General features: G+C 50.2%; 6 protein-coding genes across 33 annotated transcripts; 4 read left to right on the top strand and 2 right to left on the bottom strand.

The window, feature by feature from the left end:
- Positions 1–220: 220 nt before the first annotated feature.
- On the bottom strand, positions 221–166,235 carry CABIN1 (calcineurin binding protein 1). Of its 17 annotated transcripts, none has more exons than XM_016939804.4 (37): positions 166,153–166,235; positions 142,001–142,078; positions 141,340–141,432; positions 139,064–139,177; positions 136,241–136,375; positions 134,432–134,612; positions 128,303–128,432; positions 126,549–126,698; positions 122,365–122,651; positions 121,164–121,332; positions 118,156–118,292; positions 117,378–117,595; positions 115,497–115,575; positions 114,380–114,567; positions 113,345–113,497; positions 110,353–110,547; positions 106,496–106,738; positions 105,031–105,187; positions 101,252–101,367; positions 94,142–94,303; positions 92,739–92,945; positions 92,373–92,518; positions 89,811–90,072; positions 85,687–85,947; positions 80,566–80,717; positions 78,366–78,634; positions 62,867–63,049; positions 56,925–57,256; positions 44,422–44,535; positions 14,297–14,460; positions 13,235–13,331; positions 11,536–12,210; positions 10,328–10,402; positions 6,864–7,146; positions 2,574–2,738; positions 1,032–1,345; positions 221–796 (listed from the first exon to the last, which is right to left on the bottom strand). In XM_016939804.4, the coding sequence occupies exons 2-37, from the start codon at positions 142,001–142,003 to the stop codon at positions 653–655; spliced, it is 6,753 nt and encodes a 2,250-aa protein (XP_016795293.3). In that variant the 5' UTR covers positions 142,004–142,078; positions 166,153–166,235; the 3' UTR covers positions 221–652. The 17 variants fall into 17 exon arrangements, with proteins under 17 accessions (XP_016795293.3, XP_016795297.3, XP_063664430.1 ...); XM_016939808.4 differs by having other exon boundaries at positions 78,456–78,634; XM_063808360.1 differs by having other exon boundaries at positions 1,032–1,258; positions 78,456–78,634.
- A 5,766-nt stretch (positions 166,236–172,001) lies between these two features.
- On the top strand, positions 172,002–179,376 carry LOC748759 (glutathione S-transferase theta-4). 2 transcript variants are annotated; one of them, XM_063808358.1, is made up of 6 exons: positions 172,003–172,234; positions 173,631–173,718; positions 176,146–176,296; positions 177,326–177,406; positions 177,533–177,709; positions 179,059–179,376. In XM_063808358.1, exons 1-6 carry the CDS (start codon positions 172,111–172,113, stop codon positions 179,254–179,256), a joined length of 819 nt encoding a protein of 272 aa, XP_063664428.1. In that variant the 5' UTR covers positions 172,003–172,110; the 3' UTR covers positions 179,257–179,376. The 2 variants fall into 2 exon arrangements, with proteins under 2 accessions (XP_016795291.1, XP_063664428.1); XM_016939802.3 differs by lacking the exon at positions 177,326–177,406 and having other exon boundaries at positions 172,002–172,234.
- A 9,446-nt stretch (positions 179,377–188,822) lies between these two features.
- LOC470264 (glutathione S-transferase theta-1) lies at positions 188,823–197,788 on the top strand. Of its 5 annotated transcripts, none has more exons than XM_525647.7 (5): positions 188,823–189,805; positions 192,134–192,221; positions 194,414–194,564; positions 196,925–197,101; positions 197,310–197,788. In XM_525647.7, the coding sequence occupies exons 1-5, from the start codon at positions 189,694–189,696 to the stop codon at positions 197,502–197,504; spliced, it is 723 nt and encodes a 240-aa protein (XP_525647.3). In that variant the 5' UTR covers positions 188,823–189,693; the 3' UTR covers positions 197,505–197,788. The 5 variants fall into 5 exon arrangements, with proteins under 5 accessions (XP_525647.3, XP_009436239.1, XP_009436242.2 ...); XM_009437967.4 differs by lacking the exon at positions 194,414–194,564 and adding an exon at positions 190,840–190,948 and having other exon boundaries at positions 189,613–189,805; positions 197,310–197,774; XM_009437964.3 differs by lacking the exon at positions 192,134–192,221 and having other exon boundaries at positions 189,602–189,805.
- Positions 197,789–198,781: 993 nt separating this feature from the next.
- LOC747294 (D-dopachrome decarboxylase) lies at positions 198,782–200,842 on the bottom strand. The gene is made up of 2 exons (XM_001170336.8): positions 200,664–200,842; positions 198,782–200,299 (listed from the first exon to the last, which is right to left on the bottom strand). The coding sequence occupies exons 1-2, from the start codon at positions 200,769–200,771 to the stop codon at positions 200,036–200,038; spliced, it is 372 nt and encodes a 123-aa protein (XP_001170336.3). The 5' UTR covers positions 200,772–200,842; the 3' UTR covers positions 198,782–200,035.
- Positions 200,843–222,881: 22,039 nt separating this feature from the next.
- Positions 222,882–223,631, top strand: LOC134809740 (glutathione S-transferase theta-1-like). The gene is made up of 2 exons (XM_063808356.1): positions 222,882–223,173; positions 223,459–223,631. Exons 1-2 carry the CDS (start codon positions 222,964–222,966, stop codon positions 223,531–223,533), a joined length of 285 nt encoding a protein of 94 aa, XP_063664426.1. The 5' UTR covers positions 222,882–222,963; the 3' UTR covers positions 223,534–223,631.
- Positions 223,632–226,546: 2,915 nt separating this feature from the next.
- Positions 226,547–233,315, top strand: LOC112206709 (glutathione S-transferase theta-4). Of its 7 annotated transcripts, none has more exons than XM_054675600.2 (6): positions 226,547–226,776; positions 228,179–228,266; positions 230,398–230,548; positions 231,266–231,346; positions 231,473–231,649; positions 232,984–233,315. In XM_054675600.2, the coding sequence occupies exons 1-6, from the start codon at positions 226,653–226,655 to the stop codon at positions 233,179–233,181; spliced, it is 819 nt and encodes a 272-aa protein (XP_054531575.1). In that variant the 5' UTR covers positions 226,547–226,652; the 3' UTR covers positions 233,182–233,315. The 7 variants fall into 7 exon arrangements, with proteins under 7 accessions (XP_054531575.1, XP_024208316.2, XP_063664413.1 ...); XM_063808346.1 differs by adding an exon at positions 227,870–227,942 and having other exon boundaries at positions 226,568–226,776; positions 231,266–231,649; XM_024352548.3 differs by lacking the exon at positions 231,266–231,346.
- The last annotated feature ends 727 nt before the right edge of the window (positions 233,316–234,042 follow it).

Here is a 234,042-nt window from a genome sequence, read left to right as displayed (position 1 = left end):
CTGCCTGGCCCAGCCCCGAGTCAGCTCTCTCCTTATCCCACTGGGCACCCCCAGCCGCTGCTTTGGTTGCCTGGCTGGTCCCTGAGATGCTGGAGAAGGAGGGGGGCTAGGCCCTGCCCTATGGACTATGGCAGTAAAGGCCCAGAATCCCTGGGGACAGCAACTCTCCGCCCGAGACTCTGCCAGATTGCCCCCTAGAGGTGAGCAAAGAGGCAAAGACAACTGTTCCATCTTTATTAGAAAAGCAACCAAAAAAAGGGTGAGGGGTGAGCCTGGCCCTAAAGGACCCCTCCACTGTGACACAGGCAGAGCCGGCTCATCCCGGCGTCGAGGGGTGGATATGGCCAGCTGGGTGTGGGCAGATTTACAAAGTCAACACTTCATAGAAAAGGATGCCGCCTGGCGTGCAGATGGCGACCAATCCACCTTCACATGGCTAAGGCGGGCCCCTCCTCCTCTGGGCTCCCATGCGGTGTGGACAGCCTGACCTGGGTACAGGGAGGATGCCATGAGGAGGTGGGCTGGGCAGGCCTGGGGGCTGTGTGGGGAGTGGCATCCATGTGGGCCTCTGGTCCTGCCCAGGGTCCTGCCCAGGGGAAATTCCAGGCCTGGCTGGTCCCCTGGGGCGTGGCGGTGGGGCTGCAGTGGCCCCTCAAATGTCCATGTAGTCGTCGTCCTCGTCTGTCTCGCTCTCCAGCGAGGACTCCTGGCTGGATGTCTCCAGGACCTCCAGGGCTGGCTGGCATAGGCTCTCCTTCCTCACGTTGGCAGCAGACTGGGCAGAAAGGATGGCTGACTGCGGAGAGGGCCGGGCGGGGCACTGGTCAAGGATGGCTGGGCTCTGCCCCAAGCCCCTCTGCCACCTTCACCCCTGCCCCAGGCCCCCCTCCCACCCTCACCCCTGCCCCAGGCCCCTATGCCATCCTCACCCACACCCCAGGCCCTCCTGCCACCCCCACCCCCACCCTAGGCCCCCTTTGTAACCTATGCCTCCCACCCACACATGGCTCCAGCCCAGCCCCTGAGGTCACCTTCAGCTTCTGCTTGGTCTCCTCCGAGATGCTGCCTTTGGGGGAGAGCAGGGTTGGGGTGGGTGGCGTGACGGTGATCTCAGGGGGGAACTTGGTGGCGGCGGAGGGGATGACCAGCTTTGGCATGTTGGGCAGGGGGCGGGACTTAGCCCGGCTGGGCTCAGGCTTGCCTGGGTGACCCTCTGGTGGCTGGGCACTCCCACTGCTGGGGGCCTTGGAGCTGGCAGCTGTTGAGGGAGAGCTCAGGGGCTGAGTCTCACTCGCAGCCTCCTGAGCCTCCCCATCCCTTCTCGGTTCAGGCCTCAGTTTCCCCTCTGGAAGACAAAGGTACCAAGAGCACCTCCTGCCTGCTGCATCACACAGTGAGCACTTTATCTCGCCCCCACCCACTCCCCCCAGGTCCTGGGCCTTTATGCTGTGTAGTTTGTGCTGGCTGGCAGGCTCCAAGGCTTCTACCCTGGGCAAATACTTGGCTCAGGCCTGCAGGGACCCAACTCTGGCTCTGAGCTGTGGGGTGCTGGGACTGTGAACCTTACCCAGTAACACCATGAACTCAAAGCCCAGGACCTGAGACTCCCTGAGCCTTGCTGGGTTCTATAAGACCTCCAGGCATCATGCTTGCATGAACTGTCGTATTTCCACAACCATCCTAGGATGCATGTCCTATTGGTGTCTATGCCCCAGGGAGGACACTGAAGCCCAGAGCTGGTCGCTCAGCCAGGCATGGTCACTGAGCTGGCCCCAGGGCATCCACTTTCGCCTCATCCTCCAGGGGGAGCAAGGGGCTGAGTTTGCCCAGAGCCTGAAGGCTGGGCCAGTTGCAGGCCTGGCAGCCTCTAGGGAGCTGCACGAGCTGGGAGGACCCAGCTGGCCTGGCTCGTCTCCACATTCCTCTGCAGCCCCATGGCTTTAAAAGGAATGGGGTTTACACAGAGCCCATGCCTGGCCCCCAGGGGCTGGCGCCAGGTCCTGCCATCCCGAGTGGTCTGTGGGAGGCCCAGGCCAGGAGGAGTCCCCAAGGGGCCTGGCTGGTTGGGGCAGCTGGTGGGAACAGGCCGGACTGAGGCCAGGGCTAGAATCTGACGTGGCTGTCGACGGGGACGCCTGCTTGGCCCAGCCCAACCTGTCCACCCTTCTGCCTGCTGCTGATGTCCCTCAAGTGTCTGTCACCAGGCCCATGCTCCACCCTGTCCATGCCTACTCCTCTTTCCCCACTCTGGGCTCAGCCTGGGTTCTGCAGTGGGCCCAAGCAGGCCGCCTGCCCTCGCTAGTACCCCTCCGTGATGCCAGGGGTGGAATAAGCCTCTGGGGTCCGTCTCTACCCAGCCCCTGACACAATGGGCCATGCGTTAAACTCTTCAGCCTGGGCCTCTCCCTTGGCTCCCCTGTCCAGCCTGCACTACCCCCATTTCCTCCCCATCTCATTCCATGGGGCATCCCCAGGCCCTGCCCTTCAAGGCCAGGCCGGGAAACCCACCCTGGCTGCCAGCTGTGAGGCAGCCTCCTGGGGGCTGGTGCTGGGCTGCTCCCAACTCGCCTTACCCTGGCTGCAGGTGGGCTCAGCGCCTGTGCCCAGGGCAGCCTCTGCCGGCCAGCAGTGTGGCTCTGCCGGGGAACTTGTGGGGGCCATCTTCACCTGCGGACTGTGCCGTGGCTCCTGAGGCGGGAAGCTGGTGCCCTCTGCCACTCTCGCCAGCTCTTCTCCCTCTGTGGGGACATGGGCTCACTGCAGGTAATGGACTCATCCACCCCGCAGGCTCCAACGCATCTGTGTCAGGTCCTATGGGCCCAGGCTGTGCCCTGGGACACTGCGCAGGGGAGTGTGGCCAATGCTGGGGTCCTGGCTGAGGCAGCCCAGGTTGGTGCTGCCAAGAATCCACTCACCACCCAAGAGGACACTGGTAGGGGCTGGCTCCCCACCCCCAGAGGGCTCCTCCGCCTCCCGAGAGGGCTATACACCTGACCCAGTGGGGCCACACCTGAGTCTTCGAGGCCCAGCCTCTCTAAGATCCCATCACAAGGCAGTGAGAGGGGATGGGGGGGCAGTGTCCACTCTCCCTCCAGCTCACATAAGCAGCATTCAGAAACGAGGTCAGGACCAAAATCCAAACAACCCAACTAAGACCAAAGTAGACGCTGGCACTATGGCTCCTGCCCAGCCAGCCACACCTTCCCTGGCCTGAGGCAGGGGCCAGGAATTGGGCTCAGTTGGGCCAAGGCCGGGATGGGCCTGAGGGGCAAATGCTGTGCCCGTGGCTGCTGGCCAGGTGACTACTCAGCATCGGTCCCCGGTTCCCAGGCCTCCAGGCCCTCACTTCCCTTGCTGCTCCCCACCTTCTCACTCAGGTCTGGACTCTCCCACCACACTGGTCATCAACCACTGCCTTTCCAGCCACCCCACCGCCTCCCCATCCCGCTCCTCTGCCAGGAGGCCCTCCGTCCTCTCCAGCAGGGGGAGCCAGCTCCCCTCCTTGGTCAGCAGGAGTGACAGCTCCCGGTACAAAGCTGGGGCCAGCAGGCGACTGCTGGACTAGGCAGAGGCCTCAGCGGCCATGGCCATCCCCATCCAGCTGCTCTGCCTGAGGCTCCTGCCCCAGGCTGGCTGAGGCCTTGTCTCAAGCCTCCACCCCCTCGCCCCCTGCCCCCAGTGTCATTCAACAGTTCCATCCTGGCAAAAGGCCATTTAATTTGGTTTTGGGAATGGGAATAGAAAAGGATCAACTCTCCAGGCTGAAGAAGGTATGCTAGGAAACAGATCCTCTTTCTTAGATCTAACAGAGGAAAGAAGGACATGAATTACAGCTTTGGCCTGCTTGATGGTGGGACAGGCAGGCAGAGGGAAGGCAGGCAGTCTCTAGCCCCCTACTCCGCTACCCCTGGCCCTGGCATCCACCAGGCCTTCCCACACCCCAGGGAGGTGTGTGTGGCCTACAGAGATCTCAGTTGCTGCTGAGATTAGGTTATAAAAGACACCGTGGCTTCCTCTGTGTTCTCTCGGTGGGGTCAATGGCTCTGGGGAGAACCAGTCACCACGATCCGGGGACACTCAGCTGTTTATAGAAAGGCCCACAGGAGGAGCTGAGGCCTCTGGCCAATAACCAGTGAGGACCTGAGGCTGCCAACACCCCAAGGGAGCTCAGATGCACTGATGATAGCTTGATTGCAACCACGTGGGAGACCCTGAGCCAACTTTACCCCACAAAGCCACTGTAAATTCCTGATCCTCAAAAACTACAAGACGAGAGCATGAGACTGGTACAAGGCAAGACAGCCCCAGGCAGAGGGACAGGAGAGCTGGGTCTTCGTGGGAGTAAGTCAGCTACCAACACTGACCAACTGATTACGGCACTGGGCTCCCATCACCCCCACACCTTGACGTCACCATCCTCAGGCGGGGTATGGTGGTTCACACCTGTAATCCCAGCACTTTGGGAGGCTGAGGCGAGTGGATCTCCTGAGCCCAGGAGTTTAAGACCAGCTTGGGCAACATGGTGAAACCCCATCTCTACAAAAAATACAAAAATTAGCCAGGCGTAGTGGCCCATGCTTGTAGTCTCAGCTACTTGGGAGGCTGAGGTAGGAGGATCACCTGAGCCCAGGGAGGTTGAAGCTGCAGTGAGCCGTGATCGCACTGCTGCACTCCAGCCTGGGCAACAGAGTGAGGAAAACAAACAGGCCAGGCTTGGTGGCTCATTCCTGTAATCCCAGCACTTTGGGAGGCTGAGGCAGGCGGATCACCTGAGGTCAGGAGTTCAAGACCAGCCTGGCCAACATGTGGAAACCCTGTCTCCACTAAAAATAAAAAATAAAAATTAAAAAAAAACCCAAAAACCCATACCAAGTCTCTGCTTAACACCAAGCAGCATTCCAAATCCTGCAGTGCTATTATCTTCATCTTATCCATTTTATGCAGGAAACTGAGGCAGAAAGAAGAAAAGGGATGGCCAAGGTCACATGCTGGTAGAACCACTGCAGTTCGTTTTTTTTAGATGGAGTCTAGCTCTGTCGCCCAGGCTGGAGTGCAGTGGCATGATGTCAGCTCATTGCAACCTCTGCCTCCTGGGTTCAAGCGATTCTCCTGCTTCAGCCTCCCGAGTAGGTGGGATTACAGGTACCCACCACCACACCCAGCTAATTTTTGTATTTTTAGTAGAGATGGGGTTTCACCATGTTGGCCAGGATGGTCTCCATCTCTTGACCTCGTGATCCACCCACCTCGGCCTCCCACTGTGCTGGGATTACAGGCGTGAGCCACCGCGCCTGGCCAGCACTACACTTCTTTTACGGCTCTTTGTCCTGAAGCCTTCACAGGCTCCTCTGGGAACAAATGGCCACAGGTTCTGACCCAAAGGGAAGTAATTCTTTGTCTCACAGGGCCACGACCAGTGCAACCGAGGCTGACTGGGCTAGAGGATGCCTACATGTTCACAATCCTCAAAGCAGTGTGGATGGCATCAGGTGAAAACATCAGCACCTGCTTGCTGCTTGAGCCACCGTGGGAAAGAGCTGAGGAAGACTTCTCAACTCAACCTCCACTCAGGCACACAGTCTGTGGGGGCTCTTAGGCCTGCCTTCTGCTGGGCACTTCTGCAGAGTGGCTGTCTCGTTTTTCAGATGGGTAGGAAATTCAACTGGGAAGACAGGTGAGCCTCCAGGGGTGACACAGGCTGTGGGTCAGTGCAGGGTCTGCGGCAAGGAAACAGGCTGGGTCCTTGAGGCAGGGAGGGAGAAGCAGGGGAGGGCCTGAAAGGGAGGGTTGGGGAAACTGGTCCATCGCTGGATGTCCCCAGGGGCACAGGGAACCCTCTGACCACGCTGGTCTCTCCTGGGGCCCCACCAGCTGGGGAGACAAATTAGTTAGGGAATATCCCTGTCCTATTATAGGGCCTTCAGAGCCTGGCCACATGGTCCTAGAGTCCTGGGAACCAACAGGGAAGGGCCCCCTGTCCTGGGTGGCAAGTGGAACCTGGCCCAGGCCTGAGCTGAACCCAGTCTGGCAGAATTGCAGCTGCCAGAGCTGCTGGTGTCAGGACCAGCGAGGGGGATGGTGCCTTGTCTACTCCCCTCTCACTCACTGGCTATAGCAGTGCTGCCTCTACATCCCCTCCCCAAAGGAAGGATCTGTGGCTTAGCTGTCTGCAGACTGCCATTCCAATGGATCCTGGGTTTTAGAAGGAACAGGAGCTTTCACCGATGAGGCCAGCAGGGCCCTCTACTGCCCGCACCTTTGTCCTCTCTGTTTTCCTTCACAAGCCCCCTGACCTGCCCCTGCCCTCATCCTGGCTGGCTTCTGTCTTGCCCATGAGGCAAGATGGGGTTTGAGCAGATCTGCTGGCCCCACACCCAGTAGGGCCTGGTACCCAGGAACTGCTCACAGGTAACTGAGGCCGGATACCAGTGGCCTTGCAGCATGCTGAAGGTCAGGACCCCTCCCAGTGCCCTGAGGGAGGCCTGGTGTGGGCTAGTATCCTTTTCCTACCTGACCAAGCCATCCTTCCTACTTACTATAAGGCTTTGTGGGGAGGAAACAGTAGCAAACACGTCCGTGATGGTGTTTGCTCCCTCCCTCCTCACCACCTCCTTTCACAGACAGGGAGACTGAGGCACCCAGGGTTAGGTTAAGAGTGGTAGATGTAGGATGTGCTGACCAGGGCCACCGAGGCTGCCAGTGACTGCTGAGTGGACCCGCGGTCACCTGCCCCGCCACCCTGTGGGATCGACTGGGCGGGAGGGCACTGCTTGCCTCCCTTACCCATACTCACACTCTCCCCGCAGGGAGGACTTGATGGTGGCAGGGGCCTGGGCCCAGCTCTGGACTGGGATGGGACTCACCTGGGCCCAGAGAGGCCATGCTGGGGGTAGCTTCAGGCCTGTGTGGCCGGGGAGGCCCAGGGTCCTTGGACTGGTCCAGGGTGGAAGCTGATGCTGACGGAGGGCAGGTGATACTAGTTGTGGCGGCAGCTAGTGCAGGGCGAGGCTTGGTGTGAGCATCACTGGGCCGCTGGACAGAGTCAGCTGGCACAGGGTCAGGGGCTGTGGGCACCACTGTCACAGGAAAGAAGTTCTCTCGGCTGTCTTTGGGGTGCTTTGGAGTGGTGGGGGTGTCCCCCGAGGCCTGTGAGACAAACAAGAGGTGAGAAAGGCTGGCTAGGCAGCCCTGAGCCCACGCTGCTCTGCCCGCCAGCCGACCAGTGCTGTCCCACAGGACATCCTGTGCGCCTGGGGCTGCCAACACTGCCCATATGGCACCACTGAGCCCCCACAATGCTGCCAACAAGGTCCATCAGAGAGGCACCCCATCAGGATCCTGCTGATGCTAGGACACAGCTGGAGACCCAGAACCCCTCCCTGGGAGAATGTCCAGGCCGTACTGGTGGGGACTCAGTGGAAGGACCTCCAGCTGGCCTTGCCCTCACACCACAGGGCGCCAGTCTGGGAGGAGTATGTCCTGCAGGACCCTAGGCATGGGTGCAGCTCCCAACCCAGGGAATGCAGGAACAGGTGGTCAGTCTTGGAGGGTGACTTCCCAATGGCCACTCATGGGAGAGTCCTGAGGGAGCTAGTGGGATGCTGCAAGAGTTTGCTTCCTGGGCTTGATACCACAACCCACTGTGACCTACTGCCACGGCACCCAGTGCTGCCCCCAGCTTGGCCTCTCCCTGCAGCCTGGCCTTGGCAACTGCTCCCACCATGGGCCTGCGATTTCCAGGTGAGCCGGGCCCTAGGGGCCTCCGAGTCTTCATCCACACAATTCCCTCTGCCACGAGGCCCTTTTGGGGCTCTTTTCACAGGGCTACTTTTGCTCCCACCCCCAGCCAGCCCTCCTGGGACAGGTGTGAAGGCTCCAGTGCCCTGACAGTATGTCTTGAGGTGATGTGAGGCAGCCCTGAGGCAGCCTCTCACAGCTGAGCAGAGGAGTGGGTCCACCCTTCAACCCTCCCCAGCACCAGGCTGACTGTACTGTGGGAGCTGGCCCACATGGGGCTGACAGCACCCCCACCCCCTCGAGTGTGGGAGAGTCACACGCCTGCAGGTAGGTACCTCAGTGCATGGGGGCGGGGGGGCAGTTTGCTACCACCGATGACCCTGTCTCTTCTGACATTGGTTTTGCTAAAATGCCCTGTTCCTCAATTCCACATGGTTCAGGACGGGCCCCTGTGGACTCTGCCACATACTGGGTGTCTGGGATGTGCCCCAGGCCGGTGCTCTGGGGCCCAGCCTTGTCCTGTGGGCAGCCCATCCTGTGGGAGTGCGGGGCAGGAGGACAGACCTGTCTCTCGGGCCCTGCGGGCCTGCGGCAATACCAGTGGTGGTGTAGCAGCCTAGCTGGCAGCGTGAGCAGACACGCTGGAGGAAGGTGAGTGCAGTGTCCCTGTGCTCGCTCAGGAGCGGGCCTCAGCCGTGGGCACTGAGCCTCTAATTATGTCCAGAGCACCCTCCAGGCGGGTTCAGGGCTGCCATGGCAACAAGGACATGCCGTGAGCAAAATGGACACTCCCTGAGGGGCGGGAGCTATGGGCTCTGATGGCAGGAAATGGCCTCCAAGATTGGGCTTAAGGGAGGAGAGAACCAGAGGATGGCAGCCAGCCCCTACAGTGGCATCTTCTCTGGGCCCAGGGTAAGAATCCTAGGTAGGAAACGCAAATCTGCCCACGGCAGATACCAAAGCGCCCCCACCGCACCAGGGTCTGGGAAGCAGGCAGGTAGGTCTGAGGGTCATTAGGGCCTCCTCCCTGCCACTCCCCTCCACACACTGGGAGGGGACTGCTGGGGCCTGGCCTGGCGTCGCCCAGCAGCAGGCAACCTGAAAGGTAAGGACCTGGGTCCCCTGGCTCTGGCCACCCCCATAACCCAGGCTGTGTCTTCCTAGGTCTCTGACGGAAATCTCTGCTCACCCAGCCCTCAGGGGCCCCAATATGCATGTGCCTCGGCAAAATGGGGTCTGGCCCAGCCCTGGCTCCTGCCAACTCAGTACCCCTTTCTTCTCACGCTACAGTGTGGGGTTGTGGGGGGGTTTCCTGTGTGGGTCTATCTTTTAAGGACGTCAAAAGCAGAAACAGCCCTCCTGTCTCCTGAGTGGTCACCACTCCCATGTCCACCTGCTCCACCTGGGCCAGTGGAGGAGGCAGGGGCACCCTGGTGGACCTGGGCCTGGGCCTGCGCCCAGCACTGGGGCCCAGACAGCTGTGCTATGCACTCTGCCTAGCTGGACAATGAAATGGTGGGGACTGCTGGGGGTTGGGGCACTCCCTGTCAAGGACTCTGGCCCTTAGCTGGGGACCAGGCCCACCTACTCCCCACAGCATGCCTCGTCTGGCCCACAGCCTGCTTGGTCAAAGCTGAACCTCGCGGGCTTCCGCAGACGTAATAGCCCAGGCAGGTGGTGGGGGCCTGAGGCTCCATTCCACTGAGAAGGAAGCCCGTCTGGACCCCAAAGGCAGCTACCAGCCCTCTGCTAGGGGACCTGGAACAAAGGGACCTGGGACGAGGCTACCGGGGGCATCGGGACACCCCTGGGGACAAAAGACTGCACCTACTCAAATGGCATGCCACCTACCCTCTGGCTTGGAGGCTTATGTTTTAGACAGGGCACACCTGCTCTCCCTGCCTGCCATGTCTGCCCCTCCCTGCCACATCCTCTTGTTGAATTCTGATCCCAGCCCTCCCACCTCTAGCTTGGGGTCCTCCCAGGAGGGGCCTCCCCAACTCCCTACTCCCTGCCATATCTTGGACCCCGCCCTCCCTCCCCAGCCCTGGCCTGGACCTTGCACCAACCCCATCTTCCCTACTCAGGAGTGTTGCTGCCTTGCTTCCTCCCTGCTTAATAAACTCCAGGACTCCTGCCTACCCTGTCTTAGGACACCTTGCTCCCTACAAGTCCTCCCCTGGGGCGGTGGGGTGGGGGGCAGTCCCTGTATAGGCTGCATCTCCACCTTCCCCTGCCACCTGGCTCCTAACCAGACTGGCTCTAACATTGCTGCTTCTACTTCTGTTCCAAACGGAATGACCTTCCCAGTTGAGGTCAGCTGGCTAGGGGCCATCCTCCTTGTTACAGAAAAGGTGGCTGAGGTGAGGGGACCCCTCAGCATGTCTGAACTGGGGTCTGGGCCCTGTCAAGTTCCTGCCCACTATGGCCACGGGCTGGAGGCTCAGCTGCCCCCTGCTCATCTCCCCTCAGCCCAAGCTGACCACAAGAACAGTCCCAAGAGTGGATCTGCTTCTCAGCCTGCATCCTAGGGCCTTGATATGGAGCAGGCTCCGCAAGATGAGGCTGGCACAGGCTAAATTGGGCTTACCTGTCTCTGGGCGGCAGCCCCAAGATGGACCTGGCAGAACTTCACAGCCTGCTCCAGCGCAGCCTCCTCATCCACCTTAACAGGGAGATGCTGGAGGTCAGGGGGCGCAGGCCATTGTGGTTAGCCTCCCCCAGCCCTGTCTGTGTATGTAGCACAGACCAGCCTAGGTAGGGGGCATGCCCTGTGGCTCGGGTGCCCCCCACCACCCCAGACTCTGCTGAATAGCCAGCCGTCCCCACTGCTGTCCGCATCTAGACCCCTACCTCCCAGCTCTTCGTGGGTAGCAGGGGCAGATGCCCATCCATCTCCCAGGTGGGGGTGCCTGCTCAGGTGCCACACCACCAGGTACTGGTGCCAGAACTGGACCCAGCTGTTCCTCTGAGCCCATCTGGCTATACCAAGTTCATTTCTATGGCTGAGTTACTTACATCCTCACAAGCTGAGGCTGGCAGGCAGACTCAAGGGCTCCAACCAAGCCTTCAAATTCAGCTGAGGCTCAGTTGCTAGGGGAAGAGGGGAGTCTTCTGAGCTAGAACCTGCCCCTTAAGTGGGCAGGATGGAGGGGCATGATTACAGTGGGAGAGGCCTTTCGGAATCCCAGGCCTGATGGTGATAGCCCCATGCTGTGTCAAGTGTGTCTAGGGATTCAGTGCCCAAGGTCCATATGATATGGGGCAGTTGGGGGTAGGATGCACTGCAAACTGACATGATTAGAGAGAATACTGTATGTCAGGGATGGTCATCCCATCTGAACCAGTCACTAAAGTTTTGGAGATTCTTCCTATGAGAATAATTTTAAATGGAGAAAAAGGAAAGTGCTTGATACATTAAAATAAAATGTTTAAAAAAAGAAGGCAAAATGACAAGGGGATCTCTGGTCACTGCAGCCATCTTTAGATGACAGCCACAGAAGTCTTGAAGGAAATGCCCTAAGATGTACCCAGAGGCCCAGCGCAGCGGTGGGAGCAGCGGTCCAGACTCCCCGCGCTGGTTGTGATAAGGTTTCTGTGACGGGCTCTCACTTCCTTCCAGGTTGAATGTTGACTTTTTAAAGCTCATTGCAGAAAGTGAACAGCAGGGATGGTGTGGGAACAACACCTAAAACCCTCCCCAAGGGCAGGCCCGGGAGACCCTCCTTGAGGATAGAAAGGCAAGAGTGGGGATGCTGCCAGCAGACTAGTGCCCCCAGGCCTCTGCCTGCCACCCACCTGCTTGATGAGCATGTAGGTCTCCGACATGATCCTCTCCACACGGCCCAGGTCATAGGCCACACCCTTCTGGCCCTGCTGCCACACACGGTAGGCATCCAGCAGAAGTGTCTTGCCTGACTCCGTGTCCTCCAGGAGCTTCCTCTTGCGGCTGAGCCGGGAGAGCGGCTCCTCCGGGTGGCCCCCTGCCCTGGTCCCTGTGGTGGTGGCGGGGGCGGGGGCGGGGGCTGGCTGGGCTGGGGTGAGTGGGGTGGGCTGCTGCCGGGCACTGATGCTCAGCTCCTCCAGGGACAGCTCAGTGGGCCGGCTCTCGGGGCCCCGGTCCCTTGCGGGGCGACCTGGCAGCAGGGGCGGTGTCTGCTCCAAGTCTGAGTGGCAAACAGTGGCCTCACTCGTGTCCATGGGCTCAGTGGGCCCTGCCCGTGGGCTCTCCTTATCCTTCCGCTCCCCGCTTTGGTCTGCACTGTCTCCTGCATCCATGGCCACAGGCCGGTGGTTGAGGAGGCCCACTTTGCCCCCTGGCTCAGGCCCTGGCCCTGAGCCATCAGCCAGAGGGGGCTTCTTCGGCTGGGGGAGGCCCTCCTGGCCATCCTCAGGACTGGCCTTGTGTGAGACATCGGTGGTCATCCTGGCTCCGGGGAGGCCACAGACCTTGGGCCCTGGGCGTTCTGACCCCTACAAAGAAACCAAAGGTAAGAAGCTGTGTCGTTGGTGTCTCCACTGCAATGACTCATGAGGTGGGCCCTCTGGGGGCTGGTGAGCCCAACCTGGGCCTCTCCCACCTGACATCTGTGTGGCTCCGGACATCTGCCAGCTGGCCAGGGCTGTGTCTCAGTTATCAGAGAAGGACACTGGGCCCAGAGACCTGCCTGAGAAAGGCCTTCCCTCCTCTGCACCTCTGGCTACCCCACCACACTCTCCCAGGTAGCAAGGGGCTGACGGGACTCTGGAGGTGGCACTGCTCCTGAATAACAGGCCTGGGCTGAGCTGGGGCAGCATTGCCCAGCTCCCCTTTGACTCCATGACGTGAACTCCGGGCAGCTCTGGGCATTTTATGGGAGGGGACCTGCCCAGGGCCACCAAGCATGTTTGCTGCAGAGCCAAGTCTTCCTGGCCCTTAATGCACGAGGCCTGGGGTGGGGGGCTGGCAAGGACTCCTCCCCAACAGCCTCAAGTTGATGCCCTGTACCAAGCCACAGCCAGCCCTACCAGGCATAAGCTTTGGAGGCAGTCCTGGCTCAACTCCCAACAGCCCCACCTCGTAGGCTGGCTGCTTAACCCCCCTGGCCTCCTCCAAGTGCTCAGCTGTGAGAAGGAGGTACTGCTGCACCTGCCTCAAGGCTGAAAAGGGACGATGCACACACATGGTGTTCTCATAGGCCTTGGTCAGCCTGCCAGGGAGAGGGCTTGGGACCCCGCCCTGGGTGGTGCAGCCCTTGGGGAGCTCAGTTTCATGGAGTCACTATGGCTCTTACTAATCACCAAGTGCATCCATGACTCACTGAATTCACGTGCATTCATTACCACGGCTGACCTTCCCTGCCTAGGAAGAGACAGGATGGGTGCTACCTCACAGATGGGGACCCTTAGGCACATCCTGCCTAAGGGTATGCAAATAGAGGGATCGGGCCCACCACCTGGGAAGGGCTTGGAAGCGTGTTCATGGGCCGTGGAGGAGAGGAGGACATAGGTGGCATACCTCTGCGAGCTCGCTCAGCGTGTCTTCGAGCACCTTCACAGTGAGGATGAAGGCCCGCTGCGCCAGGACCTGGCGGTCAGCATCTCGCAGATACTTCCTGCGGTCATACAGGGGTAGTCAGAGAGGACAGGAGGGCATCTGACACCACATGGCACTGCTGGATGGTGGCCACTGCCCATCCCTGCCTTGAGGATGCCTGTTTGTTCCTCAGTGTTCCACCTAACCACCTGTTGGGGCTGCTCCCCTAGAAGCTTCCCCTGAGCTCCCTCTATCCAGAGCCAGTAGGCCTCTGACCCGGCACCAGCCTGTTGCCCTTAGGCCCTCTGCAGTGGGCCCACCCTGTGTGCTGTGCTCAGCAGCCTATAGCTGCTCCCTCAGGTCTGGCTCCAGGGTGCCCCAGGCCCCAGCTGGAGGCCCCTGAACTCCTGGCACATCGCCTGGCAAATGGTAGGTGAGTGAGACAGCCAGAGGGTGAGACAGTGCAGGCATGGGAGGAGGCCCAGTCCAGCTGACGGGGTGAGGCCTCCAGGCCAGGCCCATCTACATCTCAGCTGCGTCTCTTCCAGGATCCCCCCAACACCCCCTGTAAATGGCAGCTGTAACAGATGGCTCTGTTGTCTGTCCTGCCCTTTCTGGCAGAGAGCTCCCTGTTTACCACTGAGGCCCAGGCACCCCTGTCGCTCACCCCACTGTTACTGGCCTTTGTCTGGGGAACCACAGCTATCTTCTGAACATCTGTTTTCCCTACAACCTGACAGCACCCCGAGAGCCCTGAGTTGGGGGAAGCAGGAGGAAAGGAAAGGCTGGGTAGTCCAGAGTCTCAACGTGGAACCAGGATCAGTGGGGACAGGCTGTGTCTGCCCTAGGGTGCCTGGGGGTGGGAAGTGTTGTTTAGGTTCTAGACACTGGGACAGAGAGGCCCCCAAGGAGAATGAAGAGCTGGTCCAGGCTCCCAGCCAGTGGTCCTCACAGCTGGGCCAGAGCAGTGGAGAGGCTTCCTGGGGTGTGTGTGCCCCTGACCCACACAGCATGCCAGGCTGTGTCCAGGGTGGCTGCACTCACTTGCCCTGGTCTGGGGTCCGCTGAAGCATGGAGGACACCTTCAGCAGGGTGCTGTGGTCCCGCAGCTGGGCCAGCACCTTGAGCAGCAGCACGATGGAGCGGTTCATGTGCCAGGCAAAGCTGCCCGGCCGGTCAATCTCGTCCACGGGGATCCGCCAGATGCCCTGTGGGATGGATGGCACAGGTGTGTGAGGGGGGTGGTTGTGGCAGGAGCCTCGGGGACACCCTGTCTGGTATCCCCTGGAAACTGCCACAGTGCCAAAGGGGACACTGCCCAGCCAGGGGCTTCTTGGACCCCTCTCACTGTCCCAAGGAGACAGAAGTGTATCCCCACCCCCTTCCTTCTTATGAGTGGCAGCAAATGACAGACAGACCCACTGCTCTGCAGCCTCCTCTTTTGTATGGCTGCATCTCATATGTTTGCTGGACCTGTCCCCTATGGGATGCACTCAGGTGGGGCCTGATCAAACGTGAGGACAGACAGTGAGAGGCCCAGTATGTACACCTCCCTGCACAGGTGCTTACCCAGCCACCAGACCATTTGTTAGAGGTGGAACTGCTGAGTCAAAGCAGGCTGCAGGGAAGCTCTGGCTAGGCTCTGCCCTCACCCACTCTCTCCAGCAGTGCCCAGAGAATCATCTGCAGCTCCTGGGATGCCTGGGGTCCCCCCTCCCTCTTCCCACTTCTTGCCATCCTACCCCACTCCTCTTTGAAGTCTTAACCAGGGCAAAGTTGACTTTGGGGAGCACCCCCCATCATCTCCCTTGGTCCTTGCTTTACCTGCTGCAGCACTGGGCACCCCCTACCTATCACTAGCTCCAGGGTCTGGTTCCCTGCAGTGTCCTAGTGACCAGCATGGCATCTGACACCTACTCGGGGTCCAGGCAGGGTGTGGGGAAAGCAGGGAGTGAGTGATGAGGAAACAGGCATTAAGGAGGCCCATCTCTGGGGTGGGACCTCAGGGGCCTGGAATAAGTGAACTGGCTCCCAGATGGGTCCCTGCAGCCAACACGCTGAAGAAACTGCTGCCCAGAATGGACCAAGGTTATGAGTGACATCGCTTTCTCCTTGGCATGGGGCCTGGCCCACATCATGCTGCAGTACAGGATTCTGGGGACTTGGGCCCCCAGCTACAGGAACCACTGCAGGATGTCTAGGTGGTACCCCTCTCAGGGCCCTGTCCCTGTGGGTCCTTGCTGATTATCCACAGTATCTGTACACAGGTGTGGGCCCACCCTGCTCTAGCAGCCCTGGGAGGGAAGCCAGGGCACCTCCAGCCCTGAGCTGTTAAGGCCTGAGAGGAGTTTAAAACTCACAGCCTTGAGACCCTGTGGCCTCTACACTGGCTCCTGTTGTGACATGGAGGGTCCACCCGCAGGCTGGGGGACTATGTGGAGGCCAGCAGCCACCTTCTACCTCCTGGCAGTGCCTGAAAAGGACAAAACCAGGGTACTGAGGCTATCCACATCCAGGGCAGCAAATATCAATGCTGCATCTTCCTACCATGCAGATGTGGATCCTGAAGCAGCTTATGAAAAGACACCTGCTTTCCAACAGACAGGGTCTATCTACAGTAGGCACCAGAGTGGGCAGACACTGTCTCCTGGGTCTCCATCCGCTGTGCTGCAGCAGTGCGTCCCGCTGAAGACCCTCCCATCCTTGCACCTCCCAGGGCACATAGACACCAACAGACACACCCGTGAGGACGGGTCTAGTTTGCATCACACACACCAGCACAGTTTGGATCCCTATCTCCTTTCCATTTCCTTTCGTAACATAACACTGCTGATTTCAGAAAGGATGGAAGACCAAACAAATCAGGCAGTGAGTCCATGGAAAATCAGAAGGGAACCATAGACACCGCCGCCCGCTTGGCCACCCCCATACTATCGTGACTCTCAAAACTTCCCCAGCCAGCCCTGAGAGGCTTGAAAGGCAGCATTTTACATTTGCATGTGCTCTGGTTTCATTCTGGCATCTTGCTTGGCCTTTTTCTGGTAACAGTGTGCTGAAGGGCACGTTTCCCGGGCAGGGTCAGGCCAGCTAGTGTGCCCTTGTTCATCTCTTTACTGTATCTTCATTCACATGCCCCAGTATGGGGACTCCTATGTTTATTTACCTTGCACTGGGCACTATTCCCAGAAGCCCCTTCTGTTGTGGGCTTGTCCTTTCCCTGCCCCCAGGATTGGCCCCCTTGCCTGCTCGGCCAGGCCTGAGACCCACCACCAGCCATGGGAATTCAGCCAGCAGATGGGCCCCAGGATCCCAGTCAGGCTTCCCCTCCTAATGAGAGCCTTTAGGAATAACCCCTCTTCTCTGTGGCCTGGGGCGGTGTGCAGATGGACATACCTCCCGAATGGTGAGGGGACTTCCTATGGCCATGAGGCTGGCCTCCAGAGAAAGCTGGTCTGAAGAGTGAAGCCACCAGGCAGAGTCACGAGCCAGCAGGGTGGTAGCAAGCCAACTGGCTTTCTGCCTACACCAGGTGGAGCTGGGCTTCTGTGTTTGCAGCAAGAGACCCATGAGAAGGATGATACTGGCAGCCCCAGGATGACCTGGACACGGCGGTTCCCCACAGAGGGGCAGTAGCCACAGCAGCCCTCTCCCTCCACTGTCCCTCTAACACCGGGCCTGTGGAGGGCTATGAAGCTCCTAGAGAACCAAGGTGCTGAGGAGGGTCTCCTGGAGTGGGACAGGTGCAAGGGATGGCCCCTGCTTCACCTGGTTTTCCTCACCACGGCCCACACAGGAGGAAGGGGCATGGCCAGGTTCCAACTGCCACAGCAGAAGCCCCACTGCATTCAGCCCAGGGGCTCACGTTCGGGCCTCAGGGAGGGTGTGGAGAATGCGCCAGGGGTGAGCTTGGATAAAGCTAAGTCAGGGCCAGAAAAGAAGGGCATAGGCAGCAGTGACCAAGAGGCCTGGCTGAGGGCAGGTGGAGGGAGCCAGCACCAGGCCAACACCCCCACGGCATCTGAGGGAAAGGCAGAGGCAGGATCATAGATGGGCAGGGGCCATAAGTAGCAGCTGAGAGAAGCAGGGTTGCCGCGAGGAGGGTCTCCTCTGGCCCTCTCCTAGTTCTCCCTCAGCCCTGGGTCCCGCTGCTCTGGCCGTACCCCTTGCCTCGCCTCTCCCAGTTCCACAGGCACACTTGCTGTCTTCAGATTTGCCCCACTTGATTCCTGGGCCCTGGTGTCACCAGGGCTGGGTTCCCTGATGGCCACAGTGGCTGGGATAATGCTTGCTTATAGAGTTGAGGGTAGCTGGGGGTGCACACCAGTAGCCTCAGAGGACTTAAAGACACTGAGATTGTGCTTGAGGCTTCCCCTCCGTGCCAAGCATCTCTTTCCAAGCATCTCAGTCAATCCCCCAACCCTTCAGAACGGCTCTAGGCTCCTCACTGGCAGATGAGGTCACAGAGAGAGATTTTAACAATCTGAATAATTTATGAAGCCCCAGACTCTAAGCTGAGTGCCTGATACAAGTTACCAAACTCTGCCTACAGCCTTAAGACTTTGGTGGTCTTCCCTCTGCTCTTGAGGAAACAGAGCCTCAAACACTGAGTCCCATGGTAGAGTGAGCCTAGGGGTCCACAGAGGGAGGGCATGACTGCTATGATTTGGGAACCCACGAAGACTTTCCTGGGGGAACTGAGAGCTGGTTAAGTGGAGGTGGTAGGATGCTGCCGGGCCAGCCTGTGCTCTTGCCTTGTCCATTTATGAGGGGGCTGGGAAGCAGGGTGAAGTGCCTGGGGGCAGGAGGGCTGTGCAATCTTGGCAGGTGGCACCACTTCGAGGTGACAAGTGTCCCTGAAGTTATAGAACACTGCTATTCCTGGCCAACAGGCCAAGGCCATGCCCAGGCCCATGGCTCATGGCTCATGCTGTCTCCAGCACACTGTGGTCTCAGGGGAGCTTACTCCTGGAGGGGCACGGGCTCTCTTTTCTGCCAGACACAGCCTTTCACTCAGCCAGGGCCAACCCGGGGCTCGACAGCCTGATGCCACAAATTCAAACACTGTTCTGGTTCTCATTGTAAACCCCACTGCTGGCTGCTGGGTCACTGCTTGGGCCATTTTTAGTGGCACAGCCCAAGGCTGTTCTGAGGCTCCCTGAGCTGAGGGTTCCCAGCTCTATCTGTCACCTTAGCGGACCCCACCTTTCAGTCATGACTCCTTCTAGAGCTTCCTCCACTTCTAGGGCACAGGCAAAGGCTCTTCAGGAAATCAAGTGCCCCTGGAAATTCCAAGGCAAGAAAGAAGGGTAAGCAAGAGGAGCAGGCCAGTCAGAACAGTACTCAGACCCAAGGCACGAGCTTGTCACAGAGTGGACGAGGGTCAGGTGTGGGCTGAGTAGGGACATAGAGATTCATCCTATGTCTACACTGGGAGGGACAACCTGAGTATGTAATCAACTCACCCCTCATTTTCCAGAGAGGGAAACTGAGTTCAGGTGACCTGCCAAGGCTGCCTAGTGATGCAAAGTGGGACAGGACTCAGGGGCCAGACTCGCCCACCTCAAGTCTCTTCCTACACCCCTGCTTAACACTCAGAGGAACAAGAAATTGGCAGCCTCCCTGTTTTACAGATGTAGAAATGGAAGCATGGAGAATGCAGTGATGCCAGTTCACCTCGGTTTTGAAAAGGTGCCTCTTAAGACTTGCAAAGGCCCATTGCAGGGGCAGGCTGCCACTGGAATGCCTGCCTGTGGATGGGGTGGCTGGCAGGTGGCCAGTGTCTTCCACCAGCACCATGGGTGCCTCAGGGTGTCATAATTAAGTCCCTTGGGCAATGTTGCAGGAAATGGCCTCTAAGCAAGCTCTCTGCTGGCCTTTTCCAGCTGTCCCCTGCTGCCACACCCACAGGATTCAGATGCAACCCCCTGCCCCATTCTGTCATTCCCAGGGCCATGCCCAGCTGGGATGCCACGTGAGGCTCAAGCAAGAGGGCAGAAGAGGGAGGAACCATACTTGGGAGTAGCCAGAATGGCTGTGAAGGAGCTGCCTGGGCACTGCACAGGGGTGCTGAGGAAGGAACAGGCCATGAGGTGCCAGGAGCCACCTGGGAGACCCAGGGCACCTGGCCTGACAAGGGAGCAAGCAGGCAGCTGGGCAGGTGGTCATCTACTTCACACAGCAGTCTCTTTCCTCTCCAGCTCACCCAGGTTGTCCAATCCAAACTAGCCTGAGTCTGCTAGGGGCCTTCTTGGGCTTGGCCCGGCCTGGTCAGGCACTGCCTGCAGGGTTGCCCCCAGCTTCTGACGTCAGCAGCCAGTTTCAAGGGCCTGAGTCTTGAACGGGAACAGCTGCCCTGCCACAGTCCCCTGGACTCTGGGCTCCCCAGGGTGGAGCAGATGGGTGGTGCAGGCAGGAGGGCTGCATCTCTCTGGCTCACACCTATACCTCAAGGCCTTTGAGCAGAGCCTGGCCTCCTGGGAGACTCAATATCTGTGAGCCAAGATGAAATCTCAGAGAACTCCTGAAGCCCCTGGGAGGAAGAGAAGCCCACAGGCAGAGAGAGTCAGGACAGACACGGGCCCCTGGGTCCTGCCTGCAGACTGCCCAGAAAAGTAGTATTCCAGGTAAAAACCACAAATCCTGGCCTCCACATCCCTTTGCCCTTGGTGTAGCCCTAAGGTGACTCTGATTCCCAAGAGGGCAGGAAAAGTGTCTTGTCCTCCCTCATGTTCCTAGCGCCACATCCAGGCTACCCCTGAGTAGGCATTGGAGAGTTTATGCCACAGATAAATCCCTTTCAAGGATGCTGGGGAAGCCCAACTTCCCAGTGATCCAGGGTGAGGGGACAGGAGAGAGGCTGGAACAAGAAGTAATGGGCTAGGAGAGCAAGGGATGTGGGGGGTTTTTTTGAAGAAAGCCAGAAAAAAACCAGGATGCAGCTGGTGCCAGAGAAGAAGCGTCGGCCAAGCAGATGAGGAAATGGGCAGCCGAGTCAGGGGTATAGCAGTGACTCCCTCGGAGTCTTCCCCATCACCCGCAGCGTCCTGAGCGGAAAGTGGGTAATGTTAATCCTTTTAACTCAGCAAATACAGTACATGTATTTTCCCACATCACCAAAAACATCATTCAAAATGACCACAGAGCACTTCACTGCACAGTGAAGTGGGCTACTGGTGAGCATCTGGCTCTGGGACTTAAGGATTCTGATGAAGAATGCTGGGCTGAACATACTTCTCCACAAAGCTTTTCTCCCTCTCTTCAAGATAGATCACCCAGAGGGGACCACGAGAGTGGGCACGCAGCAGCAGGCTGGTCTCCAGGAAGCAGGTCCTGGGTGCCTGAGCTGACACAGTGGGTGAGTGTCCTGTCTTCCTGGGCCCTCCTAGCCCCAAGCCAGCCCTGTATGCCCGTGGTAAGATGGGTGGGCAAGGCTTCCTGGAGGAGCTCAGCTCTGCCAGCTCTGTTCACAGAAAACACGACACTGTGAGCAACCAAGGGAGAGCCCGTTCCCCTGGTGGAGGGATTCCTCCAGCATCCCCCGTGGCACGGGTGTCGTGGTGACTCAGTGCTCGGAACAGGCGAGGGCGGGGAGCCTGTTGGCATCCCATTCCCAAGAGCAGTGGGCACAGGGTGTAGGAGCAGACTGCATTGAGCTGAGGGCCAGCTGCTGAGTGGGTGGCTGCAGCTAGAGAGCGATGGAGCCTCTCAGCAGAGAGGGCTGCTGGGAGAGGAGATTAGGGGCCTCCCCGCCCCCCAAGAAAAGCATAAAAACTTCCTCCTGGTTCCAGCCTATTCTTAAGCACCTCAAGCGGAGCCAGGAAGGGGATGGAATCTGGCCCTGAGGTCAGGAGCAGCTGTGGGGAAAATACCAAAATCCTCCACAGTCCTGGGGAGACCCCTGTTACCCACAAACCCACACAAGTCACCAAAGCGGCGAAACAGCCTGGAGGAAAAGGAGGGGATGGCGTGGGGCGTGTAGGGCAAACTTCATCTCCTGGGGCCAACCGTCTTCACAGGCTGCCTGCCCAGCTCCTTTAACACATGATTTCACTTACACCTTGCTGGGGGAGAGACTTGTTCCAGGGCAGCCAGCCAGCAGGGAGCCAAGACTACAGCCGAACTAAGCCTATCATGCTCTTTGCACTCTACCCGGCTTGTCCCTAAGGAAGATGAGCATCACAGACAGAGCCAGGCCGGCTGGGCAGCACCCCTCCGAGCCCTGGCCCAGATTGCCCCTTCTGGAGCCTCCCTACTCAGGAGTCCCGAAGCCTTTAGAGGCAGGACTGAGTTTCCAGACCAGCAGCTCCCTATCTTCCTGATGCCCTGAGGAGCTGAGGGTCTGGCCCCTCCCGCAGTCCTGTTCCTCCCCTAAGGTTGGGAGGAAAGGGGCCCCAGAAGCAGGCCAGGTTGAACACCCCTAGGGACAGGAAGTTCCTGCAGCTTCTACCACAAACCTATCAGGGCGGGCCTCTCTGGCCGCAGGGTTGTACACAGGCCACCAGGGGCGCCCTGGCCTCCGCCCACTCCTACACCCCACCCCCCACAACGCGGTCCTGTCTCTCCAGGCGGGGCTACTGAGGGCAAGGGATTCCCCGCGCCATCCACAGGTAATGATTCTCTCTGCAGGCAAGGGCTGGGAAAGCCTGCAATTTGCCTGCAGCTGGCGCCCGCTCGTTTCCAGCCTCTCCTGCCAAATAAGACGTCGAGCGCTAAGGTCCCCAGAACTGCCGGGCTGTTCCTCCCTTCCCCCTCCCGGGAAAAGCAGAAACGACAAACAACCAAGTGCATGGGAGAGCCCCGCCGCCAACTCTGCTGTAGGCTCTATGTGCCCACCCCCCATCCCATGCAACCGTTACCCCTAACCTCACTCCTCCTCCCACTCCGCTGCGGGGCAAGGTCCTAGCCCAGCGCACATAACGGGCCGGTGCTTGTAAAGGGCTGGAACCATCTTCCTGTCCCCGCACAGCACCTATTTATAGCTAGCGAAGCACCGCGCCCGGACGCGCTGCCCACCCGGCCGGGCGGCCAGCTCACCATCCCCAAGAGCGGCACGGCACAGCTCCTCGTCGGCGCCTTCCGCCGCAAAGTTGCTCTGGCGGGCGGCTTTCGCTTTCGCGCAGCGCACGCCCCCACGAGCCAGCTCCCAGCCCGGGGCTTGGTAGGGCTGGATGCGCTGGCGCGTGTGCGGGCTTCACCAGCGCCTGCCGCCCCCACGCGCCGCCGCCCAAGCCGGCTTGGCCGCCCACCTGACGCTGAACCGGGTGCCAGCCCGCCCTGGGCATGGGGGCGCAGCACCCCGCCGCCGGCCGATTTCCTCCGCGGGGGCGCCGGGGAAACCACAGCCCACGGGCTTCCTGCTGCGCCTGGTGCGCCGAGGCGGGGGGCGGCCGCCAGAGCCCACCAGGGGACGATTGAGCAAAAGCGCCAGCAAAGTGGAGACCCAGACGGGCAGCGGAGGCGAAGCGGTTGCGCAGCCCCAGCCCCAGCCCCGGCCCCAGTCCCGGCCCCCGCCCCCGCCAAGTTCCTACCCGCCGGCTCCGCCGTGGCATCTGTGCAGTGGAGCTAGGGCGAGCGCCGGGCCATGGCCGCGGAGGCTCGTTCGCTCTCTCGCTCGCAGCGGGCCGGGGCGGGGCAGGCGCGGCCGGACGGGGCGCCGGCACTCTCCTGGAAGCGGGCCCAGGAGCGCAACTGACTTTTGCCGGCCAATCCTCTCCGGTTCCCTGGACTGGCCGCTGGTGGCGGGCTGTGGACCGCTGCCGGGCAAAGCGGGTGCAGCTCTCACTGCAGGAAGCTGTGGGGCCCCAGAGAGCATGGTGTAGGGGTGGCCAGGAGTGCGGCAGGCCGGGATGGCATTGGCCAACTGTGTGTGAGGGTTATATCCCCCCTCTGCAGGCGGTGCCTATGTGAATGGCGCCCCCTGGAGTTGTGCCAGTAGTGCCCTGTGGCAGGCAGAAGTGTAGGTGTGTGGGGGAAATGACTGGCCACAGCCGAGCTGTCCTTGCTGTTACAGTTGGGCAGGGGGGTTGCAGTGAAGACCGCTGGAGTAATGTCCTCAGGGCGGAGGGCAAAAAAGAGATGCCATGGTAAGTGGGTTTTACAGCTGGAAGGGGCCTCATTTTCCAGCTAGGCTGTGAGGCCCAGAGAGAAAGCACTGGGTTTGAGGGGTAGGGTTGGGAGTAGTAGGCAGCTCTCAGGACACCCCTTCCCCCAGTTTCAGTATTCCAAGAACAGCAACAGTACCCCATCCCCAGGACATGAGCAGCTTTGCAGAGCTCAGGGAGGGTTGCTCTCCGGCCTGGAAGCGGGTACTGTACCCTGCTACAGATGAGAAACAGGCTCAGGAGGGGAGGGCCTCACTCACAGCGTCCGGCCATGCCCCTGGCACTCACAGCTCCAGTGTGCACACAGCATCTTCCTGATTTCCCATGAAGGTAGGCTGCACTGGGACAGTCTACCAACTCCTGGCTGCTCCTCCCACTCCAGCTGAGGGGAGGCCAAGGAAAGGCAGGGATGGGCCAACCTGCACGGGCTAGGTGAGAGAGATGCTGCCCCAAGCCCTGGCTTACCCACCCCCAACCCTTTGCCCCCATGAGCTTCTCTCTTATTACATAGCGCCGTTCCTCCCTCCACAGACACCCAGGGGCCTCAGACCCATTTAGCCCCTATCCTGGTGACACCTGTCCTAGTGACATCTCCTCTCTGAGCTGGCTGGTTTCCACCTGGCCTACCCCTGGGCTGGCTCCTGGAGCCAGCGGTCCAAGGCTTACTCTGTGCCCCTTCCAGGTACCCCTAGTCCAAATCAGCCCCAGGTCCAACCTGCCCCTTCAGCCTGGGTAATGTCATACTCTCTGCCCTCCTTCCTTCCCTCCAGGAGGAACTCAAGAGGCAGTGCCTCAGGATCTCCTCGAGGGATACTGCTCCCTGCCAGGCACTGGACTTGCTGCTGGGGACACAGAAGAAGGAGGCTGGGGTACCTAGAGATCATTCACTTGCAGGGGAGTCACAATGAGCACAAGCTACCTCAAGGCTGTGTGAGGACAAGGGGCTCCTCACCATGGTCAGAGTCTTAAGCAAGGAGTTCTAAATCTGCATGTTGCTCAAGCCACAACAGCCCCTTGCCATCTACCTACATTCATATAGTCATTTGACAGACACACATAGGGACAGGTTCAGAAACACTGGACACTGGTGCAGTCACACAGCAATAAGGCCACTATGGCTGGGACCTGTCCCCAAGGCCCGACTGGCTCCAGAGCTAGCTGGGCCACTCTTCCCGGTTGTCCACAGGGCTGTAGCAGACACGAGGACCAAAGCGACACACCTTGCACAGCTCATGACCTTACTTCATACCTTATCTACTTCCTGTAAGATCAAGTTGGACCAAAGGAAGCTGAGAACATCTGCTCATCACACCCAGGCCAGGAAGAAACTGTGTGTTGTCTGTGGTGAGTGTGTGGCTCTCTGGAAACTAGTCCCCTGCATCCCAGAGGCCTCCAGGTCCATCACGGGCAGCACCTAGCTCTCCCCAGTGCGCATGCCTTCCCACAGAAAGAGTAGAGTGGATAGGTGCTCTCTCAGACACATTGCCAAAGAAGGGATCTGCAGGCACCACTCCACCTACCAGCACAGATGAACACACTGAGGCTCAGAATGGGCTGGGCAGCTTGGGGTCCCAGTGCCTGGCTATCACAGCAGGAGGGAGTCCTGTGGTGGAAGAGGGGAGCTCAGGGCTTCTGTGCTAAGCCTCTGCTGAGTAAAGCCTCTGGGGAGACTTCCCTGGGAGAATGTTGCTCCCAGCTGGGCTCCGAGGCCTTGTGGGTTCCAGCTTCCTTGGTCCCCCTCCCAGCACCACACGATGTCCTGCACTCTGTGCCTGTATCTGTGCCAGCCCTCTCCAAAGCCCCATCAGATGGATACTGCCATGTCTGACAGGTAAAAACACTCAGGCCCTGAGCATGGAGGTTCCTCACTAAGCTGAGCCTTACCCTGTCACCCCCCAACCCCCCAGGAAGTGCTTGTGTACATACCAAGAGGTCCCTGGAGCGTCATGTGATAGTGCTATGACAATCAGAGGCTGGTGAGACTGCCTGCCCTGATCCTTGAGGATTCTCTGGGCTCAAAGAGCTGCGCTTACTGGCACTGTCAGCACCCTATGCAGGAAAACCCTGTGGGTCCTAATTACCCACAAAGCACCTGGATATCCAGGACACAAGCCTCTGACCACTGCCCCAGAGAGAGAACTGCTTACCCACCTCAGGGCCACCCCTGAAGGCCTATGAAGTTGCAGCTCTCTGCCAACCTAAGGACCCCAGGAGACCAGGCCACCCCAGCCATGCTCACCCATAGGCCAGCAGGAGCCTGCTTAAGTGGTCACACCCTCCTTGGAAATATATGCTTGGCCTTTGGCTCACGTGGCTGGTCCAAGTAAGTACCTTCACACCCCCCACCCCAGTGGTGGTGGGCTTCTGGTCCTGCAAATCCAAGGCCCAGATCCCAGAGCTAGGCTGCTGCCAAAGGTGCTGTCGGCTGAGCTGCCCAGGGGACCTCATAGCCCCAGTGGCACCCTATAGCCATCCCTTCCAAGGCCTGAGTGGGTGCAGACCTGTAGATTTCTCCTGGCTCCTTTCTTTTTTTTTTCTCTGCTCTGTCGCCCAAGCTGGAGTGCAGTGGTGCAATCTTGGCTCACTGCAACCTCTGTCTCGTGGGTTCAAGCAATTCTGCCTCAGCCGCCCAACTTGCTGGGATTACAGGCACACGCCACCACGCCCAGCTAATTTTTATATTTTTAGTAGAGATGGGGTCTCACCATGTTAGCCAGGCTGGTCTCAAACTCCTAATCTCAAATGATCCACCTGCCTCAGCCTCCCAAAGTGCTGGGATTACAGGCGTGAGCCACCGTGCCTGGCCCTGGCTCCTTTCTTGCCGTGGCAAGAATGTTCCTCAGTGTTAACAGTCCCCGTTCTCAGCCTGGGAGCTTTGAAGCTTCCAGTTGGTTTGGAGGCACAAGGCCTTGCTGCTGCTTACTTGCCTCCCTGCTGTGGGACACTGGCTCTGTGTGACCTGTGTCTGGCAATTTTTCTACCTAGAGTGTGACAGCAGAGACTGCTGAGCCTTACAGTTCCGAGTCAGCCAGTTTCCTCTCCTTTCCCCAACGGTCGAGACAGAGTGAAGTGCGTTTCTCCTCCCTAGACCCAGAGACCCCCAAAAACCATCCTGTCCAGATGCCCACAGCTCCACTTGATTCTTGCAGGCTAGAGCTTCTGCTACTCAGAAATTGTCCAGCCTGTGCTGAACTTTAGATGTCACTGAGTCCAAATGCTCTGTGTGAGCCATGAGTGAGGACGCAGAGATGAGGAAGACAGAAATGACCTTCCTGGGTCAGCCACAGCAGGGATCGACTCAAGGATCCCTGTCCCTCAGTCTGGGGCTGCCTCCATCTCAGTGGACAGCTGTGCCTGGATCACGTGCACATCCACGGGGACGGCACATGCGGCACCTGGTGTGCACAGGGCTGTTGTTGCTACCAGTGCCCTACTGAAGGGGAAAAGATGCCCCAAGATGGCTGTCCCCACAGTTCCCCATCACCAGGAGGCAGAACTGGGATCTTAGTCACCAATACCAGGGCTCTTGTGGATGGGCAGTGACCCAGCCACAGCCTGGAGGACTGAGTGGAGGAAGGATGGGCCACTGGAGGAAGGTGAGGATGGCAGGGGCCTAGGACAGACAGGAGAATGAGGAGGGCAAGAGGTGGGTAGGCAGTGCATGCAAAGGGGGTGCATGTGGCAGTGGGTACCATATCTGGGTGAGGACCTTTGTGGAGAGAGAGGGGTTGCAGGGAATCTGGGGAACAGATTGGGCAGAGAAGACTGGCCAGCAGGCTCCAAGGCCTCTTGGTGTGAGCTGAGGCCTGAAGTGTGATCTGATGGAATCAAGAGCCTCCCTGAGGCAATAGGATGCTTATACTGGGCCCCTCTGAGCCCCACCCCCACCTTGCTGCCCAGGCTTCTAGAATAGCCCACTCTTTGGAAGACCGCTGAGCTGCTTCTGTTTCATCTCAGGAGGGGAGCCCGGATCTTAGAAAAGCCACATCTGACATTCACATGGAGAAAAGTAGGGCAGTCGATCCATCTTCTGACCCCTGGTCCCTAAAAAATGGCTTTTGTGGGCTTGTGGGGATCTGGCTCCTCTGGCTAGGCTGCAAGGTAGGGAAGGTCATGGGGAAGCAATGGGGGCAGGGAGAATTCCTTGGAACCAAACTGTGGTTTCAGGCCATGAATGGTGGCAGTTGCCATGGTCTGTGCCAGGTGTCCTCCCTGGACGGCCTGCACAGGATCTTTGTCAGATAGACCCCCTTTGTGCAGGGAGGGGGCCAAGCTGAACAGGTAGCGGGAACAGGCACTCTGGTAGCATGGGTTAGCCTGACCACGAGCCAGAGGTGAGGTCCTAGGCAGAGCTGGTACCTCCAAGGGCGTTCGGGTTCCCAAGTAGGCTCACATCCCACTACCTCTTACTGCCTCATGACAGCTCTAGGGAGAAATCCTTCAATCCCCTGTGTTGCCTCAGAAAGGGAACAAACTTGCCCATGCTTGCCCTACAGAGTCACCCCCAAACTAGAGGGACAAATTTGAGATGTGACCAGAAAGACTTGACCCAAGCATAGCACCCTCCATTACGGCACCAAGGCCTCCCACCCCTTATGTGAGGGAATGGGACAGGGTCCATCTGCCAGGAAGAGGGTCACTGATTCGGACCAGCTCCCACACTGACAAGATGCTCCCACTGGAGAATAGCAGAATTTAGCCTAGGTCTAACTCCAAACCCAGCACTCTTCCACCAGCGGAGCCAGAAGTGCCTCTGATTATCTGTGGCCAAAACGTACTCTCTCAGCCACCAGGGTTTGGGGTCTTCTCAATCCCACCTCAGCACTCTCTTGGTCTCTCTAGCCCCCTGTCCTGTCCTAGGCTTGCACTCTAAGCTATGCAGTCCGCTGCTCTCAGAGCTCCCTCCAGCAGCCACAGCACTCGGGCCTCCACACCCCGAGGTGGTTTCACTGCCTAGAACAGAGCCGGCCTGCTGATGGTGGTGGCAGGCAGCCCTTCAGGACTGGCCTAGTCTGCCCTCCCCACTGCTGCCTCCCTCCACCCCATGAGGGACCTTCACGCTGCAAACTGCCTCTCTTGGTTTTCCCTCCTGGAATGCCTTCTACTGAGTCTGTCTGACAATCTGGCCAACTGCAAGGTCAGTGCAGGCCTCCAGGAGAGCTCCCAAGCACACTTGCTGAGGACTGGCAGCCACCTCTTTCCTGTACCTGCAGTGCCCTGAGACTCACACAGTAGTACACTCAGGGCACCTGCTAAGAGCTGGAAGTGGTGCTCATAACCAGCCTCACAAAAAGTAAAGCTAAGGGCGGTGGGCTCCCAGCAGTTGGAGCCCTCCCTCTTACCACTGTTTCCTGAAGCACAGTTATCTCCTGTCTCCCAGGAGAGGAGCTCCTCATCTGTAGCCCTTGGGAGCCAGCCTTCCATGTCAAAGGCCTCCACAACGCAGCCTCTTTTGGTGCCCCACACCCGTGAGGCAGGGCCAGGTTCCTTCCCCATCAGGCCGAGGCCTCATGTGCTTGCCTGGCTGGGCTGTATGGAGTCTGGGCCTAAGCCGAGGCATGGCCTGGAGTCCAAGGCTCCTCCACCCCTCCTCTGAATATAGCCAGGTAGGCTCCTCCCTGGAAATAAAGCTCAGAGCTGGACCTATGGTGGCCAGTTCTTGCTGTGTGCTTTCTCCAGCCTGGGGTTCCCAATAGCAGGCTCTGAGCAGTCTAAACAAATGACTCAATATCCCTATGCAGCAAGGGAGTTTGGAGAACTCTATAGTTCTCCAGTGATGTGCCCAGTGATGGGGTGGAGTCCACGGGGAAGAGCCATGAGGCTCTACCTGCTCTGACCTAACTTAATTCTAGACTATTTACTCATATTTAGAGATCAGCATTTCAAAACTTGTATTTTGAATAAATCAAATTCCTACGATTCCTTCATGTGGCCTTCTCAATTGGCCCTGATCCATCTCACCTTCTCCCCCACTGACCTCAGTGAGCCTATCTGTAGCATGTCTGCCTTTATCATGGTCCTTTTCCCTATCACAAGTCCCCTGGACACAATGGCAGTGTTGTGTGCCGGGCAGGCCCTGGGGGCCCATGGTAGTAACATGCTTTCCCAGAGTGTTCTCACGTGACCCTCCCCATAACTCTAAGAGGTGGGTCTGGTCAACCCCACTTTGCAGATAAAGAAACTGAGGCTTACAAACACTGACCAGCTTGCTCAAAGCCACTCAGGTCAGGATTGGAGCCTGAGGCTGGCTGGGGTGATCCTCACCGGGCTCACAGGTGGGTATAGGACACCCATCACAGAGGCCCATGTGTGAGGGAGTCCTTGGTCTGTTCCTCTTGGTCCCCAGGAGCACTTGTCAGCTGCAGCCTGTCATCATGGTAACCAGGCACCAAGCTCTGCTTTTGGATTTCAATCCCAATGCAGCTCTCTCAGATGCAACTTGGTCAAACTTGCCAAATAGGAAAAAAGTTGTGTGTGGGGTTGGGGGAAAGCAGAGGGAGGAAAAAGGGAAGAGAAAGGGAAAGAGGGCAAATTTCCAGACTGAAGCCACCCCAGAAAGGAGGCTGGCCACTGACCTAAGGGTTGACTTCTCTGGGATGGCCGCTGGTGGCAGGGCAGAGGAGAGCCCACAGCCTCCGCTGGGCTCACACCCGGCCTGCTCAGGAGCCTAGGCTGCAGGGGGGTGCAGCCTGAGCGGGTGGGGCCTGGCCCTTCCTGCCTCTGCTGGAACAGCTGCCCTTTCATCTGTTTTCCATTTGGGCATGACAGAAAGGCTTCTTTTGGAAAAAGGACTGGAAAACCACTGATCTCATCCAACTGGCCCACCTTTGGAGATGGAGAAACTAAGGTAAAAGGGGCCAAGACCAGGAAGTCACAGCAGGACTAAACTCTGAGGACAGGGCAGTGTCCACACCGGGAGCAGGCAAACAGGGAAGATCAGAGGATTATGCTGGACTTAGACCAGGTGCTATGGTCTTCAGAGCCCCTCCTGCTGTCTACAAGTCCCAGCCACACCTACTGAGGCTCCTGCCACGGAGGGCAACCCTAATGACATGCACAGCAAAGGATGGGAGCCCTCAGGACTGCCTGTGCCCTTTAACCCTGGGGCTCAAAAGTCAGCCAGGGCCCTTAGAGAGTCTGGGGTAGCCCCAGGCTCTTGGCTGCCATGAGAATGAATCCATATGGCCCTGCCATAAGGACACACTCTTCTATTGGAACAGCTCAAACATTGTCCATCTCTGGGCCATGGGAGGTACCACCTGGGCCCCTTGCTTGGACTTCCATGGGCAATACCCATGTGGAGTGAGCACCCAGTGCTCTGTGGGCTGAGAGGACAGTGTAGTGGTGGCACTGCCAAGTCTTCTCTCAAGAGGGAAACTTCTAACAGCAACCCCCTCCTCCTTTTGGTCCCAAGATGGGGTGCTTGTAGTCCCTGCCCCTGCCAGGTCCTGCAGCTTCTTGTGGCCACAGCCCTCCCTCAGCCTCTTCCTGCCTGCTCACACCCAGACTCTGCCTTTGCCCAGGCTTTCCTGAATGTGAGTGGGCCACCTGCTCAGTCTACTTTCCAAAGCCTTGCTGAAGGTCCCACACCTCCGCTTGGAAGTGTACCTCCCCCCGCAGACAGTGCACCTGGGCCCAGAGCAGTGTCCTACGAGGACAAAGCATGTAGAACAGGAAGCTCTGCCCAAGCTGAGACTGCCACACACAGGCCTGAGAAAGATGCAGCCAGGGCCAGGCGCACTGGCTCATGCCTATAATCCCAGCACTTTGGGAGGCTAAGGAAGAAGTATTGCTTGAGCCCAGGAGTTTGACACCATCCTGGGCAACATAATGAGACCTGTCCCTCAAAAAAAGATGTGCGCTGGGTGTGGTGGGGCACATCTGCAGCCCCAGCTACTTGGGAGGCTAGGGCAGCAGGATCACTTGAGCATGGGAGGTCGAGATTTAGTGAGCTGTGATCACGCAAGCCACTGCACTTCAGCCTGGATGACACAGTGAAGCCCTGTCTCAAAAAAAAAAAAAAAAAAAGAAAGAAAGAAAAGAAAAGAGGAGGGAAGGAGAGGTGGAGGGAAGGAAGGAAGGGAGGAACGGAGGGAGGGAGGCAGGGAAGCAGGGAGGGAGGGAGGGAGGCAGGGAGGGAGGGAGGAAAGGAGGGAGGGAGGCAGAGAGGCAGAGAGGCAGGGAGGCAGGGAGGCAGGGAGGGAGGGAGGGAGGGAGGCAGGGACGGAGGGAGGGAGGCAGGGAGAGAGGGAGGGAGGGAGGTGCTGCTGGGATACATTCCAAGAACAAACCTCTGAAAAATAACTTGTGGTGGGAAATGAAGTTCATGCTGAAAAATGCTCCTCTATTCAGGAATGTGAAACAGCAAGCTCCTGACTGAATACCCAGGGCAGCTGGGGGCAGAGGGGGCTGTGGGCTGAGGTGGTGGATGTATATACAAACACTGGCATCCCACTAGGGAAAAAATAGCAGCTGCTTCTGATAGGCTGGGCAGAAACTCCGGCATGGAGGCTGGCCCACGGGACATGGGTTCCCAGTCTGGGCTCTGCCACTTACTGGCTATATGACCTTAGGCAAGTCATGAGTGCGCTGTCTGCAGAGATTCTGCACCTCCTAGCAGGATGGTCATGGGGATTCCATGGGATCATGAATGCTAAGGGCTTAACAAGATCATCTTCCTCTGCCCAAGCATCCTGGCTTTGCCAGAATTTTGAATCCACATCTGGAGATGAAAACTGTCTCCGGATAGCCAGAAAATAATTTATACCAGGAACGATGGTCTAAAGGCTGCTTACATTTTATTTATTTAATTATTTTTTAAAAAATTCTAACTGTGAATGCAGGCGGCCTGGCTTTTGCTGTGGTCCTGTCAGGGCAGGGGCCTGGGTAACCTGTGGCCTTGTCCCTGCCACTCCTCTGTGTGTACTTCCTCCTACTGACCTCTCCTACTGGTGAGGACACACTGTAGCTTCTCAGGCAGGAAGCACCCCCTCTCCACCTGCTGCCTCTCAGGCTTGCCCCTCCCCAGACAGGGCGGCCTTCAGACCTGCTCCAGGCTGAACACGGGGGCTGTGCAAGCCGGAAGCTGTGAAGTTCCACAAAGCTTGCAGAGCCCAGGATGTGGGAAGGAAGGAGAGCTCGGGGATACATTTAGAATCCACACAAGTTTGCTAACTCTTTTAAGACTCTTAAAAACAGGACCTTTTTTCCCTGGAGAACTTGAAGTGTTTCTTTTGTTTACTCTGCTTGTGCAACTGGCCCATAGATCATCTCAGCAATGCTAAAAATAGTGCTAGTGCAGCAATTCCTACTACAGCCAAGTAGCTCATATTTCCTCAATTTAAACTTTTTTCTTTCTTTTCTGTCCTATGATTCCCACTGTTATGTGACTGGGTTTCCTTTGATCCCCTGACAGTCCTAAGGGCTGCTGCATACCTCAGTTAATCTTAGTGATAGAGGAGGTACTCAGAGAGGCCAGATGACCTGCCTAGGTCACAGCCAAGGGCAGAGCCAGAGGCAGAAGCCCAGCCCATTTCCTCACCAGCCAGGGTGGGATGTCTACAGCCACTGGTGATTTGTTATCATGGGGATACCCCAGGAAAAGCCACAATCAATCCCAATTTCTTCTGAAAACCAGATGACATTGCGCATTAGGAGCTGAGACTACCCTTGGGGAAAGAGTGGGATAATAAGCAGCGCCCTTCCATCCTAGCACGGCCTTGAGTGGCATCTCTACTGTGTTGCGTCCATCCTCCACTGAGGACACTGCTTGCCCTCAGAGGCATCCTAGCGCCCTGTCCATTGGAGGACAGACATATGCATGCACGCAGACCCAGGGCCACATGCCTGGCACACCAGGCAGAGACACACGGGACGACAGATCTGAGCATCAGAGTGCCAGGGCTGAGCACCAGGTCCCCCAAGCCCACCTCCTCGGCCCTCTTGTACTCCGCTTCCCCTCATCCCATCAGTCCACAGGCAGTCTGGGTCCTGGCTCAGAACACCTAAATCCTGGCTCAGGTGCGAACTTGCTGTGTGCCTGTCTCGTTTTCTTAATTTGCGAGGCAGGGACAATGGCACTACCTACATCTCATGAATTATGAGAATTCAACAAGCCATTGTATGTAGAAGTGCCAAACACAGCACTTTGGAGCCCTGAGGAATGGTGGGTTGACAGTGCTCCTGCTGCCTCTGCCTCTGCCCCAGCCCCAGCCCCAGCCCAGCCCCTCCAGTGCATTCAGGGCAGCTAGTGCAACACCTGGAAGACGCTCCTCAATTCAGCCCCCCTTTCTTTGTGAGAAAGACCAAACTGCACCTGGCCCAGGAAAACAGGGTCCAGTGGTGGCCAGCTGGCCACCCACCACTGCGTATAGCATGCAACTCTGCAAGGCCCTCCCTGATGTGCATGTGGCACCGTCTGTGCCCCACACTGTGCCTCATGCTGCGTCTTCTGCTCAGAAGCCTGGCCCTGTTCTGTCCTTCACAGGCATGTCCTCTAACATCACTCTCCTGTCATTCTCACACTGTCTGCTCACTTAGGTGATGGGGCCTGTGCTCCAGGAGGGGCAGGCCTGTCTCCAAAAGCACATGTGCAAAAGTGACTCCCAAAGGGGCTCAGGCAGGATCCAACACTAGCCTGGGCAGGGCTGGGGATAAGCTTGGGGAAGGCTGGGCTGTGCAGTCACATTGAGCACAGCAACACCGAGCACAGCAACACCTGGCAGGAAAGCCCTGACTGGAAATGGCCTCCACCAACAGTCTGAACAGGCCTAGGATGGCCTTGAGGGAGAGGTGGGCAGGAGGGGCAACAGAGTGCCAGGTGAGGCCCCAAAGAGGGAAGTCAAATGTGGAGGAGATTTACTTGTGGTTTCTACAAATTGGGGCCAGTGCAGCCCAGCTGCCCCTGTGCCCATGATCTTCCCATCTACCACAGGCCTTCTCAAAAGACACTGTGAGCTCTGGGTTCCATGGCTGCTGGATCATGTGCTCTGTTTACCTGATCATCTCCCCTAGGGACCCAGGCACCCCTTGAGAGTGGGCCTCTCTAATGGCTTAGTGGAAGATGACATGCACCATCAGGTGACCAAGGGCTGGGCAGAATGCTTCACCACCAGGAGGTCTCAGCCCTGCTCTCTGACGGTGAAAGCAAGGGAGGGACAAGAGAGTCCACCTCCTGGAGAGGCAAGGAGGAGCAAGGACACAGTCTGACACTCTTGCTGTCCCTCCCCATCACATGTCCACAGCAGACATCACTGCTGGAACAGACAGCTTAGATGTGACCTCTGAATTTCCAACGACATAGTGGCTAAGAGTGCAGGCCTTGGATTCAGACAGACCTTGAATGGTAGCCTGGCCACTTGCTAGCTTGTGATCTTGGGCCATTATTCCCTAGGCTTCTGCACCTTGTTCAAAGGGACACAATAGCACCAGGCTCCCATGGGGCCCTGGCCTACTGTGTCAGGAATACTGGCAATTGCTGCTGCAGAAGACAAGCACTTGACAAGCATCCCTTTGGCAGCATTCTCTCCCGGCACCCAGAGCAGCCAACCAGTTGGGGAGTGGCACTGACCTGAGCCCCTTTTGACCACACAGCTGGCCCAGGGCCTGAAAACAGCCATAAGCACTGCTGTCCAAGGGGAAGAGCCAGGCCTCTGATGGCCCAGGGGGCAGAGGGTAGAAAAGGGCTTTGGTTTTCCCAGCCTGCAGAGGCTATTGGTAACAACTTCCCCGTCTGTACAATGAGGATGATAATAGTACCTAAGCCTCACGGACATGCTATGTCACCTAAGGAGGCACTCCCCTGATCAAGCCCCCAATAAGTGCTGGTCCTGCCACTGCTACTATGGGCCGCTACTCTCTGCCAGGCCCCCAACAAGGCCAGGCACAGCCAGGCCCAGCTGCTGTGGCACTGCAGGCAGGGTAGCATCCTCCATTGTCACTGCTCTCAGCCTCAAGAGCCCCAACCCAGGACACGCCTGTAGGCTACCAAGGAAAAATGGTACAACCCAGCTAGCCAGCCAGTTGGAGCCACACCAAAAGGGCGTGGGGGCTCAGGCTAGCAGACAGTGTAGTCCCGCAACCCAAGGGAATCCCTGCTTGATGCCACAGCCTAGCACTGGTTCCCTCTCAGTCTGGAATCCCAGCCTCACCTCCTATGGTAGGGCTAGATGCCCACATCCCCCTGCCCACTGCTACCTAATTCCATCCTCCCCATCCAGCCAATGGGCCATTCAGATAACACTCCTGTCTAGGACAGCTGGGCCAATCCCGGTGTAGGAACCAGGGGGCCCCTGACTTGAGGCTACCAGTCACAACGCATGGGCTTCCACACTATACATAGTGAAGTACACACCCCTCCTCCAGCACAGACTGGTGATAGGACCATGGCCAAGTCACTTTACTTCCTAGCACCTCTTTGAAAGGTGACTACTAACCCAGGCTTGCAGGCTGGCCTGTGGACCTGAGCCCTTTTTGACCACACAGCTGGCCCAGGGCCTGGCACATAGCAGGTATTATGCTCCTTGAAGTGTGAGCAAAGGGACAAGCAGCGGTGGCATGAAAATTGGTCACAACTGGTCCTGAGAGGGGAGAAGGTGATATGGGACTGACTTGGGGGAAGGAGTGAGGCTATTACAAACCAGCTCTTCCTATCCCCATGTTCCCTGGCCCTGATGAGAGAAGGTAGGCAGGAACACCCTGTGTGGACAGTCCTGGGGCTTGTTTACCTGCTGGGAGGCAACTCAGATCTGCTTGCAGCCTGGAGTGGTGTGGGGCACCAGGAATTGAGTGGAGACCAACACTTCTTCCCTAGGTTGTGCTTTGGTCTTCACTGATGTCTGCCTGCAACAGGCTCTGAACCTGGGGCTGGCGCCTGGGGGCGGGGGCTGACCACAGGCCCACCAGGGAAGGTACCTCTCTTACAAGCCAGAGGGATGGAGAGAGAGAAGGGGCAAGTCAGGCTGGGGCTGGTCAGGGAGGTGATGTCAGGTCTGGCCCTGCAACAGGAGACAGATGTCTCAGGCACAGACCTTGGGGCCTGGCCACAGGTGGGTTCCTGGGTGACTGAGTCAGGATATACCTGTTCCCCTTGCTCTGGGGCTGCTAATTCCCAGTCATTCGTCCTAGGGAATTCTTGAGGATGAGAGGAATTCAGTCACTAGGCACTCCCTGCCTGCTGAGCTAGGAGAGGTTTTGGGAGGGCAATGGCAATGCTGTCCTAGATGAGGTCCCTGCCTTGGGGTGTCCAGGTCTGCTGGGCTCCAACAGCCTCCTTCTGGACTACTGGCTGTCTCTGAGGAGAGAGGCACTGGCTGAGACCTGCTCTGGAAGGTGGGTCCACTGTACCCACCCCTAACATATACCTCACATCTGCTCACTGGGTGCAGGGAGGGGGTTCCTCCAAGTTTACACAACCAACTGGTGGCGAGTTAAAGTACAATGGGCATGACTGATTCTTGCTGAGAAGGACAGTACCCTGGGCTTTGGAGACTTTCTCTCCTTCCCCCCAACTCTGGCAGGTATGGGGTACCAGAAATTGGGTGGGGAGGCCCTTCCTCCCTACCAGACCACATCAAGGCCTTCAGTGAGCACTCAGGCTCCCGGGCTGGGACAACACAGGGCATAAATGTTTTCAAGAAACAAAGACAGCTCATGATGACTGTACCTCCCATCAGTTTAAGCAACACAGTCAGGACAAACAGAACCACCTGTGGCAGCCGCCAAGTAGGAGAGAACATGGCAGACCCTGGGTAGACAAAGGGGACTGGCTACCGGTGTGGGAAGAGGCTCAGCCTCCCCACTCACATGGGAGACACACACTGAAACCACCTGGGGTTTTTTGGCACACTCCACAGATTGGCCAAAATGAAAGTCATCTGTGGTTCTGAGTCCTGGGAGGGGGTGGGGCAAGGGCTGGTGGGAGGGCATCTGGCCTGGCTCTGCCAAAACACCTGGCAAAGTGTGGAAGCGCTTGGCTGTGGGGACCTGTGTCCTGGCCTCCAACTTCCAGGCATTTGTCCTGGAGACCCTGGCACAGGTGAGAAAGGAGATCAGAGATAGCAGCATTCTTTTTCTAATAGTGGAAAACCAAAAGCCACCTATCCGCTGGGAAGAGGGGAGGTAGACCATCAGGACAACCAGACAGTGGAGTGCTATGCAGCAGTGACCAAGAACAGGAAGTTTGACCACCATCCACAGGCACCAACGACTGGGCCAGCCCTCACAGAAAGAGACCTCTGTGGTGGGTGTGACGGCTAAGGCCACCATCCACATCTCAGGCTGCTCCATTCAAGCCAGGGCAGGGCCTTGAGCTTATGGAGGCCCCAGCCAGGTGTGAGTTGGAGCTCCTCCTGCTCCGTGCTTCAGTCACATCCTAGCACTGGCCTCTAGGATCCACAGATAAGCCCCAAGGCCTCCATGCAGGCCCATCTCCAGACCTAAGGGTGATTTGTGTGGCATGCCAAGTGTGTGATGATAGCTTTCATCCACCTGTCGGGACCACTCTGCTTACGGGTAGCCCAGGCTGAGTAAGGGGTAGAGTGGCTGGGAGCTGTGCCTGCCTGTGCCCAAAATCTGTGCTCTTCTCAGTGATCTTGGGACCTGGGGGCTGCCCACCTGAGCAGCGGCAGGAGCAGCTTTAGGGGAGACACCACACTCCGGGAGGCCACAGTAGGCCGGCACCTCCCTTCCACTCTCACACTCAGGCCACCACTGCTGCCTGCCCCACACGGCCTCAGAAGCAGGAGGCAGTACCAGCCTGGCCCTGAGCTCCCTTTGCTTCTTTCAGAGGCTGGAAACTGGGTTGAAACAAGAAAAAACCCTGCCTGCTAAAATAAGCAAACATTTTGGGGAAGGAAGGAGAACCATCTCTGTCTGGCTTGGTTACTATGGGAACGTTTCTGAATCAACTACAAGACAGGGAGAGAAGTTCACCCTGGACAAAGCAGCCTGGCTCTGGCCCATGCAGGCTTGCCTGCCAGAGGTGTGTATGCCTGCGGGGGGAGCCTCAGAAGCTTCTGGGCACCCAGACACAAACCCTCAGCCTCCATGGTGTGGGTAGCCACCCCAGCAGCACCTACCACCTAGCTTGGTGCCTGCTTTCCTGGTCCCCTCTGCTCAGGGAGGACAGTGTGTGGAACAGTGGGACCCAAGACATGTCATGTTCACTCCTCCTCATGTTCAACCACAGTGCTGAGCCCTGCTACACGTCCATCTGTGCTGCTGTGGGGGCCAGCCAGTCATGGGGCAGTTCCCATTTGCAAGGAGTTCCTGTCAGCAAAGCTGACATAGGAACCCAAGGTCCCACTCACTCGATCCTTAGCACCCATCCCATTCTCTGGTCCCTTAAACTCCCCAGGAAGGTTCTGTCAGCAGCCCAGCCTAAGGAGTTCCCCCGAGGGTGCCTCTAATCCTAGCCTTCCTCTCCTGCCCCCTTTCTGGCTGAGCAGCACCCCACCCCGCATGGGAGAGCCCAGCTCCCTGTCCCTCCTACATGCCCTGTAGCATGTTATGAAGGCCCCGCATGGAGATATGCACGCAGTGCTCTACCATCAGCCTTGAGCATCCTGTGGCCAGGGCCAAGGCTTTCCCTGACTCCTACAACATCCAGCACTGGCTGATCCAGGAGAATGAGCTTGGAGACCAACTGCTGAGGGGAAAGGGATGAATGAAATTAATCCACAAATATTCATGTGGGCATCTCCTCTGGGCCAGGCCAGGGGACTTAGGAACACAGCAACAGCACAAAGACGCACAAACCAGGAGACTGTGAGAGCAGACACTGGGCCCATACATGTGTCCACCCAAGGAGACTGGGCAGCAGCTGCAGAGAGCAAAACGACCTGACCTTCTCACATGGAAACTTCTCCAAGACTTGGTGTCATGGAAAAAGCAAAGTCGCTAAAAAGCGCACACGCACACTTTTTTTTTTTTTTTTGACATGGAGTCTCGCTCTGTCGCCCAGGCTGGAGCGCAGTGGTGCAATCTCAGCTCACTACAACCTCCGCCTCCTGAGTTGAAGGGATTCTTCTGCCTCAGCCTCCTGACTAGCTGGGACTACAGGCATGCACCACCATGCCGGCTAATTTTTGTATTTTTAGTAGAGACGGGGTTTCGCCAGGCTGGTCTCGAACTTCTGACCTCAGGTGGTCCACCCACCTCTGCCTACCAAAGTGCTGGGATTACAGGCGTGAGCCACTGCACCCAGCCACACATGCACTTTTTAAAAAGCCGCACGACACATCTGTTTTTGTACACACAGACCCAGAAAAAGATAACAGCTTGGCTGATCACAGAAGCACCTCTGAGAAGGGCACAGTGCCTGGGGATGGGCAAACAAAGGTATGTGGACTCTATGTGTCTGAACTGTTGGCAGTGAAAATGTGGTCCTATATCACTGTGATATTATGATATATATGACAAGATATATATATGTTTGTTCATCCATGGTTGCTGGCTCCTAACTCCCATAGCCCTTGTTACTGTAAAGAGAATCTCTCTTTTTCTGACCTTCTCCTGCCCTTCTTTCCACTTGCCCAAGACAGGACTCTAATTTGATTGTGGGCCATAAGACCTTCATTCCAGATAAGAGTCCTGCCCCACATCCTGGAGGAAGGAATGCTGCAGAGAGGGCAAGAAGAATCTGAACAGACAGGCCTTGTTGGGTTTAGATCATAATCTTTTTGTCCAATAACATTTTGACATAGTTGTCCATGTTTCAATCATGCCTGTGAAGTCTCCATAAAAGGCCAAAGAGGACAGGTTCCTGAGCTTCCAGATAACTAAATACATGGAAGCTCCTGGTGGGTGGTATGCCTGGAGAGAAACAATTACAGGAGGATAGAGCCTTCCCTGTACCCTCCTATAACATCCCTTATAATAAACTGGGAAATGTGTTTCTCTGAGTTCTGTGAGCCACTTCGGCAAATTAAACCCAAAGGGGGTTGTAGGAACATCAACTTGAAGCCAGTCAGTTAGACATTTCGGAGGCCCAGACTTGTGACTAGTGACTGATGTGGGGGATGTTTTGAGGACTAAGCCCTCAACCTGTGGGATCTGACACCATCTCCAGGTGTTGAAATTGAGCCTGGGCAATATAGCAAGACTCCGTCTCTATAAAAAACTTAAAAATTGGCTGGGCATGGTGGTGCATGTCTGTAGTCCCAGCTATCTGGCAGGCTGAGGTAGGGCCCCCAAGGGCCTAGGTGACACAGCACGATGCTGTCTCTTAAATCTGCCCCCCATTTGGTCACAGAAGTCTTCTGTTTGTGTTGACTGTTGTGTTGGTGTGAGAACAAAGGAAAAGGGGTTTGAATTTTTCCTAAACTACAACTCTCACAATTTTCAAAAATTATCATTAAAAAATAACAGAAGTGCCCCCCACCCAAGCTCTAAGGATGACAGGCTGAGCAACACAAAGGCTGGGCAGTGTGGATGGCCCAGGACAGTGGGTTGAGAGGGATAGGGATTAGGGTGCTGATGTCCCCAGCCTCAACCTCCCTTTACCTCCTCTCAAGGGCCAGCACCCACCTACTGCCTTTGCTTCCCACTAGACTAAGCAGTAAACCCCAGTGCAGGCTAGAAGAGAGGTGAGCCAGTCTGCTCATCCCAGCCTAAAGACTATCTACCAGAGACATGGCCCCATCCCAGCAGAGTCAGCCAAGGGCTGCCCTAAATGCTCCTTCATAAACACGTTAGTATGCAGTTTCCCCAGACTTGGGAATATGCCAGATAGACTCATTTGCTGAAAGCATTCAGGAACTGCCCAGCATTTCTTGACATACTGGACACTAGGCATAGCTCAAGGAGCACAAGTAGCCCAAACCTATCTCTAAAGAGAAGAGGTAAGAAAGCAGAGGAGGACAGAGGCCCCAAACGATGGTAAAAGCAGCAGGTCACTGGGAAGCATGGAGGAACAAACAACTGTCCTGGAAGTGGCAAAACCACCAAAACACCCAGTCTGGGCTGGGGTGGCCCTGATCTTCAGGGGCTTCCAGGTGCAGGGATGGCATTGCCTATGTGCCAGGCCTACATGAGGCTGTACCAGCCTTCCCTCCCACAGGCACACAACCTCAGACTGCTTTTCTGCAAGACTCATTTTGGCAGGTCCCAGAAACTAAGGAGGAGGTGCAGGGAGTGAGCCCAGTGGGAAAGGGGCCTGGAGCATGTGGCTGCCAACTTGGATGTGCTCTGCGGGGCAGGCATCTGAGGGGCCAGCTTCCCCAGCTTTATCATTAGAAAGGCTGAGGTCTTCCCCTGTGAGGAAGACATGGAGGTTGGCTCCTTCCTTCCAATATCACTGCACAGGCTTTAAGGGCAAAGCACCAAAAGGAGAGAGGAAGAGAGGGAGGGAGGGAAACTATTTTCTTAAGTACCTGCCATGTGCCAGATCCTGTGTTAGAAATATTACCCCGGTATCTAACTTGATTCCTACAGTTACTCTTCAAGCCAGGTAATAGAAGCCCACTTTCAAGGTGAGGAACCCAGGACAGGGAAATTAAGCAACTTGTCTAGCTCCAACTCGCCTATCAACTGCAGAAAAACAGATTTTCAAAACACTGACAAAGGGCTCATTTCATTGATATATAAAGAGTTCTTATTAATCAATAGGAAAAGGACCAATAATCCACTAGAAAATGAACATGAAGGACAAAAAATTTGCATAGAAGTTAAAATTAACGTAATGTCACAGTCAAGGCAGTGCTTCATAGGTGAAGCACTGAGCCTTTCTGTGTGTGTGTGTATGTGTGCGTGTGTGTGTGTGATGTATTGTTTGTAGTAAAAAAGACAAACTAATCTAAGTGTCCATCAATAAGGGATGGGAGGCCGGGCACAGTGACTCACGCCTGTAATCCCAGCACTTTGGGAGGCCAAGGAGGGCGGATCACTTGAGGCCAGGAGTTCGAGACCAGCCTGGCCAACATGGTGAAACCCTGTCTCTAAAAAAAAAAAAAAAAAAACAAAAATTAGCTGGGCGTGGTGGTGTGGACCCGTAGTCCCAGCTACTTGTGAGGCTGAAGCAGAATTGCTTGAACCCAGGATGCGGAGGTTGCAGTGACCCAAGATTACGCCACTGCACTCAAGCCTGGGTGACAGAGCAAGACTCTGTCTCAAAAAAAAAAAAAAAAAAAAAAAAAAAAAGGAGGGATGGGTAGGTAAACTGTGGGACATCCCTATGTTGGGACTACTATGCAGTAGCTATCAAAAAGAATGGGTGGGTTCTAACAGTATCTCCAAGAGATACTGTTAGAGATATTGTTTAGTAAAAAAATACAAGGGGCAGAAGTGTGTGCACTTTTGCCTTTTATGCGCATCTATGTGCACTAGCTTGTAAATGGGCAGATGCCCTCTAGAAGGACACACATGAGACAAGAAACAGTTTCTGCTGTGGGGAGGTGGCTGTGGCCTGGGCATGCAGGTAAGAGAGCACCTCTCTTTTGCAGCAAATCCCTTGGTATCATGTAGATTGATTACCAATAACACCCCTACTTGTCTATAAAATACCAAAACAGAGAGGGTGGGCAGATGCAGGGCTTTCAGGATCTCAAGCTCCTACTCTGACCCCAGAAGACCACACCCTGGGAGAGGAGGAGCCATGGATCCAGACACTCCCACCAGCTGGCTGGCTCTCAGTGGGGACCTGCCTGCCCATGTACCCTGAGAAATGGCCTGTTACACCCCTCCAGACCTGAAACCTGCTCTCCTCAGCTCCTGTTCAGGCCACCTCTGCCCTTCAGTTTCTCCATGAGTAAGAGGGAATCAAGGAAAATACAGAAGAAACCAAAGCTCAGAGGGGATGTATGACCTGCCAAAGTCACCCAGCTGGGAGCTGGCCATGCTGGGAGGGGCGGTGGATAGGTAAGGACTTGGAGGTAGAGGGGAGTGAGGGGCCAGCTGTCTCCATGCAGGACAGAGGAAATGGGGGAGGGTAGATCCAGGTGGGGTATCAAGAGAAGCATATGTAGGCCTTTGGGATGAGAGGCAGGCAGGCCTAGGTGATTGGCCCTGCCCTGCTCAAGGAGTAAGTCTCCACCTGACACGGAATATCAGGGCTGAAGTTCACTAAAAGCCCAATATTGGTCACACTCTTTTTTTTTTTAAGAGGGAGTCTCACTCTGTCTCCCCGGCTAGAGTGCAATGGCACCATCTCGGCTCACTGCAACCTCCACCTCCTGGGTTCAAGCAATTCTCCTGCCTCAGCCTCCTGAGTAGCTGGGATTACAGGTGCCTGCCACCATGCCCAGCTAATTTTTGTATTTTAGTAGAGACAGGGTTTCACCATGTTGGCCAGGCTGGTCTTGAACTCCTGACCTCAGATGATCTGCCTGCCTTGGCCTCCCAAAGTGCTGGGATTACAGGCGTGAGCCACTGTGCCTAAGCCACATTTGTTTGTTTGTTTGTTTGTTTGTTTGAGACAGAGTCTTGCTCTGGTCCCCCAGGCTGGAGTGCAATGGCATGATCTCGGCTCACCGCAACCTCCACCTCCCGGGCTCAAGCAATTCTCCTGCCTCAGCTTCCTGAGTAGCTGGGATTACGGCGCCCGCCACCACGCCCAGCTAACTTTTGTATATTTAGTAAAGATGGGGTTTTGCCATGTTGGCCAGGCTGGTCTCGAACTCCTGACCTCAGATGATCTGCCCGCCTCGGCCTCCAAAAGTGCTGGGACTACAGGCGTGAGCCACCGCGCCCGGCCCACACTTGTTTTTTAAGCAGTCAGAATCTCCTACGTGCTTGAGACCACAGGAGCTGCTCCAGCAGGAGGAGGAAACCTGGGCCTGTACCCCTGTCATCACTGCCTGTGTGGCCCCAGAATACCTGGGGCTTTGGAGAACATACCAAGCTCATCCATGCATCTCCCCATAGGAGGGGGCAGTGACTTGCCAGAAGTCGCTCAGCAATCACAGCCCCACACCGGAGTCTGGCTCACTCTCGACTGCACCACCCTGCCTGCCCTCTGAGGATGCCGCAAACCTGAGGCCCTGGGAACACCCACCTAGGGGGTCAATTCATGCGCCTTCAGTGAAAAGCAGTGGCAACAAACAGCCTTGGAAATCAACAAGGCAAAGTACTCACGTTGAAGAAATTGGTCTTGTTCCTCTCGCAGAAGAGCCCCTGTGCCGGCATGTGCTGCAGTTGTTGCCACGGGATACTGCTGCCTAGCAACACGTCGCGGGCCCACTGGAGGTTCTGGGGAAACAAGAAGTAGGTTGAAAGTGAGTGTGTGGGCTGCTCAGGGCGCCCACAGGGAAGGCAGGCGGTCCCCTCCTTCTTGGCTGCATGGCAAACCACGATGAGCAGCAGTTCCTGCAGACATCGATTCCACAGCTCCAGGCTGCTCTGGCCATGGGCTTTGATCATCAGGCTGTGGGATGCATTTTCAGAACTGATCTCTGGCCCAGCACCACTGGTTTAGGAGTGTAGTCTTTGACTCCTCAAGGTGGAGACTGACAGACCCCTGGCCTGACCAACCCTACAAACCTGCCACATGTACCCAGTACCCGCCTTCTGTCAGGGGGCCCCCACAAGCCCAAATAGCAGCCCTGACTTATTTGTCAGGAATCAGTAGCGTTCCTTATTCACGGCCAGTGGTACAGCTGCTTTAGGCTCGGAGGGCCGGACTCTGGCCACAGTGCTTAGGTCAGTGATCTCTGGGCAAAGAGCCTCTTGGTGGAATCCAGGCCCAGGGGAGAATGGTGTAGGGTAAGAGGGTGAGTGTGGGCCTGGCTGCCTCTGCCTTCTCTGGGGCCTTCTCACTGGCCCATAGAGCAGGCCTTCCCACCAGCTGCCTGGCCAGCCACTCCTCCCTCTCTGGTCTTCACCACAGCAGCCAAGCACCTTGCACTGGCCATCTCACTCCACCTCAGGACCATGCTGTCCTAGAGGAAAAGGGCTGGCAATGGGCAGAGCTGGGCTTGGCACCTGGGACTGCACAATGCCAGACCCTCTACCCTTTCCACGGCACCCACTGTCCCAGCCAATCTGTCCTCCCCTCCCGCTCAGGTCCCTTGCTCGCCTTTCCCAGCGCTGGGCACAGGCCTTCATCACCTTGCACTCCAGCTGCTCCGAAAGCCCTCTCACTTCTTGGCTTGCAAGCTTGTCCCACCTGGTCCCATTCTGCCCACTGCTGGCCAGGCTGAGCATACTGAACCGTTCCCCTAATCATCATGAGGCAAAAGTGCAACTCCAGCTCCCTGACTCGCTGGCTGTGGGGCCCATGCTAGCCTGCCTCTAAGCCTTTGCTCCTATGAGGGCTACCCTTCTGCCCCCACCGGGATGCTTTAGGGACTGAGGGCTGCTCCTGAACACTGGGCAGGGAGGGCCCTGTGGCTGTGTGTAGGAGGCTCCATTCACTGTGAGCTTCCCGTCTGCTGAGGGGAGCAGAAAGGGAGAAGGCAGTGGGAGAGGTTTCTGGGGCAAAGGGTGCAGAAAGCACTAGCCTGTCAAACCCAACCTGGATTATAAATTAGCTTCCTGCAGACCTGGCTACTGTGTACTGGTGGAGAGTGTGTTTCTCCAGCTGTCTCCCAGGCCCACCAGAGAAAGAGAGCTGATCAATGCTAAGGCACAAAGTGTCCAGACAGCTTATGGGGGCCCTTAGCTGATTCATGCCTGAGGCCCCAGATAGGTGCTGACAGGGAGGGCTGAGACCTGTCTGGGGAATCATGGGTACCAGGCTGGTGGGGTAGGGGAGGGGGCAGAGACTGTATTGGGCCCTTGCTGAACCTCTGCAAGGGGGAAGGGGATCTGACTTGCACGGTGCACCTGCAGCATAGAACCTGCCCTGTAGCTTCGTGGTGTAGTGAGGTAAGGCAACATGATGCCTCCTGGGTTGAGCACAGTGCCATAACCCCTCACCTCACAGAATTACCAATGAGGAAATAGAGGCTCAGAGAAATTCAAGAGCTTGCTCAAGGTTCCAGAGCCAGGAAGTGGCAGAACCATCCCTGGACTCTGGTCCAGGCTGCAAGGACTCTGAGGCCTGGGCTCTTCCCCTGCCCCCTGACCTATCCACTATAGGTGGGCAAGTTACTTTACAAATCTGCCTGGGCATGTGCTGTGTGCTGAACACTGAGCCAGCCATCATGGCCAGCCCTCTCTCAGGCCTCATGCAACCTGTCACACTGCTGGCTCATAGGCACCTCTGAGAATGGGAGGAGGCCCATGGAGCCACTTGCCAGATAACGGCACATTTTCCTTGGCTGCATTGGCCCTGAGGCTTGTGCACATAGACCCTCCTGTGACAGAGGGCAGATGGAGGGCTGTAAGGTCCTGAAGAGAAGTAGGGCAAAGAATCGTAGAAGCATACAGGCACCTTATGTCCTCCCTTGCCTACTATCTGGACCATCCCTGCTTCACAGCAGAAGGCAGAGGGGACATCTAACTCCTCTGCTTAAAGGCCTTTGGGCTGCACCTGCCTCAGGGCAAGAGTCAGCTCCATGCCTCAGTCTACCTGCCTACCCGCTGGCTCATCTCCCCCATACCCTCCAACCCCTCTTTGTGAACAGCCCTCCAGCCACACTTGTTCCCACCTTGGTCCCTGCAGGTCTCTCTACCTGGTGCCACCTCACCTTTCCCCCTGATGCTCCCCTGGAATACTGTTCCCACAGCCCCATGGCCACCTTAAATAGCCTTTCCACTGACTCGCAGATGGGTCTGCTGTCTGCCCCTACTTCTCTATCAGCCCTATAAGGGCAGGGACACAGTCTGACTTCACTGATGGCTCCTCCAGGACAAGTCTAGTTTGAAGCTCACAGAAAAGGGTGCAATAGTTGCCCACAGGAAGAATGAAAAGAAGCTGAGCAGTCTGACCTTTCATAAAATGGGAAGGAAGTGTATGTCAGGTTGAGGGAGGAGGGCAACAGCCATGGGGCGTGAGTGGGGCTGCTTGGGTCCTTCCCAAGGCCAGGGTGCCAGCACTATGCTCCCTGGGGCCAGCTAAGCAACAGTCCATGCCCTTGAGGCTAAATTTCAATGCCAGCCCCCGCCCACTAACTCGCACTACTCTGCCAGCAATCGTTTCACTACAGCACACATTGGGCTGACTGTCATAGCTCCTGGAACTCCCCACGCTCCCTTTCTCTTCACACAGGAAGCAAAAGCTTGGGGTGAGGTGGCTTGCATCCCTACCTGTAGCCTTCCATGGGCCCTGCATGTAGTGGGGGCTTGGCAAAGCCTGTTGACAGCTGGAGATGGGAAAACAACTACTACCCTCTGGGGACACCTGCTGTCCCAAGATGTGCAAAGCCGTAAGGCAGACCTGATCCCAGGTGCCATCTGTCACTATTGTATAGTGGCCTGGAGGATGTGCTCTGCCTGTGTCACCCAGGGTCTCTGCCCCCAGGGGCTGTCTCCCTGCCACAACCAATGATGATGATCCACTCACCACTTAACTACCTCCTGCCTCACGAATCCACAAGGGACAGATGGTGGGGCTCAGAGAGGTCAGGCTCTACAACTCCTACATGGTGACTCCAGGTGTGCAAACTGTCTGGTGGGGATCCTGGAGCAGTGCCAGCCTATCTGCAAGACCAGTAGGGCTCCACAGGGCTGCCAGGAAGGTGGCTATGGACCTCAGCTGTGTTCAGCCCTTCACCTAGCCATACCTCAGGCATTGGCACGGGGGCACAGATGGTGCTCACGGGTTCCATGACAAATGGAGGAATCAGGAGTGGTGGAGGGCTTGGCCAGGGAAGACCTTCTGCAGCCTTTGGAGCCACCCAGGACCCCTTGCCCTATGTGAAGGGGAATTGGCTGGGAGCCCTTGGAGTAGTGTTCTATAGGCCAGAGGAAGAGGAGTGTGTGGCTACCTGCTGATGGGAGACTCAGTGGGCTGCTGGGGACATCCATAAGCTGCGGGCACATACCTGCTGCAAACTCACCCCAGCAACCTAGGACATGAATATCCCCATAGCTAGACCTGGTAGACGTAAAGCCAACCATTCCTGATACTTCTAATCATGAAAAATTATAATTAGAATGTCTGTTTGGATAAAGCCAAATATTAAGGAGTTAGTGTAAAAGCTGTGCCCACCCTCCCCCCGCCCCGAGAATCCTGTGTAGGCATTAGAAGTCATGCAATCAAAGAGTTTATGAGTACACGAGAAGCAAAAAAAAGCAGAACCACATTTGCATACATTTCTGTGAGTGTGTGTCTGTTTGTGTGTAAAGAAAGTAGGCAGAAGATGGAAAGGAAATGCACCCAACATTCCTGAGAGTTGCCTGGGGAGGGAGACTCATGGCAATAGTTCTCAATGGGGGTGGGGGTCTGTCCCCAAGGAGGCATCTGACAATATCTGGAAACATCTTTGGTCATCACAGCTAGAGGAAGGCTACTGGTATCTAGTGGGTAGAGACCAGGGATATTGCTGAAAGTCCTGCAGTGCACACACAACATCCCCACAACAGAGAATTATTTGGTCCCAAATGTCAATAGTGCCTCAGGAGGGAACTCTGTTCTACGTTATTCATATATACTCATATATATACAACTGTTCTATATCACTCATATATATATATACGAAAAGTTAAATACAGTTGTTGAAGATGATAGATGTGCAAACTTTCTCACCTGATTCACAACATTAGAGAATCAGAACAGAAGCAGGATGAATGACTATCTGTGAATTGACCTTGACTTTTCTCTTTCCTTCACACCCCACAGGTCCTGGGCCAAAGAAATGGGGTCTGATTGGGCTAGCGCTGCCAGGCTGCTACTCGTCATACCTCACCTAAGTGGAATCATTCAGTATTTGCCTTTTGTGACTGGCTATTTCACTTAGTATTATGTCCTCTAGGTTTCCCATGTTGTCTGATCCATTGATTCAGCTCTTCTGTCTGAATCCATCTAGAATCAGACTACTTCCTGATATCCTGCTGTGGCCTCCTCCCATCTCTGCTGCCACACTGACTTCTTCTCCACCTGTGTGGACACATTCTCAAGCTCCTGGGCCTCTGACTACTGGGTGGGTTTGACTGAGGGAATTTGATCAGAGCACTCACTCCTTGAATTCCCTCCCTGTGGAGTTGATGAGGGGCAGCCATCAATGGCCAGCCCCGACAGGCACCGCGGCTGGCCCAGGGTACCACACTCCTCTTCCCTTGTGAATTCCTACTCTCTGCCTGGGCCTGTGTAAGTTGCTCCTTCATTAAGTGCTCTTCAGACTTTCCTGTTAGATGGGGCCATCTGTGTCCTGCTAGGCCTCTGACAGGCCACCCCCAACTCACTCTTTACATATCAGCCCAGTAGTGTCTCTGACACACTCAGGCCACATGGAGCCTGTCTTCTTCCACAACCTTGCGACAGTTTTTTGTTTTTTTAGTTTAGCTTTTTTTTTTTTTTTGAGACAGAGTCTTGCTGTGTTACCCAGGCTGGAGGGCAGTGGCACGACCTTGGCTCACTGCAACCTCTGCCTCCCAGGTTCAAGCGACTCTCCTTCCTTAGCCTACTGAGTAGCTGGGATTTCAGGCACACACCACCACACCAGGCTAAGTTTTGTACTTTTAGTTGAGACGGGGTTTTGCCATGTTGGCCAGGCTGGTCTCAAACTCCTGACCTCAAGTGATTTGCCCGCCTTGGCCTCCCAAAGAGCTGGGATTACAGGCGGGAGCCACCATGCCCAGCCCTTGCGACAGCTTTAACCTAATTCAGGATGATGTCCCCTCAACTCCTCCCCTGCCAAAACTTGCCCTGAAAGCCTCTGACCTCATCTTCTTCCTCTCTCCTCCTTGCCCATCTAGTCACACCAGCTTCCAGCAGATTCTAGTCACACCAGCTTCCAGCAGATTCTAGTCACACCAAGACTGTTTCTGTCTCTAGGCATGTGTTTTGGGTGTGTGTCCATCTGGAAGCCTCTTCCCCAATATCCTCGTGGCCATCAGGGCTCCCTCACTTGATTCAGGTCCTTGCTTAGACAGGTCTTCCCAATCTCCCTGTCTAAATAGTCACAATCACACCTCTAACCCCTTACCAAGCTTTGTTTTTCTTCCTACTCATCACTAGCTGCCCACACTATTCTCCCAGTGAGTACACAATGCTATATCCCCAGCACCTCAAACAGGAACCTCCTGCGTGACAACCACTCAGTAGACAGCTGCTGAATGAGTGAACCTGCAGAGATGCACAGAAAACACACTGGGGGGAGCACACGAAACACAAACACTTCTGCCATGTCATGGCTTGTGGGACAGTTGTGGGTAGTTTCATTCTCTTTTCCAAGCTTAAACAATATTATTGGTAATAAAAGCTGCTGGCAGAGTGCTCAAACCTATTCAAACTGCTGGAATCTGCATTTCTTTGCAGGAGAGAGGACCAGGAAAGCAGCAGCCAGTATGGGGGCAACCTGTCCCACCTCCTCTGGCACCTAAGGGCCCAGTAGAATCTTCAAACCATGAGGCAGACAGACTGAAATGCAAAATCAAGATTCCTAAGTTCAGAAAAATATCAAGTTCTCCTTTTGCAAACTATACAAACTAAAGCTTGACAAGAACCTGGCTGGTTGGGAGCTGCAGCAGCCTAGGACATCCAAGTGAGGATGCAGGGCACACCACCATTTTGTGGAAGGGGCCACTTTTATGTCCACAGAAAGGGAGCAAAGGTTAAAGGCAGGCGAACACCCTGCTTTGTGGCCAGCATGCCCTCCTGATGCCTGGTTCTACTATCTGTGTGGTCCTGGCTCAGTCAGTGTCAACTCAAAGCTCACCAGCTCCCCCCGAACACTTGCCTGTGAGCAAAAAGCAGGGTCTCAACAGCAGACCCTCACACCTGCTCCAGTCTAATGGTGCAGGGCCCACTTCAGAGGCCCTCTCGTTTAACCTGCACGATAGTCCTGGCTTCTACGGGTCCCCCACATGAGCCAGCAGCACAGGCAGGTGGGGATACTGTACTCACAACAGGTGGGCAAGGGGTGGGGGTTCACACCCAGCTGACCTGTCCTTTACCCAGGCTCACACCAGAGCACCAGCTGACCCTGAAGTCAAAAGTCAGCAGATTCCCTGGTGATCCTTCAGCTGAGCACACAGCACCCCTGTGGGGCCCCCCTGGCAGGAGTCTGTCTCTAACCAAACCCTGGGCCTGGGCTCATCCCATATAGGTACCGGGCCAAAGAAATGGGGTCTGATTGGGCTAGTGCTGCCAGGCTGCTACTCCTCATACCTCATCTGAGTGGAATCATCCAGTATTTGTCTTTTGTGACTGGCTATTTCACTTAGCATTATGTCCTCTAGGTTTCCCATGCTGTCTGATGTGACTGAATTTCCCCCCTTTTTAAGGCTAATATTCCACACTGTTTTGATTAGTATATCATAGATTTGTAGTACGTTTTGAAACTGGGAAGTATGAGTCCTCCAGCTTTGTTTTCGTTCAAGATTATTGGCTCCAGGGAACATCTTATAACCAACCCCCTCTGCCTTGAACCCCTTGCAGCAGAAGTAGCAGGAGGTGAAGGGGCTCAGCTCCCAGCTGAGCAGGAGGCAACTGGGAGAGCAGGGCAGGGGTGTCTATGCCTTGGCCTTTTTCCTGGACACCCATCAGTAAAGGCCAGAACCTTCATGACAAGAGGTGTCTGATGCCATGTGCTCTCTCTCCTGGGGTGCCTATATGGGCTCAAAGAGCCAGGTTTCTATGAGTGTAGACTCAGGCCTCAAAATCTTGGTGAAGATTGTGATCCAGAGAGTAAGTGATACAGTAGCTAGAATTAGGGCCCTTATGGCTATCAGCATAAATGATCATCCCCATCTAAGGTGTGCACAGTGTGCAGGGCAACAGGTGGACTGCCTTGGGGGTTCCAGGGGCAGCCTGTGTGCAGCAGTGCCAACCTTGGGAGGGAGGGCAGCCTCAGGCAGGCAACAAAGGTCCCTCAGGACAGACCTAGCCCTTGGCCACTATGCCCCAGGCAGGGAGCCCTCAGAGGGCCTGGCAGAGGAGTAAGGAGCCATGGGAGATGCTGACACTGAAGAAATGGGTCTCACTAGATGGGTGAGAAGGATTGTTGGCTGAGGGCAGTGCAGGGTGTGTTGGACATTGCCCCAGCACTGCATCCCTCACCTCATTAACACAATAATTCTGCTTTCATATCACTATCATTCTCATCGAGGAAAGAAGAGCCCTGGACCTCCAAGAGTTCCCATGCGGAGCCAGGATCTGAACCCAGGTGAGGCCAGCTTCAGAGCCCACATTCTCTCCTCCTCCCCCAAAAGCCCTGCTGTCAGCAACTAAGCAAGTGGCACACTGTGCCCTGAAGGCGGTTTCTTTCCAAGGCCTGGGCAGGCAGAGCCTCACCTGGAGGTGTCTGTGAAAGACCTAAGGGTTCAGGAGTCAACCACACAGCTCCAGGCAGGCTCTGCTTGTGGGCCCCTTTGAAGAGGCAGACATCGGATGCTCCAGTCCACCAGTGAGCTGTGAGATGGCAACAAGAAAAAGGCACTGCCAAGCCCACAGGCAGGATTTTATGAAGAAATGTGCTGCTGTCAAATATACACAGCGGGAAGTGTTTGTTAACAAACAGCTGTGTTTGGAAAGTGGTAACTACTTCCCAGTTAATGGTTCCACATTAGTCAGTGACAACATGGAGTTGTGTCCCCCAGATCTGTGAACAAGCTGCTGCCAGCAGAGCTGACACCCCAGGTCTGGGCAGAGCCACATGCAGCCCCCAGGATGGCATGCCCCAAAGCAGCAGGAAGGTCTTAACTCAGGCTCTCAGGGGAGCTAGGTGTTAACAACCTGCATTCAATTTGGTGGTGGTAACTGGTGCTCAGCAAAGGTTTCTGGGTGAAGCAAACACAGGAGCCAATGGGAACCACCCTAGACCCAGCATATGCAAGGTCTAGAATGAGCTCAGTGGCCCGAGGCTACCTGAGGCACACTTGGCACCTGCAGAGCTGCCTCCTGGAAGCAGATCTGTGGGTAGGCAGTGTGGCTGTGGGTAGGGAGTGTCTGCTGCTTAAGGGGTCTAAGATTCAAGATAGCATTCCGTTTCTGAGAACTAAGGAACTCAGCCTGGGAATGCAATGAACAGAAAAGCTGGCAGAAACTGAGGCTAATGGCTACTGGGGGTTGTCTGGGGATACTGACATCAATGGTGCAGACAGCCCAAGGCAGCCTCCATCCCTGCTACTGGGTGGGGATGGCTGGGTCAACTGGCCCGCCTACCCTGGACCATCACAGATGACCAAAATGACCTGGCGAGGGGGCATTCATGGTAAGAGCAAAATGGCAAACTATGAGTGTGGACAGGGTGTGGGGAATGGTGCAGCAACTGGGCCAGCATGAGATTGCCTGGGGCTGATGTCTGGCTCTGTCACTCAGCTCTGTGTGACCCTCAGAACAGGTTCCCAGATGCAAAGTAGAAGGGGTATGATCCCACCTCTGGGACCTGGTGTACCTGGTGTCTCGAAAGCACACAATCAACAGGGCATGTGTATTGGAGTTGAGAAGAAATACAGGTAGGGCATCCTAAGTCTGAATATCTAAAATCCAAATTGTTCCAAAATCTGAAACTTTGGTGCTTAAACGAAATGCTCATTGGAGCATTCTGGTTTTTTGTTTTTGTTTTTTTTAGAGGGAGTTTTGGTCTTTCGCCCAGGCTGGAGTGAAATGACGTGATCTCGGCTCACTGCAACCTCCGCCTCCCCAGTTCAAGCGATTCTCCTGCCTCAACCTCCTGATTAACTGGGATTACAGGTGTGCACCATCACGCCTGGATAATTTTTGTATTTTTAGTATAGACAAGATTTCGCCATGTTGGCCAAGGTGGTCTTGAACTCCTGACCTCAGGTGATTCACCCGCCTCAGCCTCCCAAAGTGCTAGGATTACAGGCGTGAACCACCGCGCCCAGCCTCATTGGAGCATTTTGGATTTCAGATTTTTGGCTTAGCGATGGCTCAGCCAGAAGTATAATGCAAATATTCTAAGATCTGAAAAAAGCCAAAATCCAAAACTCTTCTGGTCCCAAGCATTTTGTATAAAGGATATTCAACCTGTACTAGACCCAAGGGAGCTAGTTTTAGGGTGGCAGAATTGTGGTTACCTCCCTCCAACTTTTAATTTTGACATAAATACTGTTTTCTACTTCTAAAAAAATCATCAAGAGAAGGGGCAGGCTGTAATAACAGCATTCTGTGTCTAGTGCTGAGCTAAGCACTTTATATGCACTGGCTCCTTCAAATTCAACATAAAGCCATTTAGCAGGGAAGTGGAGGGTGGGTGGGTGGGGCCCGTATCGCCACTCAACTCTCCTCCCACCCAAACCTGCTGTCCTTCCCCACTTCCCTTGCACAGGTGCCAATTCCTAATACATATTTTGTACCCGAAATTCCATCTCGACATCTGCCTCTTGAGAAGGTACCCTGTAACAGGATGAGGAAGGGTCTGAGCTCACTACTAGGGAACACCAGATCCTGGTCAGAGCTGACCACAGCTGGAGGGGGCTGCATGGCTGCCTGAGGATGCACTTGAACAGAAGGACACCAGAGGTGGGGGAGGACAGGACAATGGTTACTAGTGTCTGTTCCACTGATGTGTGTGTGGGCTCTTGCAGTGGGCTCTGCTGCTCCCAAAAGAGGGAAAGGGGAAAGTTCCCAAAGCAATGGTGAGCCCAACAGAGTTCATATCAGCCATTGCCCCTCAGGCCCAAAGATGGCTTCAGCAGTGAGGACATGCTGGTTGGGGTTTATTAAGACCCAGGTCCACCTGGGTGCAGAAGGCCTGGGATACAGAGGTAAGGTCCACTGCCAAGTGGAGGCTGAGCAGTGAGCAAGCCAGGCTCCAGTGTGGCACCAACAGCCAGGGAAGCCGGAGCTGGCCATCGTTTGCTAGCATGCACTGCACCTTGAACTACAGACCAAAGCCCCAGATGATGAGACACCCTCCCTCCCAGACCTGTGTCACCTGCTGTGCCCTGAGGAAATCAACCAAGTCACATGAGCATACCGGTCACTGTGGGGACACAGCACTTACCTTCTTGGACCCCTGTATCTAGTCCCCCTGTATCTAGTCCCCCAAACAGAATTCTGTGAAGTGCCACTTCCTGCACATAGCCAGTGCCAAGCCAGGGCCCATCTCTTGGCCAACTGTCCATTCTGGTTCTTCAAACATTCCACTGAGGATGCTGGGGGGAACCAGCAGGAGACCTCTAGGAGGAGGACCTGACTGAGTCCTCACAGCTAGGCCCTAAAGGTCACCCCTGCTTGCCCAGCATACCTGGCCCTCTCTGGCCCTCGCCCACACCAATGCCAGCCCAGAATGGCCACCTTCCTGGGCTGCTTGCTCTGTCTGGGTGCTCTCCCTTCCTTCCAGACCAATGCTGTCCCCTACAATACAGGTCTCAGCACAAAAGGTGTCTTTGCAGAGGCACAACAGCACCCTCACCCCTCTATGCCCCCCGTTATTTTCTCTGTGATATTGTTCAAATGAGACTTGCTTTACTCAACTGCATGTTTTTATTTTTTATTTATTATTTTTGTTTTTCAGATGAGTCTCGCTCTGTCGCCCAGGCTGAAGTGCAGTGGCCCAATCTTGGCTCACTGCAACCTCTGCCTCCCGGGTTCGAGCAATTCTCATGACTCAGCCTCCCGAGTAGCTGGGACTACAGGCATATGCCACCATGCCTGGCTAACTTTTGTATTTTTAGTAGAGACGGGGATTCACCAGGTTGGTCTTCAACTCCTGACCTCAGGTGATCCCCCTGCCTCAGCCTCCCAAAGTGCTGGGATTACAGGCGTGAGCCACCACGCCTGGCCATCTGTATGTTTTTAAGTCTGCCTCCCCCTTAGAATGTAGCTACATGGTGCAGGACAACGACCAGGACACTCCCCAACACCTCCTGGGTGAGAGACTAAAGGAAAATAAAGCCACCCCTATTATTTACGTCCTGCCCAGGCCACATTACCTCCCCAAATCTAAACGCCAGCAGAAGAGGTCTGGCTGGGAAGCCCCTGGAAGCACTTAAGCCTGGGGCACAGCTGTTAAGGATCGCTACATCATCCGCTTTCCAAAAAGAGCTGGAGGAGGCTGTCAGCACCCAACCCCCATGAAGCAGAGGCTGTGAAGATGGTTTTGGCAGCTGCACCAGAGAGAAGAGCCCAGGGGCAGGGTATGGTGAGGAGGCCCCTGCAATATGCAGCTGGAGAGATGGGGCCTAGGGCAAGCAAGGCCAGAACAGAGAGTAAGCAGGGCCCCTAGGGCACCTGGAAGACGGGCTTGCTGTCACTGAGACGATGGGTGAATGGCAGGGGTGAGGGAGCACGACATCAGAGTTTGAGTTGCTGCACAGCCCTCACAGGAAAGAGTAGTTGAGCCTATGGACCCTTATCCCTCACCCCATAGCCTATCCCTGAGACTGTGAGACCCCCTACACTCCTCCCTCCATTCCTGGCTGTGACCCTGGGCCCTCACCACCAGGTTCCCTGGCAAGCTGGCCCACTCCTGGGGCTGGCCCTGCCTCCTGCAGCTCTCCTCGCCCATCCCTCCCATGTGCTGCTACCGTGAAGCTCCAATCTGTCTTAGCTCTGCCCACCAACCTTCAAAGATGCCCAGCTGCCCTGGGAAGATCCAAGCCCCCTTGGCCCGGCAGCCACTCACCCGGTGGGTCTTGCTGTAGGTGTAGAGGAAGGCCAGACGGTAGAGACTCTTATAGTGCTGGGGGAAGCGGCTCAGGCACAGGCGGAAGGAGGCGATGCACTGCTCTGTGAGAAACTGCCGCTGCTCCTCAGCACCAGCCGGCAGCCCCTGGGGGAAGGCCACTGGCTCCCCTGGGAGGTCCCCTCTCTTCTTCCCATCCCACAGGGTGGGTGTGGATGCTGAGGGCTTGCCAGGGATGCAAGCAGAGGCTGGGGTTTCTGCAGCAGGCTTCTGGACACCTTGCTCTGCAGCCCGGAAGCCTTCTGTACTCTCCAATGACTCCTCGTTTTTTCCTACAGTTGAGAAGAAGGGAAAGAAAGTCACCCTGGTTTTAGGCCCTGTCCATGCAGTGGTCTACCACCAGTAACGGAGGTGCCTTGGTGAAGTGATCAGCACGGCTGGATCAATGCCCTTGCTGAGTGGGTGCTGGACCCAGCAGCAGGAGGCACAGGGCCCAGTGCTGGCTCTGCCCCAACCGAGGTCTCCCGCTCCATGAAACAGGCTGTCCCAGCTGGCATGCAGTGAGGGACCCAGAGGCTACAGAGAGGGGAAGTTATGGGCTGGGCTCTGGGTCTTCCCCTCTGAACGGTGGCACAGGCTGTCCCACCTCTGGGGCTGGGGTATGGGGAAGCAGCCCACAAAGGGCAGGTGTTGCCACCACCAGCATCGCATAAAACACAGCCAGGGTTCAGGAAGTATCATACCTGCTCCCCTGCTCAGTGCTCAGCCCACTGCCTGCCCCAACTCCCTCTCCAGGGTTGCCGCTGCTATATGTGAGCCAAGTGCTCCCACATGGGCCCTCATGTGACATGAGCCCAGCTCCTGAACACCCAGCCTTGCTCCACCAGGGGCCATGGGGCAGCAGTTCACATCAGGATAGCCCAGGCTGGGTGGTGGTGCTGCAGGGCTGGCCCCAGGATGATGACAGTGGCCTGGATGACCTTGGGCTAGACCCTGAGGTGCAGGCTCCTTGGCTACAGAAGAAGAAAGCTGTCTGGCCCGGGAGGGTGGGACAGATGGAAAGGGCTGGGGAGCAAGGGATAAAGGCAAGGGGTCCTGTGGTCTGTGGCTCCTTAGGCACTCAGGAGCATGGCACGCCCTGCACAGCCTGCCTGGAGGAGGCCAGAGAAGCAGCCAGCAGCACCAGCTCTGAGGTGGTATGCGATGGCTGAGCCCTCTCCCTACTGTAGTAGCAGCCTGGAGATAGCTGGGGCCTGCTGGGGCAGGGCCGAGTCAGCAACAACCAAGGCCCCCCAGTTCTCCGCATGCTAAGTCGAAGCCTATCTGCAGACATCAGGTGTGTGGCCAGGTTGCCCACCATCACTATTCTCGTTGAGGAAAGAATCTGAGCATTCACTCCCTATGTTCCCCTCAGCCACCTGCTATTAGTCTGACCTTCCCTCCCTGCTCCCCTGCAGCCCACCCCACTGCTCTCCCTCAGTGTCCTTGCCTCTCCACCATCACTCCTTCTCCTGGAGCCATTGCCCTTCTCCCTCCCCTGCATCGCTGCCCCCAGTGGTGTTGGCAAAGAAAAGCCATAAGAGCATCTCCCCTCCCCCAGGCCCAAAGCCTACCATGGGCTGCCCCCTCCCCCTACCCTTTGAGGTGGCCCTAATGACTGAATGCCAGGAGGTCCTAGCTCCTTCCAAACTACACTGTCTTCTCATGTGAGCTCAAGAAGTTGCCTGCGTCCCACAGCTTAGGGCTGGCACCCATCTTACAGGGGATACCATCACTTTATTAAAAAATGTGCCAGGTTTCTAATGTGTTCAAAATGTGGCTCACCAAACAGGGTAAGCCATAATGCTGGGATCAGCCCTGTGCTAGGCACGGGGGAGACAGAGGAATCAGATGATGATGCAGGCCTCTCAGCGGTTCACATCAGGCACTGAGAGCTTGGACACAAAGACACACAGAGCACAATTTTTATGGAAAGCAGGCAGAGGGTCAAGAATTCAGCCAGAGTTCTTAGAACACATAAAGAGGAAGAAAACAGCAATCCTAGACTGAGTCAGAAACCCAGCTTCAGGGAAGACCCGCTCAGCCGCCCCTCTCTCAGAGAGACAGCTATTCTCTTTTCTCTTTCTTTTGCCTATTAAACCTAACCCCCCCCCCCCAAAAACAAACAAAAAAGCCCCTGAGAAACAACAACCCAGTTTTAGGCTGGGCGTGGTGGCTCACGCCTGTAATCCCAGCACTTTGGGAGGCTAAGGTGAGAGGATTGCTTGAGGCCAAGAGTTTGAGACTAGCCTGGGGCAACATAGCAAGATCTCATTTCTACAAAAAAATTTAAAAATTAGGCAGGTGTGGTGGCACCTGTAGTTCCAGCTACTCGGGAGGCTGAGGCAGGAGGATCCTTGAGCTCAGGAGGTTGAGGCTATAGTGAGCCATGATCGCATCACTGCATTCCAGCATGGGTAACAAGGACAAGACCCTGTCTCAGAAACAACAACAACAACAATCAGTTGCCTAGGGGTCTGGGTGGCCGAAGGGGCCCCGGAGAGATGGGGCGAGCTGCCTTACACACAGCATCCACTCCCACTGCTGAACAGGCCTCACAGGTCACTAGAGCCCTCCATTTCCTTACCGGAAGAAAGAGGGTCAGAAATGCCAACAGGACTACACCACGTTTCCCGGCCAGGATGTCCAATTCTAACCCTAGCTGCGTGAAGATGAGAAAACTTCCTTCTACCAAGAGAAAGCAAGTAAAATGTGTGTTCTGGCTGCTCTAGCCTAGGCCGGTGCCTGCCGCAGGCAGGGAAGACTGGCTTGGAATGCCTGTGGTGCATATGCCAAGGCCAACAGAGCACAGGAGCCATCTGATCCACATCAGCCCATGGAGGTCCTAGAAGAATAAGGCACAGACATGCCCCCAGCTGAGCCTCTGGACTGATGTGTACTGATGGCCCAGTGAACTCAGGGGGCCTCATTATGGAAAAGCCTGGCCCTCAGGTGGCTACACATCTTGGCAAGACACCAACAGCTGAGAGGCCCAGACCAAAATATGCCCCAGCAAGGACCTCAAGTCTGTCTCTTTTGACTTCTGAGATCATCTTACTCAAACTCTACTGGCCTGAGAAAAGAGCCCAGTGAGGATGCTTTCCACAAAGGGTGGGCAGGCAAGATGGGAAGGAAGCTGGGCATTGGCAGGTCAACTGCCCCCAGGGCGGCCTCCCCCACCGACAACCATTTATCACCCTATCCTGCATGTGGTGCATGGGCATCGTCACTAGGCCTCTAGTTGACCAGGAAGGGGCAGATGTGGGCAATCTGGCATGCCCTTGTGTCCACTGCCTGGATCACAACAGGTGCTTGTCAACTCTGCTTTGGGTTTTACCCTCTTGCCCTCAGAACGATATAATAGAGTGGGCTTGTGTTTAAGTGATGAAACTGTGGACAACTTTCTCCCTAGATCAAATAAATAAATCTCTACTCTTGTGACCTTCATATTTTAGACTTTTTTTTTTTTTTTTGAAGCTCTGCCCCCTGCAAAGGTGAGCTTCCGCTAGCTGCAACAGTCACTTCTGGGAAAGGCTCTTTCCTCAAGGCACCTCGGTCAAGGCCAGTGTGGAGAAAGACAGCTTCTGGAGAATTAAAGGAAGGAGGCTGGTCCTCGGGCAGTGTGACAGCTTGTGCCTGCTAGACACGGTGGGAGGGAGCGCATCTCGTGCCAGGCAGGATGTGGCTGTCAGATCCGTTTCTGCTTTCCCTCAGTACCCAGTGCATGGTGCAGATCTGGACCTGTTGTGCCCTGCTGCTTGATAACAAATACGCGTGAGTGAGGGCCTGTACCCCACAACATTAATGATGGAGGAAGCAGCAGGCTGGTGGTAGGACTCTCCATGAGGGTGTGCTGGGAAGGCAAGTGGTGTGGAGCACACTTGGGGCCCGCACTCAACACTGCCTAGGCACTGCTGTCCCAGCTTTCTGCAGGGAGGCCAAAGGCTGCTCAAGTACTGCAGACTGTGATGGCCAGGCTGCTACCCAATGGGAGATCAGGGGAGTGCGTGTTAGAGACCACCACTGACCAAGACCAGGCCTGGATGAGTGCTCTGCTCCCAGAACTATCTGCTGGCTGTGGGCTTGGGAAGCATTCCCTGCCATACCTGCTCTTACAACAGGAAGTTGATCAACTTCACCACCATGGTTACCAAGAAAAGCTGGGCTTAGAGAGGAGGAACATGGCCATGGAAGCAAGAGGTTTCATTTCATGCTTATCAGCTATTGTGGTGACCTTTGGTCCTACCCTAACTTTCTTCACCAGTGGCCAGCCCCACAAACTGTCTGCTTAAACCACTGGCTCTAATGGAAGGAGGGAAGAGGCAGGACACTCTTCATGAGTCTAGAAGGGCCTGTATAGGCTGTGCCAGACCAAAGCCAACTCACTCTCTGCTTCGTTCCCCCAACACCCATGTCCCCTTCCCCATGTAAGTGGGAAAGAAGCTCATGATGACACAATGGCACCTACAGCAGTCACGGCTTGACAGGCCACAGAGCACACATGGTAGGTCTTACTTGTCTGATAAGTTTTAAAAATCTTATTTTTAAAAACAGAAATGCTGTATTATAGTGTTAAGAGTGTAAGTTACCTTTTTCCTTCCCATTCCAAACTTCCTACAGTGTGTTTATGTCAGTTACAGAATGTCAACACTGGCTGGCAACTGCATAGTGACTGCCTGGTGAGAGAGTGGGGTGGTGGCCTCATCTCTTGATGAGGACCAGATACAAGTAAATCCACATAGTAAGTCCTCCATTCTGTGCCCTCTTATCTAGTGTCTCTATCAGGTGTCCCCTAATGGGGATACTTCCAATCTACTGGAGATGTGGTCTCATGCCCTTCTAAGTCCAGCCAGGGGAGGCTGGCAGGGAGCAGAGAGCTAGGAGAGGTCTTCCTTAGTGTAAATGGCTCTGGCCCCACTGCCACACCTATGTGTGAGCTCCCATCCAGGGCTTGCTCTGAGACTTCCTGGGACAAGGCCTGGGTGCCTCAGGGAGGCAGTTTATCACCAACGTTTTTCCCCATCCATCCATCCATCCATCCCACCCGGAGAGGTAGCATGGGGTAATGGTTAAGGGTGTACACTGACAGGGCAAATTCCAGACCTTCTCTGAATCTCATATTCTTCAGCTATAAAATGGGAATAGTCATTATGCTTTTTTTCTAGGGTGCTTGGGAGAACCAAATGAATTAACACAGTGCCCAGCACAGAAAAGAGTATGGGGCTGGGTTGTTGTTATTACTGTTTGAGAAACACGTGTAAGCCCTGGCCCTGGCCAGAGTGGGAAAGCTCTCAAATCCATAGCTGACCAGCCACAGCTCAGAGTGGGGCCAGGAAAGCCCCAGCCTGCCTGTGATCTCCCAGTAAGCCCAGATGTGGGGCTCTGCCAACTGATTTCTATAAAGGGGGCCTGGACCCCCCAGGAGAGTTGGGCACACCCCCAGGCTTAAATCAGGGCCCTCTGCCCCCCTCCCCCAAAAAGAGAGATTTTTCCTGAAGACCTCATATGATTCAAACTAAAAAGAAAACACATTTGTGACATTTAGGATCCAAAGACTTTAAAAATAACCATTTACCAACAACAACAACAACAAAAACAGAGCACACTGATATCACAGACATAGCTTTCCCGGGCTGGGTTGTGAGGGTCATAACAACAACAGGCAGCATCCCTGAGCACATGTGGTGCTGGGATCTGTGTGCACCCTCAGGAGCTGCCTCACTCAACCCTCACAACCCCAGGGCGGGCACTGGGACCATTCTCATCCTACAGGGAGAAAAATGGAGGCCCAGAGAGTAAATGACTTGCCCAGCCAAGGTCCCTGGGCCACGAAGCCTTCGGCTTTGCCCAGATTGCCACAGGACATCAAAGTGGTTCTAATTCACTGAGTTAGGGCTTCATACCTCTTTCTTCTGTGGCCCCCTGAAGATCTTTACCCGTCGCTCCTGCTTGGGAACTGAGAATGGGCAGCCTCTTCTCTGTGTAGGATTTCCTGGAGCCTTCCAGTAAGCTGGTGGGCTCATTAAAGAAGTCCTGCGTCGAGCTAGAGTCTGAGAGCGCTACGGCTGTGCTGTCCTGGCTTCGGTCTGAGGGGAGAAGGAGGAAGAGAGGGCGAGAGCATTAACCTACACCACCTCCAACACAGGGGGCCTTCCTGTGGTGAGTCTCCCTGCCGGTGGCCTGGGGACTGCTTTGCAGGAGATGGCCTGAACACAGCCATTCGACACTGCTGGGCCCAGCCCATCCCAGAGGCCACGGAGCAACTCACCAAATGCACCAATCTCTATGGTCAACCCTCCTGGGGTTCCCCCAAACACTGGTATTCTGGTAAATGTTTAACAACTGGCTCTCAGGGAAAAAGAAAGCCCTGATTAATAGCACTTACTGATTTCTGGAGTGTAAATATTCCCACCATGGCAATTTTCAAGTTACCAACGTGCTGTTGTCAAATGTGGAGTTAGGAAGAGATGCACAGTAGCCACCACTATGTAGTTTTTCTACCATATAAATATAACAGAAACAAATGAAGTGGGAAAGAATTCAGGAAACATTTTTAACCTGTTAGTAAAAGCCAGGTGTCATCTGGAAGAACTCCAGATCTCTGGGAGCCACAGATGTAAAAGGAGTTTGTACTCACTCACTGGCTGCCTTCTTCGGACCTTCACAGGTGCTCATGAGAAAGAATAGGGGCGGGGCAAAGAGGGAAGTTGAGGAAACCTTCCTGGGAGTAGTGCAGATCTGGAGGGGAGGAGTAGTTGATGCTATGGAAAAGGTACAAAGCCTACCTGGAGGAACAGAAGCCTTCAGGCATGGAGGTGGGGGAGGAAACCTTGTTGCTTTCAGGGTACAGGTGAAGACCCACTGCAGCTGGGGAAGGGAAAAGGAAAAACCTTCTATTCTAAGGGAGGGGCAGGAAATCATCTAGGGTCCAAACATTAGAGGTCTCCTACCACTGAAGGAGGGGCAGAATCACTGAGAAAGCACCACCCCTGAGATGCAGGAACACAGAGCCCACCTAAGTCTGAGGCTGGGACCAAGACAACAGAGAACTACCCCATGTCCCCAACCCTAGGCTGGCATGCACTGAGTAACAAGCAAGGGAGTCTACTGCAGGGAGAAGGCAAGAACATGGAGGAGTACCCTCCCTGAGGTACTCCCAAAGGCCTAAGGCTGAAGGTGGAACTGGAATGTTGAGAAAAACCTTGTGGCAAACCAGCTCCCCTACTAAGCACAAGGTAACATGAAAGGAATTTGAGCTTGGGAGGTTAAGGCTGCAGTGAGCTATGATTGCACCACTGGGGCACTAAAGGTAACCATAGCAACAACCCAAGCCAGCTCAATTTCTGACTAGCCTAACTCAACTTTCCCTACTAAAAGCCTAGAAACAAAAGAGGGAAGCCTATTCCAGGCATAAATATTACTTATTTCAGTTTCTTCTGTCCTACACGTGATATCTGGTATTCAATGTAAAAATTGTAAGACACACAAAGAAAGAAAGAAAAAAGTACATCATCAAGAGACAAATCAATCAGCAGAACCAGACTCACAGATAACCCAGATATTGGAACTACATGTCAGGGAATTTAAAATAACTAAGATTAATATGATTCATAAATATGATTAGTATGTCAAAGGCTGTAGTGGAAAAGCTGAACAATATACATGAAGAGACAGGAAATTTCAGCAGTGAGATTAAAAAAAGCAAGAGTCAAATGCAAAGGCTAGAAATAAAAAACACAGTAACAGAGATGAAGAATGCCTTTCCCAGACATTGCAGCCAACCTGACACAGCTGAGGAGCAAAAGGAAATCAAAACTTGAAAACAGGTCACTAGACATACCGACAATCTCCAACTTACAATGGTTCAACTTAAAATTTTTTTGACTTTACAATGATGCAAAAGTGATATGCATTCAGTAGAAACTACACTTCAAATTTTGAATTTTGATCTTTTCCTGAGCTAGTGATATGCAGTATAATACTCTTGCATGAGACATTCAACACTTTATCATAAAATAGGCTTTGTGTTAAATCAGCAGTCCCCAACCTTTTTGGCACCAGGGGCCAGTTTCATGGAAGACAATTTTCCACAGACTGTGGGGGCTGGAGGGGATAGTTTCAGGATGAAACTATGCTCTGGCATTAGATTCTCACGAGGAGCGCACAACCTAGATCCCTCACATGTGCAGTTCACAATAGGGTTCACGCTCCTGTAAGAATCTAAGGATGCCTGCCACTGATCGGACAGGAGCCAGGGCTCAGGTGGTAGTGCTCGCCTGCCTGCTGCTCACCTCCTGCTGTGCAGCCCAGTTCCTAACAGGCCACGGACTGGTACCAGTCTGTGACCTGGGGGTTGGGGACCCCCGTGTTAGATGATTTTGCCCAACTGTAGGCTAACGCGAGTGTTCTGAGCATGTTTAGATGAGGCTGGGCTAAACTGTGATGTTGGTAGGTCAGGTATATTAAATGCATTTCTGACTTAATTTCAACTTACGTTTGTTTTATCAGGAAATAACCCCATTGTAAGTTGAGGAGCATCTGTAATCCAAACCCAGAGAAAAAGAGTGGACAGGAGGAATCAGAACAGAGCATCCAAATGATCCAACATGCTAATCGTAGTCACAAAAGGAGATGAGGGTGAAACAGGACAGTAGAAATATTTAAAGACATAATAACTAAGAATTTCCCAAAAATAATAAAAGACATCAAATCACCAAGATTCTCAGAAAACACCAAGCAAGGGAAAGATCCCTCCACACACATTAAAAAAAAAAAAAAAAAAAATCACACCTAGGTGGGCCATTTTGAAACTGCTGAAACCCAAAGATACAAAATGTTGAAGGCAGTCAGAGAAAGATACATCAGATACAGAGGGACAAAGTTAAGAATTACAGCAGACTTCTCATTAGAAATTACACATATCTGACAATATCTTTAAAGTGCTGAAAGAATAAAATAATCAACTCAGGATTCTATACTCAGTGAAAATATCTAAAAATTGCAGGAAAAAAAAAAAAGGTTAGTTTTTTTCCAGGCAAACAAAAACTGAGAGAATTCATTACCAGCAGATCTGAGTTACAAGAAATGTTAAAGGTAATTTTTAAGGTAGAATGAATATGAAGCCAGATAAAACTTGGATCTACATAAAGAAATGGAGTTTCCCAGAAATGGTTAAAGTTATGGTAAATATAAAAGATCTTTTTATGTTCGATTTTTCTAAAACATTATTGTTTACTTTCTAAAGCAAAAATAGTAGCAATGTATTGTGGGCTTAGAGCATATGTAAAAGTGAAATGAATGAAAACGAGTGCAAAAGATGAGCAGCTCTTCCACTGCCTACGAAGTAGTACAGTATCACTTGAAGGCAGACTGCAATGAATTAAAGGTGTATTTTGTTAACCCTAAGGCAACAACTACATTTTTTTAAAAAAATGATACTATAATAAACCAATAGTAGAGATAAAATAGAACTTAAAAAATTTTTTTTTTGAGACAGGGTCTTGTGTTGCCCAGGCTGGAGTGCAATTGCATGATCTCGGCTCACTGCAACCTCTACCTCCCAGGTTCAAGCAATCCTCCTGCCTCAGCCTCCTGAGTAGCTGGGACTACAGGCGTGCCCCACCACACCCAGCTAATCTTTTGTATTTTTAGTAAAGATGGGATTTCACCATGTTAGACAGGCTGGTCTCAAACTCCTGACCTCAGGTGATCCACCCACCTCGGCCTCCCGAAGTGCTGGGATTACAGGCGTGAGCCACCACGCCCGGCGGAGAACTATTAAAAAATAAAACTTCGTCTTGAACTTTACATACCTCAAGGTGAAGCTCAATAAACTAGCAACCAAGAGAGCTAAGTTCAAGTTCCTCTTGTGCCATTTACTAGCTGAGACCATGAGCAAGTTAAGTCCCTTTCGCACCTAAAAACTGCAACCACATATCATCTCACAGAGGTCCATGCCACACTGGCCTCTTGGGGAACACAAGGAGAAAGGCAGACACAGTCCCCTAGGGTCCACCAACCCTTTGCTCAGCTACCTTAAAAGCCTGGTATTGGTCCATGTTTTAGTGCTAATCATCTGGGTACTACTGGTAGGGTAGGCATGAGCTGCCTGGTAAGCAAACTTGAAACAACATATAAACTTGTTTTGGCTGGGTGGCTCATGCCTGTAGTCCTAGCACTTTGGGAGGCCAAGGAGGGAGGATTTCTTGAGCCCAGCAGTTCAAGACCAGCCTGGGCAACATACGGAGATGTCCGTCTGTACAAAAAATTAAAAAAAAAAAAATTAGGCAGGCGTGGCAGTTACTTGGGAGGCTGAGGTGGGAGGATCACTTGAGCCCAGGAGGTTGAGGCTGCACTGAGCAGTGATAATGCCACTGCACTCCACTCTAGCCTGGAAAAACAGAGCGAGACCCTGTCTAAAAAAAAAAAAAAGCAAAATATAAAGTTGTTTCAAAAAAGTTGAAAGCCTGGACTCTGGAAGATCCAGGCTGATAGAACTGAAATTCTGCTCTGTCACCTACTATCTCTGAGAGCCTCTGTAAATGCCATAATTATTTATACTTCAGTTTCCATGCATGTAAAACTGTGATAACACAAGCACCCACTTCACAGAACTGTTATGATTAACTAGGTTAATACACATAAAGTGTTTGAATCAGTGCCTAACAAACAGTAAAGGTTCACAAAATGTCAGTTTATCAATACTATTATTTCAGAGAACCTGAGCATGTTTTATCTCTTATGTCTCAAATTTGCCATTACAGCTTTAGGTCTGAATGAGCAGAGGGTTTTGCTGATGCCATATTGGAGCCAATACCTAAGCAGCACCATGTAGATGGGGGGGCAACATTGACACAACAGGCCTGTCAAAGTGGGATGGCCTGCACAGAGGATACTGAGGATCAGGTCTGTGCTCCAAAGGGTGCCCTGCTGCTCTGGCCTCTTTACCCATGTCTCATCATATACCAGGGTTTGGGGACAGTGACCTTGTAGGCATCCCTGCCATAGCCCTTCCTTCATAGCTGCCTTTGCCATGTCCACTGCCCAGGAACTGATGGATCATCAGTATCAGCTGGGCTGACAGAACAATGAGAAATGAGGACTTGGGACGTGTATAAGACCCCTGAGTGGAGGAGCACAGACCTGACCGGAACCTCTGTCTCACGCTTGTGAAAGGCTCTTCCCTGACTTACAAAGCCAGAATACAAGGCTCCATGAGCACTGAATGGCGGTTATGAGCAGGCCGGCAGCCCTCACAAAATGTCCCAAACTTGAGTCCCCAGCATGAGGGGATCAAGAAGAGGTGGGGCAGCCCATTTGCTGTCTGTGTGTAAAGGGAGGATTGGCAATGGGGACCCTCTAGAGGCCACGCAGGGTCATTGTAGGAGCTTAAGGGTTGGGCTCCCAGACCCACATTCCCATCCCAGATCTGCCACTTAGGGGTTGGGTGATCTTGGCCAAATGATTTTGCTGCTCTAGGCCCCCGCTTCAGGTTTTTTAACATGATTGCCATTGTCTTCCTACCTCTGTCCCTGACACATACATGGGATCCCACAAAGGCGTGGCTAGTGCCCTGCACACAAGTGACAGCCCTGCAGCATTCACTCTGGCCCTGACAGTGAGAACACCGATGGCTTAGACAATGCTCGTGAGGCCTCAGAGTCTCTGAAAGACAGCAGGCCATGCCCCGCAGTTGAAGTCTCCCTGAAAGACAAGCTAGGGCTGGGTCTCCTCAGCCAGCCTGAGACTAGCTGAAGTCACTGCACAGCTCAGCAGCACATCCTGCGGCAAGCTCCGGGAAGCAAGCCTTGCTAGGATGATTTCACCGACTGGCAAGCTGCCCCACGAGCTCACCGGCTCACAGGCTCTTTTGGGCTCTGGGCCTAAAGGAATTGCCAATTTGGTGGAATCCCAGCTGTGATCATTATGAAAACTAAGGATTGGTTTAGGCAAGTAGATATTTACTCTCAAAGTGCTAACACCCTCTTGATGCTGCAATGTGAAGGAACCAGGATCCATCCAGCAGGCAGTGAAGGTGGCCAGACCTCACCAGGAACTGTGTGGGCAAGAAAGGAAGGCATGCTGTGCAGGGGCTTCTGCTCCCTGAAGAACGACCACCAATTGAGTGGGGACTCTGCTGAGACTCTTAAAATAACATCCACAGCAGTGGAACAGGGCAAGCACAAGCCAAGGGACCTGGCAGGGACAGAAGGCTGCTGACTACACTTTGCCAGGCCCTTCCTGAGCCTCTCAGACACAGATGTGAGAATCTGGAACTGCCAACTATCTAAAAAACCAGAGAGCAGAGATTGGTACTGGCCCTGGGGGGCATTGTGGTGATTCTAGACAAACCCTTGTTTAAGGGGTAATCAAGGTACCTAAGTGGCCCTGAGGAAGGCTCTGCTAATGGGGCTCACCACAGTCTTGGGTGCCACCTGCAGGTCATGATGCTGGGGTGGGCTGCTGCGGCAGAGCTGGAGAGGCAGGGGCTATGTACACAGAGATGAGATGCCCAGCTGGCCTGTGAAGCAAGCAGGTGGGGGAGGTGCTTGCCAAGGTTCCCGCCCACTACCAAGGGGGCAGCACCACAGGAAGGAGTCCAGGGATGTGTTATCTCTTCAAATGAGAGCCACCAAAAGGGACTCAAGGCCCAAGGCCCACTTTCTGCTCCTTTCAGATCTTGTGTGTCTGAAAGGGTTGGCACAGCCTATTTAAAATGACCCTGATTTCAAATACTAAAAGTCAACCCAAGGTTTCATACCAAGTTTCAAGCCAGTCAGACTGAAAGAACACCAAGTTTCAATTCTTTCACGTCAATAGGGCAAAAGGGATGAATGAAAAAGCTCTTAAAGAATGGCTCTATCTACCTGGGCAGACAGTGCCCCAGCCTCCATTCCTCCTCTTCTGGGGAAGCAAACTTTCTCTGGTACAGCTGACTGAAGACCTCAGAGAGGCCACAGACAGACAGAAAGACAGACAGACAGACATGAACAGTGGGGTAAGTTTGCCAGGAACATCGCAGAGCATGTGAAAAGGACCCTCATCCTGCCACCAGCTGGGCTGCTGTGGATGGGACAGCCCAGGGGCTGGGTGAGTCAAGGTAGGGAGGACAATGTGCCACAGTGCTGGGAAAAAGCTCTTGGAGAACAGGACCCCTGCAGTTGGATAAGCTGGCAGGGCAGGCTGGCAGGGAGGGTTGTTTGGACTGCGGTGTATAACCCAGAGCCACCCCGATTCCTGAAGCAGGAAGCCCCTGCTCTGGGAGGCCCCTGAAGAGGGGCAGGAGGAAAAGGAAGGATGCCGCTGACTACTGTCATCTCTCTACTCCCAGCAGGCCCCTCTGCAAGGTCATCTCTCAGGTTACCAGACCCACAGCCAAGGAAGGGCCAGTGTGCACAGGGAAGGCTTCTGGGAGAAGAGGTCACAGGTCAAAGGCTTCTTCTCTGGGGTGGGACCCCCATCCATCAGCCATGTACCTTTGGGCAAGGACCACTCCCTGAGCCATACTCCACCTGCTTCCCAGACAGCTGAACGCAGCCTAGCACCATAATGCACCACTCTCATGCTGCCCAAGTGAACTGGGGAGTCTTTGAGTATGTGTGGAGAGGGAATTCTGGCCTCAGGAACAGCCTACAGGCCTGGCTCCAGTCCTACCTCCTCCACAGGATCTTTGGGATCCTGTGGCCCTAGGTTCAAATGGGCTGACATGCAACTTTGTGTGCTAATGTCCTGTGCTGAGCCCTCAGAGGACCGGCTGGGTCTGCCTGTGCTCTACAGACAAAAGCTGCCAAGCCTGGTGGCAGAGGCATTCTGTTCTCCTGCCTCGCCTAATAGAGCAAGGCCAGATGGGAGAAGTCAGAGTCAAGCTGTTTTTCTGTGGAGGAGCTTTTGGGTGAGGAGGGGGTTCTGGGCCCCCTGGTTCTGAGGCAGAGCAAGAGACAGATGGAAAGCCTCTTTGATGTAGGAGAGCCAGACTTAGCCTAAACTTCCTATGGGGCTGGGTGGAGAGAGCTTTCCAGGGAAACAAGCACCCTGGATGGAACCTCCAGGGACTGTCCACAGTCCAGGTATCTAGCCTTGAGACTCAGGAGCTGAGAGCTGATTTCTTTAGGGAGCTACTTGGAGGCCAACAGAAAAGAAGAATGGCACTAGCAAGCAGGCTATAGGTTGGCCTTGCTCTTTTTTTCAGAAGGTTCTTTTAAAAATCTGCCCACACAAAACCTGCTCATACTAATTAATATTTGTGGCAAGATTATAAATATTTTATTGTTACTGTTAATTACTGGAATGTTTCGTGTCTATGCATCTGGGCCACGCCAGCCTTCCCTCTGAATCCTTAGGGGGATGTGCGTCTGCCAGCCAAGTGCTTATTAAACTGCCTCCCTCTAAGCTCCAGAACCTTCTACTTCCAGGGTGGGATTTGCAGGATCAACTGTAAAGGAATGACAGCTGGCAATGCAGAGGGAAAGAGACCTGGCTCAGTGACACAAAGGCTGCCTGTCCCCACTCAGTGTGAGAAAAGACTCTGTGTTCTGAGTCCTCCTTGTTCAGGTCTGACTCAGCTCAGATCCCTTGGACAATCCCAGGATTCCCAGGCCAGCCTAAAAGAGCTCTTTAGTTACAAGATGCAACTTTCCAGTGTCTCTTTAAGTGTGTTTCCTCCATTTGCTCCAGCAGTAAGACCAGAAACAGCTCACGGCCATTTGTTCCATCAGCCTGGGGCAGTGAAAGCCTGAGGAAGAAGATGTATGGTTGTGCTACTGCAACAGCTCTGACTAGTGCCCCAGAAAAGACCACAAATGTCCTGCCGACCAGGAAACAACAGGTTTCTAAGAACCGTAAATTTGGGTGGAATTAGTATTTTGAGAAATTTTCTGACTAGACAAAAGCTGCCTCAGTCAATCCTGGCCAACCACAGGAAAAGAACATGTCCACCAGAAGCAAGGCTGGCCCGGGAAATCGGGGTGCCCATTGTCAGGCTGAGAAGACTGGATGGATGCCAAAGAAAAGTGGTACCAGAAACCTGGGGGCCCCTGAGAGAGAGGAAGATACACAGCAGGCAGCAGGTGGGCATGACGGCATTGTGTGAGGGCCAGGCTGCACCACTTGTCCATTCTTTGCCAGTGCTCACAGGTGAGGGCCAACTGAGCACTGCCAGTCACCTCGAAGCCTGGCAGACATATCAGAAGCCTGATATGTGTAGACACCATGGTGCTGCCCTGAAGGGGCCTGATGCTCAGAGGCCTCATCATGCATCTCTCATCCTGCCCTCTGAGCCAGGAAAGGCACTGACCAGGGAGGCCTCGGGAGGCTTTAAACATTTTCCTGACCAAAGGCAGGTGAACAGCCCCTCTTGATACAAATGCCAGAAGAAGCGAAGCAGTTCTGTAAGCGAAGCAGTTCTGTAAGGTGTGAGGCTGGCATCCCCCAGCCATCTAGTGAGCTTCCCAGGAAGGCTCTTCAAAGGATGATGGGGGGAAAATTGTGCCTTCCTTAGAGCCCAGAGAGAGAGAGATCCTGTGACCACATCACTCTCCCTACTGCCCACAGGAAAGAGCCCAACCCTCAGAGCCCAGCTGCTTTCCCAAGCTCTCTCCCCTCAAAGTCTCTTTTTCATCCACCCCAGTCACCTCAGTATCCAAAAGCTGTAGGACTCTCCAACCTCCATGTCTAAATGGGCCTGCAGGCCTCTCTAGAGACTCACCTTCTCCAGGAATTCTTCCCAACCCACCAAACCCCAGAACTTGCTCCCGTCTGCCAGCTCATGGCACTCCTCCTTGGCACCAACTACTGCCCCATGATACCATGGGACATCAGATCCAACCTGGGAGCAGGAATCAAGGCACCATCATCTTGACTTTCCCCATGGCACCCTTTTCCATGCCTGGCACACAACAGATGCTCAATAAATGCCGTGACCAGCTAACTCCTAAAGGTTTTCAAAAAGCTAAGAATGAAAGAAGAGAACAAAAGAGGTGAGTGGCTCTTCGCTGACAGCCTCCCCTGTCCCCTGCCCGTCAGGAACAAGCAGAACAAACTGAGCTCCACTTACAGTCTCTCCCACTTTGAGAAGGTCTGTTTAGGAACGGCATTCCAACCAGAAACTGACCTCCCCTTAGCCCTAGGAGGGGAGGTCACTGAGCAGAGGCCAGGGTGGGCCTGCCCTTTAGGAATGACTGGCATTCACAGCTCCCCGTCCTACATAGCCTGGCCCTGGTGGGCTGAAGACACAGGACCCACCTCAGAGCATCAAGGCTACTGTGCACAATTTGCATTTTTACACCTTTGTCCTTGTAAAGATAATTTGGTATGTTAGAGTCTGTTGCCTTTGCTGTTTATTTTAAAGCAAGAAAGAGCAAAGCAATGGAAATATAGGACTGGGCCACCTGCTGGAGGTGCAGGCAGGGGGGCAGTGGAGAAGAGGCCCCCACCGCATCTGCCTCTGGCCAGAACTGGGAGGATAGGCCATCAGCAGAAGCCAAGCGCATCAAACACACTCTCCAAATCACAGGGCGAGCAGACATGAAGGTGCTCCTGGTCACAGGGGTAGCAGGGAGCCGGACTGAGAGCTGAGCATGCGGGTCTGCGCTGTTCCCTGAAGCGAGCCGTGACAGGTGCAAGCAGAAAGACAAAGCCTGGAGAACAGAGTGTGGTCAGGGTTAGGGGCAGCACGGGCAATATTGGTGGAGGCAGCATGGGGCGAACAGGCGAAGATGAGCACAGACGGCACACGACACAGACGGTGACAGCATGGAGGTTGAGGATGGATGGCCACAATGGGGGTTTGGCACAGGGCACCCTGGGCTCTCCAGTAAGGCCCACACCCTACAACCTGGGGCTCAAGGTAGCCTGAGACTCCTCAGTGGCTCTGTGCATGCTGTCAGTGGGACTAGGTAGGCATCACCACCCTTGGTGGATACCAGCCTCCAAGGCTCCCACTCTTCTGACCCTGGCTGCTCCCTCTCCCCAACCCCTCAAGAGAAACACCGACACACCCCTCGGATCTTGGCTAAACTTTGCCTCCTCGGAAAGGCCTCTTACCCCACCAACAGGCCCAGGTTTCTCTGGGATGAACAAACCCCACCTCTCTGGTGCTGGCATCAGTTGACCCCCAACCCTCAGCTATGTAACTGACTGATTTGCACCAACCTCCTCTACAGCAGGGACCAGTGCTGTTCTATGCACCTGGCACAGCACTGATGGAACCACCTGGATGGGCATGGCTACAGGTTGGCCAAAGACCATAGAGAGGCTCAGCCCCAGACTTACCACAGCACAAGGCCTCGGAGCTCTGAGGCCTTTTCTGGCTCTGGCATTCTGAAGTGACATGGAGCACGACAGGCAGAGAGCAAGGATTTTAGTCCAAGAAAGGCACTATCGACACATCCCAAAGCAGGGCTGAGCCAGGCCAAGTGACGAACCAAGCCATTCTGTAATGGCCAAGCTCTCTGGGCCCTCTGCTGAAGGACAAGGGAAACACACACAGATTCAGTCTCTGCCAGGCTGGCCAACCACAGGGCCTTCCTAGTGTCAGTCTCACCTCTGGCTAGGGGTGGAGGGAGATTCAGACCCAGTATCTCTTGGCTATACCCTGACTACAGCAGGCAGTTTTGGATGAGTGCCTACCTGCCCTCAGCTCAGGTTCCTCTTGGGGAAACAAGGGCATGACCGAGCCTGCAGGGCAGTTATGAAGATGGAGACACGCTACTACCCTGCAGGCACCTGCCCAGAGCCCAGCACAGAGCAAGCACATAGCATTGAGTGGTAGGGCATAATTACACACGGACACACACACACACACACACACACACACACACACACACACACGCATACTGTACACAGGGTAGGGGTAGAGGTCTTGTTCAAAGATCTCCTTATGTTGCTTGAATATGTATAAAGAGTAATCACTGGGAACCCCCTGAAGGTCACAATGTGCTCCTCGGGTCACCTCGTTTTCCTGGTCAGGAAGCTTCAACATTAGGGATTTCAGCCCTGTGGGCAAATTCCAAAAGATCGACGGAAGGGAGAAGTTAGGCAGATGGGGAGCACAACCAGCCAGAGCTGCCAGCAGCACAGCAGAGGACAAAGCTTCTCTCTCTGTTGTTCTCTCTCTTGCTCTCTTTCTCAGCTTGGCCAGAGGTCAGCTGTGATGCCCTCCTGGCTGTTCCGTGAAGGGCTGGCTTTGACACCAGGCTGCGGTAGAGTCACAGTGACCTGAGGGGCTGATTCCAAAGGCTTTTAACCAGAGTTATGCACAGGCTGCAGGATGCTCCCCACCCTAGTGCAGGTGACACAAGGTTGCAGGTGAGGGTGGTTCAGAGAACAAATTTGGGTCCTATGAAGCAGCTATTATCAAATGTCAAACAACCCACATGTACCTGGAGCTATTTTTCTAAATCTTTTCTAAATCTTAAACCAAATCAGAATTGATCCTAGCTGATTTCTGGTTTTGAAGCAAAGGCATACTAATGTGGGAAGGCAGCTCCAATGCAAAGTCTCCTAACCATGCCCAAGGAAAGTCCTGACGCCTGGCTCCCTCTCCCACTGCTGGAAAGTTAATTGTTCTGTGGGGGTAGGAAACCGGGATCCAGAAAGCCCCATGCCCAAGCCCACTCAGGAGCTGCTGCTTCAGAGGACACTACCTCCACCTCTTGTGAGGCCATGCCACTAGCTGGAGAGAGGTGGGGTGCAAACTGAGGGGGACTGGCCCCAGAGCCCAGGCTCTTCCCTCTATGCAGTGCTACCTAGGTCTTACCCTAGTTCCACCAATGACTTGGAGAACTCCATCCAGGAGGTGGCTGCAATGTACCAGCACTTTTGTTTAATACCCATAAGGAAGACATTACCCCATTCAACAGGTGAGGAAATTGAGAAGTGAAGTCCTTTGTCCAAGGTTGCAGAGCACATATGCAATGGAGCTGGGACTGGAAATCAGATCCTTTGACCAGGGCCTGCTGTGCACTTGCCTCCCTGTCTGACCTCCCCATCTGACCTCCCCGTGACTGCTTCTCCTCAGCTGTACCAGGGCTAGAAGCACCCATCACCCTCCTGGTAGTATAAGGGCTCAGCGGTGGCCTGCAATCAGTGCTGACGCCCCTCTCCTCCCACAGTAGACCCAAGGCTGGTCTCAGGCCAAGAAGCTGAGTGGAAACTAGGAACTACATGTTCTCCTCCCAGGAAGGAGAAGCAGGAACAGAGGTGGGCAGTGTGGCCCCTTGAGGCCACCAGCACATCCCCTGACACCAGCAATCTGCTGCTTCTACCTGGAACCTGGGCCTTCCCCTAGGAACTAGTATAGCTGCTGAAAGGGCCACTTTAACATTCTAAGATCACAGCTATTTTAGGACCCCAAACATTTTCATGTTGCAGACACTGCTTTCTCTCAGAGGTGAGGCAGCTGAGTTCTGAAAGCATTATGCAGCCAGGCCTGGGCAGAGCACACAGGTGGCCAGTGCGGGGCTGGGACTGGGCAAAGATGGGCCATGGGATCCTGATGGCTTTGTGTCTTTGACAGGAATCACTTTGGAGACTTTTGTTTTAAACAAATGTTCAAAACTGTGCAACCACTGAAACCATATTTGAACTTATTTGTATGGCTCCCTCTGCAAACTTCCAGAACAAATAACTAGCATGTTGGCACCCAGGACCTGTCATGCCCAGTTGTCATGCCTGAGTGATCTGCAGTGGCTCACCAACAGCTTCATGCACACATATGTGCCAACATGGGACAGCTGGCATCATGGCCCCCTTTCTGAGGCGCTCCTGCCTCCCTCCTTTCCTGCTTCTAGAGGCGTACTCAACCCTAATGGGCTGACATCCAAGCATAGTGGCGCATGTGGCGTGACCTCAGTGGGAGCCTGCAGAGCTGCAGAGGACAGTGCTTGGGTTCCCTAGCCCAGGTGCATGTGAGCACGGCCACATGGCATGTGGACAACCAGGAAAGGCATTCCTCTCCTGAAAACTTTGGCATAGTGCTTCCTCCCAGGAAGCAGCTGGCAAAAACTAATTCCCTGAGAAGGGGTTTGCTGCTAGTATGTTTTCTCAATATTCTCAAGAGTAAAAGTTTGGGAACAGGGTGATTAACTTAACTAAGAAGGGGAGAGAGGATCTTAACAGGGAAAGTCTGCAGAACTGAAGACTGGAGGAGCAGGTGGGTCAGTTCTTCCCATCTCTGCTTAACACTCTGGGGTGGGCAGCGAGGTGTCAGTGCTGAGACTGGGAGTAATGACATGAACCTTCCAGGAGGTAAGAGACACAGCACACACTCAGATCCTCAGCCTCTCTCAACACGCATGCTGTAGATCCAAACCAAACCCAGGAGGGGACACTGCAGGTCTCCTTTCCTTTCTTGAGAATAGCAAATCCTGCCCCCAGAGAAATGGAGCACTGGCCCCCTTGTCATCCTTCTCCAGCACTTCTTTAAACCTGCTCTCAAGCCCTACCCACTCAGTTCAGAAAGTTGGAGGCAGATGCCCATGCTATATCCAGGAACCCGAGCACTGGGCAAGGGCCTCAGCAGGGCACTAGAGCGAAGGTGGTGGCCCCCCCCAGACCTGTACTGGGACTGAACTTTAAGGCTACCATGGTGCCCTAGAGTGCCCATTCTTACTCCAAGGAGCCACTCTATAAAGACTACCTGGCAGGAGGCAGAGCCCTGGGACCAATTCTACCCACCTACTAGCATCCCCATGCCTTGGGGAATGCAGAGCAAGGCCTGTTTCCCCAAGCCCAGATGAGATGAGTGACATAGGAGTGAGGGCCCAGGTGTCTTTCAGCATTGTCACTACCTCCCAGGACTCCACTTTAGTGGTCCTCTTAAATCACCAATTTGGCTTATCCCAGCAAGTACTTTGTCACTAGCTTGTCACTATAAAAATGAGAGAACATGAAGAAATCGAGCTACAGGCCAGCATGCAAGCCTCCTAATGTTAGTAAGGAATGTGGTTGAACAGTCGCCACCTGCCCCATCCCACATGGCATGGCCACACATATGGTCCCAGGTGACCCCCATTAACAACTTATCTGGATTCTCAGGGGTGACAGACTTAGAACTAGTCACGGCCTTCCCTCGACCTTCAGAAGGACAGAGCAGTAACAATGTGCTGCTGAACAATGCAGGCATCACTAAGCTGACTGCACCAGGAGCCCCTCCAGGAGGCCACACTCTTCTAACTTCCTTTCAAAGTAGATGTCATGTCCCCATTTTGCAGGCGAGAAAAAGAAGGCTCAAAGATGTGAGATGCCATAGCCTGGCCTGCCCCCTCCCCTGGCTCCCAGGTGGGCAAGCTGGCAGGTGGCGACCCTGAGCATGTCTCGGAAGCACAAGAATCACTGTGAATCCATGAGGTTAATGAGCAGCCGCAACATTGCCCGTGTCACCCCAGACCCAGCACCCCCCCTCACCAAAACGAAGCGACAAAATGAGTCGTCCGAGCACCCCCCCGTGACTGATGTGCCGCCCTGGGCTGGCAGTAGGGAGAACAGGGACTGTACCGTCCGGCGTTGCCTGCTGGTGGGGTTTTTTACATTTGACGTAATCGTGGTCAATCGGAGTGGCTGTGTAAGGTGGGGATGTCAGACCTGGGCCAGAGGAGGAGGGGAGGGAGGCTCCGGGGCCCGGCAGTGTCCCAGCTGAAGAGTGGGAGTCCTCGTCCACCAGGCAGGCCTTCTCCCTGTGGGAACAGAGGTTTGGGGCACAGGTCAGAGTCTCCACCTCACATTGAAACAGATGTGTACTGGTAAGGGTGAATGCCCTTCCTAGGGCCCACTGCTCCCATGCACCTCTGGTGGCCCCCACCCCATCTGCCTGGTGTCACAGAGCCCATAGTTGCCCCTACAGCACCCACACAGGCTCTGGCTCCTAACTGGACGCTGCCTAATCTTTCTGGCAGGGCGCGACCTGCATCTCTGAATTTCAGGCCCCAGGAGGCTCTATAGAGGAGCCAACAAGTCTTTCTTCAGAAGCACCCTTGCATCTCTCCATGCAAAGTCTATGCCTTCTGTGTGACAGCTTGACAAACTTAAGACCTGACAAATGGGCAGACAGAAACACATCTGCATTTACTGCATGCTCACACATGTACAAGGATATGTGCTGCAACATAGTTGAGCAGAAACATTAGAAACACTCTAAATGTCCATTGGAGTGGTTACATAAAACATGGTACATCCATACTATGGTATAGTAAGTAGCCACTAGAAAGAATGAAGTGACTGGGGTACTATCTCCATGGACTGTTGCCCAGACCCACTGTCAGGGGAAAAAGCAAACTCTAAAACAATACCTTCTGTAGTTCATTTTTATAAAATAAAAGAAACCTTACAATTGTATGTGTGCATTTAAGTGTTATAAATATACAGAAAATGATTTAGGAAATTAAACTGTGAATAGTAGCTAACTCTTGGAAGGAGATATGTCACATTTTAGTCTACATGTTTATATACTACCTGAATGTTCTATAACAAGAAAGTATTCATGTATTATTTGTATAATTAAAAAAATTTTAACAGAATTATAATCAATGAAAGAAAGTATCATTGTATGCTGGGGGCCCTTTGTGACTAAAAAAATGGGTAGCTATAACTTCTGAGCACAGCGGCTGCCCACCTGAGTGGCCTGCCATGCATGGACCTGAACCTCCCTATAACCTGAGGGGCACACCGACTGTGGACCTGGTTCACCTGTGGCGCACATCACACAGGCTATCTGTGGTCAGAAGCAGACAGCCCTCAAGCACAGGGCCTGGGTGCAGGCCTCTCTGGCACTCAGCTGAACCCCGCACAGTGCCCAGTCAGGCAGGGGTCAGCTGAATTTCGCACAGTGCCCAGCTAGGCAGCGGTCTCAGAGATGGGGTGAGCTGAGCCCTCCCCTGGCTCCCATGTGGGCAAGCTGGCAGGTGGTGACCCTGAGCATGTCTCAGAAGCACAAGAATCAGCATGAGTCCATCAGGTTAATGGGCAGCTGCAACATTCCCCATGTCACCCCAAACCCATCTTTCTCCCTAGGACTTGCCCCTGAGAATTGGGTGGCACCAGGACCTGGGCCTGGAGTGAAAGAAGTCTGGGCTGTGGAGATGACTTACAACCACAGGGAGACTGGGGTCAGTCCAGGCCCACTGAGGGGACCACATCTGAGCCCCAGTCTCTCCGAGCTCTCTGGCACCACATGAGAAGCCCACACTTCCCACACTTCTCACCGCTTCTCAGGAGAATGGGCAGCAGACAAGGCCTTGGCAAAGGACCCAGGGGTGAGAGTCTGCAAAGCAAAAACTGACTTTCTACAGTGTTCTGCACAGAACAGAGCTGTGCCCCAGTGGAGAGGGCAGGAGGGCATCAGCTTCTCCCCAGGACTTCCCCTTAGGGTGGGGTAGCACCACACATGACCACAGGGTAAGGGGACTCACACTCACCCTCTCCTTCTCAGACTCAACAGAAATACCTTGGCCCAGCAAATGGGAGTTTCCAGATGGGTCCTAGGGACTCCATGAGTTCTAGTTTACCGTTTACTGTGTAGCAACCCTCTGAACAACACATTGCAGTAAACGAGCCATCTGGGATGCAGATGGGGTAAGCTGCTAGGGGTCGCCTAAAGGGTGCTACTCACTTTTCTGAAGCTTTGGGTGTGTTCTTCTCCTCGCCCCTGGCAAAGGGTCCTTCTGCAGCCTCCTTCATAAAGTTGACCAGGACCTCTGCACCAACCCCAGAATCGGGCTTCCCCAGGAGCTTCAGGATGGAAGCATGGAGCCGAAAGTACACCTAGGAGAACGACACCTCTAGTGTGAGCAGCCTTCCCAGTTGCTAAGATTTGTTCCACAGGCCAGTCAGCCACACTGGAAATGGGCCCATGACCAGGGCAACAGGCTGCCACACACTGCTTGTTTTTGTTGGCTTTTAAACCAACCATCCTACAACTAATTTAAAACAAGCTGTGAAAATTAAAATGTATACTGTCAGCATTCCAGCTTAAACGTTCACGCAGTAACTCAGGCACATGGTAGTGAGATGAGAGTAATAACCACTCATGATGATAACCCTTCAGCTCCGTTCACTGGGCACTGCCTCCCGCCACAGTGCTGCTGTTCTCTTTGTGCCCTTCAGTGGGCACCCATAGAAAGTGAGTTTCTCACTTCTGGAGCGCCTCTTCCCAGCCGCCATCCCATCTAGGAAGTGAGGAGCGTCTCTGCCCGGCCGCCCATCGTCTGAGATGTGGGGAGCGCCTCTGCCCCACCGCCCCGTCTGGGATGTGAGGAGAGCCTCTGCCCAGCCGCGACCCCGTCTGGGAGGTGAGGAGCGTCTCTGCCCGGCCACCCCGTCAGAGAAGTGAGGAGACCCTCCGCCTGGCAACCGCCCCGTCTGAGAAGTGAGGAGCCCCTCTGCCCGGCAGCCACCCCGTCTGGGAAGTGAGGAGCGTCTCCGCCCGCCAGCCACCCCGTCCGGGAGGGAGGTGGGGGTCAGCCCCCGCCAGGCCAGCCGCCCTGTCCGGGAGGGAGGTGGGGGGGGTCAGCCCCCTGCCCGGCCAGCCGCGCCGTCCGGGAAGGAGGTGGGGGGGGTCAGCCCCCCGCCTGGCCAGCCGCCCCGTCTGGGAGGGAGGTGGGGGGGGTCAGCCCCCCGCCCGGCCAGCCGCCCCGCCCGGGAGGTGAGAGGCGCCTCTGCCCGGCCGCCCCTACTGGGAAGTGAGGAGCCCCCCTGCCCGGCCAGCCGCCCCGTCCAGGAGGGAGGTGGGGGGGTCAGCCCCCCGCCCGGCCAGCCGCCCCGCCCGGGAGGTGAGAGGCGCCTCTGCCCGGCCGCCCCTACTGGGAAGTGAGGAGCCCCTCTGCCCGGCCACCACCCCGTCTGGGAGGTGTACCCAACAGCTCATTGAGAACGGGCCATGATGACAATGGCGGTTTTGTGGAATAGAAAGGGGGGAAAGGTGGGGAAAAGATTGAGAAATCGGATGGTTGCCGTGTCTGTGTAGAAAGAGGTAGACATGGGAGACTTTTCATTTTGTTCTGTACTAAGAAAAATTCTTATCCTGTTGATCTGTGACCTTACCCCCAACCCTGTGCTCTCTGAAACATGTGCTGTGTCCACTCAGGGTTAAATGGATTAAGGGCGGTGCAAGATGTGCTTTGTTAAACAGATGTTTGAAGGCAGCATGCTCGTTAAGAGTCATCACCACTCCCTAATCTCAAGTACCCAGGGACACAAACACTGCGGAAGGCCGCAGGGTCCTCTGCCTAGGAAAACCAGAGACCTTTGTTCACTTGTTTATCTGCTGACCTTCCCTCCACTATTGTCCTATGACCCTGCCAAATCCACCCAAGAATGATCAATAAAAAAAAAAAAAAAAGAAAGTGAGTTTCTACATCTGTCTCCCCACTGAACTCTGGACTCCCTGAAACAAGGACTAGGTTGGATTTCTGTTTATAGCCCAGCCCCCAGGCAAAGCCAGGCACGCACAGGCCTCGAAAACGTCTTCCCCGTGGGTGTGGTGGGGGGGTGGGTGGGCAGGCAGCTCATTGCATCCATTGGGCCCTGTGCTTTCCTCCATTTCCTCAAGTCCTTACCACATTCCTCAATTTAAAATGGGTGAAGAGCTGCCCAAGGCCCCACAGCCGGGAATGCCCAGGGCTAGGTTAAACCCAGGTCTGCCCTGATCTTCTCATGCAGGAGTGGGTGTGAGGCAGGCTCCCACTTGGAGGGCACAGTGGGTGGTATGAGGGCTGAGGACTGCCATTGCAGGCCCTGGCTAAGTGGCCCCCCTCACCCAGGTGAGAACCTGCCGGCAGCACTCTCAAGGAGGCATCCCAGACAGAGGGGGCTCACATCCAGAGCCCCTCCACCGCTAGCCCACCTATGGAGCCCAGAGAAATTGGCCCAGCAACTCCATTTTTAGATGTAGGAAACCACTCGAGGCACCCATGCACAATCAGGTGGCCAAACTTGGGGGAGGGCAAAGCATTCAACTGGTAAAGTTCATCCAAGTGGCGAGTAAAGATTCTTGAATGAAGGCACAATAGCAGAGGAGAATTTTTGTCAGGACAGGGTTAAAAATCTTTAGAGAAATGTCATTTTTAACACAAGATATACATATTTACCAGCTGACTCAAAGTTACATAGCTACAATGGTTGCATGGAATGGGTTGCCCCCCAAATTAACTATGTGTGCTTGCTCTCCTTGGAGCCAGCACTGTGTGCTGGGAGAGGGTAGGCCACACATCTAAGGCCTTGGTTCCTCATATGGAAGCTGCTGGTACCCCTGGGGCTACCATCCTGCCTGCTCATCTGCTCTATCAGGCAGTAGCAGAGGCCAAATCTTGAAGAAAAAAACATGGAGGAAAAACAGAGTTGACATCATCTTCCTGAGGGCCACACGTAGGTTCAGTGGCTTCCCAGAGGTGCCATATGAGAATGCTGGGCTCAGTGGGCATCTGGCCCAGCTCCTCTCTGTTCCTGCAGGTGACTTAAGGCAAGTCATCACATCACTCCTCTGGGCCTTACCCTTCTCACCCCCAAAGTGGAGTTCTTCCAAGGCACATGCCCCCAGGTGGACAGTATGAGCACTATGACAGGGAAGGACGGAGATCCAACGCTGCGAATGAGCGCAGCCAAGCTGCTGCTCCTGAGATAGCGTTCAACAGGAAGCTGTGTTTCCACACTTCTCCATGAGCCCAGTGAATATGGCCCCAAAACAGGCAAATTTAATTTTTTTTTTTTAGACAAGGTCTCACTCTGTCTCCCAGGCTGTGAGTGCAGTGGTGTGATCACAGCTCACTACAGCCTCGACCTCCTGGGCTCAAGCAATCCTCCCACCTCGGCCTCCCAAGTTTCTGAGACTACAGGTGCGTGCCACCAGGCCTTGTTAATCTTTTATTTTTTGTAGAGATGGGGGGGGGTCTCATCATGTTGCCCACTAGTCTCTGAGATCCCCAGCTCTATATCTCAAACTCCTGGACTCAAGCAATCCTCCCAAAGCAGTGGGATTATAGGTGTGAGCCACCATGCCTGGCCCAAAAAATTTTTTTTAAATGAGTTTTTTTTTTCTTTCTTTTTTGAGACAGGGTCTCACTCTGTCACCCAGGCTGGAGTGCAGTGGCACAATCTCAGTTCACTGCAACCTCCACCTCCCAGGCTCAAGTGATCCTCCCATCTCAGCCTCCCAAGTAGTTGGGACTACTGGCCTCCACCACCACACCTGGCTAAATTTTAGTAGAGATAGGGTTTCACCATATTGGTCAGGCTGATCTCGAACTCCTGACCTCAGGTGATCCACCCACCTCGGCCTCCCAAAGTGCTGGGATTACAGGCGTGAGCCACCATACCTAGCCAAAATGAGACATTTTTGTTTGCTCACAAAATTAGCAAATATTAAAAAGAGAACCTCATCAATATGGCTGAGGGAAAGCAGACACTCTCATCAGTCAGTACGACCTTGGGGCAAGTAGCCATTGTTGATCAGAATGCTAAACAACCTGGCAATTCCACCTTTGGACTCTAGTCCTTGGAAATACTCATGATGTGCTCCCTGCTACAAGTACAAAGACATGCACTGCCTGTGCCTTGTCATAGCAAGAAGTGGAGAGGAAACCAAACCTATTAAGGGGCCGTGCAGATAAACAAATGCCCTGCTAAACTACAGGGCACTAGGGCAGGCAGGGAAGCTCACCACACCTTCCATTAAATTTTGTCCAGCGAAAAGGCAAGCTGCAAAATCATAAGAAAATGTTACTATATGTTTATATGTTAATAGGAAAAAATTCGGACATACAGGGACATAGCAAACTCTTAGGGATTATGGAGGGGCATACTGGAATCACTAGGGGCCTTCACATTCACACTGTACACTTCTGAGTTGTTTGAATCTCTTTAAAACACACACACACACACACACACACACACTTTTATAATCAGGAAAAAAAATCACAAAGGCAGAAAAAAGCAAGCAGCAGATTCTGTCCACACTCCAAGAGGCTTGCTGGGCACGTGAGACTGGTAGAGACTGGGCACATAGCCTCAGAAAGGGCAAAGCCAACGTGCACAGGGCCTTCAGAAGCTTCAAGTCCTGGGCTGAACCAAATGGTGGACATCTGGATCTCTACCAATGTCCTTGGTTTTCCTGCCTACAAAATTGACAATCGTGGCTGCCCAGCCTGCCTCACAAGACTGCTATGAGCAACAGTGACAGCATTCATCAGAAACACTCTGGAAACCATAAGAGAAAATCCAGGGAGTAAAGAACTGCTCTTTTCTTGAACAACAATCAGAAGACTCCAAATTGGGGGTCAAGAGAGCAGGCTGCTCACCCTAGCTCAGCCCCTGCCAACCTGGGTAGCCTGGGCACAGGCTGGGCTTTGGATGTCTCATTTGCACCCTGGAGGCAATGGTGCCTGCCCTCCCTCCTGCCAGGCTACAGGGTGTGAATGTCCTGGGCCTGGGAGATGCTATGTAGCACTGACTGTCATCACCAAGGTCAGGTTCTTAGAACCTGTGTTAGTGAGGAAAGACAATTTTCTTCTGAGAGATAAGAACAAAATGGTCACTCTCCCAGAAAGGATGATAAACACCCCTTGGGAAAAGAGAGGAAATGATGTTTTAATTCAATTGCACATGAAGCTGCTCAACACAGATAAGTTTGTGGCAGGTTGAAGGACGGTCACTGGAACCTTGAGCCCCATGCCCAGGGAGATAAAGAAACCAGCCTGCCCCTGCCCTGCTTCCCCGCCCTGGGCCAGCATGGTGTCACCTCCAGGGCCTCCATGGCCAGCTCAGGTGGGTTGTGGTAGTGGATCTTCTTGGGGTAGCGGGCAGCCTCCTCGTGCAGGTAGTGGCCAGCCTGCCTGTAGTGCAGCAAGTAAACGGTGGGTGGCTGCTGCTGCTTCTCAGCCACCTTGCCCAGCATGTAGTGGATGAGCCACTCCTCCTCGTCACCATCACCCTCGCAGCGGGCTGCTGATGTGAAACAGTGCTTGGCTGTCTCTAGCATGCTGTCGCGCCGGCCCTCCATCTGTAAGAAGATCATGGGACTGGGCTGGCCTTACGCCTGAACCTGCCCAGGGATCAGACTTTTTCCTGTCCAAAGCTCTGCCGACCTATTTGCAAGTTTATACTCCTCTTAACAACCAAGACACAGAAATGCCCTCACCATTTCACAGCTGGTGACACCGAAGTGTAGAAAGGCCTAGGGGTTTCTCAAAAGCGCCCACCAAGCAAGGCATAGAGCAGGACTTAAACTCAGGTCACCCCATGTCAACCAGGGTACTTTTTTCTGCTTTCCCCCTGCAGCATCTAATGCAGATTCACCTAGCACCCTGCTCCACAGCACTGGAGAGGACATTTACTAACACTCAGCACCCAGCCCTACGGCACTGAAGAGGGCATGTATTTAGCACCCAGTTCCACTGCACAGGAGAGGGTGTGTACCCCTGGGGTACAACAGGACTTCCCACCATCTCCTCTGTGCTCTTTAAGACAGATGTGGAGTACTTGTAGAAGGGCAAATTCCTGAGCCCCACTTAAGAGCCACTGACTGGGAGTCTGCATTTGCAGCAAGCACCTCCAGCCACCCTCTCACAGCCTGAAGGAAGGAAACAGCTAGCTAGGAAGGAAGGAAAAGAGGGTCACCTTTTAAGAGGCACTACTTTCCAATACTGGTCAGCTGCCAGCCAAATTCATGACCCCTCATTCCATAACTCTGGGCTGGAAGCTAGAGAGAAGCCTGCATGTGCAAGCCCACAGAGCTGCTCTGAGCAGCCCAGGTCTCTGATCCCTCCTCTCTGTGGTCCTGGATTGATGGCAGGGAAGCCAAAGTCTCTTCTTGCCTGACCTCAGGGGCCAGTGAGAGGGGAAGAGTCTGCAGGCACTAGTCTCTGGCAAGGGCAGCTGCTGTGGCCTGCAGGAAGTGCCTCATGTTCTCATCCAGCCAGGTTGAGCCGGCCCTTGGATGTCTCTCCAGTGGGTGCTTGTTTATGTGAAAACCCTGTAGCAATGGCCCCAGGACTGAAATAAGGGAGCAATGTGCTACCCAGTGCTCTGTTACACACTTCTCAGGAAAAAAAAAAAAAAAAAATGACCACACAGGAAGTGGGAGATCATCAATGGGTGAAATACAGTGGAAAGCATCACAGTGCAGGGTCAAACACGGGACCAACCAAGTGATTCCATCACATCCCCTTCAAGATGGGATTCTGTGGCAAATGTGCTGAAGTAAAAGGCAATGGCTAAAAGGATGTCCTTCTACTTGAATTGCTTTGTAGCTGTGTGACCTGGACCAAGTCACTAGCCCCCCTGCCCACCCTGTTCTGCCACTGGCACCTGTAACAGCCACCTGCCAAGAAAGAAAGGGTAGCTGTGAAGCGGCCCATCTGGGCTGGCATCTGGTACCATGCAGACCCTTGGGAAGAGGCTAAGCCCCCACCCCTTCCCCATTGGCACACTGCCAATGTCCCTGTCCTTGTGGTGTGGAGGTCACAATACCTCAGACAGGAAAAGGAGGGACAGTCACTGAGGGCCTGCTGTGTTTCAGAAGCTCTACTAGACACCATCTCACTACCTTGCCATCCTCAGAGCGGAATAGGCACCTCATTCACCTTGCATATGGGGTGCCCGTGAGAGGGGCTCAGGAAATGGCTGATGGCAGGTGTTCCCAATGAACTCTCACAATACTGCCTTGGAGAAGGAACCACAACAGGAATGTCAGGTTACTGCTTCCAGGTCATACAGCTAGAAAGCTCTGGCTCCAAAGCCTTTCCCCTTGCCTGAGAACTGACATCATGGGGAAAGCATTTGTTCTTCTACACCACCACCTCTGAGGAGTTTCTGGGCAAAAGCTGAAGCACACAGCAGCTCGAACAGCTGCCAACATGTGTCCTGCAGCCTATCCTCCAGACACAATAAACCCAGACAGAAAAGTAGCAATCAGGGGACTGTGTCCTCGTGACACATTTCAGGGTTGGAAGCTGTCTCTCCAGAGGTGGAAAGAACCCAGGAGGCACAAGGCAGCTCTGCAAGGTAGTTTTCACCCTCGGCAACTATGAAACACCTCCCCCTACCTTCCCTCCCTCCCTGTCGGGACATCTGCATTCCTGGTGGATTTCCATCTCTCTCCTGCCACCCTAACACTCCAGCAAGATGGCTTGGGAACCCAGTTTCAGGACCTGAGCTTCCTGGGCCCAATGGCTTCCATAAGATCAACACTGAGTTCAGTCCCAAAGGTTATGAGCCTAAGTAGAGGAAAGAACAAAGCAAAGGGAAAAAGTATGTGGAAACTTGAGCTCAGTCTCCTTACCCACTCCCTGACTTCCCTGCTCCCTTCCTGGGGGAACCTCTACAAACAAAGCTCTACAAACAAGTGCCAATGGCAGAAAGGGAACTCTGACTTCTCATCCTATTTATTTCCTGGAAAACTCCCACTCTGCCAAATCTCATTTGCCATCATTGGTGGGAGATTAGGGAGAAAATCCCAAGAACCATGATCAGCTCAGCCCACTGAGCCCCAGCAGAGGATAATGGTGCTCCTGCTGTTACAGGGAAGGCCTCTTGGGGAGTCAGCTCTGCATCCTAGGGCAGCAGCTTCAGTGCCCAGCCTGCCCAACTCTGGGGCCACTGCAACACAAACAGAATCCCGCAAGGGACTTTAGTGCAGAACAGTTACAATAAAATAGGGTTACAGCAGTTAAAAGGAATGTACTAGATCCACAGGAATTATCATGGATAGAACTCAACAGTGTGGTGCTGAGTGAAAAAGGAAGCTGAGTACCATACACAGTGTGATAGCATTTAGATTGGTGTTTTTTTCTAGGAGTACATATTTATGTATAAAAAGTACTTTTTTTACAGTCTGGAAAGAAACAAGCCTGTTTCTGAGGTAGTAGGGGCAGCCAGAGGGATTTGAGCTTTGCCCTTAATATTGTATACTGCAACTGATTTAGAGAAGCCTGTGTCCCTTGTAAGATTTAAGAGTAATTTTTTTTTTTTAGACGGAGTCTCACTCTGTCGCCCAGGCTGGAGCGCAATGGCATGATCTCAGCTCCCTGCAACCTCCGCCTCTCAGGTTCAAGCAATTCTCCTGCCTCAGCCTCCCGAGGAGCTGGGATTACAGGCATGTACCACCATGCCTGGCTAATTTTTGTATTTTTAGTAGAGATGGGGTTTCACTATGTTGATCAGGCTGGTCTCATACTCCTGACCTCGTGATCCGCCCGCCTCAGTCTCCGAAAGTGTTGGAATTACAGGCGTGAGCCACCACACCCGGCCAAGAGTAATTTTTTTAAAGACGGTAATGTTAAAGAGGCGGCGGTGCTGACACTTCTTTCCCCTATCCTCTCTAGGGTGCAGTGCTACTGCACTACTGCTACTGCTGCACTAGCCTAAACATGTCAGTATGGCTCCTTCACTTCCATCTCAAGGAGCCAAGGGTACCCTACTGAACAGAGACCTAAGGGCCAGACTCAGTATCCTACACTAGTGTAATCCCCTACCAAGAGAGACTTCAAAAATCCCAACCTAAGCTCAAGAATTTTACAAGGATCCAACAAGCTCCTTTGAGGGAACAGGGAAGAAATAGCTACTTCTGGTGGCCAACACCTCTCCCCTCCCTATCTCTCAACTACACTATAACTAATGGCTGACCAGCTGGGTCTAACAGCCTGTCCCTAAATTTGTCTACACTAGACTGGGTGTCCAAAGACCAGGGACCAAGTTGTCACTGACCATGGTATGGTTTAAGCCTCATGGGGAGATTCATCAGTGAGCTCCCAGCATGGATGTGTGGACAAGAATAAAGTACGAATGAGACACAGCTTCGTTGACCTAAGGGCACTCTGTCTGGACAGAAGGATGGCAAGCCCATCTGCAGCACCCCCTCCTCACCTGCTGCACGAGCTCAGGGGGCAGCTCGCCTCTCCACTGCTTCAATTGACGTGAGGCGAATGAGTGCAAGGCATAGGACATGGTGCCATACTCAATCCATAGGGACAAGTTGGAGCTGTCAATCTCCAGGGCCCGACGGAAGCAGTTCAAGACGGGTGTGGCATGCTTCCAAATGGGCCCATCACTCTTCAGCTCATTGGAGTTCAGCTTGTCCTGAATGCGGCTGGCCCGGGCCAGAGCCATGCCTGCCCAGGAATCAAACCTGTGGTGGTAACAAAAGCACCAGCTAAAAACAACACTACATGAAAAGCATGGAAGATAACGACAGCCTAGTGGACAGGCAGATGGACCCCATGGAAACTCCCTTCCCACACCAGGGCTCAGGGCCCAACTCTGCCACTCACTAATGCCATGACCATGACCCAGACCAGTCATGTCTCTGAGCCTTCATTCCTAACCTGTGACACAGGGCTAAGAAGACCTACCTCAAGAGAAGAGCTGTGGGCATTATGAGACAAAATGTATTTTAATCACCCAGCGCCTAATAGGCATGCAGTAAGTACTCTAATGGATGAGCTCTTGGACTCTGTTCCCCTGCTTTGAGGGGTTGCCCACAGAACAGCTCTGGTGGAGAAGAAAAGGAGTGCTCTACAAGGCAAGGCAGCAGCGGTCCAGCTAAAGCACCAGGAAGACCCTCAGCCAGGTGTGACCTTACCTACTTCTGTGCTGGCAGAGCCTGTCATTAGCACATTTGCCAACCAGAATCATGGGCAGCAGAGACCCCAGGACCCCAGCAACCCAGCTTCTACCCCATTCTCTCTCTGGGACCCTGAGCAGATCCTGCCCCTTCCAGCTCAGTTTTCAGCAGTAAAATGAAAAGTGAGGGACCACATGATGGCTGAGACCCTACCATTCTGAGACCACCCGAAAGAAACTGATAGTGAGAACACAGAAACCTGTCTGAGAGGAGGAATGGCCACAGAGACACCAAGACTAAGATGATCTCTGAGCACTTGATAGTCTGAGATTTGCTGAATGCTAGTACAAAGAACAGAAAAGGCAGCAATCAAATGGACAGACGCCACCCTCACACATGCCAATCGTCCTTAATGCACTGCTAGCACAGAAGAGCAGACTAAGCACCAAGTCTCGCCTAGCACCTGCCTGTTAAGGCCAGAACGAAAGTGGCCAAGGCCTGGAGCCCAGGATCAAGCCATCAAGTGCTTTCCTGGCACTGGGGCCAATCCCACGGGAGACCACGCCTCTGTGGCAGGGTTGCCTAATGGGCCAGGCTGATGGGTTGATACCCTCTAAACAGGCAGGTATGAAGGTTGGAGGGAGGCCCAGTTAAGCTGCCATGAGCCTTAATTCTGCTGAATAAGGGGCTGTCAGGTGAGAGGTGCCATGCAAAGACAGGTGGGTTTTATCACCCTCACTTTTCAGATGTGGAAGTAGGGGAACAGACGAGGAAACCTGAACTGTGGCGCAGTAAGCACTCAGCCAGACTGAGCATAGATAGGTCTGCTCTATCACACTGGTTCCCAGTCACCCCAAGAGGACGGCCAGGGCTCTGCCACATGGCTCCCTGACTGGAAGAAACCACAGGCTAAGCAAAAGAAGTTCTGTGAGAACCTTTCACACAATCTACACAAGTCTTGCAAACTGGCTTTTCCACTCACACCCAGTCCCTTCTCTTCTTGGCCAGATGGATCCTGACAAGGTGGAATTCTCTGGTTTTCCCTGAGTTAGGGTGGCTCTGTGCTCACCCATGGCTCAAGGGCAGCTATCACAGCCTGGCCTCTGAGTCCTTCCAGAAAGTGTGCCTACAGATGCTACTCTGAACCCTTTAGATGCAGGTCTGCCACAGAGGGTAGCCTCCTTTTGACCTTCACCCAAGGCTTACCTCCTAGGTAGGAAAAAATATTCCCTCTTAATCAAGTGCATCAAACTTTACAAATGTAGAAGGCCCCTTGAGAGGCTCCAGGCAATCACTACATTTTAAGAGAAAGCCAAACAGGGCTCCACAGGAAGAGAGCATGAGCTTCATGTGCAATGAGCTCTTCTACATGTACTATCATGACAATCGCTACTGCTAACAGTGCACTGCATCAGAGCAAAAAAGAGAACTCTGGCTTGAGTTTTTCTATTACTTGTCCCCAAGAAGGCAACCATAGTTAAGAAGCCTGCAGTGGAAGCAGCAAGAGTACACACCCTGGGGCTGTGAAAGGGGGCAGCACAAAACCAACAGGATGGAGCCAGGTTGCGCCTCCTTGCCCTGCACACCAGGGTCCAGATGGACACTTCGTACCTTCTCTAATAACCCTTTACCAATAACCCTCCCAGAGGACTTTGGAAAAGAGGCCTTCTCCTCTGCTCTTCTTTTTATGGAAAACCTGCCTTTCCTAACAACAGCAAAGTGCTAAACCACCCTCTCATTCCTTTTTCCCTGATCTCTTTGCAATGGACAGGGAAACCCCAAAGTGGCCCACTGAAGAGCTTGCTGAGCTGGAGTCACCCCAGTCATCCCTGCAGCCAGCCTAGCCTCATGCTCTGGTCACTGACCTATTGGGGCAGATGCAGATGTCATGCATGTAGAACTTGATGGCCTTGGACTGCTCCTTGTTTTTGAAATGATAATCAGCCAGGAGGTAGTAAAGCTCGTTCACCACTGGAGGGGAGGGGTCAGCCCCCTCTGGGAGGCAGGGTACCTGGCAGGTGAGAGGAAAAGTATGAGGGGAGGTGGAGTCAAGGACTCAGATGTGACCAGTAAACCCAGGACTGTTTAGTCACAGGACAGACTCTCCAGCCTCTCCTGCCCCTCAGTCTGGTACAGAGCAGAAAAAGAAGCAAAGGAGCATATACAGCAGTGGCAGAGGGGAAGAGTGTGACCCAGCCCTGTCCCCCACCTCCTCAAGGTTGTGGGCCCACCTCAGTTGAAGTTCCCTCAATGTAGGCAGAGACTTTGTCCAGGCTAAGCGCTGGCCTCTCTGTGCGAGGCACAATGGTGGCAATTCTCTTCAGTAGGTTGGCCAAGTCAGCAGACACGGTGCTGGTCTTATAGCTGTCAAATTCAGGAAGGGTCTTGGGCTTAAAATACTCAAACATGAACAGTGCATCCTCCCATATAAGATCCACCTTGAAAAAAAGACAGAAGGCAGATTAGTAACACATTCAGGGTAAATGAAAAAGGAAAATTGCATTCCTCCATAGAAACGCACTTTGTCCAATGTAAATGAGGTTATGGCATATTGGAGAGCCTAAAACAAATCCCCATTATACTTAAAAAAAAAAAAATCTGCACTACAAAAATTAGCTGGGCGCGGTGGCAAGCGCCTGTAATCCCAGCTACTCAGGAGGTTGCAGCAGGAGAATCTCTTGAACCTGAGCGGCAGAGGTTGCAGTGAGCCGAGATGGCACCACTGCACTCCAGCCTGGGCAACAGAGTGAGACTCCATCTCAAAAAAAAAAAAAAAAAAAAAATCTGCATGACCACTATAATCCCCAAATCCAAGTGTCTGAAAAGCATAAGCCTAGTCTGTAAAAAGACAGACATTAGAAACCACAAGCTGCGCTCTATAAGCCCACGTGGCTGAGCCAGAGGGTGGGTTCCATCATGGGTGGGGACCTTGGGCCAGCCACAGACCCTCTCCACTTGGTAGACAAAATATTGAAGGAGAGCTGACTCCAGGGAGAGTGGCCCTAGGTTTGGGGTCCACAGCAGGGGCTCTGTCCTAAGGAGCTTACATTTTAGTGGATGGAATCCCTAAGATCAGAGAATAACTGACAGTACTGAGGAGCCATTAGATAATACACTCAATAGTGCTCTAAAAACCCAAACAACACAAAAATGGAAAACCTCTAAGGAATTATTCATATCCAAAATAGCAATAAACTATCGACAACTGCCATGCTACATTTTTTGGTTTTAGGGTAGTTTTGTTTGTTGTTTGTTTGTTTTTAGAGATGGGGCCTTGCTCTGCCACCCAGGGCTATTCACAGATGCAATCACAGTGCACTCCAGCCTTAAAATTCTGGCCTCAAGTAACCCTCCTACCCTCACCCTCCAGAGCAGCTAGCACTAAAGGTATGCACCACCATATCTGGTTCTACGTATTAGTCAACATTAGTTGAATGTCAGTCAACATTTATGAAAATAAGTTTTTGCAAGAAAAACCCTTGTCCTTTGATACACTCATCAGACCGTCTTCTCTCCTCCTTCTGATGCAACTCCAAGCAGGACTGCCAAGATGACTGTTGACAAATATGACATCCTTCAAAAGAGCTTACAGCTCCTGCTTCCCTCTTCGTTGGGCCTATTGCAGCACCCTCACCTGCTGGGCCGAGTGTTCCTCCAGGTACCTGGCCTTACTCTTCTTGCTGGGGAAGCTGTACAGGCAGTAGAAGCACTGCTCCAAGGCTGTCTCCAGCTCCTCCTTGTAAGGGTGCGTGTCTTCAGAGGTGGATGCAGCCAGTTCCTTCTGGAGTACTCGCACCTGTGGTGGGCAGAAGAGATGGCCTGAGGTGAGGGCCTGTAGCCACTGCCTCCCTGTCACAGCAGGGCCCCAGAGAAACCACCACTCTATCAACTCTTTTAACCTGAGGTGGCTATGTCTGTTGGGCTCCTGCATGACTTGATTCCAAAAACACCTGTTTCCTGGAAAAGTCTTGTTATCCTAATAGGAGTAATTCTGGTCCCACCTCTGGGCCAAACAGTAGCCTCCTGATGGGTTTACCAAGCTGCCTTTCTTTCAGCACACCTAGCCAATTTCTACCAGCCACCAGAAGAAGATATTTGCCTCCTGGGAACTTCACTCATTTATTTAGTCATTGATTTCCTCAACGAATATTTACTGAATACTTTCTTAAAATAGGTATAGTCCTTGCTTTTTAGAAGTTCAGATTCCAGTGGAGAGAATAAAGTTAAACAATAAACAAATAATTATAACATAAGATGATAAATCTCATTAGGGCTAAGAGAATCTCCCTCAGACAAAACATAAATGAGGATCAGAGAGGATGTGAACAACATAGTAAACAAGTTATATCTATGAATATGAGAGCCGACGGCTATTGTTATGCCCAACTATTAGCAAATACACATTATTTTCAAGCATTCATGAGATTTTTGCCAAAACTGGATGAAAAGCAAGTACAAAGACCAAAAACTAGATATAATACATACCACATCCTCAGCTGAACACAATTCAATAAAATTAGAAATCAATTATATAAAAATAGCAAACACCAAATATCAGAATATATGGGAGTCAGACAAAGATGTATCTGGGAAAACTTACAGTCTTCAATACAGGCATTAGAAAAGTGAATACTGGCTGGATGCAGCAGTTCATGCCTGTAATTCCAGCACTTTGGGAGGCCGAGGTGGGAGGATCGCTTGAGCCCAGGAGACTGAAACCAGCCTGGGCAACAAAGTGAGACTCTGTCTCTACAAAAAATTTAAAAATTAGCCAGGCATGATGGTACACACCTGTAGTCCCAGCTACGTGGGAGGCTAAGGCAGGAAGACTGCTCGAGCCCAGGAGGTCCAGGCTGCAGTGAGCTGTGATTGTACCACTGCACTCTTAGCATGGGCAACAGAGTGAGACCCTGTCTCAAAAAAAAAAAAAAAAAAGAGAGAGAGAGAGAATAAAATCAAGGAAGACCTCTGAGAAGAAAACAAATTTTCTTTCTTTTTTCTTGAGATGGAGTCTCGCTCCGTCGCCCAGGCTGGAGTGCAGTGGAACAATCTCGGCTCACTGTAACCTCCACCTCCTGGGTTCAAGCAATTCTCCTGTCTCAGCCTCCCAAGTAGCTAGGACTACAGGCACCTGCCACCATGCCCAGCTAATTTTTTTATTTTTAGTAGAGACGGGGTTTCACCTTGTTGGTCAGGCTGGTCTCGAACTCCTGATCTCAGGTGATCCACCCGCCTCAGCCTCCCAAAGTGCTGGGATTACAGGCGTGAGCCACTGCACCTGGCCCAAAATTTTTAAAAATAATAAAAATAGAAAAAAGAAAAAAAAAGAGTGAATACTAAAATAACCATTCAATTCAGTAAGTTAGAAACAATACAGAGTAAATTCAAAGAACGTAAAAGGAAATATTAAAGCGGTAATGAACTAGAAAGCAAATAAAAAATGGATCAATAAACCAACAGTAATTTGAAAAGACTAATTTATACAAACCTCATGAAAGACTGGTTTTTAAAAGGTGGGGGGAGAAAGCACAAACTATTTTAGCAATGAAAAGGGGGCATAACTCGAGGTACCACAGAACTTTTTAAAGCATAAGCAGAAACCATGAACAGCCTTATGCTCTAAGTGGAAACTGTTAAAACAATATAATTGACTTGAGAAGAGAAAATCTAATTGGACCTATAATCACTAAAGAAATAGTAGTTTAGAATTTATTATAACACTCCCCAAAAAGAGAGAGAGAGCTCTAGATCACAGGTGGCAAACCACCCCATGGGCCAAATCCTGCCCTTGTCTGTTTTGTAGGCCTGGGAGTTAAGAACGATGTCTGCATTTTTAAATGATTGAAAAAAAATTAACAGAAAAAAACTATTTTTTAACACATGAAGATTATATGAAATTCAAATTTTAGCGTCCACAAGTTTTGTTGGAACAAAGCTGCAGCCACTGATTTAAATAATATCTACGACTGCTTTTCTGAGGCAATGGAAGCCCTGAGTAGTTCCAACAGAGACCCTAGAACCAACAAAGCCTCAAAGATTTACTATTTGTCCCTTTACAGGAAAAGCTTTGGTGAACCCTGGCAAAGAGTATAAGACAAGGGGGAAAAAAGAAAAAAACTATAAGGATTGAAAAGGAAGGAAAAAATAGTTATTCGTGGATGATATGACTGTCTACATAGAAAATTCAAGTCTACCACCCACTAAAATTAATAGAAGCAATAAGCAAAGGAGCTGTGCATAAGAAAAAATTATTCAAAAAACTAGTGCTCCTGCATGCTCACAAAAACCAAATAGAAAAACTAACATTTAAATATCTATTTACAACACTAATAAAAACAAATGAAACCTAGGCAACAATCTAACAAAATATACGCAACAATTTTACAGCTATACTTTGAAAAAATGAGAGTGAAAGGAAAAAAAGTATTATGGAGAAAATTATTAAGCTGAATTAAGGGACATGAAAGCATAAGACCTAAATAAACAGAGAGATATACCACATTTACGACTAGAAAGACTCAATCATACAAAAATGACAATTATTTTGCAAATTAATCTGTGAGGTCAATGTTATTCCAATCAAAATTCCAATGGCAGGTTTGCGTTAGGGGGTTGGATATCATAAAACATTACAGAGTGATCGTACAATGGTACAGAAGAGTAAAAGGCCAAGAATAGCCAAGAGACTAAGAGGTACGTGAGTAGGTTAACCCTACCAGGTATCAAAATCTCTCAAAGACAATTCAGTATTGTCAGGAACAGACAAGACTCCTATGCCAATAAAAAGAACAGAGCCAACATGTAAGAAGGTGACTTACAAGTCAGCACAGAGAACAGACTCTTCAAAAAATGGTACAAACCAACTGGCCATGCATGTGGAATGTAAAATTGGATTCCTGCCTTATCTTTTAACAAAAATAAAATTTAGATGGAATACAGACACATGAAATACAAGAGCAAACTAGTAGACTAATGTAAAGGAGATCTTTACATAATTTTGTGAGAGGGAAGTAAAAGTACCCCCATCCCTCAAAAAATCACAAACCTCAAAGGAGAAGACTAATAAATTTGACATTCAAATTTTAAAATTCTGTAAAACAAATACCATACACATAGTTAAAAGATATCCCACATAAAGGTGCACAGAAATAGAAATAGAACTAAGCACACAGACACAATATGTGCACATAAAACTGGTGAAACTTATGTATCAGACAAAAGACTGGAATTCAGAGTACCTTAAGAAAAAAACTGCAAATCAATAGGAAAAAGAAAAACAAACCACTAGAAAGATGGGCAAATCATGTGAACAGGCAATTTGCATAAGAGGAAACCCAAGGGGTAAACAGGCATAAAAAGATATTCAATCTCACTAATAATTATAAATTATTAAAAAGAACATTTAAAGAACATTGAAATACCATTTCATGCCTTTCAGATGGGCATCAACATTTAAGTCTACTGTACTTAGGGCTGACACAGATGTGCAGGAATTCCCACACTGCTATCAAAAGTATAAAATTGTTCAATAATTTTGGAGAATAATCTGAAAATAAAATTTTTAAAGTTAACAATGTACACACTCTGTGATCCAGTAGTTCCTTTTACAGGAATCTACACAAGAGAAACTCTCACATGTATACATAAAACAACCTCTTGGTAGACGTTAACCATAATATCATTTGTAACTCCCAAAATGGATAAACAACCTTAATGCCATATTAGGAAAATTGTTTTAAAAATATAATAACAAATACTTACAGATGAATTGATATAAATGTCTAGGATTTGCTTCAGAATAATGCGGGATGATTGGGAAGGTAGGTGGGGGAGTGGACATGCGTTATGAATAATAACGACTAACCAGTGCTCAGTATATGGAAGTGCACTATACTTTCTATTTTAATAATGTTGGGAATTTTCCATACTAAAAAGTTTAAGAGCATGATATACTCACACAATAGAACCCTGTAAAGCAATTAAAATGAATAAACTAGATGTACTTGTATCAATGTAACTGTATCTCAGTATACTAAAATAAAAGCAAGCTGCAAGAGGTTACATACTATATGATATTTAGTATGTAAAATTTTAAAACTCATGTAACTATATACTATTTACTGACATACAGATACATAATTAGGTATAAAAAAATGTGGACAAAAAGATACACACCAGCTTCAAGAGAGTGAGGGAGGTAGGGTAGTGAAGAGCATGCTTTCTTGTTAACTCTTATTTTTATCAGAAGACAAATTTGTGGCAAATACAGCAGATTGTCAACACATATAAAATCTGGGTGTGGTACACAGAAGCGGGGTGGGCACACAATGTAAGAGGGAATATCCAGGTGTTAATAAAGGCTCTATAGCACAGGGGCCATTTGAGCTGTGTGGAGATGAACAGATAAGAATCCATCAACCCAAGTAAAACATATGAAAAGAAATAACTCAAGAAAAGAAGAGACTCAAGAGGATTTCTCTCAGAGAACATTTCCATTCTATCTAAGAAAATAATCCACACAAAAGGTCTCCCTGATGTTGGCCTCAAATCACTCTCAAGATGGAATCCTTTTACCTGCAGACCATGAGCCTGGGGCAAGAAGAGGTAGTAATGAAGCATTCAACCTTCATAACCCTCCATGGCACCCAGAATCATGAGTGCTCAGCAAGCATTTCTGGAGAAATTAATGAATGTCTTTATGTTTGTTCATTCATTCATTCAAGAAATACAACTGGGCAGCAGTCTGTCAGGTATTGCTCAGGCCCCAGGGATGCTTCAAACAGCAAGACAGAAAAGGTCCCTGGTCCCAGGGATGCTATCTGGTGGGGGAGGGGCACATGACAGAAACAAATGGTGGGGGTCCCCAGCAGTAGACAGGACAGCATGTGGCAAGAGAGAAAAGCCTCTTTGAAAAGGCAGGAAGGAAACAACAAACCAGTCATGCAGAAGCTGAGGAATAGCATGGCAGGCAGAAGGCACAGGGTGGTCAGGAGAGCTGCTGCAAAGGTTGGAGAAATGTAAAGGCTGGGCCTTGGGCAGGAAAATCAGGAACTACAAAATGAAACACAACAGTGCTCAACTCACTTCTACTCCCTCAAATTCATTAGCAGATATCAGCAGCTAGAATTCATGCTCCACTAGAAAAGACGCAGATTAAGAAAAACGAAATAGGACCATCCTGTTGCCCCTTCAGCCCACCCCTTCACTCTTAGCACCACTCCCACCCAAGCTAGCCTAAGGTATTAACTCATTCTTCCCAATCAGCATAAGGAGGATGGCCTTGTGGAGGTGACCTTATGGAAGCAGAGACTGTCCCTGCAGAGGGTTGGTTGGCAGAGGGAAGGCAGAAAAAGGGAGTGGCTGAGTCCTGGGCAGCATTACAGACTCAGCCTGGCAAAACTCTTCCAAAAATAGTCTTGGAGAGTAGAGCTGACCCAGGGTGAGCATCCCAAAGGCCCTCAGAGCTCACGGGGTAGGGGAGACATTCAGGCATCTGGAGCTGGGGCTGGAATTTGCCTCAGACACTAACCAGCAACAGGGACCTGGGCCAGATGGGTCTCCTGGACAAATCACATATTCAGCCTAAGTGTCTTGCAAACTGTCAAGCTCTATACATACATGAGCTCTATACATATGCATACTCTCCTTTAACCCATATTTATTAAGCACCTACTATGTGCCAGGTGTGTACTAGGTACTTGGATCCAGCAGTGAACAAAACTAGCAAAACCCCCTACTCTCTCTAAAGTTAATTTCAGTGGAGCAGAGACACACAATACACTCAATGAGTGTATCACACAGCATGCTAGAGGTTAAGCGCTGAGGGGAAAGCACAGGAAGATGGGGAGTACTGGGAGGGAGGGTGCAGTTGTGAAAGAGCTGGTATTGTTCCCTGAAGAGAAGGTATAGAGCAGGTGATGGCAAACGTTTTCTTAAAGGGCCAGATACTAAGTATTTTAGGCTTTGCTGGCCATACACCTCCATCACAGCTACTGTACTCTGCCACTCTACTGCAAAAGCAGCCACAGTTAATATGTAAATGAATGGGCATGGTTATATCCCAATAGAACTTCACGAATAAATATTATAGGCTGGGTCTGAGGTCCCTGTCTTGGTATATGAAGAACACCAGGTGCTCTGTAACTGGTCTGCATGCTGCTTGGCCTCTTACTCAACAGTGAGATTGGAGACAGGGTTCGTGCTGCTTATCCCTAGTAAACCCAGGGAGCTACTTCCAGTCAATCACAACTGACAAGTGCAAGGAAGTGTATGTGCTCTCACTAATCATTTAGTGACTGAATGGATGTAATAATAGCTATTGAATGAGCAACTACTACTTGGCATTGTGAGTCATGCTTAGTAAACAGGACTCAATAGAAGGTGGTGGTGGTGCATGTGGTTATTACTCCTGAAATTACAACTACAAGGCCTAGCCCCGTGCCTGACTAGGAAGAAACTCAGTAAGGACTAGTGGATCTAAATCCACCTGCTGTTCAAGAGCTCCAGAGCTTCCTGAGCCTCAGGTACACAAGGGAACTTTCTGGCAAGAAAGTCTTATCAGACTTTCTGACAAGCTTCAGTAACTACAGTGAGAAATGCAGTAAGTCAAAGACACACAGTGGGCCCACTGAGGGAAGGCCAAGCAAGCCCAGCGTGCCAACATGAATCTGTCCCCTTCCCATTCCACCTCCCACCCCAGCCCTGCCCTGCACTGGCAGTCTGCAGCCCAAGGGGAAGCACTTACATAGAATCGCAGCAGAGCCCCATCTGAATTGCAGCACCAGGACCTTCTGCCCAAATACTCGTGGGCTGTGTTCAGCAGCATGAGGGAGGATGGGAGCATGGGCGTCTCTGACATCCCTAGGGAAAGCCCAGGCCGACAGACACAGAGTTAGTGTGGGAACCTGCGTGCCTGCAGGGGCTGCGAGGCTCAGTCTCCTCTTTTCGGGCTTTTCTGTCTTTATCAACATGACTACAGACTTTTCCTTTCCCTTTTTTTTTTTTTTTTTTTTTTTTTTGCCTTTTTAAATAAGTAGTGACTTGACTGGCTTTACTAAAGCAATACACGCTTATCAAAACACAATTCAAGCCATATAGGAAAATATAAAGGAGCACACTTTATCCATCAAAATACCAGCCCAGAGAGAACCAATGCTGACATCTGGTGAACCTCAGTCACAGCATCCATCTGTGCATATCTGATGCATTTTGAATGAGAGAAAAGTAATTTGTTACAATGGAACCCATACTACACATGCCATTTCTTAACTTAAAAAAAAATTTTTTTTTTTAAAGAGATAGGGTCTAACTGTTGCCCAGGCTGGAGTACAGTTGGCACAATTATAGCTCACTGCAGCCTCCAATTCCTGGACTCAAACAATCTTCCTGCCTCAGTCTCCTGAGTAGCTGGGACTACAGGCGCGAGCTACCACACCCAGCTAATTTTTAAATTTTTTGTAGAGACAGGGTCTCACTATGTTGCTCAAGCTAGTCTCGAACTCCTGGCCTGCCTCGGCCTCCCAAAGTGTTGAGACTACAGGTATGAGCCACGGCGCCTGGCCTTAAAAGGTCTTAGATTTAGGTCTACCTGAATAATACAGAAGAAAAAGAGTAAAACAGGAGGAAAAAGAACTACTGAATTCCAGTTACACATTTGTTTACCACTAGAAGTATTATTTGTTTATAAAGGTCCCTTAGTATTTTTGAAACTCTGGGCCATAACCCATTAACGACTTATAACTAGCATTTTTAGAGTGGATCAGGACAGAACATGTCAGAAGCCACTAGTAATAACTTTCTTTCATGAAATTTATTTTGTACTTTTTCTTCTTTTTTTTAAGATGAGGTCTCACTTTTGCCCAGGCTGGAGTACAGTGGCATGGTCATAGCTCAATGCAGCCTCCAACTCCTGGGCTCAAGTCATCCTCCTTTCTCAGCCTCCCAAGTAGCTAGGTCTCTAGGTGCCACCACCACACCTGGCTAATTTTTTTAATTTTATTTTACTTTTTGTAGATACTGGATCTTACTACGTTGCCTGGGCTGGCTTCAAACTCCTGGCCCCACGTAATCCTTCTGCCTCAAACTCCTGAAGTGTGGGAATTACAGGAGTGAGCCACCATGCCCTGTTACTTTTGGCTCTTAAGTGCAACCAATTGTTCCAATTTGTCATATTCATTCTGCTCCATGCTGTTTGCATTTATGACTTTATAATGGTGAGATTTAGTTTGCAGTGTTTTCCTCAGTTCTACAATTTTCCTTTTTGTTTCATTCTGTTTGTCAGCTCAAAAGCCCAATTCTGCTTCCTCCGCCTTCCTTATAAACCCTGTCTTAGTATCTGCTTCCAGAGAATTCAGTATGTGATAACTGTTATTATTTTTCCTGGGTGATAATATTCTCACCAGGCCCCTCACCACCCAACCATAGTGTGTTTTATCCCAGGGCCCCTTCCCTCAGCTCAGTCTGCACACTGGAAGATGGCAGGATCCTGTGGCTCTTCCTGCCTCTGCCAAGGCCAAGGGTGGGATGGAGGAGGTTTCCCCTCATGCCACTCTCCACAAATGAGAATATTAATAATATTTCCCAGGATTTGGTCAACTTGCTATCTTCCATCAGTTCTCCTGCTGAGGGACATGCAGAGACAGAGCCACATCTACTGCCACTCCACCAGAATCTTTCTTTTTTCTTTCTTTTCTTTCTTTTTCCTTTCCAATCTCTCTCTCTTTCTTTGATGTACTTTTCAAAGTTTAAGGTATTTGACTATTCCTCTATCCGTGTTTACTTGCTGGCAGTTTTTTGAAAACTAATTTTTGTTTGCATAATTAATTTTGAGGAAAAGGAGAATTTCAGTCCAGAAGTCTTTTCGTGTTATTTTTCTAAGAAAAATAACAAACTTTTATAGTTATAAACTTTAGGTTTTTTTTCACCACTAAAATCCTTTTGGAGAACAATGTGGTACCAGAGGTAATAATTATCAAGAGCTCTAAAGATATTCATTCCTAGAAATTTATCCTAAAAAATTGGGTACAAGCAAAAAGGCATGCATGAGGTGTTCATCACGGCATGACCCGTAAGAATGAAATAGTGCAGCCAAACTAAGGGTTCAGCAGCGGGGATGGTTCAATAGTGCATGCACCTCTCATCAGCATGATGAAAACAATGGAGTAAAATGGAGCAACAGCTTTACAAAACAGAAAATAAAAGCCTTTTGCAATCTGGCCCCTCTTCCCATATCCAATCCCCACGCCCCAGGTCTCCTGCCTGACTTAAGGCTTGCTCAGTCCCTGGCCCCACTCCACCTCCCCAATGTCTTCCTCTGCCCCTGCTCTTCCTTCAGGGCTCAACTCAACCCACACCTACACCCATGGGCAGCATCAGGTGCCCTCCTCTCCATCCACCACACCATCCTGGTGTTAGATAGTTGATCTGTCTCCCACTATCACAAACCTGTCAAGGCCAGAGGTATCCTAGCCACAGAGCCCTGACATGTAGTGAGCAGCTGGTAACTTTCTGAGCAGTGAATAAAATTATAGAGAGAATGTGAAGGGAAGGAGAAAAACCACATGTTAACTCTGGTTTTCTCTGAGCAGTTGGAATAGGGATGACTCTTTCCTTTCCACTTTTCTTGTTTTACAAATTATTGAGGAAAAATCTTCAATAAACTTAATGTTAAGCTAGTTGAATACAAGCATCAATAGACACATATTATTCTAACAACTGCACACAAACTAGATGTGCATTAGGCCAAGTCTGGACAGCAAATGCAAGAAAACAAAAAATGGAAAAAAAAAAAGATCTATCTGATAAGATTACAGGCAATCTTTGCTTTAAGTGTCATTTAGCTGCAGTACTGTCGTTTCTTCAATCCAGCACACTTTCTATCATTGCACTGACTATGGATCCATTGCCATCTCCATTAAGGGTCTGGGGCTCGCCCTCCCTGGATTCTCATCACTCAGCACCCACCATGAGCCAGGCACTGACCCACCATGGTGATTCATGGCTTTATTATTTCATTTCATCCTCAGAATAACCTTCTGAGGTAGATATTATTATTCCCAATATGGGTATGGGGAAATAGAGGCTGAAGTTATATGACTTGCCCAAGGTCACACATCTAAGAAGTGACAGTTGGGATGTGGAACCTGTGCTCGCTCCATGCTGCCCTCGGCTTACCATCCCTTCGGGTGTCACGGGGATTAAAGGAGCTAGTGGATACAAGGCCTCCTGGAGCAGTGTCAGCATTTGTCATAAGTAGTCACCTGTTGTCACTCCCTCCATGCTGCCATCTGCACCAAACATACAATGCTCACACATCCAGGCCTCCCATGCCCACTGCACAGTAAGCTCCCTCAGGGAGAAACCAAGGACACTTCTGCCTCTGTCCAAGCGCATGCAAAATCCTTGGATTGAGAGGACTGAGCCCCACTCACAACATCTGGATAAGGTCCAGGACCCTAGGGCAGAGGACAGGGGCAAGGACATGGGAGTCACAGCTCATCCCTACTGCACCCACTGCCTGTGCACCTTCCTCCGCTGGGTTTTGGAGCTGCTGCTGGTGGCACAGAGAATGGAAGGTGTCTTCCTCCTGCCAGATGATCCGGTGTAGAATGATCCAGGGTAGCACTGAAGAGACGTGGGGCTCCTTGGCCTCCTCCTGCACAGCCATGCTGCAGTCAATGACCTGACAGTGCGGGGTGGGAGACAGCAGAAGTGTCACAGCAGGGTAAGCCTTCAGGGCAGACTGAAGGGAGGCAGGAGGCCTCTTGGGGAGCTGGTACGTGCTGCCTGCCCACCCCCACTGCTCAGATGTGGGCACTGTAACCTAGCAGATCCTCAGCATGTCATCGGACAGAGACCCATAGTGTCCAATGATAGTCACACTACTCTCCTTCATGCCACATGCAGTTACTGATACCCTCAGTACCTACTATGTGCTGTGTCCTGTGAACAGGGCATGGGGGAGCTGAGAGCCCAGAGAGAAGAGAGCCATGGACAAGCTACACAAGTGCAAAGAGTCAGTATGGCTGCTGCAATGAGAACAGATGCAGCCACAATGGCTCACAGAGGAGGGGTGGGGCAGACAGGTGAGAGCCTTATTAAGAAAGTTTCTGAGTGGCTGTGGTGTGTCCAACACCCAGGGAGGGCAAGGAGTGGGGGCAGAGGACAGGCATGCAGGCAGGGACCCCAGGGGGTAGCCCAGGAAGGCTGCAGCCAAGGGAGCACAAGACCAGGGGGAGAGACAGGCCTGGAGCTCAGTGTACCTTAAGTGACACACAACCTGGAGGGAACATGAAGGGTTTTAAGTGAGGGAGAAGCACATTCATATCTGTTTTGGAAAGGTGCCTCTGTGGCTGGAGAGTGGCTGGAGCGGGCAGAGGAGACTGTGGCAAGTGTGCTGCCACAGCTCAAGCAAGAGTAGCAGTGGCCTGGACTACAGCAGAAAGATGAAGACAGAGGGAGAAACAAAGGCTGGAGGGGTGAGGATATAGATGTGGCAGGACTTGCTGATGGCCTGAGCGGGAATTGAGGAGAGAGCCCAGAGTGCTTCAGAGGAAGATTCTCTGCCTTAAAGACTTCCTGGACGATGCAGGGTGCTGTGACTACCCCTCAGTTGGAAGTGCCAGGATACCGTGGGATGCTGGAGCCATCCCGGCCTGCGCTCTGGCCCCCATTCTGCCTCTGGCTCACTGCAGGCAGACCAGGGCCTCCCCGTGAGGTTATTTCTTCCCCTCTGGGACGGATGGTCTGGAAGAACCCCATGGCACCAAGTGCTACACAGTCTCTAATCCCCAGATCCGACCAGCCCCAGGAAGGTTTGCAGCCTGCGCACAAACCCCTCCTCAGATCCCGAAAGTTCCAACCAAAGAAGCCATCATGTCCCCTTTGGGTGCCTAATTAGCAATGAAAGCTATGAACTACTGAAGAAGCAGGATGTCAGACAGACATACCTGCTGGGGCAAGGGCAGGGTGAGAAGGAGCCAGGGGTTACCTGGATGAGGTTGTTGGTGAGCCGCACGAGGCCAGTGGTGGAGGATGATACCTTCAGGATGCTACCACTGCTGTCTGCAGAGAGGGCCTGCTCGATGCCCATCAGCAGTTGGGTCACTGTGGCCACCCACTCCTCCTTGGCGGCAGCCTCACTTGAGTTCACCATCTGCTGGACAGCCTCGTTCAGAGCCACATCGGAACACTCAAAACACTGCCGATAGTCCTTCAGCCGGAGCAAGGAGTCCTAGTACAGCAAGAAGCCAGGTGAAGTGCACGGTGAGCTCAGCACATCTGGGCCCAAGGCCTGAGCAGAGACAACTGAAGGAAAACAGATGAGGGGCAGCAAAAGAAAGGGAAGAACGAGCCCCAGCACAACATAGGCCCCATGCAGCCCGGAGATGCCTAGAAGGGCAGTCCAGTGGCCTGTGTGCAATGGCAGCAGAGAATGTCACCAGCCAGGGAGCTTTCAGAAAGGCTTCACCTCTGTACCTCAACTTCCCCATTTATAAAGTGGGGACGCTGGGAATGAGGCTGCAGAGCCAGCCAAGGTGAGACAGGCACCCCAACACCTGTCAGCTCTCCCCAGAGCCACTGTGCCCATCCAGTGCCAGGGCTCTGGAGGGGGTTCAGCAGCAAAGGGGCAGACTGCCAGGGAGGGACTACCTCAGCAGAGGAGGGCCTGAGCCAAGGCCACAACAGGGGCAACTGGCCAGGCAACACTAAAGTCATCACTCTATCAGCCTCCTCCTCCCCAGGTGCCCTGATGGGGCCAATGTGTAAGCCATTTGAGCCTCAGCCACCACATCATCCCCTCAGCGGCACTGTGGGCATTAAATGAGCTGATGTGCATATTACACTCAGCACAGTGCCTGGCACATGGAAGAACTTTCAGAACACCACACTGAACTGTTACTTCTATTTTAAAAGCTTCTCTTTGGAAACCACTGCTTTTCGCAAAGCTCCTTTTTTTTTTTGGCCTAGAATACAACCCATTTAAATGTCTGGGATCTCTCATCACTGTGCTGGTGCATGGGGAAACACAGCTTGTCTGTGAATTCACAGATCTGGTGGGACGCTTGTTACACCTACAGGAAGCACCTGCTGCCCGGTGACCCATTGGGCTCTAACCTCGCCACAGCCCAGGCCTGGCAGCGGCTCCTCCCAACCTTGACATGTGCAGCTGCCACTCTCTGAGGTGAGACCAACAGGTGTGGGGTCAGAAATACCTGAAACTGCCTTTGGAATGTGGTGTAGTATCTGAAAACAGATCAACCCCCCCCCAATTTATAAATCCTAATTGCCAGGAAAATGGGGCCTGTGTTTCATTAGAGAAAGCCAGCAGCCTTTACCAGGAGGCCACTGGGGTGCGAGGGTGCCTACAGGGTGCTGATGTGGGAGTCCAAAGCCTGAGCTGATGCCTCCTGGTCAAAACACCCAACATGTGAGAGCCAGAGGATTATTTTCCAGCATGATAAAGACTACTAAATGCAACCAGAGTCATTGTGAAAGTCAGGGACAAGACAAGGACCTGCTAACGGTGCTCTAAAGTATGACATAATCTCCAGGGCTCAAGGCCAGACAGAGCAAAAAAGTAGAATAAACACCAACGAATGAGGAGACCAAATTACCATCGACTGGGGGCAACACAATCATCTACCCAAACACAATAAAAACAAGCCAGACAGAAAACAAGAAATAATGGGAACTCAGTGAAGCACCCAGACTCAAACACAAAAAAATCAATAGGGTTCCTATAAGCCAGCAACGTAGGAATACATGGAAAAGATAGTGAACAACAAAAAGATTCTGCTCAATATAGCAACCAAAAATATTAAGGACTAAGAATCAACTCAACAAGACACAAACTATCCAATTAGACTGAAGAACATAATAGGCAGCTTGCCCACTGGAAGAACGTGCCACTATACACCCACAGGAAAAGACTGCAAGTTCAATGCCCCACTTGAGAAAAGCTAAATGAAACAAGTTAAATGCAAAACATAAAACATTAACACTGCGGGAATAAAACAAAAGCAAATACTCTTTTTATCTCTCTGTTGATGGGTCTCTTGTCTGCCGCCCCTCGAGAACATGGGGTCCCTCAGAGCAGCCTTCCTCTTGGCCCAGTGCCAGGCACCCCATAAAAGCTCAAGCTATGTGTGTAGAATAAATGGATGAATATTTCTCCACTCTTGGAAAGACTGTCTAAGCATAGGAACAAAAACCACAGTGAACAATGAACAAAATCACACATGTATGAAAACATCAAAAGATTTGACAGCATAAAAATTCAGAACCTCTCTGCAATTTAAAAGCAAACAATTGGGAAAAAAATATTTGCAAGATTTGTTGAGAAAAAGATTACTATCTTTAATATACAAAAAAAAGCACTCCAAATCAATAAGAAAACACTCTCAATACGAAATTGAGCAATAATCAGGAAACCTTAATTCACAAAAAGCAGGAGCTTCCGCAGCATTCGGCTCGGACCTCAAGCACAGCCCTTATCACAGCTCAGCGCCTGCCCAAGCAGCAGTTCCTCCCCCATCAATGGGGTATCCTGCCACATCCAGCTGTTCTAGAAGACAATAAGAGCAAGACCACATCTGAGCATTGAGGCCATCCTATGGAGGCAGAGACCACTGGCCTCTCTCCGCTTTCTCCCACCCAGCACCCTTCCTGGTATGCTGGCTGTCCCTCCCACACATAGCCATGCTGGGCCACCTTGCAGCCTGCCAGGTAACAGGTCACACACATCTCATCCGCTGATCTTGGCTTGGGCCTGACTGACCTCCTCTGCCAGGAGCTGGAGCCTCCTTCCCTCTACCCCCTTCTCCCTCCTGCTTCCCCAAACCAACTCTTTCTTCCCCTTTCTCCATGACTGAGGTGCTTCCATTTGTTCCCACAGTCGCACCTCTTAACTATTTCCCAGTTCAACAATGTTAATGATTAAAATGCTTCGTGCAATCTGTGCAAAAAGCCTGGGAGAAGACTGGACTCTCTTTCCAAATTGAAAGGGAAGTACCCCATAGATACAAAACACAATGTGATTAGTAGGATGAAGCATAAGGGACCAGAACTCAATGCCACTAAGCATATTTTGCGTATTATCTTCCATGTTTATCTCGGTGCCAACTCAACCCTCCTGAGGATGGTGGCAACGATGACAGCAGTACCTCCACAGCACCTGCTAGTGCCAGGCATGGTGCCAACACACATTACCTTGTGTAATCCCTACAACAGGACTCTGAGCTAAGGACATTGGTCATCCCTATCCTAGAAATGAGGAACTGAGCTCAGAGAGGTTGAATAACTGCCCAGCACCCAGCAGCTGCCAGTTCCCTGGCAGGCTCTTGGTAAGAGTTTACCTCCTGAGGAACAGAAGCACAGAAGGATTCAGGAGGGCACATGAGGTTTCAAACATAAGGCTAGTGTTATTTTTCTTCAACACATTGGTCTTTATTTTATCTTGATTCTTTCCACTGTACAGATATTTTAGCCACTTTTATATTTACCTTAAAAAGCAATACAAAACAAGATGGATGAATAAACAAGTGGATGGACAGATGATGACCTGACCATTCTTCCTTCCTCCTCTGCCACACAGAAGTTCTGAGTCAAGTGTGGGGTTCACCCTGAGCCACGCAGAACCCTAGAACCTGCACTCCTTGGTTCTAACTTTCCATTAGTCTTGACCATATCTTCTGACTAACATCTTCCTGGGGGCTTAGTGGTTTTGACATCCACTCTCTTCTAGCTATACATTCTTAAGAACTACCGCAGAACCTCCAGAGAATAAACACAAACAAGCAAGGAGAGAAGGTGCAAGTGGGTGTGAGGGACACTGGCAGCACACACCTGCAGCAGAAGCAGCTGGGCTGGCCTCTCAGGAATGGAAGTCATAAACTCCAGGTGTTTGGCCCGGTCAAACCCACTGGTGCACAAAGTGGGGCGGAGCAGATGCACAACAGCCTTGTAGTCGCCTGCTTCATACAGCCGCTGAATCTCCTCCAGGGACTGGCACCGCTCCAGCGACTTCAGGTTCTTATCAATCTGAAAAAGGCCCGGCAATGCCGTATGAGGGTAAACCCCTCAGCCCCTGCCCCACCGAATCTGGACAGTGTTTGTTTTTATCAGACTTGGATGAGGAGAATAAAAATTAGACTATGTTCCAGCCCAAAAAAAATTAGATTCCTCCTTCATACATCAGTGTTTACACTAAACGTATGTGTTAAAAGTATTTCTATTAATGGCTAGGCATCCAATTCTTTAAAAAACAAGCACATCAAAAACCAAAAACTACTCAGAAGCAGAGGAGTTCCAGGAAAGCATCCACCAAGATAGCTGGACAGCCTTGTGGTCACAGTTCAGCGAACCAGTCTTGCAGAACCGCGGAACATCGGGTTGTCAGAGACTCAGCAAGCCTGGACCAGAGGTTGTCATACGCTACATGCAGGACCTGATGAAGCCCTGGCATGTAGACAGCCCTGTACTTGTACTTGTCCCTGAAATAACTCTAGGAGAGTCTGAAGGCCACTTTCAGCCAGTGTGGACATGTCACAGATGCAGAACTGCAGCAGGGTCTGGAGCTGCACAATGAATAAAGTGGCACCTGGGTGGAACTTGGCATATAGGCCACACACTGCTGACTCAACCCCATGGCCAGCCCAATACTGGTCTGCTCCAGCTGATATTTCCTTCCAGTTCCACTGGGGTGGCTGCCACACATAGCCAGGAGAGCAGAGCAATGACTGCTTCTAAATAGTGCTGGTGAGAGCTCCCACACCTGCTTTCCACCAAGGATCTGCAGTGTCCCAGTGTACTAGAGCAGCCTTTCCCAGGCCTCTCCTGTCTTCCCAACAGAGGCCCCACTCAGCATATGGGAAGCTCTCTTGTTCCTCAGAAACAGGTCAACCCTGGGCTAACTATGCCAAATCACAAGAAACCTTTGACTAAAAAATACCATTTAAAACCTTTCACTCCCTCTCCCTCTCCCTACGGTCTCCCTCTCCCTCTCTTTCCACGGTCTCCCTCTCCCTCTCTTTCCACGGTCTCCCTCTGATGCCAAGCCGAAGCTGGACTGTACTGCTGCCATCTCGGCTCACTGCAACCTCCCTGCCTGATTCTCCTGCCTCAGCCTGCCGAGTGCCTGCGATTGCAGGCGCATGCCGCCACGCCTGACTGGTTTTCGTATTTTTTTGGTGGAGACAGGGTTTCGCTGTGTTGGCCGGGCTGGTCTCCAGCTCCTAACCACAAGTGATCCGCCAGCCTCGGCCTCCCGAGGTGCCGGGATTGCAGACGGAGTCTCGTTCACTCAGTGCTCAATGGTGCCCAGGCTGGAGTGCAATGGCGTGATCTCGGCTTGCTACAACCTCCACCTCCCAGCCGCCTGCCTTGGCCTCCCAAAGTGCCAAGATTGCAGCCTCTGCCAGGCCGCCATCCCGTCTGGGAAGTGAGGAGCGTCTCTGCCTGGCCGCCATCGTCTGGGATGTGAGGAGCCCCTCTGCCTGGCTGCCCAGTCTGGAAAGTGAGGAGCGTCTCTGCCTGGCCGCCATCCCATCTAGGAAGTGAGGAGCGTCTCTGCCCGGCCGCCCATCGTCTGAGATGTGGGGAGCGCCTCTGCCCCGCCGCCCCGTCTGGGATGTGAGGAGCGTCTCTGCCCGGCTGCCCATTATCTGAGATGTGGGGAGCACCTCTGCCTGGCCGCGACCCCGTCTGGGAGGTGAGGAGCGACTCTGCCTGGCCGCCCCGTCTGAGAAGTGAGGAGACCCTCCGCCCGGCAGCCGCCCCGTCTGAGAAGTGAGGAGCCCCTCCGACCGGCAGCCGCCCCATCTGGGAAGTGAGGAGCATCTCCGCCCGGCAGCCACCCCGTCCAGGAGGGAGGTGGGGGTCAGACCCTGCCCGGCCAGCCGCCCCGTCCGGGAGGTGAGGGGCGCCTCTGCCCGGCCGCCCCTACTGGGAAGTGAGGAGCCCCTCTGCCCGGCCACCACCCCGTCTGGGAGGTGTACCCAACAGCTCATTGAGAACAGGCCATGATGACAATGGCGGTTTTGTGGAATAGAAAGGGGGGAAAGGTGGGGAAAAGATTGAGAAATCGGATGGTTGCTGTGTCTGTGTAGAAAGAAGTAGACATGGGAGACTTTTCATTTTGTTCTGTACTAAGAAAAATTCTTCTGCCTTGGGATCCTGTTGATCCATGACCTTACCCCCAACCCTGTGCTCTCTGAAACATGTGCTGTGTCCACTCAGGGTTAAATGGATTAAGGGCGGTACAAGATGTGCTTTGTTAAACAGATGCTTGAAGGCAGCATGCTCGTTAAGAGTCATCACCACTCCCTAATCTCAAGTACCCAGGGACACAAACACTGCGGAAGGCCGCAGGGTCCTCTGCCTAGGAAAACCAGAGACCTTTGTTCACTTGTTTATCTGCTGACCTTCCCTCCACTATTGTCCTATGACCCTGCCAAATCCCCCTCTGCGAGAAACACCCAAGAATGATCAATAAAAAAAAAACAAAAAAAAAAACCTTTCAGCTGGGCACAGTGGCTCACACCTGTAATCCCAGCACTGCGAGAGGCCAAGACAGGTGGATCACCTGATGTCAGGAGTTCAAGACCAGCCTGGCCAACATGGTGAAACCCCGTCTCTACTAAAGATACAAAAAATTAGCCAGGCATGGCGGCGGGCACCTGTAATCCCAGCTACTCAGGAGGCTGAGGCAGGAGAATCCCTTGAACCCCAGAGGTGTAGGTTGCAGTGAGCCGAGATTGCACTATTACACTCCAGCCTAGGCAACAAAAGTGAAACTCCATCTCAGGAAACAAACAAACAAACGAAAATTCTCACTCACCTCCTCCAGGGAAACCACGGAGTCATTATGGAGGTTGGGCAGCCGGATGACAATGTCTCTTCGTTCAGCCCCTGCCTCCACCTGGATGGCGATGGAACTCTGGAGCATTTCTGTGCAGATGTCATAGTTCTCCAGGGCCTGCTCCATGTCTCCCTGGTTAGACGGAAAACAGGTCAGGGGACCAAAACAGAAGACTGACTATGATGTGCCAGATGCTTTACACCGCTTATCTCACTAGACTGTGGAGCCATGAGGGTGGGTTTTTTACCAATTACACTGTACCCCCTAAGAAAGGCCTGGCATGTAGCTTGGGCTCAATAAATACTTGTTGACTAAATGAACAGTCCATGTCAACTCTGTGAGGGGAGATATCATAAACCCCATGTTGCAGATGAAAACACTGAGGACACTTGAGCAAAGCCAGAATTAGAAGCCAGGCCTGTCCTAATTCCAGAACTAATGTTCTTCACATCAAACAGTGTTGCTTTCTTTAGACTAAATGGTTGCTGACAGGGCCCTGGCAATCTCTTGACTCATTCTACCACAGTGTACCAGTACCACCATGTGCAAGGTGCTAGGTAACAGCCAATCCATCCTGGCCTTCCAGACCAGGCTCTGAAGGGAAGCTTTCCCAGAACTCTCATAAAACAGGTGAATAATTCCCTTCTAGAAAGCTCTGTATCTGTTTATTCACTTGCTCGGGCTCTCTCAGGAAAACATAAGCAAAGAGTCAAGATGCCAAGGCAATCTTGAGTGGGGGAGGTAGAGGCAGAGTAAATGCCTTCCAGAGCTCTGTGGTTATGCTGAAGAGCTTTACAGATTGGTATCATGGTTGGAAGTCTGAGATGCTGAGAATTCCCCACTGTGTCACACTTTCTCATGCCAAGCCCAGTGCCCGGGCAGGTGCTATACATGTACACATGCATGCACACACACACACACACATACACACACACACCCTCAACATGGTCAGTTTTCTGCCCACCCTGCTGGGTGTCAGGGCATGCTCCCCAAGCAGCTGACCATGGAACTAACCTGCAGCGCCAGGAAGCGAGCCTTCAGCCAGTAAACACGGACCACAAACTCCAGCCAACCATCCTCAAACAGGTCGCGCTGGGACGAGGCAAATGACAGCTGTAGGAGGTCACCCAGGCAGTGGGTCCCTGGGAAGTCAGGTCCAAATCTGCCATTCACCATACCAGCAGGGCAGTTCCGAGGAGACACTAAAAACCATCAGGCCAACGAGTCAACTTCATGTGTAGCATCCTAATGCCCTTCTGCTTCTCAGAAGTTGCACTTGGCCCTAACCACACCCACCCTATCTCCAGGGGCACCCTAAGCCCCTCAGAGCCCTACAGCTCCTTGAGTGGCAGGCATCAGAGAGGTTGGACCAGTTAAGACAAAGATATGCAGAGACCCCGCCCCCTGCCGAGAGTCAGGGGCAAGGGCAAGGGGAAGCAATTTTACAGACAGCATTGAGTATATCTACATTCCACCAGGTGGTGGTTTAAAAGTCAGAATGAAGCTGGGCCCAGTGGCTCATGCCTGTAATCCCAGCACTTTGGGAGGCTGAGGTGGGCGGATTACTAGAGGTCAGGAATTCAAGACCAGCCTGGCTAACATGGTGAAACCCCATCTCTGCCAAAAAATACAAAAATTAGCCAGGCATGGTGGCACACGCCTGTAGTCCCAGCTCCTCGGGAGGCTGATATGGGAGAATCACTTGAGCCTGGGAGGCAGAGGTTGCAGTGAGCCAAGATCATGCCACTGCACTCCAGCCTGGGTGACAGAGCAAGACCCTGTCTTACCAAAAAAAAAAAAAAAAAAAAAATCCATATCACCAGAAAAATTACTGAAGCTACATAATACATAAAGCACTGCATTGAACAGTCACACCAAAACTGAGATCCCACTTCCTTCAATCTTGTATAACAGCAAAGCAGGGAGGTGGCTCCCTCTGGGGGCTCAGCTACTGCTAACCACTTCTTGAGTATCCAGGAGATTTCCCTGGGACCCTGACAAGCCAACCCAAAAAACGTGCCTACTATAGATATAAGGCTAAATTCCATGACTCAGTCTCCCGCCTCAGCTTTCTCCCAGCTGCTGGGGGTTCAGATATTAGCCTGGCCACAGAACACATAATGCCTCCTACCTGCAGAGCTTCTGCCTTTGGTCAGCAGCCACTGGTCCAGCTGGAGTTCCATGCAGGAGAGAGACATCAGCATCATGTCCTGCAGGACAGACACAGGAAGGTCAAGAACAGTATCACAAAGCCTCTCACAGTGTGGGGGGTAGGGGGCTGTGGAAGGAAACAAAACTATACTTTTTGATAAAAATATAATTCTTTCTATCCACTTGCCATTTCATAAGTGATAATCGGTGGCTACTCGCCAGAACATAAAAATAGCCACATCGATGTATGTTGGGACAAGACTTGGGAGAGGCCAGGAGACCGGTCTTCAGAGTTCTTGTCCTGTTGAAGAGGCAGCCCTGTCACCTGCCAAGTGCTGGGCCGGACACTGCATCCAAATTATAGAACTCAACCCTTAAAAGTTCTGGGCAGCTGGTATACCATTCCCAGGGCACTTGAGGAAGCTGAGGCTCAGTGATGAGAAGGCACTTGCCCAGTGGGCACAGCTGGAAGGTGATCATCAGCCTGCTTTGCCTGGGGATCAAAGCCCTGGTTCCTCCTGCTGTTTCACAACTGCCCCAGGGGAGCATGGCCTGGTGGGCAGAAGCTGCCAGGAGGTTGCCCCGAGGTAACTCAGTGGAGGGTGCCCACCAAGGGATGACTGACCTACAAGCTCCTCTACCTCCTGTGCTCTCAAGTCAGAAAGACCACCGGGCATCCCTGAATGTTCCCGGTGCTCCTGCTTCAGCATTCAGTGTCCCACCTCCAACAGGAGTAAGGGGCCAGAGCACCTTGTGTTCCCTTGAGCTCCAGGAGGCACCAAGTGGAGGAGGCTGGGGTGTGGAATGCAGCAGGAAGACAAGGCTCAGTGAGGCTCAGCCCCCTACTGCTGGTGGCCCCCAAAGCTTCTCTAAGCACGCTATTTAGCTTCTGCTGTTTTATCATCTGTTAAAAATAGTCATAGGCCAGGCATGGTGGCTCCCGCCTGTAATCCCAGTGCTTTGGGATGCCAAGGCATCAGGATCACTTGAGCCCAGGAGTTCCAGACCAGTCTGGGCAACATGGCAACATGGCAAGACCACATCCTAACATCGTAACATAGTGAGACCCCCATCTCTACAAAACAAAACAAATTTTTTTTTTTGAGACAGAGTCTCGCCTTGTCGCCTAGGCTGGAGTGTGGTGGCGCCATCTCGGCTCACTGCAAGCTCCGCCTCCCGGGTTCACACCATTCTCCTGCCTCAGCCTCCTGAGTAGCTGGGACTATAACCAGGTGTGGTGGTGTACGGCTGTGGTTCCAGCTACTTTGGAGGCTGAGGTGGGAGGATTACCCGAGCCCAGGAGGTTGAAGCTGCAGTGAGCTGTGACTGCACCACTGCACTCCAGCCTAGGCAACAGAGCAAGACCCTGTCTCAAACAACAACAACAAAAGCCTCAGTCACAGTCCTTGCCAACTCAAACAAACCAAATGTTTCCCTTTCCTCCAGCTTCTCCTGGCAAGGCTTCCTGTGACTCAGTAAACAACCCGAGAAGCCCTCCCCATGACTCTCATTCCCTCACACATCCCATGTCTAGTTCAACCTATCAGCTCTGCAACCACAATCCAGCACCCCACTATTACCACTGGATCTCAGCCACTGCTCCCCTGGCATGGCAGCAGCCTCCTGACAGCCCCCTGAGCCCACTCTCACCCCTAAGTGTATCCTCCACTCAGCCATCAGGGAGCTTTCTAGGCACAAACTAGGTTCAGTGACTTCCTGCTTCGACACCCACAAAAAACCCAGGTTCCAGGCCCACAAGTAGATGCAGCCAAACACAACAGCAGCCCCACACCCATGCAAGATCCCTGTCCCCATGCCCTGGTCCCAGTTCAATACCAGCCCTTGAGAGGCTCCCCCTAACCTTGATGTGCTTGTTGCTGCAGTCCCTCAGCAGCGGGTTGGGCAGGCTGGTGCTGTGCCTCCTCCAGCTGTGGTAGACGCTGAGCACGACCTCCGCCAAGCCTGGAGGCCACCTTACCAAGAACTTGTGGCCCATGGCTTTCAGGTAGCGCATCATCAGCTCCAGGATGCCCCCGTTGGTTAGGTTCTCCAGCAGGAACTCATGCACGTCCTGCTTTTCTGCCCGGGGAGCAAGAACAACCTGACTTGAATAAAGAGGACCTTCCATGCCAGGGTCTCCTATTTACTTTGGGACAGTAAAGACTGTTCCCTCCCTCTACCATCTGATCCAGGTGGACATGATACCACGTTGTGGTGCTGAGATCAGGCTACTGGGTTCAATGCCTGGCTCCAACCCTCAGCAGCTATGATTGAGCCTCTCTGAATCTCCATATCTAAGGTGGACATCAAAAGGGCAGACCTCCAAGTGCTGCCATGTGCACTAATCTCACTCAACAGTTATACACTGATACAAACTCAACAGGTGTGCTTATATAGATTCAATTTGCAAAGCGAAGTCTCTGAATTTGGCCATAAGAAAGCATAGCAAGTATGAGCCTGGACATTTCAGAAGACCTCCAAGCTGACCACAGGGCTTAGGTCCAAGACTAATCCAGGCAGACTCTTGGCCACACTAAAAAACACCCCAGAACCATTCTCCCAGAACAAAACATAAGCAGGTTATAGAATAGTGGGAAGAAGAATTCCCAAAGTGAATGGTCACACTGCTCGATTCCTACCAGATTCCATGAATGTGGCTGAGTCAAATGACAGCCTTTGAGGCCCAATGCTTGGGAAGCTTTCCAGTTTGGCTTCTGACTGGACTTCATAGTTATTAAAGGAATCATCTTCCTCCTCAGGGTCCAGCTTTCTTAACCTGCATGTAACATGCCAAAATCACAAAGTCACAACACACGTTCTGACACAAGCATCTGAACTCTTCCTGTTAGAGAAACTAAATCTGAGTCAGGAAGAAGGCAGCTAAAATAAGTGGGTGGTGGGGTCCAGAACCCAGGCCTCCAGGAGGCTCTGCCTCTCTCCAGGGCCTCATGAGCCAGCATTTGGTCTGTATCCTGTCTCGGTCATTCATCTCATCAACAGATGATTACCGAGCACCAGCTATGTGCCAGGCACTGTGCTAGGCACCAAATACAGCAGCCCTAAATGTGGCAGATCCTGCCTGCAGTAAGCTTACCCTCTAGAGAGACACAGCCAATAAGCAGGTACACAAACTAACCCAAGTAAGGACCACCTCACAACAGAGTGCTTGAGACTTGGGTCAAAAGGGCCCTGCTTTAGAGAGCAGGGTCAGAGAAAGCCTTTGAGAGGGGATAATGTTCATGCTGACACACTGGAGGAGGAGAAGGGCTTGCAATACAAAGATGCAGGACAAGAACAGGTACAAAGGCACAGGCCAGAAGAGCACCTGGTGTGTTCTAGGACCTCATGGGAGCCCAACAACTAAGGTGGAAAGCGGATAGATAGGTGGGAGTTTGGGGGATACATCAAGCCCATCTGAACTTGGTCCTTCCATGGCTCCTCACAAAGCTGTGGGTGGGCCCAGTCTCGGGACTGGGGATGCCTCTCCTGGCAGGCACTCCTCCCAAGGACCCATTTCAGCCAACCTTGTGGTGTTCCCTCAACCCAGAACCCCTGCAGCATAAACACTCAGGGCACTTGTGAATGTCTTCATTCACGTATTGCACACACTCCCAGGGTGACTCCATCAGGCGAGCTACCATGTTGCTCTTGCCTTGACCATTCAAAGAAGCAGAAACTAAGTTAAGTGTGGTTGCTCAAGATTGTAATCTCAACATTTTGGGAGGTGGAGGCAGAAGGACGGCTTGAGGCCAGGAGTTCAAGATCAGCCTGGGCAATATAGCAAGACCTCATCTCTACAAAAAAGAAGAAATAAAATTAGCTGGGCATAGTGGTGTGCACCTGTAGTCCTGGGTATTCAGGAGGATCCCTTGAGTCCAGGAGTTCAAGGCCACAGTGAGCTATGATTGTGCCACTGTACTCCAGCCTAGGCAACAGGGCAAGACCCCATCTCTAACAAAAATAAACAACAAAGGAGCAGACACTAAACCACAAACGAAACCAACAACTAAAATAAAGATTAAAAAGAAAGTCGAAACCATTCCAGGTAAATGGGACTAGGGAACAAGACCTTGGAGTAAAAAGCAGGGCTAAGGGGAATATAGGGTCACTCAAATCTCTTGGCACCATCAACCAAAGAACAATCCTACAGTTCTTCCAAAGAGAAACTTTCTTCTGGTATTACCCCTTAAGAAAAATTCATCAGAAGGCACTGCAGCCCCACTTTGGTTCTGCATCAAGTACTGAGAACAATCATTATTTCTAAGCATTTCACCTTCACCTCAGAAAGACAACAAATTAAGAAAATTAGGAATCTTGCTGTAAAATAAATTTCAATCCACCTAAAGCTTCTGGCTTCTCCTTCACCACTTTGATGTTGTTACCACTGAAATAAACCGTCATGGGAAAGAACTACAGATAGTTTAACTCCTGTTTAAAGATGGCATATCGAACACATATGGTTAGCTCCCAAACTCCATTCCAGTAACAACGAAGGAGTAAAAAAGGTATAAACTCACAAAGACAGAAGATAGGCGAGGATGCCCCAGCAGACAAAAAATGTACCAGCCAACTGTTAGAAGGCAGATGGCCCAGTGCAAATGAAGAATGGTGTCTGCCGAGAGAGGCCTCTCCACTCAGCTAAGGGAGGAGAAAGGGGAGTATTAAGAAACCAACCCACTGGCACCATAAACTCCAGGAAGGCTCAGAAATTGAGGATCCTAAAGCCTCTGAAGGAGGTGAGCAGGCAAGGACAAAAAGCAGAAGGACTGGCCGGGCGCCATGGCTCACGCCTATAATCCCAGCACTTTGGGAGGTTGAGGCGGGCAGATCACGAGGTCAGGAGATCAAGACCATCCTGGCTAACACGGTGAAACCCCGTCTCTACCAAAAATACAAAAAATTAGCCAGGCGCAGTGGCAGGCACCTGTAGTCCCAGCTATGCGTGAGGCTGAGGCAGGAGAATGGCATGAACCCGGGAAGTGGAGCTTGCAGTAAGCCCAGATAGCACCACTGCACTCCGGCCTGGGCGAAAGATCAAGACTCTGTCTCAAAAAAAAAAAAAAAGGCAGAAGGACTGATGAAAACCTAAGTAAGAAGCACTGGGGACCAAGTCCCTCCCAGCTCTGGGGAGCCTGGTTCCTGCTTGTCCCCTAGGCTCCTGAGAAGCACTAAGAATGAGTGAAACCCAGGAATACTTCACAAGCTCCTCCTCTACCTTCTCAGAATGCAAGGGAATCCTGCTGAGCCTGGAGCAAATCAAGTAGACACGGACTCCCTGAAAGCAGGAGGGAAGCTCCCTTCCATGGGGTTTTCAGGGCATCTGCACCCAAGGCACAGCACCCCTCTGCCTCCCAGTAACAAATAGATGTCTTGTAAATACACAGGGACATGAGTATGTTGCTTCTAGCTCTAAAAAGATGAACAAGTCACAGCTCCTGACTTCAGGAATTTCAGAGGTGGGAAGAGGCGAGAAAAATCCAAGATCCTACTCCAGTGAGATTTGTGCTTCAGACATCTGCACAGATGTTATGGGAACACAGAGGAGGAGACCAGAGAAGAGGGTGGCAATGGAATGAGAAATGTTATTGATGGTGTATGCTGGAGCTTTGTGGGTTTGTTTCTGACAATCAGAAAAAATACACAGTACCTGGACGGCAAGAACTTCATCAGAAGCTCCTGGAAGTCTACTTTCTCTTCTTTTTTGCACTTGGTGTTTCGGACACGGGCAGACCGCCGCTTTGCTGTTTCTCCACTCTCTTCTGAAATCTTCTTCCGTTTTACCCCTTTCTTGGATTTATCTCCCCCAGAAATATCACCTTCACAAAGAATGCAAATTAAAATCTTACACGGTGGCAGGGATGAAAAAAATGCACCACACAGACACATCAATCTCCCTCTTTTATAAATCCACTAGCATTAAACTCTTTGACATTCAAAAAATCTTCCATCTCTTCTTCAACAACAAAGAATCCTGAGTAAAATTAATTTGAAACCCCTTAACTCTCACACCTTTCTTGACTTCACAGGACCCACAAGCCAGATTTCAAGATTACTTTCCACAGCTACAAAGCAAGCAACACCCTTACCCTCCCATCCCCTCACTGGTTGGCTGAACTTCGGAGTCTCACTCTGTTACCCAGAACGGACAGAATGAGTGGCTATGACCCTACCCAGTACCCTCTGAGCACTCAGCAATATGATAAGAGCAAAAGAACAGTGTGAACTATATGGACAATAGAAGAATGTCATGTATGATTAAGTAAAAAAGAGACAACCATGTACATGTTTATTCAGAAACTTCTATATCTGCCAGATTTTCTTTTTTTCAGTGACACAGAAATCAAGAAAAGGCTCGGGAGCTTTTGTCAAAAATTTTTGACAACTCTAGCAATAATAAAAATCAATAAAACATATGGTGGTTGGTAACTTTGCTGACTGTTTTCTAAGATCAAAGAACTCAGGATGTACACAGTCAGCAAGAGAGCAGGACCAGAAGAGGGGACCTCTGCCAGCTTCCACATTACAAGTGGTTAAGAGCGACCTTCGTGCCAGAATGTGGCTGCCAGGCACTAAATGGTCCTGGGGGAACTGTCAAGGACCAGGAGCTGCATCCCTGATCCCCCGTCCTCCTAGCTGCAGGGCTTCAGAGCTGAAATGGCCCTGACGGGCAGTGGCACTGTGAGCAGGCTGAGAGGCTCCTCTAGGGCTGGGGGCTCCCACTTCCACTTGAGTCATGAGCATCAGCATGACCCTTCTCTCTAGGGAGGCAGGGCTCCCCAACAGTCTCATTCCTGCTGGGCTCAGTGAACGGGGTCTCCCCAGAAGCCAAATTCAGGGGGCCTGCTTACCCACAGGAGCGCCTGTCTCCAACAGACCAGGACTGTGCAGTGGGAAGCTGGTTGTAGCCACAGAGGTGTAGGAGACCACAGGCTCGGCGACAGCCACAGCTGGGTTGGTGCTGACAGTGCTTGGCTGGATTACGTTAACTGGCGTCACCACCATGGAGGACTCAAGAGGCTGGCTGGGGTCCTGGTAGTCCGACAAATCAATCCTCTTGCCAAGGCTGGGACGTGGGGGCTCACAGGTGGTGAGATGATTGTACATGGCCAGCAAGCTCTCTCCGAGGCACTTCCAGCTAAAGGGAGAGGGCCACAACACCTGATCACCACTCTGTCAGAGGAATACTCCAAGCATAGTGGAAAATGGCCTGCCTGCACAGAGGCGGCAGAGCTGCTCCTGGAGCTGCCATGTCCATGGGGGTGGGGGAGGTGATCAAGGTTTCATCACTGGCATAACTGATGAAATCTTGTCTAACACAGCTGAACTGAAGATGCGGCAGCCAAAGCTGGACCAGGGACCTGGCATCCACCTGCCCCTCACTGCAGCAGAAGCCCCATAAGCATCTTGGCCTGAGGCACTTTCAGACTCAACTAGGCATGTATGAAATCCATTGACTCACTTCAAAAACTCCTCCTCAGGAAGGTCAAGTCTTTAAAACACTTGTGGAACTCCCCTGCTGCCACGAATCTGTTTTATGTGGAGAGCCTGTGGGGGACTGCCAACAGGGACATGGTCTATAAGAACTTGGACCATGGGCAGGGCCTATTGGGAGCAGCATCTCAGTGGATTACCAAATGGGCTGGAGCCTGCTGGATGGCAACAGGAGACTGTTGTTGTTTTGTTGTGGTATGGTGTGGTGTGTTATATTGTGTGCTGTCTATTGTTTTGTATTTCACATTCCGTGTTGTGTGTTGTGTTGGGTTCAAGGTTGTGTGTTGTCTACTATGCTGCGTGGTATGCTACAATGTATCCATTTATCCATCCCTTAATTGCTTCTAATGCCTCAGGCTAAAGACCAACTGCTCAGCCTGGCCTCATGGTGCTGCACAGCCTCCTCTCACACCACCCCCTGCAATCCTGCTACATTAGCTCTCTTTCAGTTCCTTAAACAAAATCACACTCTTACATCCCACTGGGCCTTTGGGCTGGCTTCCTTCTGCCCAGATGCAACATCCCCTCCCACAGCATAGCCCTCTGCCTAGCCAATGCCTGTGCCTCAGTCAGACCCCAGCTCCACCACCCAGCCTTCCCCAACCCCTAGAGCAGCAGGAACCTTGTTCAGAGGCCTTCCAGCACTGCGCTTCTCTCCTCACAGCCCCCATCAGCTTGAGGCATGTGCTGCTTTCTCTGGGTGACTGACTACTCCTGGTATCACTTGTAGCAAGGGACCAGGCCCTGCCACACTGCGCCCCTAGCACAGAGCACAGTCCCCTGCACAGAGCCAGCATCCAGGAAGTGTTGAGAAAGGAATAAAAGAACAGTGCTTCAGGCTGGGCACGGTGACTCATGCTTGTACTTCCAACACTTTGAGAGGCCGAGGCGGGTAGATCACCTAAGGTCAGGAGTTCGAGACCTGCCTGACCAACATGGTGAAACCCTGTTTCTACTAGAAATACCAAAAATTAGCCGGGGGTGGTGGCGCATGTCTGTAATTCTGATTACTTGGGAGGCTGAGGCAGGAGAATCGCTTGAACCTGGGAGGTGGAGGTTGCAGTGAGCCAAGATCGCACCACTGCACTCCAGCCTGGGCAACAGAGTGAGACCCTGTGTCAAGAAAAAAAGGACAGTGCTGGCCAGGTGCGGTGGCTCACGCCTGTAATCCCAGTACTTTGGGAGGCCGAGGCGGGCAGATCACAAGGTCAGGAGATCGAGACCATCCCGGCTAACACGGTGAAACCCCATCTCTACTAAAAATAAAAAAATTAGCCAGGCGTGGTGGTGGGCACCTGTAGTCTCAGCTACTTGGGAGTCTGAGGCAGAAGAATGGCGTGAACCCGGGAGGCAGAGCTTGCAGTGAGCTGAGATCGTGCCACTGCACTTCAGCCTGGGCAACAGAGTGAGACTCTGTCTCAAAAAAAAAAAAAAGAAAAAGAAAAAAGAAAAAAAAGGACAGTGCTTCAAAATCCAGAATCTAAATGATGGAGGCTCCCAGGGCTAGAAAGAATTTCTTCTATCTTTTTCCTGCCTTCAGTTAGTGTTACATTTAGACAGGAAGAATTTGCTTACTGGCTGGGTTGTGTCAAATGCCTTAAATACACCATTTCCCTTACTCGTGCCTTGCTCTTGCTCATGCCTACTAGGCACTGAGGAAACCAGGGGTGGTAAACTGTGCCCTGCAGCAAATTTTATTTTTTAATTCTTTTTTTTTTTTTTTTTGAGATGGAGGTCTTGCTCTGTCACCCAGGCTGGAGTGCAGTGGTGCCATCACAGCTCACTGTAGCCTTGACTTCCCAGGCTCAAGCAATCCTCCCCCTCAGCCTCCCAAGTAGCTGGAACTACAGGTGTGTGCCACCATATCTGGCTAATTTTGTTTATTTTTTGTAGATATGAGGTCTCACTATGCTTCCCAGGCTGGTCTTGAACTCTTGACTCAAGTGATCCTCCTGCCTCAGCCTCCCAAAGTACTGGGATTACAGGCGTTAGCCACCACGCCCGGCTAGTTTACACATTTTTAAAGCATTGTTTAAAAAAAAAAAAGAAAGAAAAAGAAGAAAATATACAACATAAATTGTACATGGCCCACAAAGGCTAGTATGTTTACTCTCTGGCTCTTTAAAGGAAAAGTTTTGCTGACCCCCGGAATAGATGGAGATTACTATAAAAGCATCATGTCCTCTGCTACCAGAGAGGGAATCTACACTCTTCCTTTAATGACCAAATCCCAAATTTAACTACTGAGCCTAACTCCCTCCTGCTTCTACTTCTCCCTCCTGCTTCTACTTAGCCCTCCCCCTACACCATGGAGGGTGGCCACGGCGCCAGTTCCCAGCCCTCTGTTCTCCAGTCACATCACCACAATCCCTTCTAGTGTTCTCAGGCCTTTTCCTCCTTCACTGTAACAGGGAGGCACCCCAGGGCCCTTCCAAAACCCCAACCCTCTGTAGTTGGGGAGCACACACTCAGATGGGAGGACTCTAATCCAGCTGACAAAATACAAGAAAGGGCACCAGACAGGAGTCCTAGAGCAGCCTGAAGAACAGCCCTTTCTTCCTGGCCATCTCGGTGCTCGGGTATGGAAATATTTCTGGGAAATTCTACATGCTGAAACTCACAGCCAGTCATAATAATACGGATCAGAGCCAGCCCTTCCTGAGTGGGTGCTATGTGCTGCCTCTGTGCTAGCCCTACATGTTTTGTCATTATCATGACAACCCTATGAGAGAGATGTTGCTCTCCCCGTTGCTAGGGAGTGGCTCCTAATGTCCCCAGAGTCATCCAATTCACAGCATTAGGAGTGCCAGGATTGGACCCAGGTCAGGTCAGTCTGATCCAGGCCAGAGCTCCCTCAGAGTAGGCAGACAGGGGTGGAGGTAGGGGGTGGGGAGTAGAAATGGAATGCTACTGCTAAGTCATGCTAAACTTAAAGATTCAATGTCAGAATTTTAAATACAGAAATTGAATTCCAGAGCTCGCTAAGGAACTAAACTATCCCAACTCCAGGGAACCGCCAATACCAATTTGCCCTTCCTGGAGAGAGAGAGAGACTCTCACATCATGGGGCTGGCAAGGACTATATTGAGGCCCATCTCGCAGGGCTCCCCACGTGGCCCTAGAGAGAAAACATGGACTTGAGAGCGGAGAAGCCCAGACCCGGGACTGTCTCTGGGCTCCCCATTTAAGTACTCCGAACATCAGTTTCCTCCTGGCAAGTGCTTGGCAAATGTTAGTTTCCATTCGCCCTCTAGATAGGGCAGGCTGAGAAGGGCCTTACAGGAATGTGGCAGGTGGCTGGGGTCAAGAACAGCAACAGCAAAAAGGGACTGAGACTGGAGGTACTTGAGAGAGAGCTGACCTGCTTCTTAGTAATCAAGTAAGCATGCACCTCCAACCATTTGGCCACTGTGCACCCAGCCCCCATTCATACCACCAACCCAGGATCAAGCCTCAAGGTCTCTCCCTCCTGTGCAGGGCAGCATCCCACACCAGGGCCTACTGGCCGACCCAGCACTCCCAGAGACGCTAGACAACCTACGTGAAGAAAGGAATGGGCTGCACAAGTTTCAGGTCCGGCTCCTTCTCCCGCACAATCAGCGCTTGCCTCTTTTTTCGCAGCCCCAAGGCCTCATCTACAATCGCCTGTGTCTCAGCTGCACTCACCGAAACATCGTGAATCGACATGTCACTAAAAGCATGTGAGACAGGGAGAAATTATCATGTTACAAACTAAAACTGAGGCTGAAATTTTACACACAAAAATGCATTTAGGTTAATACCTTTTAATGTGTATTTTTCTTCCTATAAATAAAATAACCACTTCAGTCTGGCCTGGGTAGGGCAGTAAATAGCCTTCTTAATACCCACATACACTAGAAATGACTAATATTCTTTGTTCCTTTGACAATTCAAAACTGGGCAGAGAAAGAGTTTTCATATGTATTAACAGTATCACAATAATATCTGAAAAGCCACAGAAAAATAAAATCTTTCTCTCAATTATTATTAGAAAATCTTAAAAGAATGTAACTATCCTATACTGCCCATGCCAACAAAAAGTCATCGGAAAAGTGAAGCTCACCAAAGTGTATCACGACCCAAAAATACAGAAAGGGCAGGGGCTTGGAGGCCCTACGTGTCCTCCCACAGACACAGTTCTGAGGCGACCTAACCTCACCTGCCCTCCTGCCCAGACTGTCCTGGTACTTCCCAGCAGGGTTACACCTCAGAGCTACTCATGAATTTATCTGTTTCATGTGCTTCTTATCTGTCTCCCTCAAGGTTAGCTCCCTCATGACAGATGTTCCCTCAGTTCCTATCTCTGCCAACAGGTAGTTCCTTCAGGAGAGGGACAGGCTCACAGGGGATAGACGCCAAGATAAATCACTACTAATCAACCCCTACAGGTGTGTTCCAGGGCCAAGGAAGACCAGAGGGCAAAAGGAGTTGGCTGGGCTGGAGGGCTGTGGGGAAGGGCAGCTAGAGCTCAGAAAGCAACAGAGAGGTGACCTGAGAAACAGATAAGTTCGTAAGTGAGCAGCTCTGAGGTGTGGCCCTGCTGGCAGGCATCAGGACAGTCTGGGCAGGAGGGGCAGGTATTCTTGGGTCACCTCAGAAGTGTGTCTGTGGGAGGACACCTGGCAAAGGAGGGGCAATGGCGGGACAGGTGGAGAGGTGGGAAGATGGCATGAGAGTTTAGAGCGTAGTGGGAGCCAGGTTGAGAAGACAGGATGCCACACAATGGTACCACGCCTGGAAACTGCAAGGGACTTGGGGCAGTCTTAACAAAAGGAGCCTGGGAGGGAAAAGCAGGAGGTGAGGTGGGAGAACTATGGGGTCAGGCTGCAAAGAACCTCTTTGGTAATGCAACTGAGCATGGGCTATGTCCTGGAGGCAAGGCAGGGGTGGCACATGATCAGAGGCATGTTTGGGACACTGAACTCGGGCAGCACTGAGAACAAAACCCTGGGAAGGGGAAAGGCAGGAGGCAAGCTGGGCAGCAGGCTGCCCCAAGCATCCAGAGGAGAGCTAGCGAACACTGAAAGCTGGCAGGACAGCAGGAGAGGCGGGCAGCAGGCAGCCTGAGGAGGCCTTGCCAAGATTAGGTAGAGGTGGGTGATCAACAAGGCAGTCCAAGGTCAGTTCACTAGATCAGGGGCTGCAGCAGGGCATGAAGCCCCAGAGCACAGGGGCTCCATCCATGGGACCTGAGGGGAGAATGTGGTGTGCTCCTGACCTTCACCAGCCACACAGTAAGCGTGCACACATGGCATGGGAAGAGGCAGGACTTACCATTTGAGGAACATTCTGAGAGAGTCCTTCCGGAGACAAGGCTGCTCCTCAAAAATCTTCTCCTTGAGGACCAGCCCTTTGCTGTACCGGCAATCCTTCTCCAAAGCTTTGCAGATGAAGTACAGACATGCTGGCGGGGAAAGAGACAGTTTATGACTTCTGAGACCGCACTCAGAAGCTCTGGCCTTGCCAGTTAACATCAGGAAAATCCTGCTCCTAGAATCAAAGAAATGCCTGGTAAAAAATAATGAGATACCACTTTAACTAATTCAGTCAGGTTAGTAATAAGACCCAGAGTAGACTGGGCACTGCAAGGTGAGCAGACCCAAAGATTCTGGCAGAGGACAGACCGTAGGATCTTTTTGGAGGACCATAGGCAATTACACACAGATCCTCGATAACCTGGGAAGCCCACCTCTAGAAACTACTGCAAAAATCCAACAGGGCTCACAGTGATTATCTATTGGCTAATTGGAAAACAGCCTTCAAAAAATCTGGAAATAGCCAGGCACAGGGCTCACGCCTATAATCCCAACACTCTAGAGGCCGAGTTGGGCAGATTGCTTGAGCCCAGGAGTTGGAGACCAGCCTGGGCACCATGATGAAACCCCATCTCTACAAAAAATACAAAAATTAGTCAGGCACGTTGGTGTGTACCTGCAGTCTCAGCTACTCAGGAGGCTGATGTGGGAGAATCGTTTGAGCCCAGGAGGTAGAGGCTGCAGTGAGCTGTGATCATACCACCGTACTCTAGCCTGGGCAATAGAGTGAGACCCTGTTTCAAGGAAAAAAAAAAAATCTCAAAACCACTCTGTCCCACCATGGCACCTGGTTAAATAAAGTATGTCCAATTCCACACAATAGGTTGCCAAGCAGCCACTACATAAATGGTCAAGGAGTGTGCTTACTGACCAGAAAGAAGGCCAAGATACAGTACTGGGAAGAAGCAGGAGACAAAAGAGGTCACATAGTGTGACTCCGTTATACACATAAAACTTATTGAATTTTGTTTACCTGTATTTTCCAATTTTCCTCCTTTTTTAAAAAAAAAACCTATTATTAAAGCTACTGCCTACAATTTAAGACATGTACATCACTCAAGTTAATGTCATAATGAGCATCCTCAAGTTATTGATCTGGAAAGCCTGTGCCAACTCCAGCTCCTCCAGGAATGGAGACAGTAACAGGTAAACACACAGAAAAAAATGGGATGGCATGGATTCACAAAGCAGAACTATGATATAAATTACAAAAGCTTTCAGCACTTGTAATTGGGAACAGTCCAGGTCTCACCAGTGAACACACAGAGAAACACAACACTGCAGCAGGGTGCCAGCTCTGCCCGGGCACTGGGACCACTATCATGCCCTGCCCAGCTTCTCAGTTTGTTGCAGGTAGACTGCAAGTCACTCCTATCAAGAATAACTAGAAAATGAAGCACCTAGGAGTGAGAAGCAACACACAGAGGAAAACCAGAGCAGAAGTAGAAATCTGCGCATGGAAGCCTTGGGAGAGGAGAAAGTGATGCGCTCCTAGTGTGCTTGGGAGGAGAGAGCACAGACTGGCCACAATGCTCAGCAGGGCCACACGCCCCAAGGTGCACAAAGGCTGTGCAGCCTGTGAGCAAGCAGAGGTCTGTACAATCCCAGCACAGTCCACGCTGCTCAATAGATGGTCCAAAGGTGCCTGCATCAGACAAATAAGGGACATGGTTTCTCTGAGACCACATGAAACCTGAAGGGTAGCCATCAGTGACTTCCAGAGAGAAAACCCAGAAGGCACTGAGCACTTGGATGATGCTGGTTCTCAGTAGGCACATTAGCTGCATTAAGCTAAACTCACTAGCCACCCTACAGTCCTGCAGAGGGAAGGCCTGGGAAATCTCAGAACAAGAGGCAGTACGCAGGCCTTAACCCAGCAGCATCCCTCCCTACTCATATCAAATACATAAAATGCCACTGAGAGTCAATTTAACATGCTGCTTTAATTTTTTGTTTTAAATGACTGTCAAATCTATCAGGGCTCTCACAGGTGTATGTATCATTTCAGTCCCTGTTATGATTAATTGTATGTGTCTATTTGACTGGGCTACAGCATATCCAGACTTTGGCCAAATATTATTTTGGGTGTGTCTGTGAGGGTGTCTTTGCATGAGATTAACATTTAAATCAGTAGACTGAGTAAAGCAGATCGCCCTCCCTAATGTGGGAGGGCCTCATCCAATCAGTTGAAGGCCTGAACAGAACAAAAAGGCTGACCTTCCCCCGCATAAGAGAATTTTTCTGCCTGACTACCTTTGAACTGGGACATTGGGGGGGGCGGTTTCTACCTTCTCACTAAAACCAAAACATCAGCTCTTCCTGGGCCGGCCAGCCTACAGACTGAAACTATACCATCAATTCTCCTGGTCCTCAGGCCTTTGGACTTGGACTAGAACTATACACCATCACTCCTGGGTCTGCAGCTTGCTGACTCACCCTGTAAATCTTGGAACTTGTCAGCTACCAATACCACATGAGCCAATTCCTTACAATAAATCTCTTTCTATATATGTACATACATCCTATTGGTTCTGTTTCTCTGGAGAACCCTAATACAATACTCCAACCTAAATCTTCCCACAAAGACTTGAGTTTACCAAGCATAACTTCTTCTACAATGAGAGAGGGGTGCAAAGAACTAAAGAAGTCAGTTGAGGAAGGAAGGCTGAACCCCAAAGATGGTCACAAACTGTGGGAGGAGCACCCAAGAAGAGACTCAAAGCCTCCAGAAGAAGAAACTGCTAGAGTCAAAACACAGCCCTGTACAACTATCATATTCTGCTGGTGGGAGTGAAATGAGGGGCAACCTACAGAACGAGTGCATATGTTCACTAAAAGACATATACAAGAATGTTCATAGCAGGTTATGACTAAGAACACAAATCTGGAAATAACCCAAATGCCCATGTACAGAATGGCTACATTGTGCAAATGCACATAATAGACCACACAAAATAACAAGACATAGAGACTGCTGTGCCCCACATGGGTGCGCTCACCAACAGGATGACAAGCAGAAGGGGCCAGCCTGAGGAAAGCACACGCTACACGCTTCCTGACTCTACCTAGAGAAAGTTCAACAACAGGCAAAGTTCATCTTTGGTGACAAAAAGGAGAAATCAAGGTTGCCTTAGGAGGTTGTAAAAAGTGGAAGGGACCCAAAGTAACCTGCCTTCTGGGGCGCTGCACATGTTCTGTATCTTGACATGTTTTCACATATACAAACTGACAGGTCTCAGATTTATGTACCTTATTGTATGTATGTTTTGCCTCAATTAAAAAGATTTAAAAAGTGGTTATGGAGAACAAGAACTGGAGGTGAGAAGGTTGAGCAAGGCCTCATCTATCTCAACACATTCTATCCTGTTCCTATTTGTCTTTTTAAAAGGAAGAGAAAAAAAGACTCTCCAGCCTCCAGAGCTGGGAGAAATAAATTCTTGTTTAAGCTACCCAATCTATCATATTTTATTATAGCAGCATGAACTAACTAAGACAGAAAGTGGTACCAACAAGTGGGCTGCTGTTGTAACAAATACCTAAAAATGTGGAAACAAATTTTTTTTTTTTTTTGAGGCAGAGTCTCGCTCTGTCGCCCAGGCTGAAGTGCAGTGGCACAATCATGGCTCATTGTAACCTCTAACTCCTAGGTTCAGGTGATCCTTCGAAGTAGCTGGGACTACAGGTGTGCACCACCCTACCCAGTTAATGAAAAAAAAAAAAAAGTATTTTTAAATGGGGTTTCACTATCTTGCCCAGGCTGTTCTTGAACTTCTGGGCTCAAGCGATCCTCCCATCTCAGCCTCCTAGAGTGTTGGGACTACAGGCATGCTACCTGTAGCTACCACACCTGGTGTTGGAAAGAGCTTTAGAACTGGGTATAAGCTTAAAGAGTTTCGAGGTGTACACTGGAAAAAGTGAATATTGGTATGTAAGGATTGTTAAAGGTGATACTGGGCTGGGCGCAGTGGCTCACGCCTATAAGCCCAGCACTTTGGGAGGCCAAGGCGGGCGGATCACGAGGTCAGGAGATCAAGAACATCCTGGCTAACACGGTGAAACCCTGTCTCTACTAAAAATAAAAAACAAAAAATTAGCCGGGCTTGGTGGTGGGTGCCTGTAGTCCCAGCTACTTTGGAGGCTGAGGCGGGAGAATGGCATGAACCTGGGAGGTGGAGCTTGCGATAAGCTGAGATTGCACCACTGCACTCCAGCCTGGGTGACAGAGACTCCATCTCAAAAAAAAAAAAAAAAAGGTGATTCTGATGAGGGCTCAGAAAGAAGAGAAGAGGTACAGAGACGGCTTCCATCTTACTAGAGAATAAATAATCATGTACAGAATGTTGGTAGAAATATAAACATCAAGGGCATTTCTGCTGAGATCTCAAATGGAAATAAGGAACATGCTATTGGACAATGAAGAAAAGGTGATCCTTGTTATAAAGTAGCAAAGCACTTGGCTGAATTACGTCTATGTTCTAGTGTTTGGTAGAAGGTAGAACTTGTGAGCAATAAAATTGGCTATTTTGCTGAGACTTCTAAGCAAAGCATTAAAGACATAGCCCAGTTCCTCCTGACTGCTTATAGTGAAATGCTAAAATAGAGAAAATAAGAGGGCATTGTTAAGCAAAAAGGAACCAGAACTTAAAGATTTAGAAAATTCTGTCTATCCATATTGCAAAAATTGAGAAAGTTTGTTCTGAGAACACTATGAGTGTGACTGACCAACAATTTTCTTATAAGATCAGTGCGGGCATGAACCACAGATTTAATCAGGTATCTCAGAAGCCAGAAAGGTGGGATTATACTGGCAGAAACACTGCTAATGGGGACTAACGGGAACAGAAAAAAATGAGAAAGAATGAAAGAAAGTCAAGAATATATGTTATCTTTCAAGGAAAGGGAAGAAGAACCCTCAAAGATGATTCAAAGATCATCCGAGCCGCCACTCCCATCACAGACCAAGAGGCTAGGGCTAGTTCCTTAAAGGGTGGGGCTACTTCTCCAGTTTGCATAGGCCAGGATGTCTCAACCTAGCATCTTAGGGGTAGAGCCCTTGCCCAGCCAAAAGGGTGGGGCTTGTCCCTCCACCCACGTACCATGAGGGTGATGTTGCCACCTCAGTGGGCATCAAGGGCGGAGCATCAGGTTCAAGAGAATTATTCCTGAGCCTCAGGACCTCAAATTTGCCTTGCTAAGTTTGCTAAGTTTTGGGACCCATCACACTTTCCTGCTTTCCTATTTCTCCCTGTTGGAATGGAAATGTTTGTCCTATATCTGTCCCACCATTATATTTTGGAAGCACATTAATTTATCTGTATTCACAAGTTTACAACTGGAGAGGAATTTTGTCTCAGGACAAATTGTACCTCAAGTCTTACCCACATCTGATTTAGATAATATTTATTTTTGTTTTGTTTTGTTTTTGAGACAGGGTCTCACTGTGTCACCCAGACAGGAATGCGGTTGCACAACCTCGACTCACTGCAGCCTCGACCTCCCAGACTGAAGCAATCCTCCCACCTCAGCCTCCCAAGTAGCTGGGATGACAGTCACGCACCATCAAGTCCAGTTAATTTTTGTATTTTTTGAAGAGACAGGGTTTCACCATGTTGCCCAGGCTGGTCTCAAACTCCTGGGCTCAAGTGATCTGCCTGCCTTGGCCCCCTAAAGTGCTGGGATTACAGGCGTGAGCCAACATACCCAGACAATTTCTGCTGTTTTAGCCACCCAATCTATGGTATTTTTTTTTAATGGCAGCCCAAACAGACTAAGACACACAAAATGGGACAGTGCAGGGAGGAAATAAGATAGCCACTTCTTCTGTCAAGCAAACAAAACCTTGCAAAGCAAAAAAAAAAAAAAAAAGTAAAATCATTCAGAAAACATGCTACTTTATTACTACAAGGCATTTAACAAATCAAGAAAGAGATGCGGAATAAAGCAGAAATCTAAGAACATTGCCATTCTCCCTGACAGTCTGGCAAACCCCTTCAGTGTTAACTTTGGCTTTCAGTTTACCCAAACTGCCTTTCCTCTGCTGTTCCAAAAACCACTGGTACATGGAAGAAAGCATCAAAGCATGACTCACTTGTGTAATCACTGAGGGTGTACAGGACAGTGATTAGGTTATCCAAACAGGGCCAGTGGTCAGGATTGCACCGCAGCCCTTCCTCAAAAGCATGGCGAGCCAGGGGGATCCGGATGAGCCTCAGGGCCACATGTCCAATCTTATACCAGAGGTTGACATCTGTGGAGTCCAGCATCACTGCCTGGAAGCAACACAAGCAGAGGGCAAACACACACACACACACACACACACACACACACACACACACACACACACACACACACAGTCAGATCTCTCCTTGAATATGCACCCCGGGGACGGGAGGAGCACGGCACTGGCACAGCCACTTGAACTTCCCAGGGAAATGGCCAAAGTGCCATGACTATCTTATAACTGACAAGTAATGCCAGCTCATCTTTCCTGGAGTCGCACGTTTCCAAGATCTAGAGTGATAATGGCATATAAAAAGTTACAGGGACCAAGTTATTTAACTTAGAATTTTTTTAAAAAATTTTTCTTTTTTGAGACTGGGTCTCACTCTACTGCCCAGGCAAGAGTGCAGTGGTGTGATCATAGCTCACTGCATCCTCAAACTTCTGGGCTCAAGCAATCCTCTCACCTCAGCTCCATGAGTAGCTGAGGCTACAGAGGCACATCACCACACCTAGCTAATTTTCAATTTTTTTGTAGAGACACGGTCTTAGTATGTTATCCAGGCTTGTCTCAAACTCCTAGCCTCAAGTGATCCTCCTGCCTCAGTTTCCCCATTGTCTTGATATACTTTGTCAATCTGAATATCTGTATTCCTTACATATTTAATAAGTAAAAGGAGAAGAAAGAAAAGAAAATATGGCCAGGCATGGTGGTTCACACCTGTAATCCCACTTTGGGAGGCTGAGGTGGGCAGAATGCTTGAGTCCAAGAGTTCGAGAGCAGCCTGGGTAACATGGCGAAACTCCATCTCTACTAAAAATACAAAAAGTTAGCTGGGTGTGGTGGTGGTGCATGCCTATAGTCCCAGCTACTTGGGGGCATGAGGTCGGAGGATCGTTTGAGCCTGGGAAGTCGAGGCTGCAGTGAGCCCTGATTGTGCCACTGCACTCCAGCATGGGCAACAGACTGAGACCCTGTCTTTAAAACAATTTGAAAAAATGAGAGTCTTATGGGATTCAAGAAAACTCATGTACTTTGAAGACAAACCTTGGTTCACATCCCTGCTGCAACACTGATTAGCAGAATGATCCTGAGCCTCCATTTCCTCATCACTAAAGTGAGGATAAAGACTCCTTCCTTGCAAGATGGCATGAGGATTAGTGTATGCATAGGAAGCAAACAACGCAGTGGCTGGTGCTTTAGAGGTGCCCAGAGACAGACTGATAGTAACATGAAATAACAGCAATACTATTATGACTGGAAGTATTAATATATTGAATGCTCAGTTTCAGACTTTGTTTTTGATACTATTATGCATACCAACTCATTTAACTTTCACAACTATGCTCTTTTTTATTATTACCACTATATTGGTGTAGACCTAGAGATACCAAGAGACTGAATAACTCACTCACAGCCACACGTGCACTGAGCAGCAAAGGAAGAATTCACATGCAGGCCTCTGCATCCAAGCATGTGCTCTGCCCCAGCCCCTGCTCTCCAGGCCTGGTCAGTACTAATTGTTATCACCTATGGACCTACCCTAGAGCCTTGGGTACTATAGCTTGGTGATCCACCACTACAAACTCTTCTTTTTGGCCCACAAGACCCCAACCTCATCCCCTCCACCAAGAGCTTTCAAAACACCAAGGTAGCTAAGCACTGCCAAAACCACACCTCTAAGTAGAACTCCATGGCTGTCTCCAGATCCTCCCGCTGGGCTGCCAGCTGGGCCAAGTTCTTATAAGTGGAATATTTCAGTATCAGCCCAGGGTGTTTCAACCCCTCTTTCTCATCACCGGATGAAACTGCCTGTGAACAAAACAGAACAGAAGTGACAACTAGACCTTGAAGCCTCAGCAAGCAGCCAGCAGGATACTTGGCTTCCAGGCTGGCCTCTGCTGCAGGCCCTTGAGCCAGTCTAGTGTTGTCCACCACTGGAAAATGAAGGCACTGCACCATGTGTTCTTATAAGACCACTCCTACTCCAAGCGCACAGAGAAGAACAGACCACCCTGAGGTATTAATAGTTTGCAGAGAGTCTGGGCATCCAACAGAGAGAAACTGCCCCACCACTACTGCCATGCCTGAGGGTTCAAGCCTAGCGAATAACATTTACAGCATAGGTAGACCCAGTCAGCAGCTCCAGGTATAAGATAAAAGACAAAGTATGAGCAGGCTGCCTGGGGGCAGAAGGCCTAGAGCTTCACTGCAGGCACTCCAGGACTAGGAATCAAGAGGCTGAGCTCCCAACTCTATAACTCATCACATGAGCATAGACAATTGCTAATTTAACTAAAACGTTAGTGTCTGACCTCTGTAATTAAGAAAAATAATTCCTACCCTAAATAGCAAAAGTTAAAGTGAGCTGAAAGACCATCAGAATTGCAAATATGCTTAATATGAAAAGTTATTTCATTACAGCTTTAATGACCTTATATTCTAAGAAACTGCTGATTAGAAAACTATTGCTCCAACCACAGGACAAAGACTAAAACATTTTCTAACAGAAAAACTCACGGGCACCAAGAAGCTCTTTCCTGGGGCAGGTGGCTTCCACACATTGCTCTTCATGTTCTGAACAGGTAAGATCTGAAGACATGCCACCCTCAGGAAGCATCCCTTGACTAATCCAAGAATCTACCTACCTTGGAGGTCTTAAGGAACTTCTTTAAGACTGAGAAGCTCAAATGAAGCCCCATTCAGTTATCTTCTACCGTCATCTGACTTATCATACAAAAAGGCCCCCAAGAACCAGCTGACCAGGGCTGGATCCCAGCTACCTCTGTCCCTCCAGGTACAGAACTCTTCAAAGAATAGTGGGAACAAATTTACAGAGACTAAGTGAGTCTACTTCGAACTAAACAATCAGCAATACACATGGACATGCACATAACAGTGGATGCTTTTAACCAACCTCCACCTAACAGACTACCTACATTCAGCACCACTCTCCATCCACCCTGAAAGGCTTGCCCGAGCAAGTCCCTCCAGGACACCCACCAGTCAGGGTGAATGCTTCTTAGGAGTCAGCTGGGGTCCAGGGCCTGTCTATGCCAATCTTCTGCAAAACTGTAATTATGTAATTAACATTAAGTATGCCAATGCAATATGAGTGTAAAAAGAAACTGTTCTATGTATTTTCTGTACTTCTCCATTGTTTACAATGAGCATGTTTTACTATTATAAGAAAGGAGGGTGCTAAAACAACCTTTTAAGGCTGAAAGTGATACACTGTGCACAGAAAGATGCACACACCTACAACTAAAAGGCTGACACATGACCGTGCCCTTAGGTAAAAGGTTCCTGCCTAGCAACTGTTGGATGCTGGGCCCACCTGGCATTCCACCATGGCCTGAGAGGGAAGACCAACATGCCCACCAACTGGTCCATAACCAAAGCTCAGTAAACATGGAATAAACTAATTTTCCCTCTCTGGGTCCTCACCCACTTCCTACTAACAGGAGAGGAGGAGGTCACAAGTCCCATACCACTAATTCCAAAGCACTGTAACCAGTAACCAAAGAATCTTGACAAGCTATATAATTAGGAATACAAAGAAAAACCTTGGGTGAGAGAAGGAACAGATGCTTTCTTCTGACAATTAAAACTCAGTATTCTATCTCATCGGCAGCAAAAACCATCAAGGTTTTTGCTTGAGTCATAAGTGTCCGCATGCCTAGCACTATAGGAGACTCTGCTCAACTGAAGGACTGTGCAGTCCAGTAAATACCCATGGAGCTTATCTGCTTCCTTAATGCACATCATCTGCATGTTTGGGCGAAAACAAACATGAAAACTTGAAAACAAACGCCTTTCCTCCTAATGAAATATACACCTTCCTAAATCAATTTCAGGTTGGGACCAATTCCCAAACCTCCAGTCGACATCTCCAGTCAACTCAAGGATTAACTCACTCACCACTACCACAGTCCCCATGCTGGGACCAGGTCTTGCTCTGCCTGCCCCTCTCTACTGTAACCAGTGTCCCCAGTCCTTCTGACTATATTCAAAATTGCATGGCATGTCTATACAGACTTCCCAAGCTCATGGTCTTTTACTCAAATGGCATTTGCTAAAATGTGCTGCCAGTAGGATCATTAGGTATCAGCAAACCATGGACTCCAAACCTGGTTTGAATGCTTCACTTACTTGGATGGCTTTGAGCCATCAAGACCTCACTAAGCCTCAGTTTCCACATTTGTAAAACCCAGCTACTGGGCAGAGTGGTTGTGAAGATTAAGTAATAACGATAGCTGGCCTTTAACAAGCACTTACACCAGGAATCATTTTACATGCTTCACTGGATTTACTCAACCCTCATAAAAACTCAATGAGGCAGATACCTAGAGGTGGGGAAATAGGGGCAGAGAGGTGAAATAATGTTTTCAAGGTTCCCCAGCCAAGAAATGGGAGAGCAGAGGTAAGGCCCAGAGTACCCAGCCCCACAGCCCATGCACTAACCACCACGGCACACTGCCTGGCCTGCTGATGCCTCACCTCCCGCAGCAGGCGCGCCTCCAAGAGCTCATGGTAGGCTTTGGCAGACTCCTCAAACCGGTCATGTTTCTGCAGATCAAGGGCCTTGTGGTACAATGCAAAAGCCTCTGCTTCCTGCAAATCAAGACAAGAGATGTTTTCATACAGCATAAAGATCTGTCTTTTTTAAGCCAAAAATGTGTGTAAGGCGGGGCTATAGTCAGAGGAACCAACCATGTGATTAGATAGCTGGAACTTTCAGCTCCCCCACCTCCCAACTTCCAGGAAGGGAAGAGAGGCTGGAGATTGAGCTGATCACCAATGATTTAATCAATCATGCCTATGTGATGGAATCTCTGTTTAAAAACCCTAAAGGGCAGGGTTCAGAAAGCTGCTAAGTTGGTGAACAACATCAAGGTGCTGGGAGGGTGCCGCACCTGGAGAGGGCACGGAAGCTCTGTGAATCCACCCCATACCTTGCCATAAATATCTCCTCCACTTGGCTGTTCCTGAGTTGTATCCTTCATAATAAATTGGTAAATGTAAAGTGTTTTCCTAAGTCCTGTGAGTCGTTCTAGCAAATTATCAAATCTAAAAGGGGTAGGGGGTGAGAATCCCTGATTTTATAGACCGGCTGGACAGAAGTGTAGGTATCCTGGCACTCAACGCTTGCAACTGGCATCTGAAGTGAGGGCGGTTTTGTGGGATGAGCTGTTAGTGCTGTGGAGTCTGACACTAACTCTGTGTAGCTAGTGTCAGAATTGAATTGTAGGACACCCAGTTGGTATATGGAGAGCTGGAGAATTGGTATGGGGGAAAATACCCCAAACATATGATATCAGAAGGGTTGTGAGTAAAATGTTCAGTGTGAATGGTTTCCATTGCAGGCCAGGCACAGTGGCTCACATCTGTAATCCCAGCACTTTAGGAAACCAAGGTGTGAACCGAGGAGTTCATGGCCAACCTGGGCCACATAGAGAGACCCCTGTCTCTACAAAAAAATTTAAAAATCAGCTGAGCATGGTGGCCTGGTGTCTGTAGTCCTAAACTACTCAGGAGGCTGAGACAGGAAGACTGCTTGAGCCCAGGAGTTAGAGGTTACAATGAGTTGTGACCATGCCACTACACTCCAGCCTGGGTAACAGAGTGAGACCCTATCTCTTAAAATAAACAAACAAAAGCTGGTTTCCATTGTTTTCTTTTCTTTTTTTTTTTTTTTTTTTTGAGACAGGGTCTCGCTCTGTCGCCCAGGCTGGAGTGCAGTGGCATGATCTCAGCTCGCTGCAACCTCTGCCTTCCAGGCTCAAGCTATTGTCCTGCCTTAGCCTCCCTAGTAGCTGGGACTACAGACGTGCACCACCACGCCCAGCTAATTTTTGTACTTTGAGTAGAGACGGGGTTTCACCATGTTGGCCAGGCTGGTCTCGAACTCCTGACCTCAAGTGATCCACTCACCTCAGCCTCCCAAAGTGCTGGGATTACAGGCATGAGCCACCGCACCCGGCCTGGTTTCCATGTTTTTCTACTCATCACTCTGCCATAGCCTGATCCTTGCCTGGGGAGGATGACAATCTCCTGTGGGAGGGAGGGGGCACTGGGTAGGTTGAGCCTCACTGACATGCCTTGCAGACTAGGGACAGGTGACTAGTAGACTTCTGAGACAGCTCTGGAACTGTCCTGATTTCTACCATAAAATGCAGGGGGGTGGAAGGGAAGGCATATGTTTATTTCAGGGAAAACAAAGGCAGGAGCAAACTCTTATTACACTAGGATAGGACAAGGGTATGGAGATGAATGGATGGAAAGAAGAAGGCAGAAATGGAAGAGATGCCAGGCCTCATGGGAAAGAGGAGTGACCAACAATCTAGGAGTTGAGGTTGGACCTGGCTCCCTCACTGACCTGGAGGGTGATCCCAGTCTAGGCTGCTCCCCTCAAGAGTCTCATCACACTGTAAAGTGAGGGCAATACACTAGGGAACCTCGAAACACCATCTACCATTAATATTCTACCATTCCCTGGGTATCCCAACTCCTGAGGGCTGCACAAAGAATGGGGTGCATGGAAGTGGGCCTGGGGGCTGAGCTGGCCTTCACATACACTGATAAATATAAATTTCTCCTCAATATGATCGTCTCCTAAGTAAAACAGGTTTAACAGGAGATGGAGAGCTAGCCATCTTTCAAAATGGAATTTCCCCCTAAAACCCCACTGAGGAGATGCCTAAATGTATTTAAAATGAGGTTCCCTCTATAGAAATGAGAAGGTCCACCTACAGAGAAGACCTCGCATTACGTACCTGAGCCTCCTTTGTCTGGGTTTTGTGACTTTTAAAGCTTCCTTCATGATCATCCTCAATGGTGGAGCTGGCATTTAAGGCTGCAATTCGAATCTAGAAACAGGGGTTTGGTGGAAGAGACAAGTTGCTTTGAGATGTCACTCATCTCTTCAAATACCCACAGATGAATACAATTCTGCTCCAGCATATGATCTATTCTACCTTGAAAAGCTATGGCCTTCTCAGATGTGGGGAATGAACAAAAAAATCATCCTCTAAAGAAAAAAAAAAGGAAGGGCGGGGGGTGGGGGGGTGAGGGGGGAGGGTTATGCCAATCTGTGCAGAAAGTATGTCCTGGGTACTGTCCACTGCAAAAGCAACAGACACTGGGGACACCCCAGCAACAGCTCAACACAGTAGAAGACCCAGGTAATGGAACAACAGATTTCAACAAAACATGTTAACTTTATGTCTTTCCAGCAACTGTGACAAGGTCCTGCAAGCCGCTTCAACCACCAGGCAAGCAATCTCACACCCTCAAAGGTGCCAACAGCCTTCCTGGGAGGAAGGCTACTCCATAATAAGAGCCTTCAGAGTCTAACAGGAAAATGCCCCTCGCCCCTAGGAGTAAAGTAACAAAAGAACACTGAGGTCCGCAAAATAGGCAGGCATCAGTCCTTACCATATTCAGAGAGATTCAGCACTGCCACGCAGCATCACTTCTCATCACTGGCAAAGGTTGCCCCAGTCCACAACTCTCCTAGAAAGGAAATAGGACAAACTGAGACAAGGCCTATGAAGAGCCAGGAAGGTCACAGTGCCAAGGTCCACCAGGAACCAGTCCTTCCCTGAGCTCTATGCAGACAGGCCAGTGAAGAGCTGCCTTGGGACAGCGGTGTGGTCTAACACACAAGGAGCTCCTTGGTCCCTTACGATAGCATTCATCATTTCCTGGCAATGCATCAGGTGCCAGGCACACAAAAGAGTGAGAACAATCCTTGCCCCCAGGGATCACTGCTAGCAGAGGTAACAAGCCTATTATTTTTTTCAAAACCTGAATGATACGAAAAGAAACACAGGCAACATCTAAAGGCAGCAAAGAACAATTCAAAGCGATTAAGGAAGGCAAAGGAGTAAGTTACTGCATCAAGCCTTGAAGAATGGAATACACTGCAGTGGAAGACAGTGAAGCAAAGAGGCAGGGAGAGCGAGGTGTGATGGGAAAACTAGAAGACAAGGCCTTAGAGCAGGGATGTGAATGGAGGATGGAAAGGTAGTTGAGGGCCAAGTCACAACACAGAGGCCATGAACTTTATCTGTAGGCAACAGGGAATCAATGGGTGTTTTAGGGAGAACAAAATGTTTTGCCTATGTTTTAGAAAGATAATAGAAAAATAATTAGAGATAGGCAGACTAGTCTGAAGGCTGCAAAAGATGACAGGATTGGCAAAGATGTGGAGATTTAGAATCTCATGCATTGTTGCTGGGAATGTAAACTGGTGCAACCCTTGTGGAAAACAGTCTGCTAGTTCCTCAAAATGTTAAACAGAGCTAGCATATGACCAGGGAATTCCACTCCTATGTGTATCTACCCGAAAGAAATGAAAACATGTCCACGCCAAAACTTGTTCATGAATGTTCACAGAGGCATTATTTCTAAAAGCTAAAAGGTGGAAATAACCTAAATGTCCACCAACTGATGAATGGATAAATAAAATGAAGTATGTCCATATAAAGGAGTATTTATTATTCAATCATAAAAAGGAATAAAGTTCTGATACATGCTACAACACAGAAGAACCTTGAAAACATTATGTTAAATGAAAGAAGTCATATACAAAACAGCATGTATCTTCTGGCTCCAATTATATGAAATGTCCAGAATAGGCAAATCTATAGAGATAGAAAATAGTTTAGTGCAGGGGTCCCCAGCCCCCAGGCCACAGACCAGTACTGGTCCATGGGCTGTTAGGAACTGGGTCACAGAACAGGAGATGAGCGGCAGGTGAGCAAGCATTACTGCCTGAACTCTGCCTCCTGTCGGATTAGCAGGAGCATTAGATTCTCATAGGAGCACAAACCCTATTGTGAACTGTGCATGCGAGGGATCTCGGTTGTGCATTCCTTATGAGAATCTAACTAATGCCTGATGATGTGAAGTGAAAGTTTCATCCAGAAATTATCCCTGCCCTCTGCCTCTGGTCCGTGGAAAAATTGTCTTCCAAGAAACCAGTCCCTGGTGCCAAATGGATGGGAACCGCTGGTTTAGTGGGCTTGGGGAGAAGGACAACTGGGGAGCAACTACCAAGGGGTTTAGGGTTTCTTTCTGGGATGACAAAAATGTTCTAAAACTGATTGTGGTGGTGGTTACACAACTCTGTTAATATACTAAAAACCACTGAATTTGTACACTTTAGGGGAACTACATGGCATGTAAATTATAAAGCTCTTATTTTTAAAAAGATGCCAGGATCCCAGATGGACCCGTGACAGCAGGGATGAAGGGGAATCCCACTAGGAGGTAGACTCACAGGACCTGACACCTGGGAGGCTAGCCCGAGGAACTGGGATGGGGATATGGACACTACCAAATACGTCAGGGAGGGCAGAAGGAGGACCCATTAAAAGTCCTAGCTGAGAGGCTGGCAGAAGGGGCTGGAAGGGCCCAGCAGGCAGTGGGATAAGCCTCAAACAGACAGATTGAACACGTGCTCCACTTTTATCAATTAAAATAACTGCTAGGGGCTGGACACAGTGGCTCATGTAATCCCAGCACTTGTGGAGGCTGAGGCGGAAGGACTGCTTGAGCCCAGGAGTTTGAGACCAGCCTGGGCAATAAGGTGAGACCCTGTCTCTATTAAAAATAATAATAAAATAAATTTAAAATGACTGCCACTGTCACCAGTGCTTACAGCAATGACTTCTAGCACAGGCTTTCACAATAGGCTCTGAGTTCTCTTAAGGGTTCATGCAAGGAAGGAAGTACTTTCTCACAGACAAAGAAGACTCAAACCTTTCCTAGACTGATAGCTGTTTTATCTCCTGGGTTCCACATTTAGAAAAAAAAGAATACTGCTAATCAAAAGTTTGGAAACTGCAGTTTTTGTGTTTGTTTTTGTTTCTTTGAGACGGAGTCTCTCCCTGTTGCCTAGGCTGGAGTGCAGTGGCGCGATCTCGGCTCACTGCAACCTCCACCTCCCGGGTTCAAGTGATTCTCCTGCCTCAGCCTCCTGAGTAGCTGGGACTACAGGTATCTGCCACCACGCCTGGCTAATTTTTTGTATTTTTAGTAGAGACGGGGTTTCACCATGTTGGCCAGGCTGGTCTTGAACTCCTGACCTCAGGTGATCCACCCACCTCGGCCTCCCAAAGTGCTGGGATTACAGGCATGGAATTACAGTGAGCCACCGTGCCTGGCCAGAAACTGCAACTTTATCATAAGCTATGCCAAAATGGACACTGGGACCACTATACAATATGAAAAAAAGTAGAAACTATAGCATTAAAACCCTCCATCTAGGCTGTTATCAAAGCAAAATAAAGCCAGAAAATAACAAGTATTGATGAGGACCTGGAGAAACTGGAGTCTTTGTACATTCCTGGTGAGAATGTAAAATGGTGCAGCTACTATGGAAAAAGGTATGGCAGTTCCTCAGAAAATTAAATACAGAATTACTACATGACCCAGAAATTCCACATCTGGCTATATACACAAAATAAATGAAAGCAGGAACTTGAACAGACACTTGTACACTCATGTTCATAGCAGCATTATTCACAATAGCCAAAAGGTAAGAAGCAACCCAAGTGTCCAACAACAGATGAATGAACAAAATGTGGTGTATACATACAACAGAATACTATTCAAACTTAACAAGGAAGGAAACTCTAGCACATGATACAACATGAAATAAACTTTAAAAACTACACTAAGTAAAATAAGCCAGACACAAAAGAACAAATATTATATGATTCCACTTATAGGTGGAAAATAGAATAGGAAAATTCATACAGACAGAAAGTAGAATGGTGGTTGCCAGAGAGGGAGAGGGCAATAGAGAGTTACTGTTTAATGGGTATAGCATTTCAACTTTTCAAGATGAAGAGAGTTTTGGAGACGGATGGTGGTGATGGTAACACAACAATGTGAATGTACATAATGCCACTGAGCTGTACACTTAAAAAGTGGGTAAAATGGTAAATTTTGTTTGCATATTTTACCATTTCTTTAAATATCCAGAAGTAAACAATCAATAGAATAGTTTCCAATTAGGAACAAAGTTGAACTTGTTTTCAAAATACAAAGACATTACTCCAAATAAAGTCTCAGATAGGCTCTGGTCATCCTCAAGGCAGGCCGACAGCCCATGGCCAGACCTGCAGCTCAAGCCACACCCTGATGACTCCCAGTAAGCAGAACTTATAGCCCCAGGGGCCAGCTATGGAGCCCACTGGAGATTAGAAGAAGTGGGAGAGCCTCTCAAACCCCCACTTCACAGCCACTCTCTGCTGCTCACCCACTGGGCTCTGTGCACTGAATCCGAAAACACCTCTAATCCCACTGAGCATCACATAGCCTCCGTCTGAACTGCTGCCTTCACTTACAGAGCAGTCACTCAGGAACTACCCATTGGTCGATTTTTTTTCACCACTATCTTACTGTAAAAATCAGCTGTCCTACCTAGACCTGGGGTTGTAAGAAGGAAAAATGGAAAGGACACTGGATTTGGAATAGGAAGATTTTAGAGTGTGGCTGAGTTGTGTCTCAGATACCTGACTCCCTGATCCTTTACAACCCTTGGTGTCCTTGTATATAAAATGGCGACAATAGCTTGACTAGCGTGGAGCTCCTCTGACCAGAGACCAGCAGACTTAGCTGGGATTCCCCATGTCACACCCACACTGACTTTTCTCCTGCCCCCTGCCACCCCACAGAGGCAGGAGAAAAATCAGAGAGTGGCACTTATGCCAAGACACAGGCCTCTCAACCCACTTTCTGCAGGACAGGTGCTAGCTCTAAGTCATGGCAAGTCTTCCTAGATGCCAACTGGATCCTCCTAGGGAAAAACAAGGGAGGGGCCCATTAATGGCTGAAGGATCAGGTCTCTGTGTGGCGGTGGCAGGGTCCATGTGCATGGGTGGGAGAACATCAATACAGCCATCATGCCAAGGCCAACCTATTCCACAAGGAAGAAAGCTCATCTGCTTCCTAAGTAATGTCTCAAAGGAACGCATCCAACCACTACCAGGATGGTGCCAGGTGTGCCTGTGCCTTCCCCTGGGGCATATGCTTCTTTGTCTCCAGGACTATGGTGGGTGCAAGTCCAATCGCAGAGCTGACAGGAGATGGCCTCTCAGGACAGATGAATGACTAAATAACTAGGCAAGTTGGAGAAAAAAAACAGTGAGAAACCCCAGAGTGGGGTGTCTGGCCCCATATGCTGTCTGAGTCCCTGCCCCAGCCCAATCCCTCCCACCTCCTCCATAAAGAAGGCACCTGGATTCCCTGAAGCAACAGCTCCCTGAGTACCATGATCAGCAGAACCCAAACACCCTGAAAACAGTCCACAGTGTAGGAGAACAAATACAAATTTCAGGCTTCCTAATTATTTTCAAAATTGTTCTATGTTAAAACTCAAGTCAACTCTCCCCACTAAAAGGGCACCTGTGCTGGCTTTAACATAATCTAAAAACAGCAGCACTTGGCACCTCTCCAAATCTCCAGTCCATTCTAGACATTTACAAAAAACATTCACATTATCTCACTTGAATTTAATGCAGCCTTACAAAATAGGCATTATCATCCCCATTTTCCAGATTAGGAAACCAAGGCTTAGGGAGACTAGCTGACCTGCCCAAAGTCATAATGCTAAAAAGAGACAAAAATAGGACTCAAAGCCCAGTACTCTTTCTAGCACAGCAAAAAGTGACATGCCTTGGCAAAGAGTCTCCTGCCTGCCCCTGGACATGCACAGCTGTGAGCTATTATGCTTCAGCTAAGAGCCACAACTGATGCCCTGCAAGAGCTCCGAACAGGTTTGCTGATGGCCATAGAATGAATTGTATTTGCTCAGGCTGTTGGGCCATCACTTATGCATCATCAACATCACTCCATAAAGCAGAAAACAAAATTTCCAATTCTCTAATAAAAGTACCAGCAAAAAGCTATTCAATGCCCAAGTATTACATGCTAATCAAAAACTCACAAAGACCAGCTCCCATTTTATAGGGAGGTACCTCAGGCTTGCCACATTAGGTGATTTGCCTCAGGCTGCCCAGCTGGTGGGCAGCAGAACCCAAGTTTTAAGCTGGGCACTGCTTTTCAATGTGTCTCCTGGGCACAGACACATACTGAACTGAGGCATACTTGTAGGTATACAGTTTTACTGTCTACACAACATTTCATCAAGGAGGACCTAAAAAATGATTCTCATATAGACTCATCACATACATTAGGTCCATGAGACCAGCACCCCTTCTGCCCACTGCCTTCTATTTCCACTCCATCATTACCACTCTTCCTCAGCTACTCCAAAATTTCCAGTAGCAAAATTAAGAAGAAGCCAGAATAATGGACACATTGGGAAGACTGTGGGGGCTTTGAACATGTACTGTATAATCCCCTTTACTAGCAACTACCTTTTTTTTTTTTTTAAGACAGGGTCTCACTCTGTTGCCCAGGCTGGAGTGCAGTGGCACAATCTCACCTCAGCTCACTGCAGCCTCAGCCTCCTGGGCTCAGGCAATCTTCCCATCTCAGCTTCCTCAGTAGCTGGGACTGCAAATGCATGGCACCATGCCTGGCTAAATTTTTAATTGTTTTTTTGTAGAGACGGGGTTTCACTATGTTGTCCAGGTTGGTCTTGAACCCTTAGCTCAAGCGCCTCGGCTTGAGGCCTTGGCTTGAGGCTCACTGCAACCTCCAACTCCTGGGTTCAAGTGATTCTCATGTCTCAGCCTCCTGAGTAACTGGCATTACAGGCATGCTCCACCACGTCTGGCTAATTTTTGTATTTTTAGTAGAAACAGGGTTTCACCATGTTAGCCAGGCTGGTTTCAAACTCCTGGCCTCAAGCGATCCACCTGTCTCGGCCTCCCAAAGTGCTGTTATAGGTATGAGCCACCGTACCTGGCCTTGAGTTTTTAAATATCGAGTACCTGCAAGAATTTTTCCTAAGATATACAAATAAAACATCTTTTTAAAACTAAAAATCTTACACTGATTTGGCACAGCAAGAGATGGTTCTTTCTAAATGTCCCCTCTACACGCCCTCACCTCTTCAGTGGAAATCACCCTGCCTCTGGGTCTGTCCCTCTTAATAGCCTTGTAAACTTCCCAAAGGCAGCAGTCCTGTCCTATTTATCTTTGTACCACTATATCTGGTACCAAATCCCATGAAGGAAGAGACAAGTGAGTACATGAGTGGTTTCTAGACAGCTCACCTGTTATTCAGTCATACCCTCCACACAGGGAGAAGTACCACAAGTCAAGCAGAAAACAAAGTGCTTCCTGTGCAGAACAAACGTGCATCCTCATATTAGAGATAAGGAAGCTGAGCCCTGTAACCATATTCCTAAGGATGGAATAGTCATATAACTGCACCTCTCCATAACAAAGACAGAACAAGGGCTGGAAAAAAACGACTGGAGGACAGGACACATTTAACTTTTCAGTCAAATCTGTCTCCACGACCAGCATCCATCATTCACAGGATGACCTTTGAAGGACAGGGCAAGCTTCAGAAGTACCTCAATGCAGAGGCAGCCTGCAGAGACATGGCTCACTGATGGTTCTGTTAACACCATGGACTGCAGCACTCCCATATGAGGAGGAGCATTCCCATCTCAGCTGAAATAGGACTTTAACAGTCCCCGTTTTTTTGACACACTTCATTTTTCTGTGCTTTACTTTATTGAGCTTCACAGGTACTGTGTTTTTGATGAATTGAAAGTCTGTGGCAGCCCTCTGTCAAGAAAGTTGATAAGTGTCATTTTTCCAAGAGCATGTGCTTACTTTGGGTTTCTGTGTCAGCATTTTTTAGCAATAAAGTATTTCTTAACTAAGGTATGTACATTTTTTTAGATATAATGCTGCTGCACACTTAATAGACTATAGTACAGTATAAACATTAACTTTTATATGTACTGGGAAACCAAAAAATTTGTGTGACTTGCTTTATTGTGATAGATATTCACTTTATTGCAGTGGTCTGGAACCAAACCCACAATATCTCTGAAGCATGACTGTAATGATTAAAAAAAAAAAAAAAACCTGCCAGTAGACCCAAAGTGGAAGAGACCTCCTCAATCTGTATCTTAGTCAATTTGGTGCTGCTATAACAGAATATCTGAGCCTGGGTAATTTATAAAAAAACAGTAATGTATTGGCTCACAGTCCTGGAAACTGGAGAGTCAAAGAGCATGGCGCCAGTGCCAGTCCCTGGCAAAGGCCTTACTGCATCACTGCGTGGTGGAAGGCAGAAGGGTGACAGAGCATGACAAAGCAAAAGGGGGATGAACTCACTTCTGTAACAAGCCCATCCTTGCAATAATGAACCTATTCCCACAATAACAACATTAATCCACTCATAAAGGCAGATCCCTCATGACCTAATCAACTCTTAAAGGTTCCACTTGTCAACACTGTTGCATCGGGGATTACATTTCCAACATATAAACTGTGGGGGATACATTCAAACCATAGCAATCTAATAAAAGGTATTTACAGCTAACAGCATACTTAATTTCCCTCCAAGATCAAGAAACAAGGCAAGGATATCCACTGTCATCTGTCCTATTCCACAATATACTGGAAGCCCTAGCTACTACGTTAAGGCAAGAAAAATAAGTTAAGTGGAAAGAGATTACACAGAAAAAAATAAAACTGTCCCTTTTCAGAGATAGCATGATTGCCTTTAATAGAAAATCTCAAGTAATCTAGAAAATAAAGCCCTAGAACTTCTAAGTGTGTTTAGCAAAGTCATAGGGTACAGGTCAACACATAAAAGTAATTGTATTTTGGCATACTAGCAATAAACACTAGAAATCAAAATTGAAAAAAAGAATATCATTTACAATAGCTCCAAAAATTATGTATAAATATAACAAAATATGTACAAAGTCTATATTCTGAAACCAAGAAAACAGTGGTGAAATAACTCAAAGTAGACCTAAACAAATGGAAAGACATACCACGTTCATGAACTGGAAGATTCAACGTAGTAAAGATGTCAATTTTCCCCCAAACAGACCTACAGATTTAGTGCAATCCCAATAAACATCACAGCAGGGTCTGTTTGTAATTATAGATAAGCTGACAGAAAGATTTAATGGAAGGCCAGAGAGGTACTAGAATGACCCAGTTTTGAAAAGAATAGTAATATTGGACGGATCACACTACACAATTTAAAAACTTACAATAAAGCTGTAATAATCAAGGCAGCGTAGTGTTAGTAAATGAACAGACACATAAATCAATGAAACAAAATACAGAGTCCATAAGAACCCAAATGAAAATGGCCAATTTATTACTGACTATGGTGCAAAGGCAATTCAATGGAGAAAGAATCTTCTTTGCAACAAATGGTTCTGGAACAACTGAACATCCATATTCAAAAAGAAAAAAGAAAAAGAACCTTGACCAAAAATTCACATGTAATACAAAAATAACTCAAAATGGATCATTTCTAAACATAAAATACAAAACAAAGAAAACACAGGAGAAAATCCTTGAAACCTAGGGTTAGACAAGCCTTCAGACAACACAAAAAAACACAATCCATAAGCAAAAAACTCAATAAACTGAACTTCCAAATTTAAAAACTCTTGCTTTACAAAAGACACTGCTACAAGAATGAAAAGGCCAGTCCTTCCACCAAAACAACCAGTAAACTAGGAAAATAATCATCAAAATCTACTGTTTCAAACTCTGGAACCTGGCCAGGCATGGTGGTTCACACCTATAATCCCAGTACTTTGGGAGGCCAACACAGGATGATTGCTTGAGCCCAGGAGTTTGAGGCCAGCCTGGGCAACAGAGTGAGACCTCATTTCTACAAAACATAAAAAAAATTAGTCCAGGCACGGTGGATCAAGTCTATAATCCTAGCACTTTGGGAGACAGAGATGGGTGGATCACTTGAGCTCAGGAGTTCGAGACCAGCCTGGGCAACATAGTGAAAACCTGTCTCTACAAAAAAATACAAAAAAATTAGCTGGGCGTGGAGGCACATGCCTGTTGTCCCAGCTACTTGGGGGCTGAGGTTGGGAGGCTCACTTGAGTCCAGGAGGTTGAGGCTGCAGTAAGCTGAGATTGTGCCACCGCACTCCAGCCTGGGCAACAGAGTGAAAGCCTGTCTCAAAAAAATAAATTAGCTGGGCGTGGTGGCACATACCTGTAGTCCCAGATACTTGGGAGGCTGAGTGGGAGGATAACTTCAGCCTGGGAGGTCGAGGCTACAGTAAGCTGAGATTGCACCACTGCACTTCAGCCTGGGTGACAGAGTGAGAGCCTGTCTCAAACAAAGCAAAACAAAACAAAACAAAACTTTGCAACCTGACTGAACACTTAAAACAACCAGCAGAGCGTTTGATGAGCAGAGGCTGCTGATATTTGGTAAAAGAATAACTTGACTCAGCTACCATCCCCCATTCCTCGGCCCCACCACTCACGGCTATAGGGATAGCAGCTCATGTTCCTAAAGTGGCTGGCTGGTTCCAAACCTACAAAAATGTGGGTTTGTGCACTTTGGTTGGTCTGGCAGATCCCTGTAGAACTGGTATATACTTGCCTTGGTTTTGGCCTTCTCAGGCTATCGATGTTTTCACAGGTGGCTTCTATCAGAAGATTTAAAGAGATGGAACACCTTTTCCCCCCTTTTGAATCAGACATTTAAGGAAATCGTTGTCAGGTCACTGGCTGACCAAAGCAATAATGGAACAGAATCTACAGTGCCCACAAACAACAAGGAATACATTTTGCAAAAATAGTTTGAAAAAGTCAAAAATTGATGGCTGCAGCCCTCATCAAGAAAAAGTCAGAAATCTGACTTCCAACATTATCCATACTATAATACTTAGAATGTACAATTCTAAACAAAAAAATTACAAAGAATACAAAGAAAAAAGAAAATGTGGCACATTCACAGGAAAAAGGAATTTGATAGAAACCATCCCTGAGAAACTGAATTTGATAGAAAATATTCCTGACCAGACACTGAAATTACTAGTCAAAAATATTAACTGTCCTAAATACACTGAATCAACTAAAGGAAATCAGGATAGATGAACAAAATAATAAAGGAAATAAGGAAAATAATGTAAGAACAAGATGAGATTATCACTAAAGAGACAGACATTCTAAAAAGAAATCAAACAAAAATTCTGAAGACTAAAAATACAACTGAAAATTCAAAAACAAATGTGAGCAGGTGAAATAAATGGTCAGCAAATGTGAAGGAAAGGCAATTGAAATTATCCAGTGTGAGAAAAATAAAAAGAATAAAGAAAAATGAATAGAGACAAAGGGACATATGGGGGATACCATCTAGAAAACTAACGTATGTATCATATGAGTATCTGAGGGAGAAGAGAGAAAGGGGTAGAAAAATTATTCGAAGAAATAATGGCTGAAAACTCCTCAAATCCAATTAAAGACATTAACATACATATCCAAGAAGTTCAATGAACTCTAAGAAGTACACATTCAAAGACATCCACATTGAGACACATTATAGTCAACTTATTAAGACCAAAACCAAAGAGAAGATCTTGAAAGCAGCAAGAGAGAAGCAATTCTTAGGAAAAAACATATGGAAAAATCTTCATGTCCTTGGATCTGGCAATAGCCTCTTAAGCATGACACCAAAAGCACAGGAAACAAAAGGAAAAATAGATAAATTAGACTTCATCAAAATGTAAAACTTTTATGCAAAGGTGGCACATGTATACATATGTAACTAACCTGCACAATGTGCACATGTACCCTAAAACTTAAAGTATAATAATAAAAAAAAACTTATGCAAAGGACACTATCAAAAGAGTGAAAAGACAACACACAGAATGGAAGAAAATATCTGTAAATCATATACCTAATAAGAGATTAATATCCAGAATATATAAAGAACTCCTACAATTCAACAACAAAAAGACAAACAAGTCAATTTAAAAATGGGTAAATGACTGGGCATGGTAGTTCACGTCTGTAATCCTAGCACTTTGGGAGGCTGAGGCAGGCAGATCACTTGAGGCCAGAAGTTCGAGACCAGCCTGGCCAACATGGTGAAACCCCATCTCTACTAAAAATACAAAAATTAGCTGGGCATGGTGGCATGCACCTGTAATCCAGCTACTCAGAAGGCTGAGGCATGAGAACTGCTTGGGCCCGGGAGGCAGAGTTTGCAGTGAGCCAAAATCGCACCACTGCACTCCAGCCTGGGTGACAGAGCAAGTCTCCATCTCAAAAAAAAAAAAAAAAAACAGGTAAATGACTTTCAAAAGACATTTTCTCTAAAGAAGATATAAAAACACCTGTAAGTGCATAAGATGCTTATCAGGGAATTGTAAATTAGTCATCCAGGAAATGTAAATCAAAACTACAGTGAGATACTATTTCCATCCACTAGAATGGCTATTATCAAAAAAAAAAAAAAAACAGAAAGGAAATGGAAAATAACAAGTGTTGGCAAGGATGTAGAAAAACTCAAACACTCATGTACTGCTGGTAGGAATGTAAAATGGTCCAGCCCCTGTGGAAAACAGTTTAGTAGTTCCTCAAAAAGTCAGACATGTAATTGCTACATGACCCAGCAATTCCACTCAGGTTTTTACCTGAAAGAACAGGACTTGAACAGATACTTGTTCACCCATGTTCACTGCAGCATTATTCACAATAGCCAAAAGGTAGAAACAAACCAAGTGTCCACCAATATATGGATAAACAAAATGTGGTATACAAATACAATGAAATAGTATTCAGCCATAAAAAGGAATGAAATTGTGATACACGCTCTATAACATGAATGAACCTTGAAAACACTATGTTAAGTAAAATAGGCCATATACAAAAGTACAAATATTGTTTGATATACAAGGTACCTAGAGACTGAAAGTACCACAGCCTGCAAGAAGGGAGGAATCAAGAGTTACTGCCTAATAAACACAAAGTTTCTGTTTGGTATGATAAAAATTTTTTGGAAATAGATAGTGGCACAGTTATACAATGTTGTGAATGTTCTTTATGCCACTGAATTGTTCACTTAAAATGGTTACAATGGTAAATTTTATGTTATACAAATTTTGGCACAATAAAAAAAGACCAATTAAAAAATGGGCAAAAGACTTGAACAGATACTTCACCAAAGACAAGTAAGTAAATTAAAAGATGCTCAACCTCATTCATCATTAGAGAAATATGAATTAAAACCATGATGAGCTACCATATGCACCTATTAAAATAGCTGTATTTTTTTTAAAACTGATAATGCCAACACAGAGCAACTGGAAGAATCATACACTGCTGATAGAAATGGAAAATGGTTCAACCATGCTAGGAAACAGTTTCTTATAAAACTCAACATACACTAGCATATGATACATCAATCTCACTCCTAGTTATTTATCCTAGAGAAATGTTCACGCAAAACTTGTATAAAAATGTTTACAGCTCCACTCAAATCACCAAAAACTGGAAACAACTCAAATATCCTTCATTAGGTGAGTAGATAAACTGTGATATATCATACAGTGGAATACTACTACTAATGTGAAGGAACAAACAATTGATATATGAAACAACTGAGGTGAATTTCAAAGGCATTATGCTAAGTGAGAAAAGCCAGTCTCAAAAGGTTGTACACTATTATATTTCTATTTACATGACATTCTTGAAATGACAAAACTATAGTGATGGAGAACACATCAGGGGCAGCCCGGGGTAAAGGAAGGTGTCTGTAAAGGGGTGCCATAAGCAATGGACTGTTCCTTATCCTGATAGTGGTAATGATGGTGGTGGTAACAAGTCTACACATGTGTCAAAAGTCACAGAACTATAACTCCAAAAAAGGTCAAATAATTTAATTAAATATAATAAGTATAAAAAAATTCTAATAAAAGGAAATACAATTTGTTAAAAAAATAGCACAGGGATAGACATCAAAGTAGAATTCAAGCCCAAAAGTATTAAATGTAACAAAGGCACAATTCACACTGATGATATGACAGTCAAGAATATGCTGGCCGGGCACGGTGGCTCACACCTGTAATCCCAGCACTTTGGGAGGCCAAGGTGGGTAGATCACCTGAGGTCAGGGATTCGAGACCAGCCTGGCCAACATGGTGAAACCCCATCTCTACTAAAAATACAAAAAATAGCTGGGCATGGTGGCATGTGCCTATAATCCCAGCTACTTGGGAAGCTGAGGCAGGAGAATCGCTTGAACCTGGGAGGCAGAGCCACTGCACTCCAGCCTGGGGCAACAGAGTGAGGCTCTGTCTCCAAAACAAAAACAAAAACAAAAAACAAAGAATAACCCAAAGGAGATGCAAGGACACATAAACAGTAACACCCTAAAAATTAGAGGCTTCAAACCAATCTCAAAACAAGACAGATCACGCACCAAGTATGGCAGTGTGCACCTGTAATTTCACCTACTCAGAAGGCTAAGGCCCAGAAGTTCAAGTCCAGCCTGGGCAACACAGCAAGACCCCATCTCTTGAAAAAATAATAAATAAATAATTTTTTAAAAAAGACAAATTGATCGGGCACTGTGGCTCACACCTGTAATCCCAACACTTTGGCAGGCCAAGGCAGGAAGATGGCTTGAGCCCAAGAGTTCGAGACTAGCCTGGGCAACATAGCGAGACCCTGTCTCTACAAAAATATTTTAAAATGATGGCCAGGCTTGGTGGCTCATGCCTGTAATCCCAGCACTTTGGGAGGCTGGGGTTGGAGGATCCTTTGACTCCAGGAGTCCGAGACCACCCTGGGCAAGATAGTGAGACCCCCATCTCTAAAATAAATAAATAAATAAATAAATAAATAAAATAAAAATTAGCCAGGCATGGTGACATGCACCTGTAGTCCCAGCTACTGAGCAGACTGAAGTGGGAGGATCACTTGAACCCAGGAGTTCAAGGCTGCAGTGAGCCATGATCACACCACTGCATTCCAGCCTGGGATACACAGTGAGACCTTGTCTCAAAAAAAAAAATTTTTTTAAAGACAAATCAAGTGGAGAAAAAATGAGGAGATAGATGATTGATCTAAACAACATAATAGAGGAGATGATATAGATGTATATCAAACTCCACACCTTGATAACAGAAATGATATATTCTTCTCCAGTGCTCACAGCACATTCACACACACACACAAAAACTGCTCATGTTACAAAGAAAACATCTTCCATCAAGTAAAGATACTAAAAACAACACTTGCCAATCATAATGCTTAAAACTAGAATTTACTAACATGACCATCACCACCAACAGAAGAAAGGTGTGTCTATCTAAAAATTTGAGAATCTCCTGATAAACAACTTCCAGATAAAAGGAAATGCAATGAAAATGTTGGAGAAATTTAAAGAAATACTAACGGACAGACATGGTGGCTCATGACTGTAATCTGCCTATAATCCCAGCACTTTGGGAGGCTGAGGCAGGAGTTTGAGACCAGTCTGGGCAACATAGGGAGACCTCATCTCTACAAAAAAAATTTTAAAATTAGCTGGGTATAGTGGCACATGCCTGTAATCCCAGCTACTTGGGAGGCTGACGGAGGAGGATCATTTGAGCCTGAGAAGTTGAGGCAGCAGTAAGCAGTAATTGCACCACTGTATGCCGGCCTGGGTGACAAAGTGAGACCCCATATCAAAAATAAAAAAATAAAAAATAGATACTAACAAAAAAACACACATCACATGTGAAAACACAATGTAATCATCTAAGGGAAAAATAATTACATGATTATCTCCACAGAAGAGAAAGTCTGACAAAATTCAATATCTATTCATAATAAAAAATACTCAGGAAAATACAGAAATTGAGATACTTTAATATATAAATACACCTTAGTCCTAAAGCCAAAATCTTATTTCATGGGCAAACCTTATTTCAGAGGCATGTCCATTAATTTCAGAGATTAATATCAAGAACAAAGCAAAAATGTCCACTATCTCTGCTACTATCCACCTGTGCAATATTAGCCAATAAAATTAGAAGAGATAAATCAATTAGAGATATAAAAATGGGTAAAGGCCAAGCGCAGTGACTCACGCCTGTAATCCCAGCACTTTGGGAGGCTGAGGTGAGTGGATCACCTGAGGTCGGGAGTTCAAGACCAGCCTGACCAACATGGAGAAACCCCATCTCTACTAAAAATACAAAATTAGCTGGGCATGGTGGCGCATGCCTGTGATCCCAGCTACTCGGGAGGGTGAAGCAGGAGAATTGCTTGAATCCAGGAAGCAGAGGTTGTGGTGAGCTAAGATTGCACCATTGCACTCCAGCCTGGGCAACAAGGGCGAAACTCCGTCTCAAAAAAAAAAAAAAAAAAAAAAAGGGTAAAGAAAAGCTATCACTAATTGTAGATAATATGATATACTACCTGGAAAACCCCAAAATCAATGATAAAATTTATTCAATAATAACTCAGCGGGCTGGGCATGGTGGCTCATGCCTGTAATCCCAGTGCTCTGCGAGGCTGAGGTGGGTGGATTGCTTGAGGTCAGCAGTTCGAGACCATCCTGGCCAACACGGTGAAACCCTGTCTCTACCAAAAATACAAAAATTACAGGCTCACGCCTGTAATCCCAGCACTTTGGGAGGCCAAGGCAGGAGGATCATGAAGTCAGGAGTTCGAGGCTAGCCTGACCAACATGGTGAAACCCTGTCTCTACCAAAAATACAAAAAATCAGCCAGGCATGGTGGCGCATGCCTGTAATCCCAGCTACTCAGGAGGCTGAGGCAGGAGAATCACTTAAACTCAGGAGGCGGAGGTTGCAGTGAGCCAAGATTGCCCCACTGCACTCCAGCCTGGGCGACAGAGTGAGACTCCTCCTTCTCAAAAAAACAAAACAAAACAAAAAAAAAACACTCAGTGAAGTTGCACAATATAAGATTAATACATAAAAATCAATAGCCTTCATATATACAAACCATAAAAGAAGACATTATGGTAGAGAAAAATCCCATTTGCAATAGCAACAAGATCATTAAATACTTAGGAATAAAGTTAATTAAAACTGTGCAAGAAAAAGTTTAAATCACTATTAAAAGACACTAAAGTTAACTTGAACAAATGAAATGACATCCCCTGTTCTTGGATAGGATTCAAAAATATAAAGATGTCAGTTCTTCCCAAGTTAATTTATACATTCAATGCAATCCCAATACAAATACTGACAAGATAATATTGACAAGTTGATACTAAAATTCATATGGAAAAACAAAAATTTAAGACTAGGAAAACAATGAAAAAAAAAACTGTAAGGGGGGATAGGTATAACAGACATTAAAACCTACTGTACAAAGCCTTCATAATGAAATCAGTGAGGTACTGCTGCATATGTACACAAAAAGATGAGGTCCAGAATTAGACTCAAGTACATATGGAAATAAAAAATATGGCAAAGATGGCATCTCAAATCACTAGAGTCAAGATGAACTTTGTATTAAATACTGCTGGAACAGTATTCACTGTTGGAAAAAGATAACTCACAAGAATAAACTTGCAAATGAATTAGAAATCTAAATGATAAAAAATGAAACCATACAACTACTAAAGGAGATACTGGTGAATTCCTCTTTAACCTTTGTATTAACACTTAGTATTAAGTAGTAGAGAAGGGCCAAATATGATTTAAAATTCACAAACAGTAAAAGAGTGATACATTTAACTACATAAAAATTTAAAAATTTTTGCATGACAAAAAAAAATTTAAAAACTCAGAAAAAAAATTAAAAGCTAACAAATTGGGAGAAAATATTTGCAACATATACCACTGACAAGGGACTAATATCCCTAATATACAAACAGCTCTTAAAAACTGAGAAATAGGATGGGCATGGTGGCTCACACCTTTAGTCCCAGCACTTTGGGAAGCCGAGGTGAAAGGATTGCTTGAGGCCAGGAGTTCAAAACCAGCCTGGGCAACACAGAGAGACTCCATCTCTACAAAAAATTTAAAAATTAGCCAGGGCATGGTGGTACACATCTGTAGTCCCAGCTACTCAGGGCAGTTGAGGTAGAAGGTTGAGGCTGCAGTGAGCTGTGATCACGCCATTGCATTCCAGCCTGGGTGACAAGAGCACCATACTATTTTAAATAAATAAATAACGTTTTACAACTGAGGGACACAGCGTTACTTACAATAGTCAAAAGGTGGCCTCCTTTAAGCTGAAGCTAAGAAAAAAAAAAAAATGGTGAAAGCAACCCAACTGTTCATGACAGATGAATGGCTAAACAAAATGTAGTATATACATACAATGAAACATTTATTATTCAGCCTTAAAAAGGAAGGTAATCCTGACACATGTCACAAAAAAGAAGGTAATTCCGAAATATGCTACGACGTGGATGAACCTTGAAGACATTATAGTAAGTCGAATAAGCCAGTCATAAAAAGACAAATATTGTACGATTCCATGTATATAAGGTACCTACAGTAGTCAAATTCATAGAAACAGAAAGTAGAATAGTGGCCACAGGGCTAGGGGAGGGAAGAATGGGAATTCCTGTTTAATGGATACAGAGTTTCAGTTTGAAAAGATGAAAAAAGTTCCAGAGATGGATGGTGGTGATGGCTGCATAACAATGTGGATGTATTTAATGGCACAAAATGGCACACTTAAAAAATGGTTAAAATGATAAATTGGGTCAGGCGCAGTGGCTCACGCCTGTAATCCCAGCACTTTGGGAGGCTGAGGCAGGCGGATGAGGAGGTCAGGAGATGGAGACCATCCTGGCTAACACAGTGAAACCCTGTCTCTGCTAAAAATACAAAAAAATTAGCTGGGCATGGTGGCACGCGCCTGTAGTCCCAGCTACTCGGGAGGCTGAGGCAGGAGAATTGCTTGAACCCAAGAGGTGGAGGTTGCAGTGAGCCGAGATCGCGCCATTGCACTCCAGCCTGGTGACGGAGACTCCATCTCAAAAAAAAAAAAAAAGATAAATTGTATGTTGCTTATATTTTATCACAATTTTTTTTAAAAAGCTAAAGAACAGAAAAACAAAAACCTGGTAGACAAATGGAGAAAAAATACGAACAGATAAATCACAAAAGAAGACGCAACTAGCTCGAAAACATATGAAAAAATGTTCAAATCATTCATAGAGATATGCATATTAAAACAAAACAACACTAGACACTATTTCTCACTGCAAAAATTAAAGCATGACAGCACACACTGTTGGCGAGGTTGTGGAGAAACAGGCGCTATTCTCATACACTGTTGGAAATTGGTACAACCCTTCTGGAGGGAAATTTGACTATATCTGAGAAAACTACATATGCATTTACCTTTCAACCCAGCAATTCCACTTTTAGAAACTACCCTGAATATGTACCTCCAACAATACAAAAATACATATGCACAGAATTATTCACCGTGCAGCACTGTTTGTAACTGCAAGATAATGGAAGCAGCTTAAATGGCCATAGATAGGAGAGTAGATGAATAAACTATTATAACGTACTATGGTACATACTATGGTACATTCATATAATGAAGTAATATGCAGCTGTAAAAATTAATGAGGCAATGTTCATAGCAACATAATTCAAAATAATGCATAAGTAGAAACCCAAAATCCATCAACTGATAAATGGATAAACAAAAGGTGGTATATCCATAAAATGGAATATTATTCAGCCATAAAAATAATGAAACACTGACAACATGGATGAACCATGAAAACATTATCCTAAGTGGAAGAAGCCAGTAACAAAATACCACATATTGTATGATCCCATTTACATGAAATGTCCAAAACAGGCAAATTTATAAAGTCAGAAAGTGGATTCGTGGTTGCCTAGAGCTGGGGGAAGACAGGATGGGAAGTAACTGCTAATTGCTAATGGATCAGGGTTTCTTTTAAGGGTGATAAAAATGTTCTAAAATGTATTGCGATGATGCTTGCATAACTGTGTATGTACTAAAAACCACTCAATTGTATACTTAAATCGGTCAATTGTAAGGTATGTAAATTATATCTCAATAAAGATGTTTTTGCTTGTTTGTGTTTTCTTGAGACGGGGTCTCGCCCTGTCGCCCTGGCTGGAGTGCAGTGGCGCGATCTCGGCTCACTGCAACCTCTGCCTCCCGGGTTCAAGCGATACTCCTGCCTCAGCTTCCCGGGTAGCTGGGACTACATGCATGCACCACCATGCCCAGCTAATTTTTTTTGTATTTTTAGTAGAAAGGGGTTTCACCATGTTGGTCAGGCTGGCCTCAAACTCCAGACCTCAAATGATCTGCCCATCTCAGCCTCCCAAAGTCTGGGATTACAGGCGTGAGCCACCATGCCTGGCCTCAATAAAGATGTTTTTAAAAATTAATGAGGGGCCGGGCGCAGTGGCTCATGCCTGTAATCCTAGCACTTTGGGAGGCTGAGGCGGGCGGATCACAAGGTCAGAAGATCAAGACCATCCTGGCTAACACGGTGAAACTCCGTCTCTACTAAAAATACAAAAAAATTAGCCAGGCGCGGTGGTGGGCGCCTGTAGTCCCAGCTACTCAGGAGGCTCAGGCAGCAGAACGGCGTGAACCTGGGAGGCAGAGCTTGCAGTGAGCCGAGATAGCGCCAATGCACTCAGGCCTGGGCAAAAGAGCGAGACTCCGTCTCAAAAAAAACAAAGAATGAGGAAGATCTCTATGAACAGATATGGGGTGATTTTCAAGACACACTATTCTTTTTTTTTTTTTTGGAGATGGAGTCTCACTCGGCCAGTCACCCAGGCTGGAGTGCAGTGGTGCAATCTTGGCTCACTGCAACGTCTGCCTCCCAGGTTCAAGCGATTCTCCAGCCTCAGCCTTCCAAGTGGCTGGGATTACAGGTGCCACCACCACACCCGGCTAATTTTTTTGTATTTTTACTAGAGACGGGGTTTCACCATGTTGGCCAGGCTAGTCTTGAAATCCTGACCTCAGGCAATCTGCCCACCTCAGCCTCCTAAAGTGCTGGGATTACAGGCATGAGCCACCACGCCTGGCCTAAAACATACTATTAAGTGAAAAAAGCAAACACAATTATCTATATAGCATGTCATCTTTGTATAAGAAAGAAGAGGATGTGAAAAAATACACAACTAACTGTTCACTTGTGCGAAAGAAACACGAGATAATCCAGATACCAAAGTTAGCTATACAGGGTAGGTGGGAAAGCGGTGAAAAGAAGGGGTGAATGGGAACAGGGCAGTAGGCATAAGAAGGGAAAGACACTTCTTTGAGTATACCTTTGTGTGTAGCTCTGACTCTCAGAAATCAGTCATAATTCATACCGCAAAAACAACTAAAATCAGCTAGGATGTAGGGGGAACTCAAAATGAAATATAAACACTAACAATGAACCTAACTATTACAACTAACATAACCACTCTGAAAGGCATGAGGAAGAAAGGAACTAACCTAAGTAACTGTAGAAAATGGTATCTTGACTGGATAGGCTAAAGACAAAAAGAACTGATTCCAGAGTTGGGTCAGAGAAAACACAAGATGAGCCTGGAACACCTTGTGGTGTGCCATAAAGTAAGTAAGTGCTTGAAGGAAAAAAAAAAAAAAAATGAGGGCCGGTTGATAGGCCACAGAAGCTAACCTGAAGGAGATCCTAACTAAATAGCCAATGCTGGAACAGTAAGCAACAAAATAATGATGATAATGAATTTTAACTCATAGAATATAATACATATCCATGGCCTACACTGACACATAAATAATCAAATAAATAAATAAAAGAGAGAGAGGGTAGTTCTCCTTTCAGTAGAACTTGACTTAATAATGTAGAAGGAAAGAGAGAAATAATTACCTTTAGGCAAACACCACAAAGATCTGCAGATGGATGCTAAAGTCAGTGAGCAAATTTGTGGAGAACGAGAATTTGTGTCCTCTCAATGTATCTCTCCCAAGAGACTTATTAATTAGAAAGGGATAGTAATTTTATGGTGTAGAAACCTGGTAGACACCAAGTACACCAATAGATCAAGGTAAATATCACCAGTAATAAGACATTCCAATATCTTGGACTCCATGTGATGCACTGAGAAAGACACAAAGATAATGTGTCTTTGTGTTATTCTGGCCCACAATGCATAATCTCACCCCAATCATTAGAAAACACTGGACAAACCTTTAAATTGAGAGACGTTAGACAAAATAACTGATCACTACTCTTTAAAAGCATCAAAGCCAAGGAAAACAAGAAAAGACTAAGGAAGTGTTATGGACCAAGGAGAAATAACTAAATGCAACATGGGATCTTGGATAGGGTCCTGGAATGAAAACACAACCTTAATTTTAAAAATGGTAACATTCATATCACATCTGTAATGTAGTTAATAATACTGTACCAACACTAGATTTCTGTTCTTGATAATTGTATGATTATGTAAGATGTTAACATTAGGGAAAGCAGGGTGAGGGACATAACAGAGCGTTTTGTATTGTTGCAATTTTTCTCTAAATCTAAAATTAGTTTAAAAAGCTTAAAAAGAGGCCGGGCATGGTGGCTCACGCCTGTAATCCCAGCACTTTTGGAGGCCGAGGCAGGCGGATCATGAGGTCAGGAGATCAAGACCATCCTGGCTAACACGGTGAAACTCCGTCTCTACTAAAAAATACAAAAAAACTAGCAGGGTGTGGTGACAGGCGCCTGTAGTCCCAGCTACTAGGGAGGCTGAGGCAGGAGAATGGCGTGAACCCAGGCGGCGGAGCTTGCAGTGAGGCGAGATCGCACCACTGCACTCCAGCCTGGGCCACAGGCGAGACTCCATCTCAAAAAAAAAAAAAAAAGCTTAAAAAGAAATAACCATTTTGATTATATATTTATCATCTGTAAGCAATGTGAGGATGGTAACCATTTATGTATTGTTCACCATAAATCCAAGAAACTCACTAAAAGGAGCTTAAAAAAAAAAAAAAGCTATTGAGGCCGGGCGCGGTGTCTGACGCCTGTAATCCCAACACTTTCAGAGGCCGAGGCGGGTGGATCACCTGAGGTCAGGAGTTTGAGAGCAGCCTGACCAATACGGTGAAACCCCGTCTCTACTAAAAATACAAAAATTAGCCAAGCATGGTGGCGGGTGTCTGTAGTCCCAGCTACTGGGGAGGCCGAGACAGGAGAACTGCTTGAACCCGGGAGGCGGAGATTGCAGTGAGCCGAGATCATGCCACTGCACTCCAGCCTGGGCGACAGACCAAGACTCCGTCACATACACAAAAAAAAGCTATTGAATAATCATGAAAAAGAAAAATATCTATTCATTTCTGACTCCCAGCCCAGCAGCTGCATTTCCTCAGATAGCAGCACATTCACCAGGCTTATTAGTCTAAGCTAATAAGTTTCCAAACCCCTTAGAATATAGTTTCCATGGCCTCAGAACACGATAAAGAGTAGCACACCTTCAGACCTCAGCACCCTGATCCAGAGTGATAACTGGGGATGTTTCCTGGCCTGGAAGGTGGGAAGCCTATGTCTTAAGCTCAGTGGTGGCAGTGCCCTGGCTGTGTGACTGACTTGACATAGATGTCAGTCTCTCAGTCTGTTTCCCCTCATGTATGAGGCTTTGTACTAGATGAGGGTTCTGCAAGCTAACCAGCCCACCCTTTTTGTACAGCCCACGAGCAAAGAATGGTTTTTACATTTTTTAATATTTGGGGAAAAAAATCATGACACATGAAAATTATATTAACAATATATAAAATTAAAACTTCAGTCCCCATAATTAAAATTTTATTGCGACGCAGCTAGTCTGTTATGTATTGTCTTTGGCTGTATCCACACTACATCGCTACAGTTAAGTAGACAGAGTATGGACCCCCCAAGCCTAAACTACTATTATGAATACTATTATACTCATTATACTTACAATATAACAATGTAAACACTGATATATTTACAACAAAAGTTTGCCGACCGCTGAACGAGACTGTTCTAAGCATATTCTATTTCTAACCACAATAATCACATAGAAAGAATCTTAGCCACATGGAATCCGACGGTCCCACACTTATAACCTGTAATAACCCAGGTCCTGAAGAATTAAGTGACTCCCAAAGCCACTTGTGCAGATACCTTGGGAATGCCAGGTGAGTTCCATCTGGCCAGGGCCCGCCTCTTCCGGGGAGGCAGTGAAGCAGAACGGTCAAAATTTTCAGTCTGGAGTCGCGCTCACCCACTGGGTGACTTGGAGCAAATCATTTCACCTACCCTCGGCCTCAGTTTCCACCCCTGTAAATGGCACTAATAACAGCACTCACCTCGCAGGGCTGCTGTGAAGGTGAAGCGAAAGGTCGCGAGTAAAGGGTTAGCGCGCTGGGCTTTGCACCCAGCAGACGCCAAATCAATGGTGGCTCCTGCGGTTACTGGGAACCTCCCCGGCGGCCGGAACCCATTCTAGGCACCTCAGGGCGGCGGCGAGAGCCATGAAGAGGCTCGCGAGGCAGCCAGGAAGCCCGGCCTCGGTTTCCCTGACTGGGGCTCTAAAGCTGCCCGCGAAACCCCCAGCGTCCTCACGTAACCCAGCCTCGCGCCTGCAGCCCCTCCGGCCTGTGCCCCGGGCTCTGCTGAGCCTCACCCTCACCCCGGCACCGCCTTCAAACCAGCCTTCCAGGAACTCACCAGGCGTCTCCACAGCAACGGCCAGTCTGTCCCGACCACCGCGCCGTCCGGCTGCGCGCCTGACAACAAGGCGTGCTCCCATTGGCTCCGGTGCCGGTTGTGCCAGCCAATCAGCGGGGGCGCACGCGCCGCGTGTGTGTGTGTGTGTGTGTGTGTGTGTGTGTGTGTGTGTGTGTGTGTGTGTGTGTGTGTGTGTGTGTTGCGGGAGTGGAGCTTGTTGTTTCCGGATCCCCGTGTGTGTGTGTGTGTGTGTGTGTGTGTGTGTGTGTGTGTGTGTTGCGGGAGTGGAGCTTGTTGTTTCCGGATCCCCGTCGTCGGTCCTAGCGTGCTGGAGGCTTAGAGCACCAGCTCGTAGTCGGACTCTCTTCTCCACAGCTTGCACCCTGAGCAGTCACTAAATGATGGGCTATGTGTTATTACCTGGGACATGTGCTCTGAAAACAGTGGAAACTTGGGGAACACTTAGAGCGGGGTGTCCAATCTTTTGGTTTCCCTGGTCCACGTTGGAAGAATTGTTTTGGGTCACACATAAAATACACTAACACTAAGGATAGCTGATAAGGTAATAAATAAATAAATAATAAAAATAAAAATCACCAAAAAATCTCAAAATGTTGTAAGAAAGTTTATGAATTTGTGTTGAGCCTCATTCAAAGCCAAGCAGACCAGCGCGTTGGAGAAAATTGACTTAGAGGGAACCAGGGAGGAGGAGCATCCTCATTCATTATATTACCTGTGCCTCTCTTTCCAAAAAGGATGTGAAGCCCAAAAGGCACAGATACAATAGGATATTGAAACAAAAGGAAAAAAAGGAACAAAACCTAGTAAATGAACAAGGAGAGGGGTCATGGGTGGTGTCAGAATTCCAGAGATGAAAAAAGGTGACAGAGTTGAAGGGGTTCTGTCAAGGGTCTTGGGCTGAAAGATGGTACTCTCTTGGGAGCTAGAATAACAATAAAGCATTGTAGGGAAGAACTTTACACTGTGGTTGAATTCATAGCTGCTTGAGTCTTGCACAGATGATTCAAATAGGAGTGAATGTTGGGGGCTTTTTAACCTCAAAGACAGTAAACGCATGGTGAAAAACTCAGTTCAGTACAATAAAGCTATACTGATAAGCTAGAAGTTCTGAAAATTGTTGAGTCACCAACCTTGACTTTGAGTATTGGGGTAAACAGTATTTGGGGGGTAAACAGAAGCATAAACAGATGGTTTCAAAGCTGCATGGATAACCTTCAGCCTCGGATACAGCTTCCACTCAAGCCTTATCATGAAAGATGCGCTGGAGAGAAACAGTTGAAAATAGGTGGGAAGGGTGGTCCAAGCAGCAAGAAAGTTGTGTGGGGAAGGTCTGGAGGTGAGAAACATGCAGATCATGCTGGAGTGTCACGCAGCACAGTGTTACCATGAGGCAAAGCTCAGGGCCACAGTGGGGAGAGAGCACTCTGGAGAGTTAGGAAGAGGCCAGTCCAAACGAGCAAGCAGAAAACATATTGTTGCAGTCTTGCCCGTGCACCACAATGTACCAGTCTCTCATTGTGGGGTATCACCCAGAATTCTTTGTCTCACGACCAAGAAAATTAGGGAGTGTGGACACAAAGGGTAAGGTTGAAGCAAAAGTTTAATAAGCAAATGAAGAAAGCTCATTGCAGCTGGCAGGGGGCCCAAGCAGGTTGCCCATTATGAGGCTGGGTCCGGGAGTTTTATGGACTGGGAAAGGAAGGAATGTACTGACTGGTCTTGGAGAAAGCACTACTCAGCTTGGCCCCTGGACCTTCAGGAGCTGAAGTGATAGCCTGGCCCAGGACCAATCAGAGGCTCACATTCTAAAGCACGTCCAAGAAAGGAAAGTGCCCACTGGAACCCACTGTAGCCCACCGTGTACATGTCCACAAAAGGAGAAGAGACTATTTCCTGGAAGCCCACTGGTTATACAAAGGACAAAGGCATTTCTATGCTGGGTCTTGTTCCCTTATCAAAGTAGCTGTGGGCATGCCTTAGGCACAAAGATCAAAGGTGTTTCTGTGTTGGGCATTGTTCCTTTATCTGAGTGGGCCAGAGGTTTGTGCAAGTTTCCTTATCTGTGCCTGAAGCCTGATTTTTCAGGCTGTTCCTCTGTTTAAAGGAGTTTTACCAAGGACCCACCTTAATTACCTAACTTTTCTCTCACTACACTGAGGATAGCAGATTTAACATGGGGAATCTAGATCAAAGACTGTGGCCTTATGGTCTTGGTGAGAGTTAGGCCTGAATCCCATCCATGGTGACCGCAACGAATCATTCATATCCAATGCAAGCATTCCCTGAGGCACTCTGGGAAGCAGGACACCATGAAACACACTGGCAGAGGAATGAGTGCAAAATACTTGGGTCAGGGGTCCAGGGGAAGGAATTCCAAGGTCTAGCTATCAATGAAAGTCCTTAGCAGTGGTTAGGTACAAACACACCAGGCACAGGCATATTCCATTAGAAATTGATTTTATTAACTACATAGACTGCACAGACTGAAAATCTGAATTTGGTGTTTCACTGGTACGCTAAAGATAAGGATCATCAAAGGTTTATGCAGGGAAACAGTGACCACCACGGTGTCCAAGGGTCATTAGAGGAAAATTCTGCATGGAACATGTGGAAAGCTACAGAAATGGAGACTCCCTATAGGCTCCCCCACACCACCCCTACATACTTTGACATTCAACAGACTGATAGGATATTTAGATAAGAGGGTGGGGACCTCATTCATTCAGTTTCAATGCAGCTTCAGCGCTGACATTGCATTTCCAGGTTTGGCATTCTGGGACATGGGTTTTACAAGTGCCTAGCTACAGAGAATTCTCAGCAAGAGTTAAGAGAGAAGATGAAGTTCTCTGCCCAGGAATGCCCAGAGAAAGTCCCTGAAGCCAACTCTGCCCTGTGCTCTGGCCCACTACAGCAGACTATGGACAGGAAACAGCTCAGAACTAGTGGAGAAGGGCTGAGCAACTCCTGGAGGTCCAGAATTCTGGGGAGGGCAGGTGAGAGGAGCAGCAATGGGGCTTGAGCTCTTCCTGGACCTGACACACTATCCACTTTTGCAAGACAGAATGACATCCCTTTTGAGCTGTGGACGGTGGAGTTGGCTTGGGGTGAGCCAGGTGGCTGGGCTGGGCCCCATGGAGTGGGTGCCAAGGACCAGGCCCTGCACTGAGCCTTCTCTCCTTTCTGCCCACCAAGGGAGCACCTGAAGCCTGAGTTCCTGAAGGTGAACCCCCTGGGGAAGGTGCCTGCCCTCAGAGATGGCGACTTCCTACTAGCAGAGAGGTAATGGTGACCTGGTGCCCACCCAGGGTCAGAGCCAGGATCTGCCTGGGTTCTGGGGCTCAGAGTTGTAGGGGGAGTCAGAGGCGAGAGGGGAGATCTTTCCTTGGCTTGGAGATCTTTCCAAATCACTGAGGCCCCTTCCTCATTTCAGCCTGTGTAGCTCCGATGCAGAGCCTGGACCCAGGGGCACCTTTGGGCTAAAGCTGGTGGCTGGAACCTGGCTAGAGTCTGAGCCAGGTGGAGTTGCCCAGGTGGGGAAAGGACACAGGTCACCCAGATAAACCTGGACAACCTGAAGCCAGCGGGCAAGGCCCAGGCTTGAGGCTGGCTCCTCCCCAAATGTCCCCAGCTCATCCATTCAGAGTCCTAGGAGCTGGGCAGACCCAGGGGAGACTCCACATTCAATCCCAGCTCACCACTTCCTCAATCCATGCCCTTGGGGAAATCACAGAACTTTGTGTGCCAGGTTTCTCCTCTGTAAAACGGAGTGGGAGGAATAATGTATCCACCTCCCAGGGCTTACCTGAGGATGGAAAATGGGCACCTAGTGTTCTGGGGCACTAGGAAGGGAACTTGGAGACCTTTTGGGCAGGGCCCACACGGCAGGCACTCTGAGTGGGGACCCTGATGCCAGGGAGTGGGGCCTGGGCACAGAGGGCAGGATGGTATGGTAACTGGGAGGGGAGGTGGAAACATGGGCCCAGGGAGGATCAGAGTTGGAAATGGAGAAACAGAGTGGTTTGGTCGTGGGGAGATACTGCCTGGAGGGAGTTGCAGTATAGGGAAGGTCCTCCCCTGAAGGTGAAGGTGGGGAGAAAACCTGGTCAAATCACCCTGAGTATGAGCAATGAAGCCACCTGGCCCTGACAGGCTGGAGAAAAGATCTCTGACATCCCCTGCCCACAGCATGGTCATCGTTTTATACCTGAGTCGAAAGTACCAGATACGGGGACACTGGTACCCACCTGAGCTGCAAGCCCGCACCTGCGTGGATGAGTACTTGGCGTGGAAGCATGTCACCATCCAGCTGCCTGCCACCAATGTCTACCTGTGCAAGGTGAGCTTCCTAGGCCCTGTCATGCAGGCTGGGGCAGGAGCCTGGACCCCCAGAGATGGAAGGTACCAGTTGGTACATATTACATATTAGCTTCACTTCCACTGTCCTCAGCAGACATAACTAATCTATCACAGTACTCCTTCCCCTAAGCCTGAATGAATCCTTAGAAACCTTCTGAACACAGAGCCCCAGAGGACATCACTAATGAATGGCAGCCGGGAAGGGATGGAGAGGAGGCCCAAGAGGCTTCCAAGAGTCTGGGTTAAGTTGCTCCTCTCCTCCCAGCCCAGTCTCTCCTGCCCCACTTCTCGGGGCAGCCTGCGGATGCTGCACAGCTGGAGCGGCTGTTGGGGAGGCTGATGCCAGCCCTGAAGCACCTGGATGGGGGGGTGCTGGTGGCCACCCTTCCTGGCAATGGAGCAGATCTCCCTGGAAGACTTGGTGCTGACGGAGGTGATGCAGGTGAAGCTTTCCTACCCACCTGCCCTCTGGGGGGACTCTGGGCATGGGGCTGAGCCCCAACCCCAGCTGCCCTGTCTTCCCAGCCCACTGCCGTTGGCTGCGACCTCTTCCAAGACTGGCCCCGGCTGGCAGTGTGGCAGGCCTGTGTGGCGGCTGCCCTTGGTACTGAGCTCTTGCTGGAGGCCCACAAGCTCATACTCCAGCCTCTGAACCACAGTGAGGCTCGGCAGGACCCCCAGCTGGCCCAGAAGCAGGTGCAGTGGGTGCAGCCCACTCCACTGCACCCTGCTGTCTGCAATAAACACACTGCATGCTCTTCGCTTGTCTCCAGGCTTACTCTGTCACCAGAAGTGGGGTCAGTCCCATTTCTCAGCCTAGACCTATTAGATCACAGCATAGAGTGAGTGGCACTCAGTCCTCTACGTGGGGCTCTAGTTACCTTCCTTGGCCACCAGGTACACAGTCTGGCCACTGCAGCCCCAACCAAGGCCAGGAAGTTTCTAGGCTCCTCTGTGTGGCACACACCGGCTGAGTGCCCCCTGACTTCCTGGTGGTGGTGTCCCCATTGCTCCCAAAGCTCACAGTTTCCTGTGTCTCTTTCTCCCAATTCCTTTCTAGTCATAGTTCAGGCTCGATTCACCTGTGTCTCTTTCTCCCAATTCCTTTCCAGTCATAGTTCAGGCTCGATTTACCTGTGGATACTCCCAGCCTCTACTTCTAGTATCCTCCAGGGATAATTCTCATTGCCTCCTCTTCATTCTGGACCCTGCAAAGCCCCTTTCGTCAGGTTCTGCAATGAAAATCCAGCCGTGGGAATTCCCAGGCACAATCCCTTCTCAGACAGATGTCTGTGAGGTGGCACCACGGGGCACAGGCACACGTGGAAGGGGGAGAGTAGGGTCACGGCTGCCACACCTTTGCCACGGGCCTCTCCCCAGCCTACTCCTGGGCCTCCTTAGAATCCTTGCTGCTGTGAGAATTGCAGGCTTCCTGGCCTTATGACAACACAAAGAGAAACAAGAGGTTTCCCTGGAGAACACAGGATCCTGGGCCCAGATCGGAGAGGGCACAGGGCCAGGGACTCTGGCCAGACATAGGCCCAGGTCTGTGGCTGGCCAACTGCGGCTGTGGGGCCTGGCATGTGTCTCAACATGGCCCTGGAGCTCTACATGGACCTGCTGTCAGCACCCTGCCGTGCCGTCTACATCTTCTCGAAGAAGCATGACATCCAGTTCAACTTTCAGTTTGTGGATCTGCTGAAAGGTCAGCTCCCATGCTGCCTGGCAGGCCTGGTCCTGGGGGGAGGCAGGACACACAGATTGGGGCTTTTCTTTTTTTCTTGTTTTTTGATGGAGTCTCACTCTGTTGCCCAGCATGGAGTACGGTGGTGCTATCTCGGCTCACTGCAACCTCTGCTGGGTTCAAGTGTGTCTCCTGCCTCAGCCTCCCGAGTAGCTGGGATTAGAGGTGCACGCCACCACGCCCAGCTAATTTTTTGTATTTTTAACAGGGGTTTCACCATGTTGGCCAGGCTGGTCTCAAACTCCTAACCTCAAGTGATCTGCCCACCTCAGCCTCCAGAGTGCTGGGATTACAGGCGTGAGCCACCGCGCACAGCCTGATAGGGGCGTTTCTGAGGAGCAGAGACAGAGACAAGGGAATCACCCCAGAGGTCCACAGGGAAGGAAAAGATGCCACGCGGCTTGTAGGCTGCATCCTTGTCCAGCCTACCTTAGTCAGTGCTCACTAATGACAGTCCCCACGCCACAGATGAACAGGCTTTTCGAGGAGAAGGGGGAAGGAACAGTAGCTGGGACTCCCTGGGCTCCCACCAGGCACCCTGGCCTCCTTGTGGGATTCTAGGACCTTGTGAACTCAGCACCTGCCCACCAGGTTGGCAAAGGGGGCAGAAGTGCACAGTCCGTCTACACCCATCCTCCCCAGTGTTCAGAAAGGCTCAGGGCTCCACTAACCCTGAGTGAGGGTCAGAGGGGTGGGCTCCAACTCCATCCCCAGCACAGAGGGATTCCAAAAGCTCAGCCTGCAAAAGCAGAAGCCTCTAGAACACAGAGGAAGAGACAGGGAAGCTGTGGAAATGAACGGGCTGCGAGTGGAGCCCCCAGAAATGTTTCCAACTGGAGGCGGCTGGTCCAGGAAGAGTTTCAGTTCCTGCCCCTACCTCAGGTTCCCTGTTCAGATGACCCTGATTGTGTCCGAGAAGCTTCCCTTTGGATGTCCAGCTGTGTGCTGGGCCTGGCTTCCTTAAAGTAGGGACAGAGTGAGAGCGATGGGATTGTGGATGGGACCCAGGCCCTCAGGGCTTAAGGTGATTCAAAGGCTGTGTTTTCAGATCCAGCTTTGGGGGTGGGCACTGGAGGCCTCCAGCTTCTGGGTAAAAGGGTCGTCCTGGTCCTGGGACACAGGTAGGAGGCACGGGAGTCACCAAACCTAGGGTGGAGCAGGCTGGGAGCCAGCAGTTCTGATCCCAGTCCGGTTCTGCAACTGCCTTGCCCTGTGACCTGGGGTGAGCCGCCATGTCCCTCTAGGCCTCAGCTCCCTCTTCTTGAGAAAATGGAGAGGGAGGCGTTTGGGTCTCTGGGAGTCTCAGTTCTCTCTCCCCTGGAGTCCCACAGCCTCAGACCTTCCCTGCCCCTCCCAGGTCACCACCACAGCAAAGGATACATTGACATCAACCCCCTCAGGAAGCTGCCCAGCCTCAAAGATGGGAAATTTATCTTAAGTGAAAGGTAAGTCTTCCCTGGGGCCCTTGCACCATCTGTCTCTGCTTCTCCTGGGAGGTTCAGTGCGAGCATTTGTCTGTTTTACCATGGAAAATCTCACACGTGCACTAAAGGAGAGTGAATACTAACTAATGAGGGACACGAGGAACCCCACAAACCCATCGCCCAGCTCTGACTCTTGCCAACTTGGGGTCCATTTTACATCATTTCTATTCCCCTGCCTCCCAGACACCCCATCATTCCATTCATAAATGTTTAGAAGCCAGCTCACGCCTGTAATTCTAGCACTTTGAGAGGCTGAAGTGAGGGGATGGCCTGAGCTCACGTGTTCAAGACCAGCCTAGCCTAGACAACATGGCAAAACCCCATCTCTACAAAAAATACAAAAATTAGCCAGCATGGTGGTCTGCACCTGTAGTCCCAGCTACTCGGGAGGCTGAGGCGGAAAGACTGCTTGAGCCAGGAGGCAGAGGATGCAGTGAGCCAAGACTGCGTCATTGCACTTCAGCGTGGGCAACAGAGTGAGATCCCATCTCAAAAATAAAAATAAATAAGTAAATAAATCAATAAATGTTTAGGAACATACTTTTCAGAGATAAGAGTTCTTAAAAAAATTTTAAAAAGCAACAGGCTGGGTGTGGTGGCTCATGCCTATAATCCCAGCACTTCCAGAGGCTGACACGGGAGGATCGCTTGAGGCCAGGAGTTCAGAACTGCAGTGAACTCTGATTGCGCCACTGCACTCCAGCCTGGGCTAGGATAGAGCGTAGCATCACTACGATACCATTAAGATACCTCATAAAATTAACAATAATTCCTGGATTTCATCTAATATGTGGCTCCTGTTCAAAACTCTATGATTATCTCCTAAACATTTTCTTGGCAGTTTGTTTGGATCAGGATCCAAAGAAGTTTTTTTTTTTTTTTCTGAAACGGAGTCTCACTCTGTTGCCCAGGCTGGAGTGCAGTGGCGCTATCTCGGCTCACTGCAAGCTCCGCCTCCCGGGTTCACGCCATTCTCCTGCCTCAGCCTCCCGAGTAGCTGGGACTACAGGTGCCCGCCACCATGCCTGGCTAATTTTTTTGTATTTTTAGTAGAGACGGGGTTTCACTGTGTTAACCAGGATGGTCTCGATCTCCTGACCCCATGATCCCCCCGCCTTGGCCTCCCAGAGTGCTGGGATTACAGGCGTGAGCCACCGTGCCCAGCCAAGAAGTTCTGAGTCTTGCAGCCAGTTGCTGTCTCTCCTGCCACATTTTAACCGATAGCTCTCTCCATGCCCTGACCTTTTTACCTTGGCATGGTTGCTGTTGGTGATGATAAAGAAGCCCTTGTTCTGCGGAGGTTCCCACACCAGCCATCAATCAGCAAGGCCTAGGACATCCCCTCCGAAGCATGTCTCCCCTCCGTGCCCTTCCCTCTGTCCCCATGGCCTCCAACATTCCCAGACACCACAACCTTCCTGATAGTTGCTGGCCCCCCCATTGTCCATTCTGCCCCCTCGGGCTCACCCTCCATCCAGCACCAGAGAGATGGATCCTTTCATGCCCTGGCTTATATAATGCCTGATCTTAAGGATTAAGTCCATAACCTTCCTGCACCTCCAGAGGCTACCCTCCGTGGCCTCCACAGTGTCTGTGGCTGCCTCATCACTCCCCAATCACCCCCACCCTTCTTCCAGTTGCACCCCCCTACTCTCTTTTCTTCAGATTTACCTTGCTCCCTTTACCCTTGTATTTCAGCATGTGTTTTTCTTTATTGGTTTTTTGAGACAGAGTCTTGCTCTGTGGCCCAGTCTGGAGTACAGTGGCACAATCTTGGCTCACGCAACCTCTGCCTCCCAGGTTCAAGTGACTCCCGTGCCTCAGCTTCCCAAGTAGCTGGGATTACAGGTGTGTGCCACCACAACTAGCTAATTTTTGTATTTTCATTTTAGTAGAGACAGGGTTTCACCATGTTGGCCAGGCTGGTCTCCAACTCCTGGCCTCAAGGGATCTGCCCCCATTGGCCTCCCAAAGTGCCGGGATTACAGGTGTGAGCCATCGTGCCCCCCCGTTTTTGTTTTTGAAAAAGGATCTTGCTCTTTCACCCAAGCTGGAGTGCAGTGGTGTGATCTTGGCTCACAGTAGCCCCAAATTCCTGGGCTCAAGTGATCCTTCCACCTCAGCATCCCAATTCAACACGTGTTGTTCCCCCTGCTGGCCTACTCTTTGTTATACCACCAGCCCCCAACTCCTACTCACCCTGCAGGGCTCCTTCCCAGCCCTTACTGACTGTCAGACAGACAGCTCTGGTGAAGGTCTTTCTCGGAGCTGTTTGGGCTCCTCTTTGCTCTGGAAGCCCCAGCAGTTGGGCCCAGGCCACACCGGGGTGGTTGATGTAGTGGCACTCAGGAAGGCAAGGGCAGTGCCCCTGACCAGCCCCTTCTGCAGCGTGGCCATCCTTTACTACCTGTGCCGCAAGTACAGCGCACCATCACACTGGTACCCGCCAGACCTGCACGTACGTGCCCGTGTGGATGAGTTCATGGCTTGGCAACACACGGCCTTTCAGCTGCCCATGAAGAAGATAGTCTGGCTCAAGGTGAGCAGGGCCACTTCTGGGGCTTGGGGACACGGGCACAAGGGAGTCAGGAAGGCTGGAGGCCAGTTCTGGCCCTGCTGACTGCCGGTGAACTCAAGTAAGTCTCCCTCCCTCTCTGGGCCTCATTTCCTCAGCTCCTTCTCCTACCTGCCTTACAGAGCTGTCAGGAGTGTGGACTGAAACAATGGGCATGAAAGAGTCTTATTAGGGCGAGGGGAAGGGCATACAGGAGGGGCTGATATGACTCACCCAGGACAGCATTCGAGGCATTTCATTCTGAACTAGAGAATCTCAGCGTCAAAAGGCCCACAGAAGGCCAGGAGCAGTGCTCACGCTTGTAATCCCAATACTTTGGGAGGCCAAGGCAGGTGGATCACTTGAGGTCAGGAGTTCAAGACCTACCTGTCCAACATGTGAAACACTGTCTGTACTAAAAATACAAAAAAAAATTAGCTGGTGTGGTGGTGGGCACCTGTAATCCCAGCTACTCAGGAGGCTGAGGCAGGAGAATCGCTTAAACCAGGGAAGTGGAAGTTGCAGTGAGCCGAGATCATGCCACTGCACTCCAGCCTGGGTGACAAAGTGAGATTCCATCTCAAAAAAAAAAAAAAATGGCTCATAGAAAATTTGAAGATGGGCAGGCACAGTGGCTCATGCCTGTAATCCCAGCACTTTGGGAGGCCGAGGTGGGCGGATCACAAGGTCAGGACTTCAATAACAGCCTGGCCAACAGGGTGAAACCCCATCTCTACTAAAAATGTAAAAGTTACCCAGGCATGCTGGCATGTGCCTGTAATCCACGCTACTCCAAAGGCTGAGGCAGGAGAATTTCTTGAACCTAGCAGGCGGAGGTTGCAGTGAGGTAAGATCCCGCCACTGCACTCCAGCATGGGCAACAGAGTGAGACTCCGTCTCAAAAAAAAAAAAAAAAAAAGAAGAAAAAAGAAAATTGGAAGATGACAAATAACCAGTACACGTGTCTCTACTTCGAATTCCATGCCTGTGACCGGCATCACTAATCAATCACAGGACTTATGCCTGCTGAGCTCCCCAAATCCTTGTGAACACATGGTTCCCGGCACCTTCCACCAATCAGAACTGCTAAAAGAGGTGAAACTGCTTTATATCCTGGGAAGTGTTCAATATCTATCCAGCAGACGAGAGTACAGAGACCTGGCAGGGCAAGTGGCCCTGGAGTGCAGCCTCCTCTTCCCTCCTCTTCCCAACCCTGGCCAGTTGCTGATCCCAAAGATAACAGGGGAGGAAGTTTCAGCTGAGAAGATGGAGCATGCAGTGGAAGAGGTGAAGAAGAGTCTGCAGCTCTTCGAGGAGAAGTTTCTGCAGGATAAGATGTTCATCACCGGGAACCAAATCTCACTGGCTGACTTGGTGGCCGTGGTGGAGATGATGCAGGTGTGGGGTGGGTTGGAGGAGGGTTAGACCCTGGGCAGAGGTAGGACTCCTCTGTGACCAATGGGGCCGTCACTTGAGGATAGGCTGGTGAGGTGGGAAAGGCAGGCAGAGCTGCCATGGGGGCTGCGGGAACCAGGTCTGGGGGCCTGGACTCAATCGGGGCAACAGGAAGCACAGAATGTTATGAATCAGGAAGGATCACAGTTCTCCACACTTGACAAAGATTCTTCGGTGTGGGAGGACCCGGAGGGTGAGCCTGGGATACAGAGGAACACTGCATTTCCTGCTCAATCCACCAGCATCCCAGATACCTCCTCCTCTTGCTGGACTCTCCAGGAAATGTTCACTGGCTTCCTGGGTGTCCTTCTGGCCCTGCCTCTTTCCCAGAGCTCCAGACAGACAGCTCTGGAGGACAGCTCTCGTGGCTGGGTCTGAGGGGCATCCACTGTGCATTTGGAGGCACACCTGAGTGTGGGGCATTTCTGTGGCCTCTACATGCAGGGGAGGGTGACCAGTTCTGCTTGTCAAGACACTGGCCAGGGTCTCAACTGGCCATCCTGCACACCAGCTAGGGCACTGCACACTGACCAAAGAGACTAATTTGCATATCAGCCAGAGATATGCCAGGAGGAGGCACCTGGGATCCTGGTGGATTGACCAGGAAATACAGTGTTCTTTTCCCTATCGCAGAGATCTCTGGCTGATATGAAAATTAGTCTCTTTGGTCTGTTTGCAGGGCAGACCAGCACCAGGAAAAATCATTCTGGCCTGCCCCAAGGGTTCAGCCATATACTTCGTCCCCACCCCTTACATTTCACCATCGACCCACCCCTTCTTTGGCTTCCCAAAGATCTTTGGTGCAAACGCAACTACAGGGTAGACTGTCTTAGTGAGCCAGCCAAACTGCAGGGTAGACTGCCTGCCAGGTCTCCCATCTTAGCCCCTGAGCTTGATCACAGTGGGAGTCTAAACATGGAGGAAAAAACCTGAGTTCTCTCCCTCATCCGCATATACACACCTGGGATAAGGGGTTTCCCTGGAAGAAGGCAGGATTCATGCGAGGTCGCAGGCTGGAGAAGTGGGAGCTGCCTGGGCCAGGAACCCTCTCAGTGTGGTTCAGAAGGCTTGGAGCAAGAAGACCAGTGACTAAGGACTCTGAGGGATTCTGGATCCTCCATCCCCACCTACATCTATTACATAGTCTGTGACCCCTTGCTCAGGCCTTGGGGGTCAGCAGCCTAATTCTTTGCATAGGTAGATGTTAGGGATGTGGGCCAGCGGCTGTGGGAGAGGACCCAGGTGGGGCTGGTCCCCAGGCTGACCACATCTTCGTCTTTGTCTATCCACAGCCCATGGCAGCCAACTATAATGTCTTCCTCAACAGCTCCAAGCTAGCTGAGTGGCGTATGCGGGTGGAGCTGAATATCGGCTGTGGCCTCTTTAGGGAGGCCCATGATCGACTAATGCAGTTGGCCGACTGGGACTTTTCAACATTGGATCCAATGGTCACGAAGAAAATCTGTGAGTTTCGGGAGAAGTACTTGTGACCCTAATCGCAGCCCATCCTGCAGGGCCTGGCTGGCTCAATGATCTGAGCCACCTTCCTTAAAGGAAATGCTAAAAAAACAACTGTTCTTTGCCTAATAAAGAACTGGAACAACATCACAGCTGCTGAGCAACAGACAGTTGGCGTATGCATAGGGTCTGATGTGGAAGTGGGTGGTGGTTACAGATCCTTCCAGTTTCCAAAAAGAATTTTAAAAGTAAAGGGTTAAATATGATTACGTTGTCAGTAATAATAGTTGGTGGCTTCAATACCTGACTTTTTTTTTTTTTTTTTTTTTTTTTGAGATGGAGTCTCACTCTGTCACTCAGGCTGGAGTGCAGTGGTGCGATCTCAGCTCACTACAACATCCACCTCCCAGGTTCAAGCAATCCTCCTGCCTCAGCCTCCTGAGTAGCTGGGATTACAGGCACATGCCGCCATGCCCAGCTAATTTTTTTCTGTATTTTAGTAGAGACAGGGTTTCATTGTATTGCCCAGGCTGGTCTCGAACTCCTGAGCTCAGGCAAATCGCCCGCCTCAGCCTCCCAAAGTGCTGAGCCACCCTGAATCCCCAAAGGGATTCGGGGCGTGAGCCACCACACCTGGCCCCCGCTTTCAGTAATAGAAAAACTGCAGAAGACCATCAAGGAAATAGAGGACTTGAAAAGCACTGTAAACCAATTGCACACACTAGACATGAACAGAACGTTCCACCCGACAGGGGCAGAATAAGCATTCTTCTAAAGAGCACATGGAATATTCTCCAGTATAGAGCATATATTTGGTCCTAAGTCTCAAATTTAAGATGATTGAAATCATACAAAGGGTGTTCTCTGGACACAGTGGAATAAAGTTTAAAATCAAGAACAAAAGGAAAACTAGAAAACTCACAAGCACATAGAAATTAAACGGCACACTCTTAAACAACCAATGGGTCAAAGACAAAATCACAAGGGAAATTAAAAAGTATCTTGAACGAATAAAAATGAAAACACAACATGCCCAAATTTATAGGATGCAGCAGAAGCAGTGCTAAGAGCAAAATTTATAGCTGTAAACACCTAAGTTAAAGAAGAACAATCTTCAATCAATAACCTAACTTTACACCTTAAGGAACTAGAAAAATAAGAGCAAAATAAACCCAACACCAAAAGAAGACAGGAAATAATAAAGATTAGAATGGAGATAAATGAAATGGAAAACAGAAAAACAATAGAGAAGATCAATGAAACCAAAAATTGGATCTTTAAAAAGATCAACAAAACTTGGCAAACCTTTAGTTAGAATAGCCAAGTGAAAAAATAAGACTCAAATTATTCACCAAGAAAGTGGAGGATGGGTGCAATGGCTCACACCTGTAATCCCAGCACTTTGGGAGGCCAAGGCAGGAGGATCACTTGAGGCCAAGAGATTGAGACCAGCCTGGGCAACATAGTGAGACTTGTTTCTACAAAAAGAGTTATTTATTTTTTTTAATTAGCTAGGAGGCAAGGCCCAGTGGTTCATGCCTGTAATCCCAGCACTTTGGGAGGCTGAGACGGGCGGATCACCTGATATCAGGAGTTTCAGACCAGCCTGGCCAACATGGTGAAACACCATCTCTAGTAAAAATAAAAAACTAGCTGGGCATGGTGGCGGGCGCCTGTAATCCCAGCTACTCGGGAGGCTGAGGCAGGAGAATCGCTTGAACCCAAGAAGCAGAGTTGCAGTGAGCCAAGATCACACTGCTGCACTCCACCCTGGGTGACAAGAGCAAAATTTCGTCTCAAAAAAAAAAAAAGAAAGAAAAAATTAGCTGAGTGTGTTGGTGCGCGCCTGTAGTCCTAGCTAATTGGGTGGCTAAGGTGGGAGGATCACTTTAGCCCAGGAATTCAAGGTTACATTGAGCTGTGATTGCACCACTGCACTCCAGTCTGGGTAACATAGGAAAACCTTATATCAAAAAAAAAAACAAAAACAAAAAAAACAAAAACCAAAAAACCAGACACCAGAAAGAAAGAAAATGGACACATCACTACTGGTATTAGAGAAGTACAAAGGTTTATAAAGAAATACTATGAATAATTGTATGTGAACAAATGAGATAACCTCGATGAAATGAGAAAATTTTAGAAACATACAATCTACCAAAACGGACTTAAGAAGGAAGATAAAATTTGAATAGACCTGTAAAAGTAAAGATATTAAAATATTAATTTTTTTAAAATCCTACCAAAAAGCCGGGCGTGGTGGCTCATGCCTGTAATCCCAGCACTTTGGGAGGCTGAGGTGGGCGGATCACGAGGTCAGGAGATCAAGACCATCCTGGCTAATGCAGTGAAACCCCATCTCTACTAAAAATACAAAAAAATTAGATGGGGCGTGGTGGTGGGCACCTGTAGTCCCAGCTACTCGGGAGGCTGAGGCAGGAGAATGGTGTGAACCAGGAAGGCGGAGCTTGCAGTGAGCCGAGATCGCACCACTGCACTCCAGCCTGGGTGACAGAGCGAGACTCCATCTCAAAAAATAAATCAATAAATCAATAAATGAAATCCCTACAAAGAAAAGTCCAGGACCAGATAGCTTCACTGGTGAATTCAACCAAAAGCTTGAAGAATTAACACCAACCCTTCACAAACTCTTCCAAAAAATAGAACAGGAAGAAATATTTTTCAACTCATTCTATGAGGCCAGCATTACCCTGATACCAAAGACAGAAAAACACATTATAAGAAAATAAAGTTACAAAGCAATATCCTTATAAATATAGATGTAAAAATCCTCAGCAAAATATTAACAAATCAAATTCAGCAGCATATTAAGAGGATTATACACATTGACCAGGTAGGATTTATCCCAGGAGTACAAATGTGATTCAATGTACAAAAACCAATCCATATAGCACTTCATATTAAAAGAAAGTCACATGATCATCCTAATGCAGAGAAGGCATTTGACAAAATCTAACATCCTTTTATGATAAAATTACTCAACAGATGAAGACTAGAAAGGAACTTCCTCAGCCTGACAAAGAGCATCTATGAAAAACCTATAAACACCATACTTCATTCCTTGTGAAAGATCGAGTGTTTCCCCTCAAGATCAAGAGCAAGACAAGAATGTTCATTCATACTACTTCTATTTATTAGGGCAATTAGGCAAGAAAAAGGAACAAGGTGGAATCCAGATCGGAAAGAAAGAAGTAAAACTATCTTTAGTCACAGATGACATTATAGGAACTCCTAAGGAACTCACTTAAAAACCATTAGAGCTCATAAGCAAGTTCAGCAAGGTTGCAGGATACAAGATTAATACACAAAAATCAATAGTATACATTTGCAGTAAAGGATCAAAAACAAAATTAAAACAACACTTTCATTTACAATAGCATCAAAAAGAAAAAAATACTTAGAATAACTTTAACCAAAGAAAAGCAACACTTAAACACAGCAAACTACAATGTGCTGTTGAAAGAAATTAAAGACGCACCACCAAGCAATCTGACCTGAGAAAGCATGCAGGTTCAACAGAATGAGTCGTGCTCTTCAGCAAGCACCCATCTTGTGTTCAAGCTGGGTCTGTGAGGCAAGTCTGGCAACACAGAGATGGACACACAACCAAATCTGGAATGCAGATAAGGCCAAGGGAAGGTGGATCAATCATTGGAAACATTCAACAATCCATGGAAGAAATGTTAAAAATAGAATCTCAGGGTCTAATGAAGTCGGAATATCTCTCTTCTAGGTATTTCTGTTGAAAACTGTTGAATAATTGGATAAAGTAAAAGATAAGTATCGGGGATTATTAGGTAGCAATGAATGTGTAATAAATGTAAAAAGAGGGGCAAGTGCATACAAGGAAGTGTATGCTACTGGGTTTCTGTTGAATTGTGCATGGAAGACCATCAGCAGTTCAAGTCAAAAAGCTTGTCTTGAGGGACTGTGCCAGGCTCTGCAGCTACAAACATCATGGAGGAAGGTGTCTGCCCATTAGAAGCCCAGAGCCCAGACGGACGGACTAGAGCAAATCCTCTCCCTCATGGAGCTAGACGGGAAAACAAAACTATCTGATAACTAACATGCAATTTTACATCTCTTACCTTGTTTAATCCTCACAACCACCCTGATGAGTAGTAGTATTATCCCCATTTCGTAGATGAAGAAACAAGTTCTTCAAGGGGAAGGGATCCTCGGAGTAGCATATGAATGAGAGGCAGAACCAGAGTCAGGACCTATATCTTGTCTTCTCCTTCCTAAAACTAGAAAAGTACCCACAACCAGGCAGTGTTTTTGGTGCAGAGGAAGCAGTAGTGAACAAAGTACGCAAAAGTCTCTACCTTTAGTGCTCACATTATTGTGGAGGAAGACAACAAACAATAATCCCAGTAGAGAAATTAGAATGTTTTGCTAAAAAGTCCTTAGGTGGGGTGTCATGATGTTGGTATCTTATGTTCAAAAAACAGTAAGTTGAAACTGGGGTTGCATATATTAGTGCTGTTGTACTAGTCCTTTCATTTTCTGGATTTTAAATGTTTTCATAATTTAAAAGTTGGAGGAAAACTTAAAGAAGACCTTAATGAATGGAAAGACATCCCATGTTCATGATTGGAAGGTGTAGTAATGTTAAGATGTCAAATTCAACACAGTCTGCATTAAAATTCCACTTGGCTTGTTTGCACAAACTGACAAATTGGCCCTAAAATTCATTTGGAAATTAAAGTGACTCAGAATCTCCAAAATAATTTTGAAAAAGAAAAAGTTGTAGGACTCATGCTTCCCAATTTCAAAACTTAGTACAAAGATACTATAATCAAGACATTGCCAATCAAACCACAATGAGATATCACTTCACACACTGTATGAGGGGTATAACAGAAAAGACAGATTAAAAGTATTGTTGAGGATGTGTGAAGAAATTGAAACCCTTGTGTGCTGCTGCTGAGAATGTAAAATGTATAACCACTTTGGAAAACAGCTTGCAATTCCTCCAAAAGTTAAACATATATACACATATATATAAAATATATTATTATGTATATATAACATATTATATATATATGGGTTAGTTTTGTTGTGTTTTCGTTTTTGTTTTGTTTTGTTTTGTTTTGTTTTTGGAGACAGATTCTTGCTCTGTCACCCATGCTAGAGTGCAGTGGTGCCATCTCGGCTCACTGCAACCTCCGTCTCCTGGTTTCAAGCAATTCTCCTGCCTCAGCCTCCTGAGTAACTGGAATTACAGGCAGGCACCACCATGCCCAGCTAGTTTTTGTATTTTTAGTAGAGACGGGGTTTCACCATGTTGGCCAGGCTGGTCTCGAACTCCTGACCTCAGGTGATCCACCCACCTCAGCCTTCCAAAGTGCTGGGATTACAGGCATGTGCCACCGTGCCCGGCCAACATAGAATTATATTATCCAGCAATTCAATTCCTAGGTGTATACCCAAGACAACTGAAGACATATGTCCAGACAAAAACTTGCACATGAATGTTCATCACAGCATGGGGATTCACAATAGCTGAAAAGTAGAATCAATGCAAAAGTCCATCAACTGGTGAACGGATAAACAGAATGTGGTGTATACATAAAATGGAATATAATTCAGCCACAGGAAGGGATGAAGTACTGTTATATGCTACACCATGAATGAACCTTGACACCATTATGTTAAATGAAAGAAGCCAGTCATAAAAGGTCACATATTTCATTATCAAATTTGAATGAAATGTCCAGAATAGGCAGATACTTACTGTCCACAGAGGTAGAAAGTAGATGAATGGTTACCAGGGGCTAGGAGAAGAGGGAAATGGGGAGTGACTGTTTAATGGGTACAGAGTTTCTTTTAGGGGTGATGAAAATGATCTAGAATTAGATAATTGTGATGGTGACAAAACTTTGTTAATATACTAAAAAACCACTGAATTGGCTTTAAACCAATTGAATTTTAAAGTATATTTTGAAAGACTGGATATTATGGTATGTGAATTATACCTCATAATGAAAATATGATTGCATTGTTCAAAAGAGTATGAAAGGAAGCATACAAAAAATATGAAACATAAAATATGGCTCTTTTTATTCTAAAGTGTAGAAATTGAACATTTTGTCTCAGGATATAAAACAAAAACAAAGAAAGCTAAAAGCCCTTCCATTTGGCCATCTTGGAGTAAGACCTACCACAGTCCAGTGCCTTTTACTCAGTCCCACAGCCTAGCCTATTGTTTGCGTGAAACTCTGTAGCTTCCACTCCTGTTTGACTGTTGGGTGTAAAGTTATGAGTGACCACATTGGGGGAAGGGAGGAAAACTCCCCATAAAAGTATATCCTGGGGGCCTGAGGACAGACGTGGGCCCAGCGACAGATGTGGGTCCAAGTATCAGAACGTGATATGCCTACTTGTCCCTATCTCGTTGTCCACACATAGGGCTTGGAAGATGGCCATGTTTTATATCATGTGACCTCCAACCAATGAGCTGATTGGCTTCTTCAACAAGAGCCCAGGTAGAGATTGCTGTCTAGAAGAGCCCATCAGATTCTAGAGAATCAGGCCTCTGGCAGTAGGGCACGGTGGCTCATGCCTGTAATCCCAGCACTTTGGGAGGCTGAGGTGGGCAGATCACCTGAGTTCAGGAGTTCGAGACCAGCCTGACCAACATGGAGAAACCCTGTCTCTACTAAAACTACAAAAAATTAGCTGGGCGTGGTGATGCATGCCTGTAATCCCAGCTACTCGGGAGGCTGAGGCAGGAGAATCGCTTCAACCTGGGAGGCAGAGGTCGCGGTAAGCCGAGATCACGCCATTGCCCTCCAGCCTGGGCAACAAGAGCGAAACTCCGTCTCAAAAAAAAAAAAAAAAAAGAGAGAATCAGCTCTTTGACAGTGGAAACTCCCCTGGGAAGATGTCATAGGGTCCTCAGGGTCAGACACAGAGAGAAGGAGACATTGGGACAGAGAGAAGAGGCAAGAAAAAAACATACCTTGCAGTCTGTGAGGAACAGAGTGGCCCCCAGGGGCCTCCAGCCCAGGTTCTGGATCAAAGCTCCTCAAAGTTTAAGGCGCATTTGGATCATCTGAGGATCTTATGAAAATATAGACTCTGTCTGATTCAGTAGGTCTGGGTTTGGGGGTGGGAGCCTGTTAGTATATTTCTAACAAGCTCCCAGGCAAGGCTGCTGCTGCTGCTGATCTAATGACCACAGTTTGAGGCTGGACAGAGTGGCTCACACCTGTAATCCCAACACTTTGGGAGGACAAGGCAGGAGGGTCTCTTGAGGCTAGAACTTTGAGACCAGCCTGGGCAACACAGCAGGACCTCATCTCTAAAAAACAAGAGAGAAGAAGAAAAAGGAAACAAAAAGAAGACTCAACTAGAGTAGGAAGCAGCCAGGCCACATATCTCTTCAATGGAGAAAAGAGTTTTTTTCTTGAGTAAATTGGAGTGTACCCATGTTCCTTGTCAATGACGGTAACTTTAAATGTCAAGAATGTGAGAGAGGCCGGGGCGGCGGATCACATCTTTATAATCCTAGCACTTTGGGAGGCTGAGGTGGGAGGATCACTTGAGCCCAGGAATTCAAGACCACCCTGGGAAACAAAGTGTGATGCCCTCTCTACAAAGTCAAAAAAATTAGCCAAGCATGGTGGCATGTGCCTGTGATCCGAACTACACAGGAGGGTGAGGCAGAAGGATTGTTTGAGCCCAGGAGGTCGAGGCTATAATAAGCTGAGTTTGCAGCACTGCACTCACTCCAGCCTGGGCAACAGCAGGACCCTGTCTCAAAAAAAAAAAAAAAAAAAAAGAATGTGAGAGACCATGGGGAAGGTGTTGCCCTGGGGTAGGGGCTAGGAGACTACAGAACTGCTAGTGGCCCCATCACTGCCCAGAGGAGACAGTGCCCTGTCCACCCTCATGACCTCTTTGGACTCCTTGGACAGGACTGGCTACACATGAAAATGTGGGGACCCTTATTTTTAAATTGTTAAGAATGTCAAGACAGCAACAACAAAGTTTTAAACCAAGTGCATGGCCCTTCTGCGTTGTAGGCCCACGAGGCAGGCAGACTGGTATTCACATCCTTGTATAGCCCCCTCCCCTTGAGTGTGACTGGGGTCTGTGCTTTATTGCTTGGAAGCAAGGCTTATCCCTAAGCCTTATTTTTGGGGAGGTGGATTTGAGAGCTATTATCCTACCTCCTTGCTTGGCACCCTTGTGAATAAATCTTTAGTCTTTTGCAAAACTCATGTCACAGTGATTAATTTACTGTGCATGGGCAGAACGGACCTGGTCCTGGCCAGTAACACCCACGAGGCTTCCTAGGAGACTACACTGCCAAGAGAGCACTGAGCAATGGTTGGGAGCATTCTGTCTAAATGACTTTTCTCTTCTTTCTAGGCCGGGCACGGTGGCTCACGCCTGTAATCCCAGCACTTTGAGAGGCCGAGGCTGGCAGGTCACTTGAGGCCAGGAGTTCAAGACCAGCCTGGCCAACATGGTGAAACCCTGTCTCTACTAAAAATACAATTAGCTGAGCATGGTGGCATATGCCTGAAATCCCAGCTACCCGGGTGGCTGAGGCACGAGAATCGCTTGAACCCGGCAGGCAGAGGTTGCAGTGAGCAGAGATTGCACCACTGCACTTCAGCCTGAGTGATAGAGAGGGGCAAAGTCAAAAAACAAACAAACCAACCAACCCACACACTCTCACTTTTATCTTGTTTTCTATAAATTAATAAATACAGCCTTTGTGAGTTGGTTTATGTGAGTCAGACCCAAAGAAAATGATCAATCCTGAAACGTGGACCAAATTAGTTGTTTTGTTTTTTAGTTGGAGTTACTCTCTTGTCGCCCAGCCTCGAGTGCAATGGTGCAGTCTTGGCACACGGCAACCTCTGCCTCTAGAGTTCAAGCGATTCTCCTGCCTCAGCCTCCTGAGTAGCTGGAATTACAGGTGCATGCCACCACGCCCAGATAATTTTTATATTTTTAGCAGAGATGGGGTTTCACCAAGTTGGCCAGGCTGGTCTCAAACTCCTGAACTCAGGTGATCCGCCGGCCTCAGCCTCCCAAGGTGCTGGGGTTATAGGAATGAGCCACCACTCCCGCCCCAAATTAGGTTTTGAACTTAAAAGACAGGCTGAGCCTTGGACCAGAATCCTGACAGCTCCTCCTTGGGCCTCTGACTGGAGTTATCCAGAGGTGAGGATAAGGCAGCCATTGCCTTCTCTGAGTGTCTACCTCCTTTCAAAACTTTAACATGGAAATCTGAATTTCTCATCTTTCCTTAATTTTTTTTCCAGTTAAAAATCATTATTACTGGCCAGTTGTAGTGGCTCACATCTGTAATCCCAGCAGGTGGCAGAGGTGGGAGGATCAGCCTAGGCAACATAGTGAGACCCTGCCTCTACAGAAAAAAAATTTTTTTTAACTAGCTGGGCGTCTTTGTGCGCACCTGTAGTCCCAGCTACTTGGGGAGGCTGAGATGGGAGGATGGCTTGAGCCCAGAAGTTGGAGTCTGTAGTGAGCTGTGATCATGCCACTGCATTCTACCCTGGGCAAGAGAGTGAGACTCTATCTAAATAAAATAAAATAGTTGTTACTTCCACTTTATTTGCAGAAATGTTCCTTATTCTCTAGAAAACATTATGCGTTGGCTGACACACTTTCAGTGGGATTCGTTTTAGAAAATGACATGTGACCCTGATACTATTTGACAGGCTCCATGGCAGCAAGGGGCAGGCCTGGGCTTACGGCTCAGCAGATGAATCCAGGGCTGTGGACTTGCAAGGACTCTGGAGGGCTCTAGCTTCCCTGTCATTTTAAAGATGGAGAAACACAGGCCTGGAGAAAGGAAGAAATAAACCCAGGGAATGCGATAGATGGCACTGTGCTGGCAGGGGCAGGAAGACCAAGGCTGTGACATTCCAGGGAGTGCGACTGCAGTGAAGCGAGTGACCACAAAACACTGAACGTAAGCCCTGAGGCTTTGCCACTTGCTGGCACCAAGGACTCTGTAGTGTTGAGCCAAGAGGATGGACTTTGGAGCCAGACTTTCTGGGTCTATAATCATTCAGTGTCTGTCTCCTCCTCTAAAATGCGGACGGTGGGAAATTCTGACACACGCTTCAACACAGATGCACGTTGAAGACATTATGCTAAGTGAAATGAGCGAGCCAGGCACGAAAGGGATGGGACTGGGGCCTCTCTGTGCGTCCCCCTGAGGGACAACAGTCTCTTGGCCACCCGCCCTGATCCCGCAGGAGCCAGGCGGGCCCAGCCCTGAGACAGGCCGCCCGCCGCCCGCAATTGGACTAAAGAGTGTCCCAGTCGTCCGTGCCGCCCAATGGGGCACAGCGGTCGGGGTGCGTAGCCGCAGGGGCGTGGTCTGAGGTCCGAGACCCGAGTCCTGGCACTGGAGTTTGCTGACTCCCTCTGGTTTCCGGTCAGGTCGGTCGGTCCCCACTATGGGCCTGGAGCTGTACCTGGACCTGCTGTCCCAGCCCTGCCGCGCTGTTTATATCTTTGCCAAGAAGAACGACATTCCCTTCGAGCTGAGCATCGTGGATCTGATTAAAGGTAGGTCCAGCCTCGGGTTTGGGGAACCGAAAAGTCAGGAAGGGGACAGGTAGGCATACATAGCTTAGGGAACTTCTCCCGGCGCCACCTTCTTCCTGGGGCCATTGCTGGTCTGGTTTGGAGACCGAACAGAGAAAGGTGAGCCAGCAGGGAGATCCAAGAGTCGGGGCTCCCCCAAACTCTGCTCGGTCTCACGGAATAGACCACGGGGTTCCCCTGAGGCCGAATAAAGGGGTGGGGATCATGAAGAGAAGCCAGACCGGAGGACAAAAACGGGCGCAGCTGGATGCAGGGGCACACGCCTGTAGTCCCAGCAACTCGAGAGGCTGGGGTGGGAGGATTGCTTGAGCCCAGGAATTCCAGGCCGCAGTGCACTATCATGGTGCCCTTGAATAGCCACTGCACTCCCGTCAGGGCAATCTAGCGAGACCCCGTCTTAAAAAAAAAAAAATTAAAAAACAAAATGAAAGCAGGTGTGACCTCAGCCTAGGGAAAGGTGGGATGAGAGAGGTCAAGGGTGCCAAGTGTAGAGACTGGGACAGCGTCAAGTCCCTTCTTTATGGCCCAGCTGCTGAGATTCTGCAACAGCAAACAGCTCAGGACGTGACTTTCCATCCCTGCCCTCTGCACTCGTCCAGTCTGCATTGGGGTCCCTCTTTGTCCCTTCCTTCCTCTGTTCCTCCTGTTTTGCCTCGGACCTTGTCCTTGTCCTCCTTTTTTTTTGAGACAGAGTCTTGCTTTTGCTTTGTTGCAGTGCAGTGGCATGATCTCGAATCACTGCAACCACCACCTCCCGGGTTCAAGCAATTCTCCTGCTTCAGCCTCCTGAGTAGCTAGATTACAAATGTGTGCCACTATGTCTGGCTAATTTTTTTGTATTTTTAACAGAGATGGGATTTCACAATTTTGGTCAGGCTGTTCTCGAACTCCTGACATCAAATTATCTGCCGGCTTAGCCTCCCAAAGTGCTGGGATTACAGGCATGAGCCACTGTGCCTGGCCCAAGGCATTTTGTTTATTTGTTTGTTTTTGAGACGGAGTCTCGCTCTGTCGCCCAGGCTGGAGTGCAGTGGCAGGATCACAGCTCACTGCAACCTCTGCCGCCCGAAACCTTGTCCTCTGCCTCTTGTTCCTGCTGGGGAGGTAGGTTGCCCCGGGCTGCTGATGCTGGAAGCAGCAGGGGGACCCTGGGGCTTGGTGAGCCCTACACCCTGTTTTGTTTCTCTAGCATGCCTCCAAGGCCCTTGAGGACTCAGCTGGCAGGCCCAGGCCCAGGCCCAGTGCAGGGTGGGGTAGTAGGAGGGGTTGGAAGCAGAATCCAGGTATGGCTGGTGGGGCAAGTAAGGCGACTCTACTTGGCTAAGCCTTCTGCCCAGGGCTCCCACTCCATGGCTGGCCCTCTGCCTGAAACTTCTCCACATAATCTCTTCTGCAAACTGCCCACTGTCCTGCGCAAGGACTTCCTCTGCAGAGTGTGGAGCAGAGGAAAGGGAATGGGGGACAAGAGGACGTCCAAGCTGGTTGTCAAATGTAGTGGTGCAGAGGGAAGTGTGTTTTCCCAGGAGACAGAGGAGGGTTTTCCTGGTGAAGGAACAGTCTGAAGGGAGGGTGAAGAGAGGGTAGCAGGCTGGGCACGGTGGCTCACACCTGTAATCCCAGCACTTTGGGAGGCCGAAGTAGGAAGATTACTTGAGGCCAGTAGTTCAAGACCAGCCTGGGCAACATAGTGAGACCCCAACTGTAAGGGGAATAAAAGGTTGGGGCACGGGGGTGGTAGCAGGTATGCTACACACAGCTCCACAGTGCCCAGGGCAGGGTGAACAAAGGGACATGGTGGGGCCAGTAGAATTTGCTTCTAAGTAGGTAGATACCAGAAAAAGACCACTTCTCTGTGTTTCATGACCCTGCCTTAGAGTTAATGGTGGAAGGGACAAGGTAGTAAGTCAGTCCCCTCAGGTGACCTATCGTGCAGCTTGGGGTGCTCTGATTGTGAGTTCATGAAGCTGGCAATAGTGGAAAGAGGAGATGGGTAGGGTGCATGCAAAGGTCCAGGAACCACACCCTGCACAGTGAGCTCTGTTGCAGAGGGGCAGCCTGTGGGAGGAGGCTGTGCCTACAGGACTTAGCAAGGGGTGTTGTCTATTTTGTACCAGCCGGTGGAGTGGTCTCCTCCTCCCGCAGGGGCCCTTCCAGTCTTTGCCAACCAGGAGTGCAGACTGGTGGGAAGAAGAGCTGTGAAACTGGGGCCAGAGCATTGCAGGGAGGGGCACAGGCCATGGCGGGCTCAGCGTTCTCCTCCCACCACCCACCATGCTGGACTCTTCCCAGGTCAGCACTTAAGCGATGCCTTTGCCCAGGTGAACCCCCTCAAGAAGGTGCCAGCCTTGAAGGACGGGGACTTCACCTTGACGGAGAGGTAACTGGGACCCTAGGACTGCTGCCAGGCCTGCTGGAACCATCCTGTTCTAACCCTCTATTTCATAGACAAGGAAACTAAAGTCTTCAGAGGCAGAGAGTCTCTGTGCCCCGCATCCTGCAGAGAGTCAGTACTGGACCCCAGGCCCTTGCCTTCCTGCTATTCCAGTTCACCCTGATGATTAGAAAAGCAAATATCTACTTTACTTCCACACCAGTGCTTTGGTTGCTGGTGAGTGGTGAGAGTATCCTTGAGACAGGGTAGGCCAGAGGACGATGGCAGCTTTGCCCACCATGGGGCAGGCCTCTGGCCAAGCTTGTGTGGCGATGGCTCAGTGGCATCTGGGCTGCCCGGTGGCTCCATCTGTGGGCTGCAGCTTCCCAGGATGGGTCTTCCCCATGGAAGAGCCACCAGATATGGACATCTTACATCACAGCTGGTCCCAAGAAGTTGAACCCTCTTCAGGAAAGGCCAATCTTTCCCCAGTTCTGCCCCTTTTGTCACCAGAGTCACCCTTCCCATAACAAGAACCTGGAGTTTGTGCTTTAAAGCTCATCTCTGAATCTCAGGATGGACGCACCTCCGATGAATTCCTCTGACATTCTGCCAGGGCCCTTCTTCCTCCCTGGTGCCCCAGGTGTCCTGAGTCCTTGTGTCACTCAGCGTTGTGACCCCCAGGTACCAGCCAGAGTCAATGTGCAATCGCTGCATTTCTCTGTCACTACTCTCACCTTCAGGTCTGTGGCTCACAGAGACCTGCAGCCCTCCTCAGAGGTGGCTTGAACAATTGGCTGGGAGCAAAAGGAGCTCCTGGGCACCCTGCACAGACAACGGAGTCGTTAAGCTGGGACACGCGTGTAGCCCCAGCTTAAAAGAGAATATAGGCCAGTGGCAGATACAGAGGTTTTCTGCCCTTTTGGCCTGCATGCCCAACCTTTGGGAAACCCCAAGTTCCTGAAAGCTTTTCTGTGTCTCCAAATGGACACATCCTGTGTCCTTCCAGGTCCATGCTCATCTCATCACCATGGCGGCCCTCAAAACCCAGGGAAGGAGGAGAGTGCCAGGGGGCCTTGTCTGTTCTGTTGTTCTAGGATCCTGCAGCTGCAGGAGTGCTTCCTGAGTGGTACTTTAGGAAGCCAAACTACCCCAGTCAGCTTAGATAGGAGCTGATTCTTGGCAGAAAGAATGACAGAAAGAACAAAGGGACACGGAAGCCTTTTTGAACAGTCAGGCCATCAGAGGCTGGTCGGAATCCCAGCAGATGAGAGTGGATACCGAATGGAAAGAACTGAGCTTCTTTAAAGCTCAGCTTTGATGCCCCGTTCTCCTGGAAGCTCTCTCTGGTTCTCTGATCAGAAACTGTCTCTAAACATTTGGCAAGACATTCTGTTGTGGGATTTTGCCTGGTGGTAGGAAAAGCTTGGGTATTAGCCTCAGAAAGATTCTCAGCTCTGCCATTAAGAGCTGTGTGCCCTAGGGCAAGTCTCTGCCTTTCTAAGCCTGGTTTTCTTCTCTGGAAAATGAGGCTAATACTTTGGCAAATTGTCAGAAAGGTTAAAGAAGTGGGCTGGGCACAGTGGTTCATGCCTATAATGCCAGCGCTTTGGGATGCCAAGGCTGGAGGATTGCTTGAGGATAGGAGTTTAAGACCAGCCTGGCAATACAGTGAGATCCCATCTCTACAAAAAAGAAAAAAAAGGTAGCCAGGCATGGTGGTGCACTCCTATAAAAATTGAAGCTGCAGTGAGCTGAGACTGCACCACTGCACTCCAGCCTGGGTGACTGAGGAAGACTTTGTCTCCAAAAAAAAAAAAAAAAAAAAAAAAGGCCAGGTGCGGTTGCTTATACGTGTAATCACAGCACTTTGGGAGGCCGAGGCGGGCAGATCACAAGGTCAGGAGTTCGAGACCATCCTGGCTAATATGGTGAAACCCCATCTCTACTAAAAATACAAAAAATTAGCCAGGCATGGTGGCACGCACCTGTAGTTCCAGCTACTTGGGAGGTTGAGGCAGGAGAATCACTTGAACCCGGAAGGCGGAGGTTGCAGTGAGCCAAGATCGCACCACTGCACTGCAGCCTGAGCGACAGAGCGAGACTCCGTATCAAAAAAAAAAAAAAAAAAAGCGACTATGTATGAAATACCCAGCACAGTGCCCTTCCCTTACCCATCATGACCCCCACACCCACAGTGTGGCCATCCTGCTCTACCTGACGCGCAAATATAAGGTCCCTGACTACTGGTACCCTCAGGACCTGCAGGCCCGTGCCCGTGTGGATGAGTACCTGGCATGGCAGCACACGACTCTGCGGAGAAGCTGCCTCCGGGCCTTGTGGCATAAGGTGAGGCTGGGAGTGTGGGGGGCGGCAGCGAGAGCATTCCCCAAAGGTGCTCAGGCACCAGTCTCTTCTTTTCAGTTTTGGATTATTTCTACTGACTGTCTTTGCCTTCACAGATTCTTTCCTCTGTTGTGCCAAATTGCTGTTAAGCCCATCCAATACATTCTTTGTTTGAGATACGTATTTTTCAGCTCTGGAAATTCCATTTGGTTGTTTTTTAGAATTTCCACTTCTCTGATGAAATTCACCATCTGTTCATCCATTTTATCTGTCTTTTCTTGTAAATTCTTTAACATATTTATCACTGTTACCTAAAAATCTTGTCAACTAATTTCAACACGTAGGTGTTCTGTGGGTCTGGTTTTTTTGTTTTGTTTTGTTTTTGAGACGGGGTCTCACTCTGTCACCCAGGCTGAGTGCAATGGTGCGATCTCAGCTCACTGCAACCTCCACCTCCCAGGCTCAAGCGATTCTCCTGCCTCAGCCTCCTGCGTAGCTGGGATTACAGGCACCCATCAGCACACCTGGCTAACTTTTGTATTTGTAGTGGAGACCGGGTTTCACCATGTTGGCCAGGCTGGTTTCGAACTCTCCACCTGAAGTGATTCGTCCTCCTTGGCTTCCCAAAGTATTGGGATTACAGGCATGAGCCACCATACCCAGCCTACGGGTCTATTTCTATTGATTGTTGTTTTCTCCCTCTTGATTATGGGTCACATTTGCCTGCTTCTTTGCATGTCTCATGATGTATTATCATTATTTTTTATTTTTTTGAGACGGACTCTCACTCCATTGCCCAGGCTGGCGTGCAATGGCACGATCTTGGCTCACTGCAACCTCCACCTCCTGGGTTCAAGCGATTCTCCCACCTCAGCCTCCCAAGTAGCTAGAATTACAGGCACCTGCCATCATGCCTGGCTAATTTTTGTATTTTTGTAGAGACAGGGTTTCACCATGTTGGCCAGGCTGGTCTTGAACTCCTGACCTCAGGTGATCCTCCCATCTCGGCCTCCCAAAGTGCTGGGATCGTAGGCATGAGCCACCATGCCCGGCCTCATGATGTATTCTTGTGTGCCAGACATTATGATAAAAGAAGAGCAGAGATTAAATTGCATAATAAACACCCCCAAGAAAGGGCTTGCACTTCCCTGTGTCAGGTAGCCAGAATGTGAGGCTGTTCTCTTCGAAGCTAATCAGGAGGTGGGCTGGGTTGCAGGTTTAGTTGGTTTCAGTTTATCTTTGGTTTCAAATATCTTGAATGTGAGATCAGGTCACTAGCTCAGTCTAGCATGGCTTTGGAATCTAATCACCAGCTACGATGTTGCCTATAAGATCTCTCTGCTTTTCATCCCTGCCCCCAGTTCCCAAACTGCTGCTCAGTCAGAAAAGCCCATGCCTGTGACAGTCTTTCTCCCAGCCTGCTTGGGCCCAAGGAAATGAAATTGGAATGAAAGTGGCTCATCTAGGAACGGCTTATGCCTCTCTGGAATTTAGTTCATTTAGTCAAGTGCTGTCTGATAGAAGTATAAAGTGAGCCACATACGTAATTTTAAATTTTCTAGTAGGCACATTTAAAAAGTAAAAAGAGTCCAGGCACAGTGGCTCATGCCTATAATCCTAGCACTTTGGGAGGCCAAGGCAGTGGATCACCTGAGGTCAGGAGTTCGAGACCAGCCTGGTCAACATGGGGAAACCTTGTCTCTACTAAAAGCACAAAAATTAGCCAGGCTTGGTGACCTGTGCCTATAATCCCAGCTACTCAGGATGCTGAGGCAGGAGAATTGCTTGAACCCAGGGGGCAAAGTTGGCAGTGTGCCGAGATGGTGCCACTTCACTCCAGCCTGGGTGACAGAGCTGAACACTGTCTCAAAAGAAAAAAAAAAGTAAAAGGAAATTGATATATTTTACTTAACCCAATGTGTTGAGAATATTATCATTTTGGCCAACAAGCACAAGAAAAGATGCTTGGCCGGGCGCGGTGGCTCACGCCTGTAATCCCAGCACTTTGGGAGGCCGAGGCAGGCAGATCACAAGGTCAGGAGATTGAGACCATCCTGGCTAACACAGTGAAACCCTGTCTCTACTAAAAATACAAAAAAAATTAGCTGGGCGTGGTGGCGGGCACCTGTAGTCCCAGCTACTCGGGAGGCTGAGGCAGGAGAATGGCGTGAACCCGGGAGGCGGAGCTTGCAGTGAGCCGAGATCGCCCCACTGCACTCCAGCCTGGGCGAGAGAGCAAGACTCACTCTCAAAAAAAAAAAAAGAAAAGAAAAGATGCTCAGCATCACTAATCATTAGGGAAATGCAAATCAAAACTAACTCCCTACCCCACTAACTCCAGACTTTGCCTGCCCAATCCCCAGGTGATGTTCCCTGTTTTCCTGGGTGAGCCAGTATCTCCCCAGACACTGGCAGCCACCCTGGCAGAGTTGGATGTGACCCTGCAGTTGCTCGAGGACAAGTTCCTCCAGAACAAGGCCTTCCTTACTGGTCCTCACATCTCCTTAGCTGACCTCGTAGCCATCACGGAGCTGATGCATGTGAGTGCTGTGGGCAGATGGACCCACTAGGCAGGGGGCCCTGGCTAGTTGCTGAAGTCCTGCTTACGCTGCCACACTGGGCTATGGCACTGTGCTTAATTAAGTGTGTGTGCAAACCCCTCCTGGAGATCTGTGGTCCCCAAATCAGATGCTGCCCATCCCTGCCCTCACAACCATCCATCCCCAGTCTGTACCCTTTTCCCCACAGCCCGTGGGTGCTGGCTGCCAAGTCTTCGAAGGCCGACCCAAGCTGGCCACATGGCGGCAGCGCGTGGAGGCAGCAGTGGGGGAGGACCTCTTCCAGGAGGCCCATGAGGTCATTCTGAAGGCCAAGGACTTCCCACCTGCAGACCCCACCATAAAGCAGAAGCTGATGCCCTGGGTGCTGGCCATGATCCGGTGAGCTGGGAAACCTCACCCTTGCACCGTCCTCAGCAGTCCACAAAGCATTTTCATTTCTAATGGCCCATGGGAGCCAGGCCCAGAAAGCAGGAATGGCTTGCCTAAGACTTGCCCAAGTCCCAGAGCACCTCACCTCCCGAAGCCACCATCCCCACCCTGTCTTCCACAGCCGCCTGAAAGCCACAATGAGAATGATGCACACTGAGGCCTTGTGTCCTTTAATCACTGCATTTCATTTTGATTTTGGATAATAAACCTGGGCTCAGCCTGAGCCTCTGCTTCTAACTCTAATGTGTGATTTATTTGACTTTCCTCTGTCCCAGACCTGGTCATGGTCTCTATGCAAAAGACAATCCCCCTTCCCAGGCCGTGTGGGTCAGCTTCCCCCTGATGTTTGCCAAGAGTGAAATTAATAAATGTGGCTGAGGCCGGGTGTGGTGGCTTACGCCTGTAATCCCAGCACTTTGGGAGGCCAGGGCAGGGGGATCACGAGGTCAGGAGATCAAGACCATCCTGGCTAACACGGTGAAACCCCGTCTCTACTAAAAATACAAAAAATTAGCCGGGCGTGGTGGTGGGTGCCTGTAGTCCCAGCTACTCGGGAGGCTGAGGCAGGAGAATGGCATGAACCCAGGAGGCGGACCTTGCAATGAGCCGAGATCGCGCCACTGCACTCCAGCCTGGGCAACCGAGCGAGACTCCATCTCAAAAAAAAAAAAAGTGGCTGAGTGTGGTAGCTCATACTTATAATCCTAGTACTTTGGGAGGTCCAGGTTGGGGGGATTGCTTGAGTCCAGGATTTCAAAACAAACTTTTTTTTTTTTTTTTTGAGATAGTGTCTTGCTCTGTTGCCCAGGCTGGAGTGCAATGGCATGATCACAGCTCACTGCAACCTCCACCTCCCAGGTTCAAGCGATTCTCTTGCCTCAGTCTCCCCAGAAGCTGGGATTATAGGCACGCACTATCACACCTGGCTAATTTTTGTATTTTTAGTAGAAACAGGGTTTCACCGTGTTGTCCAGGCTGGTGTCAAACTCTGTACCTCAAATGATCTGTGCGCCTCCACCTCCGAAAGTGCTGGGATTACCATGAGCCACTGTGCCTGGCTCCCCAAAAAAATATTTTTTCAGAGATGGGGTCTCACTCTGTTGCCCAGCCTGGAGTGCAGTGGCACAGTCATGGCTCACTGCAGCCTTGACATCCCAGGCTCAAGCAATATTCCCACCTCAGCCTCCTAAGAAGCTGGGACAACAGGTGCACCCCACCACGCCCAGCTCATTTCTTTTTTATTTTTGTAGAGACAGGGTCCTGCCATGTTGCCCAGGCTAGCCCTGCACTCCTGTGCTCAAGAGATGCTCCCACCTCTACCTCCCAAAGTGCTGGGATTACGGGTGCCAAGACACCGCACACAGCCAAAAGAAATTTTTTTTTTTTAATTAGTCAGGCGTGGTGATGCATACCTGTAGTTCTAGCTACTTGGGAGGCTGAGGTAGGAGGATTGCTTGAGCCCAGGAGTTCGAGGCTGCAGTGAGCTCTGATTGAGCCATAGCACTCCAGCCTGGGGCAACAGAACAAGATCCTGTCTCTAAAAACACACAAAGAAACCCAAAACAAAACAAAACATTTCCTATAGCCTTCTAATTATCAGAGAAAGTAGTTTATCTGACCGCTCAGGGCCCAGCAGCATCCCACATTTCTTGGCTATAAGCATGGTGACCTAACAGTCGGCTGAGTTAGCCTCCCAGGACATGACCCTTACTGGTTTTTGGATTTTGTGTGTGTGTGTTTTTTGTTTTTTTTTGAGAAGGAGTTTTGCTCTTTTTGCCCAGGCTGGAGTTCAGTGGCAAAATCTCAGCTCACCACAACCTCCGCCTCCCGGGTTAAAGTGATTCTCCTGCCTCAGCCTTCTGAGTAGCTGGGATTACAGGCATGCACCACCATGCCCAGCTAATTTTGTATTTGTAGTAGAGACAGGGTTTCTCCATGTTGGTCAGGCTGGTCTCGAACTCCCAACCACAGGTGATCTGCCTACCTCGGCCTCCCAAAGTGCTGGAATTACAGGCATAAGCCACTGCGTTGGGACGACTCTTACTGTTTTTGTTTTGTTTTCTTTTGCTTGTTTTTTGGTATTTTTTTTGAGACAGTCTCGCTTTGTCGCCCGGGCTGGTGTGCAGTAGTGCAATTTCGGCTCACTGCAAGCTCCGCCTCCCGGGTTCACGCCATTCTCCTGCCTCAGTCTCCCGAGTAGCGGGGACTACAGGCGCCCACCACGTCCGGCTAGTTTTCTGTATTTTTAGTAGAGACGGAGTTTCACCGTGTTAGTCAGGATGGTCTCGATCTCCTGACCTCATAATCCGCCCGCCTCGGCCTCCCAAAGTGCTGGGATTACAGGCGTGAGCCACCGCGCCCTGCCTGACTCTTACTGTTAATCACTAGTTTTGCATTTCTCTTGAGGAACTGGTCAGGAGGAGAAAACCTAGACAGCAGCTCTCCTGGTCAAGACCCAGTCATTCAGAAGCCTAAATGGCCTGTCTAGGTGTTTGGCTTTAAACTGTTAGCAGGAATGGAGTACTCTGATTGTGTTTTAGAATAATATTCCGGGCCTACTACCCCTGCGCACCGGTCCTGGCCCAGGGCTAGCTCCTTGGCGAGAAACTCAAAGAAGTGGGCACTGTGGCTGCGGTTGTCCTCGGCGGTGCCCACTACGCCGATGGAGGAGATGGACAGCTGCGCGCAGGGCTCGGTGGACCCGCTCAGCGCCCTGGCCAGGCCCGGCCGTACCGTCACGTTCACAAGCTGAGGGGGACATGAAAAGTTTTACCCGAAGCTGGAGCCAGTCGGGCTACGTCTGGGGTCCCGACCCGAGCGCGCGAAAGCCGAAACGCGCAGTGTTCGCGGGGACAGGGATCCCAATACAGGTCGAGGTCCCTGAAGGTCACGTCCGGGTCATGACTGGGGAGGGCGACAAGGGAAAGAAGTGCGGAGGGGGAGCCGCGGGATCGTGAAGCACGAAAAGTCAGAGCCTGGCCTGCGGAATGGGGTGGGGGGTGGTCCCTGGGGAAAGGGATCGGGGTCGCTGTTACGGAGGCAGAGCAGGGACAAGGCCGGACCCCTGGCCCACCAACTTCCCCTCGCCCAGTGCCGCCCGGCCCACGCTCACGTCTGCAGGTTTGCCCAAGATGGAGGCAGCGACGGCGCACAGCCGTTTCTCCAGCCCCGCGGGCACTCGGTTGGCGGGGAAATTCGTGTGCAGCTCTAGGAACGGCATGGTGGGCAGAGGCCGGAAACAGCTCTGGCGGAAAAAAGCTGGAGATACCCAAGGCTCGCGGACAGGAGAGGAGGGGCGAGGCGCTAAAACAACCTGGCTTCTCATTGGCTGGACAGAGACTCAGCGCTCCCCGATTGGCTGCCTAGGGTACCTTCCCACTTCTGCAAACAAAAGTCACGTGTGCCGGCTCTGATTTCCGGAAATCCGGTCGTCTCGGCCCTACGTGTAGCCCCACCCACTACAAGTCTTTAACCCGGTAGTGGCCCCACCCTGTCTCTTCCCTGACCCTCCTGCTTGGCGTCTGGTAGTTTTCCCTCTCCTCAAGCTTTCCGCGGTGTGGTTGCCTGGTTCCTAGCCCTATTAAAGGTCTGAACACCCCTAACATACAGACACACACACACCTGTAGGGGTCTTCCCCAAGTTCGACCCTAATAACCAATGCAAAGTGAGTTTAAAAATTTTTTTAATGATTTGCCACCATTTCGAAGTCAGGCAATTTCATGTTCAGTATGGAAATCTGCGCTTCTCTTGGGCAGTCAGGAGATGTGGTTACACGCTGCGGACGCGGGTGGGGCTGGGCAGGGACCGTTGGGTTCACGACATTTCCCGTCCCCGCCTGGTTCCCATTGACTGCCTGTGTAGCCTCTTGTGCCGGTGGTGAGCCACTGTCCACCAGGGGGTGGCAAAATATGTTATTTAAAACATGGAAATCCGTTGGTGTGGCTTAAACATGAGTCTGTAGTTAGTGTGGCAAAATCACTTGAATTGTACATTTTAAATATGATTGAAATTGTGGTCAGGCAAAGTGGCTGACACCTGTAATCTCAGCACTTTGGGAGGCCAAAAAGGGAGGATTGCTTGAGCCCAGGAGTTCAAGACCAGGCTAGGCAACATAGCAAGATTCGCTTCGTTGTTTTCTACAAAAAAAAGAAAAAAAAAAAAAAGAATCCCAGTGTTGTGGTGTGCGCCTGTAGTTCTAGCTACCTGGGCGGTTGAGGCAGGAGGATCGCTTGAGCCCAGGAGATCTAGAATGCAGTGAGCTATGACTCATTTTTTTCCTGTCTCTTTGTCTGATGGGTTTCTCTTATTTTTCTTTCTTTGTTTTTGAGACAGTCTCGCTCTAAGTGGAGCTTGAGTGCAGTGGTATGATCTCAGCTCACTGCAGCCTCCGCCTCCCAGGTTCAAGTGATTCTCCTGTCTCAGTCTCCTGAGTGTGCCACCGCACCCAACTAATTTTTGTATTTTTAATATAGACGGGGTTTCATCATGTTGCCCAGGGTGGTCTCAAACTCCTGACCTCAAGTGATCTGCCCACCTTGGCCTCCAAAAATGCTAGGATTACAGGGGTGAGCCACCATACCAGGCCTCTCTTAAGGGTTTCTAAGAGCATCTTAAAGAACATTACCTCCTTCTGACATATCTTTTACCAAGATCCTTCCCGGTTTTTTGCTTGTTTTATGTTTAATCCATTTTTTCTTACACAACATGTCCTTGTATATGTTTTTTTGTTTGTTTGTTTTTTGAGACAGAGTTTTGCTCTTGTTGCCAAGGCTGGAGTTCAATGGCGTGATCTCAGCTGACTGCAATCTCTGCCTCCCAGATTCAAGCACTTCTCCTGACTCAGCCTCCCGAGTAGCTGGGATTACAGGCATGCGCCACCATACCCGGCTAATTTTGTATTTTTAGTAGAGACGGGGTTTCTCCATGTTGGTCACGCTGGTCTCAAACTCCCGGTCTCAGGTGATCTGCCTGCCTCGGCCTCCCAAAGTGCTGGGATTACAGGTGTGCTCATTACAGATGCTACCGCAGCTGGCATGTAGTGGTTATTTGTTGTTGAGTTCTCCCACTGTTCTGAGGGTTAGAAAGTCCTTTCATATCGAGACATCAGACAAACGTTTATTGAAATGTCTCCTCACTTCTTCCTAGTTTGACTTTTTTCACTTCATACTTCTCCATCTACGAATTATGTGTGTAGCAAAGTGAGGGTTTGTTTATTTTCTCCCCCTAAAGGCAAGATTCCCAGGCAACCTGGAGTATGCAAAAGAGCATAGGATTAACTGCTCATAGCTCTGGAATTAAGGCATATTAGGGGAATCCTTCCTTGGCTCTGGTCCTTGGTTTCCCTCCTATGAAACAAATTGGGTGAATTAGGCAGTCTCTGGCATTCCAGGATTTGGTCTCAGGTCTAAACAGGATTTTGTAAAGTGAAAGCAGCATCCCTTGGTATCTTGGGAGGTGTCCCTGCCCTCCATGGCTCGCCTTCTGCCACATGGCCCAGCAGCAGCTACTCTGCAGGGCCATGTGCTGCCATGACAGGTACTGATCCCCATGGGCGCGGGCCTGCAGGTCCTGGAGGTACCAGTGGTCAGGTGCTTTGTACATGCAGCTCATATAGAGCAAGCTAGCCACACTGGGGGGACATGGCAGGGGCAGAAGACATGCCCTGAACACTCTTCAGCCGTTTTCTGGGGCATTTTCACTATCCCCATGATGCAAAGGAGGAATGTGAGGCTCAGAGAGGTTAGGTAAGTGCCCAGGGTCACACAGCCCTACACGGGGCCAGACTATCATCTCAACTAAGGGCAGCAAGTAAGAAACAAAATGTCATGAACTTCAGCAGGGGCTCAGGGAAGGCTTCCAGGAGGAAGGGGCACCCAGTGTGAGTCTGAAGAATGAGAGCATGTTGGATATCTCCCCAACATATCCAAAGCGTGGACAGGGCCAGGAGCAAGGCCAGCAGGGAGAGAGCCTTCCAGGTGACATGGCAGCATTGCTCCCCACCCTGTCCCATCTCGCGTTCACCTATGGTGAAGGGTTGTGCAGTCTGACCCCCAGAGCTCATCATGCCTCTATGGGTGTTGGACCATCCAGTGATCCCAGGCTCTGAATGTGAATCCAGCTCCACCAAGGAGGCACTATTTGGCCTCGGTAAAGGACGCCACCATGCAGCCACCAACCTGGAGGCTGGTTTTGGCTTTCATTTTTCCCACCCACCTCCAACCCTTCAGCAAACCCTGCAGTTAGATTTCAAGAAAAGTCAGAACTGACCACAATCCCCACCAACCCTGCACCACCACCACCTTGGTCTGGGGCTCCAGCGCTGCATGCCAGATGACTGCAGTGGCTTTCTCACCCCTGCCAGGGGGATCCTTTATGACATAAGTCAGATCACAGTTCTCCTCTGCTCAAAACCCTCCAGCGACTCAATCTACCTGTGGTAAGAGCCAAAGCCTTCCCAGTGTCCCATGCTCCCCTCTGTCGTGACCTCCTGCTCTTCCTGCTCACTGCACCCACCCTGGCCCGTTGCTCTCCAGTCTGAACCCCATGCATTGTCCCACCTGGAGCCTTCGCTCTCACTCTTCCCTCCAGTGAGAACACCCTTCCCCTGATGCCTTGCACATTCCTACAGCTCTCTGCTCAGATGCCACCTCCTCCAGGGAGTCTTCCCTCAACATCCTACTCATAATGACACACACCCCCACTCTTACCCTGTTTATTTTTTCCATGGCATCCATCAACATCCGATATGTTACATGTTTACATGGGTTACTGTCAGCTCCCCCTTCTATTAATGGAATGTGAGATCCATGAGGAGAAGGACGTAGACACGTTCACTGCTCAAGCCCCAGGGCTTAAATGGGGTCTGGCCCTGGTGGATGTTTAGCAAATAGCCACTGAAGCTCGCTGAGTGGTCCCTCGACTCTCCAGGGAAACAGCACTTGCCCCACAGGATTTGTGGGCAAAATGGTAGCACTAAGATGCCTGGTACAGCCGCTCCTCGAAACTTAGCACTCTCCTTTTTTCGGAGGGGAAGGCTGGCGGTGAGGAGGCCCGGAAGCAGACTGGGCCCTGTGGCCTTGTGCAAGTCCCTCCCCTCCTCCAGCCTCAGTTTCCTCACTTGTACAATGCAGGAGGGGACTTCTATAGCCCTTGTCAACACTGGGCACCTCTGCCTGCCTCCACCCATTCTTCACCCTGGGGCTGGTGCAGGGCCCACAGTCCATGATCCAAGCCATCAGCAGTAAACAGACAGCTGACTGACTGGCCCCACAAGGCCCGGCAGCAGCCCAGGGACCGGTTACCTCTCAGCCAAGGTGAAGTCCCCATCCTTCAAGGCCCGGCACCTTCCTCAGGGCATTCACCTGGGCAAAGGCATCGCTGTGCTGCTGGCCTGCAGGAGAGATCAGAGAGGTGAGTGGGGAGAACCCAGAGTTCTCTGAGGTCTCTGCCCACCCCCACTCCAAACTCCCAGCAGCAGCTTTCTGAGGCCCCTATCTGGGAGGCATCAGGGAAGAGGAAGCCTCTCTGTTAGTCACTGGGTCACAGACCCTGACCCCATCAGAGGGCCACCTTTCCTGTGTCCAGCTCCTTGAAGCATGGCTCAAGGACAATTCCCTGGAGCTGTAATTCACACCCCACCCCCAGCCAGTTCCATCCATAGGTCAGACCCCTCCAGCCTCCTCCCTGGGCTCTAGGCTTGCCCCCTCTGATTCAGCTTCCTATCCCAGCTGGGGACTTAGGCCCTACTGGCCAGGCTGGGTGACCTGTCAATACCCCAGAGTCCCAGCCAAACATGTTCCCAACCCTCAGACCAACCTCATTCTTGCTGAGAATCCCTGCCCCATTCAGCCACTCAGCCCCCGGTGGCTCAGCTCTTCTTCCTTTCTTGTGCCAAACTCTCAAGGCTCCCTCCCCAGTGGGGGTTCCCAGGTCTGACTCACTTTAGCACTCTAGGCCAGTGCTAGAGGCCGCATTAGGTGCCTGGTGTTTGGATCAGAGGGCATCAGTCAAGCCAGGCTCCAGTCTGATCATAGGCCTACATGTGGGCCTCTCTGGCCTTCTACTGAATGGACATGCACACCCCTGCCCATTCTCCCTCCACAGACTGCTTCTGTGTCCAGCCCCTGTTCTGTAGCAGGTGACTCAAGCTGGTTGTACCAAGGGCAGCAGTTGGGAAGAGTCAGCTGAGCAGGTTCCTCCTTCTGGCCTGCCCAGGGGGCTCTGGCTCTGCTCTCTGCCCTACTGCTCAGTTATAGCCCTGCCTCCTCCACTGAATTCTGCTCCAGCTGCATCTCTGTATGCCAGCCAGACCAGCAAACGCTGGAGCTCAGGGTGAGGGTGCTGGCCTCCCCCACTGCCCTGCCACGGGGCCCTCCAGCCTCTAGCCTCTAGGAGCAGCCCCTTCAGCTGGGTGAGAAGCCCCATGGGATAGAGCAAGTGAGATGCAGGAAAAGAAAAGGCAGAAGAATGCCAAGAAATACATAAAAGTGGAAGAGACCCAGGGCCAGACATGGTGGTGCATGTCTGTAATCCCAACACTTTAGAAGGAGGAGGCAGGAGGATCACTTGAGCTCTGGAGTTCAAGGTCAGCCTGGTCTACATGGCAAAATCCCGTCTCCACAAATACCAAAAAAAAAAAAAAAAAAAAGGAAAAAAAAGAAATTGCTGGATGTGGTTGCGTGCCTGTGGTCCCAACTACTCTACTTGAGAGGAGGAAGTGGGAGGAGCACTTGAGCCTGAGAGGTCAAGGATGCAGTGAGCCGGGATCATGCCACTGCCCTCTTCCTGGGCTGCAGAGTGAGACCGTGTCAAAAAAAAAAAAGGCAAGAAGGGAAGAGACCCAGGCAGAGGTAAACAAGGACTACTCCACTTAGGAAACAAGGAGGTAGTTTCATTGTTTTTTCCAAGCACATGGGGTGAAGATATTCTAGCCCCACTCCATTTCCCTGCCCTCCTGCTGCATCTGCTCTGCCCCCTCTTAACCTGTATTTTGAAGAATGCTTTGTATTCACTAAGCAAAGATGAAGCCTCTTTTAAAATAAACAACCAGCAGGGCATGACAGCTGATGCCTGTAATCCCAGCACTTTGGGAGGCCAAGGAAAGAGGATCGCCTGAGCTCAGGAGTTTGAGACCTGCCTGGGCAACACAGCAAGACCTCCTCTCAATAGTAATAATAATAATAATAATAATAATAATAATAATAAATTGGCCGGGCATGTCGGTGGGCACCTGTAGTCCCAGCTACTTGAGGGGCTGAGATGGGAGGATCGCTTGAGCCTGGAAGGTCGAGGCTGCAGTGAGCCATGATTGTGCCACTGCACTCCAGCCTGAGTGACAGAGTTAGCTCCTGTCTCCAAAAAGTAAAAATAATAACATAGATAATTATGTAATAGTTTCCACACCAGAGAGTCTGATTCTTCATGTTAGTCTGCATTCTTGGCCCGACTGCAAAGCAGCGGGGACAGGTGGGGATCCGCAGCCAATATCCCCTGGGCCTGCCTGCCCAGCCCAGCTTTGGTCAGCTCCACTGTGCGAAGCTCGAAGGGGATGCCGTTCTTGGTGAAGATGTAGACTGCTGCACGGCAGGGCTGGGACAGCAGGTCCAGGTACGGCTCCAGACCCATGGCGAGGGCGATGGGGTGGGGCGAGGGAGGGCCGACCTAAACCTAGGGGATGGGCCCTGGGAACAAGCCTGGGGACAGGCCCAGAACAGGAACTATGGGCGGGAACGGCTGGTTGGGGGCAGCGGGCAGGAACGGCTGGGTCACCAAGCCTGCAGTGGTGCCCCTCACTAGGAGACTGGAGCCCGGCCACGCCCTCCTTGCTCAAAGGTTGGCTCCGGAGAACTTTGGGCCAATCAATGGCGCGTCTGCTCTCTCCTTTCTGGGATCCTAGGCTGGGGGTATCTTTTTCTCTAAAAGGGAAGAGGAGAAAGGAGGTGCAGCAGCCTTCTTACCCAGTGCCTGGCTCAGTGCCCAGGATGGAGGCCAGAGGGGAAGGGTGGCTGACTGCCTGCAAGGCTGCCAGCCCCACACCTCGTGAAGGAATGAGCTGTTTCTCCCCAGTCCTGAGGGTCATATTTATTACACTCCAGCTAATGCCTCCCACAGATGGCTAAGGCCCTGTAAGGCCTATCCAGAGGTTTCCAACAGTGCCTGGCATTGCACAGAACTTTCTACCCACTATTCAAGTGCAACTCTAGGGCTTTTGATGCCTGTGGCTGTGACACTCCCATTTCCCAAGGGAGCCTCCCAAGGCAGGAAAACCCTATTCCCAAATCCAAGATTCAGAGAAAGACCGTTGGCAAGAGGATGGTTACTGGAAAACTTGAGAATAGCTTTGCTTCTCTGGTTCCCCATGGTTCCCACCTGCCGCCTTTTTTGAGATAAGAGTCTCACTTTGTTGCACAGGCTGGAGTGCAGTGGGATGATCATGGCTCAGTGTAGCCTTGACCTCCAGGGCTCAAGTGATCAAGTGATCATCTCACCTCAGCCTCCCAAGTAGCTGGGACCACAGGCATCACATCTGGCTAGTTTTTAAATTGTCTTTTTTTTTTTTTTTTTTTTGAGACAGGTTCTCACTATGTTGCCCAGGCTGGTCTCCAACTCCTGGGCTCAAGTGGTCTTCCTGCCTCAGACTCCTGAAGTGTTGAGATTACAGGCATGAGCCACTGCACCCAATCCCATCGTCCCCATTTAAGACCTATCCCCCCGCAGAAGAGTGCCTTCCTGGCCTAGTGCTGCAGCTCTCTCCAGACTGAGAGGGGCCACATTCTCCTGCCCCTTCAGTTGCCCACCCCTTTTCACAAGTCGCCTTTGGCCACAATTACTGCAATATCCAATCTCCTTGCTTCCTCCCTGGCTGCCTTCCAGCAGCAGCCAGAATATTATTCTTTTTTTTTTTTTTTTTTTGAGATGGAGTCTCGCTCTGTTGCCCAGGCTGGAATGAGTGGCGCAATCTCGGCTCACTGCAAGCTCCGACTCCTGGGTTTACGCCATTCTCCTGCCTCAGCCTCCCAAGTAGCTGGGACTACAGGCGCCCACCACCACGCCCGGCTAATTTGTTGTATTTTTAGTAGAGACGGGGTTTCACCGTCTTAGCCAGGATGGTCTCGATCTCCTGACCTCGTGATCCGCCCGCCTTCGCCTCCCAAAGTGCTGGGATTACAGGCGTGAGCCACTGTGCCCAGCCCAGAATATTATTCTAAAACACAATCAGAGCACTCCATACCTGCTAACAGTTTAAAGCCAAGCACCTAGGCATGCCATTTAGGCTTCTGAATGACTGGGTCTTGACCAGGAGAGCTGCAGTCTAGGTTTTCTCCTCCTGACTAGTTCCTCAAGAGAAATGCAAAACTAGTGATTAACAGTAAGAGTCAGGCCGGGCGTGGGCCGGCCTCTCTGGTGTTGCTGGAAATCCTTGGTATTCCTTGACTTGTAGACTTGTTTTAAAATGTACCTGGGATTTTGGCTTTATTCAGGTCTGGCGAGGCCACAGATCAGAGGTGATAGCCATTTAAAAGATAGTTTGTTACTCACAGTTCCCAAGACAATAGGGGGGACATGCCACACCATGCAGGGCCATGGGGAAGCACCAGGGTCAGTCAGGTGGCAGAATGAGTGAGGGCAAAAGGTGGACAAAAGGCTTTACTGTGTTTTTTGCAAGAAGGCAAGACAGGGTAAACAGACTTAGGACTGGCTAGTTTTAATAATTGTGATGGGCTCTGGGTTATAGGAGTGGTCCCTTGTTACCTGGTACCTGTCCCTGGAGTGATTTGGGGCAGGAACCTGCTGAAAGGTGGCTGGTAAAGTTATGTTGGAGATACGAATCGGTTGATTGGCCCATCGAAGGCACACCATAAGCAAATCATTTATTCTCTGTAGGAATTAGCTGGCCCAGGGAGGGGCAGTCTCTCCTGGATCAGTAAGGCCTCAAGATGTCAAAGCAATCTGGGCATGGTGGCTGAGGCCTCTAATCCCAGCACTTTGAAAGTCTGAGGAGGGAGGATCACTTGAGCCCAGAAGTTCGAGGCCAGCCTGGGCAGCATAGTGAGACTGTCTCTACAAAAAGTTTAAAAATTAGCAGGGCATAGTAGTAGTTCCAGCTACTCTGGGGGCTGAGGTGGGAGGATCACTTGAGCCCAGGAGGCTGGGGATGCAGCGAGCCATGATCGCACCACTGCACTCCAGCCTGCACTCAACAAAGTGAGATTCTGTCTCAAAACAACAACAGCAACAGCAACAAAAGAAGTTAATAGCTTAGCTTCTGCTGTATTCCAAAATTGTTGCACCCTGGACACACTGACAGCCTCAAAAGGAGGAGTTTGTGTGATCATTGGTGGATAAGGCTGGTCTGTGTAAATCCACTGGGACAAATAGTGCCTAAGCTGCACCTGTTAAAGAACAAGCTAAACACTCCCCATCAAACAAAAGAGGTGCATTCATTCTGCTGTACTGACCTTGTCCCAGCAATGGGATGTGTGTTTAACAGGATATGGGGAAATGTGCTCAGACCTGTTCCTTTCAGCTTATTCATTCGTATTCTTATCTATGTTCTTCTCCCCGTTTGTAGATCCCTCGTTATGAATCTGGCTCTTATCTCCATAGCCATCAACTCAGCTTTTAATATCTGAAACTTCTAGGAAAGTCTGCAGCAGGGGAAATGAAGGAATTAAAGACACGTCACCCCAAATATGCTGCTTTGGAGTATTAATTATTTTGAGTTGAAGGCACTTGAGAAATAGCACATGCAGGAAAGACTCTCTGACCTGCCCTTTTCTATTTAAGAATAGGCCACACAATTTCCCATAAGAAAGCACCCTCCCTTTACCAGGAAGAGAAGAACATTGTCATCACAAGTGACTGTGAATCAAGGTTCCAATGGATCTGTATAAACACACGACTAAAAATAATCTTTATCTTCTAATTTTGCCCCCCATGTATGTCCTAGTCCCTTCTCCACAATTTACTCCCTATAATCCAAGCCGCTTTGTCTTGTCATTTTTTTTTTGAGGCAGAGTCTTGCTCTGTCACCCAGGCTGGAGTGCAGTGGTGCGATCTCCGCTCACTGCAAGCTCCGCCTCCTGGGTTCATGCCATTCTCCTGCCTCAGCCTCCTGAGTAGCTGGGACTACAGGTGCCCGCCACCGCACCTGGCTAATTTTTTTGTATTTTTAGTAGAGATGGGGTTTCACCGTGTTAGCCAGGATGGTCTCAATCTCCTGACCTTGTGATCTGCCCGCCTTGGCCTCCCAAAGTGCTAGGATTATAGGCATGAGCCACCGCACCCGTCCTTGTCTTAAAAAAAAAAAAAAAAAAAAGTATTGTTTTTATACTTTAGTCACTTCTTTAGGCCTTCATTCTCTTGTGAAAGTACCCATGTACACTGAAAATTTAGCAAAACTTGAATGATTTTCTTCTGTTAATCTGTCTTATTTCAGTTTTATTCTTAGGCCCAGATCTCCAGAGACCCTAAGAATGTAGAGGAGAATTTTTTTCCTCCCCAATAATAGCATGGCATACAGCATAGATCCCTGCTTGTTTAGGTGAACTTTAATCGCTTTCAAAAACTTTCTATGACATTCTTCATAAAGATCATGCAGGCCAGGCGAGGTAGCTCATGCCTGTAGTCCCAGCTACTTGGGAGGCTGAGGTGGGAGGATCACTTGAGCCCAGGAGGTCGAGGCTGCAGTGAGCCACAATCGTGCCACTGTACTTCAGCCTGGATGACGGAGCAAGACCCTGTCTATAAGTTTTTTCTTTTTTAAGTAATGCATGTTTCAGCTCAGACTTATTCCATGGTGAGATATATATATTATATGTGTGTATGTATATATGTACATATGTATGATTGCAAATGATATCTGTTGCATTTTACATATTGAAGGAAGTATCTTCTTGAAAATATTATAAATTTGTGTCAATGTTGCTACTGCTCAAAACCCATTTCAGAATTGGTAATCTACTTACATTCAAAATGAGTGGGGTGGCCGGGCGCGGTGGCTCACCCCTGTAGTCCCAATACTTTAGGAGGCTGAGGTGGGCAGGTCACTTGAGCCAGGAGTCTGAGACCAGCCTGGCCAACATGGCAAAACCCCGTCTCTACTAAAAATACAAAAATTAGTAGGGCATGGTGGTGCATGCCTGTAATCCCAACTTCTCGGGAGGCTGAGGTACGAACTTGGGAGGCAGAGGTAGCAGTGAGCCAAGATCACACCACTACACTCCAGCCTGGGCAACAGAGCAAGACTCTGTCTCAAAACAAACTAACAAAAAAAACCAAACCAAACAAAAAAATACAACATAAAGGAGTCACCCAGAAGGAGGGTGCTGCGAAGACACATAGGGGAATGCCAGAACAGAGGCAAAGATTGGAGTGATGGGTGTTAGATTAATCATGGTCTTTATGTCCTGTACTTTATCATGCTTTGACATTTTTTAAGTTTATTTTACATTTTTGTAGAGACAGGGTCTCACTCTGCCAGGCTGGAGTGCAGTGGCACAATCTCGGCTCACTGCAACCTCTGCCTCCTGGGCTCCAGTGATCCTCCCACTTCAGCCTCCTGAGCAGATGGGACTAACAGACACGTGCCAATGCCTAACTAATTTTTTTTGAATTTTTGGTAAAGACGGGGTTTCATCATGTTGCCCAGGCTGGTCTCAAACTCCTGGGCTCAAGCAATCTGCCTGCCTTGACCTCCCAAAGTATTGGGATTACAGGTATGAGCCACCATGCCCGGCCCAGTTTTTACAGATATTTTAAAAATTATATCTTACAGTGGACCTATAAGTGTCAGAACTCTCATCTCCTTTGACAGCAAGGATACCAGGATTCAAAGTAGTTAATGGCATACTTGAGGTCAGGAGCTAATGAATGACAGAGTCAGGATTTAAATTCAGGGTCTTGGCTGGGCACGGTGGCTCACGCCTGTAACCCCAATAAGGTAGGAGACCACCCCTCATATTGTCTTATGCCCAATTTCTGCTTCCAAAGAAAGAGGTAAAAACTAAAAGGCAGAAATGAAATCCACAGGCAGACAGCCCGGCGCTGCACCTTGGGCTTGGTTAAAGATCCACCCCTGACCTAACCAGTTATGTTATCTATAGACTCCAGACATTGTATGGAAAAGCACTGTGAAAATCCCTGTCCTGTTCTGTTCCATTCTAATTACTGGTGCATGCAGCCCCCAGTCGTGTACCCCCTGCTTGCTCAATTGATCACGACCCTCTCACACAGACCCCTTAGAATTGTAAGCCCTTAAAAGGGACAAGAATTTCTCACTCAGGGAGCTCGGTTATTGGAGACGTGAGTCTTGCTGAAGTTCCCGGCCGAATAAAGCCCTTCCTTCTTTAACTTGGTGTCTAAGAGGTTTTGTCTGCAGCTTGTCCTGGTACACCAACACTTTGGGAGGTCGAGATGGGCAGATAACTTGAGGTCAGAAGTTCAATACCAGCCTGGCCAACATGGCAAAACCGCAACTCTACTAAAAATACAAAAATTGGAGAGGGATTTCGGGATCATGGCAGACGGGAGGCATAGCCAGATTGCAGCTCCGGACAGAGCAGCATGTGGAGGCTTGCATTGTGAATTTTAGCTGCAGATCCACTGAAAGAACAAACCAGCAATCCTGAGAGGATCCACAGACCCTCTGAAGGAAGCAGACTTGCTCCTGCAGGGCCCAGGAGACACCCCAAATACTGTGAGTGCCCCAACTGTGGAAGTGGGAAAGGGAGACCCTCCTCTCCTGAGCACACACCCCCACTGGAGAAGCTGAAGGCCTGTTTGTGGGAGAAGTTTCCGACTTTTCCTGGAGCTGAGTCAAGTTACAAAACTGAGCCGAGCAAAATACAGGGTCAGAGGAAGCAGCAGAAAGGCCCTGGGAGCTCACTGGATCCCCAAGCAGCCCATTCCTGCCTGGCACCACAGGGATCCATCAGGACGGTGGCCAGAAAGCAAGGGGTAAAACTCCACAGCTCCACAGGGAGAAGGAATTCTCTAGCTGAACTTTGTAACAATTTGAATGGGGTGAGAAGCCTCCGGGCCAGAACCCAGGGGAGGGTGTGAATCTGGCTTGCAGATTTCACAGGGGGAGGAAGAACTAAAGCCCTTTTCTTTGGCAGCTGGGAGGTGGAAAGCCTCAGGCAAGTTTTCAATTCGTCTGGCCCTCCATCTGGAAACACACTGTTTGCTGTTTCCAGATGGAGGGCTGTTTGCAGGACATGGTGGGAGTGAGACCGCCCCTTCAGTTTGCATGGGAGCTGGATGAGGCCTGTGACTTCCGGCTTTCCCCCACTTCCCTGACAACCTGCATGACTCAGCAGAGGCAGCCATAGTTCTCCTAGGCACACAACTCCAATGACCTGGGCATCTCACCCCCATCCTCCACAGCAGCTACAGCAACACCTGCCCAAGGAGAGTCTGATCTCAGACATGCCTAGCCCCGTCCTCACCTGAGGGTCCTTTCCTACCCACCCTAGTAGTGGTAGACAAAGGACGCATAATCTTGGGAGTCCTAGGGCCCCACCCACCACTGGCCCCTCTCCACACTACTACAGTTGATGCTTTCTGGAGAGAGCCACCTCCTGGCAGGAGGCCAACCAGCACAAAAATAGAGCATTAAACCACCAAAGTTCACGGAGTGCACTGCACCGTCCGCCGCCTCCACCAGAATAGGTTCTGGTATCCATGGCTGAGAGACCCATAGACGGTTCACATCACAGGACTCTGTGCAGACAACCCCCAGTACCAGCCCGGAGCTGACTAGACTCACTGGGCAGCTAGACCCAGAAGAGAAACAACAATCACTGCAGTTTGGCTCACAGGAAGCCACATCCACAGGAAAAGGGGGAGAGACTACATCAAGGGAACAGCCCTGGGACAAAAAAAATCTTAACAACAACCTTCAGCCCTATACCTTCCCTCTGACAGAGCCTACCCCAATGAGAAGGAACCAGAAAACCAAATGTGGTAACATGACAAAACAAGGGTCGTCAACACCCCCAAATATCACACTAGTTCACCAGCAACGGATCCAAACCAAGAAGAAATCCCTGATTTACCTGAAAAAGAATTCAGAGGCCGGGCGCGGTGGCTCACGCCTGTAATCCCAGCACTTTGGGAGGCCGAGGTGGGCGGATCACGAGGTCAGGAGATCGAGACCATCCTATCTAACATGGTGAAACCCCGTCTCTACTAAAAATACGAAAACAAAATTAGCTGGGCATGGTGGCTGGCGCCTGTAGTCCCAGCTACTCAGGAGGCTGAGGCAGGAGAATGGAGTGAACCTGGGAGGTGGAGCTTGCAATGAGCAGAGATCCCGCCACTGCACTCCAGCCTGGGCAACAGAGCGAGACTCCATATATATATGGAATATATAGGGAATATATATATAGGGTATATATATATATGTGGAATATATAGGGAATATATATATAGGGAATATATATATAGGGAATATATACAGAATATATATAGGGAATATATATATGGAATATACATAGGGAATATGTATAGGGAATATATATAGGGAATATATATATAGGGAATATATATATAGGGAATATATATATAGGGAATATATATAGGGAATACACACATGGACTATATATATATGGAATACACACATGGAATATATATATGGAATACACATGGAATATACACACATGGAATATACATATATGGAATATACACACATGGAATATATACATCTGGAATATATATGTGGAATATATACATCTGGAATATATATATCTGGGATATACATATGGAGTATATATCTGGAATATACATATATGGAATATATATGTGGAATACATACATATATGGAATATATATGTGGAATACATACATATATGGAATACATATATATGGAATACATATATATTCCATATATGGAATATAAATATGGAATATATCTATGAATATATATGGAATCTATATGGAATATATATGGAATAAATGTATGGAATCTATATATATGGAATATATGTGGAACATATGGAATATATGTGGAATATATGGAATGTATATGGAATATATGTGGAATATATGGAATGTATATGGAATATATATGGAATATATGGACTGTATATGGAACATATGGAATATATATTGAATATATGGAATACATATGGAGTACATATGGAATATATACATACGGAATACATATATGGAATATAGACATATGGAATATATACATGGAGTATATACATACAGAATATATACATATGGAATATATACATGGAATATATACATATGGAATATATACATGGAATACATACATGGAATACATATATGGAATACATACGTATGGAATACATATATGGAATACATACATGGAATACATACATGGAATACATATATGGAATACATACGTATGGAATACATATATGGAATACATACGTATGGAATATATATGGAGTACACATCTATGAAATATATATATGGAGTACATATATATGGAATATATAAATGGAATACATATATATGGAATATATAAATGGAATACATATATATGGAATATATATATATGGAATGAGTATATATGGAATATATATATGGAATGAGTATATATGGAATATATATATGTGGAATACTACTCAGTCATGAAAAGGAATTAATTAACAGCATTTGCAGTGACCTGGATGAGTTTGGAGACTATTATTCTAAGTGAAGTAACTGAGGAATGGAAAACCAAACATCTTATGTTTTCACTGATATGTGGGAGCTAAGCTATGAGGACGCAAAGGCATAAGAATGGACTTTGGGGACTTGAGGGGAAGAGTGGGAGGAGGGTGAGGGATAAAAGACTACAAATATGGTGCAGTGTATACTGCTGGGGTGACAGGTGCACCAAAACCTCACAAATTGCTACAAAAGAACTTACTCATGTAACCAAATACCACCTATACCCCAATAACTTATGGAAAAATAAAATAAAATAATACATAAATAAATAAAAATACAAAAATTAGCAGGTCATGGTGGTGCGCACCTGTAGTCCCAGCTACTTGAGAGGTTGAGCTGGGAGAATCACTTGAACCTGGGAGACAGAGGTTGCAGTGAGCAGAGATTGCGCCACTGCACTCCAGCCTGGGTGACAGAGGGAGACTTTGTCTCAAAAATAAATAAATAAATAAATAATAAGGCTGGGCATGGTGGCTCATGCCTGTAATCCCAGCACTTTGGAAGGCCGAGGCTGGTGGATCTCCTGATGTCAGGAGTTTGAGACCAGCCTGATCACCTGAGGTCAGGAATTTGAGGCCAGCCTGACCAACATGGTGAAACCCCATCTCTACTAACAATACAAAAATTAGCTGGGCATAGTGGTATACGCCTGTAGTCCCAGCTACTCGGGAGGCTGAGGCAGGAGAATCGCTCGAACCACCCTGGAGGTGGAGGTTGCAGTGAGCTGAGATCGTGCCATTGCACTCCAGCCTGGGCGACAGAGCAAGACTCCGTCTAAAAAATAAATAAATTCAAGGTCTTTCCACTGTGCTCCCCCCACCTTGCTACACACACACACACACGCACACGCGCGCACGCGCGCGCGCGCACACACACACACACACACACACACACACACACACAGAGTTCAAGCCCATAGAAATCTGGTTGTCTATGGATAAAAGTCTTGAGTGATCCCCAGGACAGGGATAGAGTTGTGTTTTCCAAACAGCGAATCTTCTAATTTTAGCATCTTTTGCAATCTGCACAGGCTGATAATTTCCCAAATCATCAAACCTTGGTTTCTTTTTGCTTAACAGCTTTTTCCTCACTTTATCACTTTCCTCTTGCTTTTCACCATAAACAGCAAGAAGAAATGAGGCTTCACCTTCAACACTTTGCTTGGAAGTCTCCTCAGCTAAATATCCAACTTCGTTGCTTTAAGTTCACCCACCATATAACTATCGGACACAATTCAACTAAGCTTTCTACCTCCCTACGGGCTCCTTTTCTGGGAAATGATCCTCCTTCCTCCAGTTTCCAGAAACACGTTCCTCATTTCTTCAGAGTCCTCAGCAGCAGGATTTTTAATATCTATTTTTTCTTTTTTTGAGGCAGATTCTCGCTTGGTCGCCCAGGATGGAGTATAGTGGCGCAATCTTGGCTCACTGCAACCTCCGTCTCCCAGGTTCGAGCAATTCTCCTGCTTCCGCCTCCCTAGTAGCTGGGATGCCACCACGCCTAGCTAATTTTTGTATTTTTAGTAGAGATGGGGTTTCACTATGTTGGCCAGGCTGGTTTGAACTCCTGACCTCAGGTGATCCACCCACCTCAGCCTCCCAAAGTGCTGGCATTACAGGTGTGAGCCACTGCACCCAGCCAATATCTATATATCTACCTACAGCTGCCTATGATGACTTAGGTATGCTGTAAGGCAATGTAGACTTGCTCTGACCATGTTTAGTTGATACTCGTGAGCCCTCCCTATGGTCTTTAACATCCATATTTCTACCAACAATCTGTGCAAGGCAATCTAGGTTTTCTCTATCATGGGCCTCATAATTTTTCCGGCCTCTGCACATCACCCAAATTTAAAGCTACTTCCACATTTTTAGATTTTTGTTTGTTTGTTTGAGACAGGGTCTGACTCTGTTGCCCAGGCTGGAGTGCAGTGTCACAGTCACAGGTCACTGCAGCCTAGACTTCCCAGCCTCAAGCAATCCTCCCACCTCGGTCTCCCCAGTAGCTGGGACTACAAGCATGCGCTACCATCCCCAACTAATTTTTTTTTTTTTTTGAGACGGAGTCGCGCTTTGTTCCCCAGGCTGGAGTGCAGTGGCGCGATCTTGGCTCTCTGCAAGCTCCGCCTCCTGGGTTCATGCCATTCTGCTACCTCAGCCTCCCGAGTAGCTGGGACTACAGGCACCCGCCACCACGCCTGGTTAATTTTTTGTATTTTTAGTAGAGACTGGGTTTCACCATGTTTGCCAGGATGGTCTCAACCTTCTGACCTCGTGATCCGCCTGCCTTTGCCTCCCAAAGTGCTGGGATTATAGGCGTGAGCCACTGCTCCCGGCCCATCCCCAGCTAATTTATATATTTTTAGTAGAGACGGGGTTTTGCCATGTTGCCCAGGCTAGTCTCAAACTCCAGGGCTCAAGTAATCCACCCACCTTGGCCTCCGAAAATGTTGAAATTACAGACATGAGCCACTGTGCCCAGCCTAGATTTTCTTTTTTATAGCAGCACCCTGCTTCCTGGCACCAAAATCTGTGTTCCTCTCCTCTGGATGGTATAACAAATTACCACCACCTTGGTGGCTTAAAACAACATAAATCTATTCTCTTACAGTTATGGAGACCAGAACTTTATAATCTATTTCTCTGGGCCAAAACCCAGGTGCCAATAGGGTTGCACACCCTCCAGAGGCTCTGAGAGGGGAATTGGTTTCCTCGATTTTTCCAGCTTTTGGAGCTGCCTGTCTTGGGTCATATAGCCCCTTCTTCCATCGTCAAAGCCCACAATGTAGCATCTTCAAATCTCTCTGCTTCCATCTTCTCCTGTCTTCTGTGTCAAATCTCTGTCTGTCTCCTCTTACACAGATACTTGTGACTGCATTTAGGGCTCACTCAGATAATCCAAGACAATGCCTCCATCTCAACATTCTTAATCAATTCTGCAAAGTCCCTTTTGCCACAGAAGGTAATATTCACAGGTTCCAGAGATCAGGACTTGTATATCCTTAGGGGTCATTATTCAGCCTACCACAGGAAGGAAAGAGAAGGTGTCCCTGTGCTGTGGTTTGAATGGGTCCCCCACAAAGCATGTGTTGGAAATGTAATCCCCAATGCAACAGTGTTGGGAGGTGGGGCCTAATGAGAGGTGTTTATCTCATGAGGCCTCCACCGTTACAGATGGATTGATGTGGATTATAAAAGGACTTTGAGGCTGTGAGTTCAGCCTCTTGCTCTGTCTTACCCTCTCTTTATCCTTTCACCAGGGGATGATACAGCAAGAAAGCTCTGGCCAGATGCTGGCCCCTCGATCTTGGACTTTCCAGCCTTCAGGACCATGAGCCAACAAGTGTCCACTCCTTATAAATTACCACCAGGCTTGGTGGCTCACGCCTGTAATCCCAGCACTTTGGGAGGCCAATGCAGGCAGATCACCTGAGGTCAGGAGTTCAAGACCAACCTGTCCAATATGGTAAAACCCTGTCTCTGTGAAAATACAAAATTGGCCCTGCATGGTGGCTCACTCCTGTAATCCCAGCACTTTGGGAGGCTGAGGCAGGCTGGTCACGAGGTCAGGAGATCGAGACCATCCTGGCTAACACGGTGAAACCCCATCTCTACTAAAAACACAAAAAACTAGCTGGGTGCAGTGGTGGGCGCCTGTAGTCCCAGCTACTCGGGAGACTGAGGCAGGAGAATCGCTTGAAACTGGGAGGGGTCCCTGTGCCAGGGACCTTACATGTTTCCAGGTGTCACCCCGACCCAGAAAGGCCTGCGCCCCGCCGTCCTGGAAAGGCCCCAGCGCACGGACATCTGAGGGTTCGTTCAGAGCTCTGTTTCTCGGAGCTGGAAGGTGGCAGAAGGGAGGGAGCGAATGGGATCCTCTAAAAGGGATCTTAGAGTTTCACTCAGTGGGATGTGACACTTGCAGGTGTCCCAAACTGGTGGGAACCTTGACTGGAAGGCTGGGGTTAAGGATGAACTTTCTACCGTCCAGACTGTCCCCTGCAGAGCAGCTGCTGCCAGACAGCGGGAGCTCCCACTTCGTGCACAGGATGGGGGCAGGGAGCCCGCAGCCGCAGGAGGCAGGAATGACTGTCCGGGAACCTCCTTTCTTCTCCCTGAATCCCAGCCCTGGCATCTCACCAGGGGGCACAGTGATGGTCCAGGGCTGGGCCCGGGACTCTAGCTGAATCTTTCAGAGTATCCCATCCCTCTGGCCAGTGGCCCATGCAAGTGAACCAGAATGCTTCCTTGGGAGTTTTGAAATTGGAACTGGAGAGAGGAGCTCCCTATGGGGAGGTAAATGGGAGCTGGGGCCACCTGTAGTGACATTTCCTGAGTTCATGGAGTAGGCTAGTCTGAGAGAGAAAAGCTGACTCAGAGAAAGGGAGTGATAACAGGGTGTGGTGGCCCACACCTGCAATCCCAGCTAATCAGCTCGGGAGGCTGAGACCCAAGGATCACTTTAGGCCAGGAGTTTGTGATCAGCTTGGACAACATAGTGAGACCCTGTCTGTCTCTCTCTCTCTCTTTTTTTTTTGAGACAGAGTCTGGCTCTGTTGCCTAGGCTGGAGCGCAGTGGCGTGATCTTGGCTCACTGCAACCTCTGCCTCCTGGGCTCAAGTGATCCTGCCACCTCAGTCTCTTGAGTACCTGGGACTACAGGCATGCGCCACCATGCCCAGCTAATTTTTGTATTTTTTGTAGAGACTGGGTTTCGGCACGTTGCCGAGGCTCGTCTTGACGTCCTGGGCTCATGTGATCAGCCCATCTTGGCCTCCCAAAGGGCTGGGATTGTAGGCATGAGCCGCCCTGCCAGGCCCAAGGGTTTTTTTGTTTTTGTTTTTGTTTTTTTAACTAGTGGGGTATGGTCATGTGCACCTGTAGTCCTAGGTACTCCAGAGGCTGTAGTGGAATGACTGCTGGAGCACAGGACTTGGAGATTGCAGTAAGCCATGATCGTGCCACTGAACTCCAGGCTGGGTGACAGAGCAAGATTCCATGTCAAGAAAGAGACAGAGAATTAAAAGAAAAAAGTGTAGGGAGACAGAGATCCTGTCTCAAAGAAAGAAGGGAGGAAAGGAGGAAGGGAAGGAAGGAAAGGGAAGGGAAGGAAGGAAAGGGAAGGGAGGGGAGGGGAGGGGGGGAGGGGACAGGACGGGAGGGGAGAGGAGGAGAGGGGAGGAAAAGTGGGGAGACAGAAACAGGTTCTGATTCCAGTTCTCTTAGTGACTTCTACACCCCTCCCCTCCTATGACTGGAGAAGTTTTCTGAGAAATCTCCCCACCCACCCCACTCCCTTTGTTTTTTTTGTTGTTGTTGTTGTTTTTGTTTTGTTTTGTTTTGCTAAGCCAATTGTCATTGAGTTTCTATCTGAAACCCCCAAAGGGACACTGGCCACCCCTTCCTCCACTCTACAGAGGTGGAGAAAAGGGGAGAGGGGCTTGGCAGGCCTCCCAGCCAGTCATGGAGGGAATAGGCTTCAGGAGGAGTACAGAGTTCTGGCCCCATTTTGGGGGAAGGCACTGGCCAAGAAGGGCTGAGCAACTTCTGGAGGTACAGACCTCTGGGGAGGGCAGGTGGGAGGAGCAGCAATGGGGCCCAAGCTGTTCCCGGACATGCACTCAGCCCCCTGCCACGCTATCCACTTTTGCCAGGCAGAATGACATCCCTTTTCAGCTGCAGACAGTGGAGTTGGCTTGGGGTGAGCCAGGTGGCTGGGCTGGGCCCCATGGAGTGGGTGCCAAGGACCAGGCCCTGCACTGAGCCTTCTCTCCTTTCTGCCCACCAGGGGAGCACCTGAAGCCTGAGTTCCTGAAGGTGAACCCCCTGGGGAAGGTGCCTGCCCTCAGAGATGGCGACTTCCTACTAGCAGAGAGGTAATGGTGACCTGGTGCCCACCCAGGGTCAGAGCCAGGATCTGCCTGGGTTCTGGGGCTCAGAGTTGTAGGGGGAGGCAGAGGCGAGAGGAGAGATCTTTCCTTGGCTTGGAGATCTTTCCAAATCACTGAGGCCCCTTCCTCATTTCAGCCTGTGTAGCTCTGATGCAGAGGCTGGACCCAGGGGCACCTTTGGGCTAAAGCTGGAGGCTGGAACCTGGCTACAGTCTAAGCCAGCTGGAGCTGCCCAGGTGGGGAAAGGACGTAGGTCACCCAGATAAACCTGGACAACCTGAAGCCAGCGGGCAAGGCCCAGGCTTGAGGCTGGCTCCTCCCCAAATGTCCCCAGCTCATCCTTTCAGAGTCCTAGGAGCTGGGCAGACCCAGGGCAGGCTCCACTTTCATCCCAGCTCCCCACTCCCTCACTCTGTGCCCTTGGGCAAATCACAGAACTTTGTGTGCCAGGTTTCTCCTCTGTAAAATGGGGGGAATAATGTATCCACCTCCCAGGGCTTACCCGAGGATGGAAAATGGGCACCTAGTGTTCTGGGGCACTAGGAAGGGAACTTGGAGACCTTTTGGGCAGGGCCCACATGGCAGGCCTGCCTCTCTCACTCTGAGTGGGGACCCTGATGCCAGGGAGTGGGGCCTGGGCACAGAGGGCAGGATGGTATGGTAACTGGGAGGGGAGGTGGAAACATGGGCCCAGGGAGGATCAGAGTTGGAAATGGAGAAACAGAGTGGTTTGGTCGTGGGGAGATACTGCCTGGAGGGAGTTGCAGTATAGGGGAGGTCCTCCCCTGAAGGTGAAGGTGGGGAGAAAACCTGGTCAAATCACCCTGAGTATGAGCAATGAAGCCACCTGGCCCTGACAGGCTGGAGAAAAGATCTCTGACATCCCCTGCCCACAGCGTGGTCATCGTTTTATACCTGAGTCGAAAGTACCAGATACGGGGACACTGGTACCCATCTGAGCTGCAAGCCCACACCTGCGTGGATGAGTACTTGGTGTGGAAGCATGTCACCATCCAGCTGCCTGCCATCAATGTCTACCTGTGCAAGGTGAGCTTCCTAGGCCCTGTCATGCAGGCTGGGGCAGGGGCCTGGACCCCCAGAGATGGAAGGCACCAGTTGGTACATATTACATATTAGCTTCACTTCCACTGTCCTCAGCAGACATAACTAATCTATCACAGTACTCCTTCCCCTAAGCCTGAATGAATCCTTAGAAACCTTCTGAACACAGAGCCCCAGAGGACATCACTAATGAATGGCAGCCGGGAAGGGATGGAGAGGAGGCCCAAGAGGCTTCCAAGAGTCTGGGTTAAGTTGCTCCTCTCCTCCCAGCCCAGTCTCTCCTGCCCCACTTCTCCGGACAGCCTGCAGATGCTGCACAGCTGGAGCGGCTGTTGGGGAGGCTGATGCCAGCCCTGAAGCACCTGGATGGGGGGGGTGCTGGTGGCCAGGCCCTTCCTGGCAATGGAGCAGATCTCCCTGGAAGACTTGGTGCTGACGGAGGTGATGCAGGTGAAGCTTTCCTACCCACCTGCCCTCTGGGGGGACTCTGGGCATGGGGCTGAGCCCCAACCCCAGCTGCCCTGTCTTCCCAGCCCACTGCCGTTGGCTGCGACCTCTTCCAAGACTGGCCCCGGCTGGCAGTGTGACAGGCCCATGTGAAGGCTGCCCTTGGTACTGAGCTCTTCCTGGAGGCCCACAAGCTCATACTCCAGCCTCTGAACCACAGTGAGGCTCGGCAGGACCCCCAGCTGGCCCAGAAGCAGGTGCAGTGGGTGCAGGAGTGGCTCCACTGAGTGGGTACAGCCCACTGCACTGCACCCTGCTGTCTGCAATAAACACACTGCATGCTCTTCGCTTGTCTCCAGGCTTACTCTGTCACTGGAAGTGGGATCAGTCCCATTTCTGAGCCTAGACCTATTAAATCACAAAGCATAGAGTGAGTGGCACTCAGTCCTCTACTTGGGGCTCTAGTTACCTTCCTGGGCCACCAGGTGCACAGTCTGGCCACTGCAGCCCCAACCCAGGCCAGGAAGTTTCTGGGCTCCTCTGCATGGCATACACTGGAGGATTAATTAGTATAGGAAGGGTATAACCAACATTTTCAGGGTATGGGCCCAATAGCTTACTTAGCTGTCCTTACTATGGGGTGTGATAGGATGTGGTGTATTATGTAGCATGGAGAATTTTGGATTCTCATGGGTAGGTTCAATTCCTATAATTCTAGAAACAAAAGGGTTTAAACCTCTGTAATTTATTCTATCAAAGTAACTCTTTTGTGAGACATATTTCTTATGTTTGGGGTGGGATGCTGGAGGTTAGGACTGGCATGAAGATATGTCATATGAAAGTACTAGTGTGAGTGGTAGAAAATTTTTTCAAGGAGATATATGAGCTGATCATAATGGAATCAGGAATATGATGTTCGAATTCATAAAAAAAGACTTGTTAAAATGAGAGTTTGGGTGACGAAATTTGTGGTATAGAGTTCTGGTATATATATGTTATGCAGTGCTCCTAGGAAGACAATAGTGATTACGGGATTTATTATTTATTTATTTTTTGCCCTAGGGCAAAGGTGGCTTTTATTTCCTCTCTTAGGGAAGGAGGGGAGGTGAGCTTTCCCAGGCACGTCAACCTAAGGAAGGGGTCATGGGGCCCCCAGCAGGGGCTGGAAGAGCTGATCATTTGGAAGAAAGGGTTCATTCTTGTCCACTTCCTGGCCCTCAGCTGCAGGGTGTGCTGGCAGGGGTTACTCCCCTTGGGGCAGCTGCTCCTGCATCAGCGGAGGCACAAGGAGGTACCTGCTGGTGTTCACAAAGAGGAGGGGGCAGGTGCCGTGAGTGAGGGAGAGAGGGCTGGGGTGACTGGCCCCACACCAATGCCTGCCTAGTATGATCACTTTCATAAGGCCTGGCTGATGGGACTCCTCCAGGAAGGGCCTGAGGGGTCCCTTGGCAGTGCTCCATGCGATGGCTGGTGCTTTAAATGTCCATCTCAAAACTGTGCTTCTTCACTGCCCGCCCTGCTTATCTTCTGGACTATTGCTCAGGTGGCTCTGGCTGGCTTCCGTTGGGGGGATCATCACTGGCAGGGCTGGTGACCCCGGGAATGGTGGGCAGATCCCTTGGGAGTGTTTTTGGTCATGGGTAAGTTTCAACACTCCATCAGGGATTTCCAGTGGTAGATGATCCTGGTACCTCCTGGGGTGGTGCTGAAGAGCATGCCGCCGGGGGTCGCGCTGTATTCCCCGGGCGGGTGGGAGCTGCTTGCTTTCGCCAAGCACCACCTGGCAAGTGGCAGGGATGGCCCAGCTTGGGGTCTGCTGCAGCTGCTGTCCCCAGATATGGTCTTCTGTGCACTGCACCCGCGAACCTCTTGCGGCCTTCAGGGCATTTATTATAATGATATTTATATAGTCTGCTATAAAGAACAGGGCAAATGGGCCTGCAGCATATTCGACGTTAAAGCCCGAGACTAATTCTGATTCCCCCTCTGTTAGGTCTAAAGAGGCTCGGCTGGTTTCTGCTAGTGTAGAAATAAGTCATATTATGGCCAGAGGTCATGATGATGGTAGGAGCAGCCAGAGAAATTCTTCTGTTCCAATAAGTATATACAAATTAAATGAACCACTTATTAATAGGACTGATAGGAGGATAATAGCTAGAGTGACTTCATATGAGACTGTTTGGGCCACTGTACGTAGTGCACCGATGAGTGCATATTTCAAATTAGATGCTCATCCTGATCATAGGATAGAGTAGACAGCTAGGCTTGATGTGGCTAATATAAACAGGAGGCCTAGTTAAGATTAACTAGAGAGTGGGGTATGGGGAGAGGGATTCATATGAGGAGGGCAATAGATAGAGCTAGAGTTGGAACAATAACATATAGGGGGTGTATTTTTATTACATTATTGTACATTATACAACAATATGTTAAAAGTTTTATTGCATCTGCGACTTTTATTGCCGAGTGCCCCCTGACTTCCTGGTGATGGTGTCCCCACTGCTCCCGAAGCTCCCAGGTTCCTGTGTCTCTTTCTCCCAATTCCTTTCTAGTCATAGTTCAGGCTCAATTCACCTGAGCCTGAGTAGAAGCCTCTACTTCTAGAATCCTCCAGGGATAATTCTCATTGCCTCCTCCTCATTCTGGACCCTGCAAAGCCCCTTTCGTCAGGTTCTGCAATCAAAGTCCGGCCCTGGGAATTCCCAGGCATAATCCCTTCTCAGACAGGGTGTCTGTGAGGTGGCGCCACGGGACACAGACACACGTGAGAGGGGGAGAGTAGGGTCACGGCTGCCACACCTTTGCCACGGGCCTCTGCCAGCCTACTCCTGGGCCTCCTTAGAATCCTTGCTGCTGTGAGAATTGCAGGCTTCCTGGCCTTATGACAACACAAAGGGAAACAAGAGGTTCCAGAATGCAGGATCCTGGGCCCAGATCGGAGAGGGCACAGGGCCAGGGACTCTGGCCAGACATAGGCCCAGGTCTGTGGCTGGCCAGCTGCAGCTGTGGGGCCTGGCATGTGTCTCAACATGGCCCTGGAGCTCTACATGGACCTGCTGTCAGCACCCTGCCGTGCCGTCTACATCTTCTCGAAGAAACATGACATCCAGTTCAACTTTCAGTTTGTGGATCTGCTGAAAGGTCAGCTCCCACTGCTGCCTGGCAGGCCTGGTCCTGGGGGGAGGCAGGACACACAGATTGGGGCTTTTTTTTTTCTTTTTCTTTTTGGTAGAGCCTCACTTTGTCACCCAGGCTGGAGTGCAGTGGTGCTATCTTGGCTCACTGCAATCTCCACTGGGTTCAAGTGATTCTCCCAGCTCAGCCTCCCGAGTTGCTGGGTTTATAGGCAAACGCCACCATGCCCGGCTCATTTTTTGTATTTTTAGTCGAGATGGAGTTTCACCATGTTGGCCAGGCTGGTCTCGAACCCCTGACCAAAAGTGATCTGCCCCGCCTCAGCCTCCAGAGTGCTGGGATTACAGGCGTGAGCCACCACGCTCAGATTGATAGGGGCATTTCTGAGAAGCAGGGACAGAGACAAGGGAATCACCCCAGAGGTCCACAGGGAAGGAAAAGATGCCACGGGGCTTGTAGGCTGCGTCCCTGCCTAGCCTACCTTAGCCACTCCCCACTAATGATAGTCCCCACGCCACAGATGAACAGGCTTTTTGAGGAGAAGGGGGAATGAACAGCAGCTGGGACTCCCTGGGCTCCCACCAGGCACCCTGGCTTCGTTGTGGGATTCTAGGACCTTGTGAACTCAGCACCTGCCCACCAGGTTGGCAAAGGGGGCAGAAGTGGACAGTCCGTCTACACCCATCCTCCCCAGTGTTCAGAAAGGCTCAGGGCTCCACTGCTCCCGAGTGAGGGTCAGAGGGGTGGGCTCCAACTCCATCCCGAGCACAGAGGGACTCCAAAACTCAGCCTGCAAAAGCAGAAGCCTCTAGAACACAGAGGAAGAGACAGGAAAGCTGTGGAAATGAACGGGCTGTGAGTGGAGCCCCCAGAAATGTTTCCAACTGGAGGCAGCTGGTCCAGGAAGAGTTTCAGTTCCTGCCCCCACCTCAGGTTCCCTGTTCAGATGACCCTGATTGTGTCCGAGAGGCTTCCCTTTGGATGTCCAGCTGTGTGCTGGGCCCGGCTTCCTTAAAGTGGAGACAGAGTGAGAGCGATGGGATTGCGGATGGGACCCAGGCCCTCAGGGCTTAAGGTGATTCAAAGGCTGTGTTTTCAGATCCAGCTTTGGCGGTGGGCACTGGAGGCCTCCGGCTTCTGGGCAAAAGGGTCATCCTGGTCCTGGGACACAGGTAGGAGGCACGGGAGTCACCAAACCTAGGGTGGAGCAGGCTGGGAGCCAGCAGTTCTGATCCCAGTCCGGTTCTGCAACTGCCTTGCCCTGTGACCTGGGGTGAGCCGCCATGTCCCTCCGGGCCTCAGTCCTCTCTTCTTGAGAAAATAGAGAGGGAGGCATTTGTGTCTCTGGGAGTCTCAGTTCTCTCTCCCCTGGAGTCCCACAGCCTCAGACCTTCCCTGCCCCTCCCAGGTCACCACCACAGCAAAGAATACATTGACATCAACCCCCTCAGGAAGCTGCCCAGCCTCAAAGATGGGAAATTTATCTTAAGTGAAAGGTAAGTCTTCCCTGGGGCCCTTGCACCATCTGTCTCTGCTCCTCCTGGGAGGCTCAGTGCGAGCATTTGTCTGTTTTACCATGGAAAATCTCACACGTGCACTAAAGGAGAGTGAATACTAACTAATGAGGGGCATGAGGAACGCCACAAACCCATCGCCCAGCTCTGACTCTTGCCAACTTGGGGTCCATTTTACATCATTTCTATTCCCCTGCCTCCCAGACACCCCATCATTCCAGTCATAAATGTTTAGGGGCCAGCTCACGCCTGTAATCCCAGCACTTTGGGAGGCTGAAGTGGGTGGATGGCCTGAGGTCATGTGTTCAAGACCAGCCTAGCCTGGAAAACATGCCAAAACCCCATCTCTACAAAAAATACAAAAGTTAGCCAGCATGGTGGTCCGCACCTGTAGTCCCAGCTACTCAGGAGGCTGAGGTGGAGGGATTGCTGGAGCCCGGGAGGCAGAGGTTGCAGTGAGCAAAGATTGAGCTTCAGCCTGGGCAACAGAGTGAGACCCCATCTCAAAAATAAAAATAAGTAAGTAAATAAAACAATAAACATTTAGGAACATGCCTCTTAGAGATAAGCGTTCTTTAAAAAAAAAAACAAAAAAAAAAAAAACAGCAACAGGCTGGGCGCGGTGGCTCATGCCTATAATCCCAGCACTTTGAGAGGCTGACACGGGAGGATCGCTTGAGGCCAGGAGTTCACGACTGCAGTGAACTCTGATTGTGCCACTGCACTCCAGCCTGGGCTAGGATAGAGCGTAGCATCACTACGATACCATTAAGATACCTCATAAAATTAACAGTAATTCCTGGATTTCATCTAATACGTGGCTCCTGTTCAAAACTCTCTGATTATCTCATAAACATTTTCTTGGCAGTTTGTTTGGATCAGGATCCAAAGAAGTTCTGAATCTTGCAGCCAGTTGCTGTCTCTCCTGCCACATTTTAACCGATAGCTCTCTCCATGCCCTGATCTTTTTACCTTGGCATGGTTGCTGTTGGTGATGATAAAGGAGCCCTTGTTCTGCGGAGGTTCCCACACCAGCCATCAATCAGCAAGGCCTAGGACATCCCCTCCGAAGCATGTCTCCCCTCCGTCCCCTTCCCTCCGTCCCCATGGCCTCCACCATCCCCAGACACCACAACCTTCCTGATAGTTGCTGGCCCCCCCACTGTCCATTCTGCCCCCTCGGGCTCACCCTCCATCCAGCACCAGAGAGATGGATCTTTTCATGCCCTGGCTTATATAATGCCTAATCTTAAGGATTAAGTCCATAACCTCCCTGCACCTCCAGGGGCTACCCTCCGTGGACTCCACAGTGTCTGTGGCTGCCTCATCACTCCCCAATCACCCCCACCCTTCTTCCAGTTGCACCCCCCTACTCTCCTTTCTTCAAATTTACCTTGCTCCCTTTACCCTCGTATTTCAGCATGTGTTTTTCTTTGTTGGTTTTTTGAGACAGAGTCTTGCTCTGTGGCCCAGGCTGGAGTACAGTGGCACAATCTTGGCTCACTACAACCTCTGCCTCCCAGATTCAAGTGACTCCCGTGCCTCAGCTTCCCAAGTAGCTGGGATTACAGGTGTGTGCCACCACAACTAGCTAATTTTTGTATTTTCATTTTAGTAGAGACAGGGTTTCACCATGTTGACCAGGCTGGTCTCCAACTCCTGGCCTCAAGGGATCCGCCCACCTTGGCCTCCCAAAGTGCCAGGATTACAGGTGTGAGCCATCGTGCCTGGCCTGTTTTTTGTTTTTGAAAAAGGATCTTGATCTTTCACCCAAGCTGGAGTGCAGTGGTGTGATCTTGGCTCACAGTAGCCTCAAATTCCTGGGCTCAAGTGATCCTCCCGCCTCAGCATCCCAATTCAACACGTGTTGTTCCCCTTGCTGGCCTACTCTTTGTTATACCACCAGCCCTCAACTCCTACTCACCCTGCAGGGCTCCTTCCCAGCCCTTACTGACTGTCAGACAGACAGCTCTGGTGAAGGTCTTTCTCAGGGCCTTTTGGGCTCCTCTTTGCTCTGGAAGCCCCAGCAGTTGGGCCCAGGCCACACCGGGGTGGTTGATGTAGTGGCACTCAGGAAGGCAAGGGCAGTGCCCCTGACCAGCCCCTTCTGCAGCGTGGCCATCCTTTACTACCTGTGCCGCAAGTACAGCGCACCATCACACTGGTACCCGCCAGACCTGCACACACGTGCCCGTGTGGATGAGTTCATGGCTTGGCAACACACGGCCTTTCAGCTGCCCATGAAGAAGATAGTCTGGCTCAAGGTGAGCAGGGCCACTTCTAGGGCTTGGGGACACGGGCACAAGGGAGTCAGGAAGGCTGGAGGCCAGTTCTGGCCCTGCTGACTGCCGGTGAACTCAAGTAAGTCTCCCTCCCTCTCTGGGCCTCATTTCCTCAGCTCCTTCTCCTGCCTGCCTTACAGAGCTGTCAGGAGTGTGGACTGAAACAATGGGCATGAAAGAGTCTTATTAGGGCGAGGGGAAGGGCATACAGGAGGGGCTGATATGACTCACCCAGGACAGCATTCGAGGCATTTCATTCTGAACTAGAGAATCTCAGTGTCAAAAGGCCTATAGAAGGCCGGGTACGGTGGCTCACAACTGTAATCCCAGTACTTTGGGAGGCCGAGGCGGGCGGATCACTTGAGGTCAGGAGTTCAAGACCTACCTTGCCAACATTGTGAAACACCGTGTCTACTAAAAATACAAAATTATTAGCTGGGTGTGGTGATGGGCACCTGTAATCCCAGCTACTCAGGAGGCTGAAGCAGGAGAATTGCTTGAACCCAGGAGTTGGAGTTGGCAGTGAGCCAAGATTGTGCCACTGCACTCCAGCCTGGGCAACAGAGTGAGACTCCATCTCAAAAAACAAAAACAAAAAAGACTAAAGGCCTATAGAAAATTGGAAGATGACAAATAACCAGTACATGTGTCTCTACTTTGAATTCTATGCCTGTGACAGACATCACTAATCAATCACAGGACTTATGCCTGCTGAGCTCCCCAAATCCTTGTGAACACATGATTCCCGGCACCTTCCACCAATCAGAACTGCTAAAAGAGGTGAAACTGCTTTATATCCTGGGAAGTGTTCAATATCTATCCAGCAGACAAGAGTACAGAGACCTGGCAGGGCAGGTGGCCCTGGAGTGCAGCCTCCTCTTCCCTCCTCTTCCCAACCCTGGCCAGTTGCTGATCCCAAAGATAACAGGGGAGGAAGTTTCAGCTGAGAAGATGGAGCATGCAGTGGAAGAGGTGAAGAACAGCCTGCAGCTCTTCGAGGAGAAGTTTCTGCAGGATAAGATGTTCATCACCGGGAACCAAATCTCACTGGCTGACTTGGTGGCCGTGGTGGAGATGATGCAGGTGTGGGGTGGGTTGGAGGAGGGTTAGACCCTGGGCAGAGGTAGGACTCCTCTGTGACCAATGAGGCCATCACTTGAGGATAGGCTGGTGAGGTGGGAAAGGCAGGCGTGGCTGCCATGGGGGCTGCGGGAACCAGGTCTGGGGGCCTGGACTCAATCGGGGCAACAGGAAGCACAGAATGTTATGAATCAGGAAGGATCACAGTTCTCCACACTTGACAAAGATTCTTCGGTGTGGGAGGACCCGGAGGGTGAGCCTGGGATACAGAGGAACACTGCATTTCCTGCTCAATCCACCAGCATCCCAGATACCTCCTCCTCTTGCTGGACTCTCCAGGAAATGTTCACTGGCTTCCTGGGTGTCCTTCTGGCCCTGCCTCTTTCCCAGAGCTCCAGACAGACAGCTCTGGAGGACAGCTCTCGTGGCTGGGTCTGAGGGGCATCCACTGTGCATTTGGAGGCACACCTGAGTGTGGGGCATTTCTGTGGCCTCTACATGCAGGGGAGGGTGACCAGTTCTGCTTGTCAAGACACTGGCCAGGGTCTCAACTGGCCATCCTGCACACCAGCTAGGGCACTGCACACTGACCAAAGAGACTAATTTGCATATCAGCCAGAGATATGCCAGGAGGAGGCACCTGGGGTCATGGTGGATTGACCAGAAAGTGCAGTGTTCTTTTCCTTATCCCAGAGATCTCTGGCTGATATGAAAATTAGTCTCCTTGGTCTGTTTGCAGGGCAGACCAGCACCAGGAAAAGTCATTCTGGCCTGCCCCAAGGGTTCAGCCATATGCTTTGTCCCCACCCCTTACATTTCACCCACACACACCCCTTCTTTGGCTTCCCAAAGATCTTGGGTGCAAACCAAACTCTTAGTGAGCCAGCCAAACTGCAGGGTAGACTGCCTGCCAGGTCTCCCATCCTAGCCCCTGAGCTTGATCACAGTGGGAGGCTAAACATGGAGGGAAAAACCTGAGTTCTCTCCCTCACCCACATATACACACCTGGGATAAGGGGTTTCCCTGGAATAAGGCAGGATTCATGCGAGATCGCAGGCTGGAGAAGTGGGAGCTGCCTGGGCCAGGAGCCCTCTCAGCATGGTTCAGAAGGCTTGGAGCAAGAAGACCAGTGACTAAGGACTCTGAGGGATTCTGGATCCTCCATCCCCACCTACATCTATTACATAGTCTGTGACCCCTTGCTCAGGCCTTGGGGGTCAGCAGCCTAATTCTTTGCATAGGTAGATGTTAGGGACGTGGGCCTGAGGCTGTGGGAGAGGACCCAGGTGGGGCTGGTCCCCAGGCTGACCATGTCTTTGTCTTTGTCTATCCACAGCCCATGGCAGCCAACTATAATGTCTTCCTCAACAGCTCCAAGCTAGCTGAGTGGCATATGCGGGTGGAGCTGAATATCGGCTCTGGCCTCTTTAGGGAGGCCCATGATCGACTAATGCAGTTGGCCGACTGGGACTTTTCAACATTGGATTCAATGGTCAAGGAGAATATTTCTGAGTTGCTGAAGAAGAGCAGGTGACCCTAGGCGCAGCCTGTCCCACAGGGCCTGGCTGGCTTAGCAATCTGAGCCACCTTCCTTAAAGGAAATACTAAAAAAAAACAAAAACAAAAACAAAAAACTGTTCTTTGCCTAATAAAGAACTGGAACAACCATCACAGCTGCTGAGCAGCAGACAGTTGGCATATGCATAGGGTCTGACGTGGGAGTGGGTGGTGGTTACAGATCCTTCCAGTTTCCAAAAAGAATTTTAAAAGTAAAGGGTTAAATATGGTTACATTGTGAGTAATAATAGTTGGTGACTTCAGTACCCCACTTTCAGTCATAGAAAAACTACAGAAGACCATCAAGGAAATAGGGAATTTGAAAAGCACGATTAACCAATCGCATACACTAGACATGAACAGAACGTTCCACCCGACAGGAGCAGAATAAGCATTCTTCTAAAGAGCACATGGAATATTCTCCAGTATAGAGCATATATTTGGTCCTAAGTCTCAAATTTAAGATGATTGAAATCACACAAAGTATGTTCTCTGGACACAGTGGAATAAAGTGAAAAATCAAGAACAGAAGGAAAACTAGAAAACTCACAAGCACATAGAAATTAAACAGCACACTCTTAAACAACAAATGGGTTAAAGAAGAAATCACAAGGGACATCAAAAAGTATCTTGAGCGAATAAAAATGAAAACACAACATGCCCAGATTTATAGGATGCAGCAGAAGCAGTGCTAAGAGCAAAATTTATAGCTGTAAACACATAAGTTAAAGAAGAACGATCTTGAATCAATAACCTAACTTTACACCTTAAGGAACTGGAAAAATAAGAGCAAACTCAACCCAACACCACTAGAAAACAGGAAATAATAAAGATTAGA

The sequence above is a fragment of the Pan troglodytes genome, chromosome 23 (genome assembly GCF_028858775.2).
Source record: "Pan troglodytes isolate AG18354 chromosome 23, NHGRI_mPanTro3-v2.0_pri, whole genome shotgun sequence".
In the NCBI taxonomy this organism is placed as follows: Eukaryota; Metazoa; Chordata; class Mammalia; order Primates; family Hominidae; genus Pan; species Pan troglodytes.
The sequence above is the reverse complement of the archived record's forward strand: the minus strand, read 5'-3'. Positions and strand labels throughout refer to the sequence as shown.

What these genes read in the sequence shown, in the direction of transcription:
- CABIN1 (XM_016939804.4), bottom strand. An exon ending in TGGCCATGGAGGCCCTGGAG is followed by an intron (nt 80,718 to 85,686) that starts GTGACACCATGC and finishes TCGTTCTCCTAG; the next exon opens with GTGTACTTTCGGCTCCATGC. An exon ending in CGCTGAGCGAGCTCGCAGAG is followed by an intron (nt 12,211 to 13,234) that starts GTATGCCACCTA and finishes GTTTCTTTGTAG; the next exon opens with GGGTCAGAACGCCCAGGGCC.
- LOC748759 (XM_063808358.1), top strand. Translation starts at nt 172,111, where the DNA reads ATGTGTCTCAACATGGCCCTGGAGCTCTACATGGACCTGCTGTCAGCA. An exon ending in AGAAGATAGTCTGGCTCAAG is followed by an intron (nt 176,297 to 177,325) that starts GTGAGCAGGGCC and finishes AATCAATCACAG; the next exon opens with GACTTATGCCTGCTGAGCTC. An exon ending in CCGTGGTGGAGATGATGCAG is followed by an intron (nt 177,710 to 179,058) that starts GTGTGGGGTGGG and finishes GTCTATCCACAG; the next exon opens with CCCATGGCAGCCAACTATAA.
- LOC470264 (XM_525647.7), top strand. Translation starts at nt 189,694, where the DNA reads ATGGGCCTGGAGCTGTACCTGGACCTGCTGTCCCAGCCCTGCCGCGCT. An exon ending in CATCGTGGATCTGATTAAAG is followed by an intron (nt 189,806 to 192,133) that starts GTAGGTCCAGCC and finishes GACTCTTCCCAG; the next exon opens with GTCAGCACTTAAGCGATGCC. An exon ending in CCATCACGGAGCTGATGCAT is followed by an intron (nt 197,102 to 197,309) that starts GTGAGTGCTGTG and finishes TTTTCCCCACAG; the next exon opens with CCCGTGGGTGCTGGCTGCCA.
- LOC747294 (XM_001170336.8), bottom strand. Translation starts at nt 200,771, where the DNA reads ATGCCGTTCCTAGAGCTGCACACGAATTTCCCCGCCAACCGAGTGCCC. An exon ending in TCTTGGGCAAACCTGCAGAC is followed by an intron (nt 200,300 to 200,663) that starts GTGAGCGTGGGC and finishes TGTCCCCCTCAG; the next exon opens with CTTGTGAACGTGACGGTACG.
- LOC134809740 (XM_063808356.1), top strand. Translation starts at nt 222,964, where the DNA reads ATGAAGCCACCTGGCCCTGACAGGCTGGAGAAAAGATCTCTGACATCC. An exon ending in TCAATGTCTACCTGTGCAAG is followed by an intron (nt 223,174 to 223,458) that starts GTGAGCTTCCTA and finishes CTCTCCTCCCAG; the next exon opens with CCCAGTCTCTCCTGCCCCAC.
- LOC112206709 (XM_063808343.1), top strand. Translation starts at nt 226,653, where the DNA reads ATGTGTCTCAACATGGCCCTGGAGCTCTACATGGACCTGCTGTCAGCA. An exon ending in AAATTTATCTTAAGTGAAAG is followed by an intron (nt 228,267 to 230,397) that starts GTAAGTCTTCCC and finishes CCCCTTCTGCAG; the next exon opens with CGTGGCCATCCTTTACTACC. An exon ending in AGAAGATAGTCTGGCTCAAG is followed by an intron (nt 230,549 to 231,265) that starts GTGAGCAGGGCC and finishes AATCAATCACAG; the next exon opens with GACTTATGCCTGCTGAGCTC.